This window comes from Heteronotia binoei, chromosome 4 (genome assembly GCF_032191835.1).
Source record: "Heteronotia binoei isolate CCM8104 ecotype False Entrance Well chromosome 4, APGP_CSIRO_Hbin_v1, whole genome shotgun sequence".
NCBI classification, from domain to species: domain Eukaryota; kingdom Metazoa; phylum Chordata; class Lepidosauria; order Squamata; family Gekkonidae; genus Heteronotia; species Heteronotia binoei.
In genome coordinates this window covers 28,655,412-28,933,118 of record NC_083226.1, presented here as the reverse complement: position 1 = coordinate 28,933,118, position 277,707 = coordinate 28,655,412, and the positions used below count along the sequence as shown (strand labels likewise).

Genomic DNA, 277,707 nt, shown 5'->3' with positions numbered 1-277,707 from the left:
ACTTCACACTTAAACTAGCCTCCAAAGATGGGCACAAGTTTTAGCAACCCCCCTCCCCACACACATGTGGTCTGCTTACCTGCCAGCTGAGGTATCCTTTTCTTTTTTATCCACAGAATCCACACAGACAGATCTGTGCTAGGCAGCACTTTGTGATGTAGTTCATCAGTAGCCTCATCCAGTGTTGCTCTGAGCAGCTGGTACATTGTCATACAAACGAGATTTGAAATGGTTAAGCTGGAAAGCCGTGACAATCACCTAAGAGGACTCTGGTTTTAAAAAGTGACGAGTTTCATCTCAATTTCCTTGAAGATGGCTTGACGCTGACTAGCAATCTTGCCAAATTTTCATGGCCAAGAATATGGTTAATGGTTCCCTCCACACTGCAGCTTCAGTTGTGAGGGGCGAAATATGTTCTAGACTCTTAAGACCAATTCCATGTGGTTATGATATGTCTTCCTGATGGATTTTATCTGTAATGTGCACATCTGTGAGCTTAGAACCGCCGGTTTTCCTTTGTCTTGCCTTGGATTTTCTTGATCTGAAAGTTTCATTAATGAACTAATTGGCAGACTTCTGGATTAGAGCATTGCAAGTACACAGCCACAGAAGTCTTAACTTGTTACCATTTTTGGAATATTTCCAGCTTACTTCCTCTCATAGTTTGTCTACCATGACATTTTAGGTGGGGGCGGAACCCCTGTAGATCGGAGTATCTTGAAATGTGTCCGTTTCGTCTGCAGAAGGCTAATTTAGCAAAGATTACATGTAGTTCCTGCACATGGTATTTTTGAGTTTGTGGCTGAATTTTTTGTAAATACTTCCTATCCTGGTCCAAATATCCGTGAGTGCAACAGAAAGCTTTGTGGCCACCACTTTGCTTGCCAGGACCTTACAGTTCTGAGATATGATCAGAAGTTATCAGAGGCTATGCTGGTCTCATGCTAGGTAGAAGGAAAGGACTGAAAAAACCTATATATGCTGGATCTGAAATGATTGTCTTCTTCTCCACACACCCCATTAAACCAACTTGTATAGCTCTTCTTCGGTGCAGAAATTATTGCCATTGGCACATTTTCAGGAGGAAGAGGCATTTCATTTCATCCAACCACCTTTTTTTGTGAAATATTTTTCCCTGTCTCATTTACATGTATAAATCAGTGTTCAGCAATGTGGCATTCTCTATTCACTTCCTGCCCTTCTGGGATAAGAGTGTAACTTTAAGCAGAGTCACCTTCACTTCCTGCCCTTCTGGGATAACAGTGTAACTTTAAGCAGAATCACCTTCTACACCTGTTGATTTCAACAGATTTAGAGTAGAGCTTAATTTGGGATTCCACTGTAAACCAGGTTAGGGAAGTAGTGTTCGTAAATGCTTCAAACTGACAGACATCTTCCACTGTCTTTGCTACTGCCCTTTTGGCAGCACTATAAATTCAAAAAGTGTTCCTTGTCTATGCCAACAGCTAACATTTGTGGTCAGCCCCTCCCCAAAAATAGCATTTAAAAGCAGCATCCCATCCTTGGAAGTTCATTAACAACCAGCATATTTCAAGGTGTGTTTGTGTTCTAAGAATAGACTAGACTGGGTGGTATGGTCTGCATTGTCCTTCTGTGAAGGTACATTATAGAATGATCCTCTGTGTAAGCAACCAAATTTCCCTTTTCTGTTCATTTTAGCAAACCTTCATTTTCTGATCTCATTTAGTTTTCTCCTTATTTCCCATACCGCTCTCGGGTTCCATTTCTGGTTCCTTTGGGGGTTCTTTACTTTTGGAACTCTTACCACCATGCTTTGCCAATGAATGTACTGTCTGAGTGGGTAGAGTTTGGCATCATTCAAAGCTCATTCGGGTTTCAGTGCCCATGTTTTTAGTTCCAGATCCATAACTTTTTCCATTCAGTTTTTCTTCCAGACATTTGTCTCTTTCCTGCAGCTTCTTATTTCTTTCCATTCATGACTAAATTGTTATCCTTTTCTTTTAATGGCTTATTCTCTGCCTGTGCATTTCTTTTTCAAAAAGTTTGATTTTTTTTTTCAAAACCAGTATGCAGACTGCAGAAAAAAGAAAACCAAAATTAGTCCCCCTCCCCGCAAATGAAATAAAAAGAAAAGGAAACCAAGGCACAGAAAAGGGTAAATACTGGAAAGAAGACTGCCACGGTGTGTCACAAAGGGGAGAATTCCTAAAGAAGAAACCAGAGAAATGCGACACTGGTTTCGTAACATTTGGAAATAGTTTGTAACATGTGAATGTTGTAATAGGTTTTTAAATAAAAGTTTGCTTGTTGGGTTTCATGATTTTTTGTATGCTTTCTGTCATCCGCATCGAAGTTAAGAGTTAATTAAGCATCACTGAAATATTTAGCTATTACTTCTGGCCATACCTTCTTAGGTATCTGAGAATTTAATAAAGAGGAGCCAGCATTCAAGATGCACATCTCAAGTTGGTCTTGTTAGTAACTTTGTCCATCAGCAGTGGGAGCTGCACTCTTAAGAACTGTCTTTGGGCCAGTAGGTTTTAGATTTCCATTTGGCTGCTCGCTATGATTTTTGGCTAAGTTCTCTGTGTGGCTTGGGTATGATCGGATTCTCCAGCCAGAATAACAGATCTTGTTGCCGTTTCCTTTTGTACCGGGGACTGAGGCAGTTTACTGAGATGCAGTCTTTCAGATTTGTCTTACTTACTGGTCTTCCTGTTTATTATGTTTAGACGTGCAGTATTTAAATCCAAAACGGAGAGTCAGAGGAGCTTAAGAGATCTAAATGTCCATCTTAGATAGCTGGTTTCTTTTTCATCCACAAAGAAAGAGGTAACTTTGCAAGCCCTTCCTTCCTCCTGCCTCTAGTCTTGGCATAGTTTTCAAATGAATTAACAATTTGGCATTTCTGATTGTTTAAATAATTTTATATTCAGTATTCTTTCCACACAGGGGGCTCAAAGCTGCTTAAAAGAGATTCTAACAATAAAGCAGCAGCTGTAAGCCGCCTTGAACCAAGAGGACAGGCCAAGTATAAATGTTTTAATAAATCAGTAGACAGTAAAATGCAAGCAATAATACATACAACTCAGTGTGCCCCCAGTGCAGATTTAACTGGGACAGCTACAAGAATGTCCTGGGTTGGTTCTGGTTCTGCCAGCATGACTCACACAGGGACGCAAGCTGCAAGGCACAGATTGAGTCAAGCCCTCTTTGGCTGGTGCCTCTGGCCAAGTCCAACCATTCAGATATCTGCAAAAGAGGAGAGGCTGATGCAAAGCCGACTCAGATGTTCTGCTACATACATCTGCAGTCCCAACACTATTATATATGGTATTCTAGAGCTACTGTAATAAGTTGACTTTCTTTTTCTTCATCATTATCACTAAAAGTTATTGCTACTCATTTAAAACCTATATTGATAAAATATCAAAAATAAATGTTAATCCAGTGGCCTGTATCAAACGAGCAGTCAACATTAGCTCAAAGAGCAAATATTAGTATAGCAGCAGGAATTGGCACAACGCTTAACTTCCATAAACATTAATGAGATATGACAAGCAAGCGTCTAAAGTCGAATTCATTTTTTATAGTCACTGTCTGAGTTTTAATGTCTTCTGTAGAGGGAGAGACGCATGTACATCCATACCAGACATTTTACTGAGCGACCAGAGATCCCCACCTCTGCCTTGCTGTTCACAGCCCCAGGGGTACTGTATCTCTAGCAACTATTTGTTATACCTGGTTTTCCGAATTCTCCTAAGAAGTTGGTCTTCCTCTAAACAAGTGTCAGAGGAACGGCTGCCCCATTCTTGCCATATTTGCAGTGTAAAAACAGGAATAACAAGAGGGAATGCTCCAAATATCTAAATACTAAATAGCCTGCCTTCCCTGCCAGATGATGTAGTGATAGCCAGAGGCATAGATTGCTTCAAAAGGAGATTAGACCGATTCAGGGAGGACAGGTCTATCAGTAGATATTAGGCATGGTGACTAAAGGGAATCTCCATATTCAGAGGTAATAGACCTCTAAACACCAGTGCCAAGAGGCAGCATTAGGGGAAGGCCTTGGCTTCCTATGCCGTTTGTTAACACTCCAGGGTTGACCACTGGGTTTAGAAAAGAGATGACTAAGGAAATGATAGCGGTTTATAAAATTATGCATGCGATGGCGAGTCAACAAAGAGAAATGTTTCTTCCTTTCCCAAAATACTAGAACTCGGGGACATCCAGTAAAACTGATAGGTAGTAGGTTCAGGAAAGACAGAATACTGCTTTACTTAGAGAGATTAAAATGTGGAGGTTCTCCTCAGTTACCATGGTTAGTAGCCATTTATACTTGTCATCCATGAATCTAACCCCTGTGGCTATCGCTGCAACCTCTGGCAGCAAATTCCACATTCAGAGGCACTAATCCTCTGAATCTCAAGAGCCAGGAGGCAACATTAGGGAAAGGCTTCAGCCTTTGTGCCGTTGTTATCTAGAGGAACTAGTTGCCCACTCTGAGACAGGATGCTGGACTAGATAGATCACTAATCTTATCCAGCAGGACACCCCTTTTGTTCTGGTTGTAGTAGAGAATGGGAAGTTGTAGCTATCTAGTGGGGAGGGGTGGATTGGTTTTTATGGACCCTCTCACCTTTCCATAACCTGCATTTTCCCACTATCACTGATATCTCAGACATGCTACTTGGGAAGTATGTTATACTGTGCCTGAAGCACAGCTAAGTAACTTGAGACAAATATACCCGGCAGAGGGCAATGTTGCACTTGGATTTAAAAATAAAAACCTCTGGTCTGGGGAAGTCTGTTATTCAGAAGTTAGGATTCAAGTGATCTAAATTACGAACAGAACAAAGTTTGAGTCCAGTGGGCTACCCACCTGAATCATAGTTGGCAACAATTATCTAAGATTTCTATTGAAGGCAGCTTCTAACTGACAGAATATCATTTCTTGAATGTTTGCTGCTGCCCTGTTTGAGTATTAAATATTCCTTTTCATATCAAATTTAGTAGGGACATCTTAGCACAATCCCCCCCCCCCTTTTTGGTCCACTTTTAATTATTGCACAGTATTCAAAATGTGGGCAAATTCTTGCTTTTATAGTCATGATCTTTCCTTACAACTGTCTAGGTCAACCTTGGTGTTTCTCTTACCTTTTAGTAGTAAAACATTAGATTTCTTATTCTGAAGAAGCCCACTGAGTGCCATATTAATCATTGCTCAACTTCACAATCTTATCTCCTGTAATGAGAAAGTATTTCTCAGTGCTGAGAACTTATAGATTAAAAAGAAACTTGGTTTAATTACTAGAACAGGCTCTCTTGCATTCGCTAATATTTTTCTTGTTGTTAAGATAATTTCACCTCATTATTAATGTGAAGTTTAGAGTAGTGGTTAAGTGCACGGACTCTTATCTGGGAGAACCAGGTTTGATTCCCCTCTCCTCTACATAAACCTGCTGATGTGACCTTGGGTCAACCACAAGTTCTCTCAAGGCTGTTCTGCTCAAGAGCACTTCTGGGAGAGGTCTCAGCCCCACTTTGTAAGCTGCTCAGACTTTGGGTAGCAAAGGTCAGGGTATAAATCTAATCTCTTCTTTTCCTTAAAATACTAAATTTTTAGGACCACCAGTGATTCAGGTACTACAGCAAAAAAATAATCTAATGAGTAATACACCCCTGTGGATCCACACTCTCAGAATACTTCCAGTCACAAATCAGACCAGTTTTAAGTTTCAAACATTTTACTGAAGAGTTTGATATACACCAATTACGTACAATGAAAATAACAATGATTTCTTAACAATTAAATCATTTAAAAATTAAAGGAAAAAAAGTTTCAGCATGACCTCAAGTAAGTTAAAAGAATAGATACTCCAGATTATTAAATGTTTTAAATCAAAATTCCATTGCTGGAATACCCCTATAGCCATGATCAACAGTAAAAGAAAGATTATTTTAGTCTAAGTTTCTAAGTGAAGTAGATTTGGGTCAATATAGTTATTGGAGTTACACTACAAAGCATTGTACAGTGATCATTTTTGTCTGCATACAAAGTGACTGGTATTACATATTCTCACAACCTCTCCATCCCCCAGATTAAGGATTTCACACATTTTGAGTATGAAACCACTTTATTTGCTGAGGAGCCAAAACTCTTTTGAGGTTTGAGGTCACAGTTACAGTTAACACCTATGCTCAAATAAGGCCATGTTATTTTAGTTGATCATTTTAGCCTGTGTAATGGGCAGGTTTGGGTTCTATCTGAAGTTCTACCCTGGTGGAGTCCCCCTTTAAACTACAACCAAGTCACTAGCATGTAAAACACATTGCTAATGTGATAAGATGACCCAAGAATGGGAAGAAGCTGACTGGATTTGATCTTGGTAAACTCATAGTTGGTTTAGACACTAATTTTTCTTAGAGCAAACCAAAGCATAATTCCCAAATGCAACTGCTTTTAATCAGTGATTACTTCCAGCCAAGGCAGCCATTTGCTGGAGCAGCTCACTATGATATTGGCACAGTGAGGATAAGGCTGTCCAAAGAGAAACAGAAAACCACACAGAGCATATGTTGACCCACCAGGAACACCTAGGGTACATCCAAAAACTTTTTCCTGTGAAAAGAGGGGTCTTGTTCCAGCAGTCTAGTGTCTACCATAGAAGAACCACTTTTCACAGCAACACTCCTCAGAAGGCAATCCTGGAATGCAACCCCATGAGTTTTGGGAAACAGTTCTTGTAACTAAAAGGGAAGGACACTGGACTTGACAATACCTGCCCTAGTAGGGAAACTGAGAACATTCAGCATGCCAGAATACTAGAACACACCAAGTAAGCTTGTATGAGAGCTCCTTGAGGCCAGGGAAGTGCCTCCCTCCTTCCCAGTTACACACATAGCAATTCGATGTCTCCATATAGAATTTCCTGGGTTGGAGGTCCTGCAGATTGAAGATGGCTCTTAAATCCCACAATTTTTACAAACAGCAAAGAACAAGCAATTATCCAAAAACATCTGCAGCAATGATGCATCTTCTGATTTCTAGATTGCTCAATAAATAGATGGTTGAAGGTGACTAGGATAGAAAAAAGGTGCTTTTCAAAGTCTGGAGAAGAAAGACCTCCTATAGGAACAAAGGGGTAATTCTAGAAATAATTTTCAAGTGATAGGAACCATTCCTGTATTTGGTCAAAAAGCAGTAGGATTATACACATCCTGCAAAATTCTGTTGCATTCAGTTCTAGTATTACTGAAAAGGGGAGTCTGTCCTTTCTGAGCCATGGTAGTTTGCACTGATAGGAATGCAATCTTTAACTTTGTGTTTTGATAGCTGTGTTGAGGTATTCCCCAGAAAACTTATTCCACCAAGAAGTAACGGGAAAACAAAATTTAATTAGCATCTACATTTTCGCTAGAGCTGTAGGTATACTATACTGTATCTGTGAAGCCTGCTGCACCGCCCCTGTAGGAGACAATAGCAAGCTTAGGAGGGTTTTTTTACCAAGATAGGCAGTGGTTGGTGCAACTGCATGCATATGTTTGCAAGACCACAGGATCAAGAATCTGACAGTGGTGGTTATAGGTAAGAGTCAGATCTTTAGAGTGCTCCAGGACTCATCCAAGGTGGCTTCAGTTATAAAGAGACTGAAAATCCTTCTAGAACGGGTGGCCAATGGTAGCTCTCCAAATGTTTTTTTTGCCTGCAACTCCCATCAGACCCAGCCAGCAAGGCCAATGGCTGGGGCTGATGGGAGTTGTAGGCAAAAAGCATCTGAAGAGGTACCGTTGCCCACCCCTGTCCTAGAAGAACCAAATGGATAATGAAAGTTCAGCTAATTCTTCCCAGCTGCTCCCTCTCCCTGACAGATGGCCAAAGAGAAGCTTCAGTCATCCCCACTCAACCCAATAGCTTCCGTATAATCTGAGCTGAAATCCTCACATTTGGATGGGGGGAGGGGAGCAAAGCTGAAGCAAGACGACTCCCAACAGTGCATCAGCTTGATCTTGATCTGAATTTAGGGAGAAGTACATAACATGCACTTCACCAAGCATTTTAGCCTTCTTATGATTCATTTACAAGCCGTGATCAGGGAAGTTCTGAGGACATGGAGTTTACAAGGAAATACCTAATTTGCTGGATCCAGGTATAGAGTTCAGTTGCAGTGTGCTTCCTTCAGAGGAGGAGAAGGATCACTGGTTCATGGTAGGCCAGAATCACCCCAGGAGCCAGTCTTCAGGTAGCAGGCATCTTGGGCACTATCTAGATGCGCCATTCTTCAGGGTGGTGCTCCAACACTGACGTATTGACCCATTCCTTCTAATATCAAAATGGCTGTTGGACACAGTCATCAGTGAATTCTCCTGTGGGAACATTCTGTCTTGCGAAACCAAAGAAAGCAAGATAACCTGCCAAGAAGCCTCTTGACAGACCCCAACCACCCTCCACTTTAAGTAGACTGAAATAGCTAGGAGCCACTCCTAGGCTGCATCTGGGAGATACTATGACCCCATTTATCTAAATTAGATTCAGGGACATAAGGGAAAATGAGCCACTGACACAGAAATCACCCTGCTTCCTGAAAAATTTAAGAACAGAGCAGAGAATACCATTGTTCTTTTAGGCAAGGAGCTCAGGGCAGCATACACACTTCTGTTTATCCTAATACTGAGAGAGATAGCTGAGCCTGGAGAGTCCAAGATCATCTAGTGAGCTTCGAAGCCAAGAACTTAGGTCTCCCTGCCCCTTGTATGACAGACTTGGTAATCCACACTAACTCAACCACTGAGTCACCGGAGGCTTAATTCACCTTCTCACCAGTAGAAACATGCCGAGTCCACTGAAGGGAAGAGGAGTTATACCACAGGCATCACTACCTGCATCAAGAACAAGCGAGTCAGGTTTAGGGGAATCTGCATAGGTAACTGTTGGAGAAATTCCCACCTTGTGCCAGTCATAAGAACGGAAGAAACCTCCAGCCTTAGCTTTTCCAGCCCTACACATAAAGAAGCCATCTGCCTTAATAAAGTAGCTAGAGCATCTGCTGAAGCTACGACTGTAGGAACGAAGCCTCCAGCAATAACGGGCAAAGAGTGTGCATTGATTGGGATGTAAGGAGATTTTGTCCTGCTGTTGTGTGTACAGGCAATCAATATAGCTACAAGGCTACCTTGATAAGGAAGCCCATCTATAAAGCTGAACTATCTCAGAAATCCCTTTATGCAAGAGAGAAAAATTCATGCTGACAAGTGTACAGGCCACCTTCAACTGTACTGGCACATGACCTACATCTTTTATGGGGAAAAGTTGCTTTTGTTTATTTAGCCCCACACACAAAAAAGAGCTGTTTAAACAGGCTTTTAATATCATTACAGCTGAAAATGAAATCTCAGCGCATGAGTGCATTGAGATTACAATCCTGGAAGTTTCCTCCCAGTTGGAACACTGGAAGGGCACATACGGAGAGAAGAACATGCAATCACAAACAATGATCAAACTCTAAATACATCATGAGGTTTGGTCCAAAAGAACATTGAAACATAATTAATCCAATTACTGCAAACACAGCTTCTCTGAGTAAAGGTAAAGGTATTGCATTTGTAGTGTCGCGTGTGCTTTCCTCTCCTTCAGCGAACCAACGGAGCCTGCTTGAGCGAAATCAGCACGGAGCGCATGCGGGATACGTCCTTCGCCTGCTTGCTCGACTTGGGGTTAAAGTCACAGAGCCGAGCCACACGTTCCCACTCGGTGCCTGGAGAGGATTCATCAACATCATTCACAAAGGCTTCTTCAGCTGCCCTAAAAACAATGCAACATCATGTTCAGTTTCAGTAACATACATTCCTCCTGCCCAACCCTGAGTGCTCCTTTGCTTCCTTTTATTTAAAAAGTTCTGGTAGGGGGCGGGATCTAAAAGTGTTTACTAGTCTTCTCAGACCTTCTAACCCAGAGCTTACTGATGGGGGGAGAAACGGTAGCAGCTGGGCTCACTTGAGCTATGTAAAATGGTGGAATACAGGTGTTTGGTTCAAGCTAAGGACCTCAATTGGCCTGCAGTCTATAAACAAGATGTCAAAATTACTTTAGAGAGCCAGAAAACAGCTGCACTAATGCCCTGTGCAGACATCTGAGGGTTATGCAGAAAGGTATTGGGATTGGAATTACCATAGGGGCCTCCAAGGGTATCACTCAATATGAGAACATGGTACATGTCATTCAGGAATGTTAGATCATTATCACCCCACCCTCAGGTATCTGCACAGAACACAAGATATGAATCTAGACCAAGCAGAAGCTAACCATCCAGACTGGGAAGCATGCACTAGTGCCTGGCGTTACTTTGGGAAGCTCTTTCCTGAGGCTCGCAAGCCCTCAAGTGAGACCATGGCAATGAGTTCCAAGGCAGCGGAGAAGCAGAGTGAATCAGTGGAAGAGCTTTGAAAGTCATAGCCCTCATGCTGGTATGTGCTATGGACTTGCACTGTCTAGGCTGGAGCAGGGAAATCAATAGCAGCTCAAGCTTGAAGGATAACCTGGGCCTGTTCATTTCATCTGGGAACAAGGCACCCCATGGGCATCTCCATAAAGCCTCCACGTTATCCTTCCAGCAACACTGCATAAGCATGGGAGTAACTTTGGAGAGGCCACTCAAAGCAAGGAGCGAAGCCCCGATACCCACACAAACCACAGAAGCCGTAAGCACCCCTAATAAAATCAGGGGACCAGAAGGGATGGAAGCCTTCATCTACTCCAACAAGCAGTACAGAAAAAGCAATGAGGATGATCCCATGAGGTTTAAGCACGGATCACAAAGGATGGTCGTATTTTTACAAACACCACTGATGAGGAGGATCACTACGACACTGCTGTTTCATGTGACGAGACACTTAAGGGGCAGTGAAGAGTTTACTTAACTGTTCTAGGCTGTAGCAAGGATGGTTTATGTTTGTGCTTAAAGGTGGAGAGAAGAAAAGAAACAAAAAAAAGGAGAGTTTAAGTCAGATATAGAAGATGAAAATGAGCATAATGCAGATGGTAAGTAAAGCTGGCCGGACATGCACTTTGTAGCACTGTCTACATTCGGGACACATGCGGCCCATTTCAATTTGCAGCTGCTGAACTGCAGATCACAACTCCCACCACCCCTCACAGAAAATATTCGCTTGGGAGTCTCTCAACATCTGCTTCAAAGACTAAAAAAAAAAAAAGGCAAGGGCAAACACCACCTGTAAATCCAGCATTTCACAAGTCTTGGTTGGCAGCAGCCTAAAAGGATCCTGCTTGCAGAGGGGAGAGCTTTAATACCAGTGCCCCTGCCCAGTTCTACAAGTACAGAAACAGGCATGCAAAAACCACTGGCCTCTCCCATTGCTGCCACATGTCATTCCCAAAGGCACAGAGATGGGCCATAAAACAATACAACATTGAAGAGGCATTTCTTCCTGCAGCTGAACGAGTATTTGTTTGAGACACAATTTCCTCCCTCTCCTCTCCTGGCCACAACTCAAAATTGGCATGGGGAAACGAATATAGAACCTTCAGATAGAACCGCAAACTTTCCATGCTCCTTGGACACAACTCTTGAGGCCAGATTTTTGACTACCACAAGGTACAACCCAATCAGTGGGAATCAAAATTAAGAACCCTGGCCTGATTTAATTGCTTGGTTGGTAGACATCCAGCTGCTTAAGGCATTTCAGAAACCCCCAACCACACTTCTCTCCCATTCTCAGTTCCTCCACGTCAGCATTTCCTTTTCAATGAGACTTAGGGGAGGAGCTGCCTTTTTGGACAGACCTCTGCCGGAAACGACTGGTGCTTGCACAGGGGACCTTTCCTCTTTTCCTGTTTACAACAACTTGTAAGCAAGCTGTTTCTGCGACTGTATTTTGACTGCCACAAGGATATTCAACTTCAACATTCTTGAGGAGCTATACACTAATCACTAGACAACAGTCCAGTATGGGGACCAGAACTGTGTTTTGATACACATGACACTTACTATGAGCCATCAGCATCTATGATCAAATTCAAAAGCCAAAAGAGAATCCTAACGTGAAAAAAAGGAAATCTCACATGGTCCAACTTTAAGCATTTCCTTGGTGGTTGAATGTGCTGTCAAGCACAGCTGACTTCTGGCAACGCCATATAATTTCCAAGGCATACTCTAATAGAGGTAGTTGCCATTTCATCGCCTGCCTCTGGACTTCCTTGGCCATCTCTCATCCAAATACTAACTGGGACCAATCCCTGCTTGGCTTCCACGGTCTCACAAGATCAGGTTAGCCTGGGCCATCCAAGTCAGGCCCTTTAGACATCCTTTCAGACACAGCATGAGTCACAAACTTATTCATGCAGGCTGCAAAGCTTCCAGCTAGCCCAAAAATCCCTTCACTACCACCAGCACACTTTTTACCATGGATGAACGTTAGAAAACGCTTCCTTGAAATTCACTCTAAAGCACAGAAATCTCCCCCTCCAAACCCCCCTTCCCCTGCACAACATGCTTCTCTTGGGAGCCTGCCCCTAGCAAGCCTTACAGATTGAAACATTGATAGAATTTGACAGATAATGGACCAGACAAGTGAGCAGTAGTTAGGCAACATACACATAACCAATCACGTCAGCGGAGGGTTGTTTGTAGAAAGCTTCATCTGCCACCCTAGGTAGCAAGTGGTCCATAGAGGCGGCAAGCAGGCAGAAGGGAAAAAAAAGAAGAATGAGCAGCAGGAAACACAGCAGAGGTAGTGTTAGGTTTCACATGTCAAGCAGGCAACAAGTTAGATTGTATCAGAATGATATTAAGACACATTCCCGAACAAGAATACCATCTTTAAGGCGGAGGTTAAAGTCACCCAGTTACATAGTTAGGGAACATACTGTGGCCCACAGCAGATATGATGTTGGTTCCTTGAGAACAAGTGTCTGCAAACTGGAAGTGAGAAGAATGTGGCACTGAGCTGCGACTGACTGATGGTGACCCTATCCAGAGTGTGTTCCAGGCAAGAGGTGGTTTGCCATTGCTTTCCTCTGTACAGCAGCCTCAGTCTTCCTCAGTGATTCCCCATCCAAATACTGATCATGGCCAACCTTGCTTAGCTCCCAAGCTCTGACAAGCCTGGGCTATGTTGGGTTGCTTGCCATATAAAAAATACAGTGGCCAAATTCCTGGAGAAAACATGTTATGTTAATAGAAGCTTAATGGAATGCTATTTACCTCCAGTCCCTAAACACTTCAGCTGACTTGTTTCTATACAATGAACCTCTATGAAAGGGACAGGGCAATTTCTCCAGGCTTGTTGGCCCACAAAACCTACATTCTCAGCCCCTCTAGGTACAATTAATGGCTCCGGTTGGCAACACAAACCACTGTGAGCCGGAGACTGCAACCATGCCTGAAGAAGTACTGTAAAACCATGGTTACGAGGACACCTGGTTTGCAATGATTTCCCATGGTGGCCATGGTTTGTGCTGAGAGGCAAGGGAGAAACGGCTCTGAGAGCAGGTAAACAGACCATCTGAAGGAGGAAGCAGAGGCTCATAAGGCTGGTGTACTAATACTCTAAACAGGGTTATATAAGCAGTTATCTGTATCCTTGCACCCACGTGTGAACTTGCAGGTCTGTAGGGTACTAATTAAAGAGGAACCAACGCAGTGCCCTAGCCATGTCCTCTCTTCTGGCAATTTATCACAAGGTTCATAACTGTAATACTACATGGAACTAAGTAAAAAGCAGCTCTGATTCCTGTCCAGAGTGTACAGCAGCAGTCAGTAACTGAAGGACAAAATACTTCACTTCAATAGAAGACAGACGTTTCCTCAACACTACTGCATGGGTTCACTTCAGAAACCAGTTTAAAATAGTTAAAATTGCATGTCCCTGGTTAAGGTGAAAGCAGGGAAGAACATGCTTAGAAGCTTCTCAGTCACTACTTGAGTTCCATCTCACATACTAGAGAACAACTAGTATGTTGCAGTGAATGGCGCATAAGGACTTGGAGCACCAGAGTCCAAATTCTAATTTGGTTATGAAGCTCACTGAATTAAAGGAAAAGTAAGTTTAACCAATCACACAGGGTTGATGCAATTATGAAAGGAAACATGATGAGCTCTTTTGAAGGCGAGGAGGATTCCAACAGGAGGAAACAATTGTTTTCGCGGGGAGATCCTCCAGATTTCCATAGGGAAAGATGGCATTTCTACCTCCCATACTGCCTCTTGTGATCAAAGATCATTCAGCTCTGGAATTTGGGGAGGGGGATGGTAAGAGAGAGATGGTAATTAGTACCCTACAGACCTGCAAGGCCGCAACCCTACGCACACTTACTCTGTGGAGCTTACCTGAAAATAAGCATACAAAGGAAAACAGAATTCTCAGCCACTTTTTTTGAATGGGCTTGTGATGGAACCGGCCCAATTCAACCTACAGACCCAGTTCCGTCAACTCCCTCTTGAGTTGCCAACTCCTGGAGGGAGCTATTCTTCCTCCTGCTACTAGGGCACGCTGCCACCACCTGCTCAATTTAGGGGTTCCTGACCGAGAGGAACAGGACTCCGAATCCCCCTTTTCAGTGTTGAGGCCTGGCCTCGAGGTCCTCTGCTTCCCAGCACCTGGTTAATACAGAGACCAACTTTCTTTGGGAGACGCCTGGAGGATTGGCACCCTTGCCAACTGCATGCCTTCCCCCTTTCTGGGACTCCCTTCTCACAGTAGCATGGTCTAAGGCGGTTGGGAACTATGTGGTACGGAGTTTTACTGCCAGCCTTCCATATATAAAGATTTTAAAAGAAATGAAAAGTTACAAGCATAATCTTAGCACAGCACACAATCGGCAACCAGAAGATCAAATAAAAGTTGATTTGAAACACATCCTTCTGTCCCTGGTTTAAACACTCGCCCTACCAGATGTTAAAGCAGAGCAGGCACATCTAAGCTTAGTAAGTTACAAAAAGGTTCTAAGGATACTTCATGCTTCAGGCTTCCTGAATCCATCCAGGCCCAGCCACATGGTCAAATATGGCTGTTGGCTACTGGCTGGAGAGTAGCAGTCTGATGTCTTCCAGTCCCAGCTTCCAGAGAGAAGGCCCCTGCTCTTCAGAGCAAGCACTTTTATTAATCCTCTCACTCCACCCACTTTACATCACTCTCCACCCCTTGTTACCTGGTCCACCCAGGTTTCGGCTTCTTTTCCTGTTCTCTCCAGAAAGCCTCTTTTCTGCTAGGCATTCTGGGGGAAAACCCCATGCATTCTGGGAAAGCGCCTGCTCATTCCTGGAGATAGCCTCTGGGGCTGGTCTAGCCCAATACCCTCTCCACTCTGCTTCCTGCCTAGAGGAAAAGAACGCCCATTGTCTCTTCAAATAGCTGTTATTAGTATCTCTTAAGAGGTAGCCCAGATACTGTTGTAATGCCAGGGGCTACCTTTCCCTCCACCCTTCCTACTTGTCTCTGAGCTCAGAGACAGAACCTTTTAACAAGCCAGCTGAGGCAAGGCATTTCTCCACAGGGCTTCCTTATGATTTTTAGATATTCATAGTCTGATGGGATATACATGTTGTAATAAAATAGGGCTATTGCGAGAGACCACATGAGGCAGGCAACAAAGTTCAATTTCCAAGAACACCCCCTTCCAGGTAAAGTAAATGGAGCAAGAAAAACAGAGTAATACATGGTGACTGTATGCATGGAGACCTTAAAATGTCCTCAGTTCTGTACTAGACCTCTGCTATGAGTGGCTGTTATTTTTATGGGAGTCTCACTGTTCCACAAAGGTCTGCCAATCATATCAATATTCAAACATTACTTGCAGTGCAAGGAAGCTCAAAACAGCTGAAATCTTTAACTAGCTTGTAACACCACACAAATTGCTTCAAGTATGCCATTTAAGGGGAAGACCAACTCCTACTCCCTGCCGAAGCAAGACTGGGCTCATGAAATGTTATACTCAGGAACATTTTGTTGGTCTTTAACAGGTGCTACTGAACTGTTCTCCCAGGTTCAGTAGTGATCAGCACCCAAGGCATACCTAGGGACTTTGCTGTCAAGGGGGATTTGGATTCCCTGTTCCCCTTCTCTTTAACTGTAGACTTTGCCATGCGATAACACCAAACCCTTTTTAAGAGTCAGTTTCAAATGTGGTTAACTGTACAGCATGGAAACTAGCTGCTTCAAAAAAACCAGCTCAAAGCCTGCCTGGGCCTACAGTTCTTAGTAACCCAATGCAACCCATTAGCTGGGATACAAACGCCTGCCACCTCAACCATGGTAGCTGCCCTTTCCCCTTCAGACCATTCCAGCTGCTGCAGAACCAGAGTAACAGGTCTTAATTTTAGTAAAAAAGCTGAAGATCAGATGCTCATCTTGTTAACATCTACTCACAACCAGGGAGATGTAATTCCCTGGTATTCCTTCCCAATAGGAGTTCTATTATGTGAAGTAGCTCCAGTTACTAAGATTTCATACTGAAAAAATGGATGTGCCTTCTACTGAATCAAACCGTTGGGTCATCAAGATCAGTACTCTCCATTCTAACCAGCCATAGCTCTCCAATGTCTCAAGTAAAGGCCTTTCAACATCACCTCCTACATGATCCCTTTAACTGGAGATTGAACCTGGGATCCTCTGCATGACAACCAGATGCTCTGCCTTCCCCTTTTAATGCATTAATTATCAATTTAGGAGAAACAGAAGATGCACTTGAACAGATTTTTAGTCCAGTGGCACCTTTATGACCAACAAAAGTTTTATTCAAGGTATGAGCTTTCATGTGCACACACACTTCCTCAAATACATAGAAATGGAAGTTAGCAGGTCATTTATATAAGCAGATGCCTCTACATAGGTGAACATCAAATTCACACACAACTTAATGAAGATACTTTGACATGAACAAAGACTAAATAGCAATCATGAGCTAAGGTTATAGGTCACGATGGTTTAATTACAGGGGAGGAAAACAGTGGAGCAGTAAATGTCAAGGTAGGAGTCTAATGTGTAAAGGTATCTCAATTGTTACAGATCCAGAGGAGGTGGCCGTGTTAGCCTGTTGCTGCAAAATAGCAAGGAGTCCAGCAGCACCTAAGATTAACAAATTCTAATGTAGCATAAGCTTTTGAAAAACACGGCTCTCTTCATCAGATAGAGAACTGTGTTTCTCAAAAGCATATATTACAACTAAACTTGTTAGTCTTAAAAGGTGCTACCGGACTCCTTACTATTTACTTTAATTGTTAAGAGTAATTAAGACTGCTATTCTGCAGTCTCCTCTCATGCATGGAGTTGTACTACATGGAGTAACAGAAGATGCACTAGATTGCCTTAGCTCAGGTCTTATTTCTTGGAATCACAACTACAGATTTTGACAATAATTCCTTCTAGGGAATAGCTATATTACACTTCAATGTACTGCAAGACTTTTGTGTGTCTTTGTTCTGCAGCACAGTTTTTATTCCAGCATCAACCTGAAGCCCACTTCTTTTACTACCATGCACTGGTTTAGATATAATGCTGCTTCCCTATAAATCAGGATGTAGCCTCCAGAACACTCTCTTCATCTTACCTTCCTTCTCCACAGCAAATCTGCCTCCCTCTGGTGTCAACTCTTTAAGTGTTTTAGCACTGCACCATTGCAAAACAGACCAGAAGCAGAAATCCAGAGTAAAGTGGACCACTGGTTAACTTTAACCAGGAGCTACCATCAATGCAGAAGTTGATTTTAGCCATGGTTTTCCTTGCAAGGCAAACAGAGGGACGGTGGCTCAGTGGTAGAGCATCTGCTTGGGAAGCAGAAGGTCCCAGGTTCAGTCCCTGGCATCTCCAACTAAAAAGGGTCCAGGCAAGTAGGTGTAAAAAACCTCAGCTTGAGACCCTGGAGAGCCGCTGCCAATACTGACTTTGATGGACCAAGGGTCTGATTCAGTATAAGGCAGCGTCTTATGTTCATATGTTCAATGGGAAAAGGAAGGATGTGTTTCTAGGGCAGGCTCCCATTTAAGCCATCTTGCAAAGAGTTGGTGTGACATCTGCACCAGGCTGAGTGCTGGAAAGAAAGTCAACAATCCACTAGCTAATTTTCAACCAGAAAATTCTTCAGTAAATTCCAAGAAAGCACAAACTGCTACAAACTCGCCTTACCTATTGTTAGCTTTTGTTTTCTGTAGCTGTTCATCCTGTCTCGCATACCATTCTTCCAACTCTTTTATTGCCTTCTCTTTCCATTCCGCTTCTTGCTTTCGAGAGTTCGCATCTGAAGAGACAGGTGAGAGTGCTGTTTAAGGCAAAACATTTGGCTGAAAGAGAACATTCTTAGCTGCAAGTAATCTAGGTGTTGAAAGACAGAGACCTACTTGAAGATGAAGCACCTTCAGAGTCTAGTTTGCTACCCACTGGAGTGGCAATGAGGTTAGAAACAACTGGAGCAGCAAAATGGAAGCATTCAATAGCTTCATCCCATGGATTGGTTTAAGCATGCAAGATGAACCAGTGGAGGGGGAGGGGAATGACAATTCTCTTCCCCACCCCCTCCATTTTGCTTAAAGCTGTGTATACACAGCCCAATCCATAGAGTCCTCTAAACCAAGTCCCATCTCCCTACATCACTGTAATTTCATGTGGCATGCTGGTGTCATCACTGAAGGACACTGCTGGGATGGAGCCACCACCAGCTCCAAAAGCTATGTTCCCAGGCCTGTGATGCCTGAACATATGTCTTCAATAGCAGAAAAATCGCTTAAATTCATCTACAGGACCGAGGCCAAAAACAAAGGATTAGCCCCCAAACACCAGCATAACCCCAAGTTCCAAAGACTAATAAACACACAGCCACCTATGCAAGTGATAGACTGAAGGGTCTGGAATGTCCTTCGTTCTAGGAACAGAGGTTCTGTCTGATTTTCACATAGGCCTCAACTGCTTACTCCTGTGTGTTAGTGGAGACAGAGCAAAGGATGAGGCCTCTGCCAAATCTCATGTTGCTAGTCACAATGGGAGGGGGGCCATGGGGTGGGGGGGGGGGAGAAGGTTCCCAGTCTTTATACAAGATGGTTTCCAAAATAAATACAGAGAGCAATAACAGGCATTTTAAAAGAAACAGGAAGCAAGTTAATACTGCACCAGCTCCAGCCTGAAGCAACAGAACGACACCGTATGAATCAGGGAAAGCTAAAGGCAGCCTCCTCTGCATCTTGGCTCACCATGAACAAATCAAATGGCAGAGCCATTTGTGCTGACCAGTCCCATCTTGCTAAGTTGTACACATGGCCCCCGATTAAAGGTAGTTGCTGATCCAGGCCCTCCGCTCATCCTTACCGAGAACTTCTAGGCGTTCCAGTTGTTCTTCTCTCCATTTGCGGATGCTCTCTGGTTCTGTCTGCAGACGATCGGCTTGTGAAATGGCAGCATAGCAGTCTGTTGGACCATTGCTCTCCTGAGTCACAGAGACAGCAAGCCTATTAGACTCATCAATGGGCAAAGCTCAGCTCTGCTTCAGGTGGCACTATTGTAGGTGAAACCGGTTTAACAATAAGCAGAGAATATAAAAGTTAAGGATTTAATGGGTAGGACAGAACTGAATACGTGACAACAAATAATACAGTCAGCTACAAACAGACAAGAGGAAACACACACAAAAACGTAGGATGAAAGAAAGAACAGGGTTGCTGATTGGTGGCTCTTAAAACAATCAGCCCAGTGCCAGTCTGGGCAGTGAAAAAGCCAGGAATTCCAAGCCACATTTCAGCATCATGAGTTTCAGAAGCAACACTGCTAGACTGAGGGTGGGGTGGGGAGTAAGGATGCTTGCACTGAACCGTTGCCACTGCAAGTCGTGAATGTTATTCTGGGGAGGAGGGGAACAAGAGCAGCAGCCCTCATGGTGGAAGAGTGGTGTTCTTTCACTTCAAAAAGACATGTGAAGCCCAGAAACAGCACTTTGAAAATTAAAATCAAGAAAGAAACATATGGCAGTACTGAGCAGGGGTAGAGATATTTGGCAGGGAAATAGCTTCCCCAAGGCAAACTAAGCTGTTAGCATGTTCACAGCACCCATCTGTTCATTGATATATTTGTCTTGCGCCCAAAGGAAAAAGAAATCCAGAAACCATTGAGCCAGTAATGGACAGTAGTTTTGCACAAAAGCTTGTCCACCATTACTAGGCCAAAGCAACCTTCTCACCAAGGAATTCCCAGGAAGACTTCAAGAACAGAACTTGGAAGTTACTATTCTAATGCTCCATGAAAACACAGCCTGGAAATCACTATTCTAATGCTCCATGAAAACACAACACCATCATGTTATACAGATAACCATAGTTATCAGCCGATTTCCTTAAAACCTAGAAGCTCTAACCTCAGCCTAAGGATGGCAACTGCCTGAAGAAAGTGTCCTGTCCCTTTAATAAAGGCTTGATGGGATTACAGATTAGAAGACCTGAAAAGGACGAGATAAAACCTCCTTCGACCACAAGGAATTTCCAACTTTTCTAATGGCAAATCCAGGGAAACTGAGGGAACTCTGAAAAACGTTTTCATTCCCTTTTTGAAAGACAAGGTTTTACTCAAAATACACTAAGGAAATATGTAAGAACCTACAGCACTAGCCAATACCAATTCCCGCGTACACCACAGACATATACAACATATTCAAGAATTTTTGTTTAAAGAGGATTATTTTGGCAACAATTAATATGTGATATCTTTAATGATAGCACATTAAATACTACTGCGTTTTCAATGTTAGGAAGTGTAACTTAATATACAAACCTGCAGGATATTCTACCTATTACAACTGTATGAGAGCGTTTATATCCAAATAATTTATGTTGTTTATTACTTGAAAGCTATATTTTCCCCACTTCTCAGATGGTGAACATTAAAATAACATGTGCTACGATAGCACAACGCAGCAGTTTGCAACTACTTCTAAAATACTGGGTATATAACTTCATTTTCTATCTGAAAAGGCACATTAAATACTACTGAGTTTTCAACGTTAGGAAGTGTAACTTAATATGCAAACCTGCATCATATTCTACCTATTACAACTGTATGAAAGTGTTCATATCCAAATAATTCAATTTATGTTGTTTACTACCTGAAAGCTATATTTTCCCCACTTCTCAGATGGTGAACATTAAAATACATGCGCTATAATAGCACAACGCAGCAGTTAGCAACTACTTCTAAAATACTGGGTATATATTGTCATTTTCTATCTGAAAAGGCACATTTATACTTTAAAATTCCATAAATATTCCAAATAATACAATTCTGTGTTACAGTGTACTGATAAATTTATATTAGTTTATTAAAAGAGTTTAGGCTGGAGAGGAAAATACTGCCTATATTTTAATCTCCCCCCCCCCAAAAAAAATCCATTCTCTCTCCCAGAAAATAAGTTTTTACATGGCTTCAATTTTTTAGAAAACTACATTTCTAAAAGCAACATTCTTTACCCGAGGTCTATGAAAGGTTTCTACTGCCCACTGCTACCCATTAAGCCTCTACTAAAGGCACAGGACATTTTTCTCCAAGTCTGCTGGCAACCCCTGCTCTCAACCCAATATACTGCACAGAGTTGTTGCAAAGATATAATGGGGAAGAGCCACGTATGCCACCCACAGCCTCCATTTTTCACACTGGGAAGAGAAGGTGTTAGAGAGGCTTTTTACACCTGACCCTCTTAAATTAGCTATCAAACAACTTTACCGTATCAGCTGGCCCTAACGTTGGGATACATGCCCCGTTCCTGAATAGCTCTTGATCTATTTATTGAACAAATATCTGGCCCACCTTGCCTCCAGAGGATCCAAGACAGGTTACAACAAAAACAAAGACAAATTTAGCATGCAAACCAGAATTAAAACACAACTAAAAATAGAGATAATGACACAGGACCAAGCTAGCTGATCTAATTACATTTTTAAAAAATCCTTTAAATCATTTTTGCTTTCTTTTACCTGGTAGAAGTCACCATTTGTCACTCCATCAACTGCATCTGTAAGAGAAGAATTATCCTAGTTTAGAAAGGAAGACAGGTTTTGTTGAGTTGAGCTTAAATCCTCAATGCGGCCTTTTAAGCACTGGAACAGCATGGAGGCCAGTAACATGGAAAAACCCTTCATTTTAAGTTCTTAGACATGAGCTCAGGCAACTTTAAGAAAGCTAACTACTTGCAACCTGGAGATAATACTGACCTACTTTAACAGGGTTACTGCAAGGGATTACCACAGCAATGGTTGTCAAGCCCTTCAAATGCACATAATCATATGTCTAATTCTGAACCTGGCACCTGTGTGGATAGAAAAACCCAGAGAATGGGGTCAGGTGCAATTTTTTTTTTTGGGGGGGGGGGGGTGTCCTTCTGCTGAACTGGTGGACCACACCAGTTTGCAGAAAACTGAACACCAAGAAAAAAGAAAGGGGCTTAAATCCCCTCCAACCAAGGAAGGAATGCTGTCTATCCTTGTACAGATAAAGGGAGCAAAATTTCTGCAGCTGCCTAAACTGGGTTAGAGAGGGCAAAGGAGGGAGAGCGCCACCACCACGTGTGCCAGTCAGACAGGCGGAGGGGGGGCACTGCCTCATGAGACAGGTAGCCGTTAGAAATGGCACTGCAGGCAGGTGGGCAGCCAACAAGGAAATGGGGCAAAAAAGACAGGATTTTGTGGATTCCCCACTTGAATATTTATAAAGCAACACAGCACCATTCGCTAGGCTCAAAACATGCTCTTCTCTATATATCTTAATATGGCTCCAGGCCAACAAATGCATATGACACTAGGAATTGTATTACTAAACAGCTAGTAATGTTATTCCCGACATCATATATTTCAACAGCAGAGCTTAAGTGTCTAAATAATTCAGTGACAGTCATCAAAATAACAGTTGCTTATCGTATATAGACAGAACTGGAAAGAAAGCAATACCCGGCTATGATAGTGCATTCAGTTTCTAGTCTTAAGGGAAGCATCTGTCCAATATAAGGTTTGTCTTCCCAAATTTGCTTCATGTGCCAATAGAAAGAAGAAACTAGAAGCAGGCAAAGAACTGGAAGTTAAAACTTCTTACAGTTGCTACCAATGTTCATCTTTTGCAAAATGTCTATCACAATGCAATGTTTTCCTGAAAAATGCCGGCACTTGATAATCTACCAAACCCAATATAGTCCACGAGCCTTGCAAGGCCAATAAACAAGACTTCAATAAGCCACTTGTTTTTACCAGGTGGCAAAAACAGAAGCCATCAAGCGCCTAGCAGAAAACAATACTTGGAAGCCTGGCCAAAACAGTAGTCATTTAGCAGCTGCTATAAGCCCTAGGAAGCACTGCATACCAAGCAACTGCCTGCAGTGGCTAGGGATGGGTATGAACCGAATTACGAACCAGGTCTAGTTTTTGGCTCCCGAACCTCAGTTCATGCCATACACCCTCATGCACCACACAAACCTCAGGAGGGGTGGGGGTGAGGGGGAGTTATGTTGGTGAACACCCTGGCACCAGGGCTTGGAGAAGGCACTGGTCTCTTAAAATGCCTTCTCCAAGCCCTGCCACCCATTAAAAAAAAAAAACATTTAAAGAGAGCCCTTTAAATCAGGGTGTCAAATATATGGCCCACGGGCCAGATCAGGCCCGCAGAGGGCTCAAATCAGGCCCTCCAGCAACTGGCTGCCATCTGCTTCATTTTCCCTTGCCTGCTTTTTTCAGTCATCATTTTGTGTTTCTCCCCAGACAGGCCAGAGCAGCAAAGCAGCCTTTCCCTCCCCCCCTCTCTTTTCCCAAAGGGAGGAGGAGCAGCCTCAACCAATGAGGGAGCCTGGCTCTATAGCTTTGCCAGGCTCAGTTAATCACCCTGCAAAGCTACTGAGACAAGCCTCTCTTCCTTCTAATGAATGGCTGAGGCTCCTCTCCCTCCTCATGCCCCAGGGAAGAAAACAAAGAGCCAGAGCTTCCTTTGCCAGTCCTCACCACCAGGAGTGCTACAAAGAGTGTTTTTAAGACTAGCAACGTTTTAGCAAAGGTATGAGCTTTTTGCCTTGCTACAGAGAGACAGAGAGTGAGTTTTGTTGGACTTGTTATGGGTGTAACTGGGTTCTCCCTCCTCTTTTTCACTGTACTCATGCCCTCTAGCCTTTCTCAATAGGAAAGCATGTGAACTATTTAGAAGAGAAATATCAAAATTAGGCTGAGAGTGTTCCACCCCAAGTTTACCCAGCAAATTTTCCTTAATTTTTCTTTCACATTTTCCTTTGATTGGGGGTCTTGAATTTAGACTTCCCAGATAGTAGGCTGACACCAATTACTGTACATGGCTGTCTCTCTGTTCTTGTAGTTGTTTTTTGGGGGGGAAGTTGTTGTTTTTTTTAAGTTGTAGTAATTTTTCTGGGGGAAATTATAGTTTTGTAGACAAGCACATAGCCCTCAGTCTGTACCATGGTGCCTTCATATGTTCTTGACTAGTGCATGAAGCAACTTCTGTACAAAAGCTCACAGTGTCCAGCTGCTTCATGTTCCTCTGGGTCTTAGGCTCAAAGCACTGACCATGAGATCTGTCAATGAATCAAAAGTAGGTTTGCAACTTACAGATGTGCACACCTGAACAGCACATATTCAAGACTGGTACAGCACAGACATTGTCTGCAGTTTTTGATACAATAATTCATAGCAAGAGATGGGGGCATTTATCAGAGACTGTAAAACAAAATATTGCAAAAGTGTGCTAATATTTTAAGCATGTTTTATTTTAAGTTTTAAAAAATCTTTAATGTGTCTGTGCCCTTTGTAAGTGTATATGTCCGCTTCCTGGCATTACATTTTATGATACACATGGCCCAGCCCGACAAGGTCTCATTTATGTCAAATCTGGCCCTCATAACAAATGAGTTCGACACCCCTGCTTTAAATGGTTTTTGGAAGCCATGCCATGGTAAAATTCATAAGTGAACTGAGAAGGCATTTAAATACCTTCCCAGTTGGAAGCAATTTCTCTCACTTCCTCCCCCACACACACTTGGAAGCTGGGGTGGGGAGAAACAGGGATCCCTGAAATGACTTGCAAAAGGATCCTCACAAATTGAACTGGTTCATGAACCAGAGCAGGTTCCTCCCAGTTCATGGGACCTCACGAACCAGGACAAAACTTCATTTTCCTAGTTCGTGCCCCTCGCTAGTAGTGGCCATGACAGCCAAAGGCCAGGTCTCAGAAGGCAAAATGTATGCAAGTTCGTGGGTGGGAAAAAGCTGAAAAGTGGGCAGGGGAGAAAAATCACCTTATCACTATTTGCTTTTCTGAAAATAGCCTGCAGGGAGAAATCACAAATCTCTTAAGTTTTTATAAACTGTGTTAAAGTCACAACAGGCAACATGAAGCCCACATGTGGTCATTTTGCTTGGGCCCTCAGGAACGCTGAGTCTGAAATTGCAATGGCAACAATTCAATGGCCTGAGGGCCAAGGCAAGCAAGAAAAGCTCCTTCCAGCTCCCACATCTGATCTGATATAACCTTTTGGGTTGTTCCACATGCACAAATTAGTCAAGCATTCATAAAAAGAAAACTATGACAAGGCAGCATGTTTACTTAAAACATTATTAACTGTAATCCTCCACACATACACCCAGCCTTTCTCAGCCCTAAGTGATTGGGGAAACTTTGTTATAGTCAACATTACATGGCCTCAAATTGAGGGGAGGAGGATATTCCTCCCCAGCAGGCCTCTAGGACAACAGAAAAGCTGCGCAGCTGTATCACTGAAGCTAAACTTAGAAAGTAGTTACATAAGCAGTGAGGTAACAGAACTGGCAGAATTTGGATTTTGGAAGCAGTTCCTGTCAAACAAGATAAAATACAGCATTCAAAGGACAAAGACAGAATCAAGGGAAGGTGTGCTCAGAGATTACACCTTCTCCCCCACTGAGCTATTCTAACCTGGTCTGAAAACACAGGGCAGAAAATCCTTTAGTGAGCTGCTTTTAAAAGATGAAAGGCTTTACCACCCAGTACACTTAAAGCTTAAGAACATAAGAGAAGCCATGCTGGATCAGGCCAATGGCCCATCCAGTCCAACACTCTGTGTCACACAGTGGCCAAAAAAAAAATGCCATCAGGAGGTCCATCAGTGGGGCCAGGACACTAGAAGCCCTCCCACTGTGCCCCCCAAGCACCAAGAATATAGAGCATCACTGCCCCAGCCAGAGAGTTCCAACAATATGCTGTGGCGAATAGCCACTGATGGACCTCTGCTCCATATGTTTATCCAATGCCCTATGGGTATTTGGGGAGGCATGCAAATCATGTAGCCTCCTGTGCATCTTGGCTTAGCTAGCTTTACACCTCCACAAGCAAGCTATACAGTCCAAGATAGTTGAAAACAGGCACTTTTTAAGAGATGGGGTGAAGTGCTGTCTGGGGACTATATTCCCATAAGGAAGTTAGACTGAAAAACCCATACTTGTGCAAGATGCGGGTTCACAGGAGGGCTACTCTTGCTCTTTCATCCCATGGGCTTCAGGACTCAAACTGTCCAGCGGCTGGGGCACCAGACTAGGATCTGGCAGACCAAGTTCAGATCCCGACCTGCTGAGCGACTCTGGGTCAGCCATACTGTATCAACCTAACTTGCTTCACAGGATTGCTGGAAGGATAAAAGGTCAGCTCATCCCTCACCCTGAAACCCTTGGAGGAAGAATGAATAAACACATAGTACCATGCTGGGGAAGTTATTTCACCCATCCATGCACATGAGGCTGCAATATACCTCCATCCCACACACCCGTATCGTTTTTGTGTGCGAAAACTGCTGTGGCTGCTGTTCCAAGTAGCTTCATTTTTTAAAAAAACAAAACCATGACCCACAACCGCTGTGTGGCTACAGGAAACACACATTGAGTACAGGAAACTCAGATCGCACTCTTTAAACATATATTTTGGCCCCCGGCACAAAACTTTAGCAGCCAGAGGCAGCAATCCTAAGCAGATCTACGCAGAAATACCATAGTATTCCATGGGGCTTACCTCTCAGGAAAAGTGTCCTTAGGACTGGCAACTAGACTTCATATTTTCATATTTTGTATTTTATAGCCATATTTTATAATTATTGCTATCAAACCCAACTGCCTTTTTTCCAGTTATTTGTCATTTTAGTGCTGCTATGACATAAGTGGTTATATTTTAATACTGCTATGACAAAAGTGTTGCTAGTCACAAGCATAACAAAAAGCTAACTTCCAACCCTCACCTAATCCCCCCTTCAATTTATCATAATTTAATTGCTGCTTTAAAAAAGCCACATTCTAATTGAATACTGGAGGCAGTACAGAAAGCAACTAGTTCAAAATAAATTTATCTACTACCATTGAATGTTGAAGTTTAGATATAGATGAGCAGTAATGGGAAAACTGTGCACATTTATTTGAGTGGCATACAACAGATTATATTCTGATGCAGAGGGAGAAACAAGATCAGTACTGTCACCAAGAGACACTACAATAAAAGCATCAGAGTTGGCAAGATAAAATTTCTGGGTATTATGGTGACCTGGCACCTGGAATATTCCAGCCCCTGTGTACTACACTGCACAACCTCTACAACAGTCACAGCACAAGCCCCAGTCCAAATCACTTCCTGGTACAACAGCCCAAATACACTCTCTTCTCTCTCCCCCTGGGCTTACTCCAGGGAGCTATTCCCATCTACTATGGAAGGTGTGTTCACCTTGTCTGCTGTTCCTGAAATGATACCCTATCCAGGATCTAACCAAGTATGTTGTTGCTTAACTACCAAAATCAGGCATATTGCAGCTGCTCATCCTAACAGCAGGATGCTAAAGGACTACTGAGAAGCCAGCCAACTTTCTGCTAGCCTCCAGTTCAATACACAGTTATTTGGGAAACACTGAGACAATATTTAGTGAATGCCTCCTTCCCTACCACTTGTGGCAGCAATAACTTTTAGGCTGGATCCACACCGGCAGCTTGGGGCAGCAGCCTCACATTGCAGAAGAAAGCTGACATACTGGAAAACGCCCTGGGGGCAGTCAGACAGTGCGAGGCCCGCTGCCAGAACAGAAACAGGCTGCGTGCCTCCCGGAGGAACGGTCACATTGCTCAAACACATAATACATGCTTCCCTGAACATTCAGATGGCCAGGAAAGGTGACAAGGAACTCTTGGAGGCAAGGTGCCACCCAAACTAAACAGTGGCAATGAAGACAGGAAACTGCAGCACCCACGAACCAGGTGGCAAAAACCAGGTGGTCAAGGGACGCTCATAGACATTGGGAGAGACACAAAGATGCAGATCCACAAGCTTTCTGCTCACACAAATGTAGAATCCCATCATGCACATTATCATAACCTTACCCGTCCCATTTCCACACAGGTGTTGTTAAAAAGTAATCAACTAGCTATGGTTTAGAAAGCCAAGACCATCACAGTACAGAGACTAGCATTCATATCCTGACTTGCTGGTTGGTCTCAGATGAGATACTATCTTAGCCCAGTCTATCTGACATGACAGATATGCTAAAAGCTGCTTCATGCTCCCTGGTAGAGGAGAGGGCAAGATATAAGCAAAAATATCCTCTAGAGGTGGTCCAGAACATACTTGACAGATAAGGGGGCAGGAATCTCATTATGGGCAAACAGACTCGCTCATGACTGCAGTACAACCAAGCTCAGGCTGGCCAAATAAATCCAAAAACTTGAACCACATTACAGTGTGTTGTTTTTTTTAAATACCTGACATTTGTCATGCTCTAGACAATAGTCTCGGCGACTTGACGTTCTGTAAAGAAGGAAGGTAAGATTGGTGCTAGAAAGCAAGATTTACAAAACAAATACAGTTGTACCGCTTACCTACATGTGAAGTCATGTGACACAGGTGCTCCACACGGAGGACAAAATCACATAAGGAGGTCTACTGATGGATCTTCTGATGAACCTGGTTTTTGGCCACTGTGTGATGCAGAGTGTTGGACTGTATGGGCAACTGGCCTGATCCAACATGGCTCCTTTTATGTTCTTAATTTTCTTCTCCGCCCTCCCTTGGAAGAGAAATGTGTAGACCAGGGGTGGCCAACGGTAGGTCTCCAGATGGTTTTTGCCTACAACTCCCATCAGCCCCAGCCTTTGGCCATGCTGGCTGGAGCTGATGGGAGTTGTAGGCAAAAAAATATCCAGAGAGCTACCATTGGCCACCCCTGGTGTAGACAACACAGGGCTCCAGAGAGAAACTCATACATTATTTTAGATCAGGGTGGGCATGTGTTCTCCATGTGTCTGACCATTAAAGGAAACAGACAGTGGTTACAGAGAAAATACTGGAATCTGTATCTCACCATTTTAAGTGCAAGCCAACAAACTGAATGTAAATGATAAATATGCGTCAATTTAGCTGGTTTTCAGCCTCCAGCATCACCTGGTTTTAAGATACTGTCAAGACATATACTTATTTTTCCCCACAATCTTTTCAGCAAAGTACCACCACACTGTTTTTCACATCCCCGAGTAACTTAGCTAAACTGCTGAGACTGAGTCATCGGCATTCTTGCAGTATACTCCCGGGCATCTCTGCAGAGACTCCCACTCCCAACCAGCCAGTTGTTTTTACTATGTAATTTCACTCACAGTGTTATTTAGTCCTAAGGAGGCAGCTAAGAACCACAGCTACCACCCAAACACAATGGAGTAAAGATAATCTGGCAAACAAGCTACACATTTCAAGACTATCCCCCAAATTGAATAAGATAGTTCAGAAGGTTAGAGTTATAAAAAGCAAATCCAGAAATCCCCAGCTGCTCTCCCTGCTTAAGGGCTTACAATTAAAAATGGTGCAAAAAAAAGCAGCCAGCAAAAATAACTAGCTGGATGTAGTCAAGGGGTTGGACAGCTCTACGTAAATTAGATGAATCACAGTTTCAACACTTGTTACCATCTTTTAAATTCATCTGTTAAACCTGAGGTGTGGAAAAACTGTAACCCCCCCTTTTTAATATATGGAAGAATATAAACCCTTTGTATAACAACGTCAAAGCAGACTGCAAAGAAACTTTTAGCAGGCAAGCAATTTTTGCAAAGTCATAGCAAGCAAACAGACATTATACTCAAAGTGACATGACACTGCAATAAAGATGGGTAGAAGACTTGTTAAGTAGCCCCAATGGTGATTAAGATCTGGCTCCAGGTGATCAGGAAGAGCTACAGGAAATTAGCTCTCCCCTCACTTAAGCTGCAAATGATCAGCACAAGCAGGAGGGTGCACATTTTGGCAGGACATGGTAGCCAGACAAACTATACGGTTGCTAAGTGGAGGGGCAAAGCCTAGTGTAACATCCAGTTGATATATTTCAAAAAGCAATCAGGGCACCTTTGAAGTGCAGGAAGAATCTCCAGCCTGGGAAGAGAAGTGGATTTCCCATTTGACAAAGGAGAAATATTCACAATGGAGAATCAATCTGGAGATCCCTGGACACAGACATGCAAAGGCAACAGTTGGATTTGAATGCCACACTCCTTGCAAGCCAAGCCCACAGACTGCAATCACAATTTTAATGAGAAGAAGCTTTCAAGTTTGCTAACTTCAAGGAACTCTTTCCATATTTTCCTGTCAGGTCAAGGCTGCATTGCTGTGGAAGGTCCAGGGGTTAGAACACACGTGGTTCTTGTTAAGCAATGCCAAGGCCTCTGGAGTCACCTGGTTGTCTCACATCCAGAGAAAACATTATATAAAACACAATAATTCCTTTACATCTCTCAGTTTCAGGACAAGAGCTGTAACGGCAATATAAGATAACGGCAAATATAAGCTGTAACGGCAATATAAGATAAGATTTACTCCATCTCACTGAGGAACCTGCAATCTGGAAACCACTCAAGTAGTGACAGATGTGAAAAAGTATGTTTATGAAAAGAAAGCACAACATGTAAGGCTATAGTACACCAGAGCTGAATTGGACCGTTACATACATACAAACTCCTATGTGCGCTCTTGCTGAACACAGTACTCCATCATGTACCCTTCCCAATTTTTAAGGTCTCCTGGCAAAAAGAACTGTGCCCAAATAAGTAGCACCCCAACTGCAGAATACCTTCTGCTAAGGAGATCTGTCCAGTCTTCCATAACTCTCACCTAAACATAGGTCTTCTTGTAACTGGGAATGTCATCTTGTTTTCTCATTTTGTGTTTACATCACCGCTCCTGTTTGAAGGAGGGATATGTACGCATCAACAACAAAACAAATCGTCCAGCTGAGCTTTTTACTATTCTAGTTTACACAAATTAATTTTAGCATTTCGTATTAATCTTATAAACACAGGATCCATCCAATAAAGGCAGGACCTGGGAGACACCTGAATACAGATCTAACTAGTCCGAGACAACTTTGACCCAAAGAGCTGTGTTGCCAATACAGTATTTCCTTTCAGGAATGGGCCTCACTGTTTCTCCCTGTGGCCGGGGACCAGCATACTTATGGGACCATCTCTCCCGGTATGTGCCCTGTAGAGCCTTGTGCTCTTTTGAGCAGCACCACTTAGCAGTCCCCGGCCCCAAAGGATGTCTGTCTTATTTCAGCCAGGGCCTTTTCAGCCCTGGCCCCTGCCTGGTGGAACATGCTCCCAGTTGAGATCAGGGCCTGAAAGATGGAGATCTTCTGCCATGCTTTTGACTGAGGCGGTGGATGTCCAAAGGACACTGGCCTTCCCTCCTCAGTGCAACCAATCTATCAATCTGCCTTGGGGCAATGCCTATACCAACTTGGCACCAGAACCAGCTGACTCTGTCTTCTTTTGTGAGAAATGTGCCCTCCCTGACATTGTTGCAACAGCCACTGCAGTTAGAATGGTTAAACTGCCATCATATATTTTAACAAATCTATTTAGATTAACTGGTTGTTTTATAAATTATGGATTATTGTTTTACCATATGTTGTGAGCCACCCTAAACCTGCTTGCAGTGTAGGGTGGGATACAAATTGAATAAAATACATAGTTTCTCAGATGTATACTTCTGAAAGCTTCTTTTCCTGAAGAAACAGGCTTTTTTTGAAGCTGAGAAATGAAGGGCACAGTGGGGAGCATTTAAATATGCCAGAATGAAAGACTAGTTTATTCAGTTAACAAAAAGACCCCAAAAACCCATTTCTGCTTTAACAGATTTTTCAACCGCTACAGATAGAAACAAAAAATAAGGGAGTGGGATTATGTGTTTCTCTACACATACTATATTTAACAACCAAGGAACACTGGAGCCACATTTGAAACACCAAATTATAGGACTGCTAATCTGGACAGTTTATATGAATCTGTATGGGTGACAACTATTATTTATACCTGAACGCAAGCCCATCTTCAACAGGATTCGCTCAATAGTAAGCACGCTCAGGATTGCAGCTTTGGAAATACTTCATTTCTAATGATAATTTAAACTTTAAATCACTTTAAGTCACTTTAAACCTGAAAAAAGACATGTAGCCAAACCATACATGCTTGCACATTCCAAAGTCCTTTGTCCAAGGAAAAGAGTTTAGCCATATTCCAAGCATTCCAGACAAGGCTGCTCCATTTACATCATATTTGATATCAGCATAAGTGTACCTTAGATGCCACAGTGTAAGCAAACAGGAAGCACCAGTGTCTCATGTTTCCTGTTCTAGCAAGGCAGTCTTCTGCAGAACAGATTTTTCACTTCTCCCAACACCCAGCACTCATCATTTAATACAAAATCATCCCAGAAGACACCCACTGTGTGTAAGTGGACCTCAAAAGTTCATCAGCACAGGCTGATGCTGTCGTGTGAACACATGACAGAACTGTGCAATCTCCAAAACAGTATAAATAGAATCAACATTTTCATTCCCCTTTTTCTTCTAATGTTAGCCACCATGTACATTTTTATGACAGAAAGATAGGCATATGTTTACTGAAGAGCCTGTAGCCGGCCCGGAATGTTAAGAACCACATCACTAACCCAGTTCAAATGACTGACCCAGTGAATCCCAATCGGTTTTGCATTCACAGGAACGCATCAGACCATTGGTCTGCCAAGGTCATTATTGCCTACTCAGCCTGGCAGCAGCTCTCCAAGGAATCAGGCTGGCAAGCTACTGTTTCATATGATCTACTACTTGATCCTTTTAACTGGAGTTGCTGGGGACTGAACCCAAGAAACCTACATACATAGTGGGTGCTCTGCCATTGAGCCACAGTCCTTCCCCCTAAATTTCCAAATGACAACCATCAGTATATATAGAGGCATTCCAGGTCCTTATAGAAAAAGCCTCTCCCCCATTAGGAGCAAGCTGGCCTACTTTTCTACCAGCTATCAAAGGGGCTTGGAGTCCCAAACAACTGTGGATCATTCTCACAAATGAACTGTCAACAATGAGATCATAGGAGGTGTTTTAAGCAAAAGAGCTCGTTCAGTCGCTCTGATACAAAGCCATGGTTCAACTGCAAAGCCACACAGGCAGTTCTAGCCATGCTGCACCACAGTACAGCAGACATGGAGTCACTTCCCTTTGAGGCACAATTCAGTCTTGATTTGCTCAACTCGCACTCATTGTCTCAGTTTGGATGTTTTACCAGGCCTATGTCTTGTGGTTTCCTGTTGACTTGTTCTGGTCACACAGGACATACAGTACAATCCTGAATAGTTACACTGCTCTAAATTCACTTATTTCAATGATCTTAGAATGATATAATTCTGCCTAGGCTCACACTGTTTCTTTCTAAAAACATCTCAGAACAAGGTAAGATGAAACTGAAGAGCTTAACCAGCCTGAACACCTACAGACACCGAGTGTTGTGTCTTTTTTCAAAGATTAAATGGGATTATTGTTAGGCAAGGTGTATGTGACATGCAATTCAACAGCAACACTATGTGGTGCTGCAAAAGTCTAGACTCAAATCACCTCTCTAATCTCACCTCTCAACTTTTAACTCACTAGAAGACCTTAGGCAAGCCTCTTCACTCAGCCTCATCCCTCCTCATAGGTTAGTACAAGGTTAGGCTGCAAGAAGTTGATTCCTATTGGAGGAATCCTTTCTCTTAAATGGATACAGACAATCAGGTAAATTAGTGAAATGGGGGAGTGAAAGACAGGGATCATGAAGATAAAGAAAAGCGAATACAAGGTAAAGACAGGGTGTCATGCACTTACAATGCAGTCCTCCTTCCTTCCCCCACTCTCCGTATCACATCTGTCCATATAATCCCCACTATTCGTCATTCTCCCAATGGTTTATTTCAGGGCAAGCCTTCCCATTAGGCAGGATTAGGCTGCCTACTTCAGGCAGCAGGTTTCAGGGGATCCTTAACAAGGAAACAAATTATCAGCTACTGAACTACAGGAAAGGAAGGGAGGCTGGATGGATGACTGCAGATCAGGGAAGACACTCTACACATATCAAACTAAGATGGTATAATGAACTGTGCCACTTCAGACCACAGAATGAAGGTCTGCTTTTTTCAAATACACAGCACACAAAGAGCTAGGCAAGAACCCTCACATGGGCACACAGAACTTCCATATAACCAAGTTGGTCCATTGTCTAGAAAGGTCAGTATCATCTTTAATAGGCAGTGTCTCTCCAGATCCCAGGCAGAGGGCTATCACCTACTACCAGTTTCTCTGCTGTGGAAATGCTGGAGATTGAACCTGGACCTTCTCTGCATGTAAAGCAGAAGCTCTGCCCCAACTTTTATGGCACTGTAATATGGGGAGGAGCTGGGGCACAACAGCAGAGCATCTGTTTGATTTGCAGAAGGCCCTAGATTCAATCATTTCCTGGCATCCCAGTTACCAGAATGAAGCTGCAGGTGGTAGGAAAGACCCCTACCTCGACTCCCAAGAGCAGCACCGGTACAGTAGACAATACTGACCCTGATTTGGTACAAGCTAGTTTAATGCAATCAGAATTTTTACACAAGGGAGCACTAAAAATGAGAATGCTGAGCCTAACTGCAGGTCATGGCAAACCAACTGTGAACGTCTCTTGCCTTGAAAACCCTACAGGGTCACCAAGTCAGCTGCGACTTCATGGCCCTTTCCACCACCATTACAGGATGAAGCAATATAGCCCATTCTACCACCTCACAATCCTGTAGGTTTAATTCTCTTGCATTCAGACCTGGCCTTCCAAGGTAACAGAATAAACCAACAGACCAGGTAACAGAATAAACCAATAAATTATCATTTTTTTTACTTTAAAATGAAGAAAAAATAGACTGGACTGTACCACTCTGCACTTCTGGCAAGGAATTGTATGTCCTAAAGCCCCCCTCTTAATAATTCCCTACAAGTAGAAAACTAGCACAGAACATAACGAAGCGCAGAACCTCTCTCCCAAAGATACTGTTTTAGATGGGGAAACACGAAAAGGGAACCCACCCCTGCAGTCAGAAGCAGCACAGCCCCTTCTGCCCTCTGAGTTGTGCCACCTATCAGAATTGTTGCAAATATATAACGAAAAGCCAAGTAAACGAAGCCGAAAGGACCCAAGGCTGGAGGGGACTTGCTGAAGGCCAACCTAGCAAATTTGTGGCAGAAGCGACTTTCGTGTCACGGACTTACCGGTCTGCCTCTCGCTGGGGTCGGCTCCGCCACTAGGCAAACTAGGCGATTGCCTAGGGCGCCAGCCTTCTAGGGGCACCAAATTAGGTGCCCCCGTGTGACTTGGTGACATTATCAGTGGGGGGAGACCAGAAATTAGCCTTGCCTGGAGTGCTAGACAATCTTGAGCTGGCCCTGCCTCTCGCGCTACCCTAGAACATGTGAACCAGTAAATGGAAAGGGTCCACTCCTGGAGGTTCATACGGACTTCCAAAGCCCTCGCCCTGGAGTCGCTACGCCGCCTCACGTGCGTTGGCTGCTACCCCCCCCCCCAATCACGTGAAAAGGCATGCACGTGTGAACCTGCTGATCCTCACCCGCGGACAGCCCCTCGGGGCCCTGCATCCCCGCCGGCACCTCGCCATTCTCCAGGATGTTGTAGCCTTCGTCGTTCTCGATGCCCGCGATCTCGTTCTCCTGCTGGGCCAGGAAGGCGGCGGCCGGGTCCTCCTCGCCGCAGCCCAGCGTCCCATTGCCCGCCGGCTGGGGCGCACCGAACACATCGAACTCGGCCATGGGCGGAAAGGAAAGGGGGCGGAGCCAACCGAAGCAACGGGCGCGGGCGGCCGAGGCAAGGCAGCACTCGAGGCAGAATCAGCCGTTCAACGGATCCCGAGGCGGAGGCAGCTACTACTTCCGGCCTCCGCGCGGAACTCTCGCGGCCCGTCAAACCTCTCCCTCCGCCCTTTTCTCCTCACGTCCCCGGAAAGTTCTCTGAGCGACGGCAAGACTCCACTAACCAAAAGGGGACAGGACGACGTCCGCGAGCCAATCGTCACCCAGGGGAGGAGGGTTTTATAATACACGCTGCCGAACCAACGTGACTTCTCTTCTTCCCCCACCTCCCTTTCCCCTTCTCTCTGCGCGCGCCGAAGAAGCGCCTTGGCCAATAAGCACGCCTCTCCCCCCCCCACCCCCGGCATGGAGTGCCTTTGAGGGCGGGGCATGGATCTGCTTCATGGCAGATTCAATTAATCATGGGACTGTAAGTGGCAGTGAAGAGTTCTGGTGCAGCTGTAGGCGAATTTACACGTGTCACTGAAGGCGCTTTGCACACCGCAGGCGCTTTCGGAGTGCTCTTGAAAAGCACGTGAAAAACAAGCAGTTTGGACTGCATGAGTTGTCCTAGCCCGGTTCATGTTACAGTGAACATCGTGCACGTGTTGGATATGCGTCTGTCTGTGAAAGCCCACGCGCGTACAGTGTAAGAATAAAACCGGAGGGCCTGTGTCTGGATAAATGAAGGTTTTTTAAATCGCTGGTTCGAGCTGGGCCTTGAATGTTAGCTGGGATGTACTCAGTGCCTCTACACACACGCATACAAAAACTTTTGGACATTACTGTCCATCGATTGTACATGTGTATAGGGCTGTTTTTGTAGTTGGAAAACTGAAAGATGGTGCAAGGTTTCTTTTACGCGTCATATTTAATAAAAGTCTCTTGGTGGGCTGTTATTACAGGTCTGGCATTATCAGCCCTACACTGTGGCCTGGAAAACCCTTGTATGTGCTGAATCCAATCATGAGTGGGTGGGGGTAATATATTTGCTCATATTATTGTAATCTTATGCAGACAGACGCTGCCTTGGGAGATGCCAGGATTCTCCTATCCTCCAGGACTCTCAGAGCCAAAACAGCCAGACTTATTCAGTTGCCTTTTAGGAAGAGATTAAAATATGTGTATAAATTCAATGGCCACTTTTGGCTTAGTCTGGAAGTGAGGCAGAAGGAGGTGATAATCTGGTGTGAGGGAGAGTAGAACAACCTTCAGAAGGCTGCTGGGAGCACCAGATTTGAATGATCACCTATGTGAAAAAATACAAGTCAAAAATCAGGCCAACAGCCTCTGGCCTTGGGAAGGTCCATTCATTAGGCACACCTAGGAGATCGTCTAGGATGCGAGAGGTGGAGGGGCACCAAAGCAGTCTTTTCACTGACTCATTCATTCTGGGGTCTGCTGCAATAAGTAGCAGCCTTGGGCAATATCCCTAGTCCCCCTGAGAGGCTGTAGTGAGCCTGCTCCTTCCCTCCCTTCTCAAGATGGTGGTTGTTGGGGTATTGCTCTTTTTCCAGTACTTTTTTTGCCTTTCAGTTTGCCTCTGTCAAGCAGTGTGGGACCTCCTCAAGCCACAGTCCCTGGCCAGTGGGGACAGCTACTTTGTGGCATGGAATGGGAATGGCAAAGTCGTGTACCTAGGGCACCAAGAATCCTAGGGTCAGGTCTGATCTGGTCCAGGCCCCTTTTTCCCTGATGTGATGCTTTTCTGCTTGCAAGATGTTTATGAAACTCCCTCTTGCTGTCTGAAGTGGGACAATCTAACCTACCAATCTAACCACCCCTTTGGTATGCCATTTTTGGAAGTGCAGATCTACCCTAAGAATGCATACATGAGATAAGATTTCTAGGGATTTGAATGCAATGCTACAGAGTCCATGACCCATGTGTTCATTTCCCGTATTGTCTTTCAGTCAGGTTGGTTTTGCAGGGTTTTATAGGACTTTGAGGTAAACCTGGTAACCGCATGTAAAAGGACAAGATCACATAGTCATATGCCCCGGTGTGGTGTAATGACGAGTGCTGATCTAAGAGACTAGGCCCTCTCTGCCCTGGAGGCTTGCTGGGTGACCTTGGGCCAGTCACACAATCTCAGCCTAACCTACCTCACAGAATTGCTCCTGAGAGAATAAAACAAAGGAGAACAATTTAAGCTGCTTTGGGTCCTTGCTGGGGAGAAAAGTAGGCTGTCAATGAAATAAATAAATAAACAAAGCATTTCACTGGGGAGTGAGTTTATCCTGAGGAATAGAATTCCTCAGAACCAGCATGGTGTGGCGGTTTAAGTGTCACATTAGGAACCGGGAGACCCCACTCTGCCATGGAAGCTCACTGGGTGACCTTGGGCCAGTCACACCTTCAGCCTCTTCTCCCTGACAGAGTTGTTGTGAGGATAAAGCAGAGGCAAGGAGAACAATGTAAGCCTTTTTCGGTCCCCATCAGTAGAAAGGTAGGCAATTCTTGACTAGGCTGAAGGTTATCTAATGGCCTGTCCTGTGTGGCTAACTGTGTGGAAATGGGCAGCTGAAACTTTTTTCAATGGCAGCATGCAGGTAAATAACACATCTGGAAGATAACATCCTATTATGCCTCTTTTAAGTGATATCTTCCTCCCGCACTGCTGGCAACCCTGTATAACAGGGGTGGCCAACGGTAGCTCTCCGGATGTTTTTTGCCTACAACTCCCATCAGCCCCATCATTGACCATCATTGACCATGCTGGCTGGGGCTGATGGGAGTTGTAGGCAAAAAACATCCGGAGAGCTACCGTTGGCCACCCCTGCTGTATAAGTATGAATTCTATGTAGTTACCCCATTAGCCCTCCTTGCTTTAGTTCTTAAGTCTTCACAGATTTCTGCTCCTAGGAGGAAGCAGCTAAAACAGACCTCATCCAGCAGCCAACATTAAAGAGCCAGCAAAGTGGCTGGAAGCTGATACCTTGCGAGGGAACAATACAATGAATATTGCTAGTTTTTAAATACTGCAATCTGCTTTAAATATCTTATGGCTGAAAAGTGGGATATAAATAAAATAAATATGCTGGATCAGGGCAAGTTAACATGGTGGTGACAGGTCCGTAGCTCCAGAGGGGCCAGGCCCATCCTTTCAAGCCCCCTTTCCAACTGTATGGCCCCTCCATTGGAGGTCCCCCAAACTGTCCCCTTTGCTTATTGCCACTTGGAACAAGTAGTAGCGCTGCTGTTGGGGTTTTTTGTTTTACTTTTTTCTCTCCCCTTCCTTAACAGTGTGCAGAGCAAAAGGAGGGGGGAGTCAAGAGGCCTCTGTCTGAGAGAGGGGCACATAAGAAAGGAGTGGGGGCAGCAGAGCTGCTGTGACTGCCTAGGCAAAGGGGGTTAGTTTGTGGAACTCAAGGCAACTTACAGTGCCAAAAGCCCAGGGCCGCCAAACTGGGTGGCCCCCCGCCCCCCCCCCCAAACAACAAATCCTGCTGTGGGCCCCACCAAATATGAAACTCTGGGTACGCCCCCGGGTGGTGGTGTTTAGAAAACAGCTCTTCTTCCAGAGAAATAAATATTTGCAAAAAAATAAACAACTTACTCTCAGTCAGTGGAGTACATAAGATGGTAGTTTTTTTTAAAAAAAAGGAGTCAAAGCAGTGATATGGAATTTATTTATTTTTATTTATTTCAAAAATAAAAGGGGGGAAAGGGGGGGAAATGGAATATAACTGGGCTCAGTCTTACGTAGAAACCTTGCCTCCCAAATCCAGATGCATAGAAGAGATATTTCAGAAGGAAAGATGTACTCAGAATATGCTCAGAGGCTATTATTTTTTTGTGTTCCATGCCAAATTTATAATCCTTACTTGTTCTCATAGATGGTAATCCCTGTTCCTGGAGTAGGCTTCCCAATCCCCAGGTCCCAGCGGGGGATCCCTCGGTTTTACAGGCTTCCCCCCTCCCCCAGCCAGCTGGCAAGCGAGGGAAGCCCCACCCCCACAGCCATTATGCACCTCCATGAACAATTCCCATAAGGAATGATGGGGAATTGATCCGCGGGTATCGGGGGCTCTGGGGGGGCTGTTTTTTGAGGTAGAGGTGCTAAATTTTCAGTATAGCATCTAGTGCCTCTTCCCAAAATGCCCCCCAAGTTTCAAAAGTATTGGACCAGGGGGTCCAATTCTACGAGCCCCAAAAGAAGGTGCCCCTATCCTTCATTATTTGCTATGGAAGGAAGGCATTTTAAAAGGTGTGCTGTCCCTTTAAATGTGATGGCCAGAACTCCCTTGGAGTTCAATTCTGCTTGTCACACCCGTGCTTCTGGCTCCGCCCCCCAATGTCTCCTAGCTCCACCCCCAAAGTCTCCTGGCCCCACCCCCAAAGTCCCCAGATATTTCTTGAATTGGACTTGGCAACCCTATTTCCCAGGTCTGTGCAGACCCAGGAAGATGAGAGTTGGCCTAAGGGACCAAATGCTTGTCACACCCTAGTACTAAATATACCTGCATGGTGGCCTCTGAATAACACAAAAGAAAATGCATTTCTTGATTTAGATATTTACATCCCACTTTTCTCTCACAGGGGACACAGAAAGCTGTTCTTTCCTTCTCTAATGTTCTCCTCACAACCAACCTGTGAAGTTGGCTAAGCTATGGGAGACTGGCACAAGAGAGGCACCTAGTGCGCTTCCATGGCAGAATAGGCACCCAGTCCGAGGTCCAACACAACTTTAATCCTGACACTGTCTTGGCTCAGTGTAGAACATGCTAGGTACCTTTTGAGCTTGACTTTTCACCTTCCACTTTGAGATGTCCAGTTCCGCAGTTGAAAAGAAAATCTTATGTAGTGTTTTATGACCTCTGTTCTTCTGTGGCTGCTGTGGCTCCCACTTGGTGGAGCAGCCTGTCACAGGAAACCAAGAACTGCACCACCACCACACACTCATGCATGCACAAACAGTTTTGTCATTTTGCAGAATGCGCAATATGGAGTTGTTCAGGTCATGCAGATAAAGGAGAGGCTTAGGGTTGCCAACCTACAGGTGGTAATAATACAAAACCGTAAACAATAACTATGAAACACCAATTGTATTATTTTTCAGCCTTTACACCATTGTTAACTTATATTTATACTGTCATCATCATCCATATATCCATATTATAGTGTGTGTATGTGTATATATGTGTATGTGTGTGTGTGAATACACACACAGAGACACTGAGCACATGGATATATGGACTGTGTAGGTATGTGTGTGTGTGTGTGTGTATACACATACACAGTTAATATATCACTGTGCTCATAGTGTTCAAGGCTGGTTTTAGCATTGACTGCTCCAAAGCAGGGTGCCCCTAGGAAAAACGGGGCACAGCTATGCCCTCGAAAAAGCCTTGTTCCCCTCATAGGATAGAAAGTCCTGTCTCTGATGATGTATGATTTATGAAGGTCTAAAGCTTATTTTGGGGTGCAGTGTCATTCCTGATACCATAGTAGTGTTTAGTGACAGAATATGTTTCTCTGGTGCCATGCTGCAGGCTCAGGTATTGAGAAATTGCAATAACATTGTTCTGCCTGGCCTGCTGCCCTTGCTAAGCCTCTGAATAAACTGGTACTTGGCACTGTGTCTACTATTTTGAAAAAGTTACATAATTTAATGTGTTATTTGTTGATGTATTACACGATGACCTCTTTGTGTCCCATCCAAGTGGTTCTCACAGAGCAGATGTCCCCTACTAAGTGCACTACCTGAATCAAGGTACATGGATAAAGAGGTCCAGAGGAGGAATCTCATGTTTACCCGTGATCTGCAATCCAGTCATCCTTTATTGCTAGAAATTCTGTTTGTTTTTTCTGTCTTCCTTAATTAATTGACTACAGTTTTCTGAAGAATCCTGCAGGGCAACTTAGCTGTGCAGCAAGCGGCACAATCCAAGGCTTCTGGAGGATCTGCAAGCAACTTCCATTCCTTGGCAGTTTGATCTAACATGTATGCCTGTCGACTGATGGAATAGTCCTCCGGCCGTTTGCTGTCAGGACAGGCGAGCCCACCGCACACAAACACCTTGTTCTTACCAACAGAGCACACTGCATGTGAAATATCCAAGCTGTAGTTATTTGGCAAGAGCGGCACAAGGTTCGTTGATTTGGTGGTTTTAATTTTCTGCAGGTTGATTTCCAGACTCTCTTTGTGGCTCTGGATGCTCAAGATGTTCTCCTGGGGAAAGGTCAGCAGCGGCTTGTGATTGAACTGGATGGGAAACGTGATGTATTGCACCACGTTCCGGGTCTGGATGTCAAAGCAATCCACCACACCTACTCGAGAGAACTGGCTATTCACGAGGCATCTCCCCGTCACAATGTAAATAGCCTTGTCTCCTTTGGTGATCAGTGCGGTTGCATCCATAGGAATGCTCATCTTCCCAGCCAGAATCCACTTCTCCTTCCCTTCGTCGTACTTGAAGATACTTGAAATGTACTTCCTCGGTGCCGTGCTCCCCCCCACAGAGTACACTGCTCCTCCACAAGTCACCATGGTGTGAAAGACTAGACCTGTGGGCAGATCTGGAAGCTTGAGCCAGGAATTGGTATCCATATCATACTTCCAGGCTGTCTTCAGGCCAGAAATCTGCTCTGTGGTTCCTCCTGAGACATAAATATACTTCCCTAAGGACGTTGCGCTGAGAGCAGCCGCTCTGTACGGCATCTCTGTGAGCTTCAGCCAGATGTTCTCGTCAATGATGTAGGCAAACACGCCATTGCTGAATCTACCCTGTTCTTTTTGTCCTCCTAAAATCACCACGGAGTCCACCAATGCCCCTTTCCTTTGGTAAAGCATCAGGCTTTGAGGATTTCCATGTTTACGGTCACTCAAAACGCTCTCGATCCGGGACAAGGGACCGGAGTGGTCTTGAAAGACCAACACTTCCCGGCAAGCAGAAAGCAGGATCTTATTGGAGATGGCAGTTAAATGGATGTAGCTAAAATACTTCTTAAAATACTTCTCCCTTTCAGGTGTTTTGTGCTTCATCCACTGAAGAAAAGCCAGGAAGGCCTGGTCCTCGTTTTGTATGTGAAGATTGTCGTCTTTTAAGAGCTTGCCAAAGATCTGAGGAGGGCAACACATCAAGTCTTCAATGCCCTCTGAGCTGGCCCAATAGTGGAAGTTGTCTCGTACACCATCATAGGCAGAAGTCCCCACCTCTTTTAGGTCGTACGTGGTAGCCAAGAACATGTAATATAGGCTGTTGTCCTTTCTGAGGGATCTGAGGAGATAATCAGAGCAGTGGCTTTTGAGAGTCTGGGAATTAAAATACCTGGCTCCCTTCAGCAACTCTTCCACATTCTTCTCAGATATGAGAATTTTCCCAGTGTAGAAGTAGTCCAGCAGCTCCTCTACCAAGCCAGAGCTCAAGAACTTGGCATCAATGATGATAAAGAGTTCATCATCCGTCTTCATGTCGTTGCTGGCAATCAGATTCCTTATATGGGAGGAGACAGCTGCTAAGACATTGATATGGGCATAGAAGACATTCTGGTCCACGCTGAGGGCCACGTCACAGAACTCTTTGTTCCTTCTCTGCTTGTTCAGGGCCTGCATCATGAAGTTGTTATGGTTCTTTTCTGTGAACTGCATCCTCATTTTCGTAGCCGAGCCTGGGTCTGGAATTATGGAAGATGAAATCAGCCGAGAGGGCTTTTTGCCCAGTTGTTGAAGGCTTCACTCTGGGAACACTGGAGTGAAGTCATCAAATATAGCTGCCAGGTCACAATCACCAATGACACGTCTTTTAGAGTCTTTTCAAAGTCCTTCAGTTGTGGGAGTGACACCATAACTTGACATGGCGCTAAAAGAAAGATACTGATTGGAGGCTAACAATTGATAGACATAATCTGGGAAAAGACAGAAGGCAAAAGAAGACGGGGATGGCAAAAGATTAGATGACTGGACAGTGTTACTGATGTAACTAACATGAATTTGAGCGGACTTCAGAGGATGGTGGAAGACAGGAGGGCCTGGTGTGACTTGGTCCATGGGGTCGCAGAGAGTTGGACTTGATTGTGTGACTGAACAACAACAACAAGGACTGATAGATCCACGAATCAGAGGTCAGATTGCTTCCGGTATCTCTTCCAAAGGGATAGCTATGCTACTCTATTGTATCAAAATTTAACAACAATCCAGTAGGATGCTCCATGTACTTGATGGAGTGAGCTCTGATGCACGAAAGCTTATTCTGGAATCTATTTTGTTAGTCTTTAAGATCCTACTGGGTCCTGTTCAGATCTACTGACTACTGTGTTGCCCCCATTCTTCTTACTAAGAAAATGTTAGGGTTTACAAAGGGTTCTGAAGGAATCACGACACAGAGTTGAGGTTCTACACACCAGTCTGTCCGTCTGACAGTGGTTGTTTATTTTATACGCTTTTCTTTACACAATCATTTACTACAAGCATGCAGAACAAGGAGACATGTTTACTTAAGACTAACACAAATGTACATTCCAGGAAAGAGGTGAAAGGTAACATTCTAAGAGCATCAGCTCTCTTACATAAGGGCAAAGTACACAAAGTCTTAAGACTGCCTTTTAAGTCTATAGATGAATTCAGGCCAAGGCTGGTGTGCCAAACCTTTGACCTTTCCTTCACGGTTCTATTTAGCAATATGCTTTTCTGATGGTCATCTTGGAATGCATTCTGGTACAATTGATTAGACTACCCCCTACATGGGAAACCTGACCTGGATGGCCCAGGCTAGCCTGATTTTGCGAGATCTTGGAAGCTAAGTAGGATTTGGCCCTGATTAGTACTTGAATGGGAGACCGTCAAGGAAATTGAGGATTGCTACACAGAGGCAGGCAATAGCAAACCACCTCTGTCTGTCTCTTGTTTTGAAAACCCAATGGGGTTAGAAATATAGAAACATAGAGCTGGAGGTACCCTCAAGAGTCACCAAGTCACCCCTGCACAATGCAAGACATTCACAACTACCTCTTATCCCCACTTTGCCAGTGACCTGGTGTATTCCCAGAGGAAGGCAAAAAACCTCTGATCCCTGGGCCAATTTGGCCTAGAGGAAAATTCCTTTCTGATCCCAAAGTGTCAATTGGCATTACCCCAGGCATATAAGAAAGGGGACCGTATGGCATCGTACCCTGTCCTCCCCAGGCTCCCCTCTCCTCAGGCTCCACCCCCCAACCCAAATTTCCAACTATTTCCCATCCCTGAACTATCATCCCTTCTACTGATGGTATTCTGAAAACCCTGTCCAAGACTTGCTTTTGAAACACTGTAGTTTACCCAAACTGATGATGTTTCGCCACATATGATTGAACCTACTCAGCTTTCCCTACTGTAAACCCGCCAAAGCTTTAAGAGGCCTTGATGGCCAGTTAGGCAGATAGGGTTGCCAAATGACCTGTACATTTAATACAGTCTTCAGGTGTGGAAACAGGGCAGTTGAACCTTGTCATGGCAGGAAGGCAAATAACATCACCTGGTAAATAACATCCCATTAAGCCTCTGTTAAATGAGTTTTCTCCAGGCGTGTTATCAGCCCTAGGAGAGAGAGATTGAATATCTGTCCCCTCATCTTTCAGCATCACTGTTAAATACTGGGTTTGACAGTAGGAGTGAGAATTCCAAGCATAGTGATCAGCAACTTTACTAGGGATTTCAGCAACTATGTACAAGCTTACAAACCCCAGACCCCAACCAGGTTATATACGTTAATCTCCACCCTGCACCCAAGCCATAGGTGCATTCAAGCTGGCCCTCAAGCCCCCTATATGTAGTTCAGTGCAGCTTGTCCAACCAGACTGTGGCTGCTGCGATCCTAGTGCTCTATTGCAGGGGTGGCCAACGGTAGCTCTCCAGGTGGTTTTTGCCTACAACTCCCATCAGCCCCAGCCAGCATGGCCAATGGCTGAGGCTGATGGGAGTTGTAGTCAAAAAACATCTGGAGAGCTACTGTTGGCCTCCCCTGCTCTATTGTCTTCTGATTCAAGCTCACAGAGTCCCTAGGATACTCCAGCCCAGACATAAAAGTTCCTAATATTGTGAACTTCACTCATAACCCCCTTGATCAGAGATCCCCAATATGGTGTTGATGGATGGCATGAAGGGGCCAATGTTTTTCCTGTTGTCCATTTCTTTCTTCTCCAAAGCAAAGGCCAGTCTGGCTTTCCTCTACCTCACTGAACACAAGATGTTTCAGAACAGCTATGGAGACATTGCCTTTGTCTCCATGGAACAGCTACATCCATCACAGGAGGCTGCTTTACTTGGAACTTCCCAACATTTTATGATTGGCTCCAGTCGAGTCCTCATGGCCACCATTTTGCGGTTAATGCAAGACCTCCTCTCAGGGTGGAGATTCCTGTTATTGGTCATGTTTTGCTAAACTCAGAACTCCCAACACTTTTACTCTTTCTTTGTAGAAAAAGTGCTTCAACTTATTGATCAAGTTCATTAGACTTTTTAAATACAGAAGATCACCTACAACCCAATCTGATCTATTTTTACTTGGAAGCAGGCCTCAGATTCAGCAGGAGCTCACAGGAGCACAGCTTCTGAACCCTTCTGAGAGTTCCCCCTCTTCCTCCCCACCTACCTTGTCCATTGAATAGTAGGTGCAACTGCATAACAATCCCTGGATTAGGAGAACAGCCAGCCACCAGGGACTTTGCCACGCACCCCAGCAGCCCTCATTAACCCCTGGAGAAGCCTGTGCCATCCTTTCTCCACTTCTTATGTGAGTTTGGGCAGCGGACAGTTCGCTGGCCTTTTGACCGGGGAGGGGGGAGAGTGGAACAGCTTGGGTTGCCAAGTTCCCTGCATTCTACCATAGAGTTTTCCCTCCTAAATGGCTAAAGCGTCCAGCAAAACCATAGCGTTTTCCTGGAAATGCCTAGAGCGGCCATGCACGATGTCGCTGGCACAATGGCATTGCTTCTGGGTGACGTCATGGCAACGTCGAGGGAGGTTCCCCCCACCGGCTCAATGTGGGCTGGCAGGTTGGGAACCTCCCAGGCGGGGGAACTCCCACCAGGACCGGGGGCTTGGCAGCCCTCAGAGCGGCTCAGGCTGAATCTCTAGTCAGCCCAATCAGGCCTCGCTCACCCAGGGCTCTCCTTTCTTGCATCAGGTTGCTTTTGGCTGGGTGGGGAGGGAAGCATATGCTAATAAATCATGCTAATGAGCTCCACCACCTATTTTTCTACAAAAACGACCCCTGCTTGGAAGTACATCCCATTCATATAAAGGGGATGTACTCCCAAATAAGGGTCTGCAGGGATAGCAGGTTTCTCTCTTTCTGAATGAACTTGTTTCCTGGCACCTTTCTCAGTGTAAGCACACAGCCTAGTGCTTTAACTTCCTGAAACCCAGCACAAAATCTGGTAGGAAGAAAAGAGGTTGCTTTTGGGGGCTGATTCATGCACCAGATGTTCTTATTTTCTTGTCACAGTGATGTCCCCCTTAATGATAGGCAATTACCAAACAAGTTTGATATTTGCCTTCCAAGCAAATAGTCTATGTAAAGCAAGATGTCTATGGACTGAGTAGAATACAAGTAATACCACAGAATGCCTCACAAATAGGGCCATCAGCTGACCCGGGGAAATGCTGTGTTTGCTCCTTCACCTTTAAGGGCAGTCAGGTCTTCAGTCAGTAGGAGAGGCACATCAAGATAAGCCCCCTCCTGCAGAGGAGCAGGTTGGTCTTTGGTAAGTGATTTCAGCACTGGCAGCTTTACTTTCCTCCACATGTTTAACTACCCCTCACCCCAATTTCAGTGTGGTGTTGTGGTTAAGTGCATGGACTCTAACCTGGGAGAGCCAGGTTTGATTCCTTCTCCCCCATATGTAGCCAGCTGGAGTGGCCTTGGGTCAGTCACAAGTTCTCATAGAGTTGTCCTCTCAAGAGCAGTTCTCAAAAGAGCTCTCTCAGCCCCACCTACCTCACAGGGTGTCTGTTGTGGGGAGGGGAAGGGAAAGGAGATTGTAAACCTCTTTTCCGAGTGACGGGAGGGGTATAAAGCCAATCTCTTCTTCAATTTCCTTATTTTTTACACAAACAGGCCTGCCCCCTATTTGCACCCCACTATTAGCACCTAAGTTTCTTGTCCAACATCAGTTGTTTTGGTGGTGAATATAAGGCCCAGCTCTTGACTGATTCTGGAGACTTTCTGAAATGTGTAACATCACAAGATATTGGATTTGGATTTATATCCCGCCCTCCACTCTGAAGAGTCTCAGAGCGGCTCACAATCTCCTTTACCTTCCTCCCCCACAACAGACACCCTGTGAGGTGGGTGGGGCTGGAGAGGGCTCTCACAGCAGCTGCCCTTTCAAGGACAACCTCTGCCAGAGCTATGGCTGACCCAAGGCCATTCCAGCAGGTGCAAGTGGAGGAGTGGGGAATCAAACCCAGTTCTCCCAGGTAAGAGTCCGCACACTTAACCACTGCACCAAACCACTACACCAAACATCACAGGTTTTAATATTCCCATGATTTCTTTAAAGAGTCCATAACATTATTTTTAATCTGTCCTGGCAACCATGCATTGGGTTCCCAACTACTTTTAAAATTATCCATTACTTTTAGCAGCAGAGACTAAACACATGGAACTGTCTTGTTTTTAAAAAATGCATAACTAGAACTGCTTCTGCTGTTATGCTTTCTTCCACAACTTGCCATACAGACAGACAGTAACTACGTATGTGCCATCAAGTTGCAAACAACTCATGGGACCCCATAAGTTGTTTGCTTGAAGACATGCAAGCAGAGGTGGTTGACCATTGCCTTCCTCTGCAGAGTCTTCCTTGGTCACTTCCCATCTGAGTACTGACCCCGCCTAGGTTCTGAGATAAGATATTTCTTATCAGTCAGGTTGCCACCTTTTAGAGTGGTCCCTCTAACTGTCTCTTTAATATCAACAATCTGCAACGGTTTCCAGGTGATGTTGTTTAGCTCCATCCTGCCGCCCATTTCTACAGATTAAATCTCTATTAAAGGGACATTTCCTCCCTAAAATGCCAAGAGCAGAATTGCCTGCTTTTACATACTCAGCTCCTAACTTACACACCAGCACTGATCTTGCAAGGCGTTGACTAGTGATGATGCTCTGATGTTGGTCATTTCCACGGCATGAAGTTTTTCTACCCTACCCGAGATCAGGCTGTTCTTAAAGGTACAGGAACAGATCAGACTGATCCAAGTAGGCAGCCATGTTGGTCTGAAGTAGTAGAACAAAATAGGAGTCAATTGCACCTTTAAGACCAATTTAGTTTTATTTATGTTCTAAATAAAACTAAGTTGGATTGGATTGAACTCCAATTTAGATAAGACTGAATTTATAGTGACTGATATATAACTAGTGACAATGGGCAGGGTTTTAAAATGAAGGGTTTTTAATACAAGCATTTCCCATTTGAAAGAATGTTATTCTACTCTTGTGAAATGGAACCAAATTGGATTCTTTTTCGATCACAAGAAAGAGACTCTCAAGATTTTTGAAGCAGGTCCCCTGTTTCTAGCATCGCAGTTTCCAAATGTCTACTGTGCCTTTGATTTGGGTTATGTAAGACAGTATATACCCAAGTACCTAACGTTTAGTGGCTAGTTACAACTACAAGCAAGCTGAAAGTATGGTGGACTATAGGAATTAGAAGCTGTCCCTTGGTGAAGGAGAGGAACAGGAAACCTCTGGCTTTTGTTTTATTGCTTAGTAAAAAGTTTAATAAAATGATAAAAAGGTTTAACTCTTGGCATCTCTTTTGGGTATATAAGCAGAAAAGTGATGGACTTGTGACCATGTCCATATTAGCAGAGCTTTTTTTTTAGCAAACGCAGCTCCCACTCACTTGGTGTCAGGGTGTGTGTGGAACTAATATGCAAATGAGTTCCTGCTGGGCTTTTAGCCCCGTGCAAAGCAGTGTGGAAATGAGTCCCTGCTGGGCTTTTTCTATGAAAAAAGCCCTGGCAACCAGACAAATATTGGGACTGGGCCTGATGGTGGATACAGTGTCATTCTCTTGGGCTGGGCCTGGTAGTGGCCAATGCTCAACTTGTCCAGACTGGGCTCATGGTAGGCCAGCATGTAGCTTTCCCCTAATGGACTGGGAACCAGCAGCAAAAGCCCTCTGCTCTGCCACTTGTGTGACTGCTGAAAATTCTGAGTTTGTGGTTGCTGGGGAACTGCTGTTTGTTTGGTTGAGTGGGTTGAAGGTGAAGGTGATTGAAGGCGATTGTTGTTGATTGATTAGGAGTGGCTGTGTTCCCCATCCTCTTTGCATGGTTAAGCTGCGTCTTGCCAGGCTCTTGGCCTGTGGCTCTTAGCCTGGGGGCTCTGTAAGGACCAGGAACCCAGATCCCTATTTACTTGTGTTCCCAATAAGGTAAGTAGACCTTCCGGAAGGAGAGCCACATAAACAAACAGGATTGAAAAGGGGACTGTATATTTTTTTTATATAAAAAAAAAAGCTATCATGAAGGTAGAATGCCGGCAGGGGGGGTGGGGGCTTTCCAGTGTTTTGCACTGAGTGTCACATGTATGACTATCTGCCCACAGGTCAGAAGTCTTGGGTGTGTGCTCGATGCAAGGAGCTCCTGGTCCTCAGGGAACGAGTTCGTACCCTTGAGGCTGAGGTGACTGACCTGGAGAAGCAGAGACAGTCAGTTAGGCACTCGGGGAAGACTCTCGGGGCCGTATTAGATGAGCCCCTCTCTGAACGTGGCAGCCCCGTTGCTGCCAGGGAGCATGAGGGTCAAGAGGGAACAGGGCACCGGGCTGAGGATAAGGGGAATGCGCCCTCAGAAGGGACCTCTTCTTCAGTTGGTGAGCGGGTATCCTTTCACGCCAAGGAACCATCCCTGGGCAGGGAGAGAAGGGGGGTCTTGGTAGTTGGTGATTTGATCCTTAGGCAAGTAGACAGCTGGGTGGCAAAACCGCGTACTGACCGTATGGTGACTTGCCTGCCTGGTGCGAAGGTAGCGGACATTACGCATGTAGTAGATAGGCTGATAGACAGTGCTGGGGAGGAGCCAGTGGTTGTGGTGCATGTTGGCACCAATGATGTGGGGAAATGCGGTTGTGAGGTCCCGGAGGAAAAATTTAGGCTGCTAGGCGAGAGACTTAAGGCCAGGACCTCCAAGGTAGCCTTCTCAGAAGTGCTACCTGTTCCACGTGCAGGGCAGGAGAGACAGGCGCAAATTAGAAGTCTCAATGTGTAGATGAGATGATGGTGTAGGGAGGAAGGGTTTAAGTTTAATGGCACTGGGATGCTTTCTGGAACAAGCGGGAGCTGTACAAAAGAGACAGTCTCCACTTGTCCCCAGATGGAACCAGGCTGCTGGTGCTTAAAATCAAAAAGGTGGCAGAGGAGATCTTGGGGGAAAGCCGACAGGAGATGAAACGTCTCTGGTTTGGGAGGACTCATCTTATAGAGATGAAGGGTTAGCTGTTACTTTTCTATCGGGTAATGGATCAGAGTTGTCCACTGAGATGGTGACAAACAGTATGGACTGTCTGCCAAAGTCTCGAGGCAACAGGAAGAAGGTTGCAAGCTTAGCTTGCCTGGGAAATTATAGATGTTTGTATGCAAATGCTAGAAGTGTTTGAAGTAAAATTGGTGAGTTGGACTGTTTAGTGTTGGGAGAAGACATAGATAATGTGGGGATTTCAGAAACTTGGTGGAATGAGGAGAATCAGTGTGACATGGTGATGCCTGGATATAAGTTATATCGGAAGGATAGGGAGGGAAGGGTTGGAGGTGTGGTGGCTCTATATGTCAGAGAGGGCATACGGTCCAGTAAGACTGAGGTCAGAGAATTAGATTCCCTTTTAGAAATGCTTTGGGTTGAAATAGAAGGCCCAAAAGGAAATTTAACTATGGGAGTTTGTTATCGCCCACCAAATCAAAAGATAGAGGACGATTATAACATGATGGAAGGATTAAAGATAGTGGCTAAACATAAAAACTGTGTTGTAATAGGTGATTTTAACTACCCGCAGATTGATTGGGTCAATATGTGTTCTGGTCGAGAGAAAGAGATTGAGTTTCTTGATGCTCTCAATGACTCTCAATGGAGCAGATGGTCTCAGAACCTACATGGGGTGGGGCGATCCTGGATTTGGTCTTAAGTAATGCCCAAGACTTGGTGAGAGATGTAAAAGTGATCACACCACTTGGGAGCAGTGACCATAACGCTATTGATTTCACCATTTGTATAAATAGAGAGTTCCCCCAAAAGACCAGCACAACCACATTTAACTTTAAAAGGGGTAAATTCTCTGAGATGAGGAGGCATGTGAAGAGAAAACTGAAAGGAAAGGTAATACAGCCAAAACCCCTGGGGAAGCTTGGAGGCTATTTAAAACTACAATCCTAGAAGCTCAGATAAAATATATACCACAAGTTAGGAAAGACCAGCATGGTTAACAAACAAAGTAATGGAAGCTGTAAAAGGTAAGAAGGACTCCTTTAAGCGGTGGAAAGCTAGTCCAAGTGAGTAATAAAAGGGAACACAGGCTGTGGCAAATCAAATGCAAGACTGTGTTCAGGCAGGCAAAAAGGGACTATGAGGAGCATATTGCAAAAAACATAAAGACCAACAATAAAAATTTCTTCAAATATATCAGAAGCAGGAAACCAGCCAGGGAGGCAGTGGGGCCCTTGGATGACCAAGGGGGAAAAGGATTACTGAAGGAGGATAGGGAAATGGCTGAGAAGCTGAATGCATTTTTTGCCTCCGTCGTCACTGTGGAAGATGAAAAGTGTTTGCCCGCTCCAGAACCACTAATTTTGGAAGGGGTGTTGAAAGACCTGAGTCAGATTTAGGTGACAAGAGAGGAGGTCCTACAACTGATAGACGAATTAAAAACTAATAAGTCACCAGGTCTGGATGGCATACATCCAAGAGTTCTGAAAGAACTCAAAGTTGAACTTGTGGATCTTCTGACAAAAATATGTAATCCTTCATTGAAATCTGCCTCCGTTCCTGAGGACTGGAAGGTAGAAAATGTCACCCCCATCTTTAAAAAGGGTTCCAGAGGAGATCCGGGAAATTACAGGCCAGTCAGTCTGACTTCAATACCGGAAAAGCTGGTAGAAGGCATTATCAAGGACAGAATGAGTAGGCACATTGATGAACACGGGTTATTGAGGAAGACCCAGCATGGGTTCTGTAAGGGAAGATCTTGCCTCACTAACCTGTTACAGTTCTTTGAGGAGGGGAACAAACATGTGGACAAAGGAGACCCAATAGATGTTGTTTACCTTGACTTCCAGAAAGCTTTTGATAAAGTTCCTCATCAAAGGCTCCTTAGAAAGCTCAAGAGTCATGGAGTAAAAGGACAGGTCCTCTTGTGGATCAAAAACTGGCTAATTAATAGGAAGCAGAGGCCGATTTCGCACTAGAGCTTTAATCCTGGTTTAACTCTATCCCCAAACTGACTTTCTACACTAGAATCATAGAGTCAGAGAAACCAACTTTATGACTCTATGATTCTATGGTTTTAGTGTAGAAAGTCAGTTTGGGGACAAAGTTAAATCAGGATTAAAGCTCTAGTGCGAAATCGGCCAGAGAGTGAGTATAAATGGGCAGTCTTCGCAGTGGAGGACGGTAAGCAATGGGGTGCCGCAGGGCTCAGTACTGGGTCCCATGCTCTTTAACTTGTTCATAAATGATTTGGAGTTGGGAGTGAGCAGTGAAGTGGCCAAGTTTGCAGATGACACTAAATTGTTCAGGGTGGTGAGAACCAGAGAGGATTGTGAGGCACTCCAAAGGGATTGAGGCTTTGTTGAGGCTGGGTGAGTGGGTGTCAACGTGGCAGATGAGGTTCAATGTGGCCAAGTGCAAAGTAATGCACATTGGAGCCAAGAATCCCAGCTACAAATACAAGTTGATGGGGTGTGAACTGGCAGAGACTGACCAAGAGAGAGATCTTGGGGTTGTGGTAGATAACTTACTGAAAATGTCAATACAGTGTGTGATTGCAATAAGAAAAGGCCAACACCATGCTGGGAATTATTAGGAAGGGAATTGAAAACATATCAGCCAGTATCATAATGCCCCTGTATAAATCGATGGTGCGGTCTCTTTTGGAATACTGTGTGCAATTCTGGTCACTGCACCTCAAAAAGGATATTGTAGCATTGGAAAAAGTGTAGAAAAGGGCAACTAGAATGATTAAAGGTTTGGAACACTTTCCCTATGAAGAAAGGTTAAAATGCTTGGGGCTCTTTAGCTTGGAGAAACGTCGACTGCGGGGTGACATGATAGAGGTTTACAAGATAATGCATGGGATGGAGAAAGTAGAAAAAGAAGTACTTTTCTCCCTTTCTGACAGTACAAGAACTCCTGGGCATTCGATGAAATTGCTGAGCAGTCAGGTTAAAACGGATAAAAGGAAGCACTTCTTCACCCAAAGGGTGATTAACATGTGGAATTTACTGCCACAGGAGGTGGTGGCGCTACAAACATAGCCAGCTTCAAGAGGGGGTTAGATAAAAATATGGAGATAAAAATATGGTTAGATAAAAATATTTATTAGATTAAAAAAATTATGGATTAAAAAATTCCACCCCCAAAGTCCCCAGATATTTCTTGAATTGGACATGCCAACCCTAAATTTTATATATATTTATATATATATTTATATTGCCATGTCCAATTCAAGAAATATCTGGGGACTTTGGGGGTGGAGCCTGGAGACATTGGGGTGGAGCCAAGATCAAGGTTGTGACAAGCATAATTGAACTCCAAAGGGAGTTCTGGCCGTCATATTTAAAGGGACCGCACACCTTTTCAATGCCTTCCTTCCATAGGAAATAATGAAGGATACGGGCACCTTCTTTTCGGGCTCATAGAATTTGACCCCCTGGTCCAATCTTTTTGAAACTTGGGGGGTATTTTGGGGAGAGACACTAGATGCTATACTGAAAATTTGGTGCCTCTACCCCAAAAAACAGCCCCCCCCGAGCCCCCGATTCCCGCAGATCAATTCTCCATGATTTTCTATGGGAATAAATCACCATAGGGAATAATAGAGTTCCCAGCAGACATTTCCCTCCCCTCCCCCAGCTTTCTGACGACCCTGAAGCGGGGGGGGGGGTCTCCAAACCGGGGGATCCCCTGCCCCCACCTGGGGATTGGCAACCCTAATATAATTTTTTTTGGCCACTGTGTGACACAGAGTGTTGGACCGGATGGGCCATTATATATATATATAATTTTTTGGCCACTGTGTGACACAGAGTGTTGGACCGGATGGGCCATTATATATATATATAATTTTTTGGCCACTGTGTGACACAGAGTGTTGGACCGGATGGGCCATTGGCCTGATCCAACATGGCTTCTCTTATGTTCTTATGTTCACTGCCCATCCTCAGCAGCCTGACTGCTCTTCTTTCCGCCACTCTGTACAGCTAGGTGGATCCCGATGTGGTCACTGATGAGGGAGATGCAGCCCTTCCTAAGGCTGCCAGTCCACTGGGGCTTTTCCTGGGGATTGTAATGACCAATCCAGCCCAATTTCATGGACTACAGGCTACCTCTTGGGGATGACATCATTGCCTTTGAGTAAGTGGGTTCTCACCAAGAAAGACCAGGGTCACTATTCAGAGCAAGGCAATCACAAACTACCTCTGTTCATCTCATGCATTGCCTTGAATAACCCATGAGGGGTTGCTGTAAGTCAGGTGTTACCATGGCTGGTGCATGGGTCACAGACCCGTAGCCAGAAAAGTGGGGGCAGAAGCGGCTCTGGGGTGAATAGTGCCCTAGCCAGGCGCCCCCTATGTTGTTCACCCCCCGTCCCCCTGCCGCCGCCAGGGCACTCCGCTCGCCCACCACCGCACTTCATATGCCCTCGCCGTGCTCCATTCACCCCCCGCCCTCCTAGCTCACTGCGACTAAAACTAAGTCCTGCTGCCAACTTCTTCTTGCAGCCCGCATCTGAACATTTTGTTAAAAGAGTCTCTTAAGAAAACATGTGGGCTGCAAGAAGAAGCCGGCAGCATGACTTAATTTTAATCACAGCAAGCTGGGGGGAGGGGGGCGAATGGAGCGGTGGCCGGGGGTGGGCGAGTGGGCCGGAGGGGGTAGTGGCAGCAGCAGTGGGGGGAGGGAGGCAACGCAAGCGCTTGCCTGCTGGGGAAAGGAGGGGTCGTACATGTCGAGGGGGTGGGTGGGTGGGTGGAGGGGCCGTTCCCCCCATGGCTACGGACCTGGCGTGGGAGTACAGGAGGTAGGCGACCACCTAGGGCGCCAGCTCCCCTAAAGGCAGCTGCTGGGCACCACCTCCTCCCGCCCCTCTTGGCTTCCTGGGTTGCAGACCTGAGAAGTTCAGAGCAGAGGGATGGTGTGTTGGTGTGTGCTCTCCTCTGAGCCCAACTTCCCTTGCAAGGGAAGCCAAGCTCAGAGAAGGACATGCCGCACCTGGCTGCTCTAGCTTTGAAGGCAGAGCAGCCAGGCAGGATGAAGGCGGAGCAGCCATTCAGCCTTCTTGGCAGGCCTGTAGCTACAGGAGGGCCTGTGGGGGCACTGCCCCCTGACTTCCAGGCAGGGCCCCCTGACTGGAGCCAGAAGAGCACCGTGGACTGCAGCAGCAAAAGCAGCAGGTAGAGAGGAGGGAGGCGGAAGGAGCAGGAGGTGAAGGAAGCCACATGGAATGAGCTGGGGGGACGGGATGGGTAGAGCTGCTGGCTGCAAGGTGCCAGGATGGGGGAAAGGGAGGTGGAAGGAAACCCCCCTGCTTGCATGCAACATGCAGTCCCTTCTTATCTCCAAAGTTTTAGGGTTGTCTGCCTCAGCCACTTTAAGAGCCTCCAGCTTTTGCCCCTACCCGGCAGTGGATGGGAAAGGGTGCCCCTGACTTTTTAAAAAGCCCCCCCCCATCTTTTAAAATCCTGGCCCTGGTTGTGAGGGGGGGGGGGGAGAGCTGAAGTAGGCCGAGAACAGCAAGGCCTCCCCCCCGCCCCAGACTGAGCCTCCGACTGCCGAGCAAGCAGGCTCCTGGCGTGTGCCCGGGCGGCCTCCCTTGCCACCCAGTAACCCTTTGCGCGCATGGATGCCCTCCTCTTCCTCCTCCTGCCCTGGCCAGCTCTGCTGCTGCCTGGGAAGCAGGTGGGCAGATTGTGAGAGGTTGGTCCTCCCTGTTCAGAGACCGGGGAGTGGCGGGGAGAGATGGCCCTTTGGAAAGTAAGGAAGCCCGACCTGTGCCTTGCTGCTCCCAAAGACAGCCTGGCAAAGACAGAGGATACCTGATATAGATATGTCAAAAACACAGAAATTCGAGTAGCACACACATACAATATATATTCAATTGCTCATTGTATTCAGTTGCTCATATCATAAACACAGTATACACAAAAATATATTCACAAAGTCCCAGTCCACAATGTCCACGGTATTCCAAAGTCTACTTGAAATACAATCTTCAATTCCTTGTGTGAAGTAATGAAGAAAAGATGGGACGTAACCAGCTGTGGAATTTGTGCGAGGCATTGCCCGTTAGCGAAGTAGGACTGGGTCCCAATTAGCGAATGATCATTTGTATAACTGGAGGTGTACGCGGTAGTTTGCGTTGTGAGTGACGATTGAGAAAGGTGTGGCCGAAACCAGTCTCCATCTTTTCTCCACTACTTCACACAAGGAATTGAAGATTGCATTTCAAGTAGACTTTGGAATACTGTGGATATTTGTGGACTGGGACTTTGTGAATATATTTTTGAGTATACTGTGTTTATGATATGAGCAACTGACTATAATGAGCTATTGAATATATATTGTATGTGTGTGCTGCTCAAATTTCTGCGCAAAGACAGCCTGGCAAAGGTCAGACAGATACAGCATCAGTACACAGCTCCCCGGCAAGAATTAAATTAATTAAAGTGCCCCCTCAGAGATTTAAATGCCTCCCAACATTTGAAATCCTGGCTATGGACCTGCTTCTTGGGTCTGCCTGAGAAGACAAGCAGGGGCCAGCTTGAGGGCACTTTATTATTATGAATGGTCAGTCAGATATTTGACTGGTAGACGGTGTTCTGCAATTCAAAATCTAGCCAGGTTTGTAGGATTCTTGCTGTTCCAAGCTGAGCGGGTGTTATTTGTTTGATGCCCAGAATGCCACACTTGTTTTGTGAGACTTCTAGACACTACTCCAAGGACTCCAACAAGAAGTTGCATGATGGTCACATTCTTATTATTATTGGACTCCAGGGCAGGCAACCTTTGCTAGAATACCGTTTTGTTAACGTTTCTTTAAGTATAGGATCAGCGCATCTGGCTGCAATCCTTTCTCTGCCTCACCCTCAGAGAATACCTATTAAAAACTGAAAGATTTCGGCCAGTTTCCGCTTCCTCCTTTCACAATCAGCCATTGCTGGCTTTCTAGCTAACAAAAATAAAACGCACGCAAATTCCTTGCCACGTTGCTTAAAAAATCACACAACGCCATTCAGCAAACGGCGCCTTAAGAAGTAAAACTAGTCTGGGCGTCACCCAGGTTCAGCCCTCAAGAGCAATCCGCATTACTCGCCCTGCAGGGCAGATTCTTCGGTTCTCTTTCCTGGAGCCCTAGGGCTGAGCTTAGCTCGCGAGCGCCACCTCGTGGCCTGACCCTGCGTGACAGATCAGGCGTTGATTGGCCACCTGCTTTCTCTGGACTCTCTTCGATTGGCCGAACTGAGCCATCGGCGGATAGAAGGAAAGAATGACTGGGGCCGTCAGAAGGGCTCGCCGGCACTGTCCTACCGCGCAGGCGCGAAGGGAAAGGCGTGTGTCTAGAGGCGACTGCTGGTATCTGAGGGGTCTGGGTTCGGGTTCTGCTCGGAGCTTCCGGGTTTTTCTTTTCTGCCTCCCACCCCCCTCCCAATCTTCTAACGGTCGCCCACGATGCCGTTAGAGTTTGAATTGTGCCCTGGGCGGCTGATCGGCGGAGACCACCCTTGCTTTATTATCGCCGAGATTGGGCAGAACCACCAGGGAGACCTCGAGATCGCTAAACAGATGATTCGCGTGGCCAAGGTGGGGGCTTGTTCTATCTGAGCTTGGCGACTGCCGGAACTGGGCGTGGAGGAGGGAGGGAGGGAATGGAGTGATCTTTGGCCTTTAATTGCCTTTTTTACTTGCCTTGGGGTTTGGATGAATGAATGAATGAATGAATGTTTGGTTTGGGGGGAGGTCTCCGTCTCCGTCGGCTTCTAATCAGACTAAGCCCCATATGCATTTATGGGGCTGTGATTTTTTTGCAATGTGTTTGGGTGGAAGCCCGTTTCTCTCTCCCTCCACATTTCCCCCTGTACTTAAATCTGTATCTCTTAGTAGCCAGGAGATGGCTAAGTTAATGTATGTTTATCCCTACCATCCCTGTTTAGTTTATTCACAGCCTAAGCCAGCATTTAAAACAGTACAAAATTAAAACTGAATGGCCATAAAATCGTACATAAAAAGCATAACATACTGTTGAAAACTACAAATATAACAGAACATGGCAGTTACATTAAACAGATTGGCAAAGGCGTTATTAAAGTTTTTCTTATTCTTGTGGCAAGCCAGCCAAATTTTGCTCATTTGTATGTAACCTCAAGGCTCTTATCATCAAGAAGATTCTTAAGGAGTTGCAGTTTTTGACTATTGGTAAAAGGTATGGCTGTGGAAAATGGAAGTACTTTGCGATCCCTACCATCGCATTTGTTCTTTGTTACATTTTTCGCCCACTCCTCTTACATATATGATTCTCCCAGCTAATTTTATCCTTGCAGCAACTTGTTAGGGAGCTCAGACTGTCCAGGTTAGCTTCCTAGCATCAACTGGACTTGAACCTTAACACTCCTTAACTGGTAAACCTTGAACAAATGTTCAAGCAAGTTTAGGCTGCAAGTTTAGTGGATTGTCTTTAGAGGTTGATGCCACTGATGGCTTTAGCTCACTTGTGAGTTGGGTTGCATGAGACATGCTGTATGGAAAGGGTCACCCTCTCTCTCCTGCACTGCCTCTTTTTTCTGCAGTGATATGTTTTGGGTGATGCATTTGATGAAGGAGGTTCTGGACCTGCAAAAGCTTGGCTTTCAACAAGTGTGTTAATCTTTAAGGCACCGCAGGACTCTTGGTTGCTCACCTTGGTGTAGTAAATTCAAGCAAGGGTGATGAGGTTAACAGCTACATAATACTGTTTATACAAAGCAATCCAAGTAACACAGCACAGTGTGCAAACTTTCAGTATTAAAAACAACAAGGGGTAGGGGAAGAGAAAATGTATTATATAAAGTAATACATAATAAGAGTTCTGGAGGACTCAAAATCTTGTTTGGGCTTTTGATCGGGCTTAATGAAAGGCGTTATGTGCATTTTGGATTTTGTGATGGACAGATCCAGCTGCCTGCTTCTTTGTGTGTGCATGCACATGCTAAACCTGCAGTGTTCTGTTCATTGGCCTTTGCCTTGTGTGACAGGAGTGTGGAGCAGACTGTGCCAAGTTCCAGAAAAGCGAACTGGAGCACAAGTTCAACAAGAGAGCCTTGGAAAGGCCCTACACGTCCAAACACTCGTGGGGGAAAACGTATGGAGAGCACAAGCGCCATCTGGAGTTCAGCCATGACCAGTACAGGGAGCTGCAGCGCTATGCCAAGGAGATTGGCATTTATTTCACAGCCTCCGGCATGGACGAGGTAAGAGCAAAGCAGGTTTGGAGGGTGTTTGAAAAGAAGCCAGTACTTGTGAAGTGAGGCGACTGTCGGGTGGAGAGACAGTATCTTTGAGTATACCTCAAAGGGTAGGGCCCTAGTATGACCACTGGATCTCTAGAGAGAGCATGATATCTGCTCCCTTACTAGTGGGGCTACCATTATCTGTTTCCCCCAAGTTCTGACTTGCTGAAACTGCCCTGGGATGGGGCTGAATCATCCAGTGAGGACCCTAAATGGGAGTTCCTGAACCCATTAATGAAAAGGGTTGACTTTCAGTTTCACCTCACTCACCACTGACACCGACTGCCCTGTTGGCATATGAACCACCACGTGGGTGCGTATGTATCTCTCCTTGCTCTGTTTGAATGAAATAATTTATTTTAGGCCGGGGATCTATGTTCCATAGTGCTAGGTAAAACACATAAAATAACACAAACCTTTGTATGTACACAGAGGTCATTTTGTAGAAAAATAGGTGGTGGTGCTCATTAGCATATGCTAACCATCCCCCACCACCAGCCAAAAGCAACCCGACACAAGAAAAGAGAACTCCGGGCGACCAAGAGATCCAGCCAGCCCAAGCAGGCCGTGTTCGTCTGGGTCACCCTCCCCCAGTCAAAAGGCCAGCAAGCTCCCACTGTCCAAAATCACATAAGAAGTGGAGAAAGGGTGGCATGGGCTTCTCCAGGGGTTAATGAGGGCTGCTGGGGGTGTGGCTGGCTGCCCATTCTCCTAATCCAGGGATTGTAACATAGCTGCACCTACTATTCAGTGGACAAGGTAGGTGGGGAGGAGGAGGGGGAACCCTCAGAAAGGTTCAGAAACTGTATGTACATATGGAGCTGCCTTTTACGGAATCAGACCCCTTAGTCCATTTGTGTCAGTATTGTCTACTCAGACTGGAAGCAGCTCTTCAGAGTCTCAGAGGTCTTTCATATCCTCTTCTACCTGATCTTTTTAACTGGAGATGCTAAGCCTGGGACCTTCTGAATGCCTTGCAGATGTCTCCTCTTCACCACAGTCTCCTTCCACAGTCCTGTTTCTTTGTATTTGCCCCTGTGCCAGTTGTCATCAAGAGGTTTACACCCAGAGTTAAGCAATGATGACATTATAATATGGAAATGTTTTTTGTGAACAGAGCTAATTCCAGGAGGGCAGTAATATGGTTCCTTGTTGCTGCCTCTGAGGGTCTAATCCAAGGCAATTGAAAGCTGGTCCTGTGTGGTCAAAGAACTCTCTCTGATGGTGTTTGGGTTTTTCAGAATAATGCCTTCTACCTAATGAGGCCCAGTTGTTGGTCCAAGAGTGGTGTCTTTGACCCTTGCCAATACAGGTGAGCTGAAGGATTGCTAGCCCAATCTTGTCAGATCTTGGAAGCTAAGCAGGGTTGATCTTGGAAGAACACCAAGGAAGCCCAGGGCTGCTCCACAGAGGCAGGGAGTGGCAAATCACCTCTGGACATTTCTGGCCTTGAAATCCTTACAGGGGGTCAGTATAAGTTGACTGCAACTTAATGGCATTTCCACCCACCGACCAGTAGAGACATAAGATAGCTTGGATTTTCTTGGTCACTTTTATAGATGGCTGTTATTTGTGTGCTTCTGAGGGAATCCTGATTTCCACTTGTCTGCAAGGTATGTTTGGTGTAATGGTTAAGTGTGCGGACTCTAATCTGGGAGAACCGGGTTTGATTCCCCACTCCTCCACATGCACCTGCTGAGTGACCTTGGGTCAGTCACAGTTCTCTCAAGAGCTGTTCTCAAAAATTCTCTCAGCTCCACCTACCTCACAGGGTGTGTGTTGTGGGGAGAGGAGAGGAAAGGAGATTGTAAGCTGCTCTGAGACCCCGAGTGAAGTGCAGGGTATAAATCCAGTCTCCTCTTCTTCGTCTACGTCCATTGTAGTGTATGAAAGAAGAACCATTCATCCAGTCGTGTTTGTCAGTGTTAGGTTTTTAAAAATTATCTCCCTCCCCATAGATGGCTGTGGAATTCCTGCACGAACTGGATGTTCCATTTTTTAAAGTAGGATCAGGAGACACAAATAATTTCCCCTACTTGGAAAAGACAGCAAAAAAAGGTAGGTTTGTTTTTCTTGAGAGGCATGAAGAAGGGTAGTGAGATGTTTGCAGCTTTGGTTGCCTTGACGAATAATCTGGTAAAAAGTGGGTTGGTTGGCATGGTACCCTCCCCATGAAGAAACGTTTAGTTGATTAGAACGTCTTACCACCCTCTGGAGATCTTCTGAAAATAAAACAGGATGACCGTACAATCAAAGATACAATGTAAAAGTTATCAATGCTTCAAGCAAACCATAAAAAGCAAACCATAAAAAGCAGCACATAAAAGCACAGCAAACATAAAAGCAGCACAGTTGCTTAAAATGATATCCATCTAAGCAGTCTTCAGGCTAGATGTTGACAGTCAATAACCATCTTCCTTATCTTCACACCCCTTCCAACCCTCCCAGCAATTAACACAGAACAATGGTCACACTCAACACCCAGTTTCCTTATCACTTCCCTTCCAGGAAGCCCCACCAAACAATGGGCACATCCACAAACCAATTGCCCTCTCAACACACCCCCTCCAGCCTAGAAATAGCAGCTCTCCAGCAGCCCTGGCCTCACTCAATGCACAGCAGCCAAGAAGGTCAGAGCGCCTGCTCCGGCTGCAACGCCACTGAGGATGTTCTCCGCAGCTGAGAACGAAACGTCTGGAAGAAAAACTTTCTCCAGTAGAACATGGCACTTGAGCCCAAAAGATTCTACAAACCCTAATGATGTTGCTAGCCGTGAAAACCTGAAATCTTTGATAACACTCATGTCTGCTAGGCTTTAAAAGCACATTGGTTCCATGAAACTGCTAGGGAGTGGGAAGAGAGATACAAGTGACCTGAGTATTTTAATCCTACTAAATTTTTGCAGCATTCAGGGTATCTTACAACACAGCAATCACAATGGAGTTATTGCAACAACTAAAATATGAAATCTTGTTTAAAATGAGAATTGTACCAGTCCTTGAAACCATAACAAAATCAGGAAAATAAACTCCTCAATACTACAAAATTTGTGAATGTTTTTTAAAAAGAAACCTTTCTCTTTTTAGTAAGCTAGGCTTGCCTATCAAAGAAGTTCCCAAAGTTTGGTGCCACCACTGAAATTGCCCTACTATGATCCTTCATAGAACTTACATGTTACAGCAAAGAGATCTCTCCAGTGCTGATCCCAGAGATCTGGATGTAGATACACAAAGTGCACTTTCAGAAATGCAGGGCCCAGACTACAGAGGGTATTTTGAGTTAGATGGCAGGAAAGCAACTCTTTTTGCAGTTAACATGAGTGCCCCCTGGAATGGCTGTATTTGTTGGACTGTGGCTGAACAGGCTGGTACAGGTTCATCCAGGTTACTGCTGGACAACTGGTTGATTGATATTTGATTAATTAGTGGGCTCATGCAATCCCATAACATTACAGAGCCTAACAAAACTTTTAAAAAAGGATTTCTGTGATCTCCCCACCCAGGTCGCCCAATGGTGATTTCCAGCGGGATGCAATCGATGAGCACGATGCAGCAAGTCTACCAGCTGGTGAGGCCCATCAACCTGAACTTCTGTTTCCTCCAGTGCACTAGTGCATACCCTCTTCAGCCCGAAGATGTCAACCTTCGGATCATAGAGGTCAGTGAATGGGGTGGGGAAGACAATACCAGCAACAATGAGGCCATTGTCCTTAGATGCCTCCTCTTGATTCTGATGCCACTCAGTGTGATAACATGTTAAGGGCCACTGAGTATTACTTACCACTATACTCAGAGGTCTCAGCTTAAACCTGTTGATGTTTAGGGTGGGTGCTTAAGTGCACCTAAGCCAGCTGGATAGTGACATCAGCATCTTGTTTGTTAAAACACAAGGATACAGTTTCCTCTTATCTTGGAAATGGCCTATGCATGGGTAGCTGTCCTCTGGGAAAGCGGTCATTTTACATCAGCTTTTCACTCCCTACAGGCATATAGATCTGCATTCCCAGATATTCCTGTTGGCTATTCTGGTCATGAGACTGGGATAGCCATTTCTATCGCAGCAGTTGCCATGGGAGCCAAAGTACTGGAGCGCCACATCACACTGGACAAGACCTGGAAAGGAAGTGATCATCAGGCATCCCTGGAGCCTAACGAGTTGGCGGAACTGGTGAGAAGTATCCGGATGGTGGAGAAGGCCATGGGGTCTCCTGTCAAACGTCTCTTGCCCTGTGAAGTGGCGTGTAATGAAAAGGTAACTATTCCTGAGTAGCTGCCAAGGCCACCTAGCAGGAAAGGAATTCTGCTTCTTAGTTTCATGCCAAGATCATAATAAGGCATCTGGGGTTGTTTCCTAGCATATGCCTGCTAACATATATAGGGTTGAATCCAGCCATTTTTTCCACTCAGTCTCCTGCTCCTCACTACAGCCTGCGTTCCACATGGTATTTGTCAGTGCAGGTTCCATGATGCCCAGTGTAGTGATGTTTTGAATGGAGAAAAGTTTCCCTCCTCCCTTTTTCAACTGTGGAAACAGCTGGATAGATCCAAGCCATATTTTTGTTAGTAGTTGGACTGGCCATTGATGAATCAATTACAGTTTTGTTGGGGCCCTCAATGAGTTAAAATATGGTAGCTAACTCCTGTCTTTTCACCAATTAGCAGATGATGTCGAAATAAAACTGCACATTTCCAGAACCTCATTCTAGATGCCTTTTTGCCATATTGAAAGTAATACAGAAACTTGATCTTAAAAGAAAAAGCCATCTTCATGCTTTGCTTGGTCATTCCCTGTTAAAGGAACATAACAGATGGACTCAAAAAAATGTAATGGACTCAAAAAACCCTAAGGAATGTCTTTGCTAAGGTCTTGTTTTTCTGTGCCTTTAGTCCACAGATCTGTAGCTTCAGAGCCCAACGTAGTTCAGTATGGAACCAAATATGGCCCTTTAACAACAGAAGATGAGCTCTTTGTTAAGTTGTATGGGAAGGATAAGTGGAAGTCTAGATTGTATAATAATGGTATGCAAAGGGAATAACAGGCAAAGATTTTTACAGCCTGACACACTGAGAGATCCTTTACATAAAGGGAAATGACAGAGGTGGAGAATTCCCAGTTACCCATGTTTCAGCCATGCATAGATTTATGGCAGTGAACTAGGTAGTGAACCAGGGTGGTCTTGTAGCGAGGACCCAAAATTGTCTCACATTGTTTTCCAGTCCTCTGTTTTATGCATACAACAACCATGTTAAGAGTGTGACTGGCTCAAGGTCATCCAGTGAGCTTCCATTGTAGAGCGGGGATCTGAACCTGGGTCTCCCAGATCCAAGCCGCAGACTCTGACCACTACACCATGCTGGCTTTCAACTGGCCCTTCTTAATAAGGGACTTGGAACAACCAGTGTTTGGGCTGCAGAATCCTTATGGATTATTAATCCACATGTTACGGATCAGTAATGCAAACCGTGTATTTTCAGTTATACAAATGATCTGTCTTATGCTGGCTCTTTCGTCTCTTCCTCTGAATTTGACAGATTTGCTTTTGGACTATAAAAGCTGACTTTAGTCCATTGACCTAACACAGTGGCAGCATCTCTTTGGTAGTGTACTGGTCTAAAAGACTAGATAGTGCCACTCTAGTAGACAATGCATTACTAAGTCTTTTGCAATCCCATTTCAAGGAGTGGCATTGTGCCTGGACCCCTCAGCAAGTAGCAATACAAGAGAGGCAGTTGGAAGAGTATATCTTAAGTATAGGACAATATCAAATGCAGACTTGTAGGCCCACTTCCTGTACAGGTGTGTTCCAGTACTGTTGCCTTTTTTCTATGCCACTCACAGGTTTACCAACACATGACTTAAGTTCCTCCAACTTCTCTTTCTGCAGCTAGGAAAATCTGTTGTTGCCAAAGTGAGGATCCCGGAGGGCACCACGCTGACTCTGGACATGCTTACAGTCAAGGTGGGAGAACCCAAAGGATATCCCCCAGAAGACATCTTTGACTTGGTGGGCAAGAAGGTCAAGATCAACATTGATGAAGATGAAACAGTCACTGAAGACGCAATTGAAAATCATGTGAAAAAAGTGAAATGTTAAAATGCAAGAATTTCCGTATGATTTGCCATGGGAATACGCTGATATCAGAATTGTATGTTAGAACTGAATGAAAGGGTCTTTGTGGGTGTGAATCTTCAAGGGTGTTTTTTTTCTTTTCTTTTCTATGAACAAAAATGCAAGCAGAGGCTCTAAGAGAAACTGAGCAGTCTAGTACATGTGGAGTATCGTCAGACTTCTTGCTGAAGAACCTAGTTAGAACATTCCCAGATTTTCCAAATGGCAGTATGGGACTTTGGAGAAGATATTTTAGTGGGGGCAGGATGAGTAGCAACTGTGAGTGTTGACTGTAGTAGAGCTCTTTGTATTTATGCAGGCCATTATGTGGTTTGTTTTTCTGGTCTAGTACTGAGACTTCAGCACAAGAATTTGATGTGCCAACTGGAATACTGAACAGCTGCACTGTTGCTGAATAACCTCCTCTGCGCTCAAACTATTATTTCCAGTCCTCCTTCCTATCAGATGGGTAAGGGGAAAAAACAACATGATTTTAAATTGCTATTATCATGTTCCACAGTCCATTGTGTTATTTAATGGGAAGCATATTGCTGCTTGAGATATGTAACTTAGTTTGTACTGCTGTTGGATCTGTACTCTACCATTCTGCTTAGCAAAGTTCAAAGCCTTTCTGAAGCCTAAGGAGCCACTCAGGGTGGAAGAAAGCTCAATTTTTTTTGCTGAGGTGGGTGGGTGGATCAAAGCTGGTATCCGTGAGGCACATGGATTCAATTAATCACAAGGCTATATTGGCTACTTAACCAATCAGGGAAGGGATTTGGGGCCAGAGAATATACTGTGGCTGCCGTCTTGAGCATAGCCCTTGAGAAACAGTGCCAGTGGGACACTAGAGATGTGCACTTGGCCTATCCTGAGCTGAAAAAATATTTTTTAAAAATACTTTATTTGTATTTTCTGGATATTTTTTTCAGCCAGATATAGAGCACGGTACTTATTTGGCTATCCAAAGACCACTAGATAGATGAAGTAAACAGTTTTAAAAGGATTGCAGTCCTTTTAAACATCTGGCTGAACTCGCTGCTTTAGAGTTCACTCACAGAAGGCATTTAAAGGGACCACAATCTCTTTAATGGTCTCCCTCCCTCCATTGGAAATAATGGAGGATGGGGGCAGCTCTTTTGTGCAGTTCAGTTTAAATCAGGCTGCCAACAGAGCCTCAGCAAAGCTTGTGGAGAGAATCCTCAGCGGGGGCTGGTTCCTCTTTGCAGCTTGGTTTAAACTGAGCTGCAAAGTGGAGCCAGCCCAGGATCGGTTGTGTTGGCGCAGAGCTTTCAGTTCCCGCTGTCCCAGCTGATTGGGTTAATTGGACCTCAAAAACATTGGGAATCTTGAATATTTCCCAAATCTGAATACCATACTGATATTTTAGGTTTTGGCACAACCCTCTGTGCCATCACTGACAAGGATATGCTTGTGAGCATCTACGCTAAGGCCTCTCCTTTGAAAAAATCAGATTCTACAATTAAAACAAACTTGCATTAAAATAATTAAATTCCAAGCCTTCCTACTCCTGTACCATTTTCCCCACTCTGAAATGGCTTTGGGGAGCAGCTGGTTACCACTGTGGTGCATACCTGCAGGTATCAATGTGATAGTCGTGGGAGTCTGAGCATCACGCGGAAGATCAGCCTGCTTATGATTGAGATGTGTGGTATGGTTGGAACCATCTGGATTTCTAGTAACAGACCTCAACTTTCTAGTGGATATACTGCGGGGTGTGCTTCTTAAAGGCCTTGATGACAAAGATCATGGGCTTACATTGGAAAGAGAGGGCCTATGAAGACTGACTTCAATTGCTTTTAAACAGAGCCCGGTAGGTAAGAAAGGGGCATTGGGCTCACAGTGGCAGGCCTGAGCCGCCATCCCCCCGCCCCCCAATATCATCACAATTGCATAAGCTCTTGGTGGGTAAACTGATCCTTTCCCCCCTCCTTCCTCCATATTTTTGATTGTATGGCTGATGATTGGCTGTTATGTAGTACTTCTGCCTTAAAAATGACTGCAAAATAATGGCTGGTGGATTTTTAAAATTCAGTTTTCAATTAAAGTTATCAGACATAGCTGCCTTTACCGTTTTTTCTCTGTTCCAGGAAAACAACTTTGCAGGAATGATCTGTCAGAATCTTGACTAAGGGTGTTCTCCTGTTTTGATACTGTGGTTTGTGAAAGGTGTGGCACTACAGCCCAAAAGCACACTGATTAAGTCCTCTGGCTATAAAAGATTCTGCTGGCCATCTTTATAGGAGCAGTGATTTCCTTACTGAATTTTTAAAGTACTGTGTAATTGCTTTATGTTTCACTTAACCAAGAGTGGTGGGTCTGGAGTAGCAGAGATCGATCCCTTGGTCTAAGTAAAATAGAAGGAGCATCACTTTTCAAGAATAAGGCCCTCTTAATAACATCTCCTAGTTAGAGATTGTGTGTTCGAAAAAGAAACATTTCAGATGATGTACCACTGTCTCATTTGACCCTTATTCCTGATACCAGTGCCCAAAAGTGAGGTACTGTACCCTTCTTCCCCACAACCCCCTCTTTAGTTCCTGGCAGTTAGAGCTCTGCCTTGCACAACTGTTATTAAGCATAGGGCACATGGCAAATTGCCTGTTACACACACATACACACACCTCTTATCCTAAGGCAAAAATTCAAAAATGTGTCTGGCAAAGTCATCCTGTTGCAGGGCAGCTGTTGTGGCTGTGCCCGTCTTTCTCCTGTCTTACAGCAGACCCATGACAACAGAGATTTGGGCCCCCACTTTATCAGCGCAGAACAAAGTTGCACCAAGCCCTTCTCTAAAAAATTGATATTTACAGGAAGGTTAAAAGATCAGATTCCCCTCCTCCGTGCCAGACGATCATCTCATTAAATCACACAAACAACTATTATACAACTAATGGCCCAAATGCTGCTCATTCCTTATCTTTGTGACAATTCTGGTAGGTGGGAACTGCACTCCCAGGAAGAGAGGAACAGCAATGGCTGCTATTGGTGACACAAAACTCAGCCAAGTCCAGCATTGTTATCCTGTAATATAGGAAGACAGCACAGTGAAAGGGACCTAATGCAGCAAACTCTGGTTATTTTTGCCGAAGATTAGAAGATCTTCCACAGGTGGGAGGGACTCGAATCCCATGGAGAGTGTTTGATTTTCTTTTGTATCCTGCACTTCTTTATACTGACCTTCCTCCAAGAAGCTCAGTGCAACAGAGCTAATTCTCCCTTGACTGATTCTCACAACAGTATTGCAAGGGTAAATTAGGCAGAGAGAGGGTATTAGTGGCCTGGGGCCACCCACTGATTTTCTTGGCCAAGAAATGATCTGAATCTGTCCTAGCTGGATGCTTTAACCACACCACCACACAGGATGACGGAGGAGACCGCCATCTGTTAAAAAAAAAAAGGCACTACTGATCCACGCAACTCATCTTTACCTTTTCCTGACAACTTTCAGTTACCATTAAGGTTGAGGGTTGAGAACAGATGGGTGTCCTCGAGCTCTCCAAAAGATTTTGTCCATGTCCTTGGATAAAACAAGCTGAAAAATAACCATCAAAATGGGACCAGTGAAAGCCTCAGGAATGTTGGGAGCTATGTTTAATAGGGAGCCTAAATTAGAATGAATGCAAGGAATTTGAACTGCAAAATGTCTTGTATAATCATCACAGTCTGGTGTAGGTCAGAATATAAAAGGTCCCAAGGAATTCAACAATTTTGAATGGCTGTGGTGAAGTGAGACCACACGGTAGACTCAAAAGCCACATTTGTTGGCTTTGTATGGATCTTCTGCTACTGTCATTCTCACCATTGTCCATGCTAGGACTAGAAAACTTTTTTTTTTTTTGCAGAAAAGAAAGTGATGTTCTTAGGATGCTGGATTCTGCAGTACCAATATCAAATTGTGCTTGCATTGCAACTATGGTACACACGAAGCCCCAAACATACAGCAGTCTTTCTGGGATGTCTTGGTAACTAGGAAATGATTCAGGATTGTATTTTCAAATGGTTGTTTCCCCTCTTTCTCATTTTCAAAATCTGAAGTGCTTTGTGCAGTAGTTATAAGGGATGTGGCTGTTTTTACATCCAATAAGAAATTGTGCCATGTTATGGCACCACTGTTGCTCAAGTTAGCGTACGGATTGTTATAGTCCCTTCCCACAACCTCAGTGCTGGACAAACCGGCTCAGTGAACTTGGAGCGGAAGGTGTGCAGATGTGCCATCCCAAACGTTATGTTATAGAAAGACAGAAGCCCGGCTTCGTAATCCAGAAACACTCCAACTCTTTCTGGATCATCTTCTGTTCGTATTGGGATTTTCTCCCCATTGTGGAATGCCCAGTATTCAAAATCAAACCTTTTGATACACCAGGATGCCCGATTCCAGCCCAGCCGGCAAAGTTCAGAATCTCCTTTTCTCTTGATGGAAGGGTAAGTGGCTCCGATCCACCACCCTTGGCCTGCTTGGATCAAATCCACTTCCCAGTAATGGCTCCCGCTACAGAAAGAATCTCTGCTCAGGACTTGCCAGAGGCTGTCAAACCTCTGTGGACTTGAGGGATAAAACCTCCACCTCCAGCAGCAGTTTACAGAAAGAAGGTCCTTGGACAACGTCAACCTGGGGTGCAAAGTATCCAACTGCAGTGTGGGGGATCTTGCATCTGTGTGTGGAGAAAAAAAAACATTCACTGGTTCCACATCCTGGAAAAAGAAGCAATTCAAGTTCTGCAAAGACACAGGGCAAGGATGAAACAGCCATTCTGGAAGACATGGGACTGCTGCAGAAAAATCAATATCTTCATATGTTTTTCCTCTGCATTTATCTTATGCAAAGCTCCCTGAGCAACGTGACCATGATGTGCATTTCCTTGTGAGTCACAACCAACAACCTATATCAAGCACTGGGAAAACTCATGATTCAATTGGTGAATTTCACCAGGCAAAAGAGAGGAGAGAAGCAGACACGATGGGGGCCATTTTAAGCAACAGCTCTGGGTCTTCTTCCACATTCTAGTTCTTCCCTCACTTCCCAATCTTAAGTACAATGGTCAGGGTCCAAAACTCCACTTGAATAATTCTGTGTCTGCAAGGTAAATCTCTTAGAACCTGGTCACACAGACTCCTGATTGCGCACACACATACACCCATTTTGCTGGCCTGCTTCCACCCACTTTACCAGATCAGCATCAGCAATAACTACCAAGAGTTTGCCTGCCATTAGCAGGCACCTGGAAAATCTCAGACCTTTTCAGAGTGCCTGGGCTGGCTAGTTTCCTGCCCTCCCCCCCTCTGACATGCAGCTGGCCTCAGAATTCTGTGCTCTTAGAGTCTTGTTTAGAACTCAACAGACAGTTCTTTTCTCCCCTTTACAGTGACTTTATAAAGTCCTATCTTTTTCTGCATATCAGGGGAATTACCCCAAGTATACCTGTTTTATCTGTGGGTGGCCTTGCTGTGTGGCTTTTTTTTTAAAATCTATATGAGGACCAGACGGAGTGGAGCCAGCCATTTACTGATAAAGGAAAAATTAAAGGGTGTGCAGGAGAACCTGCTGCTTGACTCTGGGTAATTGGAACTAGGCCCATAGCCAGAAGATTTTGGGTGGAGGGGCCCAGGTGAAAAAAAATTGGTGGGGAGGCCGCAGGGCTTGGCTGCTGCTTCCAGGTTCTGCTTTCGACTTCCACCTGCCCCCAGGCGAGGATCACTTCCCCCTTCTACTCAAGAGAAAGCCCATGCCTGCCTGAGCAGCCTGCAGCAGGCCAGAGTCCGACCGTGGGGTGGGGTGGGAGAAATGCCAGCAGGGAAGAAGCCCCCCCCCCCCCCGCAACCTTGTCACACCTAGTATATGCACTTGCAGCTCTCCTACAAAACCAGCTACATTGAAGAATCACAAGTGATTAATTTTCAGTCTGCTACGGCAGGCAGCTAAAATCCTTGTACTGAAAAATGATGCTTTCCCCCATGAATCGCTTGGCAGTCCGTGGAACAGTCAGCCGCTTACAGAAGTGGGATGGGCCATTGATGGGCGGGGTTTAGACTCTTAGCGACCCTCTCGGTCTCCTCCTCTGCTCAGGCAGTAACATTTGTTACCACTCTCAGCCCTCTAAGAAGGACGAGTTGGAATGTGCTATTATAGCAGGGAGGAGCAAGATATCATGGTGTGTTTCAGTGCTCGGCAAAGTCACTGTCATTTTAACTAAGCTGCCAGTGCTGAGTGACAGCCGCCAAACGGTCATGCTGTGCTGAGCAGACTTTCATTTGTTGCTGAGGGCTTCAGGAAGGACATAACTCTCCCTCCCCCTTTTAGGATGCAAGTTGTTCAGCCCAATGGGCAACCACTTCCTCCTTCAGCTCACTTGCCTTTCCAGATCTTTGCTGCCGCCTCAGAGGCAGAGGACAGTTTGGGAAAGGGCCTGTGGTAGCACGGAGCCCCTGTTCACGCGGGCGTCTGCAGCCCCCAGGTGTTGTTACTTTCTCTCTCGCTCACTCTCGCTGTCCGCCTTTCTCTCGCTTCCCCCTCTGCGCTGTTGCTCTCTCTCTCTTGCTCACTCTCTTGCTGTTTCTCCCTCGCCCCTTTTAACTCGGCTGCACCACCTCTGCTCAGCAGACCCTGCTTGGAAAGCCAGGTTCCTAGAGGGTGGCTTCAATGGAGGGGCCCTATAGAGGGAAGGGTGATTTAAACAGAGGGGTCGTGCCCCCCCATGCCCCTAATGTAGCTAAGGGCCTGATTGGAACTCAGGCCTGATTCACATGTCCCTCTGTCTTCATCTCCCTAGCGTGATCTTGGCTTGTGTTTCTTGGCCACTCTGGAATGTGCTGGAATACTGGTCACAGGCTCTGACTTGATAAACAACTGCTCTGCAGAACTTCAGATTATTTATGTAGTGGTTTACAGAGGCACATACGTACAATTTTAAAAATCTAGAATGTCACCCCAGTGCAATGCCAATGCTTCCCGGTTGAGCTGGAAGTGACATGCTGTAGCGACAAAGATCACTGCCACCCCAATAAGTACCCACCCCATACCATCTTCTGCTGGTTGCTAGGCAGGGCTTTTCTTGTAGCAGGAATTCCTTTGCATATTGGGCTACACACCCCTGATGTAGCCAATCGTCCTGGAGCTTATAGTAGGCCCTTTACTAAGAACCCTGTAAGCTCTTCAAGCATTGGCTACATCAGAAGTTCCTGCTACAAAAAAAGGCCTGTTGCCAAGTCATGATTGGCAACCTGACCTGAGGGGGAGGATTTCAGAGGTGGGTTTCCAATTCCCATCTGTCTATTCTCCTCACTCTCCTCTTGGGCCGTCAGCCATGTCACTGTCCCTAACAGCAAAATGGTTGGCTCCCAATATGACAATAAAACTACTACATTGTTATAATTTATTATAAATGGTTTTGACAACAAGGGAACAGCCACAAAAAAAAAGTAAAGTCCTCTGCCTATTCAGGGAATTTTCAAGGTACATAAATATGATTTTGAAAATTATCAAAAAGGTTTCTGGGGCCTGGTCTGATGAAGAACGAAAATACTCCAGAAGGAACTTCTGGAAGCAGTCAGGGGGAAATGAGAGAGGAGACAAACAGACCTGAAAGTTTAGAGGAGGAAGGGGTATGGGATGTCCCAATTATTACCCCTTCCTTCGATCTGCTAATTTTTATGGGGAAAGTAAATGCTGCACCAACCAACATCTGTGATTTCTTCCCAATTACCACTAGAAAGTCCCCAGTTACCACTACAGAGTCCAGTAAAAGGAGAAAGTTTGAGTCCAGTGGCACCTTTAAGATGCTTTCATGTGCAGGCACACTTCTTCAGATAAGTGTGCATGCACATGAAAGCTTTTACTCAGAATTAAACTTTGTTGGTCTTAACAGTGCTACTGGACTCAAATTTTGTTTTTTTTCTTCAGACCAATACAGCTACCCACCTGAATCCATCTAAAAGGAGAATGATTCCAAATACTGCACACTTTGCATTTAAAAAAAATAACATGTTCTAAAACACTCCAAGTGGCACATGAAGCACTGAGTTTATGACCAGATTTGGCAGGAGGGAGGGAAATGAGCGTCATGTTTTATGAGCATTTACGTACGCTTTAGAAAGAGCAACCGATCAGTGCAAGAGTTCACTTTCAGCAAGACACCGGGCTCCTTCTTCAAAGTGGAGTCGAGACTGCTGAAAACATCTTCACAGGTAAGAAACAAAAACAAAAGAAAAGGTGTTCAGTCTTTCCAGGAAGCACACACACCTGCTGCTACATATGGTGGGATTTTTTGTTTTGTTTTTTTTACAAAGAGGAAAAATAATTACTTTTCATGTTGCTTTTTATTTTCTGCACAACCTCAAATGACAGCAAACCAGAAGGTGATATTCAGATCCTGTCTGCTCATGTTACAAGCTGTTCGACAATATTATCTAATTTTAAAACAACTATCCTTATTGAGAAATGGATGCTTTTTGTTATGTATTGGAATGTGCAATATCAAGATAATACACAACCTCTTGCATTTTTCCAGTGTATGATGGAATACACTTATCTATCCATCTATCCATCCATCCTCTATCTGTTGTAACAATCATATATGCATTATTAACAGTTTATTGGTTTTAAATCATGAAACTGTACAATTATAAATAATACAAGTATAAATAAAACATGTATGATTGTTGACAAGTCTATCTCTGTATTTATCTCAATCCATATAATAAATTTTAAACTTAAAAAAAACCCTCTTGAAATAAGGTGATCATATCTGATATACATTCCAGAAACAACCACTATATATAGAAACAGCAAACCTCTGGTCACCAGTGCTACAAGGCAACATTAGCCTTGGTCTCTGTGTCCTTTTTGTTGGTCCTCCAGGTAACTGTGTGAAACAGGATGCTGGACTAGATGAACCACTGGTCTGATCAAGCAGGGTTTTTCTTATGTTCTTATTTAACAGGAAAATACTGTGGTGGAATCCCATCTCAAAACATTCTTTTAGAGTTCTAGCTCCTTTCCCCACAGCAAAATAGTGGCAACAGTACAGAGGTTCCCTGACAATTCTCCACATGATGACAATGCTCACAATCTGAAGTAATGAACTCACCCTGACTGCAGTACCAGTATACATTACATGAACAGATGAAGCTTCCTTATACTGAATCAGACCCTTGGTCTATCAAGGTCAGTACCGACAGGCAGCTAGTCTTCAGGGTCTCAGGCAGAGGTCTTTCACATCATCCACTACCTGGTCCTTTTAACAGGGGATGCTGGGGATTGAACCTGGGACTTTCTGCATGCCAAGAAGATGCTCAACCACTTGGCCATGGCCCCTCCTTGTCCCAAAATTTGTAACAGCAAACAAGTAGGGTAGGTAACATCTTGCAGTTCTACAGGTAACATCATGCAGGTTGTCAACTGCTTGGTGCTTTCTCACATACCTTCCTTGAGTCGTGTTTTGAGTGGCTTCCGCAAGATGGACTGAATGGTCTCCACAAAACGTCTGACATGGTTGACGAGGTGCTCAAATGAGATGGGCACTGCTACCCACTGCTCTGCGGGTATTTTCTGCTTCGCTATTTCCTTCTCTACGGTGGTATAGTCCTGGAGATCCAAAGATGAATGCTGTCTTTATGGCCAAGGTTTGTTAGTTCATTTTTTTTACTATAAAACATCTGTGTCCCACCTCACCTCCAAAGTGGATAAAAGCTGCAATTCTATACAATGCTTACCAGGGAGAAAGCCCAATTTAAAGTAGTGGGACTTTCCTTTGAGTAGATGCATGCAAAAGATAGGGTTGCAGAAACCTTCCAGGGGAGACTTTCAACACACTTCAGATTGGCAGAGAGAGCCCACAGACCTACCTTTAGTAAATAAAGAGGGTCTGGCCGCAGCTGGATTTGTCTGATCCTGTCTGAGAAACTGTCTATGAGCCTTATTTGCCTCTCACTCTCCTCCATCTGCTCTTCATACTTCCTCAGGATCTGTTGGCCCTTCTCCTCTATGTATTGTTTGGCCAATACCTCTTCCTCCTCAAACAATAGGCGGATTTCCGCAAGCTTCCCTGTCAACCAAGTTTTACTTGCCGTCATGTGTTCCTGCAGGGCAAAAAAGAAAATGTAGGGGCAAATTAATCGCCCCCAAGTTTCATAAGCCTATTGTGAGAAGAGAATATTCTGAGAGGACTAAGCAAACATTCTGCACCATTTAAAAAATCTGACACATTATCAACAAGAATCACCATTTATCTCATCAGTGGGCGCTCTTCTACAGAAAGACACTCTCTGCCATCACTTACACATCCAATTATTACTTTGGCTGGCCCTTGATTATTTTTACTAGCAAAGAGGGTTGCCAGCTCCAGGTTGAGAAATACCTGGAGATTTTGGGGGTGGAGCCTGAGGAGGACAGGGTTTGGGGAGGGACTACAATAGGGTGCTGTAGAGCCCACCTTCCAAAGAGGCCATTTTCTCCAGGTGAACTAATCTCTGTCACATGGAATCAGCTGTAGTAGTGGGAGACCTCCAGCCACCGCCTGGAAGTTGTAAGCCTAACTGGCACACCCATTGCCTTACATGGAAGTTAGGCCTGCTTTTGGGCAAACCAATTCCAGGATGTGTTCCCTGAAAAGTGAACTGCCCCCTATTCCCCTACCCCACTTCTAAGACCAACCCAAGACTTTTCCTGCCTCTTTGTTTCCAAGACCAGGAAGGATATTTTCTTGTCTTGCCTGAATGACTAGGGCCAAAGTCCCCTTCCAAACTGAGTTTTTGTCTCCCCTAAAACTACCCTTGTCTACTCTCAACTGACACAAGGTCCTGCTTTCCCCTCACCCCCAAAGGCTGGCTTGTGTTGATGCTGGACTCTTTATTGGATCCGAGGATCCAGTTATCAATTTCTCTTTCCTCTCCCCCCCCTTCTGCCTAACCGGTTTGGATTCCTCAATGCTTGGAATCAGTTTCACATCTAAATAGCTAAGTACCCAGATTTTATGCACTGCTTCATTCCACCACCCCCCCCCCCAATACAATTTTACCACTGATTTTTATACACTGGGCTCTCTGTATATTCTTTTCAGACTTCCAAACTCGCAGTGGGGCTTCACTACTAAGACTAGTGCATGGGTCATTTCTCCAGCTGGCACATTAAGATTATTTAGGCTTGGGAAAACAATATTGTTCCCCATGAAATTTTTGCTTGGTAAATTTTGTACTTGAATAAAATTCAAGCAAATACTTCTGATGAAGTGAGCTCTGGCTCACATAAAAACACGTGCAGGAATAAATTTTTGTTAATCTTTAAAGTACCACTGAACTCTTGTTTATTCTACTAACACGGTTACCTGTTGCAAATTAGCCTAAGTAGACGTAGCTTACAAAAAAAAAAAGCACTGTAGGGAACATGACACTCAACCCAAATGATGTGGCAACTGAACCCCAAGTCTAAAAGCTGTTTGTTCTGTTTCTGTTAAGAAACCAGCGACTAAGCAGCCCGGTGGCAGCCTGCCAAATTGAAAACCAGGTGGAAGGCACCTGTTTGCTCTTTTTTATCTGCAGTTTTTCTGCCCTTTGGTCCAGGTGAAAAAGAGCGGCACAGGCAAGCTGATCTTCTGATAGCTTATTTCAGCAGCCTGCTCTGCAGACATACCAAGGGGTTGCTATAAAGGGGGGCACTAATGCATCTTCCCTGCTTTATAAATTATTGGGAGAAGAACATTGTTCATTGTGTCCCTCCACCACTCCCAAATTTATTCTCTGTTGTGGCTGCCAGTTTGCTTTGGAGAAGAATGAAAATAAACAAGGTATTGATAGTATTACCTATTAAGTCCCTTAAACCAGCAACAGGGCTTTATCAGTGGTAGCACCCATTCTGGAATGCTCTCCCCCCTGAGGTTTTCCAAGCACCTATTTTAGTGTCTTTTAGTTGCCAAGCCAAAATTTTTCTTTTCTTTAGGTTTTTAACTGAAAAAAGTTTCATGCATTTAAAAGGTATTTTATAGTCTTGTCTGCTTCTATTTACAGATACCATTTTAGGCTACTGAACACTCTTTTATGGCTCATTTTTGTACTGATAATTCTTACGTTACTTTCCATTTTCACCTTACCTTAAGGTCATTAGCAGCTTTTTCAATATGCTTTGTGTTGTCAGTTTCCTGCTTCTTCTTCAATGATAACTGCTTCAAGCATGATGCCATCATCACCTGTGTTGCATGTAAGAAAGCACAACTGAAACAGTAGCTTATCTTCAGCACGGTCTTATTAATATAAGGCTCCAGTAGGGAAACTGCAAGAACTTGCATGCTGAGGGAAATCACATCCTCCTCACTGCTGGTCCTGCCCCCTGCCCCAGGCAGCACCTGTGACCTGCCACCTTTCCCTCTGGACCTGCCCTCTCATGTAAGTCCCCTACTCAGTCTCTGTCATGAGCCCTGACGAGGAGGAGCTGGAAGGGTTAACAGACCTGGAAGAGTTGCCAGCCAGTTCCTCAGCTGAACAAACAGCAGCTGGCCCATCAATCACTCGCCAGGCACCAGTGTCAGCTGTCGATGATCAATCTCCTCCAAGCTCTCCTCCTCCCATCTCAAGAGTTCGAAGCAGGCTCCGGAAAGAACTTTCAGAGCGAAGACATGAGGCATGCCAATGCTTCAGATCTCTCAGCCCTGAGTTCTAGCAGAGTCACTGCCACCCAGGGAGCAGGCTGATTGAGACTCCCATATAGCTCCCACCCAGGACCTGGTAAACTTGTGGATGCAACAAGTCTATTCTCTGGCTCGCATCCACACTCCTTCTTGATCCTGACCTGCTTGATTTCCTTGGCACCCTGACCTTTTGGCTTTTGGACATTGACTTCTGATTCCGGTTTATGATTCTGCATTGGTGACTTGGCTCCTGCTTGACTTCCTGGACTTCCTCTGCCTAGTTTGCTTAGTGGCAGAGCCGGCCCTGCTGTTTAGTAGTCCGGTGCAAGAGAAGGGAATGGTTGAATTATAAAGGAAATAAGATGGCAACGAATGAATCCTCTCCTCAGATTATTACTATTTCTGAAAGCAGTAGGAAACAAATACTTAGCATCTGTATAGTACTGCAAAACATTCAAAGTGCTTCCACTCATTTTTTAAAAAATGATCACTACAACGACTCTGCAAGGAAGGTAACAGTGACAGTCAATGTGGTGTAGTGATGACATTACTGGATTATGACTTAAAAGACTCAGGGTGCAATCCTAAAGGCAGTTTCCTGGGAATAAGCCCCATTTCATAACATGGGACTTACTCCAAGCAGAACAGTTCAAATCCTTACTGAAGCCAAGGAGCAACTTGAATAACCTTGGAACAGTCTCTCTTGTTTATCCTACCTCCCAGGGTTGTTGTAAGGAGATAACAGGGAGAACAATGTTGACTGCTCTGAGCTCCTGGGAGGAGGAGCAGGATAAGAATGGGATATATACTGTTGCTATCTTTGTATCACATTATTTTGGGGCTGCCCAGTTTATGACAAAGGCAAAGCTCAGATCAGAGACTTCCTAATTCATACCTCAGTCTTAGCTGCTATTCAACACCAGCAGCAGCTGTCATGAGTTTCAAACATTCAGGCTCCTGCTAAAAATTCTAACTCAGAATCTATGATGAAGGCCTGAAAGCATTAAGAGTTTCCAAAACAGCTTAAATTTGCATGCAGCTAATTAGGGTTATCATATTTAACACATCTATTCCCAGTTTTGAGCTAGCCCTGAGAATAAATCCCCCTCACATCTCAAAATATTAACCCACAAGAATATTAACTAGACTGCCTGCCTCCACATGGCAACCATCTGTGGCAATCCATCAGCCTAAAGGGACTAAAGAAGAGAGCCCTGGCTCTTCCTGTTGACAAGGACTTCTTTACCTGGCATCAGGTGGTTCTTTACATGCTTGTTTTCACTGACTGATCAGTGGGGACCAATTTTAATCGGTAAGCTAAGAGAATTTTGTTTTTTAAAGCTACTTTGGTACTGGTGTGTTCTTGAGTTGCAGAAACAGACTTCTGCTTTGCCTTTTCAGCTCTGGTACAAAAAGTGCCAGATATCAACTGTTTTGTGGCTTCTCTTATGTTCTTATTGCATATTAGGCCACATTCCCCTGATGCAGCCAATCCTCCAAGAGCTTACAGTAGACCCTGTAAGATCTCTGTAAGCTCTTGAGGGATTGGCTACATCAGGGGCATGTGGCCTAATATGCAAAGGAGTTTCTGCTACAACCCCCTCCCTTGCATGTTACTGTATTTATTTGAGTCACCTGACAGCTCTTGACTGGACAACCGTTTGTGGGTGGGTGTGTCATGTTTGTTGGAACCTGGCCATTGAGACACCTGTGTACCATTGATGCCTGATGCCACAGTAAGTGTACTTTGCCATTGGAAACAGGGTTCAAAAAACTAATGCATGCATAAGCAATCCCTAAACAATCCCAGGCAAAATGAACTCAGGTTTCTGTTCTGCATTTGCAAAACTGGAACAACTATGGCTATTTCTTTCAGGGTTATTGACAGCACAAAAGCAGCTCAAATACTCTTAGAAGAGTACCCAATAGGTGAAGAATGCAATTTTTGCGACGGAAGCCCCATGTTTAAGCAAGGACTACTTCCCTTGAAATAGCAGCAAGTGGCCCTGAGCTCTCCTCATAATACAAGCACCTAATAATGACAACCCCTCAAGTGCAACCAAAAATTGTTCCAAAGGAAAAGATGACATGTTGAGATGCTGCTGGTATAGTTCTGAAAAGCAAATGTAAATAGACAACAAGCAAAGCAAAGTGGTTCTCTTTAAAGTTCTGTACCGTGTCCATACCAGAGTACAATTAAATTCTTTTGGCACTGGTTGGTATGCTGGAACAAATTCACAAGGACAGAAAAATACATATTTTATTAGGAACTGCCTAGGCAAATTTAGATTGTACACAGGGGTACCCAAAATTGTTTCAGTGGCAGCTGCCCCTACAGTGTTGTTTTTATTCTCTCTCACTCCTCTTTTCAATGTATTTTTAAATGAGCTCCCTTTCCCCTAGTACTAGGGCTTCCTGGGGGTGCGTGCCTCCACTTCCCGCAGCAACCCTTTTGTGGTTGGCTCCACCTCCTGTGGGAGACATTTTTGGTTGCATCCACCATCCTTTGTCAGAATTCAAAAGACGACTAAAGGCTAGAAAAAGGATGGGTACCCTTATACCCCAATACCTGGCATACACAATTGGTGGGTTCACACTACACTAAATAATGCATTTTGCAACTGGATTTTTACTGTGTAAAAATAGCAAAAATCCAGTTGCAAAACAACTGCAAACAATACAAACTTAAATTACAAGATGAGGCAAGCAATGATATGTAAAAATTTCAAGTGCTGTCAGTTCTCATGCAAATTACTGCAGCTTGTGGCTTTTGGAGGAGTCTTTTAAAATGCATAAAAACTTCTTCAATACAAGTTTGAAATCCCTGTAGAGAAATGACCGGATCAAAATTAGTTTCGAGAAAAATGTTGCTGCAGCAGCACCAGAACTCATCTCACCAAAACAGATGTAGATGCTTCGAACAGCAATGATGCAAAACAGCTGTGAGAACGTTAGGTAATGTAGAAGATATTGGATTTATATCCCGCCCTCCACTCCGAAGAGTCTCAGAGCGGCTCACAATCTCCTTTACCTTCCTCCCCCACAACAAACACCCTGTGAGGTGGGTGGGGCTGGAGACGGCTCCCACAGCAGCTGCCCTTTCAAGGACAACCTCTGCCAGAGCTATGGCTGACCCAAGGCCATGCTAGCAGGTGCAAGTGAAGGAGTGGGGAATCAAACCAGGTTCTCCCAGATAAGAGTCTGCACACTTAACCACTACACCAAACTGGCTCTCCATGTAAAAGGTGAGTTTCCAATGCGGTGAGAGAGAGTCACAAACTGTCAGTGTAAAAGCACCCTACGTCTTCCTTTGTTGATTCTTGAGGAGTGGAATGATTTTGAGCCAGCAAACAAAGGCATCCAGATTCCCTGCAGCTAAGAAGGGCAGGAGACTCAGGAAGCCAGAACCATAACTAGATGGGGGCCATGGGGGAAGCACTCCCTCCCAATCTGCCAGACATGCTCTCTCCTGAACCCCCAACCCCCTCCCATTGTTTATGCTTTACTAATCAAATCAGTACTTCCTAGCATCCCCTTCAGAAAAAAAATCTAGACGTGGGCCTGCAGAAGCATCACTGCTGTCCAGAAAGCCCAGGGGAGAGGGAAGGATGCCAAAGGGGATGTTGTTTTTCCAGCACTTGCAAGAAGTATACCTGTCCAGTATGAGAAATAAAACAGAAGTCAACTGGCAGACTCAAGACTAACAATGTTCATTCCAGCATAAATTTTCCCGAGCCAGGGAGCTCAGGAAAGCTTTGTGTGTGTGTAAAAGTGCCATCAAGTCACAGCTGATTTACACAGACCCCAGCAAAGGGCTTTCAAGGCAAGTGAGAAGCAGAGGTGGCTTGCCATTGCCTTTCTCTCCAAACTGCAGGGGTGGCCAAAGGTGCTTAATGTAAGAGCCACAGAGAATAAACATCAGATGTAGGTAGGGAAGGAAGGAAGGAAGGAAGGAAGGAAGGAAGGAAGGAAGGAAGGAAGGAAGGAAGGAAGGAAGGAAGGAAGGAAGGAAGGAAGGAAGGAAGGAAGGAAGGAAGGAAGGAAGGAAGGAACTTTAAATGCATTCTCCAAGCCACCATCTGGCTTGGCTTGACGAAGTAATTTTTAGAAGAATAATGCCTTCTCCAAACTGGCAGACAGGGCCGTGGGGGCTTTGAGAACTACACAATATGTTTATTTATTTATTTATTTAGGATTTATATCCCGCCCTTCCCACAAAGTGGCTCAGGGCGGCTTACAACAGAGAGTCGAACATAAAATTAATAACGTGTCAAAGAGCCACATGTGGCTCCCAAGCTACAGTTTGGCCACCCCTGCTCCAGAGTTTTCCTTGGTGTCTTCTTTCCAAGTACCAACTCTGCTTAGCTTCTGAGATCTGATGAGATCAGGCTATATACTATGCCGTCTTCCCTCCAAAGGAAAGCTTTATGCTGGAATAAACGTAGCTCATCTCTATGGTGCCAAGGGACTCCTGTTTGATTTTGCAGCAAAAGCCTAACTTGGCTGTCCCTCTGGAATTATTACCATGGAGGACACTGTCTAGTGCGTGGTGCCAACTGACCATAAGCAAAACTGCTACTGGCCTGCTCCTGTGCTCTTAAATGCCGCTTTTTCTACAAAGCCCCCAGGCAAAAGTTTTCCATGCCACAGAAATTAGTGCTAGCCATGTTCGTGTGATGGTAACTCAAACAGGTTTTAAAAAAAAACATAAGAGAAGTCATGTTGGATCAGGCCAATGGCCCATCCAGTCCAACACTCTGTGTCACACAGTGGCCAAAAAACCCCCAAGTGCCATCAGGAGGTCCATCAGTGGGGCCAGGACACTAGAAGCCCTCCGACTGTGCCCCCCAAGCACCAAGAAAGCACAGATGCAGAGGCCGGCGAAAGAGCTGACAGCCTCGCTGAGATGAGAAAAATCCCTACTTCTTCCCATTCCACTGAGGTTCTGCAGGAAGGTCAAATGAGGGGCATTCTTCATTTGGGCACCTCCCTTACCTGTTTCCCTCTGGCCGCTTGGGCGACGAGGCTGACCCGGTGGCCGCGGTGAGGGCCCAGCGCCGGGCAAAGCGCGCACACGCAGAGCGCGCACTCCTCGCAGAAAAGCTCCAAGGGGCGGCCGCGGTGGTCTGAGCAGCAGGGCGCCAGTTCCTGCAGAGAGCGCAGCTCCTCCGCCGCCTCCTGGGCCGGGCGCACGCGGTGGCCTCGGAAAGCCGCGCCGGCCACGCCGCCGCCATCCTCGCCCAGGTGGGGCCGCGCGTGGGCCTCGCAGAAGGAGCTCTGGCAGGTGAGGCAGCTCCACTCCGCCGTCCTCGGCTCCTCCGGAGGCGCGCACAACTCGCAGAGCGGGCCGCAGCTCGACGCCTCCGACTCCCATCGCGCCATGGAGCCTGGAGCACTGAGAGGAGGGTGAGAAGATGCAGCGGCCAAGGCGGGGCGGAGTAGGGCGAAGCCACGCGAACTTCGCCTCCCCCGCCCAGAGTTTCGCCTTTCTTGAAGCTGGAGGGAAAGAAAAGAATTGGCGCGAATTAGAAAGCGCGCCCTCTCCTCGTGTGGGCGAGGGGGGATTCAAATAAAAGTGTGTGCGTGAAGGGGAAAGCGCACTGGTTCTTCCTCGAAGCAAGCCTTAAACAAACATCGCTTCGCTACGCCTTTGGGCACCAAACGGGATGTTTGGACTATGAACTTGGGCTGTGGCTTCAGCGCATTGCGCTTCGCAAGGCAAAAGGCCAAGAACAATCCTCTGCACCGCCAGCTCAAATAACCATAGCAGGTGAAGGAAAGGGCGGCGGGAGAGCGGCTGCTAATCCAAGCATTGAATAGGCCTCTACGCATGTTATAGGAGGAGCGCAATCCAGTCTGCATTCATTTTACAGATGAAACCAGGGACCAGTACCTGGGTAGATGAAGGGTTTTGTTGTGTATCCAGACCTGAATGAAGGCTCTTGTGTGGATTCCTGCCTGGTTTATTGGAGCCATAAGGACTGAGCTTGGGGACTCAGGAACAATGGAAAGCAGGATCCAAATACCTGTTGGCGTAAGCCAATCATAAGCCCCTGACCAGTTTGAATGACCCAATGGCATGATAGCATGGGAACCTTGATATGTATATAGTTGGCCCTGGAGGCCCAGTTCGTCAGTCTTACAGGGCAGCTCTATACTATGCTGTACTTAATAAAGTTCAGCTATACATGCATTTATTGTTTTCAAACAATTTTATTAGTAACATATGGTAATAAATTTCAATTTCTTACTTCATTAATAATTGCTTTTTAAAAATCTATCCCATATATTACTTTCTACCCCCCCCCTTCGTTACTTGACCCCCGCTGGTGTTATATACTTAAAATCTTAATAGTAAAGTTACCCTTAATTAATAAGAACCAAAATTAATATCCTCCCTCTTATACTTAATCATTATCAAAAATTGTCCAATGTCCTTTTATTTTCCACTCTTTTTCTACGTATTTTCTGAACTTTTTCCACTCCATCTTAAATACTTCTAAATCATAGTCTCTTAAGGTTCTTGTCAACTTGTCCATTTCACTCCATGTCATAACTTTTACAAGCCAATCCCATTTCTCTGGTATTTTTTCTTGCTTCCACAACTGCGCATACAGTGTCCTAGCAGCTGAGAGCAAGTACCAAATTAAAGTTCTTTCTTTTGGAAATTTTTCCATTTGTAATCCCAACAGAGAAGTCTCTGCAACTTTATTAAATTTGTATCCCAAGATCTTAGAAATCTCTTGTTGAATCATCTGCCAGTACTTTTTCGCTCTTTCACAAGTCCACCACATATGGTAGAAAGAACCTTCATGTTTTTTACATTTCCATCATCTATTTGGCATCTTATTGTTCATCTTTGCCAACTTTTTAGGAGTCATATACCATCTGTACATCATTTTAAAACAATTTTCTTTAATACTCTGACATGTTGAGAGTTTCATAGCGTTCTTCCACAAATATTTCCATGTGTCCATCTGTATTTCTTTATTTACATTAATTGCCCACTTAATCATTTGAGATTTCACTACTTCATCTTCCGTAGACCATTTAAAAAGTAACTTATAGATTTTTGAAATTAATTTTTCATTATCTCCAAGCAGAACTTTTTCCATTTCTGTTTGTTCTTGTCTTATTCCTTCAGTTTTAACATCGCTTTCCACCAAACTTTTTATTTGTTGCATTTGAAACCAATCATATTTATTATTCAACTCTTCAGCAGTTTTCAATTCTATTTTACCGCTTTGTATTTTTATTAATTGATTATATGACATCCCTTTTTCCTCTCCTGTCTCAGCTGTTATTCTTATTACTTCTGCTGGCACTATCCATAGTGGTTTTCTCTCATCGCCATATTTCTTGTACTTCATCCAAATATTCAATAGATTATTTCTTATATAATGGTGAGAAAAAAAACCATCCGATTTTTTCTTTCCATAGTACATATAAGCATGCCAGCCGAATTTATTACCATGGCCTTCCAACGTTAAGTTTTTTATTCAATAGCATCACCCAATCTTTTATCCACACTAGACAAACTGCTTCATGATATAATCTTAAATCTGGTAGTTGAAATCCTCCTCTTTCTTTAGCATCTGTTAAAACTTTCATTTTAATCCTTGGTTTTTTCCTGGCCCATACAAATTCTGAAATCTTTCTTTGCCATTTATTAAATTGTTTACTGTCTTTCACAATCGGAATAGTTTGAAACAAATACATTATTCTCGGCAAAATGTTCATCCTAATTGCAGCTATTCTACTGAGCAGTGACAGATTAAGCTTGTTCCATTTTATCATATCTTCATCCATTTTATGCCATAACTTTTCAGAATTGTTTTTAAACAATATTCTTCTTTGTTATTTCCATGCCCAAATATTTTACTTTAGGGGTAACTTCACATCCCGTTAATCTCTGCAATTCCTTTTGTTTACTTACTTGCATATTTTTACACAAAATTTTTGACTTTTGTTTATTAACATAAAATCCCGCCAGTTCTCCAATATCTTGTATTTTGACTAATGACAAAGGTGTTACTTGCGTAGGATTTTCATTTATAAACATTATATCATCTGCAAATGCTCTATATTTATAGGAAAATCCTTTAATTCTTACTCCTTCAATTTCTTCATCATCTCGTATTTGCACCAATAAGATTTCAAGAGTCATTATAAACAACAATGGTGAAAGCGGACAACCTTGCCTTGTACCTTTGCTGATTATCATTTCTTCTGTAAGATCTGCATTTATACATAACTTTGCACGTTGTTCAGTATAAATTGCTTTTATCATTCTTATAAAGTTTTCCCTCAACTTTATTTTCTCCATTACTGCAAACATAAAGTCCCAATTCAAATTATCAAAAGCTTTCTCTGCATCCACAAAGAATAATGCAACTTCCTTCTCTGGATGTCTTTCATAGTATTCTACAATATTTACAACAGTTCTAATATTGTCTCTTATTTGCCTTTTAGGGAGAAAACCCGCGTGGTCTTCCTTTATAAAATTTATTAGATATTGTTTAAGCCGTTCTGCTAAGATTCTTGTGTATATCTTATAATCGTTTAATAATGAGATTTGTCTATAGTTCTTTACATTAGTGACATCCCTATCTTCCTTTGGAATGAATGAAATTACTGCTTCCTTCCATGTATTTGGTGTTTTCCCATTTATTCCTATCACATTCATTAATTTTTGAAGTTTTGGTATTAATTCTTCTTTAAACGTTTTGAAATTTTTTGCCATAAATCCATCTGGTCCAGGAGCCTTTCCAATTTTCATTGCATTATTCGCTACTTCAATTTCTATTTTTTCAATTGGATCATTCAAAACTTTTTCCATATAATCAGTTAAGGGTGCTATTTTAATCTTCTGCAAATACTCTTCCAACTTTTCCTTCTTTGCTTTAACACCTTTAAATAGTTTAGCATAATATTTGAAAAATTCTCTCTTTATTCCTTCTTCTTTAGTCTCTCTTTATACCATCTCTCTTCCATCAGCCACAATTTTATTAATAATTTTACTTTCTCTCTTTTTCTTCGATTGCCAGGCCAAATATTTTCCAGGTTTATTCGCTCCCTCAAAAGATTTCTGTTTTTATTTTACTCTCGAGTGTTCAAAATGAAATCCCACGGGAAGACAAGTATATTACAATTTATATCCTGACAGCGGCCAGAATTCTTTTTGCTAAAGTCTGGAGACAGAAAGCTGTCCCACATCAAGACGAAATAATTCGAGAGATATTAAATATTGCTGAAATGGATATTCTGTCAAATCTGATAAGAGGAATGTCAAAATGTGAGGCTATAAAGAAATGGGAAAAATTCTATACTTGGCTAGAAAAAGGATGACTTGAACAAGAAGAATGTATGAAATTATTTTATGTTTATTGATTCAGTTATAGGTAATTCAGTTGGTAGATGATGTCTGTGTTGTTGTTGTATACCACAATCAACCTCTATTAGTTTATTTTTCCTTTCTGTAATCAAGTTTATTTTGGTGTAAATAAAAGTTAAAAAAAAAAAGATTTCTGTTTTAATTTTTTCAAATTCCATTCCAATTCTTTATTTAACAGATGTCTCATTTGTGCTTGCAATATTGTAATCTCCCTTATACTTTTCTTTTTTCTGGCCTTTTCCTTAATTCACCTTTTTTTTAAATTTCATTTTGAATGGCCAACATCTGTTTATCTTTTACTCTCTTGTCTTTATTATTCAATGCTATTAGTAATCCTCTCATTACTGCCTTGTAGGCATTATTATTATTATTATTACATTAAGCTTATATCCCACCCTCTCCGCAAGCGGACTCAGGGCGGCTCACAACATCATCCCATACTGTCTGAAATTCTATATCCTCTCTGTCATTTACTTGGAAGTATGCTTTGGTTTCATTTTCTAGAGATGTCACTATTTCTTTATTTTGTAGTAAATCTTCATTTAATCTCCATCTTCTTGACTTTTTCGACAGTTTTGTAATCCACATTATTGGGTTATGATCAGCTCCTATTTTAGGTAATATCTCTATTTTCTTTGTTATAAGTCCCAAATCTTTAGTACCCCACAACATGTCAATTCTAGAAAAAGAGCTATGTCTGGCTGGAAAAAAAGGTATAGTCCCGTACTTCAGGATTAAACTTCCTCCATATATCTTCCAAACTCTCCTGTTTAACCAATTCAAAAAAAGACTTTGGCAATTTCCCTTCTTTATCATTTTTTTTCTTCCCAGATCTATCTTATCGTATTCTGAATTGTTCCATTAAAGTCCCCCTTCAATAAAATTTGCTCATAGGTCACTTCATCAAGATGTTGTGTAATATTTTTAAAGAAAATGTCTTTAGCACCATTGGGAGCATAAAGTCCCAACAACTTTTTTTTGGCATTCAAAGTAATTTCTACCGCTATATATCTTCCATCTTTATCTTTAAATACCAATTTCGGGTCTAATTCTTGTTTAATATAAAAGACTACTCCTCTCTTCTTCTGTTCAGCCAGTGTAAAAAATTCTAGTCCCAATTGTTTATTCCATTAAAATTTGTAATCCTTTTGTCTAATATGCACTTCTTGTAAACATACTATATTACAATTTTGTTTTTTTATCCACTGAAATGTTGCCTTTCTTTTTTGTGGTGAATTTAGTCCATTTACATTCCAAGGTATCAAATCCATCATGGTGCAAATTCTTTATTCTCTTCATAAAATCTACGCAGTTCCTGTGTATTTGTGATTGTAATCCTTTTCCCTTGAGTTTCAAAGCTCAAACCTTCAGTATTGTCCATCTATACCTCATTCCATTGTCATGTAGTTTTTCTGTCAATTTTTATATGCCTTTCTGTCAGTTAACACTTGTCTTGGCAGTTCTTTCATAATTCTTACTCTACTGCCTCCCACTGTCAGTGATTTTTCAAAGTTTTTATTCATTATCTTTCCCACCATTTCTTTTGTCATAAATCTTATGACATCTCTTGGCAGATTATTCTTTTTTGCATAGAGTGAATTTACTCTATACATATAGTCATACATATTTCTATTCCCTTCAGGATCTTCCTCCAAAAATTCTGCTATTTTTATTAGGTATTCTTTCAAGTCTGATTCTTCAACTTCAGGTACACCTCTCAGACGGATCTGAGTTTCCATCAGTTTGCAGTCATGAATTTTTACTTTTTCTTGTAATTTTAACAAGGTGGAGTCATGTGTTTTCACTCTCTTTTCCACTTTTTGTACTTTCTTTGTTATTATCACAGTGTCATTTTAAAAAAATTTCCTTTTTTCCCTTTTACCAGTTCAGTTCTTTTCTACTATCCAACAGTAGTAATTTTTTAATTGCTAAATCTGTTAACTCCACCAATTTTTAATGTCCCAATCACTTTAAAAACAATATTAAAACTTAGTCCTCCCAACAACAATGGCCACCGATGTTTCTCTCTAGTATTATAATCCTAGAGTAGGCTGTTTGCTTCGTTGACTTCCTTCTTCTTCCTCCAATACTTCCTGCTTTTCTTGCCTTCAAATCTTGTTTCAGTGGTAGAGAAATCTCACGATATCTGACGTATTTCCTGTGTTGACTGTGAACACTGCAGATCTGTAACGCTGGGGCTGCCTCCTTAACCACAGATAGACTAAACAATACATTCCTTTCTTCTTTTAACACTGTCTTTTAAATTTACAAAGTTCAAATTTAGCCCCTTATCTTCTCCTTTCAGGTTTCAGTATTTCCAACTCCCACCTTTTACTTTTGTTCTGTTTAACTTTAATTAGTCTTGGAATGAAGAGATAGCAATCAGTACCTTTTTTCAGTAGTTTAACCAAATCGACACCAGTCCTTTGTAGATTAGATGTTTAAAATTGTAAAAGAAGGTTTGGATCCTGTTGAGCTTATGCCAAATTGATGACTCTGGAAACTTCTGCAGACGATGAATATGCAACTTCTCTCCAGAGATCCCTCAAAGCCTCAAAGGAGCCCCCCCCCCCCACCCGGGACTCAATTTTAGCCAAGGTAAGTCTTCTCAAAGTATCTGTGCATATCTTGGACAATTCTCTAACTGAGAAATGTAGGCAGAAAGCATTAATTTGCCTTTTACTACCCTAAACAGAAGTGCCAGCCTGCCCTCGTTAGAGAAAGCAACTCAGCTTGCCATTTTCCAACCCCGGAAGTCCAAGCTGTACATGCATTCATTGTAACAGGATCAGTGCAAGCGTAAAGAAAAATCAAGTGGACACTGTACACGACGACATTGGTGAACCAGTGGCCTGATTCAGTAGAAGGCCACTTCATGTGTTCATACATATAAACTGAATAAAAAGGAGAAACTGTTGAAAACTTTTTGCTTTTTATAGTGAACACCTTTTTTAACGTTCCCCACAGACAACAGACATGTGTTTCTTCTTGTGCTCTGTTTGGTGCCAAGCATCTATCCTAATGAAAAGGTTCTTGGAAACTTGTATTTATGAGATTACATGTGTGCAATAGTTATGTTTTGGAAGACTTGCTGCCTTTAAATACTTGGTTATGCTCACTGTGAAGAAAAATTCTTTTCAGGACTATTTGAACATCCTAAAGCCTGTGTGGTGTAGTGGTTAAGAGTGTCAAGCTAGTATCTGGGAGACCCAAGCTCAACCCCACCCCCTCACTTGTACCATGGAAGTTTACTGGGCCAGTCACAATATCTCAGCCTAACCTACCGTACTTAATTACTTATTAAATTCAATTTGTTGACTGCCCTTCCCTGTGAGCAGGGCTCAGGGTGGTTACATCAGAGATGGTAAAAGTAAAGTAACATTAAAATACAGTATCAACAGTAAAAAAAACAGGCCAAGAGGACAGAAAATGTCAGTACCCACTAGCCCCATGAGGTCAAGGGAATGTAGGGAGGTGAGAAGGAGGGGCCGGGATGTGAGAGTGCCAAACCATTGCTGGCCTCAACCAAAAGCTTGGCGGAACATCTCTGCCTTGATAGCCCTATGGAAAGGGATGTTGTCAGAGTTCCAGCAGGTAGGGACCAGGGCCAAAAAGGCCCTGACCCTAGTTGAGGACAGCCTGATCTCTCTCAGGCTGAGAACCACTCGGAGGTTCTCATTTCCAGAGCATAATGCTCTTCCAGGGGCATACTGGGAGAGGTGGTCCTAAAGATATGTGGGTCCCTGACTGCTAAGAGCCTTGAAGGTCAAGACCAAACCTTTGAACTGGATCTGGTGCTTCACTGGGAGCCTGTGCAGCACAGGTTTTATGTGCACCATCAAAGGGGTCCCTGGTGGGTCCAATACAACCACATTCTGGACTAGTTGGGAGTTTCTGGGTCAAGTGCAAGGGAAGGCCCATGTAGAGTGAATTACAGTAATTTATCCTGGAGGTTGGGGCAAGACGGGTAGTGAGCCAGTTGCCTAACCTGGTGCAGCTGGGAAAATACCAGTTTGGCAACCTTTGCGACCTGGGCCTCCATCAATAAGGTGGCACCCAGAGTCATGCCCAAGCTCTTGATGGTCAGAACTGGTGATAAAGGCACCCTGTCAAGAGCTATGAGATGACAACCCAGCCAAAGAACCTCCCATCTTACCTGGATTCAGTGCTTTAGCCACCCAACCACAGCCTCCAAACCTTCAGCTAAATTCATGGGAATGGCATCCGGTCAGCCACCCATCTGCAGGAATAGTTGGGTGTCATCAGTATGCTAGCCCAAAACTCTGCACCAGCTGGGTCATTGCGAGGATTAAATGGGGGAGAAGCAAATGATATAAGCCACTTTGGGTCCCCACTGGGGAGAAAGGTGGGGTACCAATGAATTCAATACAATAAAAGTGAACACTAGCTTAAGAAATCTACTCTGAACTACAGTAAATGCCAAGCGGCTGAAACTGGGCAAGTAGGGCTGCTGGAACTAGGAGCATCTACCTTTTAGAGTGTAACCAGAGTGTGTGTGTTTTTTAAAACCCACACCTCTTCTAAAAACTGTTTTTTTTTATTATTATTATTAGCCCAAGGAAACTGGTAAAGCTCATGCTCTGTGTTATTGCTGGAGGCTACTGCATTCCATTGGAAGAAAACTTGTTTGAGACACTAATGAGAAAGGATGGAGCTCTTGAAGAAGGCAGGAAACTGCTTATATTCAAATAGCAAGTCGGGCTCAGAGGTCCTTTTCTCCTATTTAGAAGCTTGTCTCTTGTTCTAGAGAAGTCCCATTGGCTAGAAGAAAACTATTTCATTCTTGGTATGGTCCTGGGACTACATCTGTAGAACACCTTGTTTGGACTGAAAAGGTTTTTCATAATTCATGGACTGTAACTACACTAATATTTTCTTACTATTCTGTATTATACTTATATGTTTGTTGTAAATTGCATGGTCTTATTTTGTCCTGCTTAAGAGACCCTGGTGCCTTGGGTTTTGTTAGCTAGTGATCTTCTAAGGGTGGCAAACCCCTCTACTTCTCCCCCAGCACTGAACACGACAGTCTACAGTTTCCATTCCCAGGAAAATGACTTCAGCAGTCTGAGAAAATGAGAAGAAAAAAGAAAGAGGTCTGCATTTTGATAGAATTATTCTAAAGGCATCGGATATTGGCTATATGAAGCGAGGATGATGTACAGGATACTGGATTGTTTTGTCTACAGGGCTATTTCAGGCTCCACAGAATCTTTATGAAAAGCTCAATCTGCACATAGCCAGTTGTCTGAATGTTTCCCCCTGTAAGATGACCCTTCTATCGGCTAGTTTCAAGTGGTTCAGTCTTGATGGTCATATCTAAATAACATGAACTGTGGTGGTAAGACATGTGATTTCCCATGAGAAAACATTAGCTCTGTTGGCTTCAAGGATGTTTTTCTTCAGGAAGCTCAATACATGCCAGCTCTTCTGAAGGCACGCATACATGCTGTATGGATCTCAGATCTGGTTCCTGGGCCCAATAAAACTGCTAGATAAGCTTCAGTTAGTTTTCTTTCATAAAGTACTCACTCCATCATGTATAGTTTCTTCAGTTGTACAACTTGTGTTATGTCTTCCAAATATCTCAACACTAATGTGGAAAACTATATTCACTTTTTAATATAGATGGTTAAACTCAGATCATCTGGCCTTCACCCTGTCAGCAGCTTGAGAGCAATGCTAGCCAAAATGGAATAAATGCACTGGTTAGGTTTTAAATTTCAACAAAAGAAGACATACTTTGTTTACAGAGAAATTGCTCAAACAGGACTGGATTCCTTATAAAAAGCTGCTAGACAGAAATGTTCTCCTCTTCACCTGGAAATTAAGTATTCAACTCAATTTGACCTGCCTGTTTCAATATACTGGACATCCCAAAACTGAGGCGATAATATATGACTGTATACTGAAGTGCTTTGTCAATAGGTCAGATGAAGGGCCATTTCTGAAGATACCTTCAGACCTTTTGTGACTGCTCACTTTCTGTAGTTCTTTGTTTCATGACTTCTTTTAACTGTTCAAAGCATGATGTAGAAAGAAAAAAAATTCTTAGAAAATGGCCACAAAAATATTTAGCCTTCTCCAACACCTTAAGAGTGAACAGTCTTTTTGTAAAGAATTCCAGTGCTGTTTGAGAGATTTCTCTGTAATGTTGTATTGTGGTCACAAACTTCTGTTATACTGTTTTAATTCTTACATTGTTTACTTTTTGACCTATGTTAAATAAACTGGCACATGAAAAATCTGTGGTATGTTATTGGATATGTTCCTTTGAAAACCTTTTCTCCTTCTTTAGAACTGGAATTCAGTCCGTAAGTGCTGCAAGGAGTGGGGGTAACATCCAACCTTCACTCAATAAAATTAGTTGTAAATCTATTGTGAGTGTTTGTGCAGCAACCCTGAACTCAAACTAAAGGTAATATGATCTTCTTTAATGTGTTGTATGCAACCCTCTCCTATTTCAGGAAGATCCAATAAATTTACAGGTGCAACATGCCTTCAAAAGGGCCATAAGTGGGAGAGCAACTTTTTATCAATTACGTGACATGTCAAAATGTTTCAACAAACCCCAGGATTTTATCAGTTTTTGTACAGTATCTGACTTTTACCACTAGCTTCTCTGCTACAATGTACTATGGCAAAGATATGGCAAGCACAGATCCCTCTTTGTGATTCTTATAATCTGCTAGAAACATTCCTGTGATTCCACACTGCCTACTTATATTAAGAACTGCTGCTTGCCATTCCCATTTTGTCTGATGAAGTCTGCTTAAGAGCAAACGAAAGCTTACATTCTAAATAAAACTTAGTTGGTCTTAAAGGTGAACTTGTCTACTGCTTTGTTCTAAAGATACTTAATGTTTGGGATTAAGAAGCAGTGAAAACACAACTGCTAGTATTAATGCCACTATTAAACTTAGATTTTGTTGCATTTGGAATTCTGTGCACGGATCGTATTACCTCATCCCCAAAAGAGGCAGCTGATGTACAGAACATGACAAAGAAAACTATCAAGCATATTCCCATACTTGAAATTTTTTAAAAAAAGAATATTAGCTATGTAGAAGCTTCCAGCAATTCTTAAACCATAGGGAAATTGACCCAGGATTATCATGCATGTTTACCAACTTTGAATATCATAATGAAGTAGATAATCTAGCAACTATCCTCTAAAAGATATTTAAATACACACAGCAATGTGCATACTATACCAGTTCAGAGGATTTCAAAGGACACAATAACTACAGTCATTTGTTTTCAGAAAAATCATGCTAACAGCCGGCAGCACTCTAGTCATATGCATGGCAGGGTGTGTACCCTGCCATTTCATAGAACCTGAAAGAGAACATCTTTCAAAAATCATGGATTCTAAGGGAGTGACTAGGTTATTGCTAAATGTCCTAACATGGTGATCCATCTTCTGCCAGCTGCCAAAATGATCACTGCCAGGAACTGGGGGGGTCTACCCATTTAAATATAAGATGTGGCAAACAGACAAACTTTCAAAAGCAAAATTATGTTGTCTACCATTTCTTAATTTAACGAAAAGCAGCATTAGTCGGAAACCCTGCCTCGAAATTTAGGGTGAGATAGCTACAACTGTCTTGTTTTGCTTTGAAAACTGTTTTGAAATGAGGGAAAGTAAGTAGGCATGTTTTCCTCTGATGGTGCTTATTTATTTTCTTCCATTTATATCCCACACTCCCTGAAAATGGGCTCCAGCGTGGTTTGCATGCACGTCTCCAGTGGAATTGTAGTTAGGTTAGAATGTGATTCAACAAATGTGCAATTCATCGCTAGAGGATGGAATGATGGCCACATGCATAGACGCCTTTAAAAGGGGATTAGATTCACAGAGAATAGGTCTGCTACCTACATAAAGGGAACTTCCACATTCAGAGATAGTAATCCCTCTGAATCCCAGTGCTAGGAGACAAGGCCTCGGCCTCAATGCTTTGTTGGCCATCCAGGGCAACTGGCTGACCAGTGTCAGACACGATGCTGGACAAGATGCACCACTGGTCTTATTGAACAGGACTCTGCTTATGAAGGTTTTTTGTATTAATTAAAAAATAAAATAACTCTTTTCAATAATACGAGTGAAGGTGTGCGCAAGATGTGAGAAGAAACAAAGTTGTATAAGTGTACATCATACATTTATTACTGAACAACCCTCTCAACTCCAAAATTGGGCACAAGGATTAAAAATAAAAATTCATTGCACTACTTAGTAAAGCATTACTAGTAACTCTCATAAAAAATGTACAAATTTTGTTAAAAATTTATCAAGCCTTCAAATGATTTGGTTACAGATATTTATAATACATTTAAAACTACATGTTAAATGATACAATGGGGTATGATTTTTAAAAGAAAACACTTGACAAATATGATTCTAACAAAACCCATAAACTTTCATAATCATTAGCAAATCTGCAACACAAAATAGCAAAATGAGGTAACTGAAGGTACCGGGGGTGTGGGGGTAGAGGGGGCAGAGAGAGAACTACAGTTCTCTTTGAAAGGCCTAGCAGAGTTGGTAACATGATCTCATAAAGCAAATTTAAAAAGTCGGTAAATCCCAAATATTACAATAGGTGTAAAGGTTAACAGCTGCGACCAAAAAAAAAAAATCACATTCTGAAGACTGTACAAAAAAACCTTATACAAAAGAAAATTACTTTGCACAAAATAATAATCTGTAAAGAAAGCCACAAAGTGAGACCTTAGAAATATCCACAAGGCCTGTATATACCCATTTATTCTAAAAAGCCAGAGGAAAAGTTAAATTAAGTTGACAACTTGTGCCAAAAACCCCCTCATCAGCAGTGCTAACATGATAACGCCAACTTCTTTTTTCTTCCTTTAGCAGGAGAGGTGGGGGAGGGGGAGAGGACAGGCAACCCAATGCAACCTGGTGCTATCAGGCACCATTGAGGACTGTGGAATTACACACAAGAGATGTGCATATAACACATGGCAGTTAACAGCTGAGCATGAATCCCCTTCGCTCTTCCGCCAGCAGCAACTATTTCGGAATTTCATCACAGCCAGCCTGAGCTGGTTCAGAACACATGCGTGCATACGTGCATCTTATAAAAAAACACACTTAAAACCACAGGAAGCAGTTCTGCACACATTGGCAAGAATCCCACACAAAGAAAAGTCAGTCAAAGAAGAGATCGGCCACAGGAGTGCAACGATCAGGTTCAGTAGATTACCAAATTAACCCCTACTGCTGCCCTACTTCTCCCACCAACTGCCTCTGCTTCAATTGACACTGGGAAATCTAGGGGCAGATGTTACACTGCAAGACAGATGGGTCCTAGTTTGGGGCTAAGAACCTTCTGCTCAGACCAGGGTATTATGTGCCTTGTCAATTTGTTAGAGAAAGTGCCTTATTTCCATGCTTTTAACGAAGAAGACACTGAGTGGGTACTGTTAGAATTAAGATTTGTACAGGTAAAAATCTCCCGCCTCCCCCCCAAGCAATATAAAAAGACCCAAAGTATTGTAAAACATGTGTGGCATACCCTTCCCTCCCACCCAATATCCCAAACCCATGATTTTGTTTGCTTAAAAAAATAAAGTTTCCTATGTGCAATTTAACCTGCTTTTGACATGTCGAGACAATTCCTTGGAACGCACTGAGGGGAAATGGTGATGTTTGTAAATCCGTCATACACAGTATATTAAAACGGTTTGCTTGGTTAGTGTTCTGGCGTACGTTAACACTACGGAAAGAAGTGAGGTGTCCCAGCTACTAAACAGAGGCAAACGGTTATCTGAAACGAGGGAGGAAAAAAATTGTGCTTTTAAAAAATTTCTGCGGAACCACAAGCTGCGACTGATCAGCAGGTCCTTCTGAAAGAAGGGTGATTCAGCACACAGAACCACCAAACACTGTTCAGGAGGAACAAACAGACTTAACAAATAGCAGCATACACAAAAAGCATTGGGAAAGGACACAGAATTGGCAGAGTAGCAAAGACTGCCAGCTGCGGCATTTGTGCTGTTGCAACCAAAAAGTCGTGGTGTGGGAACACAGGAGAAAAACAAGAGGATCCCAAAAATTAAATGTGCACCTCTTGGATACAAATGCCATTTGTAGACATTTACATATTTTTTAAAAAAATCACTAAAAGCACTAACACTCTGAAATGTTAAAATGATGCCAATTTTTTTTTGTTTCCTCAATACGACATTATTGAGAAGGCAGTTGAAAGGAGATCAACTCCAAGTTCACAGCATTTATTTATTATTATTTCCTTGATTTTGTATACCAGCCCATTCCTGAACATGAATATTCTTCACTCTAGCTATATGACACAGAGAAAGTCTCAAAGGGAAAAAAAATCAAACAAATCCCCTCTACCAAACTGGGCGAGATGAAACAGCATTTTAGCCTGGTGGTAAAGAGCAAAGTATTAACATGGTTACCATTGGAGGCGGGGGAGGGGGGAACCCACACATTCTACCTCTAACAAAGTGCTAAGAATTGTTCATGAGGTCGTATGCTTTTAAGATTGATAAGTTTAAAGTTATTTTAACTGTAGGTAAGGCTTTTTACATATGATGAGGAATGTGGTTTTTAGTGCCATAAGCTAAATTCTGATTTTAGCAGGTGGCTAACAATACAAGGAGCATTTGCACAAGACTTCTCAAGATCCTGTTTCCACAGATAAACAGTAACCAGGAAGGGGGGGGGGGAATGCTGAACCGGAGCATCTTCAGTATCTAAAATAAAAACCCAGTTTCAAACATCAACTAAAAAGAACCAATACTGGCTGGAAGGATTTTTTTTTTTAAAAAAAAGGAAGAGAAGACTAGAATCCTTTCAACAATGAGCTGATAAGTAATATTGCTTCTTGATTGTGCAATGCTGCAACCCTTACAAAGTTAACAGTAAGTCTGCAAGATGTTGACACTTGGAAATTCCAGTGGTCAAGAAACAAGGCTAACTAAACGCTTATAGTAAGAACTGAGGAATCAATGGACTCTATAAATGAGGCAAGATCTCCAATCGATGGGAAGCATAATAAGTGTCTGGAAATAAAAGCAGAGGCCTTTTTATGCTATTAAGTACATAGTGGTGGGAAGGAGGGGGGGAGAGATGAAATATTAAACGCCTATAAATTGCTGCACCCTTTAGCATTCAGTGCGCAACTGCAAAACGCAAGGAAAGAAACCAGTGTACAGTACTAGTACTGTTTAAATAACACACAAAGATTATACATTGCAGCATAATTAATACTACACACATACATCCTCAGTACATGCTGGTATATAATTCCTCTCACACACTTCCGCTCAAGCACTTTACGTGCGCGCCCGGCATACACACAGACACCCTGCGATCAACGCACCCACCCGCACCATTTACTCCCACTCACAGTATCTGAAGGCTCTATATAAGGTAGATTGCTATATTGTTTGGAGCTACCACATTTTTTTCCTCTTTTTTTTCCCTCCATTTTTTTTTATAAAAGCACATGCTAGAAGATCACGTTCCACGGTAATCTCGCAGCAACACTCGGAATGATCACACAAAAACCAGGGAATGTTAGTGCACACACGAAATTAAGCTAGAAGAAAAAAAAATATTCTTTGGAGTTCCAATCACACAGTTAGTATAACAATCCCATAATTGTGAAGACTAATTATAAGCTTTATAGTTGATTAAATCACACAGTGCAAAGAAAGGTCCATTGACCCTTTTTTTGTGTAAAAGGGAAGGCTGGAAGCCACGGGTTAAGTTCAATGGAGAGTTCATATATATATATATATACACATGTGACTAGGAACACCCAAAGTAGAATTGTGCTCTTAGACTGGTCATTCTGAATCACGATGTACTTCTGAAGCATCAGCTCTGCAGATGGGGCAGGTACGATTTGCCTAGAAACAAAGGAAACAGGTTTTATTGAACTGACAAACTCATGACAACAAGATAAAAGTTAAAATCGGCTCCGTTTCAAGGTTTTAGGTTTAACTTTCAAAGCCTTACATGGCCTGGGACTGACATATCTACAGGACCGCCTCTCCCCACAAAAGCCCTGGAGAACACTACGATCTGGCACTTAACATCTGGTGACCCTCCCTGGCCTGAAGGACGTACGACTGGTCTCAACCAGGGCGAGGGTCTTTTCAGCCTTGGCCCCAGCCTAGTGGAATCAGCTCCCCTCAGAGATCCATGCCCTTACTGAATTGTTACCTTTTCATAGGGCCTGTAAGACGGAGTTATTCCACCAGGCATTTGGTTGAGGCAGTGGGCATCCTACCCCATCGGCTGACCCCATGCTGCGATACCACCCCTGCTGAAATACTGATATTATACTATCTGATGTTCAGTATATTATGATGTGCCCAACTGAGCCGCCAAATTATATTGTTCACACACATATTTGTTCAGCAAGGAATCAGTTTTAACACTGTAAAAGGCTACCAAGATACACAGGGTAATATATCATTCAGTCGGTATTAACTGAAAATAATCTCCCCTGGCAGATTTTAGGCATAAGACTATTTATTACCTTCAAGATCAACCTAAAAAAAACCAAGCCCAGGCTTAATTCGGACCTCATTTGAAATCACTGTTTCTTTCAAAAAACTACTATGGTTAGTGTGATCATCTAATCAGTTTATATTCTTTTCTGTCTAGGCACTGGAGGCCGCAGACCAGCAATTCAGCAGGGGGGAGTGTCCACTGGGACATCTGGATGACCTTTTACTCCTATTTTATGCCCAGGAATTTCCCGATTCCTGCAACTGATCCCATTGCTCCATTTATGATCAAAGAACACAGATGTTTACTTTCCACCTCATGGAAAAGCACTGATTTGATTAGGCAGCAGCCTTTTCTTCTGGTTAAGATAAGTTTAATTTTGCAGGGTGGGGCAGGGCAGTTACATGGCAAAGGAGAAGGAGCAAACTAAAGCAAAAGATGCTACAAAGAAGTGGCACCTCCCAGTGCGGACTTTAAACTAGCACCTGGCTACAAAACCTGTCATGTCATACAAAAACATGTCTGAAAATTTCCTACTTTGATTATATTTCCATACTGTGCATTTTGTGTGCGTTGCTGCCCTGGTATGATGATACCATACTTAGTTCTGGGTCCTCCTTAACCGGAAGATAAACCAACGTTATTTTGCAAGAGTTACTGAATGAATACAAACAACATTTTGGGAACGTGAGTTTATATCTGGAGCTGTCCAAGGCTAGAACAAGAGCTCCGTAATTGGATTCTATAAACAGTGTGGTCAACAATTCACAAGTTTCATGCTGGCAGCAGCACCCAGCTCTCTTCTTTTAAAATTAAAATTGCTACTATGCCAAGAAACACTGCTACAAAGTGAAGAGTGCTTTCCTGACCTGCCTAAGTATAGTGACAAGCTGGAATGTAATACAAAAAACAGGATGGTAAACTGTTAGGCTACTGAAGTTTGGTTGTTTTCCTTAAAAACAAAAAACAAACCCCAAACCAAGACTGTTACCTTAAGCCATTTATCGACACACTTGGCATGGAATTCGTGGTTGCATGGCAAAACTCTAAGTAGCTGCCTGGACTCAAAATCACACATGCACACTACACACCTAAAAGAGAGCAACAGCAGTTTGTTTTTACAAAGTATATATGAGAAAGGGCCATAGTATTTACTACATTTTTATTTTTTTAAAAAGAAAAGTACACTTCAGCTAGGATTAAGTACCAATGGCAACTGCAGATTTCCTGTTAGCTTTAACACAGACTGATGTTTCTGCAGGTGCAAGATTTCTACCTGTAGAGCATGCCCCTCCACCTGCCCCAAATCTTGTTCCTAGGGGTCCCATATCCACCAGGAACAAGAGTTCAGGGGATATTTTGGGCTTCCACAAAAAAAGGGGGGAGGGGCAAATAAACTGGAAAGAGTTGCATGGATTGAAGGCTGCAGAACAAGCCTCAAGCTCTGTGTTAAAAACACCTCTTGACTCTGTGCTTAACAAATATAAAGTCTTTTATAATAAAGTTATAAAAGACTATATATTTGTTAAGCACAGAGTCAAGAGGTGTTTTATAATAAAGTTAAGCAGCCCCACAGCGCAGAGTGATAAAGCTGCAGTATTACAGGCCGAGCTCTCTGCTCATGACCTGAGTTCACTCCTGGCGGAAGCTGGGTTCAGATAGCCGCCTCAAGGTTGACTCAACCTTCCACCCTTTTGAGGTTAGTAAAATGAGTACCCTGCTTGCTGAGGGGAAGTGTAGATGACTGGGGAAGGCAATGGCAAACCCGTAAAAAGTCTGCCGTGAAAATGTGGTGATGCAATGTCATCCCAGAGTCGGAAATGACTGGTGCTTGCACAGGGGACTACCTTTACCTTTTTTATAATAAAGCTACATGTATACTTGTGACTTCTTGTCTGTGCAAATTCAGTTGCTCACAGGTATGGAAAATACAAGGAATGTCAACCTACAATATAATTATTACTTTTTACATACAGTTCAACCTGATAGTAGTAAATAGTAGTAAATAGAGCAATTGTATTTCCAATTCACTTCTCATAGCCAACTATTTTCAAATCCATTTATCTCACCAATTCAGCAACAGGCAAAACCGGTCTAAGGTCCTGTTTCGCTGGCCGCTTTTTCCAAGTTCTTAATCAAAAACTTCCACATTTTCGAACCCCACACTGTCTCTGGTTTCATTGCACTCCATAAAAGGGCGAGTGGATCTAAGCAATCAGTTCTGAACACTGACTAGAGTGTAAAAATTTGGTAGAATAAACCTCTGTAGTAAAAACCGAAGAAATGTGTCTAACAATGCTGTTTACTAATTATGTTGCACTGTGGGTGTTCAGAGCACATCAACTACACAAACTCTTTTCTGGAAGCCCTGTAAAGTAGGCTAGAATATTGTACCACACTCCAGAGAAAGGAGTGGTGGCGTGATGTGTGGCTGAAAAATGAGACATTGACTTGTTTTAAGCCACTATGCGAGTTCACAGCTGAGGTGAAATTTGAACTTGGAACTTCCTGGCTCATAACTTGTATGTTTAGCTTCAACATGTAGCCAAGTTATACCTGCAAAGCAGGTTTCTCTTGTTTACTTTTCCAACAATTGAGTACCCGCTTGAGGTTGCTCAGTAATACATCATAGAAATTAAAACCATTGGGCTTTTCAGAGGAAAACGAAATGACAGAACCTCTGACTCCTGCTTTAGCAAAAGATAATTTCCGGCTCCAGACTGGAAAGGGGGTGGAGTGGGAGGAGAACAGTCTGTAACTCTTGAGAAAAAGTGCCCTGACTAGGCCAAAGCCTGATTCTCATATTACTTTTGAAGTGGTAAAGAGTCAACAAAAAGATGATTTTCTGCAATGAGTTCCATGTGGTGGCGGCAACTCCAAACAACAGTGGAGTGACAAGAGCTGGTCTTTACCACATCAAAGCAGGCTCAGGTTCCCTCCAGTGTGACAAGGTTGAACTCCATCATCATCATTCACCAGGTGATAAAGATATGTGGCGCTCACTGATCACATCCACTAACCTCCCACGGCTGGGACCAAGCCAGTGAAGAGACACCTAACTCACAACTTTCTACCATGCGCATAAAATCCTCGCATCTCTCACAAAGAATTACAGAACTGTTTTAATTGTGTATTTGATGCTTTGCAAGACTTCTGAATAGGAATAGTTTTGGGTTATTTTGCAGCGGGGGGGAGGAATGCAAAAAATGGGATTAAACTGTTGTGTTTAACAGAGTGGTCATGAGATTTCACAGAAAAACTTCAACACGGACGAGTCATACTTACAGAGTCTGTTCTGACTGGTGGTTGTTTGGGTTGAACCTGTAAGATGGAAGTTGCTCGATATCTGCTTTTGTCAGTCCTCTTGGTTTGGCCTCTCCCAGTCTTTCTGCCAAGTTCAGCAGTGCCTGTGAATGTAAGTCACCCTTTGAATTAGAAAACCCCAGGCTGGTTAAACTTTGAGTGGCTTGACTTTCACACCCACATCATCCTCTGTTCTGACCAGTCAAAACGTTATCAAAATGATATATTATAAAAACTGTGTGGGCCGGGTGGTGCTGGCCTACTGGAGGGAAGAGTTAATGTAGAAATGTGGCTGGAAGGAACCAGAAGGAGCATCAGAATGGAGAAGAGGTGCTCAGTCCTCTTGGCTTCTCACTAGGAGGGGGACCTCGGCCTCCAGATCCCTTAGGCCTGAGAGAGGAAGCGCAGAGATCCCATGCACCCTGGTGCTTCTCCTTCGGTTGAGATGCTCCCTGTAGGTCTCCTCTCTTTCTGTCTCTCACCAGCAGCTTTGGGGACAGAAGTAGCCTCAACCACCTCTTCCCCATCATGGTCCTTCAAAGGTTTAAACATGTCTTCATAGTCCTTGCCCTCCCTTCTGATAGTGTTAAACAGGCCCTCTGAGGTTATCCCTGCCTGCTTCCAGCTAGGGCCCTGCCTCCAGGGCCCTTCCCTGGGCTGTCAGCCACCTCATCGCTGCTTGACCCTTTTGTCCACGTCAGGCCACTGTTGCCCCATCATGACATGGCCTCGTTAACCCCCTGGGCTGCTGTGGAAGAGCAAGCGCATCTGAGCCTCTCTGTCAAACATCAGCTGGGCTGTGAAAGCATGGGAGACACATCTGCCAGCCAAGCTTTCTCCAGTCAGCTAAGCAGCATGGGTGGGCCCAGTGCCGCCAGCCTGAATTCCTGCCAGCTGGCCTTGACACTCTGGACCCCATAGGGAGGCACCCTGTCAGGGGCCCGAACCAGGAAATGAGACCTTTGACCAGGAAGTGGGTGCTCTGCTCACTCCTGAATACTGGGCACAACTTAACTTTTCTTCTTTGGTGCAAGATTTGGATCGACTGGAAGTACTTTTAAGTCAGGCATATAGTATCACTCTACCTTTCTCCCTGAGACTTAAGGCAGAATATCAGTTACCAGCATGACTATGCTCTTCCACAAGAAAAAAACCAATGGAGGCTGTTGTGTAGCTTTTATGCCATATTTTTTTTCCTGGCAAATTTAGATCCCACCCCTTACTCATATCCCAATTTCCATCTTACTGCCTCCAGTTCCAAACAAACTGAAACAAAAGAAACAAAACTGACAGCTCCCACATGAGCTAGGCTTCTCAAAGGCATGCAAATCATTAACTGACCTCATAGTTTTCCACCTCCCCATCTTCTACATCCAACTCAAAACTGAAGGCAGGTCCAACTGCAGGTGGCACTGGAAGCATTGATCTGCAGAAAAGAGAGCATCAAAGACTTAATAGTACCAACAAATCATTTCAGTTGAAGAAAAGGACAGCTTTAGAATGGAAACTTTAGAACCAAGAAATCAAGGGCCCCTTGTCTAATTCCTGATGTCTCCAGTTAGTCACTGTCAGCTGAAATAGGCAGCACTGGATCAGAGAGACGGTACAGGGCTTTTTTTTTTTTCTGGGGGATGCGGAAGAACCGAGTTCCAGAACCTCTTTATGGAAACAAAATTCTTCAGAACTGTTTAAATGTTCATGAGGGGCACCCGTGTGTTTCTCCTCCATTTCTCTCTTGTGAGTTCTGGACATTGACCTGGTTTCCTAGTCAACATCTGTTTGTGATCACCATCAGAGCTCTGAGATGATGGGCTGATGGGTAGAGGGCTTGGGGAGAAGCAGGGATTTCTCCCACAAAGATTAACAATTTTGGTCCAGGAAGGATGGATGAAAACACTTAATCAGAGACAATGTGCCTTCACTGGCAGGCACACTGGCTCTGATTAGGTGTTTTCACCTGAACTTCTTGGACCAAAATTGGTCCTGTATGTACCTTACATTGTTTGACCTCTGAGAAAGGCCCAAATGGGCAGAAATGCTTTAGGTCATAGGTGTTTCTTTTTGTGCATATGTCACTTTTACGATGTAATGAGGCTTGAGCTGGGCCCTTAAATGCTTTAAAATGTTTCTGTAACAAATACTTAACAAAACCCCTTTTAATTATTTTATATTTATGTTCTTTAAGAACAGCGTTAAGAACAGAAGACATATCCCGGATGCCTTTCAAGTTCTGCAGCAGAAAACCCCAGAGTGCTGTGTCTCTTGTTTACACCCTGTTATCACAGGCAGCAACCCAAAGTAGCCTCTGTGACAACACCACCTCCCTCTGTTAACCCATTACTGAGGCTGCAAGTGAGCCTGTTTCCAGTAGAAAAACATTAATTGCAAAGCAAATGGCATAAAGGTAGGTCCTAAAAACAAGACTGACTTACAGCACATATGGCAACAGGCTGGGATGGTAAGGAGGCGGTGGTATGGGCTGTTGGGATCGATATCGGTTGCGTCCCGTAAGTCTTCGAGGCATAAAGGGTGGGTAAGGCTGGAGAGAGGAAAAGAATATGCTATAGTCTAATGAACTGTAAAATGAAGCCAGTCCTGGCCCTGTAGGGAAAAAACACTTCTGGTTACATTTGATATTTGCTTTTTGTGGTGCACTTTCCCTAACTCAACTATTCAATACTTGACATTCAAATGAACTTGTCTGCTGGAAATAATTTGTCCTAATTCCCAAGTCGTTTTCCATTCCGATAGCTACACATTTTTATGTACTCTCTTCGTACAACATCAGAAATATTTGATTCACTTCTAGAGCAGTGGCCCTCCTAGGATGGGTCAGGACCCTTAGGAGAGTCACATGCCCACATAGTGGGTGGGGCTATGATTCAATGGTAGAGCATCTACTTGGCATGCTGTAGTTCCATGTTCAAACCCTGGCACCTCCTGCTAAAAAGGATCACGTGAAAGACCTCTACTGGAGGTCTTGGAGAGCTGCTGCAAAGCAATACTGACTTTAATGGACCAGTGGTCTGATTCAAGTACACAATATTCTCACATGTACAGAGCTGCCATGTTTTTGCTCCTTTCTGGAAGGTTTGGAAGCTACAACCTCTTCCTCTTTCTATGTGTTTGCTGAAAGCAACACCAGGACAGCAAATGAAAGATTCTCCCTGGTTCTGACTTGGGGCTTGTTCTTAACTACAGTAAGCGGGGTCAGCCACAGTTAGCATTTGGATGGAAAACCACCAAGGAATTCCAGGGTCGCAATACAGAGGAAGGCAATGGAAAACCATCTCTGTTAGTCTCGTGCCTTGAAAACTCCACAGGGTTATTATAAATCAGCTGCAACTTGATGGCATTTTACACACACACAGACAAACACACACAGTCCACTCCCTGGACTCAGCTTAGGTTTCTTGTCTTTCTATCTCTAGCTCTGCTGCCCACGGTCTTAGCCTCAACACTAGTGGAGTCATAACTCTATCCCCCCCCACCCCTTTCCCTGTCATGTGATTTTGTGTCATATGATTGCAGCCCAGTGGATCCCATGCTGCCACCCTGGAGTTAAAGGTGAGTCCCAGAACTGGAAAGGTCAAAGACCACTGCTTCCCAAGTAAATGTGCAATACACAGCAGAAGCAGAGTTCACCAAACAACAACAACAATGGACAATGAATAATGGCAAAATGCTGAAGTTGCCACTTACTACTCCAAAGGACACCTCTTGGTGTAGAGGGTCATGTGCTAAGAATTGCAGAGGGGCCGAGGGAGGCAATGTTGGTGGATGGGCAGAAGGCGGATAGGTGAAGCCCCCCACAGGTAGATGGTCTCCAAGCAACTCCACTTCATTTTCTATCCTTTGAAGAGGCTAAAAAAGGGGATAAAAAACAGTCAGAGTTTAACATCAGGGAAATTTAAATTGTTGCTGGTATTTTCTGGGAAGAATTATGTCTTGATTTTGTTAAGTAGGTCATACTGTCTTGTGGGTAACAAGCTTATTGATTCTGCGCAGACTCGGAGGAAGGCAGCCGCTTGTCTCTTCGCTCCTACTAACGCTAAGTTGTTTTAATCTTTTAACTTTTATCTTGCCTTGATGGAAGGAATTGTTTTTAAATAATCTTATCCTATCACCTCACTTTTGATATTTGGTGCCTCTGTTTTGTCTTTCCCAAGCTCTGGTTGTTTAATTAGTCAATAAGCCTCTGCCTTCATTTTCCTAATCAGAAGCTGCTGCAGCTAATGACCTACAGCTGAAGTTTTATAAAGTTTTATAAAGTTTTACACAGTCTTAGCCTGTCTCTCAAAGACAGGGTTTTGTTTTTTTTGTGTGTTTTTTAGAATCTTTTAATTTGAACTGAAGGTTGAAATTAAGTCAACTCCTGCAAAGCAACAAGGCGGAGTGCAGTCGGCTACAGAGTTGGCTCTGACAAATTTGGCTTTTAAAGATATTTTACGATATTCTTAGCAGATGTTGTGGCTTTTATCTGTAAGTTTTAAGACATTAGTTGTTTGGTATTTGTTTTATTTATTTATTTTTTTATTCATTTTTATCAGGACAGGGCTAATTCCCACCCAACAGAACCCTCTTAATGGCATCAGGCAAGCGGCCAAGAGAAGTGGAGGAGGAATCTGCTTCTTTGCCACTTTGCAAACAGTTCAGGATAGAGGACTTTTTTACCTTAAACAATAAGTCCAAATCTGCTCTGCCATCATTTGCTATTGAAACATCGAATCGCTTCTCCCCTTTAGAAGACGAGGTAAAGCCTGCTGAAAAGGAGGAACCGACTAATGAATTGACTAATGAGTCTGATCACGAGGATGGCGTTGACTCTCAACTCCTGTCTGGGGTGGGGGCTTTAAAGGTGCAGCAGAGTCAGCATGATAATGAAGAAAGATCCATGTCTTCTGACGAACTTGCCCCAATTACCCTTATTGCAAGCACAGTGGATTGTATCTTTAAAAAGTTAAAGAGTTTAGAAGACCAAATTCTTGACCTTTCTTTAGAACTAAAGAGACTATCAGTGTCAATGGATAAAGTCTACTTAGCCCAGCTGGATGATACCTCTATTGGAGCTCTAGCCCCTTTAAAGCGATGTCCGTCTGCAACTCAGGAGATTGATCCCCGGAGCTCCTTTACGGAGTCTAAGGTCAGCGTGGGCCTTAAAAGGAACGTGCAACAATTGGTTCTACAGCCCAATAAGGTTTGCATCACTGTTTGTCCTTATGGCAGGAAGACCCCATGCTGGAGAAGTAAACTTTTAGCTAAATCCCATCTCTGTGAACTTCTTCATCTGAACTATCACAAAATTGACTTGATTACCATTGAATCTCTTAATGATCAGTCTCAAATGCAGAGGATTCTGCTTACCTTTCAATCCTCCAACATTCCTTCACTAATTTTGAGGCGAAAGAATTACCTATGGTCAAAGGGGGTTTTCCCTGTTCGATCTTTTATTAACTCTCAAACTAATGCTCTGCTGCCTAACCTGTCCGCAGGGGTCAGGACACGAAGTAATCCCCATCTCTTGAAGAACGCATCATCTTCAGCGGCAAAATATAAGGCTGCAATGTGTCTTAAGGTATCCAGATCTGGTCAGTCCCAAGCAAACCCTGAGTTGCATAATGAGTCATCAGTGCAGCCCTCTATGGATGTGACGCATAGTCCCCTTAATGTTTCATTAGAAGATGACCTTTTGCAGTCATTTGGGAGTCTTCCAGCAAAAGATCAACAGGCGATACTCATAAGACTTGAAGGTACTAAGCTGCAGCTGCAAAGGTCTTTAGAGCCGGGGAAATCAGTTCCTTCAATCAACCTAGATCCTGCAAGCAACCCCCTGCCCCCTTGTCCCCCATCAGCTGACTTAATTGATCTGTCTATGGAACTCTCTCTAACTGGCTCAAGGGCACCCCAACATAATGGTTGTATTTTCACTGATGACTCCAGGGTTCTAGAAAGGATATCCATTATCGATTGACTACCAGCTAGGGAAGCCACAAGGAAGATCCACATCATCTCCTGGAACATTGCTGGGTGGAAGAGTAAAGCGAATGACTCAGATTTTTTGGACTTTTTGAAATCCTTTGATTGTGTCTTCCTTCAGGAAACATGGGCAGAAGACAGTTTTAGACTGACGGATTTTAAAGTTTTTAATCTCCCCGCTTATAGATCTCACTCTAAAGGTCGCAGTAAAGCAGGCATGGCTGCTTTGGTGAAATCCAGCTTACCATTTAAGGTGATCCTCTTGGATCCTTGCCCGCCAATTGCCCAGGCTTTATTGCTGTCCTCCCCAGCACTGACCCTAATCATGATTAATGTTTATTTAGCCCCTTCTAATGGTGAGCTGGAGTTTGATGCTGTCTGGGAGAAATTTTCTGACTATGTGACGTCTTTGTCTAGGAAATTCCATACTGCTCAGCTCATGATTTTTGGTGATTTTAATGCTCGGATAGGCAGTAACAATCAGAAATGGATCTCTCATTTTGGCTTTGAAGCGGTTGAATCCCCTCCACTACAACTATGTTTACCCCGTTGTTCTAAAGATACTTTAACCAATAAGGCGGGTCTTAGATTAATTGAATTCTGCATAGCGCACAATGTTATAATATTTAATGGTCTCTCCAAATTTCCAGCTGCAAATGACTTTACTTTTTTTTCCACAAGGGGTTGCAGTGTGATAGATTTTTGTGTGGGCTCACCCAACCTTCTGTCATCTATCGATAACTTTTACATCGATCCGCGCACAGAAAGTGACCACCTGCCCCTAACTCTATCCCTACGATTGGATCTGGAGGTTAATATGGTATCACCTTCCCAATCCATGAAGGCCCCTGAGAATGTTCTAAAAAAAATCAAGTGGTCCCCGGCCCTAGAAAGGGAGTTTTCTTCCCTCTTTGGCTCTGAAGCGCTATGCAGATTAAGGGATTCAATCATAAATTCCAATTCAGATGATTCAATCCTTTCAGGATTTTCATTATTAATTGATTATTGTAGTGCCAAAGCTAAACCGGTGATCTTGTCTAGGTCTAGTTTCTCCAGCTGGTTCGATACAGATTGTTTAGCTTGGAAACAAGAACTGAGAGCTCATTTTAAAGAGGCTTGTCACTCCAAAGACCAATCAAAAATTAAGGCCTACATTGCTTACAAGACAGCCTACCTGGAGCTTACTACATCCAAAAAGAAAGCTTTCTTTCAGAATAAATGGGACCAACTTTACCACTCGATAAAATCTAACGATAATAAGGCCTTCTGGAGAATCATTTCAGGTAATCTAAAAAACAATTCTGTTACTGACCCAAATATCTCTGAGCAAACATGGGTTGATTACTTCTCTAACATTTTTGCTGCCCCATGTGTATCCCCTCCTATCTTAGCAAACCCCTCAGTTACTGATATGCCGGTCTGGCCTCCAGTAACTCTAGAGGAAATCAGTGAGTTATTGAAGGATTTAAAAGCGGGTAAAGCACCTGGCCCTGATGGCCTTCCCGCTGAGGTATTCACAAAGTTTGCCGATTGGTGGCTCTTGCCCCTTGCAAAATTGTTCTCTTTTATCGATCTGCATGGCTCCATCCCTGACTCTTGGCTTGACTCTATAATTATCCCAATATACAAAAAGGGGGGGTTGGAGTTACCAGAAAACTTCCGCCCCATTAGTTTATTATCTATAGTGGGCAAATTGTATGCAAAACATTTAGAACTCCGATTAACTGACTGGATGCGCCTAGGCAACATCATAGGTCCTGAACAGATTGGCTTCTCCAAAGGCAAATCTGCTATGGATCACTGCTGCACTCTGGCCTTCCTTGCTGAAAAATATATGCATACTGGGTCAAAAAAATTATATGCTGCCTTCATCGATTTGAAGGGTGCTTTTGATTCAATAGATAGAGCCCAACTATGGATCAAGCTAGGTTACCTGGGAATGGACCCTCGTTTGCTGTTTCTCTTGAGGAAACTTCATTCTAATACCTTTTGCCAAGTGAAATTTTCTTCTAGCGGTGACTTGACTAGTAAAATCCCAGTGTTAAAGGGGGTAAAACAAGGTTGTGTGCTGGCCCCACATCTTTTTAATTTATTTTTAACTGACCTGGCACAATTTTTGACCCCTATCAATGGTCATCCGCCTAAACTTGCAGGCCGAGCGGTCCCCTTATTACTTTATGCCGATGACACTACCATCCTCTCTTGTACAAGAGTGGGCCTGCAAAGGTATTTGAACGCCTTTTATGACTACTGTAATTGTAATTCACTTACTATCAATTATACCAAATCTAAAGTAGTTGTCTTTTCAAATTGCTGGGGCCCACAGAGATGGTTTATTGGCAATTCAACAATCGAGCAAACAAAAAATTTTAAATACTTGGGGATCACTTTTAACCACAAGTTAAGCTGGGTTTCACATCGTAACAACACCATCAACTTGGCTAAGTGTTCAGCTGCTCAAATTAAACAGTTTTTCTTTGCAAGGGGCAACCAATTAGTTCCAGCAGCTATTAAAGTATTCAAAGCCAAAACGCTTGCCCAAATCCTCTATGGTATCCCTATATGGATCTCAGCTTTTACCAGGAAAGTGGAGGGCATTCAAGCCTCATTCTTTAGACAAATTCTTGGTTTGCCAAAATGCGTGTCCTACTTTGCTCTCTGCTCTGAAGTGGGTCAGTCTTTGGTGGAGACAAAAGCCTGGATTGCAGTGTTTAAATTCTGGCTCAAAATTCATTTTAGAACAGATCCCAACAGCCTTCTTGATTGTATGAAAAGAGACCCATATATTTCGTCCTGGACAGCAGTGCTTCTGTCTAAACTCAATCAATTGGGGTTAGAGGTAGATGATTTTTCTACCTCTGAAGAGTCATATATCTTCAGATGTATTAAACTGAGACTGTGGGAATTGGAGGAAACGAAATTACGGCCAACTCTCCCTTATACTTGCTCTCCAGCTTCCTTAGGTCTTTATGCTTTTTGTGGCAAAATGCCCAATTATCTATCAGACCTAACCACTCCAAGTCATCGCAGGGCATTTATGTTGGCCAGACTAAACGCGTTTCCCTCCAAAGTTTTACAAGGGAGATATCAGCGAGTCCCTTTAGCCGACAGACTTTGCTCCTGTGGAGCGAATACCCCTGACTCAATCCAGCATATATTGCTTGATTGTTCTTTTTACCATAACCTCCGTAAAGATTTATTTGGCAAGCTTTCTTTTTCTCCAGATTTGTCTATTCTGCCACCCTGTTATTATTTATTGAGTGATACTGAGGGGGTGGTTAATGAGGCTGTGGCAAAATTTCTGGCTGACATCCTTAAATTTAATTCTGACCATGTTTGAATGTATCTGTAAGCTCGGTTTTATTTTGATTTTATCTCCAATGTTTAAATTTTTATATTCTGTGTATTTTTATCTGAATCTATTATGCCATTAAAGGTTTGGTATGGTATGGTATGGTATGGTAACAAGCTTATTTCTTTTAAGTGGAGGGAAGGAATGTGTGAAGAAAACACCATCTCATTTAAAATTAAACATTTTCTGTACTTTGAGAACCCTATGTGGATAGTGAATACATGTAACAGTTTATCAGAATGTAAACCAGATATTTCTATATAAATACTGTGTTCTCATTATTTACAATTCCCCCTCCCACTAACATGCAGTACATATTTTCCACATCCAGTTCCATTAATGTCGACCCCTTGGTGCTAGTTTTAGTACATTTGGCCAGGTCTTGACAAATTTTTTTTGGCTCTAAGAGCCAGCCAAATGAATTAGGATCCGGACTCAGTTTACAGCCTTCAGGGTTTCATATTTTAATGACTATATGTCTTATTATTGCTACTACAAAACCTAATCCCAACCTCTTTGCAGTTTCTTAAAATTTTATTAAAGCTCTGACAAAACTGTTATCGTATATACCGTAAATAAACATGGGGTAACCTTGGTTGTCATCATCACAACAAAAAGCTAACCTCTAACCCCGGCCTAACATCTCCTGTATTTCTCAAAGCTATAATGGAGTTATAAAAAACTGTATTTAACTGAATATCGGATGGAGCCAGAACAGAAAGCAAATGGTTAAGAAATGAATTTACCCACCCACCATCACTGAACTTAAGTTTCCACACAAACAAGCATCAGGAACTTCTTGCACAGGTATTTTTATGTCATACAACAAAAATCTGAGGTGAAATGATAAACTCTTGCTTTTTCATGAAGATTACCAAGAAATATTATAACAAAATCACTACTGAAAGTACTAAGTGCCACAATGAAATTTCTGGGTGCCATTGTGACCTGGTGCCTTGAATCTGCTGAGCCCTGCATTAAGTAACAGAATCCTCTTATTTGAAGCATGAGACTTTCAGGCTGTGTGAGCACACATGTCCACTAGGCTCCGCTTCCACATTTAGAAACAGACAAATCAAAACTTATACTGTACTCTCTCTGCACAACAAGAACTGGTTGTCACTCAAAGAATACTTCACTTGTGGAATTAGTGTAGCTGCTCAAAAAATAAAGAAGAAAAAGGAATCAAATCCATGGAGGATATGACCATCAATGGCTATTAGCTATGCTGCCTAAATGGAGCCTCCATAGTCAGAGACAGTAATTTCCAGCCATAAAAATAATCCTCTGAATCAGGGCTTTTTTGGTAGTAGGAACTCCTTTGCATATTAGGCCACACATCCCTGATGCAGCCAATCCTCCAAGAGCTTAGAGGGCTCTTAGTACAGGGCCTAGTGTAAACTCCAAGAGGATTGGCTACATCAAGGGTGTGTGGCCGAATATGCAAAGGAGTTAATGCTAAAAAAAAAGCCCTACTCTGAACACCACTGCAGGTGGGGGCAATCAGGGGATGCTTTGGTCTACATCCCGTGCTTAAAGGCCTTCCGAAGATATCTATTTGGCCACAGAATTAAACAGGATGCTGGACCAGATGGACCATTTGCCCGATTCAGCACAGCTTCTTTGATGTTATCATCTGACGCCCGCCCTCTTACTTTTCGCCAACTTTCTGCAGTCACGTGACAATTCCTCTCACTCCCTTCTCTCTATTTGTATTCAGAATCTGCCCCAAGGAGAAACAAGTGAGATGAGAAAGCCCTGTTTACAACATCGGCATTCATATTCTCTATCACTGAAGCATACGCTGTCTTAGAGAGCAACCTGTGAGCACCATCATGCATTCATTCCACATACCCTTGCTGGCAGGGAGCTGACAGCTACTTATACAGGGCTGCCAGGCACCTGCTCATATACGAGCCGCTTAACTTAAACAATAAGAATAGCAGTAGGTGCAGCTACGTTGCTTTCTGAGTCCATCTACTAATCAAATCAGGATTCTGTTTATGCAGGGTACTCAAACACCTCTTTCAGAAGCACTCAAAGTCCAAAGTTCAAGTGCAGCAGTGTTATACCCAGGGCTTTTTTTTGGTAGCAGGAACTCCTTTGCATATTGGCCACACACCCCTGACGTAGCCAATCTTCCTGGAGCTTACAGGGCTCTTATTACAGGCTTTACTGTAAGCTCTTAGAGAATTGGCTACATCAGGAATATGTGGTCTACTGTGTAAAGGAGTTCCTGCTACAAAAAAAAGTCTGGTTATACCCATTTAAGCTTATTGCTGCAGGTACTTATAGACTGGGTGTGGCCAGGGGCATGAGTCTATGGGTTCTTGGCCTTTTGCTCTTACCCTGTGGATCAGATCTCACGGTCACAGCCAGATGGATTAGCTAACTTCAAAACAATCCTCCGAACACACATCCCGAGGCACATACTGCAGTATCAGCGCCACAAAGCCACTTCAAAATTATCTATCCAGCGACTTTAATTTTTTTCTTTTTCCACCAGGATTACGAATTAAAGTAGTTAAGTGTTCAGACTCTTGAGATCAGACTGTGCAGATCACAGACACTTATGCTGGAAAATTCAGCCCTCACTGCCAAAGCCTACAAGACGTTTGGGTGAATTGGCTTTAGTTCTTCTTCCAGAAAAAATCAGCATATGGCATCTTAAATCCAGTGTTCCACTATCAACTACTAGAAGAAGAGCAAAAGAATTAAGTTTTAAAAAAAGAAGAAGCTACCTACCGACCGTGACTGTTGTGTTTGGAACGGAACAAATTGGCCTGGAGGTGGCAGGTGGGGAGCATGATGCGGGGAGAGGTGTGGAGGATGCAAAAGGAACGGATCGCTAGAAATAAGGGGTGGGAATGCTGCATATGGAACTGGTAGGTGTTGAACAGAACATGCCTGAAGCATCTGCAAAAGAAGAAAAACATTCACACTTGTGCCTCACAACACGTTCATAAAGGCCATCGGAATAAAACAAAGCATGATTTATTTACAGAGCAAGTACTGCTCTCTGCAGAAGATGATGCCCCTTCGCTATGATTAGAAGAAAAATAAGTCATGCAAAACTGGGGGGGGGAAATGTGTGCTTGTAAAACCTGTACAGGTTGCAGAACGTTTTATTTTTAAGAACAGCACACAGGATGACCACATCAGAGCAGTAGGCTCTTCTGAGTTATCATAAAAGGTAGTTTATACTCAGCTTGGTACATACAATCTTTCAGGAGGGGGAATTTCCTCCAACACTGACCATCTATCAACTACTGTTATGAAATCTTATTCCACAGCTCCCTCAATTGCTGCAGCTATGATGGCTTTTGCAGGAATACTCGTCATGTAAATAACTTATGCTTTGCTCTGCGAATACTCAGTTCTCAAAAAGCTGAGTAATACATTAATTTTAATAAAAATGTCAGTGATTCTTTTTCGCCATCATCAAATAATTTTTCTCAGGGCTTTTTTTGTAGCAGGAACTCCTTTGCATATTTGGCCACAACCCCCTGATGCAGCCAATCCTCCTGGAGCTTACAGTAGGCTCCGTACTAAGAGCCCTGTAAGCTCTTGTAGGATCTGCTATATGATGGGTGTGCAAAGGAGTTCCTGCTACAAAAAAGCCCTGATTTTTCTATGTATTGCCCTACATTTCTGAACACCACAGCTATAGAAAATATCAACAGAAGATAATCATATGGAGAACTAAACCACGCCATCTTAACTACAGGATAGGCATTCCATCTAGCATGAGAAACAACTGGTCAGTATTGGTAAATGTCATGCAGTTTCTAAAACTGTAATAAAAACAGATCAGATGTATCTTCAGAACCAGAAGTATTCTACTTGAGGAACCTACTAAAAACATTTTTCAATATGTGCATTAAGGTGAGTTGAGATGTGATTCCACCCACCCCCCCACACTTCCTGCTTCGGCGGAGAATTTACTGCCACAGGAGGTGGTAGCAGCTGCAAGCATAGCCAGCTTCAAGAGGGGGTTAGATAAAAATATGGAGCAGAGGTCCATCAGTGGCTATTAGCCACAGTGTGTACATATGGGTGTGTGTGTGTGTGTGTGTGTATATATAATTTTTTTGGCCACTGTGAGACACAGTGTTGGACTGGATAGACCATTGGCCTGATCCAACATGGCTTCTCTTATGTTCTTAGAGGGTGGGATATAAATCAAATCAAATAATTTTATAAAATAAATGAATAAATAAATTCCCCCAGCAGGCCTAAGGCCTCCAGAACACTGGACAGCAGAGGACCTGTGTAGACACAAGTCAAAGAAAGGATGAAGGGCTGCAGCGAGGAAGAGGAGGAGGTAGACAATACCACCCTGCTCCCTCCCTCTCTTCGAACAGGAGAAACTACTAGTACAAGACTATTGCCCAGGTTGCATGGCTTTTGATTTATCCACACAAGTCCCATAACCACCAGCATTAACATTTTGAAGGCTACTTGGGAAACAAGGCAGGATCTGCACTCATGCACCACACTGCATAATTACAAGCAATAAAAGATTCTACTTTGAATTAAGAATACACAAAACTTACAACCCTCAATGAAGGACTTTTTCTACTGAACGCTATCCTATTCATGCTTACTACCACTGAATTTTGTGAGACTAGCTTCTAAGCCTATCTGCCCAGCAATACACTCTCCTCTGACAACGTGCCTCATGCAGTTTCTTCATTATCAGTCATCCGAATTAAGAGAACTACTCACCGGGGGAGGCACGCTGCACACAGGGAGATGCTGCCCACTGAAAACCACAGAACACCCTGGGACTTGCTGTGTGTTGCAAGCTGGTATGTGCTGGCCTGTGCAAAGTGGAATACCATGTGGTGCCACTGTGGTCACTGTGTATGATACTGGGACTGTCCCCTGGTGGATCTGTAAAGAGAAGAGCAACAAGCTTTTTAGAAGTTATCAACCTCAGAAAGATGCTACATTTTTGCAGCCTGCAGCCTGTCAAACATCACCTCAACTGAAAGAAAAAAAACTGTTCAAACTGAAGGTATCTAAGTGTCTCCCATTTGCATGTTGCTGAGGTTCCGTGCAATCACTTTACTGCATCTGTTTGCTGAGAAGAGGGTAGCACTGCAGAACAAGACACAGCTACTCTTAATAAGGAGCACCTAACCTGGTCCTTAGCAGGAAGCAATGCCTCGAAAATGACAGTATATATTGCAAAATAATAACTTTATTATCCTAAAAAAAAGAAAATGACAGTGTCCAACTTACATAATTACCGATTCTCAACTTCCACAGGACCTCAGTCACAAAAGCTGGTCTACTTTTTAGATCCAGATTTACCCTGATACAATATCCTTACCTAGATGGTCACATTTAGTTTTCATTTTGATGCCCAGGAGGCTGATTCCCACGCCCACTCCTCAAGACACAGTAAGATATTCTAAGACAACTGGAGTCTATCGATAAACTGTTTTAACCAGGCTCATTTTTCTTTTTTAATTTTTGCCTTATCAAGCAGGCTGCAGGAAAAGAACAATACATTAACTGACGTTTAAGGGTCAGTTTTATTATAGAAAATGGAATACATTTCAACTAAACCTCAGATCCAAGCTCTTCGTATCTGTTCTATCTGCCGCCCTGAGACACTTAGGTGAGAAGGGCGGGGTATAAATCTTAATATAAATAAATAAATAAATATAAATAACTTTAAGTAAGCCCTCAGAATACTTGGGGGACTTCAGCCAAACACTAATGGGATGAAGACTGTACAGGTGACTACCTTTAAAGGTTCAAACTGCTTAAACCTGAAAGATAAAAAGTCACCTTGAACTGTGTCTGAAAGATAGCAAGTGGCCACTGCAGTCCTCAAACACAAAAAGCTCCTGACGGTTCACCCCACCAGCCATGCAACGTGTAGCACCCTGAATTCCCCAAAGTTCCCAAAGAGCTTTCAAGGGTATCTTCCATACAGCACATTCAGCAAGCCTCAACAATGAGGCTTCACATTTGTCAATCATATCCATTAATCCCCTCAGTTTTTCTTCTGATGTTTTGTTCCGTGTCCCCCCACTGTCAGAAGTAAACCAGGTGGCAACAGGGGCTGGCCCTAATAAAAAAGGTATTATATGGATTTCATCTCTTGTTTTGGGTTTCGTAAGGGCCAAGCTGATGTTTACAACCTTTTCAACGCAGGAGACAGTCTCCAACACTCTGCCAAGGAATGCTGACTGGCAGACCTGTAGAATTAATCCAGGCATCAAATATTCAATGGTTGGGTCTTTGATTGACTCAACTTGGTTCTTTCTTGGCTACAGATGTTTTTTGTGCATCTGATTTTAACTGCAATTTATCAAATTTTAAGTGTTGCATTCTTTGCACATTTCATGTATTTATTTATTTATTACATTAAGCTTATATCCCGCCCTCTCCACAAGCGGACTCAGGGCGGCTCACAACATTACATTATTACCATTAAAACCAATAAAACATAATTACATATTTAAATTATTTAAAACCATTTCATGGTGCTGTATTAATACAATACAATATAGGCGGTTCTGAAAATTCGGTGGTGACCACCAGTACTCTACTTGGTGCTCTATATGATGTCCAGTGGCAGCTCTCTCTCAGTTAGATTTTGAAGGCCTGTCGAAACAATTCGATCTTACAGGCCCTGCGGAACATAGGCAGATCCCGCAGGGCCCTTATGGCCTCCAGGAGAGCATTCCAGAGTTCTGGCGCTGCCACCGAGAAAGCCCTGGTTCGTGTCATACACAACCTGGCTTCTTTTGGTCCTGGGATGGACAGTAGATTTTTCGTCCTTGAACGCAGTGCTCTCTGGGGAATATACGGAGAAAGGCGGTCCTGCAGATAGACAGGTCCCTGACCATAAAGGGCTTTAAAGGTCAGTACCAACACCTTGAAACGAACTCAGAACACAACAGGAAGCCAGTGCAGCTCTTTCAGCACCAGATGAATGTGCTCCCATCGAGGGAGTCTCATTAACAGCCGTGCCGCAGCGTTCTGCACTAGCTGTAGTCTCCGGGTTAGCATCAAGGGTAGCCCCATGTAGAGAGCGTTACAGTGATCTATTCTTGAGGTGACCGTGGCATGGATCACCATTGCTAAGTCGTTGTGCTCCAGGAACGGGGCCAGGCGGATCTAACAGTGGCTGCTACTTGGGCCTCCATTGTGAGGGAGGACTCAAGGAGCATGCCCAAGCTCTTGTCCTTAGGGGCCGGTATTAATGGCACCCCATCAAGAGCCAGCAGACAAACCTCCCTCCCCAGGTCACCCCGACTCAGATAGAGAACCTCCGTCTTCGTCGGATTCAGCTTCAGCTGGCTCAGCCTGAGCCAAGAAGCCACGGCTTGAAGAGCCAGGTCTAGATTTTCCAGGGTACAGTCGGACTGGCCGCCCATCAATAGATAGAGCTAGGTGTCATCTGCATATTGATGACAACCCAGTCCATACCTCCTGACAATCTGGGCAAGGGGGCGCATATAGATGTTAAATAGCATCGGGGATAGGACCGCTCCCTGTGGCACCCCACAGCTGAGAGAGTGCCTCTGGGATACTTCCTCCCCTATCACCACCCTTTGTCCCCGATCTTGGAGAAAGGAGGTCAACCACTGTAAGGCGGACCCCTGAATCCCCACATCGGCAAGGCGGCTAGTCAGTAGCTGATGGTCAACCGTATCAAAAGCAGCTGACAGATCTAATAACAACAGCACCGCTGAGCCTTTTTAGTACTGAATGCTAAATAGTGGAAAGCAAAGGGGAAAATAACCCATGCCCAACTTCACAAGTAAGCCCTGTGACTACAATGCAGGCAGAGATGGAAGCTTCTGTCTGATGCTGCCAATTTTAAGTTTGCAATAACAGACAAACTTTCGTTTCCAAACTGAGAACTTCCATATTGAACTGACTTTTAGCCAAAACTATGTGGTTAGGTCCTCAATCAGTGTCTAGTCTTTTCTACAGTTCAATAGGTATATTAAATAGTTAAAGTACATTTAGTATATATCTCCTCCTACAGAGGCGCATATACTATACCTTTAACACACTGAAAGGAGTACTGTCACCAGAACAAACAGTATTCTTCCAATTTCTCAGCTACAGAACAATTTGGCTACTATGCTATATTTTCAACCTGTGTGCTAGGCCATACTAGTGTGCTGTGATAAATAATTTGGGCCCAGGAAGGAAGGGGTCATGGCTCAGTGCTACAGCACCTGAAAGTCTTGGGTTCAACCTCAGGCATTTCTAATTACAGGACACGAAGTGCCGAGAAAGTCCCTTGTTCCACCAACCCTGGAGAGCCACTGTCAGGGTACATAATACTAAGATGTATGAAGACACAAAGTTTTGGCTAAATCTGCATTGATCTAACAGTCTTACTTGCTCTGAGGCAACTTCATTAAGTTCATATGTATCCATGTACAAGAAGGGCAGACCGTAAATTGCCAAATGATTAAAGTCCCCTCCAATCACCCTGTGCAAGAAGCAGACTGTTCTGCCATGTTCTTGCACCAAGAAGTGCTGCATCAGATAATTATTTCCAGGCACAGAGGTTCTTTAATTTCAAAGATGGCGCACAGAACCACCATTCAAATCGACACAAAGGTATACTTTCGGTGAGGTGGGCAGCCAGTTTTACTCGCATATATTTTAAAAAAGCAAACCTTTCCTGGGTAGAAGGAAGCCTCCAATTTTAAAACAAGAAAAATGTGCCTTATCTAAGGCATAGTTTTATGTTTTCCCCATTTCTTATACCTGTTCATGAATGTCAACCATCACTGCGTTCTGCTGTGGTGGATGAGCAGCTGGGTGCAACATACGGGGAGATACATTCGGTGGGTGGAAGGCTCGTGGTTCTTCTATTGCTTGTTGCTGTCCATAGGGGAGATGGTAGTTTTCATCCTGACTGATGGAATTATGTCGAGGCAATCGTTCTCTTCTTGCTCTCTGGCGTCTAACAGGCGGGCTGTAAATAATCAATTAGACGGGGTTTTACAAACTCTCACATGGCAACTTTTGATAGATTATGATCTCCAGAAATGTCCTTTTCTTGCAGCCAAAACCCACAGTGCATATTCATACTCCTGTCTTACGATGCAAACCAACTGTTGGATGGTAACTGCTTAGAAGCTGTAATGCAGTTTGGCTAGGCAAGCCATTTGAAGTTTCCAACTCTATGGCCATCCTGGAAATACAAAAACTTAACCCTATTTCCACTTATTTTTATGCAGCCGTAATAGTGAAAAGAGAGCTGAACTTAACATGTACACAAGAGGCCAAAGATGACAGGGTTTTTTCCAGCAACCACTGCTGCCACCTGGTAAACTCAAGTGACTACTGCACGGATTTGGCCACTTTTGCACTGCAAAATCTGGGTTCTTAGAGAACTCATTCGGGACAGAAGAGTTCCAAACTATTCATATGGCCTTTAAAGTCTGCAGTGGTCATGATTTTGGGATGGCAATGGCTGATTTTCTTTTATATCACCACAGACTCAAAATGTCATAAGAAACTAGTCCAATAATGTAAAAAAACAGGTTTTCTACCTGTAACTGATGATCTTCGAGTGATCATCTGTGCATTCACACTCATGGGATGAAACGCCAGCGCGGATCCCCGATCGGTAATTCCAAAGTCCAGGATTTTTTGCAGCTCGACCTCGGTAGGCATGCGCGACAGCCCCAGTATGCATGCCCACCCGGTGGGTGTGAATATCCCGCCAGTTCCTTACCGCCGCCACCTATCAAGAGTACCATGGCTGGCAGCAGAGGGGAAGGACAGCAGATAGTGTGAATGCACAGATGACCACTCCAAGATCATCAGTTACAGGTAGGAAACCTGTTTATCTTCTTCGTGGTCTCTGTGCTTCACACTCATGGGAGATTATCAAGCTAGGCTTACCAGGAGGAGGGAGCTGGCGGTTATGCAGAAGTAGCGGCTTGAAGGACCAGGGTACCCAGCTGTACTCTGTGACGCTTCTGGACATCCAGGGCATGATGTCGCATGAAGACATGAGGAGATGCCCAGGTTGCAGCCAAACAGATGTCCGCCAAGGAAGCACCCTTCAGAAACCCTGTGGACGTAGCCTAATGGAATGTGCACGGAGCGGCCCTGGCAAGGGACGCTTAGCCAACAGGTAGCAATCAATCAACATTTTATTTATATTCCACCCTCCCCGAAGCAGGCTCCGGGCGGCTAACAACATCAAATACAATAGATTATACAATAAATATTTAAAAACAGTATCTAGCTTTAAAACAGTCTAATTTAAAATTTTAAAATTAACATTCTGGTGCTATTTTCCAGCAGAGTTTAACGGCTTCAGTGATCCACTTAGAAAGCCTCTGTGCAGAGATCTTGAAATCCAACCTAGGGGCTGCATAGGAGACAAATAGATTGGGATCCTTTCGAAACGGCTTGGTGTGATGCACAAAAAACAACGCCCTCTTAACATCCAGGGCATGCACACGTCTTTCTTCTGCAGGAGGAGAAGGGTAATATGTAGGCAGAAACACTTCCAAATTGAGGTGGAAACTAGACACCACTTTAGGGAGGAACAAGATTTCTGGGGCCAAGGGTATCCCATCGTCCTGGAAAGAGATGTATGGAGCATCACACCACAGAGCCACTAATTCACCTGCCCTCCTGGCCATAGTGACGGCCACTAAAAAGGCAGCCTTCCAGGCAAGAAGATGCAATGGGCAGGTAGCCAAGGGTTCAAAGGGTTGCCTCAAGAGCCGTTCCAGGACCAACGGCAGATCCCAAGCAGGAGGAGGAACCTTAGACGGCGGGTGAAGCCGTAGAAGACCCTTCAAAAAACGTTTTGTATGCTGGTGGGTGAAAACCGATGCGCCATCCATAGGATCGTGATGGGCTGAGATTGCAGCCAGTTATACTCGAATCGAGGAATGATTAAGCCCAGCATCAACAAGAGTCAGTAAGAACTCAAACACAAGTTCAAGACCAGCATTACGTGCACTGATACCCTTGTCCCCCAGAAAAGACAGGAACTTAGACCACTTTCCCGCATAGGAGCGGTGAGTTGACAGCTTTCTACTGTTCAGCATCACATGTTTCAGTCTGTCAGAAAATTCTAGTAGCTGACCCTCCAAGCCGTCAGTTTGAGATGAGGGATGTCATGATGAAACAGGCGACCTCCTTGAGCCAAAAGGAAGTCCGGTTCCAACGGAAACTTGTGGTGACACCCCCGCCATAACTAGGAGGACAGGAAACTAATTTTGTCTCAGCCACCACGGAGCAATTAGGATGCACTCCGGACACTCCTGGGCCAATTTGTGAAACACTCTGGTGATAAGAGGCAAGGGTGGAAACAGGTAGAGAAACTTGTTCGCCCACGGGAGTAGAAGACCATCCCCTAGGGACCTTGGGTCTGTCCCTCCTCTGGAACAGAATTGTTCGCATTTTCGATTGTTTGCTGTGGCAAATACGTCTATTTTGGGATGACCCCAAACCCGGAACAGGGGTTCGAGGTATCTCCAGTTCACCTCCCATTTGTGATGGGAAACCACCCCGCTGCTCAAGGAGTCCGCTTGAATGCTGAGCTGTCCCGGCAGTTGGGTGGCTACAACGAAGGTCTGGGAGGCTATGCAGTGCTCCCAAAGCTGCATCGCCAATGCACACAGTTTTCTGGACACAGTTCCCCCCTTGATGGTTTATATAACTTACAGCTGTCCTGTTGTCTGACATCATAGCTACATACTGACCGTTGATCAGGGGTAGGAATGACCTTAAGGCCAAATGAACTGCCATGAGCTCCAAGAAACTGATGTGATGGTGAGCCATTGACGGGGGCCATGGGCAGCCTATGCAAAGATCTCCTAGGTGCGCTCCCCATCCCCACAGCGAGGCATCTGTTGTTACCCTGAATGAGGGGAGTGGGAGATGAAATGGAGCTCCTCCACAAAGATTGGACTTCATCCTCCACCAACACAGAGAGTATAGCACCAGCAAAGGAATTTGCAGAAATTGGATGGGAGATCTCTCACCGGATTGTAATTCCTGATGAACCAGAGCTGAAGGGTTCGCATCCTCAACCTTGTGAACCACAGGACATTGGTAGTAGCTGCCATGAGGCCCAAGAGACGTTGGATCTGCAGAACAGAAGCACATCTCACCGTCTGAAGGAGCTGAACCAGGGAGATGATATCCAGCGCTTGGGACTCTGGAAGAAACGCTAGGTGCTGGGTAGTGTCCAGAACCGCTCCTATAAACTCAACTTTTTGCACTGGGACCAGGTGAGACTTCTTCTCGTTCACCAGAAATCCCAGTGTGCTCAAGAGGTTGAGAATCACTAATAGATGCGCTCTTAGAGAAGCTTTGGACACAGCAACCACCAACCAATCGTCTATATAAGGAAAAAGGATGATACCCTGGAAACGAAGGTAAGCCACCACAACAACCATGGTCTTTGTGAAGACCCTGGGGGCTGTGGAAAGCCCAAAAGGGAGCACCTGGTATTGAAAATGGTTCATCCCAATGGCAAAACGAAGAAACCTCCTGTGATTGGGGAAGATGCTGATGTGGAAACAGGCATCCTTCAAGTCCAGGGTAGCCATCCAATCCCCCTTAATGATGAGTGGAAGGATGCTTTGTAGAGTCAGCATTCTGAACTTCTGATGAATTCATTTAGTCCCCTCAGATACATAATCGGATGAAGTCCCCCGTCCCACTTGGGAACCGTGAAATATCTGGAGTAAAACCCCTGACCCCTGAGATGGTCGGGAACAGGTTCTATTGCTTGCTTGTTGAGAAGATTTTGAACTTCCTCCAGCAGAACAGCTGTAGGGTGTGTGATCACCAATCTGGGATGAGAAGGGGGCTGAACAAATTCTATTGCATAACCCTCCTGTATGATGGACAAGACCCACTTGTTGGTGGTAATCCGCCGCCATGCTTGCAGAAATCTGTGGAGGCGGGTGAGTCTGGGAGGGGGAAGAAGGGGGTGTGTGTCAAAGTCAAAGCCCCTTCTTGGGGTTCCTGTTAGTCTTGGACTTTCCCATGTGAGAGGAGAAAGAAGAAAACTTGGCTTTCCCTCCTGCAGCGAAGGAGCTCTTGGCCTCATGCTGTCCCACGCGCGGCTTCCACGAACTCTCAGGGGATTTGGTGTGGTAGGGTTTCTTAGGCCATTGCTTGGACCATAGACGAGGCTTGCCAAGGCGAGAGGAAGATGCAAGTACTCCCAGATCACGTGACGTCTTAATGCTTTTGTCCATTTCTTGTAGGACTGCACCTGTAGTGGAGCTGAATAAACCCTCACCTTCAAAGGGGAGATCCTCAACCCAGGAACTGGAGGGTGGTGGCACGAAGCCAGGAGTGACGACACAACCTAATGGCCGAGGTAAGTGTCTTAGCTGCATGTGTTTTGAGGCCTGTAGCTGTTGTTTTGCCAGGAGCATCCCCTCCCTCTAGGCCTTTTTGGCCAGGTTATGGTTATCCTCAGGCAGGGCAGCTAACAGCGGTGAGAGTTGTTCCCAGAGGGAATACTGGTATCTTGCCATGCAGGCTGAGTAGTTCGAGGACGACACCACCACAGACCTGGGGTGTGGATGGTTAAAAAGAAACTGCTCCCTATTCCTGGATTCTGTACATATGATCCATACGTTTGGAAGAGACGGGGGTTGAGGCAGGCTTGGACCAAGGATCTTTAATGGCTTGCAAGATGACCTTAGTAATGTGAAGGGCTACAGCTGTCGAAGTCTCCTTCTGCATAATGTCAAAGACTGTGTCGTCAATGACCTGTTGAGGCTGGGACACTGGCAGAGACAAGTAGTTCGCCATTCTTTTAATTAGCTCCCCATAGGATTTCAAATCCTCGGAAGGAGAGCTTGGAAGATCCTCAGCTATCCTGGATTCCGGTGACAACCCTTCTTGCTGATGACCCGACTTGTCCTCCTCATCGTCATCAATTGATGGAGAGGAAGAGGTGCTTTCCACAGATGGTAAGCCTGGGGCATCTATGATAATCCTAGTTGAGGTTTGCTTGACGTTGGGAACACTGGAACGTGTTGGCTTCCTAACTTCAGGGTCAAAGTCGGTATCAATGAATCCCGTCAACCCGGTGGAGAATGTGCCAAGACTCTGGAGTGGTGCGAGGCCTCAGAACGCTGATCCCAGTCTGGGTTCTGAGGAGGGTACCAAGGGTATGGTGAATGACAGGGATAGCCCCCAAACGGATAAGCCCATGGTCGTGGGTCCCAGTTGGGCAGAGGATGTGGACGTCAAAAAGGGTCCGAAGTCTCCCCAAACCTCTCAGGCTAGAGCATTAGCTGCATCTTTGGTGTCGAGCGGTCCCTCGGCTGCGAAACTTCTAAGTCCGATGCCGAACTAGGATTGCCGCCCTCCTTCGAGTCTGCCGACCGTTTTGTAGGGTCAACCTCCTGGTCAGAGCCAGAAAGGGAGGTGTGCGGAACATCCGTCGGACCCGAGGGGCTCTTCAGTCGAATCAGTGAAGCAAGGATTTTTTCTGGAGGCTCCCCCAAAACGATCGCCGGGTCCTTCGGTGGCGGAGAAGGGGTCTGCCGATCTTGGTGCCTCTTCTTCCCCTTATGTTTCCTGGGCTCAGCGGAGCGAGAGTCCCGGACCCCTCTGGCCTTCTTGGCCAGAGTCGATGGTTCTGACTGGGATGCTGAGCCTGCATGCTTGTGGGGGCGGTCGGCTCCCTGGAGTAGTTGAGTCAGTTGGCTTGATAAAGAGGCCGGAACTGATGTCAATGCCGGGGTGGCCATCAAAGTGCTGGTCGACACCGATGTCGACATCTGTGGTGCGAGAGCCGATTTTAACAGCACCGCTGAAAGCCTTGCAACTCAGTTTTTTCTCGTCTGCTTAGAAAATTTCAAGCAGTGATGACAGGATTCCACCCGGTGACCTTCCCCAAGGCACAGCAAACAAAGAGAACGTCCATCGGGAGGAGGAATCTTGCTCCCGCACTTCAGGCACCATTTGAAAAACCCCCAATGCCTTTCCATAGACAAGGAGTGGTGGGAGGAAGGGGGGGAACCCCGAAGGGTTGCAACAACTAAACTAACAGTCTCTCTCTCTTTTTTTTCCAATAACAAGAAATGAAGAAAACAAAGAGAAACCCGGAGAAGCAAAAAAGGTAAGTAACTACCGACCGGAGTGATGACGAACGTGTCTATCGAACACGGCGGTAAAGAAGGAATTGGCGGGATAGGTGCGCCCACCGGGTGGGCATGCATAGTGGGGCTGTTATGCATGCCTACCGGGGTCGGGCTGCGAAAAATCCCGGACTCTGGAGTTACCGATTGGGGATCGGCACTGGCGCTTCATCCCATGAGTGTGAAGCACAGAGACCACGAAGAAGATCATGCAACTTGAACCCGTGGCAATGTGGGGAGTCATCCTGAGGAGCTCAAAAAGCGCAGATGCTAAAGGCGTGGACTGTCAAGTGAGTGAGCTCCTAGAAGTTGATGCTGTTCTTGGTGCTGTTTGCCAACGCCGTGAGTGAATGCAATACATTTTATGATGATGAGCTCCTACAAGGACAGTTAAAGGGCCATGTGAACCAGAATGGTATGGGTAAACCATGCTGTCACAAAGAGGCCAGAAACATGCTGCATTTCGAAAAAGGAGAAGAAATGCAGAGGTTATCAAAATTCTGCATATGCTTCTGGTTTCCCTAATGCACAGCGCAATTTTAGCCACAATGATTCCTCAACTCCCGCAAACAGCAGCAATAATTTACGTGACCACCACTAAGAGTAGCCTGACACATATTTGCCTTAAGGGGCTTTTCTTGCAGATGATCTCAGCCACAAAGCTCAATGGGAGGGACCGGAGTAATCCCCCCCATCTTTTGGCCTAGCTGACCTTAAGAGTTATTGAGAAGATCAAATTGAGGGAAGGGGGATTGCGCCTGTTCTGCCCTGAGTTCCTCTGAGAAATGTGGGATAAATCTGTAAATAGCAACAATAAAAAAACCTAGACCTAGGCCAAACTAACTGGGAAACCCAAGAGCTAAATTTAATGAGTATTAAAGGAAAATTATCTTCCCGCATGTGTATCTGTGCAAAATAGAGAACAATTCATTTGATGTTATGCCTACAATGTAAAGTCAGACATAAGATACTACGTTCCTGGCAAAAGCCCTCAAGGACTTCCAATGAACTAGCAACACACACACACACAAAACAGGGACAACCACACTACTATATGTCCGGCAACAACAGTTATTTCCTATAACAACACATCTGAAAGTTCAGAAAAATGACAGTTTCTCAGATTATGTAGCTGCAAAACTTTGCTCAGGAAGATGTGCCTAACAAACCATCCTCAAATACTTGCCTTCTTCTGTTGCGTGCCGGTGTGTTGCATCGTTCCCCTGAGAAGTGATGTTGGCTTGATCGAGCTGGAGGAGGCTGCCTATTTGATGTCATCTCCCATGGTCGCATTGGTGGTGATGGGGCTGGTGAGGCCGCCGCGTAGTCAAAGACTGAATGAGAAAGGCGCTGTCTCTTGGGACTCGGGCTGTCTTCACTCTGTGCCAAAGCAAACAAATCCACAAGTGATCAGTATCACAGCTAGCAATTCAGCAAGAAGATGCAGACTGGGCAAGACACATTTCTCAAGGACAACAAATCCAACATTGAATGTCGAAGTCTTTCATTGCTTTAGTAATGCATTGTAGCTTATTATCCAGATTCCCTATGGCTTTCTCCTACAGAGAAAACTAAAATTGGACAAGAAAGCTAACCGTTTTCCCCAGAACTGGGGGAAAGATGTTTACAATGGAGAAAGAACAAAACACAAACTTACAAATGTTTATTATAAGCGAATAACGCTGTCTGAAATTTGCTTGGATAAGCATAAATTTTATGCCCACAGGCTCAAGTTTTGTGAATTAAAGAAGCTGCAGCCAGATGGAGCTCAAACGTGTGCGACCAATATCCGCTAGACGTGTGATTTCTACAGCAGCCAAGTTCTGTTCTGCTAAGTGAGCTCTGTGATGTCACTTACATTTAATTTTCTTGTTAATACAATATTTGCAGTCTTTTGAAAATAAACAACCAAAGGTAGTTTTCATTCATGAGTTGGTAGATCGCTGGCAAGTGAGTGCTACTTCTGAAAACGGAACTGAACGCCATCTGTATTATTCGCCTACTGGTTATGACCAGTTGAGGATGTTGCCCTCATCAGCCTTCAACTGGTGACTGAAGACCCACAAAAGGATCATATGACTTGATCTCTGGCATATCCTATGAATGATGCTACTTTTCTTTAAAAAGGTAAAGGTAGTCCCCCCACCCTCCCCGTGCAAGCACCAGTCGTTTCCAACTCTGGGGTGACGTCACATCATGACGTTTTCATGGCAGACTTTTTACGGGGTGGTTTGCCACTACCTTCCCCAGTCATCTACACTTTCCTCCCAGCAAGGTGGGTATCCCATTTTACCAACCTCGGAAGTATGGAAGGCTGAGTCAACCCTTAGCCAGCTACCTGAACCCAACTTCCGCCGGGATCGAACTCAAGTCATGAGCAGTGAGTTTGGTCTGCAGTACTGCAGCTTTTTTCCCCGCACCCACACTGTTGCTTTTGGGAGAAAACTCATCTAAGTGTGGAGATGTGAAGACCTAGAAAAACACCACCAAAAATGTACCCTGCCTCAGTATCCTTTCCAGTTTTTCCAACGGAAAAATTGGAATTTAGGGGGAATTGGGCAGAAAAAAGCTATGATTTTCCCCTTTAGAATGAAATGCTTTTAGGGTTTGCCACAGACATATACAGCTCTGAAATGTATTTCTATACCTAGAAGGATGAGGGGAACATGCAAGGGTTTCATTGCTGCTCAACCATTGCATTCTTTCCGTTGTTCTTTCTGACCTGACTCTTCCCTTGTGGTTGACCTTTTCACTTCTCCCTCAAAACATTGTGACAGGTATCCACAGACTGGGTAACAAGTAGCTTACTGTCTGCCCTCAGATAGCAAAGAGTGAATCTGCTTGTAGTTTTCTCGAGCATTGGGTATATTAGCAATTTTGCTTATAGAAACCTAAGGGATAACAACTTTTAAATTCCTTAAAAATGTCAAATATTGCAATCTCATGCTAGTAAGTTATAAGTGATGCATTTCATGTTGTTAAAGCAGTAAAATTAGTTTAAGTAACAGGACAGTAAGTACTGTGTATATTTCTAGCCGTCCCAAAAAATTTTTCCCCCAGTAACACCCCCCCCCCACTTCGTGTTTTTGAATTTCAAGAAATTTTACATCTCTAATCTACAGACAGAGATCAAGTATTATTTCATTTTCCTCAATGTGCAAGCGTTTTCCAGATCTAATCACCAATTGGGTTTATTGTCACAGAATTTAAACTACAGTTGGTGTTTTTGGTTTGGCTAACACAGATGACATTGCCCCCCTCCAAGAGCACTGTCTCCCAGAACACTGCCAACAGTATAATGCTAAAAAGGATTAGATGAAGAGGATTATACAAATGGTGAAATCAATAACATTATGGTCACCGCTTGGGAACAGTGACCATAATGTTATTGATTTCACCATTTGTATAAATAGGGAGTTGCCCAAAAAGACCGCCACAACCACATTTAACTTTAAAAGGGGTAAATTCTCTGAGATGAGGAGGCATGTGAGGAGGAAACTGAAACGAAAGGTAAATACGGTCAAAACCCTTGGGGAAGCTTGGAGACTATTTAAAACTATAATCCTAGAAGCTCAGATAAAATACATACCACAAGTTAGGAAAGGCACAAACAGGTATAAGAAGAGGCCAGCATGGTTAACAAACAAAGTAATGGAAGCTGTAAAAGGTAAGAAGGACTCCTTTAAGCGGTGGAAAACCAGTCCAAGTGAGATTAATAAAAGGGAACACAGGCAGTGGCAAATCAAATGCAAGACTGTGATCAGGCAGGCAAAAAGGGACTATGAGGAGCATATTGCAAAAAACATAAAGACCAACAATAAAAATTTCTTCAAATATATTAGAAGTAGGAAACCAGCCAGGGAAGCAGTGGGGCCCTTGGATGACCATGGGGTAAAAGGATTACTGAAGGAGGATGGGGAAATGGCTGAGAAGCTGAACGCATTTTTTGCCTCCGTCTTCACCGTGGAAGATGAGAAGTGTTTGCCCGCCCCAGAACCACTAATATTGGAAGGGGTGTTGAAAGACCTGAGTCAGATTGAGGTGACAAAAGAGGAGGTCCTACAACTGATAGACAAATTAAAAACTAATAAGTCACCGGGTCCGGATGGCATACATCCGAGAGTTCTGAAAGAACTCAAAGTTGAACTTGTGGATCTTCTAACAAAAATCTGTAATCTTTCATTGAAATCTGCCTCCGTTCCTGAGGACTGGAAGGTAGCAAATGTCACCCCCATCTTTAAAAAGGGTTCCAGAGGAGATCCGGGAAATTACAGGCCAGTCAGTCTGACTTCAATACCGGGAAAGTTGGTAGAAACCATTATCAAGGACAGAATGAGTAGGCACATTGATGAACACGGGTTATTGAGGAAGACTCAGCATGGGTTCTGCAAGGGAAGATCTTGCCTCACTAACCTGTTACATTTCTTTGAGGGGGTGAACAAACATGTGGACAAAGGAGACCCGATAGATGTTGTTTACCTTGACTTCCAGAAAGCTTTTGATAAAGTTCCTCATCAAAGGCTCCTTAGAAAGCTTGAGAGTCATGGAGTAAAAGGACAGGTCCTCTTGTGGATCAAAAACTGGCTGAGTAATAGGAAGCAGAGAGTGAGTATAAATGGGCAGTCTTCGCAGTGGAGGACGGTAAGCAGTGGGGTGCCGCAGGGCTCGGTACTGGGTCCCATGCTCTTTAACTTGTTCATAAATGATTTAGAGTTGGGAGTGAGCAGTGAAGTGGCCAAATTTGCGGATGACACTAAATTGTTCAGGGTGGTGAGAACCAGAGAGGATTGTGAGGAACTCCAAAGGGATCTGTTGAGGCTGGGTGAGTGGGCGTCAACGTGGCAGATGCGGTTCAATGTGGCCAAGTGCAAAGTAATGCACATTGGGGCCAAGAATCCCAGCTACAAATACAAGTTGATGGGGTGTGAACTGGCAGAGACAGACCAAGAGAGAGATCTTGGGGTCATGGTAGATAATTCACTGAAAATGTCAAGACAGTGTGCGTTTGCAATAAAAAAGGCCAACGCCATGCTGGGAATTATTAGGAAGGGAATTGAAAACAAATCAGCCAGTATCATAATGCCTCTGTATAAATCGATGGTGCGGTCTCATTTGGAGTACTGTGTGCAGTTCTGGTCGCCGCACCTCAAAAAGGATATTATAGCATTGGAGAAAGTTCAGAAAAGGGCAACTAAAATGATTAAAGGGCTGGAACACCTTCCCTATGAAGAAAGGTTGAAACGCTTAGGGCTCTTTAGCTTGGAGAAACGTCGACTGAGGGGTGACATGATAGAAGTTTACAAGATAATGCATGGGATGGAGAAAGTAGAGAAAGAAGTACTTTTCTCCCTTTCTCACAATACAAGAACTCGTGGGCATTCGATGAAATTGCTGAGCAGACAGGTTAAAACGGATAAAAGGAAGTACTTCTTCACCCAAAGGGTGATTAACATGTGGAATTCACTGCCACAGGAGGTGGTGGCGTCCACAATCATAGCCACCTTCAAGAAGGGGTTAGATAAAAATATGGAGCAGAGGTCCATCAGTGGCTATTAGCCACAGTGTGTGTGTGTGTGTGTGTGTATATATAAATATATATATATATATATATATATATATATATATGGCCGCTGTGTGACACAGAATGTTGGACTGGATGGGCCATTGGCCTGATCTAACATGGCTTCTCTTATGTTCTTATGTTCTTAAAGAAATATGTTGGGCTCAAAAACCTTCTGTGAAGAGCAGATGCTCACCCTGAGGAGTAAGCATTCCTGTTTTAGACATGGCAGAACCTGTCACATTTCTATCCCTACCTCCCTTCCAAGGATCTCAGGTGGTATGTGCAAGGGTCTGCATCTATTAAGGTACAGAGACTGTCCCTCTGTGATTACGGTGACTAAGAACAGACTAGTAGAGCAAAGACACGTTTATGATCAAAGACACACAGATTTCTCTGCTCCATACGCAATATGTCTCCTTTCCACCCTTCAAGGCCACACACAAAAAAATAGTAAAGCAATCTGAATCCCCTTTCAGCTGTAAAGACAGAAACATCAGATGAAAACATAACAGCCCTGAAATTCACCAGAAAACAAAACACTTAGCCAATCCCCTACATGGAGCGGAACTCCCATATTAGATTTTAAATTCTAATAAAATTGAGAGCTCTGGCCACATAGCCATTTGAGGTTCCAGAGTGACTTCCTCTCTTCTTTCTCCATCCACCACTTTTCTGATGGCATTCTTATGAGACAACAGGACTGCAAAAATGACTGTGAAGGCTAAGAAGCAAACAAGAGATGCAGAAGAAGCAAGCAAGGATGTAGAAGGAAGGATAGATGCTTAGTGCAGACATCAGGGTCAAAAAGTAGCAAATATGCAGACACCAATGTTCCCTCTGAGTTAGTGTGAGCTAGCTCACAGTTTTTTAGCCTCTGGCTCACACATTTTTGTCTTAGCTCAGGAAAGATGGCCCCAGAGCAAACTAATTTATGCAGCAGCTCACAACTTTAACGCCAGTAGCTCATGAAGCAGAATTTTTGTTCACAAGACTCCACAGCTTAGAGGGAGTATTGGGAGACAGTGCTGAAAACCTGCATAAAAAAACCTTTCCTCGTGCATTAAAGAAACAAAATCAACAAAAAAGGAAAAAAAATATGTTTATGAAAGAGAAACGGACTGAATGAACTGTGAAGTTAGCTCCTGGAACCAAAGAGTGCTTTCTAGTCCTCACTGTAAACACAACTTCTGAGGCAAAGGGTAGTGTGAACAGCAGCTGGTGGCGTGGCCAACATGTCAGCTGTATGAAGAAAAAGAAGCCAGCAATTTCTCTGGACTAGTAGAAGCCCCTTTGCTCAGCTCACTGCATCGTAGTAAAATGTGCAATGCTCCCTCTTGTTCCAGGTCCAGCACAGCATTCTCAAGCTGCAAAAGTCTACCTATTGTATCTGAGGAAGGGAGCTCATCACAGCTCATGCTGGAACAAATGCTGTTAGTCTTTGCCATGGGAGTTGTGTTTTGCATAGTATTCTGCATTCAACAACCTCTTTCAACTAGCTTATATGTGCAACACACAAAAGCGAACAAAGCTACTTAAAATTTGGAGCCATTACACAGGCAGTGGTTTTCATACACAGACTAGCTTTCATATGTCAACAGTCAGTTTTTTTCAATATGGCATGACCATATCAAGAAAACACCAGAAGCTCAGAGCCTATGTACAATCTCACAAACATTCACTCAGAATTGAGACTCACTTTGTTCAACCTCAGACCATTTATATCTGCACCCTCAGATATCTGAGGCAGTAAAGCAAGGCTTATATGGCCTTATTTTAATGGGGGCAACAGACACAGAGAGACTGTCATGTGAAAATATGGAAAGTCAGAAGCATCAGAGAACTATTTCTCCCCTGACCTGGATAACCCAGGCTATAGCCAAGTCTCATTATATCTCAGAAGCTAAACAGAGTTGACTCTGGCTAATATTTAGAAGGGAGACCTCCAAGGAATACCAGGGTCATAATATACCATGGGATCCAGGGAACTGAGCAAAGGAAGCTCTGACTCTTTCCTTCCAGGAGACCAGGAGGGGGAGGGGTTTAAGCCAATAGAAGGAAGAGAGATTGGGCTCAGTAGCTCTGCTGTGCAATTGAGAGAGCCTGGCAAAGCAAGCTATCCCTCCCCACCCTTACTCAAGGGAGGAGCTTCAGCCAATGGAGAAAATTGAGGTTTTGCTCTGTAGCTACTGTGCGATTCAGCAAGCCTTACAAAGTAAGCAGAAGGAAGCAAGAGAGAGAAGAAACAGATGACAGCCAGTTGCTCAGGGGCTTGATAGAAGCCCTCCGGGGGGCCTAATTCGGCCCCATGGTCGCATGTTTGACATCCCTGGCTTTACATCATTCTCCTCTCCTCCATTTTGTCCTCATAAAAACCCTGTTAAGTGCATGTGAATGGTCCAAGGTCACCCAGAGTGCTTCTCTGGCACAAGTGGGGATATGAACCTAGTTCTCCAAGATACTAGCCCGATAGTCTTAACCACTACCTAGCATCAAACTTAAGAGCTCCAAACTTGCACAGAGCGGGTGATACAGACCAGTACTTATATGCTGACTGCATATTTTCAAGTGCTGGAATTTTCCCACTTCTACCTGAAGAACACAGTTAGGAGCTGCCTTGCCTTTTGAATTCACTTCTGAGAACAACAAGTGTACTGATCAAATCTTTCCCCTTGTGATCTTTTTGCCCCCTCCTCTTTTCCTACTAGCCAACTGTGTCTGCTTATTCCCACCTATGTCAGGATATAATATAGGGATTATCAGGGCTCTGGCTTCTGTAAATTCTTACCAAAGCTTTCGCAGTAGATGGGTAGATGTGCTGTACATCAGCAACTATCCAATCAGGCTCCACCTTCTGCTCTCCCAACAAGTTATAACCCCAAAACAAGGGGTAGCATCAGCAACATCTCATTATAGTTTCTTTTCCTTGGACTAAACTCCTGCATTCCAACAGACACCACACAAAGGAAAGCACAAATATATACCTCAGATCACACACCTCCCATGAAGAAAGAGATCCACGTTTCTACGGGCTCAACAATTTAAGCTCCCAGATAACAACTTTCTCACTTCCCACTTCCTCCGGCAGCCCAAACTGCCATCCAAAATCTCCTTCCTAGGGAACAAGGGAGCCCAAAAACAGGATTTTTTTGGGGGGGGGGGCTATTGGTAAAAATAGTTGCCCACACAAAAGTTCAATTCTGGGTTCAGGCCAATGTTTAAAATTACTCCAAATTTATTGTGCCCTGAGCTGGATAGCCCAGGCTAACACTCCTCTTTTCAGATCTCAGAAGCTAAGCAGGATCAGTCTTGATTAGTATTTGGATGGGAGACCAACAAGGAATTCCAGGGTTATGACAGAGAGCCAGGCAACGGCAAGCCACTGTTACGGGAATTGGGATGTCTCCTAATATATGGGGGAAATATTACTGTATTTTTCGGAACCTAAGGTGCTCCGGACCATAGGACGCACCTTCCTCCTGGGGGGCGATCCGCTGCCTCCGCCTCCGATCCCGGCGCTTCCCCCGCGCCTGCCTGGCTCCAGCTTCTTCCAGCAAGTGCTGGGATCGCTCCACGCTGCCCCCACCGCAAACCCAGCGCTTCGCAAGCACCGGCTGCGGAGAGGGCAGCGTGCTTCCTCCGTGCCTGTCTGCCTGGCTCCAGCTCTGACGCTTAAAGCAAGCGCCGGGATCGCTCCCTCTGCCCTCCGATCCCAGCGCTTGCTTTAAGCATCAGAGCTGGAGCCAGGCAGACAGGCACGGAGAAAGCACCCGCCCCCTCCGCAAACCCAGCGCTTTCCGAGCGCAGGCTGTGGAGGGGGCAGCGTGCTTCCTCCGTGCCTGTCTGCCTGGCTCCAGCTCTGATGCTTACAGCAAGTGCTGGGATCGGAGGGTGGAGGGAGCGATCCTGGCGCTTGCTGTAAGCATCAGAGCTGGAGCCAGGCAGACAGGCACGGAGGAAGCACGCTGCCCCCTCCACAGCCGGCGCTCGCAAAGCGCTGGGTTTGCGGTGGGGGCAGCGTGGAGCGATCCCAGCGCTTGCTGGAAGAAGCTGGAGCCAGGCAGGCAGGCACAGGGGAAGCGGTGGGATCAGAGGCGGAGGCAACGGATCCCCCCCCCCCCCCGAGGAAGGTACATTCGCTCCGTAAGACGCACACACTTTTCTTCCCACTTTTTTTTTGGGGGGGGGGAGTGCGTCTTATGGTCCAAAAATATGGTAGCTTGTGCGAGGCAGAAACAGGGGACCTTTACACCAATTGTCTACCCAGGATTGTTCCTTAGAGAACTCTCAGAATTAATCAGATTGTTGCTTAACCAAGGGAGGTTATAATGTTAATAATAAAGTAATTATTGGAGAGCCAGTTTGGTGTAGTGGTTAAGTGTGCGGACTCTTATCTGGGAGAACCGGGTTTGATTCCCCACTCCTCCACTTGCACCTGCTAGCATGGCCTTGGGTCAGCCATAGCTCTGGCAGAGGTTGTCCTTGAAAGGGCAGCTGCTGTGAGAGCCCTCTCCAGCCCCACCCACCTCACAGGGTGTCTGTTGTGGGGGCGGAAGGTAAAGGAGATTGTGAGCCGCTCTGAGACTCTTCGGAGTGGAGGGCGGGATATAAATCCAATATCTTCTTCTTCTTAATGATAAAGTAATCCCCACATACAGAAAACAGATTCACACTGGAAACAAACACACAAGCGTAACAGAAAATACAGAGCTGAGAGGGATACAGCAGGGATTTGGGAGAAATACAGTTACCATCCAGACGTCTAGAAGTCCATGAAGCAGAAGATATGAATATGGTCCAACAGAATTTGGGGGTGTAAGTATGAAACAGGACAAGACAACACACACAGAGCATGTCCAGTGTGTCTCCTTAAATAGGCAAAAACATAACCTGGAGGTATGGCTGGGTGTGTTAAGTGGTTTATACAATAGTTTGATAGTATTTTCACTGTGTAGTGAGGTTGAGTTAAATGTTTCCCAGGTGCTAGATACAAAAGTGTAATGTTCTATGTTTGCTCAGGGAATAGGGCCAGGAGATGGGTTTTGGGTGTAAGCAGAAACTGTTAAAATGTTTCTTGATGTCATCTGTCCAAGAAGGTCAGAATGCTAATGTCTGCTGATGATCCAAGATTGCTTGAGAGAAAAGGCTGCTCAGTGGTGAGGATGGCCTATTAATTAAATGGGCAAGATTAGGAAGGGAGGACCCAAAGGTGTTTGGGATTTGTGATAAGGAGGAGTTTTACCTTTCCTGCCGGCTCCACAATAACTAGAAATACCTCGTTTTAGATGGGGGGGGGACCTGTAGCCTGGAGATACCCTACAGTCACCTCCCAAGATAACAAGTCAGACGTGTGTGCTTTGCTGCTAGGACCCATTTTGTTTGGTCCTTCTTCATCTTGGTTTATAATGTACACTTCCAGACCACACTCTGGCTTACTCCTAACCCAAATATGGCTGGCACTTGTACATTAAGAGAATTGGGGGTGAAGGATTATGAGGGATGTCTTTTTCCCAGTGTACCCTTTGGGTATATAGGGGGCCCTACACCACCTCTGAACATCTCTTGCCTTGAAAACCCACAGGATTGCCTGAAGTCAGCTATGACTTGATGGCCAAAAATAAAAATAAAAGCACGTAGAGTGGCATGAGTCTTTGTAGAGCTGCGTAGAAATGCTCAGTTATTCTAATTTAGACAAAATTGAATCTTAGAGCACCTTAAAGGCTACCTCATCAAATGCTGAAAGTCAACAGAATTGATTTTACACATCTAATTAAATATGTTACCCTCTACAAATGCTGCTCCATAATAAGACTCACATTTAAACAGTGCCCGTGGGTCCTATTTTTTAAAACTTTATATATATATACTCTCAAAACAAATGAAGTTCATTAACCAAACATTGAATTTAATGTGGTATTGAATTCACAGTATGAATTAAGCCCTGGTTTTAGACAGAGCTTTAAACAGAGACCATAAAGTTAAGCTTTATAAAAACCACTTTCGCTTACTATAATTATGATATTATTATACTATTATTATATAATACATAATATACAATATTATTATATTATATATTTTTTTGTTTAGATGTTTAAGGGTCTCTAAGTCTGAAATAAAATATTTATTCCCTATAAGTCCCAGCATATATGTTTTTGAGGTGACTTCCAACAATCAATTTGAACAATAATCAGTACTTCAACAGCCAAATATAAACAAGAAACCATCAATAAGAAGTAACAATAAAACCAATCCATTTCATCATAAACACCAGTTGGAGGAACAGATAAAACATGAGTCTGTCAAGGAAAGAATGAAAAAAAGAACAAGAAGAATAAAACTCTGGAAAAACATTATTTGCCATTGGGAGCAAAAAGCTCCAACAACTTGACCTGGCAAATTAATACTGAATCCACACTTTCATTCAAAATGGGTCACAAATCAAAGATAAAATTATCCATACAACAAATCCAACAGTAAAATCAACACCAACAAAATTCCCTGTAAACAAAAGTAAAATAATAAATGCCCTCCCTCCACAACATCCAAGACATCAAAACTCACAGCAGAAAGCCTCTCAAAAGAGATCTGGTGCCAAAGGACAGCCGGGGGGGGGGGGAGTGGGATGGGATGATTACCAAATGACCACAGAGATGGTCAGAGTTAGATGTACTGCTTGGATAAAGGGCATCTCCAGCACATAAGAGTCTATGGGGCTCAAACTACACCTCTAAGGCCAGCCTTAACATGCAGGAGAATGCTGTCATTTAGGTACCCTGTTCCCAAACCATTTAATGCTTGGCAGGTAACACACAAAGTTTTCCAGGATGGATCAGATGTATTCACTTACACCAGCAAGGTATTGTAGCTGTATTCTACACCAACTGAAGCTGTCAAACAGTCTTCAGTAGCCTGATTACTTTCGGCTGCTACCAGAGCATGGATAATGCAGTCCAACCATGCCTGTCAGGGGAAGGCCACAGCTGGCGCAGTAACTGAAGTTGGCCAGAGGCACTATGTGGCAGAAAGAAAACGTGGGCCTCTATCAAAAGGCACAGAACTAATTCAGCTATGAACTGAGTCTCCAATGGAAAGTGTAATCCCATCCAGAACATGTTGAATACACAATCCTTGACTGAACCATACTACAAAGCAACAGTGCCTCAGTCTTATCACATAAAAACACCTCACAAAAATTAGGGGAAAACAGACTGTTTATTGCCCCCCCTTCCCCTCCTTGACAAGTTTTTTTTTTACTCAATAGTTTGTGAGAGCTGAGGACTATGACAACTTTGTTATTCAACAAATGTGCAACAACCTACAGCATTAGATAACATTTGTCATGTACACTGAAGACATATACAACTTATTTTCAAGGAGTTGTTTAAATGTGACTGATTTTGCCATAATTAATGATATAACAAGATCATCCACTACTATGAAACTAATTCTTTCCATGTTAAGATTATTTGGTATAGTTTGTAATATAGTGCCATATGAAAACTGTTTCTAAACTTCACGTTCTCCTTTTGTTTACTACAAAAATTAGTTTTTATTTTCAGTTTTCCTGTATGCATGGAGTCCAGCTTTCTTTCCTGTCCTCTAGCGCTGGCAATATTTGCAATTTTGTTTGCACAAAGCTACGGAACTTAAATTTTACAAATATTCTGAACAGATATGCTAATGAAAATGCTGTGTTTTACATCTGTAAAACAGTAAAAATAAATGTAGCTTATATGTAAGCTGAAGACAGTCCAAGCTAGCCGAATCTTGTCAGATCTTGGAAGTTAAGCAGGGTTAGCCCTAGCTAGTATTTGGACAGGAGACCTCCAAGGAATTCCAGGGGTGTGACATGGAGGCAGGCAACAGCAAACCACTTCTGAACGTCTCTTGCCTTGAAAATCCTATGGGGTCACCGTAAGTCAAGCTGTGATGTGACGGCACTTTCCACCATGTTAAAGACACCTAGGCTGGTTATTTTGGGGGATTGCTGGGAGTAGCTCAGGATTTCATGGTCTCCCTGACAAATGCAGGCCTTTATCAGATAATAATAGGTCCCAGTCTTGATGAGGTGGTGTTATGCAGGCCGGATCTGACATAAATGAGACCTCATTGGGCCAGGTCATGTGTGTACCTATTTAAGATTAGATAACAGATATAAACTTCATAAAGAACACAAACAAACATAAATATATATTTTTTAAAACTAAAAACATGCTTAAAACAGTAGCACTCATTGGTCTTAAAGATGCTTTTTTGGTATTTCTCCCATGGGATCCAGGGAACTGGACAAACGAAGCTCTGGCTCATTCCTTCCCCAGGGGATGAGGAGGGGGAGGAGCCTCAGCCAATAGGAGTAAGAGAGGCTTGGCTCAGTATCTCTGTTGTGCAATGAAAGACTCTGCAAAAGAAGCTATCCTTCCCACCCACCCCCTTTCCTACTCAAGGGAGGAGCCTCAACCAATGGTCTGTAGCTGTGTAACTGAGCAAGCCTTGCAAAGCAAGCTGCATGCAGAAGAAAGCAAAATATAGGGAGAAGGGGGTCAGTTGCTCGAGGGCCTGATAGGAGCCCTCTGGGGGCCTGATTCGGCCCCTGAATTGCATGTTTGACACCCCTGGATTAGAGGCTGGTTCCTTGTCATTAACAAATTACTACTGTCTGAAGTTTAGATTTATATGGATACCAAATGCCCCAAAGGTGATGATCTGTCACCAAAGCCTGATGGATCCAATGAGTTTCCAGATGGTGTTAAGAGGATTTTTCTGCTGATATGGTTGGCACTCCTGCCAATGCTCTGGCTGACCTCTAGGATGAGGAATGACCAGGGCTATTGACATGCTCTTCTCAGGTCTCAAGAGCCCAAGCAGCCCCTTAATATATTGAGAAAGACTCAGCACAGATCTGACAAGGCATGGACCAGAGCTCATTTTAAAGCCTACTCCAGGGCACTGAAGGTGGCAAAGAAACAATATTTCTCTGTCAGCACTGCACACTTACTATTCTGGAGGGTGAGGGGGCCTGCTGAGTTCTGGACCACTCAGCAACCTGCTGTGATCATTTTGTTAAGCACTTAGATAAAATCAGCAGTTTTTGATACCTTTATCACAGATGGACCACTTTCAGGAAGCGACTAGGAGGCACTGTTCTAAAGTAGTCTCAGTCCTACCTCAGATAGGTTTCAGAGTGTGTATTAGGGACTACTGCTCCATCCCTTGGCCTCAAGCTCAAGGGATCCTACCAGCTGCTATTTTGTTCTATGCTTTTCAACCTGTATGTAAAGCTACTGGGAGAGGTTATCCAGACATTCTGGATGAATTGCTGCTAATGTGTGGATGTGTAGACACTCAGCTCTATCTTGCACTTCCAGCAGATCACTGAGAGACTGTGGACACAATGAACAAGCAACTGTTTTGGGATGGATCAGGGCTAACAAACTGAAAACTGATCCAGACCAAACAGAGGTGCTACTGATAGGGGAAATGATGTAGCCGGAACAGGGATACTTTCTGTTCTAGTTGGGGAACGAGTTTGTAGTTCAAGGATTCTGCTGGACCAAGGTCTCCTTTTGGAGCCAGATGGTAGCTGTGACCAGTGATGCCTTTCACAGCTTTGGCTGGTGAGCCACCTGAAGATCTTCAAGGATGATCTAGCCATTATGGTGCAATGCCCTTGTAACATCTAAATTACTGCAACACCCTCAACATGGAACTGCTCTTGAAGACTGCTCAGAATCTACAGTCAGTACAGAATGCTGCAGTCAGAATGCTGACTAGAGTGAATTGTAGTGACCCTTTCATTCTAGTCTTGTTCCATGACTTGTTCCATGAAATGGCTTCTGGGCAAAATTCAAGGTGCTGGTATTGACCTTTGAAACCTTATACAGTTTAAGGCTAAAATATCTTAAGGATCACCACCTCCTATATGAACCTACCCATCATTTTTGGAGGCTTTGTTTCAGGTGCCTCCACCATGAGGTCAGACAGGTGGAAACCCAAGAAAAGGCCTTCTTGGTTGTCGTTCTGAAACCGCCCCACCCTCCAGGAGATTCCTTTGTCTCCCTCAACATTTTCTTCTGCTAGTGGATGAAGATCCTCAACAACCCTTATTGGCATTCCTGCCATATTATTTTCCTATGTATGTTTACGTGAGGTTTTTTATTATTTTATATATACTTTATTTTAATATCCATTCACTTGGGGGCCCAATTTGGGTCAGCACAGAGATGTTTTAGATGGATAAAATTTGTTCCTAATTTTTTTTTGTTTTTTTTAGGTTTTTCAGAGGGGGAGAAAAGACAAAAGCATACACTTCCCCCCTACCTTTAAAGTTCTAGGCAAATTTGTATCTCTAGTCTTAGACTCAGTTTATTGGCCCTTATCCAGTCCAATCTCTTTAAACTTTTTTTTAAAGAACCCAGAGGAGAACAGATCACTCCCTCCAAATTATTCAGTTTCCAATACAAGTCTTCACATCTCTATCTGGAGCCATTACAGACAGCACATGGGCATTTCTGCAAGGGAAAACAGAGCAGGAGTGAGATAAGAAGCCCTCCTCTCCCATAGTGCTCTAAGATCACCAAGTAATGGAGGTGTTTTGAGGACAAGAGCCCTAACTGTAAGTGTGACTGAGAGGCATTTTAGTTTTTCAAGTAATTGGAATGGAGATGATTGGGAGATTACACTGTTGTGTATACTACTGCTACTATTGCTATGTAGTCATCTGTTATTTGTCTATTTGGTTTCTTTTTACTGCCCATATGTTATGTTTTTCGTTTATCCTTCATTCAGATGTTTCTTTTACTGTCCATATGTTATATTATGTTTTCCATTAATGTTTCACCTAGATGTTTCTTTTAGTTATGTCATGGTCCATGTTTTCAACCGCTCTGCTTAAAATACACTAGGTTCCTATTCTGCTGCTTGTGCATTATGTGTTTTTTGTACCCTGCATTTTTCTTAGCTTGTGAATTATTGCCTTTATGCTGCTTTATTTGTTGATTTATGCATTGTGCCTAATAAACCATTATAATTTATTTTGATCTTTAAAAAAGAAATGAATTCATCTACTACCACTGAACAGTGTAAAGTTAACATATACACAACCAACTACAAGAACTTCAAGCGCATGCATTTTTATGTCACAAAACTTACTCTGATGTGAAATGATAAATAAGCTTCATTCCTCCACCAAAGATTTGCAAGAGACAATATAGTAAAATCATTGCTGAAAATACTACATACCACAATGAAATTTCTAAGTGCCATGCGCCCCACAGCCCTGGGACCTGATAAACCCTAATTTATATTCCAGTTATCTGCCAGCATATTTTGCTGCCCTAACATCCTTAGAAGACCAGGAAACCCAGTGACCTCTGAGAGATGGCAGATGCTATCTAGGGGTGGCTGTCTGGTGTATCCTATTAGATGCCACCCTTCAATATGAATTACAATTATAGGGTAATTTTTTTAAAAAAGCCGTGCCTAATTCCACAATGGTAATGGAGCATCCAGCGGAATTTCCCGGCAAATTTTACTTCCCTCAGCCCTGGGTCCTGAAAAATGCCCTCTCCACTGCCACTGGAGGGAATTTTTCAGGATCCAGTCTTGAAATATTAATTGCTTCTTCTCACATTATTATGTTGCAATCCTGTACAGATTACATTTATCCTATTTTATCGCACTTCAACTGTACTCCACAAGAGGCCTGCACCTCTGAGCTCTCTTTTGTTATGTGTAACAGGCATTGTTGTTCCAGTCCCTTACACAGGGATTCACATCTGAATATTTTACAATGGGTTACTCTCTAGTACAAGGGTGTCGAACTCATTTGTTATGAGAGCCGGATTTGACATAAATAAGACCTTGTCGGGCTGGGCCATTTGTGCTATACGATGTAAAGCCAGGTAGTGGACATATAAACTGTATAAAGGGGGTGCAGACAAACTTTTTTTTTAACTTAAAACATTAGCACTCTTGCAATATTTTGTTTTACAGTCTGATAAAATCTCTTGCTATGAATTACTGCATCAAAAATTGCAGGCAATGTCTGTGCTGTACCAATCTTGAATGTGCTCTTCAAGTGTGCACATCTATAAGTTGCAAACCTACTTTTGATTTATTTTCATAATAATAATAATAATAATAATAATAATAATAATAATAATAATAATAATAAACTTTAATTTGTATCCCGCCCTCCCCGCCAAAGCAGGCTCAGGGCGGCTAACAAGACATGGTTTCCCATGATTTACATAAGACAATTTTAAAATACAATTGATACATACATTTAAAAACAGTTACATAAGGTTAAAACTACATAAAAGTTAAGAGTACCATAAATTAAGGTGCTATTCAGTAGATATTTTTCGATGGCAAGGTATCATTTTCAGGACTCCTTATATGCTTGCATAAAGAGGGTAGTTTTGCAAGCCCTGCAGAACTGACTAAAGTCCCGCAGGGCTCGCACTTCCTCCGGTAATTGATTCCACCAGTGGGGGAGTTCATTATAAAGAACTCATAGTCAATGCCTTGAGCCTCAGACCTAGAGGAAAACATGAAGCATCTGGGCATTGTGAGCTTTTGTACATAAGTTGCTTCATGTGCTGGTCAAGATTACGTGAAGGCACCATGGCACAGACTGTCTTGTCTGCAAAACTATAGTCTTCTCCAGAAAAATAACTACAACTCTTATGTGGCAGCACAAGAACAGATGACATCTGTATTCTAGTAAGGCTCCATCAAGTAAGAACTGGTTCTAACCAGGTGGTGAGGCAATAAAGTGATGAGTGCAGAATGACTCAGCACTGGAAGCTCATTGGTACAGTGACTAATTGCATTTGTATATAAGTAATGCTATGCTGTACCCCTACTACTCTATATGATTGTCTGGCAGAGCACTTTGATGGAGAGTCTGTATATATGTAAATAAACCTGTATATAGTTAAGTACACAGAGTGTTGTTGGACTGTGTCTTACTATAGCAACTCACCTACGTGGATTGTTGGTGACTTATGTGGACTGGTGGTGGTAAGACTAGGCAGTCACAAATCTGCTCACTCAAACAATGACAAGACAGTCATGCACAATGATTAGTATCAGCCTACTATCTGGGAAGTCTAAATTAAAGATCCCCAATCAAAGGAAAATGTGAAAGAAAAATCAGTGGAAATTTCCTGGGTAAACCTGGGCCAGACACACATACACTCAGCCTAATGCTAGCTTTTTAATTTCTCTTCTAAATAGTTCACATACATTCCTATTGAGAAAGACTGGAGGGCATGAATACAATGAAAAAGATTAGGGGAACCCAGCTGCACCCATAACAAGCCCAACAAATCTCCCTCCTCCCCCCTCCCTGTAACAGGGCAAAAAGCTCATACATTCAATAAAACCTCACTAGTCTTAAAAGTGCTCCTTGTATTTCTCCTGATGGTGAGAACTGGACAAAGGAAGCTCTGTCTCTTTCCTTCGTTCCCCCAGGGCACAAGGAGAGGGAGGAGCCTCAGCCAGGAAGGAAGAAAGGCTGGGCTCAGTAGCTCTGCAGGGTGATTAACTGAGTCTGGCAAACTTAATCACCCAGCAGAGTTATAGAGCTAGGCTCTTTCATTGGCTGAGATTCCTCCTCTTTCCTCCTCCCTTTGTGAAAAGGGAGGGGGAGAGGGAAGGAGCCAAGAAAGGCTGCTTTGCTGGCAGGCTGATCGCTGGGGAGAAACACAAAATTGCGACCGAACACAGCAGGCGAGGGAGAATGAAGTAGACAACAGCCAGTTGTTGGAGGGCCTGATTGAAGCCCTCTGCAGGCTGGATTCGGCCCACAGGCTATATGTTTGACACCCCTGCTCTAGTACAACTCCCCCTCCCCCCAAAAATGTTAGCTATAAAAATTCCCTGTAAAAAAATAATTTCAAGACCATATGCACCTGATGAAGAGAGCTCAGACTCATGACAGCTTACCTCAGAACAAATTTAGTCTTAAAGATATATCCTGGATTGTTTCACTGTATAAAATATTGGTCAATTGCAACAATGTCTTCATTCCCAGCTTCCTTCCTTCCTTTTTAAAAAGCCAGTCTAGTTCTTCTTCTTTTTTGCAGAGTTATAAAGAGAAATGTGTAGCTAGTCCCTTTATTCCTATAACTCCATAACCAAATGAGCCAGAGACTGATTGAAAAACCAAAACCAAAACAAAACTGGGAACTACTACATTATCCCAATGTTATAACCAATATTTCCTCTAAACTGAAGAGTATTGCGAACAAAAATTCTACTTTGTGAGCTACTGGCATTAAAGTTGTGAGCTACTGCATAAATTAGAGAGCTCTGGGGTTACCCTTTTTGAGCTAAGCCAAAAATGTGCAAGCTGGAAGCTAAAAATCTGTGAGCTAGCTCACACTAACTCAGCTTAGAGGGAACACTGGTTATAACATGATACTGATTAAAAGGGAGCCTGAAAAAGCTTTCCAGTGAGGTGGGACATGGCTAACACAGGGACTGAGGCAAGGAAATTGGCACTGTGTGGGCAGGACCTGGGAAAAAATACACAGCTTCCTGTCCACATGGCATCTAAATCCACTTTTGCTGCAATCTTTAAAAAAAAGATCAAGCAAAGTTTGGGAAAGAAAGCAACAAACTGTGGGAAAACACAGAATCAGAACAGAGGGCATTGTTGCTTGGATATCAGCAAGGAACAAAATGTCCATGTGAAAACAGTCCATTTCCACATTATATTTCCACCAACTTCATCTCCATCCAGCTTATCCTCCTATTGCTTATATGGACTGTTTCTAAGTTTTTATCTACCTTCTTTGTGCTGTTCAAGGTGGCTTACAGAGACAATAAAGCCACATAACCTTCAAAACAATCTGGAGAAGCAGCAAGCACAGCAGAAATATCAGCAGAAGGAAACAGTAGATAATAACAGCAGGCAAAAAGCTTTTACCTTTCTTTCTTCAACCACCTAATGCCTGCAAGTGATTTCCCTTTCTGCCAGGGGTTCTACCCATCTCCCTTCCTTACTGCTGGTGTGAGAAATCCTTCACACAACTCGTTTCATCTTCTCTAGAAAGCACTCTTACAGGGCATCTATGCTTTGTAGTCTGCACAATCTGACTGAAATCAAAACAAAAAAATATCTGAAAGCTTGAAAGGTTATCTTCTATCCTTTACACTGAAGTTCACCCTAACTGGGAACCTGGGCCAAGCAATTACTAATTTTAAATCTGTGCATTTACACATTGACATTTAAGTCTTTCAAATTAATTCCCAATTTACTGCAAATTTCTGGTAAATTCATTAACCCTTGGATATAATGTGAACTACACAAATATGAAACATCCTCTGTAGTACTACTCAGTCACTGATCCATGGGAAAATAAATCTAGATGGGACCAGGGTTTTCATAATAATTAGTAAGCATTCACCTTCCCGCAGTCCCAATGTACACCTACAAGTGGAAAGTACCATCTGCTGCTGACCCTACCTGCCATGGATTATCCAGCGGAGAAATTTTGACAAAACAAAGAACCCTCTTAGTTTACAAAATAGTTTCTATATGTAATATAAATTTCAGAAATATCCACTTACAATACAATAGTTCAGTGAACAAAACCATTCGGTGCACATCACTCTACTATTGTCCAAAAGTAATTTCTCAATTAATTTGATGATAGGAGAACCGGTCCAATTTCGTTTTGGATCTGAAAAAATCCTCTTTCTTCGGACCACCTTTTCCACTTATAAGTTCAGTAGCCTTCTTGTTGTTCAGTCGCACAGTCGAGTCCAACTCTTTGTGACCCCCATGGACCATGTCACGCCAGGCCCTCCTGTCCTCCACTACCCTCTGAAGTCTGCTCAAGTTCATGTTGGTTATATCAGTGACACTGTTCAGCCATCGCATCTTTTGCCGTCCCCTTCTTCTTTTGCCTTCTGTCTTTCCCACCACAGGGTCTTCTCCAGTGAGTGCTCCCGTATCATTTGGTGGCCAAAGTATTTGAGCTTCAGCTTCAGTATCTGACCTTCCAGGAAACAGTCTGGGTTGATTTCCCTTAGGTCTGACTGATTTGATCTTCTTGCAGTCCAAGAGACTCTCAAGAGTCTTCTCCCGCACCACAATTAGGAAACATCTATTCTTCTGTGCTCAGCCTTCCTTATGGTCCAACTCTTACAGCCATACAGTCCTACTGGGAATATCATCGCCTTGACTATATGGACTTTTGTTGGCAGGGTGATGTCTCTAGTCTTGGAATGCCATAATTTCGTTCTACAAATCACTGTGTCCCTGGCTTCCTCTAATTTTTATTTATTTCATTGTGGAACACTATTGCCAATTTCCTTTCTGTCAGCATTGAATTGTGTTTCCTTTTGGTATCTTTTGCTAACAGGCTGCATTCCTTAACTTTCCTGGAGCCCCCCGAAAATGGACTCAGTGCACCAGTCATTTAAGTGCTTATTTGATTGTTGTCAAACACTAACAAAATATTCCATAAAGCCCAGACTGCCACCATGTAGGCACCAGATTTTAAAATGTGATTGTGCATGAATTGGTTATAAAGAGCGTTATGTGCCCCTGAGCTTGGCTCTTCATACTCTGAGGCAAACTTTTACAGTGCAGCAAAGCTTCTCATCGCTACTCTTGGCATGTCCAAACATAAAACATGTCCATAAAATACAAAATAAAATAAATTAAAAAATGAGATGGACAATGACGTTGTACTTGAGTAACTCTACTTGTGTGCAACTGTAGTCTCCATTCTTAAGTGACATAAGGCAGGGCTTCACAAATCCCAGATGCCTAGAAATTTCATTGTAGTGCCTAGTATTTTCAGCACTCCTTTACTGTAAACGCTTCTTTGTGATTCCCAATAGAAGTATACAGTTTACTGAGGTGAGGGACAGATGTTAACTTTTTCTTCCAATGATAACCACAGCTATTCCATATTTATTTGTATGCTATGACACTTCTGTTATAGCTTTAAAAGTAATGACAAGAAACTGAAAAAATTAGGATTACATTTTGTGATAGCAAGAGTTAGTAAATATAATAAAAAAAATAAAACAGGAGTCGATTGCACTTTTAAGACCAACTTAGTTTTATTCAGAAAGTAAGCTTTCGTGTGCATGCACACTTCTCCACACTTTCTTCGTCTGAAGAAGTGTGCATGCACACAAAAGCTTACGTTCTGAATAAAACTAAATTGGTCTTAAAGGTGCAATTGACTCCTATTTTGTTCTCCTACTTCAGACCAACACGGCTGCCTATTTGGATCTAATTAAAAAATAAAATCCTTTAGGCTAAAAAGAATGGTTCTTAAATTTTGGGGTGGCCCGCAAAGCTGAAGAAAAATTTTCAAGGCCTAACAATGGGTATCACGTCATTAACACCTCAACATGTAAACCCTTTAAAACAGCCCTTGATAAATTTTCATTTGGCATTTACAACAAATGAGTGCTGAAAGTAATAACAGTGCCAAAGATTTGTCAACCCCTGCTTTAAAGCATTCACTTCAGTATGAAGGCCACACACTGTAACTGGCAAAGCATAGCCCATAGCCTCACTTCAACAGGTGGCCACAACTGGGCAGAAAAAAAATACACATTTTGTAAATAAAGAATTCCCCACACCACCACTTAGAGTACACCAGGCTTATAATATCAGAAGCAAAGCCACAGTAATATATTCTAGAATTCTTAGTTTCAAAGATTTTGTTAGATAACAATGGCATTCTAAATGTTTCAGAGTTAATACCAGAATTAATCTTAATGCAATGGTATTATTTGTTAAAAACAATGATACAAGATCCTCCTTATTAAGCTGTTCTTTTAGAAATATTACCATGTGCTAGGGACACAATATACAAAGCTTTTTAAAACTCTGTCAAGGGAGATTGAAGTATTCAAGTACATTCACTTAAAAAAGCCAAGGGGGGTATTCTAAAGATAATTCTAATTTTCAGAATGGATGAAGTGATGTATCAAGATTGTTTTCTCTTTAAAAACAGCCTGAATTAAAGTACAGTGACTTTAGGAGAAATCACATATTAAACTTTTGAAAGTGATCTACAGCTCTCTATCAAGACCACTGCTTTTCAATGTAAAGAACACAGAAGAAAATATCTGACATTAATATATGTAACAAGTGGTTTGTCTGTTATACTGGAAAATAATAAACTGTGAACCACAATAACATACAACAACTTAAAATAAATACAATAACGTAAATGTCCTGCTGACTTCAAAGGCAGAGTGCTAGGCTCGTTTTTGATTCAGAGAAACCAATGAAAGTTAAACATGCTTAATCAGGGAGGATTATGCTGTTAATTTCCACTTCCATGAAGAGATGCTATTCTGGACAATACTCCTTGGTCATACAAAGACAACTACTTAGTTGCAAGCCAACATGATTTAATTGTTCTAACAACCAATCAGTATGCATGCCTGTTCAGGAAACATACAACAAACAAGAAAACTCATTTAAATCAATGGGCCCAGTTTCAGATATCTTATAAAGTCTGATATAGTGGAAAACATCGTATCAGGCATGAGACCATTTTCTAGAAGAATTTCACTTTGTTGCAAGTGTCAATGATGTTGTACTAGGAATGTTTTATGATACTACCTATTGGTTTTCATCTTTCTGCTACAATGTTTTAGTCAAAATCAGCTTAACCTTTTACACATACCATTCTAGGAGGTTTTCCATGTTCTACAGTGCACTCCTTTGCAGAATGATGCCGGTCTAACCTCATTAACATCAGTGGATTTAGACTGGGATAACTCTGCATAGGAATGTGCAATAAATGACATCTAAGTTCACAGAAGTTCCCATGACTAAGAGGTTTTTATGACACTAGTGGAAATTCAGCCTTTCTCCATATACAACAGGCTTTAACAACTTTTTAAACTGCTTATGACAAAGTAGCAACTGTGGAAAATTGGAAGTATTTAATAAAATACAGCATCCTTTTTGAAATGTTTTACAATGTACCCCTCAACCATTTATTATTCCACAAATTATATTTGTAAAATTCATTGAGGAATGGTAAAATGAGATACAGGAGATAGATATAAGCCAATGCAACCATTATATTGTAATTCCAGCTAATCTGCATACTTCTATTGAGTAAAAAAACCAGGAATACTGCCAGTTTTAAATTCCAATAAATATATAAAGACACACTAGAATAAAGTTAGAGTCCAGTGGCACCTTTAAGTATTATTCAGGGTATGAGTTTTCATTTGTATGCACACTTCTTCAGATACAATTTCATATAATTGTGTCTGAAGAACATCCATGCACATAAAAGCTCATACCTTGATTAAAACTTCACTGGTCTTAAGGTGCCACTAGAATCTAACTTTATTGCTTCAGACCAATATGGCCACCCATCTGGATCTATAAAGATACACTCTTAGCAAGTTGCGTACAACCTGGACACATCCAACACATCATTATAACTCAGAATTCAGTTTTTAAAAACTGAAACAGCTTCTTGCCATACTAATAAAGATGAATAAAACAGATTTGCTGGGTGCAGAAAAACACCATCAAGTGAGGTTGCCAGTACAGTCTTAATTACATGTCTCTTGTTAAGCAGAGACAATATGAACATTAAAAAAAAATGGATATCTGAAATTGTGTATCTCATACATTCTCTCTTCTCTATATATTTGCAAGTTCAGAACATGCTTTCGCTAATGGTATGTCAAAATTATTTTCTGGTGCCAGGTGTCCCCAAGTGCATTTTTAAAAACAATACAATGTTTCTTGTACAGAAAGACAGCAATTCTATCAGCCCACTTAGAATGGACCTGGATATTGAACTGGAAGGTGCCCAGATGCTGCTTTATAACTAAACAGCTCTGAGCTGGCTAGCGACTGGATGGGAGAATCTTAAGTATGTGGTGCTGAAGGTTGCTTGCTACTATGTGCACTCGAGAAAAGTGTCACTTATTTTCCTATATAAATGTGTTCCAGGGCTCTCTCAAGGAAAAGCAGAATCAAATAATGAGCCTTAATATAAAATTTTTGAAATAAGATATAATGTATTGTATACTGAGATATATCATATATTGAGATTATAAAATCTGGACAGCCCATGTCACTGCTATTGTTTAAAGAAACAATGACAGAACACAGGCAAAGAACTACAGCTTTTTGCTTATGTTCAGTGTTTTCCAAAGTGCAGCAGTACAGATTTGACCTATATGAAATGTCACTTAAACTTAACAATGCTTTCTTTTGTAAACATGACCTACTTTTTAATATATGTATGTAATGTGTCTTCAGGAAAACTGATAAGTATGCAATTAAAGAGATTGTATATCTTTTCCATAATCCATGTAGACACTATCATACAGTTCCTCACACTCCTCTCACACCAACCTTTCTTTTCATTTCTTCACTGAATACTTTCTCTCCCTTCCAATGTTTTCTCTCTGTCCACTCCACCTATTTCAGAAGAACAATGTATAAATGCATTTTGCACCTGGACTAAAACAAGTATATTAACAAGTATGTGCTGTATCAAATCACAGAGGTGTCTTCATTACTTTTTCATACCCATAGATTTTAAGAACAGTCAAAGGGTAGACCTGTAAGTAAATTGAAGTTGCAACCACTCTGTGAGATAATGCACATATCTCCACCAAGAAGTATTACAGTACTAACAAAATCCTATAACGAACAATATTCCAAAAATATTTTGAATGTATCTTGTAAGCATCATATAGCAGTAGCCAAGGAAACCATTAAATTCAGAAAGACATTCTAGGTCAAGTTACTTTAAGCAGACACTGAAGCTTCATTTTCCTTTTCCACTTCATACATCACTTTCCTGTAATATCATTCTGATGTCATTTAGTTTTTAGGAATTATATCCTTTCAAAAAACCCAAACTGCTGACTATTGTCTAAGCAACATCTCAAATCTTACCCTCCTTCCCCGCCCCAAACTAAAACAAAGCTTAAACCAATGCATTCGTGTAAATTCATTCTTGGCCACTCTCATTCCACCCTGTCAAAAATTTGAATTGTAAACTCCCTGGTCTTGGGGACCCGGCTTTTCCATTATGAACCATGTATGTTGGAAATGCTTTAAAAAAAGAAAACCACCCACATAGGGGGAAGGAGGAACGTTAATTCACAACACACCCTCTGTAAGGACGTCAGCAACAATACAAAATCAAAGGGGAGGAAGAAGCAGCGGAGACAAAAGACAGGGCTCCGACGTATTCGCCTCACACCTCCCCGGAAGAAGGGGGATGGATATAAAAGACAGTTTACTGTTATTACTTTAACCAAACCATCCTACCCTTCCCTATGGCGGGGTCCCTACTTTTTGTTATCGTTTTCTATTGTTAGGAAACCATGAAAATAGGCCAGTCCCGTGGAAACTGGCAGAGGTCAGCGCACCCCAAAAAAACAACCCCCCCTCCCGCCCATACTAACCCACCCCGCCCAGGCTCCAATAATACCTGAGGGGAGGGCCTCCTTTTGGCCGGGGGCTGCGGCCGCCGATGGTGCCAGCAGGGCCAGGCCCGGGTTTTGCACACACCGCCTCCTCCTTCTCCTCCTCCGCCCCCAGCAATGGCTTCCGGGAGCGTCAACGAGACTCCATCCGCCCATCACAAGGAAAGGGGGAGAGAAAAGCACCCGACCGCGCCGCCCCGTTCAGTGAGCGCCCGGCCGCGCCTCTTCCAGCGCTCTCGCAGCTACTGGTTCCTCCCGCGGCTGCCGCCAACCTTCCCTAGCGGGGCAACCGCCGACGCTCTCCATGATGCTCGTAGCCCCGCCCACCGCTCTCCCCGCCCGCCATTCCGTCAGGAAAGGAACGGTGACGTCACCATAGTTGACTGGCTCACTCACCAATCGGCCGTTAGCTCGCCAGTCGCGCTCCCTTCCCCCCCACCCGCTCTCGTGATCCGCCTCGGGTTTTTTTTTTACCGCCCCCCCCACGCCAACCAGAGGCACTATCCTTTGTTTTAGCTCAGTTACGTAGATACAACCAGATGGTTGGCTGTCTCTACGTCAACGCGATGACGTAAAAAGTAAGGACTGTACACAAGGGCTCAAGGAGTTTCCCCCACTTGCGGCGCCTGCGCATGTGGTTAGGAAAGGGTCTTCCCTTCTCTCCACTTCGGTAACTTTTTTGTTTGTTTTAGTTTACATTTGGGCAGCTGCTACTTCCTCCCTTACTGGCTGAACTGCCTGTCAGGCCTGACTTCTTTGCAGCAGATGGAACCTCCACATCCAGAGGCAGTATACCAAGTGCAAACAAGTGGAGACGGCACTGCTGTTCTCTTCATCGCCTGTTTTCAGAACGGTAGACTGGACAAATCCCTTGATTTAGTGCGGCAAGGTCGTTCGAAGCCAAAATCCCTCTGCACCAAATACCCCAGCACCTATACCCAGCCTTAGTTCCTTTCTAGGTCTCCTTTTGACTTGCAAGGAGCAAAAGTCGTATGTACCTGTTTGTTTTTAAAGCCTACAGAGCTCACTAGGTAACCAGTACTCTGCCTAGGCCTCTACAGCCCAGCCGCCAGATTCTCTTGAAAGCAAATATCCTATTAGATGGCAGTTCAGTATATGGGGAGGAGGGGAATTATGCAAGCTCAACGCTCATCTGATTCTTCGTAGAGCTGTTAACATTTTAAAAATTCAACTGCCCACAGCATAGCTACAAGGTGAATATCACACTACCTTGGGAACTAGTAACTAGGAATTCACGCATGCTGACGAATACTGCAGTGCATGGGGTGGTGGTGGCGGTGGTGAAAAGCTGCACACAAAATTAGAGCAGTGGACCTTAGATTACAATGAACAAGCCATCACAGATGATTGCAGGGCTACAATTTTGTTTATTGAACAATTCCAGTTCACTTGCAATAAACAGACTGCACTTCAAAATTTAGGTCACTGATGCTGGCCCTATAGAACAAAACTCACATTTCTATGCTACCCTTGATCTGAACAAACCTTTTCCTTGCTCTTTCCATTCCTTTGACACTGGGGATTAACCACAAAAATAAAAACAAATGCAGCCTTCTTGCATTATGGAACCAAACAGTAAGTTTAAAACTATTGTATGGGATCAGGAATATTCAGGTGTTAGAGAAGCATTATGAAAACTATACACTGTGCTTGACAACACTAGAACAAGAAGCCTCACAGAGATTCCTTACCAGAGCAATAATCTATTAAAAATTCTGTAAACAGTGGGTATTTTTTATTCACCATTACCATTCTAAGCCAAATATTATTTCATTGCTTACCATTCTAAGCCAAATATTATTTCATTCATTATTTCAAACAAGTCAGGGGTTTTTTTAAAGGAAAGGGGTGAGAAAGAAGCAAACTATTTAATCGGAGCAAACATTTAAAATATATGGGTTGCTTTTCTCCCAGACATCCTGGGACCCAAGGCAAGTAACTCTTATATAAAAACAATACAAGCAGTTTAATAAAATTAACATTGAACACAACCTGTTAAAAATAAAAACAGCATGCCCCATCTAGCAGGTTCAGGAGGCTCAAGCTGCCCACAAAGCTCTCTGGAACACCTCTGCTTTACAGCCTTACTGGAAATCAAGGAGGATAAGACCTCTTCCAGAAGTTATGCCAGAGGCATGCGGCAGCCACCGGAAAAAGCCCACACCCAGACCATGGTAGAGTGTGCCTTAAGCAACAGGGAGGGGCCAATAATAGACCTAATAATAATGTCATCCATGATGCCTATCAAGTTGCAATTATACAGATGCAAATTCTTAGCTTAATAGATTTCTAAAGCTTGTAGGGCAGCTCAGCAAATTACTACTATTGAAGAGATAAAGCTAAAGTATTTTCCCTACATGCCTATATTGCTTGCATATTTTCCCCCACTTCTGTATTTATAACCGCACATGTCTAGATGCTCAATCAACATAGTCTGTCAAGTAGCAGTCACAAGGTGGTTAATACCACATGTGTAAAGAGTTGGGATTAACCTTCCTTAGTATTTCATCCAAGGTGGATCTCTCCCTTGGGGAGAAAAACTGCAACTTAAGGCAGCAGCTGAGTTTTTCTGCAGTAAAGCTGAGTGCAATTTATAGTCTCAACACAGCACATCCGGTAGGGAAGGATGTTGTCAAATTCCCTCAGGTGAGCTGTTTGTGACCAAAGCCAAGTCACTTTGTAAATTACTTACAGCCCAAGCCGCAGAATGGCTGTACTAGTGCAGGAGTCCATGACTTAACAGCAACAAAGGAAATGAGAGTTTTCTAGGCCTCACTGCAGATACAATTGTGTCACAGTTTTCTGGTACCGGATTGGACTTCAGTGACACCAGCATTCACCACTCAATCTGATCCATAAAACTGGAGTATCATTAATTAGAAATAGACCTACTTTTAAAGGGCATCAAGTAAACCTCAAAGGGATGAGAAAGCCTTTTACTGTCAAGAGTGCTGCAAAGCAGTTTTAATTGGCAAATTACATCCTTATGTTCACACACCACGCCTTCTCTCAAACAGCAGCACACACTTCCCAGATGTTCTCCCACTCATTCATACCCCACCCTCCTTCCAAGGAGCTCAGGGTGGTCTACATGTTTAAGGCAATATAATTGTTCTTCTTCACAATGTCTCCTGTGAGCTAGGCAGGGGTCATTTTGTAGAAAAATACGTGGTAGAGCTCATCCATTGTTATGCAGCTGCAATACCATTCAATGGACAAGGTGGTGGAACTCTCCGAAAAGTTCAGGAGCTGCACTCCTGTGAGCTCCCACTGAATCTGAAGTCTGGAGGAAAGTAAAGCACAGAATATGAATCTCTTCATGGACCCAGCAGGGCTTAGAAATCCAGGTCTCCCAAGACCTCATCACCGGCTATCCCAAGTCTAAATCACTATGCTGGCCCTCATCACTGGCTGTCAACACCAGCTTGATTGGGAAATCTGGGGAGCAAGTCCAGGAGGAGGAAAGAAGGGTACCTATTTTAGCAGCTTCACTTTTCTCATGGAAATTTTCTCCACTGAATCAGATAACCCATCACAAGATGCCAGGTATTTATTTTACTTCATTAATACGTTACCTTTCCCACCCCCACCACAGACCCAGAGCAGCTGACATAGTCCCTCCATTCAGTCCACACAAAAATCCTGTAAGGTAGATTAGTCTCAAGAGTGTGTAGGTGGCCCAAGATCATCCACAGATCTTCCATGGCAGAGCGGGGTTCAAAATTGGATCTCCCAAATCCTAGTCCAGTAATAACCATTATAACAACACTCACTCCACTGGTTGGCCAACAAGTATTACTACTTATCTGTCTTATAAGCAGTTTACTAGACTTTTTTTTTTTTACCTCAGCATTGGCTAATCAGAGCTGCCACTTCTGGCTTTGGAAATTCCTGGATATTTCAAGGTAATGCTTGGGAAGAGGAAGCAGCATAGCAGAGATGTGATTCCATATAGTCTGCCCTGCAAAGCTGCATTTCCCCCCGGGGGAACTGGTCTCTGTGGTCTGGATATCAGCTATAATTCCAGGAGAACTCCAGGCACCACCTAGAGGTTGGTAATACCTTTCAATCAGCTGTTTTAAATCTGAAAAGACTTAAAAATTTAAATTTGCAGCTGGGGTCTCCCTACAATGAAATCAGCAACTCGCACATAGCTCAAATCAGGGATGGCCGAATTTGCTTAATGTAAGAGCCACATAGAATAAATGTCATGTTTGAGAGCAGGAAGGAAGGCAGGCAGGCAAATAGATGGGGGGTGGGGATGGAGGAGCGAGAGAGGTGGAAAAATAGCAACTTTAAATGCATTCTCCAAGCTGCTGGCTTGCTTGGCTTGGAGAAGTGATTTAAAGAGAGAAATGCCTTCTCTGAGCTAGCCAACGGAGCAGTGGGGGCTTCAAGAGCCACACAATATGTGATACCTGAGCCACAGTTTGGCCAGCCCTGGCTCATACAGTAGTGTGAAAAGGTTGGTGACTGATCAATACAGGGCAAAGGAAAGAAAGGGGGGGGGGGGAAGGAACCTGTCTGATTTGGCTCACCACCTTCCCACACAAGCAGTTGCTTCTCCTCCCCCTTGACTGTAACTGAATGAAATTCTATGTAGCTAGTATAAGTTAATACAACCAAACACTCAAAAGACAGTAACAGAAAAAGCAAAGATCCATTCACTAAACCGCTGAACCTTTTCCAAACCAATCCAAGGATCTTACACTTCTCACTGAGGACAGTTTCCCAACCACATATTTGATTTAGGTACACACATAAAACACAAGCACTCGTGCATGATTGCACTCATGGGGCATCAAAACTGTTATTTTACTTCCACAACACAGAGAAAACTGAAGCGTGACACGCATGCAGTGCAGAACTACCCTAGTAACTTCTGAGTATTGTCAGGGGGAAAAAGAGACGTTTTACGTCTGTCAGAACATGCCACTTAAAGTCTAGCTCATAATAAGCTTTCAACACCAGAGCAAAGAGTGAGCCAAAAATACCAAGGTAGAAGCTTGGCTTTTTTGTTGTTGTTGTTTTTTGTTCTGCTGGCAGCTGCTGCAAAGGATGGCATTATCTAATGCTGCTTGCCAGTCACCATAGGAACCACAAGCAGTTATATTAGTTCAGGTGGAGAGAAGAAGTTGCAGTGAATACTGTATACGGGAAAATACCAGAAACTGATCCAATTAGACATTACTGTATAGCGACAGTGCAATGAAAAACCCCAAGGAGCTTTCCCCTTGACTGAACAACAATGCTGGTGATATATATATTGCCTAGTAATTTTTTTTAAGAGCAGGGAATTCATTCAAAAACATTTAAGATACTTCCAGATGCTGCAAGTTCATGAGCAAAGGGGGAGGGAGGGGTAAAACACGGCCATTACTGAAAGAGCCAGGTGAGATCAACCTAAACAGGCAATTCTGTTGTAGAAACTGTTTTCCCAGTGCTCAGTCTCCTTGCCCAAATTATTGGCAAATTCTTACTCCTTGCCTCAAGGGTGGCATCAGTGTATGCTGAGGTGGGGCACTGCCCCAGGATATCTCCCTCTGCCCAATGCTGCCAATAATGGTGGCACTCCTAGCAGGCATCATGGTGGCATTCCATCTACACAGGCTACCACCGCCATTGGCGAAAGGTCAGTAGGAAGGCTCACAAATGGACAATGGAAAGAAGGAAATACAGGCAGGTGGGGATGTGGGTGGGCTGGAAGGCAGGCATGAGTGGGGGCCCCAGGCACTGTGTGCCCCCCAAACATGAAACCAGCCCTGACTTACCCTATCATGGGAGGTCAAGTCTTCTGGTGTATAGCTGGGCTGGCATCACAGGCATTCAAAAATGCTGCAAGTTCATGAGTGAAGGAGGAGTAAAAGCAGCCATTACGGAAAGAGCCAAGTGAGATCACCCCAAACAGGCAATCCCACTGTATGCAGCCCACGAGCAAGGGAGGGAGTGCTGGGGAAGTGGGTGCAGCCACTCTACTGTGGCTTTCGTGAGACAGAACAACCTCGCCTGCAGCCGCTAAGCATTGTGGGAGTGCTGCACTGTCACCTCTTCAGTCTACTTAATGTGGGTTTCCCTCTGCACCCCCCCCCTCCCAGCCCATGGGTCCCTGCAGTGAGGATACACAAACTTGGAGCTTATCAGCTGTTGTTCTTTATACATTTTCTATCTCCAATACCTGGCATTGTGTTTTATGGCACTCACAGCCCAGCCCAACAAAGTGACATTTATGTCAGATGTGGCCTTCATAACAAATGAGTTTGACACCCCTGGGCTAGTGGCTAAAACATCACTTGCAGGGGGACATATTTCTTGCTCCCATGCTTCTCTTTTTCAATGCTGCAGAGTTTTAAACATGGAATAAAAGATTTTTTATTATTTGCCAATCCCTGCCTTGACTCTGCTCTCTCAGCCTTTGCCATTACTCCCTCTCGTGTATATGGATCACTATAGCTAATGTTAGTGAAGAAAAAAAAGACCACTCTTAATTTCCAAATCAAGGGAAAGAAGACAAAAAGGTCTTCAGTAGTCATAAGCAATTTTTTTTCTTAAAAAAATCTTCACTTGCCACCTATGAAAAGAGAGCACAAGAAAAGATTCAGGTGGCAAAGATAAGCTAATAATAAATACTGCCGACACTTCCGCTCCCCGTACATGCTGAGTGTAAATCCTGAGGGACAGAGAAGAGATGCCTTCTCCCTGCAACAGCTGCAAGAAAATCATGGAGCCATGCAAAACTCTGCCTAAATAAAGAAGGGGAGTCATGTTAAAAAAAGAAAGCGGCAGGCACTTCAGAATATTTCCCAATCTACTATTAATAATTAGGGTACAAAGCAGAAGCAGTCAAGCATCTATACGGCAACCAATATAATTCATTCTGATGGAATGAAGGAAGAAACAGACTGTGATAGCCATGGGAAAACACACGGAATTTATTTGTACACATTGCAAGAGGGTGAAAGGAAGGTGACGAGGAATGGAAAAGGTCTGGGACATTTTTCTTTTGAGTTTTATAGTGTCTCTTTAGTCAACAATGGTTTTCAAACACTTCACATGTTGGGGCCACTTTCCATATCAACCAAGTTATTTTTATGGGATAATTGTTAGATACTGTAACTCTGCATGCAAGAGGATCTGGAAGGGAAAGGGTTAAGCGAATTCTCTAATTCACATACACTTGGCCCCACCTTCTCATTGGTTAGATCAGGGGTGTTGAACTCATTTGTTATTAGGGCCAAATCTGACATAAATAAGACCTTGTTGGGCCAGGCCATATTGGGCTGGGTCATGTGTGTACCTATTTAAGATTAGGTAGCAGAGATATAAACTTTATAAAGGACACAGACAAACACAATTACAGATTTTATAAAAAAAACCTACCACCTTAAAACATGTTTAAAACATTAGCGCTGGTTGGTCTTAAAGGTGCTTTCTTTGTATCTCTCCCATGGGATCCAGGGAACTGGGCAAAGGAAACTCTGACTCCCTTCCTTCCTTCCTTCCTTCCTTCCTTCCTTCCTTCCTTCCTTCCTTCCTTCCTTCCTTCCTTCCTTCCTTCCTTCCTTCCTTCCTTCCTTCCTTCCTCCCTCCCTCCCTCAGGGGATGAGGAAGGGGAGGAGTCTCAGCCAATAGAAGGAAGAGGGGCTTGACTCAGTAGCTCTGCTGTGTGATTGAGAGAGCCTGGCAAAGCAAACTATCCCTCCTCTCCTTCCTCCCCAAGGGAGGAACCTCAGCTAATGAAGAAAATAGTTTCTGTGCAATTGAGCAAGCTTGGCAAAGCAAGCTGCATCTTTGACACCCCTGTTTTAGATCCTGAGCCTCTTTGGCCATTACTTGTCTTCTGGGATCATTTTATATAGGACCTCTCTTCTCTCTCTTACCTGGGCTTGGAGCTGTAGCAGGTTAACCTTTTTGAAGTTAATCAATGTAAGATGTACCTACATGAAATGTACCTACATGAAAAATTCATGTAAGATGTGCTTCTATTTGTGTAAGTAAAAAATTCTCTCTCATTACCACTGGAGTCAGATCATCTTTGTAAGTTGTTTGAACAGCATTTCCCCCTTAACCTAGGAATGTGGAAGATCAGGAATACTGTGAAAAAGCTTCCAAGGAAATTGATTTTTTTTAACCACTCTTAAACAGTGTTCCCTCAAAGCCAAGGATGTCAAACATGCGGTCTGGGGGCCAAATCAGGCCCTCGGAGAACTCCTATCAGGCCTCTGAACAACTGGCTCTTGTCTGCTTCCTTCTCTCTTGCTTCCTTCTGCATCTCAGCTTGCTGTGCAAGGCTTGCTCAATCACACAGGAGCTACAGAGCAAAACCTCCATTTTCTCCATTGGTTGAGGGGTGGAAAAGAGCCAGAGCTTCCTTTGGCCAGTTCCCTGGATCCCATGGGAGAGCTACAAAGAAAGCACCTTTAAGACCAACAAGGTGCTAATGTTTTAAGCATATTTTATTTTAAGGTTGTTTTAAAAAAAATCTTTAGTTGTGTTTGTTTGTGTCTTTTAAAAAGTTTATATCTCTGCTACCTAATCTTAAATAGGTACACACATGGCCCGGCCCGACAAAGTCTCATTAATGTCAGATCTTGCCCTCATAACAAATGAGTTCGACACTCCTGTTTGAAGCTGAGTTAGTGTGAGCTAGCTCACGGGGGGGGGGGGGTTGCCTCTTGCTCACACATTTTTATCTTAGCTCAGGAAAAATGGCCCCAGAGCAAACTAATTTATGTGGTAACTCATAACTTTAATGTCAGTAGCTCATGAATTAGAATTTTTAGTCACAAGACTCCACAGCTTAGAGGGAATATTGCTCCTAAACATGTGTCACAGAACTTCAGCACATTCTAGGAAGTTTTCTGCAACTGGGCCTTCAGTTTTTAAGAGACATAGACCTTACCTTTCACGTTTCAGCACCACCCTCATATTAAGATGTGTAGCCTTAAAGAGAGGCATGCCATAATGCCGCTGCACATCACTGAGAAAGACTGAGACCAATTTCCCACTCACCTTACGCCACTTTCATGTTTGTCTTCTCAGCGGGGCTTCCTTCCGATTTCACAATATCTGCCCCCGGGGGCTGCAGCAAGCGTCAGCGTTTTCGAGCAGCAAACAGAAACTGGTTTTTAGTGGTTTCTGTTTCCTGTGCAAAAACACCGAGGCTTGCTGCAGCCCCGGGGCAGATAGTGTGAAATCGGAAGGAAGCCCCGCTGAGAAGACAAACTTGAGAGCAGCGTAAGGTAAGTGGGAAATTGGTCCGACAGAGGACAGACAAGTTCTCTGTTAGCGATGATCATCAGCCATCAGTTCTGATCTCACTGAGACAAAGCTACCAAGGAACTTGGGGGTACTGAACCTGCAGCATAGAGAAACATGGATTTCTCTCCTCCTCATCTAGAGCCCTGTGGCGCAGAGTGTTAAAGCTGCAGTACTGCAGTCCTAAACTGTGCTCACAACCTGAGTTTGATCCCAGCGGAAGCTGGTTTCAGGTAGCCGGCTCAGGTTGACTCAGCATTCCATCCTTCCAAGGTTGGTAAAATGAATACCCAGCTTGCTGGGGGAAAAGTGTAAATGACTGGGGAAGGCAATCGTAAAAAGTCTGCCATGAAAATGTTGTGAAAGCAACATCACCCAGAGTCGGAAACGACTGGTGCTTGCACAGGGGACCTTTCCTTTTCCCATCTAGAATCAGTAAATTTACAATTAATCAAACCAATGTCTAAATAGCCTCATTTTCACATCTTATATGTATTCACACTCTAAACGTACTCCTGCCTAATGTTTTTTTTAAAGCAGTTTCACAAGCTTGATAAAATTTCCTGTTGTCACCTCAGGGGAACATTACTAAACCAATGTTTTTGTGCTTTCTGTAACTTTGGAAGGGAATGAAACTTGGCTCCTTGACACAGAGAAGTCATTTAATCTTTAAAAGATAACATGCAACAGCCTTTTCATTTACACGGACCAGGTTGTTTTATTATAGGGCAAATAACAGTTCAGTTTTACACTGTGCTGAAATGTCAGAACACTTAAGTCAAGGAAAGCTCTACAGTGCAGGAAACTACAGTTGTCAGGTAGACAAGCTAATTTTCTAAGGCTTCCATCATTCGTTTCAAGTTATGTAACTATTCTCCTCTCTCTCTCAGCATACTTTTTATGGGGAGATGACATTTATTTAGCTGAAATCAATGCGCAAAACACCTTCTTTATTATACTTTAGGATCTTATGAATACAATGGGAAACACCCTTCCATAATTACTAGAATTTTCATTCAGGATTTACTAAATTATGCTAAGTTTAGGTTAATATGTCAGTGAAAAGGGACTGAGGGAGTGTGTAAGGCAAAAGAAAGACTCCTGTCACCACAGCAATACTAGAGAATTTTAAAGATACCACAGACCTCAGGTCCTTGAGAAAATGAGATTCCCCAACTAATCTTCTAATTAAACCAAATATCCACCAGTTAAAATAATATAAATGGCTCTTCAGTAAACTCCATGCTAGAAGAGGTTGAGAAGGAAGGAAGGAACCTACCTTAGAGAACAATTAGCAAAACAGCAGAAAAAAGTTCACTGAAGTATGAAGAATATTCAAATCAATACACCGCGGGAGCATATCAGCCAGAACTGCCCTGAAAACTGAAGGGTCGTGGTGGTCTCTTTATAGCAGCATTGTAATGTAGAGATGCCAGAAGACCTTCCAACAATCCCTTTATTGGGTGGGTAGGAATTGGGATGAAGCCTGGCAAGCAAACACCACTTCAGGTTTCAGCCAGAAGTTACATGGGATGCTCTAGCTGCATTCCACAAAAACTATGGTTTTATCATAGAGTTTTTGTAAAATGCTAGAGCATCTCCCTGTGTCATTCCTGGTTTAAACTGGAAGTAATGTAGGCATGCTGGTGTGATACTGGCATGCCAGGCCCTGCCCCCTCCCCCCCCAATTGCTTTTGGGAGGTTCCAGGTGCAGCTTGGCAACATTATTACAATGAGAGCCTCTAAGTGTTGTCCCAATGGCAGTTCTCAACAACGGTGACAAGATTCACGGCAGTTCAGGCCCCATTATCCAAAAGCAGTATCATCAAGAGCATGGGGTCTTTTTTCAACTACCCAACTGTGTATACAATCAGGGCAAAAAAGAAAAATCATGCATGTATATGCCTTCATTTCTAGATGGGCTTAAATGTCCTTACTTGAACAAAGCCTCTCTAATCAGATTGATTGATGTTAGAACGCTTGTGGTTTGAAAACTGAGCCCCAGCCTTGCAACATTTAAAGTGAAAATGAAACATATCCCTTCCCCACCCCCCCATATTCCTCATGCTTCATGAGTCAAAAAATGATATAGCTGTATTTTGAGAGAGAAAGAAAGAAAATCCTTTGATCACAACTGACCAATAGTGAGCACCAATAAATTCTACTTAAAAAAAAAAACCCAACACATTGTGTTTCCAGAATAAAGGAATGCCTTTTCTATAATGAGCAATACTAACCTGAGATCAGTAATCATTTTTTGTTTTAAAAAGAAAATTTTGCGCAAATAGGGTCTCCAATGACAGAAGACTGATGTCTACCTAAAGACGTCTCTTTTTCCTCCCTTACCTTGTCACTGTCATCAGTACAGATGTGGTCTTGATGGATCAACTGGCACGAGAAGGAAGCACTAACACCACCTACAAAGAAAGCAGAAAAACAATTAATATATTTGGAAAGCAATGATAATATGATCAAGCCCAGGCATTCTAGCTATGGTCTTGTAATTATGATGCAGGAACTATGGACATACATATTTATTTAGGAAAAAAAACCACCCTAGATTTCACTATTGGCACTTGACAATGAACTATACACATAGAAATGTAACAAGCTAAGTGGTTATACTTGAAATACACACACTAAATGAACATTGGCAGATGAAGCAGATAAACTATCAATGAATATGTGGTGCTTTTCATGTATGTTGTGGAGTTCACTAGCTTTAAGATGCCAACTTGCAGGAATATTAGAGGTCTTCACCAATGCTCCCTCTAAGCTGTGGAGTCTTGTGAGCAAAAATTCTACTTTGTGAGCTACTGGCATTAAAGTTGTGAGCTTCTGCATAAATTAGTTTGCTTTGGGGCCATTTTTCCTGAGCTAAGACAAAAATGTGCAAGCTAAAAAACTGTGAACTATATCACGCTAACTCAGCTTAGAGGGAACTCTGGTCTTAACATTGGTCTGTAAGTGTGGTTTCATACAACTGAATTAATTATCTGAATGTCCTATCACCAAGACATTGTCTAAAATAAGTATTGTAATATGAACATTCTGAAAACCTTATAGCAACCAACTTGCTCCTTTAAAACACAAGCACACTTTATACTTGACAAGGTTTTCCCCAAAACTCCATAAACAAAGAACTCATTTTTTATACTGGGCCACGTAATAGCAAAAACTGAAATGGTAAACTTCCATTCCACAGAACAAGTATAAAATACTTCTTTGCTTTGAATACTTGTGACTGAAGAAGAATTCTTCAGCTCTCAGGCTCCTATGTTGGGAAACCTACTTGCCCAACATAGGAGCCTGAGAGCCTGTTTGGTATAGTGGTTAAGAGCAGCAGACTTTGATCTGGAGAACCAGGTTTGATTCCCCCACTCCTAGCAGCTGGGCAACACTAGGTTAGTCACAGTTCTCTCAGAACAGTTCTCAAGGAGCTCTTTCAGCCCCACCTACCTCACAAGGTGTTTGTTGTGAGGAGAGGAAGGAAGGGAGGGATATTGTAAACTACTCTGAGACGTCGAGTGAAGGGTAAAATTTAAATCCAACTCCAGATCCAACATATCAGTATCGAAAGAACTAAAAACGTTTGCAATATGCCCTGTACTCTGGTTGCATGAACTGCATGATTATCTCACACATTTTCCAGTTCAGCCCAACTATTAGAGAGTAGTTCTGCAAGAGAAAGCTCACTAAGAGACAGCCTTTCATTCATACACTAAAAATGCCTTGTAACTGCAAACACGCTTTGTAGACGCTCCTCTAACAATTGCTGCTGGTTCTGTTCTGGTACTCTGTTCATTCATGGACTGCAGTCAATTCACGTCACTTGAGGCCCGAAGTCACTCCACTGGCAGACTAGCTGGATTTACCACCACCTAACTGGACACAGTTCTTGTCTTGGCTGCACAAACACACGGCCTGAGAAACAAAGCACTGCTCCACGGAAGCCCAAAAGCCTACACAAAATATAGTAGGATTTTTGCCTTCTTTTTCTCTTAACATCAGGTGAGGTACTCTGGCTAGAGTATCAGACTAGACAGGATCTGGGAGATCCAGGTTCAAATTCTTCCCCTCCCCCCCAGGTCATGGCAGTTTGCTCAGTGACCTTGGATTAGTCACATACACTCAGAATAACTTACTTCACAGGACTCTTGCAAGGATAAAATAATGGAGAAGAATGATATAAGCTGATTTGGGTCCCCACCGGAAAGCAAGATAGCATTACAGTTGGCAGGTCTGGGCTGGATAATACCTGGAGACTTTGGGGGTCGATCCAGGAGAGGGTGGGGTTTGAGAAGGGGAGGGGTCTCAGTATGGTGCAATGCCATAGAGTCCACCCTTCCAAGCCACCATTTTCTCCAGGGGAGCTGATCTCTGCCAGCTGGAGATCACTTGTAAAAGCGGGAGATCTCCAGGCCCCACCTGGAGGCTGGCAACCCTGGGCAGAATATAAGGTAAATAAACTCCTTGCCATATCACAAGCTGTGTTATAGTGCCCCTTCTGTCTCAAAAACAGCATGAAGAGCCATAGCTTGAGAAACCAAAGCCCAAACAGACCCTCTGGGTTCTGGCCACTGTCTCTTGTGAATAGAGTTGCCAATCCCCAGGTGGGGGCAGGGGATCCCCTGGTTTGAAGGCCCTCCCCCCGGCTTCAGGGTCATCAGAAAATAAGGGGGAGGGAAATGAATGCTGGGAATGCCATTATTTCCTATGGAGACAGATTACCATAGGCTATAATGGAGAATTGATCCATGGGTATATGGAACTCTATGGGGGCTGTTTTTTGAGATAGAAGTATCAAATTTACAATATAGTGCCTGATGCCTCTCCTCAAAACACCCTCCAAGTTTCAAAAAGATTGGACCAGGGGGTCCAATTCTATGAGCCCCCAAAGAAGGTGCCCCTATCCTTCATTATTTCCAACGGAGAGAAAGCGTTTAAAAGTTGTGCAGACCCTTTAAATGTGATGGCCAGAACTCCCTTTGGAGTTCAGTTATGCTTGTCACAACCTTGCTCTTGGCTCCACCCTCAAAATTTCCAGATATTTCTTGAATTGGACCTGGCAACCTTACTTATGAAGTGTCAGCTTCTACGCCGTATCTATGAGTTTTGAGAATTTCCATTTAGAATCCTTAACCTGCCTAGGTGTAGCTATCCTGGACTCCTTCTATGGTAATCTCCCATCCAAGTACTAACCAGGGCCGATCTGCTTAGCTTCTAAAGAGTTAAGAGATAAAACAGCATTCAGCATCCCACTGGAAGAGGAGATTCTGAAGTGAGATGGAACTTCTCTCTCATGGCCCTGGCCTGAAGTTTTACAACAGAATTTCTCTTTGACATTTTCTATCGTGTTTTGTTACATTTCTGTAAGACACAAGAAAGTACTGTGCTTAGTTTGTTTTCTAGGTCTCCGGTCTTTCACAGATGTTTTTGGAATTCTGCATGCCTGGGGAGAAGGTCTTGTAAAGGCAATCTTCATTTGAAAATGCTTCTCTTAGGCACTAGTACACTCACGCACCCCTTACTGCTGCAATCACAGTTGAACTTTATGTCCATATCCATGTAAATCAACCAGGATTGCCTCAAAACAACTAATGGATAAAAAACATTTACATGGCTATGAAATATTTTAATTTATATTTTATAGCTAGAATGTTTTATAACTAAAAATGGAAACTGAAATTTTTATGTAACTGAAACTGAAATTTTCATGTATAATATTTTGTGCCCAAGTTTCATTGTATACCTTGGTTTTTGTTTTAATGCCACTTGTTGCCTCTATTTTCCTATTTTCTTTCTTTTTGGATGGGTCTCTGACCATATTAAAGAGTCCCGTGGCGCAGTACTGCAGTCCTAAGCTCTGCTCACGACCTCAGTTCAATCTCCAGTGGAAGCTGGGTTTTCAGGTAGTCGGCTCGAGGTTGACTCAGCCTTCCATCCTTCCGAGGTAGATAAAATGAGTATCCAGCTTGCTGGGGGGGAAGCGTACATGACTGGGGAAAGCAATGGCAAGCCACCCCGTACAAAGTCTGCTGTGAAAACATTGTGAAAGCAACGTCATCCCAGAGTCGGAAATGACTGGTGCTTGCACAGGGGACCTTTCCTTTCCTGACCTTATTAAACGAAACTTGACCTCAAAACATGATTTGGTGATAGAGCTCATGCTTAGTGCTCTCTAATCAAAGTGATTCCCTTGGGACACAAAGGTGCTGTCCTCTGGGCTCATCTGAAGCACCTCTTGCTTCAAATGAGGCACAGAAGAGCCAATATAACTCTTTGCTTTGGCGAAAAAGCTAGTGGATGCCACGGTACACATTGGCAAACACCATGATGGAGATCGCTTTCATAATGATGGAACACTTTCCCTATGAAGAAAGGTTAAAATGCTTGGGGCTCTTTAGCTTAGAGAAATGTTGACTGAGGGGTGATCTGATCAAGGTTTATGAGATTATGCATGAGATACAGAAGGCAGAGAAAGAAGTACTTTTCTCTCTTTCCTGCAATACAAGAACTCGTGGACATTCAATGAAATTGCTGAGCAATAAGGTTAGAACTGATAAAAGGAAGTAGTTCTTCACCCAAAAGGTGATTAACACATGGAATTCACTGCCACAGGAGGTGGTGGCAGCTACAAGCACAGATAGTTTCAAAAGGAAATTGGATAAACATATGGAACAGAGGTTCATCAGTGGCTATTAGCCACAGGGTATAGATAGAACTCTTTGGGGCGGTGATGCTCTGTATTCTTGGTGCTTGGGGAGGCCACAGTGGGAGGGCCCCACTCTCTTGATGGCGTCTGGCTATTTTGACCATTGTGTGACACAGAGTGTTGGACTGGATGGGCCATTGGCCTGATCCAACATGGCTTCTCTTATGTTCATAAAGGTGCATCTCTAGTGTTTCCACATAGAAAGGTGCTACCAACCACTCTTAATAATCTTTACTGTCAAAGGCTGTTCACGGTATAGGAATACAAACATTAGCTGCATCACAAAAATTCAACCATCTGTAGCATAGAAAGGGTGCTTTAGTACAACAGTTCCCATTCACTTAATTGGTTCCCATAGTAGTATACTGGAAATGTAAGCCTTTGCAAAGGTCTATCATGGCACAACAACAATGCACCAGATGCAATTAGACATTTTGCAGAATTTGCCGTGATTCCACAGGACTACAGAGATGAAGAATTCAATTTCCAAAGAACCTCAGCTTCCATTTGCAAAAGCAAAGCAAGCTTCTAGCAAAAGGAGGGAGATGATCCCAATGCAATTCCCGTTATCTCCTCTGGTATAAACTCGGAGTGCTTTCCCAATTCTATTTTCTGATGCACAGGGCTTTGACAAGCGGAGATGTCAAGGGAAAGGGAAACACCATTTGCAATGAATAATGACCAATGGCAGCTTCCAATTTAACACTGGAAGATCACGACATCTGTGACTCCAGTCTTTCTGTATTCTGTAAGCCTGGGAAGCTATACTTAAAATTACATAGGCAATGCATACTGACTCTTTGAAGCCGGGGGGGGGGGGGGAGGGAGAAGGTAATGAATAACATTTCCAGGGGCAGAAGACAAAGCTTCACTGCCCAGCCCAACACACCAGCCTACTCCAGAAATTTTTTCCCCATCAAGTTGAAGCCAATTTATAGAGACCCCTATGGGGTTTTCATGACAAGAAGCTTTCAAAGGTTTGCCACAGCCTGCCTCTGTGTATTTCTGTGTACCTTGGTATTTCTTGGTGGTCTCCCATCCAAGTACTAACCAGAACTAACCCTGCTCAGCTTCTAAGACAGAGGTGTCAAACTGCGGCCTGGGGGCCAAATCAGACTCCCCAGATGGCTCTTATCAGGCCCTCCAGCAACTGGCTGTCATCTGCTTTTTTCTCCCTATCTCTTGCTTCCTTCTGCATCACAGCTTGCTTTGCCAGGCTTGCTCAGTTCCACAGGAAATACAGAGCAAAGCCTCTATTTTCTCTATTGGCTGAGGCTCCTCCCTTGGGGAGGAGGGATAGCTTGCTTTATCAGGCTCACAGTACAGCTACTGAGCTAAGCCCCTCTCCCTTCTACTGGCTGAGGCTCCTCCTCCTCCTGGTCCCCTGGGGAAGGGAGGAAATAGCCAGTGCTTCCTTTGCCTAGTTTCCAAGATCACATGGGAGAGATACAAAGAAAGCAACTTTCAGACCAATGCGTGCTAATGTTTTAAGCATGTTTTATTTTAAGCTTTTAAAAATATTTGTGTTTGTCTGTGTCCTTTATACAGTTTATATCTCTGCTACCTGGCATTATGGTTCCAGAAAGGAGGGGGAGTGAAGCCTTCTCCAGCGCTCTCTTAAGAGAGAACACTCAGATGCCTGCGTTGAAGCGGGTAGGGCCAATGCTAGTGGTGCTCTTCTGAGTGCGCTAGGGGGCTGCAAAGCACAGTGCCGCATTGCAGCACTGCAGAAGGGAAGGGAAGAGAGGGAGGGGGCAGTGGCGGCCAGTCTGGGGTGTGCACGCGCATGCGAGCGCCTAGGGCCCCAAGGGGTGTGGGGCAGCAGGTAGTGCGTTTGCCAGGGACGCCACATGCCCTAGGGCTGGCCCTGTACTTAAATGCTGCCTTTCTGTTACAATGACACACAAAGCCACTTACATAAGACAGGAAAGGGCAGAGGCAGCATCACACAACACACCGAATCCACAAGATTGCAAAGGGAGCTCCATACAACACAGCAACTGCTATGTAAGTTTTCTCAAAATTCTATAAAAGAGTACCACTTTGGCCTCTCACTAAAACTTAGAACCATGTGAGCCTCCTGTGGAAGAAAGTTCCACTAAACTAAGTGCTACTCCTGAAGGCTTTGGCTTGGATGCTACCTATAGCTTCCATGATCTCCTCTTCCTCCTGTTGCAGCCCAAACCTCTCCCTAAAATGGTGACCCTGAGGGATGGGGACTCTCTCAGGAAGAGCACAGAGGGAAAATTTGGAGGTCTGGCTTTAGGAGAAGGGAAATTGAGAAAACTGACACCCTTCCACCACCACCCCGCACAAGTAGAAGTTTCAGCTAGGAGCCAATTCTTTGTCTTGGAGACATTCCTGAACCTCCGATAATGAGACCACAATGAGCAGGAGCTCCAATAATAACCATCACAATTCATATGGGAGAAGGCAATCCTTGAGATATTCTGGACCCATATCATTTACAGCCACCTGTAAAAACACAAGCACACTAAACTAGGCCAAGGAGCCAGCTGTAAGCCAGGCAAAATGAATATCAGATAAATATCTGCTCCATGCAGCCAGCACCATCCATCTTCAAAGCCACAATTCTGGATCAACTGTAGTTCCCGATTCATTTTTTAGGGCAGCTCCATACAGAACACATTGTAACAGCCTTCAGGCTACGCATTTCACTATTAACCCCAATTAAGTTAAACTTGCAAAATGACTTGCACATTAATACAGAGGTATGGGCCAACTATGGCCAAATTAAGTAGCATTGTCCCATCTCGGAGGGTTTTTTTTTTTTAAATAGTAGGTGAACTGCTTAGTGCAGCAATTCATATTAATAGTCAAGTCAGACTGACAAGCTAGGGCCAAAATGAAAAAGTTATTTCATGGCCTGTCAAACATAAATTAACTTTCACTCTCTCTGTCTGTCTTGGTCGCGCTCCAATTAACGAGCATCTGTCCCCGTCTTGTTTTCATGAAGAGCAATATTCAAGGCCAGCGTTTACTTTTGTCTCCATATTATATACATACATATATTTGTCAACTATGAAGGATGTCACGACAAACTTACCGGCTGGCTTACCCCAGTATACCTATCGCACATTGCCAACAATTTCTAAAGCTTATTTAGACTTACTGTTTCTTCCCAGATAAATGATATATTGAATAGTTTCAGAGTACAGCATGGCTAGGATTATACGATACTTCAATAAAATGGGAAGAAATTAAAACTTTTCTGAACAAGCATGCAATCCCATCATCCTATCTGAAGTCAGTATGCAGCCTCCTTCCTGAAAACTGTAGGGTTATGTCCCTGTCTATGAGTTATAACTGGACCCATATTTTTAATTAATAAAAATTATTCTTTTCTCCTTCATGCTCCGATCCTAAGAATTTCATCCCAGCATGCTGCTGAATGAACTTCCCACAAAGCGACTGTTACTCAGGCCCAATAAATGTGCTAACAAACACCACCTACCAGTCAAATATCGGACTGTGACAATTTGTAATAACAACAACAGTAACAACAGCAACACAACAATAATAGTAAGCAAAGGAGCAAGGGGATTTCCAAGGATTAGATGTTAAGCAAGGGGATTTCCAGGACTCAGATGTTAAGCCTCTGACAAGTCTTGCTTTTCATAGTTTGGTTTGCCAAACAGGCCTCAGCCTTTGCTCCCAAATGCAATTCAAAGCCACATGCAAACTTGCATTTTGTGCCAGCATACAAGGAGTATGCAAAAAGTCCATTATCAACCCAGTCTACATGGAAGGAGACACTATGTCGCTGTGCACTACCAAAAATTATAGTTTGTACTTTTATTAGATGATGGGGTATCCCATTTCTTCTCTAATACACACAAACTACACTACACTGAAGGCCTATGATCACAATCGCAAGGGATTCAGCAAAAAAACAAAAAGACAGTGGAACAGACCATGAGAAAATGTGGCATGAGGTTACTCAGCAGTTAAGAAAATATATTAGAATAATTACAAACCATTGCACAAGGCTTGAAGTGGTTCACAAAATCCAATATGTAGTCTACACTTTTATCTTTAATATGATGCTAATATTGCCAACTATCACTCAGCAGTAAAACAAGCTAAAATAATGGATGACAGCCACAGAATAAAAAACAACCCAGCTAACACACACACACACACACAATGATACTTATCAAATGTCTGCAAGAAAAACAGGTTGCTTACCTGTAACTGATGATCTTTGAGTGAACATCTGTGTATTCACACTACCCGCCCTTCTTCCCCACTGCTGTTGGTCCTCATTCTGGGCTTAGAGCAGTCAGAAGGAACTGGCGGGATCCTCGAGCCCATCCCAGTTGGCATGCATAGGGGAGGTGCCATGCCTGCCAACTGGGAAGGGAACAAAAATCCTTTTTCCTAGGCTTTAGAAGTACCGATCGGGATTGGTGCAAGAGCACTATATCCCATCAGTGTGAAGCACAGAGACCACAAAGAAGATTACAGACATCCAAGCATTTAAGCACTAGTTGTAGAAGGGTCAGCATCAGGCAGATATCTGCAAGGAAGCAACTGCACCACAGAACACGTCTCAACCTTGAGAGCACACAACAGAGAGAACTCAATTCAGCGCTTTTGACAATGATCTTAATGACAGAGCATGCCCACATGGGATCTGGATGGCCCACGGCTAACCTGATCTCATCAGATCTCCGAAGCTAAGCAGGGTCAGCCCTGGTTAGTATTGGATGGGAGAGACCACAAAAAGAAGTCCGGAGTCACTATGCAGATGCAGGCAATGCAGAGGGACAGTGGCTCAGTGGTAGAACATCTGCTTGGTAAGCAAAAGATCCCAGGTTCAATCCCCAGCATCTCCAACTAAAAAGGGTCCAGGCAAATAGGCATGAAAAACCTCAGCATGAGACCCTGGAGAGCCACTGTCAGTCTGAGTAGACAATACTGACTTTGATGGTCTGATTCAGTAGAAGGCAGCTTCATATGTTCAAACCACCCCTGAACCATCTCTTGCCTTGAAAACCCTGTGGGCTCACCATACGTTGGCTGCGACTTGATGACACTCTCTACCACCCTATGGGAGAGACATCCATGAAGTCACAAACTGTTCAGGGCTTTCAAAGGATAAGCAACAGCACTCTGCTCGGAAACAAATGGGTAGCCAGTGGAATTCCCATGATAGGTTCCCATGAAGCTGAGATAGTTATCTTGCAGCTGCATTTTAAAAACAATCTTCAAAGGCAGCCTCACACAGAACGCATTACAGTAATCTAATCTGGATGCAATCAGAATATGAATACCTGTGGCTAAATCTGGTTTGCCAAGAACCAACACAACCAACAAATCAAATGAAATAGGCTAAAGGCACTACCTACTCCTTTAGGTTGAGTTGAATGAATCTCCCATCTTAAAACGGCCAGCTTCTCATTCTGCCTAGCTCTGTCTTTAATTAAACTTTTTTTTTCTGGATTGAGCCTCAGTTTATAGCCTTCTGCAGGCTGCTATCAACTCTGAACACCAGTTCAGAACTGCCTCACTCAAATTAGGTGAAAGGGGAATTGAAAAAGTGAAAAAGAGCATTGTCTACATATTGATGACCATTTCAAAACTCCACATGACCTCACCCCAGTGGTTCCTTACAAATATGAAACAGCAAGAACTGAACCTTGTGGAACCTCCTGAAATATATTCTATAGCAGGAGTGGCCAGACTTGCTTAATGTAGGAGCCACATAGAATAAACAGATGTTTGAGAGCTGAAAAACATGCATGTCAGATGTTTGAGAGCAGGCAGGCAGAAGAGGGAGGGAGAGGTGGAAAAAAGCAACTTTATCTTTAAATGCATTCCCCAAGCTGGCTAATGGGGTTGGGGGGGGGGGCTTCAAGAGCCACACAATATTTGTGAAAGAGCCACATGTGGCTCCTGAGACACAGTTTGGCCACCCTTGTTCTATAGGAACAACCAAGGTTCTCCCCGGCATCATCTTCTGGCATTAGACAGCCACTAGGACATGATATCCCCAATATCCATCTTTACTAACTGGTCCAGAAGAACATAAAGGCGGGTGATATTGACAGGTGGTTAAGAGTTTCTGGAGAATCAGCAGAACTGCTCCATCCCCAAGAGAAGGTCATCCATCTGAGCAACGAAGGGATTTTTCCGTACCAAGGCAGAATCTAAAATTCAGACTTATATGGTTGCACCCAGTCAGTTGACCCAATTTTTCTGCTTCTCAGAGGCCCCATTCTATGTGGATTTGGTCCATGAATATCACATACTGAGCATATCCTTTTTGAGTTCTGTGTTTTCAATACTATGAAGTTTAACTTGAAATCCAAATATGCTGGTAGTCTTATTATGACTGCTTCTCTCTCTACACTCTAATTTCTACTTTTATTTTTTTGTACTTGTCAGATGGAAAAATTAAGCTAAGGCATTTATGCTTTTTAGTTTATCATAATCCATTCACACTCTTAGCTTCTCACTACAAATCTGCTCACATTAATTTACTTACTGCTTAAAACTGCAAGGCAAACCTAAAAAGGTAAAGGTAGTCCCCTGTGCAAGCACCAGTCATTTCCGACTCTGGGGTGATGTCGCATCACAACGTTTTCATGGCAGACTTTTTACGGTGTTTTGCCATTGCCTTCCCCATTCATCTATGCTTTCCCCCCAGCATCTGAGTACTCATTTTACCAGCCTCGGAAGGATAGAAGGCTGAGTCAACCTTGAGTCGGCTACCTGCACCGGGATCAAACTCAGGTCATGAGCAGAGCTTGTACTGCAGTATTGCAACTTACCACTCTGTCCCAAGGGGCTCTTCACCAAGGCAAACCTCACCAAGGCAAGGTATTTGGGTAACTCATGGGGTGGGGTGGGGGGGACTAAACACATATACACAACCTGTTTTCAAATGCTATTTAACACAACTCCAAACTTGAATACCTATCTAGATACGCATAGGTCACTCACTCAAAAGATTTTTAGCCCATGCAAATTCTCATGAAAAGACCTGATGGAAAGCCCTATCAAGTCACAGCTGATTTATGGCACCCCTATAGGGTTTGACTCAGCCTTCCACCTCTCTGAGGTCAGTAAAATGAGTACCCAGCTTGCTGGGGGGAAACTGTAGATGACTGAGGAAGGCAATGGCAAACCACCCCATAAAAAGTCTGCAGTGAAAACATTGTGAAAGCCCGGAGTCGGAAACAACTGGTGCTTGCACAGGGGGATTACCTTTACCTTTACCAAACTGGAGAGCCAGTTTGGTGTAGTGGTTAAGTGTGCGGTCTCTTATCTGGGAGAACCGGGTTTGATTCCCCACTCCTCCACTTGCGCCTGCTGGAATGGCCTTAGGTCAGCCATAGCTCTGTAAGGGGTTGTCCTTGAAAGGGCAGCTGCTAAGAGCCCTCTCCAGCCCCACCCACCTCACAGGGTGTCTGTTGTGGGGGAGGAAGGTATAGGAGATTGTGAGCCGCTCTGAGACTCTTCCGAGTGGAGGGCGGGATATAAATCCAATATCATCTTCTTCTATCTTCTTCTTTATAGGGTTTTCAAGTCAAGAGATGCATACAGGTGGTTTGCCATTGCCTGCCTCTGGGTAGTGGCCCTGGAATTCTTTGGTGGTCTCTCATCCAAATACTGACTTGGCCCAGCCCTACTTAGCTTCCACGACTGGATGAGATCAGGCCAGCTTGCGCATAGAGATAAGAGAAGCTATGTTCAGAGAAGCCTCTGGCTTCCTGTGATGATCAGCACTGAATGCTACTGTTAAGGAGAAGGGATGCCGGAGAAAGGAATTGGAGGGGCTGGGTGCCATGAATTTAGCACTGTGCTCATGGGGCCATGTGCTTATGGATCTGGATAGTATTGCACATGCAGCCCCAAGAAATCCTCATTACTGCCGAGAAGCCTCTTTCTTTTTGTGGATTTACCCTATACTTTTTTTCATTCTAAAGCATCAATGGTTTACCATTACAGCTGCTTTACATAATGGCATTCTTCAACAAAGAAACAAGGCGCCAAAAATAAATAAATAAAACAAATGTGTCTGATTAATAATCTGAAGATGCAGAAGGCAAAAGCCACTTGGGCACAAAACTAATTTGATGCTGAGCTAATACCAAGCTGAACAGTAAATCTGAGTAAAATGCTTGTTTTCATATCAGTTCAACTGGTGATCTATTTCCCCAGAGGAAGACAGTACGTTTGAAACGTGTTAACTGTCAGCTTGACATTAAATCATTTTTGCACCCAATACCTCTTGCCATTCACATCTTTTTGTTGTGCAGTGAAGTCACTCTATTTATAATCTATAAACTCATCAATGAAATCAGAATGATTAGGACTATATAAATGCATTTTTAGTGGCTTCAACAGCACTCACGCACATACGACTGCATCTCGCTCCTCTGCCCAAAATCTCTGTAGGAAAATTATTTCTACTTTACAATTGGAAAAGTGAAGAAGAATCATTTTCCTATCTTTAGGGCCTGGCAGAAACAGCTGCTAATCTGTCAATGTCCTTGTCTTATTAGGCACTTCAGGTCCTGAAAATGATTCAGTCAAAGCCATACTCACAAGTTACAGTGAACATGCGTACAGTATGCACAGGGCTTTTTTTGAGCAGGAATGCACAGAAACACAGTTCTGGCTGGCGGTGTCACGGGTGTGGCCTAATATGCAAATGAGTCCCTGCTGGGATTTTTCTACAAAAAAAGCCCTGTGCATATACCATTTTTCCTATATGTGTGTTGAGTAATTCTCATGTAGCATTCAGCATGTCCATGGCTGAACGTGTGATTTAAACCACACATTTAACCAGGAACTGGTTTCCAGCTTCATTTGTAAAGCAAATGTACATTGGCTCTTTCATACAAATGGATGTATGTGTGCATTCACTGTAACATGTAAACAGGCCTGTACAAAGCACAGATGGGGCATCCTAGACAGCACAGAGAATACCCTGCCCCACCCCCCAATCAATCAAGGGCATGAATTTGCCATCTCTCCTCTTAGCCAATATAATGTTTCTATGAACCTAATGACTACTAAGATTCCACTCTTATTCATCATTTTAAACTAGCTAATTTAATAGCAGTTAGTGGAAGATTCTTGACAGATGAGAAGAGCTACAGGATCCCCTGGAGTGTCAACCATGGTTAGAATATCAACCAACATTACGTCTGACTTACCCATATAGAATTACTAATTGCTAACAGACTTCAGTATATCCAGTTTCTTTCAGGGAGTCCTTGCAGCATTCTAGATATTTTACTATATACAGAACATCTAAGAAGAACTACGGAGTGTCTCAAAGCCTTCAAATGCAGGATACCTAAGAAGAAATGCCCAATCCAAATGTGGCACACAGGCTTCCTTAGTATTTTCCCCAAACATCCGCAAAGACTGAGAGACTCCAAGAGGTGCAGATTTACAATTAACCCACCATGCTACATGCTGGCAGGAAAAGATCCTATAAGACCTGTGTTTATCACTGTATATTTCTTCTGCAGCATCTAGGAAAGGCCAATGGATCAAAAATGAATTTTATGAAGAATTTAGTAATTATAGTGCTGCTTATGAAGCAATAGCAAGTCTGAGCATTTCTACACCACAGATTGCAGCTTGTCTATTTGCCAATGTTTTACCCTGTTTTATTTTTATATTAGGAAGTCTCATGATGGGAAACTCTTCCAACATTAACAGGAAACCGATTTCCCAATGTTGGCAATGGGGATACAAAACGTCTCATGGTAGGAATTAAATTGTACACCACTGTGACTGTAGAATTATGTTATCAAGAATTTCCAAACATAAAAAAAAGGACTGCAGTCATCCTTGGCCCTTTAGGACAGGAATTTAAGTTTGGCAGAGGGGTTCACGCTGACTCAAGACAGCGCAACTCATGCAAATGTTGGGTTTGCAAAATTTAACATGTGCATTGTACATGTACATTGAAATATTCCAAGAATTTATAGGCACAAAAAAAGCCAAGGCTCTCTGTTTAGGTATGCCCCAATTTACATACAAAACAGATCACAGTGAAAAATGATTCGGCTTAGCTTAGCTAGAAACCAAGTCCTATTTCTACTGATTTAATGGAGCTTGGCTTCCTTGGAAACATGACTTTCAGAAATGATCAGATGTTAATCAAAGATCTTTAAAAGGGTTTCAGGAATTATTAGGCTACTTAGTCTAACACTGAGACAGATTTCGCACTCACCCTATGCCGCTCTGACGTTCCTATTTTCAGCGTGGTGTCCTTCCGATTTCCCACCATCTGCCCCAAGACTTCATATAGTGTTGCGGTTGTTGCACGGTAAACAGAAACTGCTAAAAACCTGTTTCTTGTTGCCGCACAAAAACAGCAACGCAAGATGAAACCCCGGTGCAGATAGTGGGAAATCGGAAGGATGCTGCGCTGAAAAGAGGAACATCAGAGTGGCATAGGGTGAGTGCGAAATTGGTCTGACTCTAGGTAAATTAGTAGAAGACAAAATCATTAAGCATATAGAAGAACATCCCTTGCTTAGAAGAATCAGCATGGCTTCTTCGGCTTCAAACATTTTTAAATTATTTGAGAATGTAAACAATCTTGCATATGATGATGATCTGAGAGCCTTCATATTCTCGGACTTTTAAAAGAGCCTTTGACCAAGTCTTTCACCAAAAGCATCTGAATAAATACTCAAAAGATTAAGATTACAAATCACCTTATGAACTGGGTAACTTGCTTTTAAAAGGAGAAACCTACTTTTCTGTCAAGTTTATTTCCACATTACAGCTGTTGTTGCTTGGGTGAGGGTCAAAGCCCAGCCAAAATTATATCTGAGAACATTATTTCTGATGGTATCCTTGACACAGTGAGGTGGCAAGAAAATGATACACCCTGCATAATACCTAATGAGGCAAAGTTACAATGGTATTTCCCCAGAGGCCACCACAATTTCTTCATAATGCACAATTAACTTATGGAATTAGTTGATAAAAGTTATGTAGATGGCTTTAAAGAATGTTTGTATGCCAAAATCATGGAAGAGAGCTAAATGCAACCTTTCAATTCAGAGAACACATGCCTTTGAACAATAGACACAGTGGTCTTTATGACATTCTTGGGAGCTTCCAGAAACATCTGCCAGTCCACTTTAGGACACAATAGGGTAGATCCAATGAAGTGTTTCCATGGATGCTGGAATTCTACACATGGAGTGTGACTTTCATGGCTCACCTAACCCCCAGGAGCAGGATTCGGGAGGGCATTTTGGGCTACCACAGAAGGCAAGAGATACAAAGGTGATGTGTCATAAGCTCATTGAGCTTATGACACATCCTTGAGCTCAAAGAAATGTTTTGCTGAATCCAACTCGAGAATGTCAGAATAGATACGACTAACATACAGGGCTCTCCACAGGTTCAAATCCACATGCACGAAGAACACTGAAACAAAAATTCTGCTTGCTTCCAGAGATAACAGAAAAAAACAAACAAAAAGATTGCAAAGCTGAAATGTGAAGTTTCTTGGAATGATCTTCCTGAGTTTTAGCCAAACGAGGAAGAAACAGCCTCTTGGCAAGGCTGCCTGAATAGCACTGCAGTATGCAAACTGCTGTATGATACAAATAGCGCTAGGCAACATTGGATGACACCAATATCAAGTGGGTGAGGCCACAAAAACAAGTTTGTTCATGTACGTCAAATCTCTTGCATTGAACTATAAAATTCAACAGTAGATATCTCCTAAGAGCAAAGATAAGGAACATGATCAGAGCAATTTTGAATCACCAAAGATATATACAAAACTGAACAATTTCTCCAAGAGCCAGAACAGCAGGTTTGGCCTGTAATTGTGACACAAAGTATTTAAAGTAATGTTGACCTTGCTGGCACATGTTGTCAAATCTAACACATAGTGTTTTAGGAATGAAGGAATGTCTCAAAAGCCAGCCAGCAGGTTTCTAGGTTACCATCTGCTAGATCTTTAAGATTTGTACGCACAGGAAAGGAAACTACACCTGGTTTGAAATGGAAAGTCAAGGGGAAGGGGTGGAAAAATATTTTTTTAAACGCAGGCTTCCTCCATTCTTGATTTTTTTTTTGAAGTCTCCAACAGAAAAACTGGAAATCTTGGGGAAATACTCAAGTTCTCCTATGAAATGTTTTCTATTTTGAAATTAGTGAAATCCTTTTCTAAGACAGGGTTTTATTCAAAACGAAGATTCATATAAAGCAATCTTCAGCATTAGAGAACATTAATTCTGGTATATATTTCAGACACATAAAGTAACTTAAAGATTATATTTTAAGTGTGCCTAATTTTGCCCACAATATGCTATTGTGTGTGTAACAAAACCTAGAAAATTTTGGTGCTAAAACACCCCGTATTCTCCCTATTGTCTTCCCAGCTTTCCTCAGTCTTAGTTAGTGATTATTTTTCTGACTCCATATGTAACTGCAACACCACACTGTCCAGTGTGGAAGGACTGAACACAATGGATTCATCTTTGTGCATGGGTTCTCAGCTTTCCTGGTTGCATTGCACTCCCCACTACAAAGTTATGTCCCTCTCACAGGTGAAGTGGTACTCCTTTTGTAATAAAACATTTCATTTTTATCTCAAAGCACAAATGCCCAGATTTAAAGTGAAAAAAGCTTTAAAAAATATTTTCATGTTTCACTATGTTTGTAACTCCTCCCCAATGTGCTCAATGAAGTTCTCAGAATAATTTCATGCACCAATAGCAATACCATCTACCAGTTTCCAAAAACTAGCAAATTTTTAAACCAACTACATATAGTAGCAATTAAATAGGAATAATTAAAAAACACACAGCAGACACTTAAAATCACATTAAAGTCAACAGCAGAGAACAAAAGGACAGCAACCCAAGCAGCAATCCATTAAGTAAAAGCAATTAATTAAAAAAGAAAATTCTTAGACTGGCTATAGATACCAAAGGTACTAATTGCAGAAAAAACAGAGAGAACATTCCAGTACAGGGTAGGCAACCACTAAAAAGGACCTGCCACTCATGAAGACCAATCCTGAACAGAGGTATCCAAAATCCTCTTTGTTTATTTATTTGGCTTATATTCCGCCCTTTCCTATAATGGGCTCAGGATGGATCACAACATAAACTGAACAACAAAAACCTACCATTTAAATTTAAAACAATACAATAAAATTAGAAAATCAAACAATAGAACAATAAAACAAATAGGTGCAACATCAGGCCGGAAGGGCACATTTCACAGGATACAGCAGTTTTCATCTTAAAACAAATGATGGTAATAAATAGAATCAGAGAATCAGAGTTGGAAGGGACCTGCAGGGTCATCTAGTCCAATCCCCTGAACAATGCAGGAAACTCACAAATACCTCCCCCTAAATTCACAGGATCCTCATTGTTGTCAGATGGCCATCCAGCCTCTGTTTAAAAACCTCCAAGGAAGGAGAGCCCACCACCTCCCGAGGAAGCCTGTTCCATTGAGGAACCGCTCTAACTTTAAGAACATAAGAGAAGCCTTGTTGGATCAGGCCAACGGCCCATCAAGTCCAACACTCTGTGTCACACAGTGGCAAAAAATTTTTTATATACACACATACACTGTGGCTAATAGCCACTGATGGACCTGTGCTCCATATTTTTATCTAAACCCCTCTTGAAGGTGGCTATACTTGTGGCCGTCACCACCTCCTGTGGCAGTGAATTCCACATGTTAATCACCCTTTGGGTGAAGAAGTACTTCCTTTTATCCGTTTTAACCTTTCTGCTCAGCAATTTCATCGAATGCCCACGAGTTCTTGTATTGTGAGAAAGGGAGAAAAGTACTTCTTTCTCTACTTTCTCCATCCCATGCATTATCTTGTAAACCTCTATCATGTCACCCCGCAGTCGACGTTTCTCCAAGCTAAAGAGTCCCAAGCGTTTCAACCTTTCTTCATAGGGAAAGTGCTCCAGCCCTTTAATCATTCTAGTTGCCCTTCTCTGGACTTTCTCCAATGCTATAATATCCTTTTTGAGGTGCGGCGACCAGAACTGCACACAGTACTCCAAATGAGACCGCACCATCGATTTATACAGGGGCATTATGATGCTGGCTGATTTGTTTTCAATCCCCTTCCTAATAATTCCCAGCATGGCGTTGGCCTTTTTTATTGCAGACGCACACTGTCTTGACATTTTCAGTGAGTTATCTACCACGACCCCAAGATCTCTCTCTTGGTCATAGGGTGGCCAGACCGTCCCGGTCTCCCGGGACATTCCCGGATCTGGCCACCCAATCCCGGATCCCGGGCTGCCTATACCGGGACCATTAAAGGTCCCGGTTTAGGCAGCCCCGGAGCCGGTGGGCCGCGGGCGCGGGCGGGGAAGGCGGGGAGTGAGGGAGGGAGCGTCCCTGCGCCTGCGCAGGGCCCCTGCGCACGCGCAGGGACGCTCCCACCATCACTCCCCGCCTTCCCCGCCCGCGCGCGGGGCCCGGCGGCAGTGGTGGAGGCCTCTCCATGGCCTCCGCTGGTCGCTGGAAGCCCTCCAGAGACTCTGGAGGGCCTCCAGCGACCAGCGGAGGCCGCGGAGAGGCCACGGGGCACCCGGCGCTGGTCCCGGAAGGCCTTCCAGAGCCTCTGGAAGGCCTTCGGGGACCAGCGCCGGCCAGCGAAGGCTTCCCCGCGGCCTCCGCTGGTCCCTGGAGGCCCTCCAGAGTCTCTGGAGGGCCTCCAGGGACCAGCGGAGGCCGCGGGGAAGCCGCGGGGCACCCGGCGCTGGTCCCGGAAGGCCTTCCAGAGGCTCTGGAAGGCCTTCGGGGACCAGCGCCGGCCAGCGAAGGCTTCCCCGCGGCCTCCGCTGGTCCCTGGAGGCCCTCCAGAGTCTCTGGAGGGCCTCCAGGGACCAGCGGAGGCCGCGGGGAAGCCGCGGGGCACCCGGCGCTGGTCCCGGAAGGCCTTCCAGAGGCTCTGGAAGGCCTTCGGGGACCAGCGCCGGCCAGCGAAGGCTTCCCCGCGGCCTCCGCTGGTCCCTGGAGGCCCTCCAGAGTCTCTGGAGGGCCTCCAGGGACCAGCGGAGGCCGCGGGGAAGCCGCGGGGCACCCGGCGCTGGTCCCGGAAGGCCTTCCAGAGGCTCTGGAAGGCCTTCCGGGACCAGCGCCGGCCAGCGAAGGCTTCCCCGCGGCCTCCGCTGGTCCCTGGAGGCCCTCCAGAGTCTCTGGAGGGCCTCCAGGGACCAGCGGAGGCCGCGGGGAAGCCGCGGGACACCCGGCGCTGGTCCCGGAAGGCCTTCCAGAGCCTCTGGAAGGCCTTCGGGGACCAGCGCCGGCCAGCGAAGGCTTCCCCGCGGCCTCCGCTGGTCCCTGGAGGCCCTCCAGAGTCTCTGGAGGGCCTCCAGGGACCAGCGGAGGCCGCGGGGAAGCCGCGGGGCACCCGGCGCTGGTCCCGGAAGGCCTTCCAGAGGCTCTGGAAGGCCTTCCGGGACCAGCGCCGGCCACCGAAGGCTTCCCCGCGGCCTCCGCTGGTCCCTGGAGGCCCTCCAGAGTCTCTGGAGGGCCTCCAGGGACCAGCGGAGGCCGCGGGGAAGCCGCGGGGCACCCGGCGCTGGTCCCGGAAGGCCTTCCAGAGCCTCTGGAAGGCCTTCCGGGACCAGCGCCGGCCAGCGAAGGCTTCCCCGCGGCCTCCGCTGGTCCCTGGAGGCCCTCCAGAGTCTCTGGAGGGCCTCCAGGGACCAGCGGAGGCCGCGGGGAAGCCGCGGGGCACCCGGCGCTGGTCCCGGAAGGCCTTCCAGAGCCTCTGGAAGGCCTTCGGGGACCAGCGCCGGCCAGCGAAGGCTTCCCCGCGGCCTCCGCTGGTCCCTGGAGGCCCTCCAGAGTCTCTGGAGGGCCTCCAGGGACCAGCGGAGGCCGCGGGGAAGCCGCGGAGCAGCCGGCGCTGGTCCCTGGAGGCCTCCAGAGGCCAGCCCCGGCAGCTCCCTCCCTCCCTCGCCGCGAGGCCGCCGCCGGAGGACTCCCCGCCGCCGCTGGATCCGCCGCCCTGGAATAAGGTAAGGGGGCCGAAAGCGGGGGGGGGGGCGGCCTTCCTTTCTTCCCTCCCTCCTCCCTCCCTCCCTTCCTTCCTTTCTTCCTTCCTTCCCTCACTCCCTTCCCTTCCTTCCTTCCCTCCCTCCCTCCCTCCCTCCTCCCTTTCTTCCTTCCTTCCCTCACTCCCTTCCCTTCCTTCCTTCCCTCCCTCCTCCCTCCCTTCCTTTCTTCCTTCCTTCCCTCCCTTGCCTTCCTTCCTTCCCTCCCTCCTCCCTTCCTTTCTTCCTTCCTTCCCTCCCTCCCCCCTTCTTTCCTTCCTTCCCTCCCTCCCTCCCCCTTCCTTCCTTCCCTCCCTCCCCCTTCCTTCCTTCCTTCCTTCCCTCCTTCCTTCCTTCCTTCCTTCCTTCCCTCCCTTCCTTCCTCCCTCCCTTCCCTCCCTTCCTTCTTCCTTTCTTCCCTTCTTCCCTTCCTCCCTTCCTTCCCTCCCTCCCTCCTTATGTTGTTATGTGATGCAGAGTGTTGGACTGGATGGGCCACTGGCCTGATCCAACAGGGCTTCTCTTATGTTCTTATGTGACGCAGAGTGTTGGACTGGATGGGCCACTGGCCTGATCCAACAGGGCTTCTCTTATGTTCTTATGTGATGCAGAGTGTTGGACTGGATGGGCCACTGGCCTGATCCAACAGGGCTTCTCTTATGTTGTTATGTGACGCAGAGTGTTGGACTGGATGGGCCACTGGCCTGATCCAACAGGGCTTCTCTTATGTTGTTATGTGATGCAGAGTGTTGGACTGGATGGGCCACTGGCCTGATCCAACAGGGCTTCTCTTATGTTGTTATGTGATGCAGAGTGTTGGACTGGATGGGCCACTGGCCTGATCCAACAGGGCTTCTCTTATGTTATTATGTGACGCAGAGTGTTGGACTGGAGGGGCCACTGGCCTGATCCAACAGGGCTTCTCTTATGTGACAATACTGACTTTGGTGGACCCAAGCACTGATTCAGTGTAAGGGAGCTTTGTGTTTGTGTCTTCTAGTGCAATTTTGTTCTCAGATCCTGTATTTACTTCATCAGTATATGGGATAAGGCACTTTCTCAACTGTGCTGCATAATGCAGCCTATTTATTTTGTCCTGTTGGCTCTGTTGGCTCTATCTGCGCCACCTTCATCACTTTCGGGGTGTGGATCCCCCAGTGGAGTGGTCTCCCGACTCCCTCCGCCGGCTGTTTCTGATAGCCCTGCGCCCCCTCTTTCATTTGATATGTGTCCCGTGCGGGTGCCACCCTCCCGCCGGGAGATGCCGCAAAATGAGCCCCCTTGAGGCTTATGGCGGCAGGGCTCGGGGGAAGCGAGCTAGACTGCTGTTCTTTTGAGGGGTTATAGAGTGTTTCGAGCCCGTCCCTGTGGCATCGGTCCCATCATTGTGGGGCCCAGGGGGCCGGCGCAGCGGCACGCTGAAGCAGCCTGTCGGTCACTTCCAGGTTCCTGTCCTGCATCTTGACCGGTGTTATTAGTGACAGGCTGCTTCGGCGTGCCGCTGCGCCGGCCCCCTTGGTCCCACAACGATGGGACCGATGCCACAGGGACGGGCTCGAAACACTCTATAACCCCTCAAAAGAACAGCAGTCTAGCTCGCTTCCCCCGAGCCCTGCCGCCATAAGCCTCAAGGGGGCTCATTTTGCGGCATCTCCCGGCGGGAGGGTGGCACCCGCACGGGACACATATCAAATGAAAGAGGGGGCGCAGGGCTATCAGAAACAGTCAGCGGAGGGAGTCGGGAGACCACCCCACTGGGGGATCCACACCCCGAAAGTGATGAAGGTGGCGCAGATAGAGCCAACAGAGCCAACAGGACAAAATAAATAGGCTGCATTATGCAGCACAGTTGAGAAAGTGCCTTATCCCATATACTGATGAAGTATATACAGGATTTGAGAACAAAATTGTTTCCGGCGGTGATATTTGGGGGATTTTTGGGGACGTCACAGGAAGTGCTGTGAAGTCACTTCCTGTTTCCGGCAGGTGACGCGGGGGAAATGATGTCACAGGAAGTGATGCCACTTCCTGTTTCCGGTGGTGGCATGACATCACCGGAAGTGACGTCACCGGAAGTGACGTCACTTCCTGTTTCCGGCGGCGCACGCGGTTTGCGCGCGCGCGCACCCCCCCCCCCCCCAGTGTCCCTGGCTGGCCTTCAGACATTATGGTCACCCTACTTGGTCACTCTCTGCCAGTTCACACCCCATCAACTTGTATTTGTAGCTGGGATTCTTGGCCCCAATGTGCATTACTTTGCACTTGGCCACATTGAACCGCATCTGCCACGTTGACGCCCACTCACCCAGCCTCAACAGATCCCTTTGGAGTTCCTCACAATCCTCTCTGGTTCTCACCACCCTGAACAATTTAGTGTCATCCGCAAACTTGGCCACTTTCAGATCTGGTCCTACCTTCCGGGGCCACAGAAAACAATTCTGCACCATCCTCTATATGACAGCCCTTCAAGTACTTGAAGATGGTGATCATATCACCTCTCAACTGTCTCCTCTCCAGGCTAAACGTGCCCAGCTCCTTCAACTTTTCTTCATAGGACTTGGTCTCCAGACCCCTCGCCATCGTCACCCTCCTCTGCACCCATTCCAGCTTATATCCTTCTTAAAATGTGGTGCCATAGGATAGCACCATAGTCTGTGAAGCATGATGTGCCAACAAGGGAGGCCAACTGATGGGATACTTGCTGGAATAGGACGCCTGCTGCCTCAACCAAAGGCCCAGCGGAGCAGCCCGGTCTTTCTGGTCCTATGAAATAGTAATTCAGGTAGGGTCCAGATCTCTATAGGGAGCTGATTCCACCAGGCAGGTCTATTCAGTGTGGCTTACTCCCAGGAAACTATTCTGAGGATTGCACGGACAGTTATTGCCTTTTAGGTCAAAACCAGCATCTTGAAACAAGATGGGGAGGAGGGGAACACATAGCCAGTTGTACTAATGTATTGATCCCATTTACACTAAGCTCAAGGATTCCATTTTTTAAACCTGTATTACTGGGAAGGGATGAAAAATAGAGAAGAGTAAGATTATCTTGCCCTGACCTGGATAGTCCCGGCTAACCCAATCTCATCAGATCTGATAAGTTTAACAGGGTTGGCCTTGGTTTTTGGATGGGAGACCACCAAGAACATCAGGGTTGCTATGCAAAGGCAGGCAATGGCAAACCACCTCTGAACATCTCTTGCCTTGAAACCCTGTTGGGTTGCCATAAATCAGCTGTGGATGGGTATAAAAAAAGGAAAAGATTACCTTGACAATTATCTTGACTTGCCAATGAAGCATGGAAAGAACTCTAGTTATGTTCCAGAAACCATGCTTAATTGTTGATTGTGCGTGTCCCCAATATCTCTGTCCTCCCACTTAGAACTAGAACCAAGAGGCCACAAATAACCAAGTTCTGTGATCTTGGTTGGGAGGGACTGAAAGCCTGCCAGTTGCCCAAGTAGCAGGAAATCTTGGCCCTGACCCTGAAATATATGTTTAAAAGGCAGCCTATTAAATAAGCCAGTTCAGGCTGTTGTGCTTGTACCAGCCCAGGGATACAGAGGAAAAGAGCAAAGCACAATTCCACTAATAAAAAAAAAAGAAAGGGAAAAAAGAATAAGCAAATGATGAGATTGCTCCGGCTGTTAAGAGGAAACAAGTAATTAAAAGGAACAATCTGCCGGGACAGGACAGGAAATTACTGATTAAAGGGCTCAGATTGGTAATGCCTATGAGGATCAGCAATGTAAGATGCTTATTGGGAATAACCATCCTATATCAAGTGTTACATGGAACTACAGTTTTAATTCTGCTTTGAACTGATAGCAGCAATGCATCTTTAGTGCACTGAGGCCCTGGGGTGGAAAGGACCAAGAAGAAATTATAAACAGAAATAAATATGACGGGAGTCAGAAGAGCAGACACCACAGCATTTTCAGCATCCAGCAGAGGACAACCTATCAGACCCTATCAGCAATTATGGCTGAATTTTACAGTTGTTTAGAAACTCCCGGGTCACTAAGCTTCAGTTGGGTTGTGGTGTAACAAAATTTGAGTCAGTAGCAACTGAAAGAACAACAAAAAATTTCCAGGTTAAAGCTTGTAATCAGGAAATTTCCAGATCTTGCCTAGTAGATCATACCTACTTCTGCTTCCAAGCACCTCAACAAGATGGTATCAGTGGATACTGGTTCAAATCATCAAGTAGGTTTTTCTATATAGGCAATAGGTTAGCAGTGTACTAAATGATTCACCAAATTACTTAGCCAAATTATTAGGGACTGTGGTATATACTACAGTGTTTCGCTTGCTGTAAGTTGGATCCAACCATGTCTGCATCATTTAATGTGTCATGTTAATACTGGTGCTCTGCTTCTGTTGTTTTAGATTTCTGATTGGCTCTACAACCCTAACCCTATTGTATCATTCACTGAGGCTGATTCCACACTAACCTTGCTCCGTGCCAGGCTTCCGTTTCTCTCTGGAGCAACCTAGCGATTTTGCACCAGCTGCTCCGCATTGCCGTTTTGCGCTGGGGCAACTTGTGATTTACTGCGCTGCAGCATAAACCTGAAAAAAACAGGTTTACACTGAAGTGAGGCAAATTGCAGGTTTCCCCGGCGCAAAATGGCAGTGCAGAGCAGCTGGTGCAAAATCACTAACTTGCTCCAGAGAGAAACAGAAGCCTGGCACGGCGCAAGGTTAGTGCAGATTCAGCTATAAAGTTCCATCCTGTCCAATGCTATGTCTCACTTTGAGTCCACGAAAGAAAGACAGACTATAAATAACGTAAATAAAATTACAATAGTTAGCAGTGTACATAGATTTATATGGCCTCTGAAATCATGTATGATTTTACCATATGAACTGGGCAGTTCTTCAAATCAGTTATCTTTGAAGCCTGTAACTTGAACAACGTTATAAGAGTTGAAATCCAGAAAATAAGTACTTAGCAAATTTAATAGCCCCATATTGACAAATGAGGGGTAGGAATAAAGAACCAAACACAGAAGGTAGAAGGTACTCTGGGTGTTCCAAGTATGCAGAATTTCTCTCTCTCTCTCTCTTTAAAAAAGCCTTCTAACAACATTAATATAGTCCAAAGCCACGAGAGCAATACAAGGCTGGGGATATGGACCCAGAAGTGCCATTTTCTACAGCCACGGACAAGGACATCAAGGGACATGGAAGTCTCCCCCATACACACAGACAAGAACTCCCCCAGACAGCAAACACAGAATGGAAGGCAAACCCTCCTCCTCACCCCCACCACATTACTCAAGTTGGAAGCCTACTGTACCCAAACTGGATGCAAAGCAGAGGACACAGCAAAGGGGAAAGACTGCAGTACCATTTGAGTTTGATTTTATTGCACTTTAATCCCTTCATCAGTGAACTGCTGTTCCAGTGGCCTAACAGTACATGACTTCAGTATATTTATTTTATTGTGTAAACAAACAAAAAACCAAAATACCTCTGTGTCAAATTTTATCCTCAACAGATAACTTCAGCTGAAATGTTTCATTAGGGACGATGGTTTTTAAAATCAAATGTGATTTAAGGGTTACATTCAAACAACTGCAGTGTTTTATGATGAACTTATTTCTGTTGGAATAATATTTGTAAAAAGACTAGACAAACAGCAGGTACATCTTTTATACTTTTATGTTTTAAAAAACAAACAACCAAAGGCACTGAAAACTACATGAATTTCAGCCAACTCAAAGAATTGTACACTATATATCATGGATGTGGTTACCCATCATCTGCTTGAGCAGAATTTAACTTCTTCCATAGAGGTCAGTCACTGGCACAGTCTGTGATAATAGTTTCATTATTTGTTAGCTCCAAATCAGATTTGTGATTACAATGGCTTGGATTGTGCCTAGAATTTCCATGGCATCCCCCTCTCTTACTACTTCTGAGAATGCGGGAACTCCAATAATGGCTTGGGGGGAATTAGGTATCCCCCAAAAGAGTAGGAGGAATCAGCAAAACCCACCTCCCTCCTTGCACCCACAAAAGCTTTATGCAGGACCCAATCCAGCATCCTTTTCACCAAGCACGCAGAGGTGTATAAATCAGAAGTGTAGCTTTGGTTTTTAAATCTGATCTGCACAACCAATCAGGGGAATTCATAACGACTTTTAAAATCTGAATTCCTGTTTTTGTGGTTTTATCCTTTCCCTGTCCAGTTTAAAGATTCAAATAAGTTTCCACAAAACTCCTAAATGTACCTGAAAAACATTAATTACAACTTTGAAAATGGCGAAGTGCTGCCCAAGCAAAACCTGCTGATAAGATCTCACAAGTTCATGGTTGGTGTTACAAGGGAGATTTAAGGAAACAACAACACATCACCAAGTAGAGAAAGCTATGGCAAGATAATGACAGCAAGGATCGGGCAATGGCCAGAGGGTTGTGGGAAAGATGGACTAGGAAGCAGGAGCTGGTGAAAGGAGGACAACAGCTGCAGCACTTAAAGCCAGCCCTTTCCGGATCAGCTGGGTGTCAAAGGGGAAGGAGAGTTAAGAAGAAAGAGCAGAGGACACACCTTCTGGTTCAAGACCCTGGAAGCTATCAACAACACCCACCTAATGATGGCAGAAGGGATCAGGACGGGCTTTTCCCTTTATCCATCACATCAGCAGGCAGGCAGTGGTGGCAGCAGCTGCAAGAGGTTTGAAGCAGAGAGAACAAACAACACTTTCTGATTCAACCATTCCTTTCTTCCAGTGCTGAGCCTATCAGGGAACTGGCTGGCAGAAGGGTTAGGGAGTAAGAGGGAGAAAAGACAGATAAATGGAAGCCTGCAAAGCGGGGGTGGCCAAACTGCGGCTCGAGAACCACATGTGTCTCCTTCACACATATTTCAATCATTTCTTCAAGTCAAGCCAGCCAAGCGGCTTGGAGAATGCATTAAAGTTAAAGTTGCTTTCTTCCCACCTCTCCCTCCCTCCACCTATTTGCTTTCCTTCCTTCCTGTCTTGCAGCTCTCAACTATCTGATGTTCATGTCTTGCGGCTCTCAAACATCTGACATTTATTCTATGTGGCTCTCATGTTAAGCAAGTTGGGCCACCCCCGCTATAGGGAGACTGGAAAAACAGAAGTAAGAAGAGAGAAGACTGCGGGGTGGGGTGGGTTTTCCTCCCCTGTGAATCTCTGCAGGCCACCTGCCTATTATTCTGTATTTTGAATCCAAATTTTAGCTTGACCACCACCAGGGGTGGAATTCTAGCAGAAGCTCCTTTGCATATCAGACCACAGACCCCTGGTGTAGACAATCCTCCAAGAGCTTACAAAAAAGAGCCTTGTAAGCTCTTGAAGGATTGGCTACATCAGAGGGTGTGGCCTAATATGCAAAGGAGCTCCTGCTAGATTTCCACCCCTGACTACCACTGTTCTCCTTGAGCACACAAAGGAAAATGCACACAAAGATAACCAGGATACCTTCTTTGATTACAAAGATGTTGATATTCATCACGAACACTTCAAACTGTCTGCATTTCAAGCACAACCCCCCCCCCCAGTTTCTTAGCTATACTAAACTTCAGAATATACTGTAAAATTAGCATACTTAAAAGAAATGCAAACCTAGATGTAAAACTCCTCAGCCCTTTCTCTTTTCTACAGTACCTTTCTCCTTCCCCCCACCTGTTAAATAATGCACTCGGGAGATTAGAAGTTATGGGACATGACTACTGTTAAACTATAATATCCTTCCGAAAGAAAGAGAGGTGGCTGCAATCTGAGAAACCAAATTATGTGCAAATGCTTCCATATGCTACAAGGCATTTGTTTCTAGCAGCAAACACATCAATGGAAACAGATGTGAAGAAAGGTGACCCCAGACCCCTAAGAAGCTGGAATTTATCATCAATTGCTCATGTTCTGAACTCTTAACCGTTTTTTTCAGTGCACCAGGATGCTGGCAGGAGATGCATAATAGCAAGGGAAAATGCTTACTGAATATTCAACAGAAATGTAAATGCATACTTAAAGCCGCCTTTGAGCAAAACAATGGCCTTATGACCTATTGATATAAATCCTTCATTCCGCACGCTACCCTTTTGCTTTTCTTCCCCTGTGGTAGTTTCTGTTTGCCAAACCCCAAGGGTCATGTCTCATGACTAAAGGAGATCCATGCTAAGTGAATTCTGCAGTTTGGGTGTAGGAGAGCTATGTGAAGTCTTTTTTCCTCTTCTCTCCCAAAAATATACACAGACCATATGTGGTGTTTGTAAATTCTTCCTGTGGGGCAATGGAGGGGAAGGATTAATGTACCTCAGGAAAAGCACGCGTGGGAGAGAGCATTTTAAAAACCATCCCCAGCATCCCTTTCCTCTGCAGGCTTGAACAAAAGCAAAACCAGAGAACTGTTCCAGATCTTGCTCATGGATCCCCTACATCACATGTTTGGCTTGACGGAGGGGCAGGAAATCAAGACTGGAGCAATCATTCTGCAAAGCTGAGGTCTCTTACCCCAACATGACATGCTCTTTGTTCTCGCAGAATTATTTTACCAGTTCTTCTTTCATCCTATGGCTGGAAACAGATTTTTCCCACAGAGTCTAAGGCAATTTGAAACAGAGATCACGGCTCACAGCATGTATACATGTCCAAAATTCTGCTTCTGAAACAAGTTTCACAGGATTATCTTTTATCAAAAGCCTGAAAAACCTGTTTGATCAGACACCAAGGAAGCATGCAGATACTGCAGAAAGCAATGCCCACCTCAAATCACGTTCCAACTCTCGCCTTACAAGAATGGATTCCATTTGCACTTTCAAAATACTCCCTGAAATGTTATGGGTTAACCCAGGTTTTTTTTCCATTGTCAAGCTTAGAAATCAATGCAGTTTTTACAGTTCTCAATGGGCGACCCAGGTTCCATATAAGAAAACAAGACTGATGCTTTTTAAATTCCATATACACTCCCAAACATTATATGCAAGCACTAGCTCGCCTATAAACTGGAAAGCCATGTATTTATACAGTGATAAGCGTTCACAGCACACAAAATCCTCATTTTCCAGACAATACCATCCATGTTAGTGTGCAGCTTCATTGATTCCTGATCCGAGCTATTAATTATTAAGCCTTTGATTCTCACTTCTAGAAGCTTTTTAAAGCTGGGGGTGGAAGACACACACAGAGCTGTGATCAGGGTCATGGTTATTTCTGATTAACTTTGGCCAGTTATCCTACTTCTACACGAAGAACCTCAGGCAGTATTGTACTGGATAATTTAAGAGTCAAGGCTTAGGTGACCCTTCTTAAAGAGGGCAGAGCTACTGTTCTCAGGTACTGAATTGAGATCTGCTGGGTTAAAAAGCAGAGCTATCTTGGATACATTAAATATTTCAACTAAGGGACAAAGTCGAATTCTGCGTATTGTCCATTTCACATATTTTTTTTCCCCCAAATAATAAGGCTCTCTGTACGTGGATGCCCTAGATTCCTCCCTTTCAAAGTCTTCCCCTTTCATTTAAAAAAATGAGGCGGGGAAAGAGGCTAAATATAACATAAGATATGAGCACACACTTCAGCCCAAAAGTTCTCTGTCCTTACGTTTATGGGCACCACTCCCCCTACTGGCTGTGCAACTGAAGTTAGCCCTGTGGTGCAGAGTGGTAAGCTGCAGCACTGCAGTCCAAGCTCTGCTCACGACCTGAGTTTGATTCCGGCGGAAGCTGGGTTCAGGTAGCTGGCTCAAGGCTGACTCAACCTTCCAGCCTTCCGAGGTCGGTAAAATGAGTACTCAGCTTGCTGGGGGTAAAGTGTAGATGACTGGGGAAGGCAGTGGCAAACCCCACATTAAAAGAACGTCTGCCAAGAAAATGTCATGATGTGATGTCACCCCATGGATCGGTAGTGACTCAGTACTTGCAAAGGGGACTTCCTTTACCTTTTTTATCAATATCTGATCCTGCCCTGGATACCCAGGCCGATCTCATCAGTTCTCAGAAGCTAAAAAGGGTTGGTCTGGATGAAAGATCAGTAAGGAATACTGGGTGTTCTTCTGTCTGCATAGGTATCAGTGTTCCCTCTAAGATGAGTTAGCGTGAGCTAGCTCACAGATTTGAAGCCTCCAGCTCATGTATTTTTGTCTTAGCCCAGGAAAAATGGCCCCAGAGCACAATAATTTATGCAGTACCTCACAACTTTAATGCCAGCAGCTCACAACATTAATACCAGTAGCTCACAAAGTAGAATTTTTGCTCAGAAGACTCTGAAGCTTAGAGGTAACTTTGGTAGCTATGAAGACAGAAGAAAACAAAACAAAATATCTGCCCAAGGAAACAGGGCCTGCATTCATCATCATCAATGCTGGAATCAGAAGAGCCAAAAGATCAGCACTATTGCTGATCACATTTCAGATGGGAGTCACCAACAACACTATTAGCAGTCTTATTCTTTGATGCAAATGATATACATAAAGCTGAAGCACACGAGTATTGTCATTACCACATCCCCCTCAATGACAGGCAATGGATTGGACAAATGAAGATGGACAAAGACGAGAAAAGGAGATGCTCCTTTGGCAGAAAATCCATCATTAAGATTCCCTCCCTGTACTAAAGACAAATATACGTATCACTGGGAGGTGGGAAAGTTAGCTGAAGAAAAATGAGAAAGAATATGAACATAAAACCTTCAACATTACCAACGTACTGCACGACATCTCAGCAATCATGCCACATTCTCAACAAAAACATAAGCATCAGTATTTATTTTTTTTAATGTAAGGGTTTAATTTAAACCACTAGATTTCCCCTATTACTCCTACCTGGTATTCATATATGACTTTCCATAAGCCACTGATAGCCCAGGCTAACCTGATCTTGTCAAATTTCAAAAGCTAAACAGGGTAAGTATTTGGATGGGAGACCGCCAAGGAAATCCAGGGACAGTATGCAGAGGCAGACAATAGCAAACCATCTCTGAACATCTCTTGCCTTAAAAACCCTATGAGTCACCGCTATGGGTCACCATCAGGGGAAGGACTGTGGCTCAGTGACAGAGCATCTGGCTGGCATGCAGAAGGTCCAAAGATCAATCCCCGGCATATCCAGTTAAAGCAGGGGTGGGGAACCTCTGTCCCGAGGGCCATATGCAGCCCTAGAGGTCACTTGGTGTGGCCCTCGGGGACTGCTGGGCAGAACCGAGCCATGTGACAGCCTCTCTGGGGCCTAGCTGGCCAGCGAGGATCGTGGAGCCCAGCCGCGCTGTGCAGCAACCTCCCTAGGGCCAGGCAGGGATCACAGGGCCCAGATGTACTGTGCGGCAGCCTCCCTGGGGCCTGGCTCATCGGTCAGAATTGCTGCAGGGCCTGGAAAAATTACTGTTACAGTTCAGTTTGCACTTGATTACCCCAGGTGGTGTGGCCTAATATGCTAATGAGTGTGTGATTTAATATGCTAATATTAGGGGATGTGGTCTAATATACTACTGAGTTCCTGCTGAGCTTTTTCTACAAAATGCATTTGCCTAGTGCAGTGGGCTGGGTGTGTGTGTGTGCGCCAAATTAGGCTCTCCCCGCATGACTTCAAATAGAAAAACAATTATTTTCTGGCCTGAATCATTTTCCCTTGGTGGAGCACTGTTTTTTAAGTTGATAATTTTTTATGGCCTGCAAATGATATTATAAATATCCATATGGCCTTTGGCAGAAAAAAGGTTCCCCAACCCTGAATTAAAGGATCTGGCTGCAGGGGATGTGAAAGACCTCTGCGACTGAGACCTAGTCTGGATAGACAATACTTTAATGCAGGAGTCCCCAACTCCCGGGCCATGGACCAGTACAGGTCCATAGCATGTTAGCAACCGGGCCGCGGCAGAGACCTTCACCTACTCCTTATTTAAAGACCCCTGTGAAGGCAGGGACAGGGTGTAGGTGTGGGGGCAGCAAAACCCCCAGCATCCCCACCCGCACTGGTCTGTGAAAAACTGTCTTCCACAAAACCAGTTCCCGGTGCCAAAAAGGTTGCTTTAATGGACCAAGGGTCTGATTTGGTATATGCACTGCTTTAATGGACCAAGGGTCTGATTCAGTATATGCAGACGTGGAATTCTAGCAGGAGCTCCTTTGCATATTAGGCCACACCCCCTTGATGTAGCCAATCCTCCAAGAGCTTACAAAAAAGAACCTTGTAAGCTGTTGGAGGATTGGCTACATGGCAAAGGAGCTCCTGCTAGAATTCCACCCCTGAGTATATGACAGCTTCAATGTGGTACAGTGGTTAGAAGGCTCCGGGAGAGCCAGGTTTGAATGACTACTCTGCCCTGGAAGCTCGCTCATTGACCAGGGCCCAGTCATACATACTCAGCTGAAATTACTGCACAGGGATTTTTGTGACAATAAAATAGAGAAGAGAACAGTGCCAGATGCTTTGGGTCCCCCACTGGGGAGAAAGGATGTGTGTGTAAAGTAAATAAATAAAAAATGCCCTCTGCCAACTGTTTTTTTGTTTGAGAGCAAGAGCAGAGACTCCCACCTTTTTACAGATTTAGAGTGGCAGAGAAGTCCATCAATTTAGTAATTCACACACTTTCCCTAATTTTGTCCATCCCTACGGGAGCTCAACATGCTCAAGTTAGACGCAATAGCCCAAGGCAGAAGCCTCCCCAGAGTTCTGTACAACAGTATAATGATTTTCCAAGGTCTTTCTGATAATGTTGCTTTTGATGCATTATAGAATCCTATTAACCTTCTCCGCTGCCACAGAAGATTTGCTCACCCCCATCTCCTTCATGTTGCCACTAAACCAGGAATTCTACTGCACAATTTATACTGGGTAGGAAAACAGAACACAATGTTATCAGAAGAGCATGAAACATTAAGAAAATCTACGCACTATTTTAAAAAAATCATTTCCAGGCAGAAAGTACAGTAGTACAGTCAAGAAAAAGCAATCCATAAAGCTTGGAATTTAGTATAAGCTAAAAGCAGGGGTCTCGAATCTGTCTGAGCCTGCAGGCACCTTTGGAATTCTGACATAGCATGGTGGGCGCAGCAACAAAATGGCTGCTGTGGGAAGTGAAGCCAGCTTAACTTCAGTAATACCATGTAGATCCTTGCTCTGTGGTGGCAGCTGCAGCCAAAGCAACACTTTAAAAAATCTCTACTGCCAATCAAATCTCCAATAGTTATCAAAAGCCCTACCTGGCCCCACCTGTCCGGGCGGGGGTTTCCTCACCAGGAGGTTCCCACATTGGGCCAGTGGGGGGAATCTCCCCTGACATCGTCAGTGCGAATGATGTCACCTGGAAGCAATGCCATCGTGCTGGCCACTCTAGGCGTTTCTGGGAAAACTATGTTTTCCCCGGATGCTCTAGCCATTTGGGAGGGAAAACTCTATGGTACAATAAGTACCATAGAGTTTTCCCCTCCCAAATGGCTAGAGCGTCCGGGAAAACCATAAGAGTTTTCCTGGAAACGCCTAGAGCGGCCACAAGTGCTATTGCTGGCGCGATGACATCACTTCCAGGTGACATCATTACATCGTGTGCATGCTTTGCACGCAAGTGCACGAAAGTCCCTTGCCGGAGACCCTTGCCTAAGAACAGTTGGTAGGCACCAGAAAAGGTGTCAGTGAGTGCCCCGGTGCCCATGGACTACACTAAGGACTCCTGAGATAAAGCAAGGGCAAAGAGGGCATTCATGTGCAGAATCTAATGCATTTGTCATTAATTTCTCACTAACCTGCTCTTCACTATCCTCTGCCTAGATTTTACCTATTATTGTCCTCTGCCTAGATTTTACCTATTATTGATCAGGCCAATAGTACTATCAATTTTGACAGGGAGAAGAGAACAGTCAGGGAACCTCATTTCAGCCCTTCACTGAGAGCCAGCTTACAAAAAAGAGCCTTGTAATTTCTTGGAGGATTGGCTATATCAGGGGTGTGCAAAGGAGCTCCTGCTAGAATTCCACCCCTGAACCCTCTTCTCTCAAGTTGCACTGCAGCAGTGGCACAATACAAATCTCTCCATGTACCCTATACCTCCTCTTCCCTCCCCCAGACATGCCAGATCACAAATCCCCAAATCATAAACTGTTTCAGGAACATGGTGGTTCGGTTGGTTCATGGTTCATTCTGTTAATACAATCAAACATAACACAAACAAAAATAAAACACTATTTTATTGTTCTGTACCCTTTCCTAGTTAAGAACGGTGGACTTTAATCTGGAGAACAAGGTTTGATTCCCACCCTACACATGAAGCCAGCTGGGTGACCTTGAGCCAGTCACAGCTCTCTCAAGTGCAGTTCTCTCAGAGCTCCCTCAGCTCCACCTACCTCTCAGGGTGTCTGTTATAGACAGAAGAAGGGAAGGCAATTGTAAGCTGCTCAGACTCCTTCGGATAGTGAAGAGCAGAGTATAAAAACTTCTTGCCTGCCCCATTTACAGTAAAACATGCACAGGCGTAGAGAGAGAGCCACCATGGAAGATAGAACAAGGTATTATCATGTCAAAGTTTAGTGATTTTACTTTTACCAAACTGCTGTGGATTATCATTTCCATTTGGGATTGGGAAAAAATGCAACATCAACTTTCTGCTTGTAAACAGAAAGCACTTCTACAAAATTACAGCACAGAATCAATATTCTGCAAAATTCCTCTTTTGTGGTGCCTTTTCCTTCCATTTCAAACAGGTAATTGAACTACAATATAAAGGCAGAACCATTTATATAGCATTTTTTAACAGAAGCATCATATAAGAAGGCTAAGGAGGGACATGATCGAGGTCAATAACATTATGCATGGGGTAGAAAATGCGGATAAAGGGAGCTTCCCTTCCCCCTCAAAATACTAGAAATCAGTGGAGTTGGTGGGCAATAGGAACCCAATGAAACTGAAGGAAAATAGGAACGGGACAAATAAAAGGAAATACTTCTTTACCTCCACTGGCAGTAAATTCCACAGTTTAATCACTCATTGAATAGTGATGGCCATGAACATAGCTTAAAAGGAAGTTAGATTCACAGAGAAGTCTATCAATGGCTATTAGTAAGGGGAACCTCTATATTTAGAAGTAATAAACTTCTGAAAGCCAATGCTAGGTGGGAACATCAGAGGAAGGCCTCTATACCCTGTTTGTTGGTCCTCTAAGGCTGCTGGTTAGCCACTGTGTAAAACCTGATGTCAGATTGGTGGACTACTATTCATGTTCTGAATAGTAGGGCAATTCATGTTCTGAATGCCCCGTTCAGATTTTAACATTACCAAGAAATGGTACCATGCAAATCATATTCCTACTAATTCCAGATAGGCAGAGACAAAAATACAGCCCTTAAATACTTTAAAATAATGTTTATGGGTCTGCAAGACTCCTTTTCAACTATATTCTTAATTATAACTCTACTGAACAAACCAGCATGACAATGGGAAAGGTTCTGCCACACTTCCAGTGCTTCTAAGCACCTGGATCTCTATTATTTGGGGATCCAGTCAAACCACAATCTAGTAGCTTTCTTTTTTTCCAAAAAAAATCTACAAACACAAAAAACATAACACATAAACCACAATCAGTTACAATATTCTAAATCATACATAGAACATATTCAATCATCTACAATCATCTAGATTTTTGTAGGAAAAGCCCAGCAGGCACTCATTTGCATATCAGGCAATGCCCCCTGACATCAAATCAGCCAGAACTGCATTCCTGTGCATTCCTGCTCAAAAAAGCCCTGCAGATCATACACAAAACATATGCTGCAGTCATCTATATCAATTATTGATTGAGTCATATATAGAACTTGCACTCTAGATTTTTCACGTCTACTTAAATATATCAATTCTCTTTTCTTATACACATATTTAATAATTTATTGTTACAAACATATATTGCCTGACTCTTATCATTTTCTATTTTATTTCTAAATTATTCCTGATTTTACTATATAATTAAAAATAATTTCCATTTTTTTCCTGAAACCCTGAGATCAACCTATTGTGTATATAAGATGTTAATGTTGTCATTGTTGAATATTCATTTAATTTATTCTTCCATTCTTTCAAACCTGGGGATCTTTCTGCCTTCTGTTTTGCTGAAAATACTATTCTTGCAGACGTCACCATATACTTAAAATAATTCACAGTGTAGTTTTGTAATATTGCTTGGTAAAACAAAGATTCTTGATTCTCTCCTTAAAGGGGGGGGGGGGGGCAGCACCTTTCTGGTGCCAGTCATTTTCAGCTACTGCACCAACAATTTCTGAGAATATTCTCTTCAAAGTGGCTGGTAAACTTCCCCTATATTTTACTTACTACTAGTCTCTATAAATTGTTTTTGGTTAGCAGACTATGTCTTCATTTTCATTTCAAAGGGTTTATATCTGTTTTTCTTTTAGTGCCTGAGCACCTAAGGTGCACCTGCCCTCTTTAAAATGCTGGGGCAAGAATTTTGTATCAAAGGGTCATGATCAAGTGCTTCTTCCGCTTGGAAGAGACACCTGAAGTTAGATTTCCAGGTCCGACTTGTTAAATCTAAGTACAACAGGCTCAAGTTTCACTTTTGAGTCTTAAGTCAAAACCTCCCAGAACTGTCAAGTATTCCAAAAGTTTTCTGTGGCATGCAGTTCTTTCTCTGTAGATTCTGGGCATATTCTGCTGTTGACCTTGTCTGTGCAGTCCCCATTTCATTAATGGGACTGTCTCTTTTGCTGTGCGCCCGTCTCATTCACCTGAACATTTTCTATTCATTTGCGCAATAGAGCTTCCTGTTCACTTCTGCCTGGTCACACACATCATAGTCCGATGCCAATCATTCTACCGTTCTCTTTCTCACCCCCCTTCCCATTTCTTCTCTGAAAATGTAATCAAGGAACGCAAGCTAAAGTCATATAGTAGCACTATAAGATTATATTGTTTAGACTGTTTTTAGATTATTTAAATATTTAATTGATAACTGTATTGAATTGTATTATCTTGTTTTATTGTTTTAACATGGCTTTTGCCATGTCCTGTAAGCCGCCCTGAGCCTGCCTTGGCGGGGAGGGCGAGGTATAAATAAAATTTATTATTAATATTATTATTATTATTATTATATCAAGTTATGCAACATTTGCCCTGTATATCTGAATAATACAGAAGGTAAATCAAATTTATCATTTAAGTTTTCATGTTTAGAGTGTACATTTATAATGCATGACGGCAATGTACATGTGCATTAAGACCAGGAGCTTCTCTGCATCTTAAATTATAATATGCTAAATGTTATGGTTTGGTCTTAACTACAGTGAGTGCCACTCCATCCCACACTGTTAGAAAACTGGAATTTATTTCCCAAACACTACCATACAACACTAAGCTCTGATTCAGACATTAAGTTCCTTTTTACAGAAAAACTCTTCCAAAGAACAAAAAAAAAATGATTACATGGAAGGAATTGCAGTAGTGGCCATGTGAAGCTGCTTTGAACTTCATGAGGGCAAAACCATTCTAAATGCTAGTCAAATCACAGGCACAAAGAGATTCTGTAAGAGAATTTTTGGTGTTGGATTTCTTAGGCTCAGGCAAGACACAAGTCTTGGGCAAAGACCAATAACAGGGTGGCAGTTTTGGCCTCCTGCTTACAGGCCAGGAGTGGCCAAGCTGTGGCTCTGGAGCCACATGTGGCTCTTTCACACACATTGTGTGGGTCTCAAAGCCCCCACCGCCCCATCAGCCAGCTTGGATAAGGCATTTTTCTCTTTAAATCACTCCTCCAAACCAGTCTGCAGCTGTGAGAACACATTTAAAGTTAAAGTTGCTTTCTTTCCACCTCCACCCCCAATCTATTTTCCTCCATCCCTCCCTCTCTTGTGGCTCTCAAACATCTGATGTTCATGTCTTGTGGATTTATTTTAGGTGGCTCTTGTGTTAAGCAAGTTTGCCCACCCCTGTTATAGGCCTTTGGTGAGGGGCATCTGGTGGGTCAGGCTGTGAAACAGAATGCTACTCTAGATGGCCCAGTGGTCTAATCCACTACAGCAGTGTTTATGTTCTAATCTTGCCACATGAAATGAGAAGCAACCCCAAGCAACACAACTGATGCCTGCTTTCATGCAGCCAAGGAGAGGATAACTGTAAAACAGTAAGTGTTGCTTTACTAAACTAACATATCTAAGCCCATCCTTCTATACATGTTCCTTCTCCCCTTAAGAGTTTTCCCAGCCACCTACAAAGGAGTCCCCATGCAAAAGTTGGCTTAGTTAGAGATTGCAAACCAATCATTAATCAGGAAGCAGCGTAACACAACCACTAAGGAAGATCTCTATCCAAGCTTTCCGCACACATATTTCCTTCTGCGCACAGCTCCCAGTACAGAGGCGCATCCAAATGCTACTGCCTGGCAATGAACAGCTCCAGAATCAGGAATGGACAAGAACCAGAAACAAAAAAGAGAACCTGGATACAAAAGACAGCTACAGAAAAGCATTAGGGGTGTGTGTCTGTGTGTGTGTACACACATGTGTTGTGGAGGAGACTTCAACAAACCCAGGTTACAGTCACAAATAGGATACCCTGTGTCAAGCATCCATTTCCTACTTACAGTACCACAGTCCTGGGGAGCTAGTTATCATAAAGTTAGTTCAGTCAGCTCTTAAGTAAGCAGCAACAGTTTAATCAAGAAGAAACAGTCACAAACAGCACAGGCAACTCCATTTAATAGATACACTGTGGCTGAGTTAAACACATCCCCTTTAGTCGGCAGCAATCCCTCCGATTGGTCACTCCAGGATCCTAGAGAGTAATGGAAGCATGCTTCAGGCTCAAGTCTACCAACACTGAACACAGCAAATACATAATACTAGTAATATCTAGGGGTTTTTTGTAGCAGGAACTCCTTTGCATACTAGGCCACACCCCCTTGATGCAGCCAATCCTCCTAGAGCTTACAGTAGGCCCTGTACTAAGAGCCCTGTAAGCTCTTGGAGGATTGGCTACATCAGGGGTGTGTGGCCTAATATGCAAAGGAATTCCTGCTACAAAAAAAGTCTTGCTTTCCCACTGCTTGACAAAGTCTTCATGGCAACAGGCCGCTGCAAAATTATCTCCCAGTGAACCTCCACACCGTCTCCTTGCCTGTTCCCCTAATGTCTACTTATTACACCACCTGCTCCAGGTACTTGCTGCTGCTCCTTTGGCAACAGATGGCTGGACCCTGTACACACTTAGACTCGGGTATCTTAACAGCCTGGACATCAGCTGCAGAGGTGTTTGAAACAATCAAAGGGAAGATCTCCAAGAAACAACGAGGATGAAGATCTTGGCAAGATGCAAGAGCAACTTTCATTTAAAAGCACCTTCAGCTGGGGAGCAAAAGACAAAGGGGGGGAATGTATAACATAAGTGACATTTCAGTTCTTCCTGTAACACAAGTAGCAAGGGGATAGGTGCAAAAATGGAAGCAGTTATTTGCAATTAAAATGAAGCTCGCGAAGGCTGTGTACGACCAGAGTGTTAAACCAGGAGCTTTAACAGATTGTTCTCATAGGCAGCAAACTCAGTTTTCTCCCATATTGGTGGGAGCTATGCACTAACAATTCAAAGGCTAATTCATTCACCAGTCTTATTCTCCCCTCTCCCAAGCTTCAAGCACGCTGTCCACCTTCTCTGGCTTTTAAAAAAAATAATCTCTTGTGTATTTAATAACAGTTACTTTTTCATCTTAAGAAGAGACAGCACAATTGTGGTTTGTTTAAGTTACAGAACTACCCAGGTTATGGAGGAAAGATAGGCTGTGAGATCACAACCAATTTTGTATGCAGACAAACTGTTTTCCATGAGCTTGACTCAGGAGAGAAAATTCCTTGTTTGACAAAAGTAGAGTCTCATGCGGATACCCAGAATGGCTTCACTGTTCACATTCTTTCATTTGTATGAAGCCCTACGTTCACATGTCTTCCAAAGGGATGACTCTCCTCTCTGACACCATCCCCCTAAAGAGCTTTGGGCGTCATTCACCACTCCATGTTTTGCTCCCAATGGAAGGGGAAGCTGTGTTTCGTTCCTCATATTGCAGTCCTCTTCTGTGAAGTTTGCATTGGAAGTCCTGATAAGATTTAAGTACTCTGCATCATACATGCTAATGAAGAAAAATTAAAAGACATGACACTGGCAGGCAGGGCTTTTTTTGATGTGGGAATGCACAGGAATGCAGTTCCAGCTGGCTTGGTGTCGGGGTGTGTGGCCTAGTATGTAAATGAGTTCCTGCTGGGCTTTTCCTAAAAAAAAAAAAAAGCTCCACTTGCAGGCATGAAGACCTTGTTTGCTGAGATTAGTATTTTGGAAAACACTAATATATAATATATACTTTGGGGAATATGCATCTGTTCCAAGCGCATTTATAATTTCCATAGCATTACCCATGTGTCCTTGGATGGTAGAGGGCCATCCTAAAATTCACAAGGAATTTCAGATATGCTTTTGTCCCTGTCCCGCTGCTTGCATAGATGGTACAACATTGTCATACCCACTAAAACTTGCTACTTTCTTCAAAAATGAACTGAAGCAAGAACTGTTTTAGAAAAGATGTTTGAATTAGCAATGAAAGGAAAGTTCCCAAAATTGCACCAGCTAATCCTCTTGTTTATACAGATGAGACAGAATCACCAGTATAAACACAGAGCATGAGCATCCTGAGCAGAGTTACTCCAAGTCCACAGAAGTCAATAGATTCAGACAGGAGTAACATTACACAAGATTGCACTGACAGGCATTACCAGACTGAGCTGCGAGCCAAGAAATCCCTGGTTTAAAGAAGCATCATCACCAATTAAGCTTAGGGGTTAATAATTAATTGTATCTGCATAAGATTGAAGCAATAGTTATGAAGGGAACAAATCATTCTTTTTGGATGATGCATGCAGGGACCGTGCTATGCAGCATTTCAGATGAGGCATTCATACACAAACACATCAAAGAGAATGCTAAGGCACCTCTGGCTTTCAGAACATTTGCATTAAAAAGAGGGGGGGGGTGTTAATCATCATCTTCCAAACTGATTTTAGCAACAGTACCCCCTGATTAATCTGTTAGACTAATTGATAGCCTTTGGATTAATCTGATTAATATTATGCAGCCATGCTGAAGTCTCCAGGGGCCTTATGCAAGTCCTCAGTCACATCTGTAACACCGGTAATAATATTGACTTCTCTCTTGCTCACACGGCTGTTATGAAGACAACTGCGCTTTGGTGCTTTGTGCAGAGAGGATTCCTGAAAAAATGCTGAAGCTTGCGATCCCAGTGAAACATGACTTTTCACAGACATCAGTATACAGTAACAAGACCCTGCTTCCTATATTTTTCATTTTATGGGCATTAATATTTTAGCTGTTTTAACTAGCCAGCTACTTCACCCGTGGATGTAACTATGTATCTATACTTTGGGAATAACAGAACTTACCTGCATCCCACTAGGCCAGTTCCAAAACCACATATATAACTGAATTTGCCCACAAAACTAGCACATCTTCCACAAAGACTAAAGCCTTGTTAATTGCTGTTGATTTAACAAATTTCTTTGATAAGCTCAAGCCAGGGTCCTGTCTTGCACTCAGCAGTCATTTTGTAGGAAAAAGAGGTGCTGGAGCTCATTAGCACAACTTATTTGCATATGCCACACACCCCTGACATCACTGGAAGGTGTACTAAATTATATCAACTCAGCATTTACTTTAAAATGCTTCTTGGATTATAATTGCCATAATAAAACCTTACTCCCATCATACTTTTTAAATTACTTTCTCCTATGTGGCCACAGTGGCATGATGAAGATTCCCATCTGTTTGCTTTATACGTTTTGGTTATTTTTCCCATTTTTTTGTGGAGAAAAATATTAGAAACTTTGCAAGATCTTAAAGAGTTCAGCAAAATTTTCACAGGGGGTTTGAACAATGGAGCCCAGAAGCAAGTATTGGGGGGGGGGTGTTAAGAGAAAAAGAGCACAATAAAATTTAGAGGTTCCAGAGCTCCTCTCCTGTGAGCTCCTGCCCAAAATGAGGTCTGCTTGCACTACCAGGTTTGAAGATTTTTTTTTTAAAAAAATGGCTCATTTGCCAACCCATCCCAAATGTATCAGAGAACAGCTAAAGATACTAGATTTATATCCCACACTATACGCTGAATCTCAGAGCGGTCACAATCTCCTTTACCTCTCCCCCCAAAAAACAGACACCCTGTGAGGTAGGTGGGGCTGAGAAAGCTCTTACAGCAGCTGCCCTTTCAAGGACGACTCCTGCAAGAGCTATGGCTGACTCAAGGCCATTCTAGCAGCTGCAAGTGGAGGAGTGGGGAATCAAACACAGTTCTCCCAGATAAGAGTCCACGCACTTAACCACTATACCAATCTGGCTCTCTCATAAGCAAGCAGACTGAGTAAACCAAGGATCCCATGGTTGAGACTCCAGAAGAGTGGAATGCACAGGCAGGACTATCAGCACAAAGGTGCTTCCAGTCAAGGGTACCTATTCACAGCTGCACTCCCAGCTCTTTAGCTATGCGCCTACTGGCAATAAAAAAAGGAGATGGCCAAAGCTGGTTGCAAAAGTTAGCCAACAAGAATTGTTACTATTTATCTGCTCATACTGTACCAATAGCCTTAAAAAAAGCTTTCCTTCCAACTTAGAAAAGCTTCACTTCAAGGTCACCTGAAAGAAACCCTTGCTCCCTGAAGACAAACGGCAACTGAAACACCCTTCTCTATGGCTGCCACAATGTTCAAACGCATTTATTTATTAAGTCCTATGCATTTCAATAACTTTCATATCCAGGTGCACCTGAACAGTTCACAGCATGAATACCGTTGCTTGTGAATGTAATAAGCAAGCTACAACTTTCCAACCTGCTTTTATTATTATTTTTTGTTTGCCATCAAGTCATAGCAACTCCCTAGGGTTTTCAAGGCAAGAGACGTTTGGGTAGTTTGCCATTGCCCGCCTCTGTATTGCAACCGTAACATTCCATGGAGGTCTCCCAAATACTAACCAGGACCGCCTCTGTTAGCTTCCAAAGTGTCCCCTCTAAGCTGTGCACACAAGTGGCCACTCATTATCTATGCCAATAAAGGTATTTGGAATTGGCCACTCATTAACACAGCAGCAATCTGGAGCCATGCAGGATCTTGCACTGCCCATTGCCCATTTTAAGATTACAGCAGCTATACTCTGCTCAGGATGTGAACTGCTCCACACGGGGGGAGGGTGGAAATTAGAGGGAACATTGCTTCTGAGATCCAACAAGATCAGGCTAGACTCAGCTATCCAGGCCAAGATCAGCTATATAAATATATTAATGTACACTGAGAGCTGAAGCAAATAGTCTAAGACACGGGTGTCAAACATGCAGCCTGAGGGATGGATCAAGCCCCCGGAGAGCTCCTATCAGGTCTGCAAGAAACTCATTGTCACCTGCTTCCTTCTCTCTCTCTTGCTTCCTTTTTCATCACAGCTTGCTTTGCCAGACTTGCTCAATTGCACAAGAGCTGCAGAGCAAAGTCTCTGTTTTCTCCATAGGCAGACCAGCACACGAAGCAACTTATGAACAAAAGCTCTTGATGCCCAACCATTCCATGTTTTCCCCCTGGGTCTTAGGCTCAAAGCATTGACCACGAGATTTCTGTAATGAATGTCAATAAATTGAAAGTAGGTTCACAGCTTATTTATTTATTTATTATTTTCAATTTATAGTGCACCCATTCCCATTGTTGTTACCCGCATTCTGGGCGGGTAACAACAATCAAGAATCAATAAGCTACAATCAATAATTAATGATCAAGAATCAATAAGCTTACAGACTCACACCTGGACAGCATACTCAAGATTGCTACAGCACAGACATCATCTCCGGATTTCGATGCAATAATTCAGAGCAAGAGGCGTCAATTATCAGAAACTGTCAAATAAACAAAATATTGCAAGAGTCCTCATCTTTAAAGGATATTTTATTTTACGTTTTTAAAAATCTTTAATTGTGTTCATCTGTGTCCTTTATATAGTTTATATTTCCGTAACCTGGCATTACATTTTATGACACACATGGCCCAGCCCAACACGGTCTCATTTATGTCAGATCTGGTCCTCATAAAAAATTAGTTCAAAACCCTTAGTCTAAGATCCGGCACACCTGGGTTCAAACCCTCTCTCTGTCATTGTTGGGTAGCTTTGAGCTAGTCACACACTCACAACCTAAGCTAACTCACAGGGTTGAGGCAAGTATAAAAATGGAGAAGGGTAGAATGTTGTAAGCCACTTTGGGTCCCCATTAGATAGAAAAATGTGGTATGAACAACAGAAATGAGTAAAAGTTTTCTTTTAGCTCTTTAGAGGCCATCATTAGGCAGGTCTCAATCAAAATAAAGAGACTGTGACACAGAAAAGAACCGACAATTCAAGCTGTGTCAAACCCAGCTGAACTCTGCCATGAGAAATTCTACTTCTGCATTTCAGAACACAGTAATACATGAAGAGGACAGTACCACTCCCACTGCCTTAGGCCTGATTCAGCAAACCTAATGGATTCTAGACTCCCATTCAGATCAATAGGAGCTACAGACTTGCTTAGTCTAACTCACTCACCCAGCTTCAGCAACATAAGCTGATATGTCAAGGGGTGGTGGTGGGGGAAATCCTAATATACACAGAGTGAAACGAACAACTCTGCCTCCCTCCCTAATATTTCATAATAATTTACCGTACAGAAATAGATCTCCTCAATTATGAAATACTCCTCTGTCTGCAGATTTTATTATTCATAGACACAGCTAGTTTAACAGTGCAATTTATGTTACATCTGTCGAATGCCTAAAGTCTCAGACACCGGCTTTCATTTTCAGAAATGTGCTCCCTAAACTGGAAACACGATTAGCAATACATGAGGTGAGCTTATGAATTATTTCAGCCGTTTGCCATCCTTCATCCTCAAGTGTTTTGCCTGTATTTAAAAGGCAGTACTGCAGACTTCAAGCTTAGTATTATCGCCAAGTTTTAACAATCTAAGACCAACTTCAGAAAATGCAATTAAATCTACCAAGCCTCCCCATCCAACAACATATACAGCAGGACAAGGCGTATTCATTGACACAGAGCAATCCTTAGCAGGCCTATGCAGAAGTACATCCCACTTTATTTGACGGGACTTCCAGTCAGGGTACTGTTCTTAGGAATGCAGCCATAAATTGCTAGTCAAGATACAGGTTAGTTCAGACCTGGATGTACATCACTTGCAATCTCAGAAACTAAATCACAAAGTACTATGGGAAGTGACGTAAAGACTCATGGAGTTCTACTTGTGATCAGTGTTCCCTCTAAGCTGAGTTAGCATGAGCTAGCTCACAGATTTTTAGCCTTCAACTCACACATTTATGTCTTAGGTCAGGAAGGATGACCCCAGAGCACACTAATTTATGCAGTAGCTCACAACTCTAATGCCAGTAGCTCACAAGACTCTGCAGCTTAGAGAGAACATTGCTTGTGATTATTCAGTGGTCATTTTGTCAACAAAAGAGGTGCCGGAGCTCATTAGCACAACTCATTTGCATATGCCACACACCCCTGACGTCACCGGAAGGTGTACTAAATTATACCAGCTCAGCATCTATCTTAAAATACTTTTTGAATTAGAATGGTCATAATGAAACCTTCCTCCCATCATACTTTTAAAATTACTTTCTCCTACGTGGCCACAGTAGCATGAGGAAGATTTCCATCTGTCTGCTTGATATGTTTTGGTTATTTTCCCATTTTTTTGTGTGTGTGTGGGGGGGAATATTGGAAAGTTTCTCAAATCTTCAGTAAAATTCTCATGGGGGTTTGAACAATGGAGCCCACAAGCAAGTATTGGAGGGGGGGGCAGAGAAAGAAAGAACACAATAAAATTTAGAGGTTTCGGAGCTCTGCTCCTGTGAGCTCCTGCCCAAAAAGCCTGTGATTATTCATTCACAAATTCAAGCCTGGGGAGGGATGGTGGCTCAGTGGTAGAGCATCTGCTTGGTAAGCAGAAGGTCCCAGGTTCAATCCCCAGCATCTCCAACTAAAAAGGGTCCAGGCAAATAGGTGTGAAATCACAGAATCAGAGTTTGAAGAGACCTCCGGGGTCACCTAGTCCAACCCCTTGCACAATGCAGGAAATTCACAACTACCTCTCCCCACATGCCCCCAGCGACACCCGCTCCACATCCAGAAGAGGGGTGGGGGGGAAGCCTCCAGGATCCCTGGCAAACTGGCCTGTAGAAAACCTGCTGCCAGGCCCCCAAAGCAGCAAACAGCATTTCCCCGCTGATCAAAGCTTCATCTAGTCAGCCAACTGCAAGCTGAGAAGCCCAGAGGCAAGGCAGAAAGGCAACTCCCCCAACCTGGCATTAACAGTTATGCTACTTCAGAAAACAGAATTCCCATGTGGTTGCGTTAATCATGATATATACATGCATGTGAGTTGGGCCTATGAGAATCTAACATGCGGGTGTACATATTTCTAAAGCACATTAGATCCATTAGCTAGTATGAAGAGTATGAATCCGCAAATAAACATTTATTTATTAAATCTGTACCTTACACTTCCTGTCAGGAGCCCCGAGAGACAGACAGAATAAACAGTTTTTAAAAAATAAATTAATGGAGTTGTCCAGCTATGTTTCAGAAGAGTGAAGTCATAATTTGGTCCAGTTCGTATCTCTCAGCCTATCAGCAAGCTTCACAATCCCAGCTCTTGTCAGCCTACCACTATGTTGTCTACACGGTGTAGACCGATCTACACTGCATATATTACATAAGAACATAAGAGAAGCCATGTTGGATCAGGCCAATGGCCCATCCAGTCCAACACACTGTGTCACACAGTGGCCAAAATTTATATATATATATACACACACACACACACACACACACACACACACACACTGTGGCTAATAGCCACTGATGGACCTCTGCTCCATATTTTTATCTAAACCCCTCTTGAAGGTGGCCATGCTTGTGGCCGCCACCACCTCCTATTCTCAGTAGCTGCATGAAATAAGGTATACAACATGCTTCTGAATGTTAATTTTTTCAGTGCATATACACAGTTAGTAAGAGCATTGTCATTTCTTAGTTTTAAAAAAGCAAAAGCACTTAAACAAAATGCTGTTCAGTTTAGATGCCATATTTATGCCTATGCAACAGCCCTGGCTAGGCTGATCTCACATCTTGGAAGTTAAGCAGGATCAGCCATGGCCAATACTTGGATGGGAGACCACCAAAGAAGATTAGGGGTGCTATGCAGAGGAAGGCATGGCAAACCTCCTCTGCTCATCTGCCTCAAAAAACCCATGGTCCTGGGGTTGCCATGAGTTTTTTGTGACTTGACAGTGCAGTTATTACAATACATTAGTAAATGCAATAAACTCATGGCACACAATTATTATAATACACAAGAAAATACAGTAAACTCTCAGTTATACAAGTTTCTCATTAAGGAGTTGTTGCAGACAAAATTAATGTATTAAGACCAGATGCGCCCTGAACACAGGAGACCAGTGTTCATCTACTAAAAATCAATCACCATTCTTTAAACCTGTTCAGGCACTGATGCACTTAAATTATTACGACCAAGAAAACAATGTTTAGCTTAAGAGACTCATGAGGCTGTCCAGCACTTCAGACACTGACTATGTTGGAAGTGTCAAATTTAAGAATGCCGTTGGCCATAAAAGCTGCAAAGACTGCTTTTCAGTTACAAAGAACGCTTTTAAAACAGTGTAATAGTGTAAGCCTAACATCTACAACAGTTAAAAACATACAGCATCTGTCGAGACGGTTATGTTTTCCCGAAATTTTTAATTCAGTGCATTTTAGATGAAAGTCTGATTCCAGTGACACTTTTAAGCCCAACAAAGATTAATTCTGGGTATAAACGTTTGTGTGCATGCACACTTCGATCAGATACGGTAATGAAGTGTGCATGCACACAAAAGATTATACCCAGAATTAAATTTTGTTGGTCTTACAGGTGTCACTCGAATCAAACTTTGTCCTGTTCCTTGAGACCAAGACAGTTATCCACCTGAATGTATTTTAGATGGTTTACAACCTTCAGATGCTGGAGTATGTGTATTCAAACAGGGCCACAGGTCCTTCAGATTGAACACATTCAAACTAAAGCAATTGTTTGGAAAGACAGTGTGGGGAAAGATCATGAGAAGCTATCTATGAATACAATCTCATATGTACATCAACAGCACTGGTTCTTAATCCATAATCCACCACTTCACGCAAACATCCCGAATTTATTTACATAAAATAGGTCACATTCCCCACTGACCACACAGTTCAAGGAGGCTTGAACTGTGTGGTCAGATGTGACCTATTTTATGTAAATGATTTTATGTAAATGATGTGCTGCAGTTAAGATATATTTTTAAAAGGAGGGAATAAAACAGCTATACAACTTTTTCACTTTCCTTATGAAACCAACTGCACAATGTCCACATAAAGGAATAGCCTTACTTTTGTACAGAAGGCAAACCAACCCTTCAAATCTTGTGAATGGTGTTGTATAATGCTGGAGCAGCCACTGAAAAAGTATAACCAATTTGTGGCCACAGGGAGGTAAGGAGACATCCTTGGGGCAATCTTCAAGCTGGTGAACAGGCTTATAACCAGTTGAAAATACACATACACACAAACCAAGGAGATGGCAGGAGGTTTATCAAGCCCTTAGCTGACCACAATATATATATAGACAGTCACTAGTTCTGCATGGATATTCTTCTCATTCTACCTTCTGCCTTTTCTTAGAAAATACAGCTGTGGCTATAGAAGCAAAATGCTTGTTATGCCTCAACCTGTCTCTTAAGATTGGGTCCTGGCACGAAAGAGATGTCAGCTGCTCAGCTCCATCTCCCGTTCCAGTGGCCCCTTGCTAACCCAGCCACCGCAGATGAAGATGGACACACCTCGTTCTGGGAGCAGGTGCAGATTTTTCTGCTGCAAGCAGAGCTGATGTCTCCCTACCCTTGCTCTTTTTCTCTCTGACATATGTACCTGGCTACAACTACAGCACAGATTTTTTTTACTCTTCCCCCACTTGGTTTGAGCAAGCTTCTGGGCTTCTTCAAAAAGAAAAACCTTTTCAACACCCAGCATATTTTTTCCTTCAAGCATTGATTTAGCATCTTTTTAAAGAGCCCCGTGGCACAGAGTGTTAAGAGCTGCAGTACTGCAGTCCTAAGCTCTGCTCACGACCTGAGTTCAATCCCCAGTGGAAGCTGGGTTTTCAGGTAGCCGTCTCCAGGTTGACTCAGCCTTCCATCCTTCTGAGGTTGGTAAAATGACTATCCAGCTTGCTGGGCGGAAGCGTAGATGATTGGGGAAGGCAATGGCAAACCACCCCGTAAAAAGTCTGCCGTGAAAACGTTATGGAAGCAACTTCACCCCAGAGTCAGAAACGACTGGTGCTTGCACAGGGGACCTTTCCTTTCCTAAATAGCTTCTCCAAGGATAACAGTAATTTGCACAGAGACACAAAGAATACTTGTGGCCAGGATATTAACTGCAGTCTCCTCAGTCCATATTCAACATATGACTGTTAAGTTCAACGTTCCCTTTAAGCCGCAGAGTCTTGTGAGCAAAAATTCTACTTTGTGAGCTACTGGCATTAAAGTTGTGAGCTACTGCATAAATTAGTGTGCTCCTGAGCTAAGACATAAATGTGTGAGCTGGAGGCTAAAAATCTGTGAGCTAGCTCACACTAACTCAGAGGAAACACTGGTTATGTTGTAAGCTGCTTTGGGGGAAACTCTGGAAAAGCAGCTTTAAAATGTTCTAAATTAATAATAAAGCACGGTGGCTCTTTATGCTGTGTCATAGTCTCATGGTGATATTGCTCAAGGCTATATCTTTAAAGAGAAGAAATATGAAAAGTTTAACAGTTGTCTAATAAATTGATTCTTCGAAGTGCATACAGAGGGGCCATGATCTCAGCAGTGAGCCTGCCACAGAGGCATACTTTTAATTTTAGACACACATGCTTTTTTCTCACCTGGACTGGGTTCAAGGAAAACCTGTTCTTCTGGTTTGTGGGATAAACTAGAATGACACATCACTGATTGGCCACCCATTGTGTCAGTCATAAAGCCACATCCCACATTCTCTGAGCAGTTGCTGAAACTTTTTTTTTTTTTAAAAAGCTTTAACAAAATAAACTGTGGAGCAGATAACCATGCCAGGTGTTTCAAGGGGGGAAATACAGAGAGAGAGAGACCTGAAGAATATGGAAGAGAGGAGTGGGAGAGAACAGTGCCTGTCCAGAGATTATACGTGCAAGAACTCAAGCAGAGAAAAGTAAAGCAGTAAGTCCCACACCATCACCTGTCTGAAGGTACATCTGTATGTTGCTCTTTCAGCAGTCTACTCCTAACACTTACTTAGATGGGTTTGGCTGTGTAACTTCAGTGTACAAATATTAGTCACCAAATAAATGAAGGATTCAGGATGACAAAAATAACTGAATGCATGTTGATCCTCAGCTCACTCTCCTCTCTCTAAAAAAAACCCCACTGCATTGTGAGTCAAACTGGACTATGATACTTTGATAAGGAAATAGAAGTATGTTTTAAAGCTTTCAATGTTGATTTTATGTGCTCCACGTACCTTGCCAAACGTGTGGGGAGGGTGGACTGATTTAAATTTACTCTTTTGCTGTAACACAGAAACACAGCTGGATATATATCTATGTGTATTAGCTCATCTAACAGAATAATGTCTAATCTATAAAGCAATGCTTCTAAATGATCTTAGAAATCTGTTTCCCACCACCTGCTATCTGTGCCCCTTTTAACTAGAGATAACCAGTGACTAAACCTGGGCCCTTGTGCATGCAAAACATGTGCCCTACCACTGAACCACACATATTCCTGAAAAGCATGCATACTAACTGGTTGCTATTAATAATTAAAATGTAGCGTAACCATATACTACCTTCATACAAGCTTAGGAGCGTAATAGTTCTATGATCATATACCCTGCATGCCTTTTGCACTGAATCAGTATTTCTGTTTAGACAGGGGAGAACTGTAAAATTAATGGATTTCTGTTAGATTGTCTTCATACACCTGCAAGGTCACTAAGCAAGATCACTCTGTTGAACACTTAAGTGCCTTTCCAAAAGGTGTTGGTAGTTACTGGGCAGAACAGCATGCTTCCAGGAGACCACAAATTTATCTCCTTGCTTGGTTAGATATAAACAGTCAGAATAGAGAACTGAACACACTACAAATGTCCTACAAATTCAAAATCATCCAAGTGGAGTCAATGGATTATTCTTAGGCAGCAGGAAACACCACTCCTACATCTACAGCGCTATGATAATTTGCCAGTTCTTAGGCCCAGAAGAAAATCTACATTGGAAACAAAGATACTTATGTTTGACCTCAAAAGTCAATAGCCAGTATTTTCCTTCATTTACACAAAAACAGATTTACAATGTGGGCTTGGGTCATGATTTCAGTATAATATTATAACATGTATAGACTTCAGAAAGATTAGGGCATAACATTTAGATTTCACAAGCTATTTTTAAAAACACACCCTTCAGGACAATGGGAAAGTTAAAAAAAAAACATATTTCTTTTTAAAACCTGCAATCTTTTTTATCCACCCACCATATGGATACACTTCCTCTAGCACTGTACCACTGGATATACGCCCAGTTTGTACTTTTCTGTCGGATTTATTAAAATAGACAGTGTTAATGATTCGGAAGGAGATCATACCTGTCCCTCCCTCTGTATACTAACATGTTTAAGAGGAAAAGGGAAAGAAGGAAGAGAAAGAGAGGAGGGGGATATTATCAGATATAAAAGGGGCTCCTTATTCTTCACCTCTGTACAGAGGGGGAAATTTCAGCTGCATCAGATGAACTTACTAAAGAGGCACCACTGAAGACTGAAACAGACGTGAAGGAGATTCATGATCAGGTCTCCTAGTATCTTTTTCATCCATTTTAAAGTAGATGCATGAACATGCTACTTTGACTAAGCAAGAATGGGGGAAATGAACATTTAAAAAATGCATGCTCAGTGATCTGTCCTGCTGGGGGAAAGAAATACAGGCACCAAACTCTACCACAGCTTCCCTAAAATTGAGCCAGTAGCCAGTTCTGAGGCCAATTTAGATAAGGAAAACAGGACACAAGGAGGAAGGCTTGAACACTGGCTTACCCTAGAGTTGCTAGGCCTGTGTAGGAAAACTTTGGGGGTTTGGGAGAGGGTGAGGTTTGGGAGGGGCCTCAGCATGGTACAATGCCATAGAGTCCACCCTTCAAAGCAGTCATTTTTTTCCAGGGGAGCTGATCTCTGCCAGCTGGAGATCAATTGTAAAAGCAGGAGATCTCCAGGCCCCACCTGAAGACTGGCAACCCTAGCTCACCCAGGCCCTACTTCTGTGATCAAACCAGGTGGTTAAAAGTAAAAAATGCCCTACATCACCCTGGCTGCTTTGATTCTCACACCAATTTTTAATGCAAAGGTTTATGGAAGGCCATTCATAGCCCAGGGACAAATTAAGGGACGAACATTGTTTGTTTCAAGGGAGGACCAGCAGTGATCATGGATCTCATTCTAGCAACCACCAATCTTCATGCTGGACAGGACTGCATTCTTCAAGCACCTCTCCCAAGTTATTTGGCACATGCAGAAACAGTCATGCAAAGAATCTTGCTGCTTCCAAGCATCTTCAAAGCCCAGTATGAAATGAGAGGTTGACCCCCTCCCTCTCTCATAAGCCTGCCAGACATATCAAAGGACTCGGGCAATAGCAAACAGTTGCTGGTTACCACAGCCAGTCAGAATTGATAGATTTCTGATTGATTTACTCCATAGTCAAGTAAGCATCGCAGACCAAAATGATTTAGGAATAAATTATTATTGTACCAGGTAGGTAAAAAAATATAACTGTTTTATTTACACTTGTATATACTACTAAAATAATCTCGTGGAGCAGAGTGGTAAAGCTGCAGTATTTCAGTCCGAGCTTTCTGCTCACAACCTGAGTTCGATCTCGGTGGAAGCTGGATTCAGGTAGCCGGCTCAAGGTTGGCTCAGCCTTCCATCCTTCCGAGGTCGGTAAAATGAGTACCCAGCTTGCAAACCACCCCGTAAAAAGTCTGCCGTGAAAACGTCATGATGCGATGTCACCCCAGAGTTGGAAACGATTGGTGCTTGCACAGGGGACTACCTTTACCTTTTTATATTACTAAAAATAGAAAAAGCTACAACTGAATTCTTAGTGTAATAAGACACTGTTAACTAGAAGCTTATTGGAATCCTTTGAAAAACACCTCCCCTCCCCCAAGCATTCAAGTACAGTGTTTGAAAAGTTACATTAGGTTTTCCTACTTAGGTTCTAATCCTTTGCACACTTACTCAGAAGTAATTAACTCACTGGGATTTGCACACGAGTAAACTTGCCTAGGCTTGTCACGCACATGCTATTTTCTTCATACTGATGATAACCCTCAGCCTGAAGAACTAATCACATTTTTTTAAATAACTGTTATCAGAATTATTTACTAATATTACCAGCAAAGCCTCAAAACTATGGCTTGTTTAAACATTAACAACAGCTCAAGTACTGTAGCCAGAACCACTTTTCTGTCTGCACATTCCAAATTCTGTCACATATTTTGCTGTTTTGTTCCATGTTACTTCATTCAGACTTTGTAGTATTTATGCATTTTAAGTATGCCTATTTTAAAGTATGACCATCTTCATTTATTTATTAAACGTTGGATGGAGAACATTCTTTCTCATACATGAAAATATTGTAAATAACTTTTCACATCAGGAAACAAGCCCCATTTCAATATCAGAAATCAATCACTTGACACAAAACTAATCCAAGAAAAGAAGCTGTATTTCAAAATGAAAAAGAAACCTTTCTCAGGTCACTGCAATTCTACTTAGACATACAAAAAGAGCTTGTTTCACTGAAAGAAATACACATATCCTCACTTACTGGGTTTTTGGGACATAATAATCTAGTTGATGTATGTTAGATTTACAAAACCTTAGAGCTGGACTAGGCAACATTCAGGGTCATTCTATTTCTACAACTGCAAATTCACATTTTTTTAAAAAAATCAAGAAAGCCAGCAAAGGATAAAAAACCCCTATGAACATACAGACAGAACCTTATTTTCAAAGGAAACTGCATCTAAAACAGTCAGCTTTTAATTCAAGCAAATAAATAAATGTCTAATAAAAAGAACAAGACCTGATAAATGTTTCCGATCTGACACTCAAGCAAACAGGTAATATCACAATGATTGTAGAATGAACTATTTAATTCCTCACTTTCCAACCATTAACATCCTTATAATATTTACAATAGTCTAATTTCCTCCAGCACACACACAACAGAACATGAATGCAGGGCCTGGATTTGAGACTCATTGACTTTTAGCCCTGGAACAGGATCATGGAAGAAAAACGTTTACTACTAGAAACTGCAACACAACAAAGCCTCTTGTAAAACTTGGAGGAGTGCCTTTTCCACAATACTGAATAATCCTAACCAGCCCACCCACATCTGGATTAAGAATAAAGATCAGTCATGGAAGAGAATGAGACTTCCAGAAAGACTTAAACCACAGTAGCCTTAATTTCAAATACATTTCAAACAATAAATTCAGTTTTGTATATTTAAAAAAATCTACCTTTAATTTAAGACCATGCTAATTATGGGCATCCCAGAATATGAAGATGACTAATTTAGCTATAGTACTGAAAGCCCTTTATTGTTTTTTTTTTAAAAAACCCAAGAGTCTACAAACATCCTGTGAAAAGTAGGACCAACATTCAGCGTTTCAATAGAGACATATCATAAATTGAGAATACGATGAAAACTAAAAAATGCAGCTAGCAAAACTTGAAGCAGCGTCCAAAAATTCTGATAGCTAATCAACAGCACAGGAGCTTACATTTACATACTTTTCCTGTGCTTGAGCCTGTCTCAACCCTACAAGAACTGCAAACATACCATCGTTTGATCCAACCACATGTAAAAAGTGTCAGCTCTTAAAAAAAAAGTGTTTGGCTGTAGATATTCCAACCCCCCCCCCCCCCCAAAAAAACCCACTCTTATGTAGCCCATTGAAGCCCTTCAGGCTTTCTGAGAGAGTTGGGCCCTTGTGCATTTTTTGATGCCAACTCATTCCAGAGGCATCCCCAGCAACAGCTCTGGATAACTTTTTTTTTTGCACACATCTGGGAAGATGACTAACCACACGTGTTCCACGCTGAAGTATCAGCAAGCCCTTCTCCCACGCAGGACACACACACACTGTATGACAGAAGCAGGGCCGAGAATAAGCCCTTCCCCAACTGTCTGCCCCCCTCTCTCCAGAGGAAAGCAGTCAGCAAACTCCAATTGCCCTCCCTGTGAGGCAATCCACGCACACCCCCATGCTCCTCGCCAGCACATGTGAACAAATGCAGAAGACAGCCAAGCACCGCTGGGAAGCCTACCCAACTCCTAGGGAAAGGCTTGCAGAAATGCGTCTGCTGTTATGGGAAAGCTTCATCCCTCGCTCCACCCCAGGCTTCTTTCCCACCCACCCCTCTTTGAATTCCCTCACCCACCCGCCCCAAAAGCAACCTCAAGTCTTCTGCGGTTTCCTCCTTGAACTATCACTCTTTTTTATCTTTTCAAAACAGTTTAGAAGGCTCCTGCTTTTTTGGCAAGTCTGGGAAACTTCTTGAGGGGATTTAACTCCCCCCCTCCCCTCCTCACGCTCCACACACAGAGAGAGTAATCTCAGGCACGACCTCCCGGGGAGAACAAAAAAACACCCAATCTAGGACTGACTAACTTCGAAGTAAACCTGTCAAGCCTTTGAAGAACTGACCCTGAAAGCGAGCAACGCAACCCTGAACACGCCTCCTCCCCTCCCTCCCACCCCCCCAATCACTCCTAGGAAGTTGTGGCCCGTTGAACTCGGTGGGGGACTTAACTTCCAAGTAAACACTGGGGGGTGTTGTGTGTGGGAGGCGGTGAAGACCTTCCCCAAACCTCCCCTCCTTCCGCACAGCCTCCCCCCACAAGCCTTCGTTTTGGCTCAGCCTTAAAAACACACACCAATCAGCCGGGACTGTCAAGCAGAATTCCCCTCTGGGGCTGTGGGCGCAAAGCCTGCTCCAAACACCCCCTTCGGCCTCCAAGGGCGTCCTTTCGCACACGGCGTCGCCCCCTCTCCCCACAAACACTGCAAGTCTTCCCCCCACACACAAACGCCCACCCAACCGCGCGTGGGCCCCATTACCTGGGGCGGGCGCCCTGGCTCCCGGCGGCGGGGCTCGCGGGTGGCCGTGCCCGGCGGGGCTCCCTCTGCCTTGGCTGCGGGCTCCCAGCTCGGCCAGGCTGGGCCCATGGAGATGCGGTGGGGCTGGCGGAGGAGGGAGCGGCGGCGGCTGGAAGTGCGCGGCGGCCGCCGCGGTGGCGTTGGCGTTCATGGCGAGGAGGCTGAAGAAGCCCGAGCGGGACCGGGAGCGCGTCCGGGGGGGTTCGAGGGGCGGCGAGGGTGGCGGGGGGAAAGGCTGCCGAGGGGGTGGCGAAGCAGGGGCGCCGGAAGGAGCCGCCGCCGTTCTGCCTCCTCCAGCGCCGCAGCCCGCCTCTCCGCCGGCCTGGCCGTGGCGGTGGGGCTCCGTGCGCTCCTCGGCCCCGCCGGCCCCGGGCTTGGAAGGGTCCCGCAGGCGGGCGGAGGCGGCGAAGGGGCGGCAGTCGGGCGGCGGCTGCTGGTGCTGCTGCGCCGCGCGGGGGTGCGAGTTGGCGGCCACCGGCATCCGGCCTGGGCTCAGGGGCCGCTGGGGGTCCGCGACCAGCCCAGCCTCGTTTTGGAAGCCCCGCTGGCGGGGATCGGGGGGCGGGCGGTGCGCGCGAGGGAAGAGAAAAGACGCCCTCTCCCCTCCCCTCCCGCGAGGAGTTGCGCCGCTGAAGGCAGCCGGGCGGGCTTGCGAAAAATGGGGGAGGAGGAGAAGGAGAAGAGGGGGAGGAAACTTCCTCAAGAGGAGGAGCAGCAGCAGCCGCGGCGGCGGCAGAGGAGCCAAAGTACACCGGCGCTGGGGTGGGCGGGTGGAGGGAAGAGAAGGGCGCCGACGCCGCCCGGTAGCGCCCTTTACCTGCCCCTCAAGGCGGCCAGCCCCGGGGAAACGAGCCGCTTACTGACGGGGAGGGCCGCTGGGGTGCAATAATTCAGGGCAATGGAGAAAACAAAGGTAGGATCCTCGGGAAACGCGGTGGCCGCAGCAGCAGCTGGGCGCCGCACCGCCTTCCTGCAAAAAGAAGGGGGGGGGGAGCACGGCGTGTTGTAGGGGGAAGGGAAAGCGAAGGGCATCCACGCAGCGGGTTTCTCCTTTCCACTCCTCTCTCTCTCTCTCTGTCTCTTCTGCCTCCCCTCCTTCTACGAATTGGCAGCAGCTGTAAAAACAAAACCACCACTCCCCGATTCGAATCCCGATCCAGAGGCAAAGCGACCCCGGCGGAGCAGTCAAAAGGCTGATGCTGGCTGGCTCTCTCTTCCTTGCTGGCGCGAGCGCGCGCGCACACACAAACACACAACGTCGGTGCGGTGCGCCTAGTTGCAAGTAATCCTATCCCGATCCGCCTTTTTTTTTTCGTGCGTGTCGATGGAGAAATATAAAAACAATCCCCTCTTCTTCCTCCTCCTCTTCGGGCTGCGCAAGTCTCGATCCAGACGCAGAGTCCACCGGTCCTTTGGGTGCGTGTGTGCGCGGGGGCCACTCGTGGGCCAAAGAAGTTGTGTGGCTTGCCTAGTACAGCTTCCTCTCGCCCAGCCTTCCGACAGAAACTCCCTTGGCTAGAGGCGCCTTCTTCCTCCCGCCCATCGCTGGCGGCCTCGCCAGCGCAGCCTGAATTACACACAAGAAGAGAGGGGGAGCTCGCAGCCAGCCCTGCGTCTCTTTCTCTCCCACTTCCGTACCAGCCCCGTCCGTGGGGAGGGGCGGGGGAACACCAAGAGCCAGCAGTTGTCGGAACAGGAACTCGTACAGAGAGACGTTGGCTGGTTCTCTTCCCCCGGAGGCTTCCTCTCCCCGCCAACCTGACGAAACTGGCTGCCTTCCCCGCACCGCTTTCTTTTGCTGCCCTCCAAGCCAGCAGGAGTTTCTCGAGGGCAGCCGAGGCTGGATTTATTTTTACACTACTCTCCCTGGTCCCAGCTTCTCAGGCGCTTCGAGATGCCCCTGAAACGGGGCTGACACGCAGCCCCGTCCCTCTGCCAATGACCGCTAAAAGGTGTAGACTCAACATCACCTGCCCTGACGTGGATCCTTGTGATAGCCCTTCCACGCCCTCTGAATCATGCTGCGTAGTCATACAGTCCCGCCAGGGTGGTTGTTAAAAGAGTGGATGTTTCCCCACTCTGATGATGAATCGGTATGGGTGGAATGGAGATGCTTATCCGCTCTCAGGGATTGTGGAATCATTAACTAATGCGGATTATAAAACCTCGCTTTATTTATGGATCTAGTTTGGGGTGCTTTTTTTAATGACCTTCCTTACGTTTTCCTACTTGGTTCCAAGGGAGGGACTGGAATGGGGACGAGGAGGCCGCCGGGAAATATGAAAGTGAAACACGTGGGGGGGGGGCGGGATGTTCATTCTCTACCTTATAATAGGGTCTGGGTAAAAGTCGGATCTACACGGATCTTCATGATATGATTTTTACATTGAAATGAAATCAAACCACTATTATTCTGTAGATCGTGTCTTAGACTATAGGCAGAACCACAAAAATCATGCCTCCACGGATACGTGGCGCCTCACCAGTGCAAAAACAGGGTTCCAAAGCACGGATCCTCATGAATTCATATGATTTTTATGGTGAAAAGAAATGAAACCACCATCATTCTGTAGATCCTGTCTTAGACTATAGGCAGCACCAGAAAAATCATGCCTCCATGAATCTGTGGCACCACAACAGTGGAAAAACATGTTTCTAAACCACAGATCCTCATGGATCCTCATGATTTTTTGCTTTAGATCCCCCCCCCCCCAACCTCACCATCAGTTCTTATATCATGTCCATGGGCAGAGTTGACACCACAGAAATCATGGATCCACGGATTCGTGGCAGCACCATAGACCAAAAACTTGGTTATGAACCATGTATCCTCATGGATTCCCATGATTTTTGCTTTGGATCTCCCCAACCTCACTATCCAATCACATATCATCTCCATGGGCAGAGTTTGCACCACAGAAATCATAGATCCACAGCTTCTGGGTAGCACCATGGACAAAAAACTTGGTTTTGGACCACGGATCCTCATGGATCCTCATGAGTTCTCATTTGGATCCCCCCCAAGCTCACCATCCAATGACATATTGTGCCCATCGACGGAGTTTGCACCACAGAAATCGGTGATCCACGGCTTCATGGCAGCACCATGGACCAAAAACTTGGTTATGAACAACGGATCCTCATGGATCCTCATGATTTTTGCTTTGGATCCCCCAAGCTCACCATCCAATCACATATCATCTCCATGAGCAGAGTTTGCACCACAGAAATGGTGGATCCTCAGCTTTGCGGCAGCACCATGGACCAAAAACTTGGTTTTGAACCATGGATCCTCATGGATCCCATGATTTTTGCTTTGGATTCCCCCAAGCTCATAATCAATTCTTATATTATGTCCATGGGCAGAACTTGCACCACAGAAATCACTGGTCCACAACTTTGTGGTGATACCATCAAGCAGAACAAAGATTCTGGAACTTGGATCTGAATGCTGCTTCATGATTTTTGCTATGGGTCACCCAGGGTCACCATCAGATCACAGATCGTCCATGGGTAGTGCTCCTACCTCCGAATTCACAGATTTCTATGTGGTGTTGCCCATCTTTGCAGCAACACCACATAGGAAAACAAGGTTCTGAACCAGAAATCCTCATGGAACCTTATGATTTTTGCTTTGGATTCACCCAGGCTCACCATCAAATCAAATAGCATGGCCATGTGTAAAGCCTGCACCATAGAAATCACAGATCCATGGCTTCGTGGTGATACCATTCTGCAAAAACAGTTCCAAAGCACAGATCCTCGTGGTTCCTCATGATTTTTGCTTGGGTCAAGCCAAATTCACAATCAAATCACGTATCATGTCCATGGGCAGAGCTTACACCACAGAAATCGTGGATCCATAGCTTTGTGCTTTGGGTTACCCCAACATCACCATTAAATCACACATCCTGTTTATGGGCAGAGTTTGCACCACAGAGAACATGGATCCTCGACTTCGTGGCAACACCATGGAGCAAAAAAAATGGTTCCAGATCATGGATCCTAACGATTTTTGCTTTGGGCCACCACACAGCTTATACCACAGAAATCACAGGTGCATGGCTTTGTGGCAACACCAGGGAGCCAAAACATGGTTTCGAAGCATGTTTTCTCACGGATCCTCATGATTTCTGCTTTGCATCACCACAAGCTCACCATCCAATCACATAGGTCCATGGGCTGAGCTTGCACCCCAGAAATCATGATCCCACACCTTCCTGGCAACACCATGAAGCCAAAACATGGTTTAAAAACATGAATCCCCATGGATCCTCTGGGGTTTTACATGGAGTCACTATAACATCACTATCAAATCACATATCGTATTCATGGCACAACTTGCACCATAGAAATCATACATCCACACTCTCTTTGAGAAGCTATGCTATAAAAACATGTTTTACTATGGATCCTCATTGATCTTTGGGGGTTTGGCATTGGATCACCCCAATACCCCCATCATATCACATATCATGCCCATGGTCATGGTTTACATCAGAATTGTCTTGAATCTACGAGTTCATGATGACACCATTCTGCCAAAAGATGGTTCTGAAGCACAGATCCTCTTGGATCCTCAGAGTCTTTGCATTCAGTCATCCAAAATACCACAAAGTTACCAGTTACAGATCCACCTAATGGTAACAGGATCCAAACCAAATTTTACCAACTTGTCAACAAGGATAGTATGTGGAACCCTATCAAAAGTAGAGGGTTAGGAGTAATTAAGTATTAAGGATGAATTTCTCCTTGATAAATGAATTCCATTTGTAATTAACTGGTATGAGATTTTGGGTGGGGTGCTTGGGGTGACCCAAAGCAAGAATAGAAAGATCCATGAGGATCTGTGTTCAAAACCAAGTTTTTGGTCCATGGTGCTGCCGCGAAGCCATGGATCTATGATTTCTGAGGTGCAACCTCTGCCGATGGACATGATATGTGATTGGATGGTGGGCTTGGGGGATCCAAAGCAAAAATCATGAGGATCCATGAGAATCCGTGGTACAAAACCAAGTTTTTGGTCTATGGCGCTGCCAAGAAGCTGTGGATCGACGATATCTATAGTGCAAACTCTGCCCATGGACACGATAAAAGAATTGATGGTGAGCTTGGGGGGATCCAAAGCAAAAAACATGAGGATCCATGGTTCAAAACCAAGTTTTTTGTTCATGGTGCTGCCGCGAAGCTGTGGATCTATGATTTCTGAGGTGCAACCTCTGCCCATTTACATGATATGTGATTGGATGGTGGGCTTGGGGGGATCCAAAGCAAAAATCATGAGGATCCATGAGAATCCATGGTTCAAAACCCAGTTTTTGGTCCATGGCACTGCCACGGAGTCGTGGATCCATGATTTCTGTGATGCAAACTCTGCCCATGGCCATGATATAAGAATTGATGGTGAGCTTGGGGGGCTCTTAAGTAAATATCATGAGGATCTGTGGTTTGGAAACATGTTTTCCCACTGTTGTGACACCACAGATTCGTAGAGGCATGATTTTTCTGGTGCTGCATATAGTCTAAGACAGGATCTACAGCATGGTGGTTGTTTGATTTCATTTCACCATAAATATCATATGAATTCATGAGGATCCGTGATTGGAATCCTGTTTTTGCACTGGTGAGGAGACACAAATTCGTGGAGGCATGATTTTTGTGGTCCTGCCTATAGTCTAAGACAGGATCTACAGAATAATAGTGGTTTGATTTCATTTCAATGTAATGAATTCATGAAGATCCGTGTAGATCCGATTTTTACCTTTCCCCCTTATTAATAGAGCTACTAACCAAATGATAGAGATCTCTGACGTCCTGTTCTGAAAGACGAATGAAGCTGCAATACAAGGACGCTACGTTTTTCGAACCAAAGGAAACTAGAATCCTCGCGTATGCGTATATAATTGGGGGGGGGGGAGGAGAATGTTATGGGTATACACGTGTTTTCTTCGATATAAAAAGTCCTAACCGCATGCAATGAGTTCATGGTGTGTTATTTTGCAAAAAGATCCTTGACTGGAGGAGATCTTGCCTTTTCCTCTTGGCTCTCCCCGATGAACTCTCCCCAGTCGGGTCCGGAGACGAAGAGTTTCCACAGAGGCAGGAAACCTCTCTTGGAAACGACGACCGCGGGGTGAAATGTGCACAGAGAGATCAATAGCGTTGGGGAAAGCGCTGCCTCAAGCAGACCAGATAAGCCAAATCCGGAATCATCCTCACATTTTCTCTTCTCTCCCCCCCCCCTCCATTCCCCCCCTTCTTTGTTCCTAGCGGCTCAGGAGAAGTGGGACCATCAAACAACTGGGGGGAAGGGAATCTATATCATGAACACCCCCGTCTGGACCTTTTTGCATCGAAGTTTGTCCTCCGTCCCAGGATGGAGAAAAAGCCTTGCGCAAGACTTCTCTTTTGAACAACAAGCAAACTTAACTCCTCACCCCCCACCCCTGTTTTATTTTTAATTCCTGCAATTCCCAAAACTACTGTCAGTGCTTGGTGAGCAAACACCAGTTCGTGGTGAGGTGGGAAGTTCTCCTTTGCTGCAGCCGGCGGTATTATGATGATCATTCTTTCAACCTTATCTCTTTTTTTTACCTTACGCGTGGGTAATGCCGCGATCGATTGGGCGACGCGGCGATTGCATGGGACTGATCGCGGAGCTCCCCGGCCTGGCTCTTCATCTATCATGAGTTGAGAGGACTGGGTAGGACGGCTCGGGCGGGAGGGGTGTGGGGAACCAAGAGCAGCCGGACAAAAACTGATGGAGAGGCGGTGGAAGAGAGAAAGAGAGAGGGAGGGATCAATTATTCACCAACGCATAGCGGCTTTCAGGGATGGCAGGATGGGGGGGTGGGTGGCTCAGTTCTCTTCTGCTGCTGTCGGGGAGCTTGTCTGCGCTTCTGCTTTCAGTGCCGACAAACTCCGAGTAACAGCGGCGTCTCTACTTGCTGCCCCTTGCAAGCCCCAGCTTTTCTGCTCTCAGCGCAGACCACTTGCAAATGCGGTGTGTAGCAACGCTCCATTTCGCGCTGGGGGATCATCTTTAGCCCAGGATGATTCTTCGGGATCTGACTTTGAAAGCAATAACAATCACAGCGCCTGCATTACAATTGCTCAAACTTTGCATTGGGTGAAAAAAAATGCGATAAAAGGTAAAGGTACTGAAAGCACCGGCTACCCCCTAATTTCGCAAGATGTGTTATCGTCAAGTTTGGAAGAAATCTGGTGTTCTGTGGTGCAGTATTTAATGGGAAATGATATTTTACCCAGTCATGCATATTATAGAGATATTTACTTTTAATATACAATTTAATGTGACATGTCAGATTCCTAGCAACTAATAGAGGAATGTATTCTAGGTCTTACGAGTGTACTATAATCTGTGATTGGCTGCATGTTACCTTATGGGATTCTAACTGCACACTTTACACTTGTATTTTATGTATATCTTCAATTATTGTTTATTGTATATTATTCCTGATGCTGGCTTATTATTTGACTTTTTTTTGTTAAAATAAAAAAAAATTGCTCAAATGTACTATAAAGAACGTCAAGATGGAGTTGCAGCTATGTTGCACTAGGATCTTTGCAAGAAGCATGGCTTACAATCAGCCAGAAATTCATGGGAGCACAAGCCAAGCAAGGTCACAGAGAAATTGAATGATGAAACAAAGATTCTTTGGGACTTGCTGCTTATTTATTTGGTGGTTCCTAACCTACCTACCTCACAATAGTGTTGCACTCGAAAGCAGAGCTTTTTTTGTAGCAGGAACTCTTGCTTTCAGGCCACACACTCCTGATGTAGCCAGTCCTCCAAGAGTTTACAGGGCCTACTGTGAGCTCTTGGAGAACTGGCTACATCAGGGCTGTGTGGCCTAAAATGCAAAGGAGTTCCTGCTACAAAAAAAAAAAAGCCCTGTCCAAAAGCAACCTGATTGATAATTATAATTTTATCATGAGATTGTTTTTAAGACAATATGAACTTATTTATTTAGCAGATTTATATTCCACCCTCCATGGTGAACTGGCACAGGGCAGATTACAACAAAATCAGACAAGATCACAGGGCGGATTACAACAAAATCAGACAAGATCAGTTAAAAACATAGTATTAAAACAGTTAAAACCACCAGATTTCAGAGCAGGAGACAAGATTGATTGTGAAATTTACTCTTCCCCACCTTTGTGTGTGTGTTTAGGGGATGTTTCAAACCAAACAGTTGATCTTGAGAACGAAGCTGTCTTTATTTTCACAAGAAAACTAAGCGTTCTTTTTTCTCCCCTTTCATTCCCTGGTCCTACTTTGCCTTGTGGCTGTCAGGCAAATGAGTTGCCTTCAGAGTCTGAGATTTCTAATCCTCAGAATGTCCACGGAGATCTCTTTAAGGTCTCTTGAGGATTGGCATCCAACCAATGCAGCATCTGAGCATGAAGATTAATTTTCAGTTAATAATCCCAGATGTTTAATTAGTGCAGCAGTGCCCTATACTGCTGTCAAAATCAATCAGAAAAGGTGTCTTGAAAAACAAACAGTTAATTCTGCTTCGGAACATAAACCTGAACTGTTTGGCTAGGCAGAGACAAGACTTCTAAATTACTCTGATCTGCTGCCAAAATGCTGCCTTAATACCTCGAAGAAGTAATATTCCCTGACGTTAAACGTTTGCAGTGGATATTTAGTGAAACTTACACATTCATTAACGGGATGAATGTTAATGAGACCAGAATCAATTAACTTTCTGTCTTTTAACCAGTTAATCAATTTCATAAGGCTCCATAAAAGACGCTTTTCTTTTTTTTTTGGAGGGGCTTGAAAGAAGGAGAGCACTTTTCTTAAGCAATTTCCATGAAAGGCAAGCTCTCATGTTCCCCTTTTCATCACGTGGTCACAGATGAAGCTGCCTTGTACTGAATCAGACCATTGGTCCATCTCATTCAGTATTGTCTACTCAAAATGGCAGCGGCACTCGAGGGTTTCAGGCAGAGGTCTTCCACATCACTTGCAGCCTAGTCCTTTTCAATTGAAGATGCTGGAGATTGAAACTAGGACCTTCTGTATGCAAAGCAGAGGCTCTGCCGCTGACCAACAGCCCCTCCACTGATCATCTGATAACATGGACTATTTCCAGATACAGGGAAACTCCCAGTTTGAGACTAAACAATATCAAGAACCATCAGCATTGTGAAAGATCTAGCGTTAAGAGATGGGTTGGCATTGATTTCAATAATGCTGTGTCAAACTCTTTTGCCTTTTTAAAATTTTTTAGCAGGAACTCCTTTGCATATTGGGCCACACACCTGTGATGTAGTCAATCCTCCAAGAGCTTACAGTAAGCCCTGTAATAAGAGCCCCGTGGCGCAGAGTGATAAGCTGCAGTGCTGCAGTCCAAGCTCTGCTCACAACCTGAATTTGATCCTGATGGAAACTGGGTTCAGGTAGCCAGCTCCAGGTTGACTCAGCCTTCCATCCGGTCGGTAAAATGAGTACCCAGCTTGCTGGGGGTGAAGTGTAGATGACTGGAGAAGGCAATGGCAAACCACCCCGTAAGAAAATCTGCCATGAAAATGTTATGATGCAACGTCACCCCAGAGTCGGAAATGACTGGTACCTTCACCTTTTTAAAGCTCTTGGAGGATTGGCTATATCAGGGGTGTGTTGCCTAATGTGCATAGGAGTTCCTGCTGCAAAAAAAACCCCTGCCTGGCAGCCAAACAAAATGCTAAGCCAGCAGACAGAACCTGCACCCCAGATTCCCATAATAATAGAAATATGGGTGGACTTTGGGATGCTCACAAGATAGCATCAGTAGACATGGAGAACACAATCCCCTTCACACTCTGATTCTTCACTTTAGATCTCCACCCCCTTTAGATCTTCACCCAGGCTAGTTCTGGTTTCAAAGCCTGCATGGGGAGTGGATTAAAAACATCCTGGCCAAGCATATATGCAAGGGGGAGAGGAGTGGGTGTTCAGGTTACATAGCTTGCTGATTCTCTACTACAAAGGCCTTTTGACCTTACATTAGGAACGCAAAGGATTGGAGAGGCTGCACTCCCCTTGCAATACAAAACTTTGGCCTTTATGGGAAATGCATTTATGGGGACTCCCCAGCGAGTTTCAAGGTTCTCAGCGGAAAATCTTTATGGACAAGACTGCAGAAAACAAGGTAGATTGCCCTTTAATCCCTGAAAAGAATGTGGAATGATACTGCAATGCATAATCATTGTGGACCATGGTTGTACTTTTAGGTCTTTACATAATATGAAATCAATAGTCTAAGATTTGACCATTTCAAATTATGTGGATTTCAGGGTATATTGCCATTCAGTCTGTCATCCAAAACATCCAGGAGATGAGCTGTAATTCCAGGGGACCCCCAGGTACCACCTGGAGGCTGGAATTCCAAATTTAATAACATAAGAGAAGCCATTTTGGATCAGGCCAATGGCTCATCCAGTGCAACACTCTGTCACACAGTGGCCAAAAACCCAGGTGCCATCAGGAGGTCCATCAGTGGGTCCAGGACACTAGAAGCCCTCCCACTGTTGCCCCCCCCAGCACCAAAAATACAGAACATCGCTTGCCCCAGATAGAGAGTTCCATCTATACCTTGAAGCTAATAGCCACTGAGGGACCTTTGCTCCATATGTTTATCCAATCCTCTCTTGAAGCTGTCTATGCTTGCTCAGAAATTTCATTGAGTGCCCATGAGTTCTTGTATTGTGAGAAAGGGGGAAAAAGTATCTCTACCTTCTCTGTCCCATGCATAATCTTGTAAACCTCTATCATGTCACCCCTCAGTCGTCATTTCTCCAAGCTAAAGAGCCCCAAGTGCTTTAACGTTTCTTCATAGGGAAAGTGTTCCACCCCTGTAATAATTTTAGTTGCACTTTTCTGCACTTTTTTCCAATGTGATATCTTTTTTTGACATGTGGTGACCAGAATTGTACACAGTACTCCAAATGAGGCCGCACCATCGATTTATGCAGGGGCATTATGATACTGGCTGATTTGTTTTCAATTCCCTACCTAATAATCCCCAGCATAGCATTGGCCATTTTTTATTGCTGTCACACACTGTCTCAACATATTCAGTGACTTATCTACCACGACTTCAAGATCTTGGTCAGTCTCTGATAGTTCAGACCCCATCAGTGTGCATTTATAGTTAGGATTTTGGGCCCCAATGTGCATTACTTTGTACTTGGCCATGTTGAACCTCATTTGCCATGTTGACATCCACTCACCCAGCCTCGACAGAGCCCTTTGGAGTGCCTCACAATCCTCCCTGGTTCTCCCCACCCTGAACAATTCAGGTCTGCTGCTGATCACACACTTGGAAGAGTCTGTTCCTGCATCTGAGTATGGCCCAGGAGGCGTACAACCAGGGCTTTTGTTGTAGCAGGAGCACCTTTGCATATTAGGCCACACACCCCTGATGTAGCCAATCCTCCAAGAGCTTACAGTAGGCCCTCTAATAAGAGCCTTGTAAGCTCTTGGAGGATTGACTACAGCAGGGGTGTGTGGCCTAATATGCAAAGAAGCTCCTGCTACAAAAAAAAAAAGCCCTGGGTACAATAACCAAGGAGAAAGAGGGGTATAAATATATTCTGTCTAAATTTTCTTTCCATTTTTCCTTATAGCCTCCTCTTCCATTGCCCCCATACTTCTCTGGATTATTCTCTCTTCCATTTCTCTTTTATTAGGCTTGCTCGGCCTACTTCTTCCTCAGGCTTGTACCTGCTCCTTTTCTAGGCACTTGCTTGTTCCACCCTTTTACCCATTTTGCCTGTCCTGCCTCTCTCTAGGGCGGAAGCAATTTAGCCAATGCTGTCCTCCTGCCTGCCCTGTCCCTCTGTGACATTAACATATCTTAGCCAATCACTGCCAGAGGCTTTGCCACCACCACAAAAATCTCTAAGTGCATTATAATATAGGCTGTTGAATCATGGTTCTTTCCTAACAGCTTTCTGTCTATATTATCTATGTTTCAATCATCTGCTATTTCAAGGATATGCAAGATAAGACCAGGAGGGTAAATCCCTGCTGGAAATTACTTCTCTACAGAGAGAAGTATGTGTGTCATATCTTCAGTAAATTCTAGGATACATTATTGTTTCATTTTGTAAAGTATAGGCAGGGCCGTAAAAGATGGATGACTCATGAACCAGTCAGCTATATAAACTTCCTTGCCTGATCTTTTCCCAACTAAACGTGCATAGACGTATTACCTGGGAACACTTAATCCAAGATTCCCTGTATCCTAGATTCATGTATACTAATTTGATAATCCCATAAAATAGCAAACACCAGAAACAGATTTTGATTAATTCTGCTGTGTATCAAACCACCATAGAGCCTCCAGATAGGCCACTATAGCTTTGAATTACACTGACATGGGATTTAGTTGCTATCCCACAGTCCAGCAAGTTTTTCCGCTGGTGATAAAGGAAGGTGGGGCCGCCTTTGACAACTCAAAAAAAAAAAAAAGCTATGGAAGGAGTCATGCAACCTACATGAACAAAATTCATGGGGGATGGAGGATACAGTAAGCATAATTGGCCAAGACCAAAGAAAGCCAGACGGATCCAGCCCAAAGTTTAGAAGATAATGCTATTTGTTAATAACTTCCATTTGCATTTGCACATGACTTAAACTTCAGCATGAATTCTCTTCTGCAGTCAATGGAAACGTAATTTAAAAATGAAGTTCCAAAGCTACAACTCATTGTTAGAAGGAAAGTAAATGCCTTCCTTTTCAGACCCTGGTAACATGCGTGAAAAAACAATAGCTTCATGCCGAACAGGAATACCCTTAACTTTCATCCTCGCTGGTTAAACATTTGGCTCCTTTGATTAAAATCACCTCCACCAATTGATGAATCAGCTAAAAAGCTCCAGTTGATTAACCTGCCTTGACCGTCTTCAGTCTTTGCAAACCCAGGATTTAACTTTACCCCTCAAGCAGCAGCCTGTGACCCACCAAGCACATGACAGGAAATCACATTATATCCTGGAGGTACTACTGAAGAGGGGCCAGAATCACCTACAGCCTGTGTGAAACAGCATTCCCTCTGCCATGGCCTAAACCAGGGGTCTCAAATATGTGACCTGTGGGTGGAATCAGGCCCCTGGAGGGTTCCTATCAAACCTGTGAGCAACTCACTGTTGTCTGCTTCCTTCTCCCTCTCTTGCTTCCTTTTGTATCACAGCTTGTTTTCCCTGGCTTGCTCACTTAAGCTACATAGCGAAGCCTCTATTTTCTTCATTGGCTGACCAGCACATGAAGCAGCTTATGTACAAAAGCTCACAATGGCCAGCCATTTCATATTTTCCTCTGAGTCTTAGGCTCAAAATATTGACCATGAGATTTCTGTAATGAATCTCAGGAAATCAAAAGTAGGTTTGTAACTTATTTATTTATTTATTATTGGATTTATATCCCGCCCTCCCCACCGAAGCAGGGTGGCTACTTACAGATACATACCCGAACAACATCTGAACAGCATACTCAAGATTGCCAGAGTACAAGACACTGTCTCCAGATTTTGATACTATAATTCAGAGCAAAGTTATCAGAGACCATTAAATAAACCAAATATTGCAAAAGTGCTAATCTTTTAAGTAGGGTTGCCAAGTCCAATCCCAGAAATATCTGGGGACTTTGGGGGTGGAGACAGGAGACTTTGGGGATGGAGCCAGGAGACACTGGGGTGGAGCTAGGGGGGAGGGGGGGAAACGGCGCCGGGGAGCGTGGTGAGCCACCCTGTCTCGGAGCGGGCGACGCTGCTGCGGTGCTGCCGCCTCTTCTCCGCTCGCCGTGGCTGCTCCTCTGAGATCTCGGAGAAGCAGCTGCAGTGGGGCAGGGGGGGGGGGCGGCAGCAGCGTGGCGGCCACGCCCGCTCCGCCTCTGGGATAAAATCGGAGGGGGGGTGGAGGTGGGCCGGGGGCGTGGCGAGCCGCGAGTCCGGGTCCTAGAAGGGCCCAGATTCGCGGCTCGCCATGCTCCTGGCCTGCCTCCGCCCTCCCCTTCTCTGGTTTTGCCTCGCTGGTTTTGCCTGCGCTGCTGCCGCCTCTTGGCTGCTCCTCCGAGATGGGCTCAGCCTGGGCCCATCTCGGAGGAGCCGCTGCGGTGGGCGGGGTGGGGGCAGCAGCGGCACGGCGGCCTCACCCGCTCCAGGATGGGGCGGCTCGCCATGCTCCTTGGCGCCGTTTCCCCCTCCCCCCGCTTCCGTTTTTTTGGGGAGCGGGGGAAGAGGGTGGAAATCCTGGGGTCCCCCGCCAGGGCGGGAGGGTTGGGAAGCCTACGTTTAAGCATGTTTTAAGGGTTTTTTAAATTTAAATTGTGTTTGTCTTGTTTCCTTTTTGAAGTATATATCTCTGCTACCTGACACACAAGGCCCAGACCAACAAGGTCTCATTTATGTCAGATCCATCCCTCATAACAAATGAGTTCAACACCCCTGGCCTAAGCTCTTTTGTATTGTTGGTCCTCTCAGCATGCCTACAAAGAGAGAGGAGGCCTATCACCTTCATTCTTGATATATATCCACTAGCATCAGGTCCTGCCAAACAGCAGCAAAAAGAGGCTATGTAACGGCTGGCAACCAGGCAGGTGGACGATGCAACCCACCCTGAGTGTCCCAACTAAGAGCCTGGAAACCACTCATCTACCTAATAAACTAAATAAAATTTACAGTCCTATTTGACAGACAAATCGCCAATATAGTGGCCATCGATAGAATTGCTCCCCAGTGCCCTCTTTGCCCTCAGTCTTTGGTGGCTCCATGCTATAATGAGGAGCTGAGAGAGATGAAGAGGTTGTTAAGAAGGCTGGAACATAAGTGATGCCAGACTTGTGATGAAGCTTTGAGAACACTTTACAGAGCCCAGTTGAAGGCCTATGAAGTGGTGGTGAAGGCGGCAAAGAGGAATTACTGTTCTGCCTCCATTGCCCCCACTAGTTCACATCCAGCCCAGTTATTTAGATTTGACAGTTAACTCTTCTTTTGCAGAGCCTAAAGTGTTAGATGATTTGGCCATTAGTTGTGACTTATGTTGAGGATAAAGTCTCTATGCTCCATTTTGGCTTGGCTGCCATGTTTGTTGTCAGTAGCATACCAGTGTAGGCTCCATCTACACTGCCCAGTCCATTTTGGATTCCTTCAATCAACTTACCTCTGCAGATGTTTACAGGACCCTGATGGCTTTTAGGTTTACGGAGGAGAAGAGGAGGAGGAGGAGATATACCCCTTCCTTCACTCACAGAGTAGTTTATAATCTCCTTTCCTTTCTTCTCCCCACAACAGACACCTTGTGAGATAGGTGGGGCTGAGAGAGCTCTGACAGAAACTGCTCTTGAAAGAACAGCTCTGACAGTTACGATTGACTCGAGGTCACTCAGCAGGCACATGTGGGAATCAAACACAGTTCTCCCAGATTAGAGACTGTGCACTTAACCACTACACCAAACTGGATCTCAATTTAAACACAAGCTGATCAGCAGCATTCCCAAATTAACACATATTGGGCATTGAGGTTAAGGCATCCTTTTGAAGATGCCTTCTAGCACTAGTGTTCAGAGGTTTACTACCTCTAGACATGGAGTTTCCCTTTACTCACCATTGATAGATGTCTCCTCCATAATTATGTACCTTTCTAAAGCCATCTATGCCCATTGCCATCACTGCATTCACAAACTGGTTACTTATTGAAGCAGTACTTCCTTTTGTCCATCTTGAAACTATTGACCAATTTAATCAGTTGCTTCTGAATTCTAGTATTAGGAGAGAGGGAGGGGGGGGGGAAGCTCTATCTTCCAGCTTCCTCTATCCCTGGCACAATTTTACAATTTTTTTAAACCTCTGTCATGTCTCCCCCACAAAATCATCTTTTACAAAAATAAACTGAGAAGTCTGGAAATTCACCACAAAGAAAGACATTCCAACCCTTAATCACTTTAATTGACCTCCACTGCATTTTTGACTGCCCTTTCTGAGGTACAGTGACCACAGATAAAGCAAGCCCTGTCTTTGTCAATCATCCATTTTGTGACCAACTTAACATTTCTTATCTCAAAGGCAAAGCATTGGACTACATAACATAGCTAGCAGCCTGCAAACCTTCCCCATCCATCCAGCATTTCCATTTCCTTTTCTCTCTTCCTCTGCTCCTTCCCAGCCTCAATCTCACACATCTGCAATGTAGGCTTTGCATTTAGGATCTCTTATGGGAACCAGAGTCTGTGCATTCAAATGGCTCTGCAAAGACTCAACTCTGCAAAGGGAGGGGAAGTTTGGTCATCTCCAATCTTTATTGGCAAATGAATACAAAATCAGACAGACATTGGCCTGTTATAACACCAGATGGAACGAGGGATCTCCTGCCCTGCAATCTCATTCCTTGTTGCCACTCCTACCGGTGGTGGAGGAAAAAACAACAACTCACCACCAGCATTGTACACATGATGATGTCACTTCCAGGAAAAATCCAGAAGCCATGGTAAGTAGCTCTAGGAATCACTGGAAACTCTATTGGTTTTAGCATAGTTTCTGGCAATTCCTAGAGGTATCCCCCCCCCCCCCCATTTTCTTCTCCAAACCTCCCACCAGTTGCCAGACTCAGCCTGCCAAGCCTGAACATGCGAATAGGGTTGCAAGACTGGAGTTCTCCTGGAACATATTAGAAGGTCCATTTACTCATCTGGGCATTTACATTTGTGGGCCCTGTTCCCAGGGATGACTTTTTCCCTCTGTCAGTGCTGAAACCCCTGTCAAAGCACCCCCCATTGCCTACCTATGTTCAAGTGAACAGAGAGAGAAAATGAGGGGAAGGTTGTCATAACTTCTGGCTAAAACCTGGAACTGGCACCACTAGTGCTCTGATTTTGTTGACCTCTATGGTTTTTACCACAGAGATAAGTGAAACCCTAGAGTGTCAGTGACAGCACTTCTGACTTTAGTCCAGAAATGATACTGATGCATCACAATGTCTTTTTTTCTCATGCCCCATCTATCCCCAAGTTTCCTGGGGCATGTGTTTGGCAAGTCTACACCTATTCACCTTCTCACACAGTGGAGGTGGGTGCTAGCCTGTGGTTCATCCATATGTCTTGCCATGTGTGTAGCTTAAACCCTGTGGCTGTGTGTGAACTAGTCTACAGAAATCTTGCATACCATATTTGCTTTACATCAACAATCATCAATGTAGTATCAACGTATGGAGCAGAGGTCCATTAGTGGCTATTAGTCACATCATATTGTTGGAACCAGGACTTTTGTAGTAGAAAAAGCCCAGCAGGAACTTATTTGCATATTAGGCCACATACCCCTGACACCACCATTGTTTCACAAAGGGCTTTTTCTACAAAAAAAGCCTAGCATGAATTTATTTGCATATTAGGCCACACACCCTGATGCCAAGACAGGCGGAACTGAGTTCCTGTGCATTCCTGCTCAAAAACAGCCCTGGTTGGAACTCTGTCTGGGGCAGTGATGCTCTGTATTCTTGGTGCTTGGGGGTGGGGCAACAGTGGGAGGGCTTCTAGTGTCCTGGCCTCATTGATGAACCTCCTGATGGCACCTGGGTTTTTTGGCCTCTGTGTAACACAGAGCTTCTCTTATGTTCTTAGAACCCACCAGTATGTTTCCGGATGTCAATATACTTTCCCCAGAACAAAGAGCCAGTCCTGTATTTTCTCCACCTCATCAGATAAGGTGGTGGGTCAGTGTTTTTAATGACTTGTTTTTAATATTGATAATTTATGGTTTTTTTTGTTTTCAGGATTTATTGGAATTTTTGAGCCACTTTGAGCAGATCTTTGGAGAGGCAGCATATAATAAATAACTCGTAAACCTAGAAATGAATCAGTAACCAACATAGTGACTGTAGTATAAGTTTAATAAGCTCAGTCAACCAAACTCCTTGTAGTAATCAAGCTGCAGTGTTCTTTACTAGTGAGCGATACCTTGTTACTTTCTTCCAAGTTGTATGAAGATGCCAACAATCCATATAATTGTTATGAATACAATACATACATTAGTTTTAAATAATTTTAACAGGGTATATGGGTGAGGGACATCAGACAACTAGAAAGCTGAATATCATCAAAATCTCATGATATAATCGACCAAAATGCTAGGAAATTCTACAGTTTCCAAGACAGCCCAGTTGTGCCCAGCTTTCTGGGTTTATGAAAGAAATGTAATGAAAGCATAATCAGGGTATCCTGAAATGCCTATACCATTTATTGATCTAAGAGTATTTTTATCTGGTTTTCTCTAGTAAAAGACTTAAGATGGGTCTTTCCCAAGCAGGGCTTTTTTTGTAGAAAAAGCCCAGCAGGAACTCATGTGCATATTAAGCCACACCCCCTGATGTCACCATTGTTTCACACAGGGCTTTTTTAATAGAAAAAGCCCAGCAGGAACTCATTTGCATATTAGGCCACACACCCCGACACAAAGCCAGCCAGAACTGCATTCCTGTGCATTCTTGCTCAAAAAAAGCCCTGATCTCAAGAGTCTGTCATACACTACCATTCTTAGAAAACCCAAGAAGCCAAAATTAAACATTCTCACTACTACTCTTACAGAATCCTTGTTCATTTCGAATCTTAAATAAACCATTAAACACAAAGGTTCTGTTCTATATTGAATAATAGAACGGCACTGTAATAGAATAATCAGTCACTGGGAAAATCCAAGAGTCTATTATTGTACTTATTAATGTTATTTTAATGTCTTGGTTAATGAGCTCTGACTTGTGAAGATACAGCCTGAGCACTAAACAGGTCAAAGTCCCCACTGGCAGCCAGACTGCTGGATGTATTTTCATATCGAGTGCCTCTTTTTCGAAATAAATAAAATTATGCAATAGTCTTTATTGCAATGGGCAACAGTGGAAACAAAAAGAAAATCACAATTCAGTTATCTGTGTCAAAAAGCAGGTTGATACACACATATTCTGCACACACACACACACACAGACAAGCAGACAAGCTTTGTGATAACATATATATTTGAGTTATCTATGTACCTCTAGGATTGCAAGACCTCCTGGTGGAGGCGGGGATCCCCTGCTGATAGGCCCCACCTACCTGCTGACAATCAGCCGGCCAGCAGGGGGGAGTTTACCTCAAAAAAGATGGCAACCCATCTGACATGCAGCAATGCGTCTATAACACTGCCCACATGACCTGGAAGTGACATCATCACATCTAGGACTTCAGCAGGATGCTAGTATTTGAGCAAAAACTCTATGGTAGAATTTAGTTTTTGGTTTTCCAGTTTACCTAAACTGTATGTATATACAAAACATGTGCATTGCCCCTGTTCCAACTACATAACAACAATACCTATTAGGAGCTATGTGGTTAGTGCACAGTCCTGGTACTGTTGGTTGCTGGGCTCCCAGTATGCTTGGATGTAACATCTGTTATAACATCTGCAAAGGACTCAAACCAATTGAACGAGGCTAAAATCTATTGGTCTAATTTAATAGGAGCAAGCTGTATGAGTTTTAACTGAATTGCCGATCTAATTTTCCAAAGGCAATGGTGATTTATGTCACAGTACACGAGCATCATCACATGCACCCATCTGCATGAGTACAAATGATGATGGTCATGTTCATGATGTGGATGTCAGCCCCACCAGGGGTCTGTTCCTTTAGGCACTGAGGTCAACAGCAGATCTATTGACTTGAGTCATGCAAGGTCATGGTTTAGGGCCACTCGTTAATGATGCACAGGTCACTGAGCATCTGTGTCCCCATCAGGATTGTGCTCAAGGCAGTGACCCAGAGGTGAAGGGTCACTTATCTCATTATCAACTTCCCAGGTTCCCCTCTCCCTACCCCAGTCCCTTCGTTTGAACTGTTTCATTCATTTCTAATCCCTGCAGCAATTCCTACACATCAGGACAATTTCTCCATTATAATCAACATGGACAAGTCTTGAGCCTTGCTTTGTGGGAGTTTGGGTTTTGTTCTGCCCCTGTTCGTCCAGCATCTGGAATGAGTGACCCTTTCCCCCCTTGATTTATGAAATGTCCTCTTCCATGTTGCAGTCACCGGGATAACACCCTATCCGTTATGGAAATGAAGGCTGCAACCAGGGCTAGAGTAAGATGTATCTTAAATTGTATCAGATTTAAGAGGCTCCATGGCATTGCCAAGAGAAAGAAAATATAATGTTTACAGGGTTTCTAAAAATTATTTATTTAGGGCCTACCTTCATAATCTGAGGCCCTAAACTGTAGCTTTTTTATGTAAATCTGGGTCTGCCTAAAACTTGCATTAGTTCACAGCTATTATTTATTCTCTCTACCTTTCTGCCTGGTCTTTCTCCTCCTTAATGCTAAATGTAGATCATAATCTTCTTGGGATGAAGCTTTGTCTAGCATATCCAGCTCTGGGTTGGGAAATACCTGGAGAGTTTGTGAGTGGAGCGTGGGGAGGGCAGGGACCTCAGGGTATAATGCCATAGAGCCAGGGCTGGCCCTAGGGCACATTGTGCCCCAGGCAGCCTCGGTGCTTGCTGCCACCCCACGCAACCTCTGCTGCCCCCCTCCGCAGCACCTCCTCCTCCCTCTCTTCCTCACAATTTTAATGCCTGGGAACTGGTGGTGAAGCGCTGCACTCCCAGGCTCTTTAAAGGCTGCCCCCCTGCCAGAGATTGGCAGCTCCTGTGCTAACCCTCAGGCGCACTTGTGATCAGCACGGGGACAGTGGCAGCGGGAAGGATGAGCAAGCTGCTGGATGAATGAGCTGCCGCCACCATCTCCTCCCCACTTCCTTCCTGGATCACATGGGAAGGAAGTGGGGAGAAGGCAGTGCCCATTTTTTCAGTGGCTTGCTCGTCCTTCCCACTGTTGCTGCCCCTGCACTGATTGCGAGCACATCTCAGGGCCAGCATAGGAGCCACCAGTCTCTGGCGCAGTTTTATCCACCAATCAGCTGATCAGCGGGGGAGCAGCCTTTAAAGAGCCTAGATCACGTTGCTTCACTGCCTGTTCCTAGGCATTAAAATTGTGAGGAAGGGAAGGAGGGGGAGGCAAAGAGGGATTTGCCTAGGAGGCAGGCTGGGGGTGAGGGCCGAATTCAGCACCCCCGTCCTGCCGGCACCCTGGGCAAATGCCTAGTGGGCAGGCTGGCCCTGCATAGAGTTCACTCTCCAAAGCAGCCATTTTCTCCTGGAAGTGATCTTGATCATTTAGAGATCAAGCGTAATAGTGGGAGATCTCTGGGTGCCACCTAGCCTAGTCTTTTGCTTAAGTGTAGTGCAGTGATCCCCAGTGTGGTACCTGTGGTGCCCTAGTGCCCAGTTGCTTCTTCACCAGGAGATCTCTCACAACCACCCTGGCTAACTCTGCCCACCACTGTTCAGCTGAATGATGGTGGTGGGTGGAAATGCCAGGGCAAAGGGGAAGGCAATTTGAACCACCAAACACTATGAAATCACCAGGAAGTGACATAATCATACTGGGGCAATTTTCTTGCATGCACCCCAAACACAATGAAGGCCCCACCCTGGCGATCTTCAGCCATAGCATGGCAACTATATCCTCAAAGCATCTTTTCCCTAAAGCAAAAAGCCAGCTCTGACTTTTGTGGAGCAGGATATGCTTCAGAAGAGCCCCTGAGGCATTCCTTCTCTGTCTGGGGGGGTTGCCAGCTCTGAGCTGGGAAATACCTGAAGATTTTGGAGAGTGGAGCCTTGGGAGGGAGGGGTTTGAGGAGGTGCAGGAACTCAGTGGGGTAAAATTCCATAGAGTCCACCATCCCAAACAGCCATTTTCTCCAGGGGAACTGATTTCTGTTGCCCCGAGAACAGTTACAATACTGGGAGGTCACCAGGCCCCACCCAGAGGCTGGCAATCCTGGGGGAAGGGGGCACCAATTTGGAAACAGCTGCCTCTATTGTGGTACCTCACATTTTGTGACAGGTCCCTGTAGACAGAACCCTGTTGTGGTACCCAATATCTAGTTTCAAAATTCCAGAAACAGCCAATGGTTCAACAAGGGGACCTGATGTAGCATGTCCTGCATATTCATGTCTACCCAGCCTGCTGAACATCAGATTTAGTCTCACACAGGCATGGCAGACTCAAAATGGAGATTCACCACACCCATGGTGGAACTTTCAGTGCCTGTGTTTGTTTTGGATCACAAAGACTGCGGTCAGACTACAGGCTTTGCATTATCTGGTCTTGCCTCTAATCACATCATTTTATTTTGTAATGGGAAGTTTTCATCAGACATTCCACAATGAACCAGCATCACCGTGTGCTTGCCTCATGATCAATCATACAGATTGTTGCAACTTTTTCTTTCCTTCACCCATGCACGTGTGTTTTTGAAGCTCCGGATCCATTTTGACAGCTCCACAATCCCTCTGCCAAGTATTCTGGCCTCTCTCAGCCTCTTTTGCATTGCCTTTCTTCCTTGGAAGGGAGGGGGGAGTGTAAGCATCATGCAAATTTACAAACCCCAAATTTACAAACTTCCCCAAACCCCACCCTCTCCCAGCTCCACTCCCAAAGTCTCCAGGTATTTTCCAACAAAAGCCTAGTTGGTGCAGTGGTTAAGAGCAGAAGGCTCTAATCTGGGAAAATGGGCTTGATTACCCACTCCTCTCCCTGAAGCCTGCTGAGTGACCAGTCACAGTTCTCTCAAGAGCAGTTCTCTCAGAGATCTCTCAGCCAGCCCCACCTACCTTGTGAAAGGGCATACTAATCTATAGGTTTCTTGCCTCCATTATGTATGTGTGTGTATCTATCTATCTATCTATCTATCTATCTATCTATCTATCTATCTATCTATCTATCTATCTATCTATCTATCTATCTATCTATCTATCTATCTATCATCTATCTATCTATCATCAGCTGGAAAGAACCAGCTGAATATCCCTGGGCCAAAGGAGGCCAGATTGAAGTCCACCCGGGATCGGGCCTTCTCTGTTGCGGCCCCCCTACTGTGGAACCAACTCCCGGAGGAGGTATGGGCCCTGCGATGCTTAGATCAATTCTGCAGGGCCTGTAAGACCCACCTCTTTAAAATAGCCTTCACATAAACCGAGCCAAGAAAGTCCTGTTGGATATGTTTTATGTTTTAATCACTGGATTTTATGAAAGATCTTAATTATAGCACCATAATCTTAAATTTAATGTAATTTTAATGATCTTAAGGATGATTTTATATTGAAATTGTATATGAATTTATAATTGATTGCACATGGTTTTATTGTATACTGTATTCACATGTTGTGAGCCGCCCTGAGCCTGCTTGCGGGGAGGGCGGGATACAAATAAAAAGTTGTTGTTGTTGTTGTTATTGTTATTATTATTATTATTATCATCTTGTGTTGCGTGTGTGTGTATACACACACACACACACACACACACACACACATATATATATATATATATATATATATATATATATATATATATATATATATATATATATATATATATATAGTGTTGTGTGTGATGTTTGCCAACCTCCAGGAGCTAACTGGAGATCTCCCATTATTACAACTCATCTCCAGGCAGCAGAGATCAATTCCCCAGGAGAAAATGACTGCTTTGGATGCTGGACTTTATGGCATCACACCCTGATGAGGTCCTTCCCCTCCTCAAACTCTCCCCTCCCCAAGATCCACCCCCCAAATCTCTGGCTTACTAGCTGCCAACCATAATGTGTCTGTTTGTATGTGGGACACACTGAAGAGCTACAAAACCCCCAGAGGAACAGAAGTGCTTTCCCGACACCAAAGTCATCTAATCGACAGATCATTTGAAATCCCACAGCTGATAAAAGCCAGGCATAGTATGCAATGAACCAATAGGTAATCCAGATGATTATTCCATGCCCTCCGAGGTTCATTCCCTTTCTTTTCAGCACCATCCCCAAATGCCAATTAATGCTTTTTCATTGCAACTGAACCACCCATGAACTCTCATTTTATATCCTCAGCACAGAAGGACCAAAATCCATAAGGAGCTGGCTATCAAGGATTGGGGATCCCTGAACAAACAGTAGCTTTTCTCCCCTGCTTGTTTTTCACTGTTGCTGAACCAAATTACACAATCCACAGAATCACAAATTGCAGCTCAGTGCAGGTTCTCTTCGTCTGCTACACAAACAGTCTAAAAAAGAAGGGCATCTTTTTGTTTATAAGGAACCACAGCAATTGTTAGCATGCATTTAAAAGACGTTCCTCCATGGGAGCTATAATCCCTTGTAATGAATTACTGAGTATTATATAGTTAATGGTGAAGAAATTGCAGATAAAAGAACATTCTGTTCCAGGTAACTAGGGTTGCCAACCTCCAGGTGGTAGCTGGAAATCCCTTGGGATTACAACTGATCTCTAGGAGACAAAACTCAGTTCACCAGGGGAAAATGGGCACTTTGTAAAATGGATTCTATGACATTATACCCTGCTGACATCCCTCCCCTTCCCAAACCCTGCCATCCCCAGCCCCCCCCCCCCAAATCCCCAGGTATTTCTCAATTCAGACCTGGCAAACCTACATGTACAGGTAACCCTACAGGTAACTACAAGTAACTTGGGAAGCCAGTTTGGTGTAGTGGTTAAATGTGTGGACTTGTATCTGGGAGAACTGGGTTTGATTCCCCACTCCTCCACTCGCAGCTGCTGGAATGGGTCAGCCATAGCTCTCGCAGAGTTGTCCTTGAAAGAGCAGCTTCTGGGAGAGCTCCCTCAGCCCCATCTACCTCACAGGGTGTTTGTTATAGGGGAGGAAGGTATAGGAGATTGTGAGCCACTCTGAGATTCAAAGTGGAGGACGGAATATAAATCCAATATCTTCTTCTTCTATGTTATTTTTCACAAATCTATGTTCTGTTCAGAAACTGACCAGTGTGTGTGTGTGTGTGTGTGTGTGTGTGCGCGTGCAAAACCTACCTTGCTTGGAATGGCAAAATACATAGAATCATTCGGACTACAAGCAGGAGAACCATTGGAATGTAGAAAGCTAGGATGTCACAGGAAAGAGATTTGGCCAAGACCTCTTCCTGACTTGCTCATTTTCAATGTGCAGGGATATGACACCAGGAAACTCTTCCCCTATGTCAGCTGGAGTGCTGCTGTTCAGTATCTGCCATGATGATGTTCAGGTGGTTGTGCTTACTGTCGTTTGACAGAGCTGATTAAAAACCCGCCATTTTCCTTCAAGTGATGGAATCCATTCTCTTCCTATCACATGAATGGCACTGCTGCAAGCATGGTCTTCATTTGACTGATGTACCAGGTTTTAGTTTTAAATCTGAGTGGCCAAATTGGAAGATGTCTTGTTTGGGATTCTGGAAATACACATGTGAGCAGCTGTGTGAGTTTAGCACATATTTCTAAGAGGTTACCATACATGTAATTTTGAATGTGGCCCCAAGGTTTACACCAAAAACCCTAAGAGGCTGTACATCATTCATGTGGAACTTGGCTGTGGTGTGTGGGTCACAAAATCCACACAACAGGGCCAAGTACAGAAACTAAGATGTTTGTATAAACCTGGGGGGAATCTTCAGGATTGCACAAAAATCTCCAAAGATAAACAAAACAGAGGGGGTAAAACTGTTCCCAGGCAGAGAAACAATCACAACTTTTTAAAAAAATGCTGATTGAGATCTCATGAAATCTCAGCCAGCATTTTTTGAGGTGTCTAGGAACACCATCAATATGGCTTCCCTCCTCAAAAGGAGCGACTGGTGGCAGGAGGATCAGGGAAAGGGGTAAGAAGGCCCCAGGTCACACAGCAAGCTTCACATGGAGGAGTGGGGAATCAGACCTGGTTCTTCACATTGGAGTCTACTGCTCTTAACCACTATATTTATTTTATTAAATTTATATCCTGCCCTCCCCGAACGGGCTCAGGGCAGCTCACGACAATTAAAACAAACACAAAATCTTAAAACCAGATATACAATAAAATCATTTCCATACGTTTTACAATCATTACATCCAAGATGTACATTGATATTCTTATTCCGATGTTTTTGGTTTCAGTTCTTTCAGTTCAGTGAGATTGCTGACGCTGTGGAATAACAGCCACCTCCCCCTAACCGTTGAAAGCAAGTTTGAACAGTTCAGTCTTACAGGCCATAGGGAACTGTGGCAGGTCCCACAGGGCCCTGATGTTTTCGGGGAGGGCATTTTACAGAGCGGGGCTATTACTGAGAACACTCTAGCTATGGTGATGGATAATCGAGCTTCTTTCGGTCGGGCGATCTTAAGGAGATTTTGGGACCCCTAACTGGGTCCCAAAGAAACACTTGTGGAATTGATGAGAGGCTAGGGAGGCATTGGCAATGCAGCACCATACAAATCCCAACCATTCATTCGGTTGCAGAAGCGGGAAGAATAACCAGCTAGCCCGCGCCTCTCCCAACACTTGGAGAGGCACAGAGTGTGGGAGGTTTTCTTCCTGCTTTTGCAGCTGACTGTGGCTGCAGATGGGATCTTTCTCTTTCCCCTCCCCTCCCCCCTCCTCCCCCCCCCAGATTTTGAAATGTTCTGGCTATGACCCTGAAAAAGAGACCCTGCTTAGCACATTAACAATACTGCTTTAGCTCTTATATGGCATGTGAAGTATTCAAAGCACTTTATATTATGTTACGATTGTGATAGACGAGAGTCGGGGGGGGGGGCAAGAAATGCTGTGATAATTATGGAAAGGTAATGGAAAGGCTCACTGGTGTCTCTGTGACTGGGAGAATGTGGGAAAGGTGCTCTTCAATGGATAGAGAGCATCCTTTACAACTGAACAAGCTAGCCCTTTGAAGCATTAATACTACTGATTTAGTGTCCATTACCATTTTTGCACACAGCTTACCTTGGTGTGCTTGAGCCCAGGACCTGGCACCCAGATTGGCTAAGGGCCCTGGTGCACACATGAGGTGGAGGCTTAATAGGGAAGTTATTCCTTATAGACCACATACCCCCCCCTGATGTAGCTAATTCTCCAAGAGCTTACAAGGCTCTTCTTACAGGGCTTACTGTCAGCTCTGTTGGCTACATCGGGTGTGTGTGTGTGTGTGTGTAACCTAATATGCGAAGGAGTTCCTACTACCCAAAAAAAAAGTGCCCTGGTCTGGGGGTTCATTTTGGAGTTTGTTAAGGGATCTGTCTCTCCTGTGTGTTTTGCCATGAAGAATGAGGAAAGGGATGATGCTAAAGATGGTGGCAGCAGATGCGCCTGGCCAGTATGTGTGTGTGTGTTTATGCAACTAACAAAGACCAGATATACCATGGAGAGTAAGGACCTAGTTAGTAACTTTCTTTTTGTTTATTTTGCTTAGTGCACCTAGACTTTTTTTGTGGTACCCTGAGTTTGTGCCTTGTACAAATAAAAGTTGTTTCCTTCATGAGAGTCTGCATATGTCCTTACTCAGCTGTCTTGGCTATCTGGCATGCTACAGTAATACACCCCTGTGGTATCAGCTGCAGGTGACCTGTGAGAGGGAGAGAGGAGCTAAATTTAACCCAAGGTGGTAGCAACAGGAGATAAAGGGAGGGCAGGACAAAACCTAGTCTGGCCACATAGGTGACAGAGTTCGCAATGATGATATCATCATTACATGTATCTTCAGGACTGCCTCTCTCAGTATACCCTCCCAAAGAGCACTACACTTGGCTGACCAGAACCTACTGGTGGTTCTCAGCCCAAGAGACATTCCACTGTCCTTGACCAGGGCCAGGGCAGTCATCTACAAGTACCTGACAAAGGTTAGTCGTCGAACTCATGATTCAGAAACAGTTTACTGCAGAGGGTGGTCAAACATACAGCCCAGGGGCCGAAGCAGGCCCCCGAGCAACTGGCTGACATTGCACAGGAGCTACAGAGCAAAACCTCTATTTTCTCCATTGGCTGAGATTCCTCCCTTGCAGAGGAAGGAGGGGAGGCAGACCTTGTTTTTCTAGGCTCTCTCAATTGCACGGCACAGCTATTGAGCCAAATCTCTTTCTTTTATTGGTGAGGCTCCTCTTCCCCCCTCACCAGTCCCCTGGGGAAGGAAGGAAAGAGCCAGAGCTTCCTTTGCCCAGTTCTCTGGATCCTGTGGGAGAAATTAAAAAAAAAAACACCTTTAAGACCAGTGAGTGCTAATGTTTCAAGTTTTTTTAAAAATATATTTAATTGTGTTTGTCTGTGTCCTTTATAAATTTTATATCTCTGCTACCTAATCTTAAACGGGTACACACATGGCCTGGCTTGACATGGCTCGGCCCAACCTGACATAGCCCAGCCCAACAAGGTCTCATTTATGTCAGGTCCGGCCCTCATAACAAATGAGTTTGACACCCCTGGTCTACTGGTTTTCTTAAGAGTATTGTCGTTGCTAATGGTCAGTTATCCAAAGCATATTCATATATCCACATATACTTATATATTTATATATCTACAACTGTATTGTTTTATGTATTCCTATATGCATTTATATATATGTATTCATGACTGTATTAACCCATGCATTTTAATATCAACATGTATTATCTTTTATACACATTTATTATATTCTTTTAAGTTGTAACGTAGAGTAGTATGAGCCATAGTGGAGGGTAGATCACTGTGGGAAACAAGGACCTAATCTTGTTTCCCTGATATATATATATATCCACATATACTTATAGATTTATATATCTACAACTGTATTGTTTTATGTATTCCTATATGCATTTATATACAGGGACTCACTATGTATATATACAGGTATGAAACAAGGACCTAATCTTTTTATGTATGTATGTATATATACAGGTATGAAATACAGGTACCAACTGAAGATATCTACAAAGCTGGATTGTGACCTTGGAGAAAAGCAACATCAGGGTCTGGGAACTAATTAAAAGACTTTTGAGCGGGAGACATTTTAGGCAGGAGAAGTGACTGGCTGTTAACCTGTAACCTATATTTGTACAGTAACTTTTGGTTACTGTCAGTCTGGCAAGACGAGTAGTCTTGCACACACATGCTAGAAATGTTTGCTGCCTGATTCTTCGTTAAAAGCTTCTTTTGCATGTACTCAAGAAGTCCTGTGATAGATTCTGGGCAAAACCTTACAAGGGCGTTTTCTACCCGGGCCCCAGTCTGCTGGAATTCTCTGCTGAATAACTTCTGTGCCCTGTGGGATCTAATTGCAGTTCTGCAGGGCATGCAAGGCAGAGATGTTCCACCAGGCATTTGGTTGAGGTTGAGGATAGCAGTGGTTTACATCTGTCTGGCACTCCTGTTTTCTTGCTTCCCTGTCATTCTGACGCAGCGGCACATTTGGTAGTCTTAATGCCATCTGTCAAATTAATAGGTTAATCATTGTATTTTGGTTTTAGTTGTGAATGTAGTATGTGAATGTTTTTATTGGAGTTTTTCACTGATAAACACCCTGAGCCCTGTTTCACAGGGAAAGGTGGTCTAAAAATCTAAATAAACAATTATGTCCGTTTTTCTTACAACCTCTCACCAGAGTTATACCCATAACTCTGGTGGTGGGAGGGAAGGACGATGGCGTCCTACAGTGGAAGAGGTCAACTATTCCAGCCATCTTCCCAGTGCAGGAAACCCAAACTTAGCAAATCCCTGAGAGATAGCTTTCCAGCTTGATCTTGACTGCCTTCAGCAAGTGTCCACCATGCCCTTAGGTAACTGGCTCCATTGTTGAGCTGCTGTTACCAGTGGCAAGTTTCTCCTAATCCACCACTAGAAATCGACCAATTCAATCCAGTTCTGCATCAGCAAGAGGTCAAGTCTTTGCTCTCTTCCATGCGACAGCCTTTGAAGAGTGTAATCAAGTCTCCTGTCCCACTCCCACCTTCAGCTAAATATAGGGAGGGGAGAACTGGCTCAGTGGTAGACCATCTGTCTGTGTTCTAAAAATTAAAAAAAAAAAATACAGCCAGGCAAATGTTATCATACTGATTCTGGCTGAAGCATAGTGAGTCTGGAGTGGGGCTGCGGCTCAATGGTATAGCATCTGCTTTGCATTCAGAGAGTCCCAGATTCAATCCCCAGCGGTGGTGGTGGTGGTGGTGGTAAGTGCCATCAAGTTGCAGCTGATTTATGGTGACCCAATGGGGTTTTCAGGAACTCCATGGTGCAGAGTAATCAAACTGCAGTACTGCAATCCAAGTGCTCTGCTCATGACCTGAGTTCAATCCCAGTGGAAGCTGGTTCAGGTAGCTGGCTCCAGGTTGACTCAGCCTTCCATCCTTCTGAGTCCGGTAAAATGAGCACCCAGCTTTCTGGGGGGAAAGTGTAGATGACTGGGGAAGCCAATGGCAAACCACCACTTAGAAAAGTCTGCTGTGAAAATGTCGTGGTGTGACATCACCCCAGAGTCGGAAACAACTGGTGCTTGTGTGGAGAAACGCCATCTTGGTTAATGTTGGTGCTCGGTTGGAGGGGAAGATGAAACTACTAGGCAGCCTGTGCGGCCTAGCCTTCCCTTCACTCCCCCCTCCCTTCCGGAGTTAAACCATCAACTCTAGGGGGAAAGCCTCCTAGAGGGGCAGGAAGTTCTTTAGCCTTCCCCTCATTCCCTCCTCCCTTCTGGAGTTAAACCAGCAACTCTAGGGGGAAAGCCTCCTAGAGGGGCAGGAAGTTCTTTTGGTTCTTTTTATTCGAATTAGGCGGGAAAAGGCCAGTCCGCAGCTGGCCCTCCAAGAGAGAGGTTGTGAGTCTGTGGGCTCCTGACTGTGGGAGAGGCCTACTCAAGAGGAGGAGGACCCCAGGCAATCAGACCGAGTAAGTAATTCACAAGGTAGACCAAGTTTACACCAGGGACGAGAGGATGCGTTTGAATCCACCTTTTATTTGCCCTTCTTGTTGGTGATCAGGTGCTGTGCTAAACTTTTACATGTAACTGTTTTTGTTTTTATTTTTCTTTCTCTTCTTATTAAACATTTTTACTGTTTTGAATGCTGGCAGTCAAACTCTGTACCACATAGATCCCAACTGCTTAGACCACGCTGCTTTATGAAGGGGGCCCCGGGGAAGGGGGAAGGCATGCAGTTGGATAAGGTGCTAATCCTCCAGGGGTTCCCCGAAGAAATGCTGCGGTCTCTGTGATACCCAAATACAGGGTGGCAGAGGACCTTGAGGCCTGGCCTCAGAGCTGGAGAGGGGGATTGGGAGTCCTGTTCCTCTCAATCCGAACCCCTAGACTGAGCAGGTGGTGGCAGCGAGCCCAAGTGGCCGAAGGAGAAATAGCTCCCTCCAGGAGTTGGCGACTCAATAGGAAGTTGACGGGACCGGGTCTGAAGGCAGAATCGGGCCGGTTCTGTCACAGCTTGCACAGGGGACTACCTTTACTTTTTAGTGGGGTTTTCAAGGTGAGAGACATTTAGAGGTGGTTTGCCATTGCCTGTTTCTGTGTCACAACCGTGGTATTCCTTGGGGGGCCTCCCATCCAAATACTAACCGTGCAGGGGCATAGCCAGTATTTTAAAAGTTTTTTGGGGGGAACTTTTAAAAAGTTGGGGGGCACCTGTTCCCATCCACTGCAGGGCTTGCCTCATCTAAGAAGCTTTCCAAGGTAGGGGGGAAAGCTGGAGGCTCTGAAAGGGGCCAGGTTGAGAGGAAAGGAAAAGTCCCCTGTGCAAGCACCAGTTGTTTCCGACTCTGGGGTAACCTTGCTTTCACAACGTTTTCATGGCAGACTTTTTACGGGGTGGTTTGCCATTGCCTTCCCCAGTCATCTACACTTTCCCTCCAGCAGCAAGCTGGGTACTCATCTTACCGACCTCGGAAGGATGGAAGGCTGAGTCAACCTTGAGCCAGCTACCTGAAAACCCAGCTTCCGCCTGGGATCAAACTCAAGCTTAGGACTGCAGTACTGCAGCTTTAACACTCTGTGCCACGGGGCTCTTGAGAAGTTGAGCAGCCAACTCTAAAATTTTGGCCACAACCGCAGTTTGGCCACCCCTGATCTAGTGGTTAGAGTTTCAGACTCGTTCAGACTAGGATCTGGGAGAGCCATGCTGGAGGACGCCTCACTATGCCACAGATGCTTGTTTAGGGTGACCTCAGGCCAGTTACACGCTCTCAACATCACCTGTTTCACAGAGGCTGCAAGGATAAAGCAGAGGACACAAGAAAACAATATTATAAACTAGTTTGGGCCCCCCACTGGGAGAAAAGCGAGGCATAAACTGCCTAATAAACAAGCTCTTGACTCACCCCTGCTCTCTAAAAATATTTCTTTCCCTCCTCTCGTCTCCAAGACTGACCTTCCCAGACATCCTGACTCAAATCACCAAGCACATTTTCACAATGAATAACCACTAGCTAATTTGAAAACTTCATTTGTGACACCTCTTAATTGTCTTCTCTCAAGAACAATTAATTGTCAAGACCAGAAAACCCCATTTTCTTCCACTGTCTCAAATGGTTTCATTTGTCATTCAGCAGTTTTCCTTTTTTCTTTTCCCAGTGGTTTCTGCAAGTCTTCGAGCACAGCAACCTCAACCTTTCCCTTCCTGTTTTTTAGAGTCCTCCCGATTGCCCTTTCTTACTGTAATTTTCTCCCCATACAGCAATTGCTCTTTGTCATTTTTAAGCTCTCTGTGTTTTTTTTTTTTTAACTTGCCATTAACTTTAACCAGCTACTACTTATTCATATAAGTAGGGTCTCCTGTCTCCCCCAAGGACAGGTCTGCTTGAAGTTTTATATTGCTTCTGATTACTCAGTGGCTTTCTCATTAGCCAGTCATTTTCTGTGTCCTTATGCAGGGGGCAAGGGGGCTTGCCTCTTCTTGCAGTGCAGTTCTGAGAACACCTCCTTGGGAGTATACCCCCATTGAACAGACCTGAGTAGGATTTAGGGTTGCCAATCCCCAGGTGGGAGCAGGGGCTCTCCTGGTTTGGAGGCCCTCCCCCCCACTTCAGGGTCATCAGAAAGCAGGGGGTGGGGAGGAGGGAAATGTCTGCTGGGCTCTCCATTATTCCCTATGGAGACAGAATTGATCCACAGATATCTGGGGCTCTGGGGTGTGTGGTTTTTGATGTATATATAGGCACCAAATTTGCAGCATTACATCCAATGACTCAAAACACCTTTTTCAAAAAGATTGGACTGGAGCTCCAATTCTAGGAGTCCCCAAAGGAGGTGCCCCTATCCTTCATTTTTTCCAGTGGAGGGAAATCATTTAAAAGGCATACAGTCCTTTAAATGTGATGGCCAGAACTCCTTGCTCTTGGCTCCACCCCAAAGTCTCCTAGCCCCACCCCCAAAGTCCCTATATTCTTGAATTGGACCTGGCAACCTCAGTAGAGTTCCAAGTAGACTTGCTCAGCATGACTCTCTTGGCTTAGCTTCTGTGGCAGCTATGACCTGTTTCATGCAATGTGTGTGTGTGTCTAAAGTGCCATCAAATTCATCTTCCATCTTCTCATGCAGTCCCGCCACAGGATATTTTCTTTCTAGCTCAAAAACTCCAAAGAGGGGCACCTCACTTTTTTTTTTTTTTTAGCTGATGCATATACAGGATTCCTGCCCAACATGTCGTGTGCTTCATCAGCAGGCACTCCCTTCCCTCAGTTCCTTTTCATTGCCATGAAGGTAGGAAGTTTCCTAGCACACTCCATTGGTTTTTTTTCATTGTAAATGAAAAAAAAGACTCCTTTTTGTCCATCAAGGATTCTTTTTATACTCCTTTGAGAGTCTATTTTGCAGGAAGCAAGCTGCATTGTCCAGGCTCTCCCTGTTTGTTGTGCTTCTGGCCCCTCATCATGGTGCCCGAGGCTCTGTTTAAAAAATGTGCAAAATGTGGAGCAATGATGATACATAGTGATGAGCATGAACTCTCCCTTCTCTCCTTAGGATAAGCTCACACTGTTGGAGCTTGTTCAATTTGTCACAGCTTTACCTTGAAGGCTCGGTTAGACAGGGCCTCTGGGCTGAAAGCTGCAGTGGGGGAGAAGGCTTTGTCCTCCTTTGTTCCTTCCAAGTTGACTCCCAGCTTGAGCCTTGCTATCTTGGGTCCACTTTCCAGAACTACTGTACCCTGTTCTGAGCCCCCATTGGTTCACTTGGTTCCTATAGGCACAGCTATCAGGATAGCTCCAATCTCCCCAAAAACAGCCACTTTGATCACCCTGGAGGCAGAATCCAGGCAGCTGCATTCACCTTCCCCAGGATTATCAACCAAGATCCAGTAGCACTTGGAACCTCCTGAGAAGAAGCATAAGAAATCGAAGCATAAGGAGACTGTCTGCACCCAATGTGGTTAGCCATTATCTTCCTCTGCAGAGTCCTTTTTGGTGGGCTCCCTTCCAAGTACTGACTCCCCTTAGCTTCTAAGATCTAATGAGACTGGGCCATTCCAAGATGTCCTCCTTCTCATGTTTCACACAATATATGTAATGTAATTCATGAACTGGGAGCCAGAATGAATTCTGCTTCTTCAAGAACATCTGTATAATATACATGTTAACATTTGTTTGTCATATTCATACTCTGGGATATGCATAAGGGCAAGGACTTGAGTTGGCCCATTTTCCCGTGTCCTCCTTTTTAAAATTGCTTTTCAACTAGGATTTCCAAAAACCTAGAGGGGGAAAAAACAGAGGCTTACTGCATAGAAATGGGCAGCTGAAACTTTTAATGGCATGGAGGTAGATAATGTCACGCTGGCTTGTTGTCAGGGGGTGTGGCCTAATAGGCAAATGAGTTCCTGTTGGGCTTTTTCTACAAAAAAGCCACGTATGGCTCAATGGTGATGTTAGGGGGTGTGGCCTAATATGCAAATGAGTTCCTCCTGGGGTTTTTCTTTTAAAAAGCCCTGCTAATGAACATAGGTAAAATAAAATATGTAAAATAAAATAAATATCTAATTTCTGTTGGATGAACCTAAGAGCAGGAACCAAATATCTTTCTCATCAAAGTCAACCAGAGTAAGAATCAAATTGATTCAGTTCTTTGCCTGTGACGGGTCAGCTTAACTATGATGGTGATTCATGGTGTCCCCGATTAACTGTTCTCAGTGCCCACAGCAATAACAGCCATGTCAGGAAAGGAGGTGAGAGTGCGGAGGAGGAATATATTACAGCACAATTCTGAAGGCACTGAGGGCAAGGAGAGCACTGAGCACCGTGGAAGAGACATTGCTGCAATAGTTTTGTGCCGGTGTGGGAGACATTGCTGCAATAGTTTTGTGCCGGTGTGTAACCTGCTGGTTTTGGAATGGGAGAAGCTGTGGTTTTTAAGCACACCATCTTCTTACCTTTCTGGACTTCAAATAGTAATAAACACAAAAACTTGGATATCTTGACCAGATCTCTTAAAGCACCCAATTTCTGTTTTTAATAATACAGCACAGATGTATAGATCTGATAGATAGATCCCCCCTCCTACCTATTGTATCCCTTTATAGGTTTGCCAGTCTCCAAGTGGTGCCTAGAGATCTATGAGGAAGTTCAGCTATTAGAACATGGTGTACCTCCTGAAGGCTCTGAGCATCACCTGCTAATGGGCACCAAACAGAAGCTGGCCAAACTGTCCCTGTGCTCAGAGAGGCATCCTACACTGCCTCCCTTTTAATCCTGAGATGGTTTTAAACAGTATGGACCCAATCATTCCTTACATGGAAGGTGGTACCCACATTCCTCTCTGTTCCTGCAGCCCCTTCCAATTACAGAAAGTCATTCCCAGGGTTGTGTGGCTGCAGGAATGGAGAGGAACACAGGAAAACAATAGCCCTTTTTGCATGTTACAGTGAACCCACATGCATTCTGTCTCTACGTGTGTACATTGTTTGTAAGAAAAATCCAGTGTGCATTCACTTTATGAATGAATCCAATACCTGGATAATGGTAGGGTTTGTATCTCAAGTTTAGCTGTATATGCATTGACTGTTACATGAGAATTACTCAACCTGCATGCATAGAACAATCAAGCATATTCTGTACACAGTTGTATGTGTGTTCACTGTAACTAGGGTTTGCCAGGTCTGGGTTGGAAAATACCTGGGAGAGGGTGGGGTTTGGGAAGGGGAGGGACCTCAGCATGGGCAATGCCATAAACTCCACTTCAAAACAGCCATTTTCTCCAAGGGAGCTGATCTCCGTTAGCTGGAGATCAGTTGTAAAAGCAGATCTCCTGGAGGCTGGAAACACTAACTGTAACCTGGGATGAGGGCTATAGTGTTTTTTCCAGGCACTTGATGGTGGGATCCATAGCAGTAGCTGAGTGTTTTTGCCAGCACTGCAATATCAATGTGCTACAGTGGTTTATGGCTGCAAAAGGTGCTGGCAGAGAATGCTAGCACTACTATTTATTTGTTTGTTTGTTTAGTTTTTTACTCCACTAATATTCCACCTTGCTCTCTAAAGTGAGCCCAAAATAGGCTGAGTATATGTGACTGGCCCGAGTTCGTCCAGCAACCTTCCATGGCAGAGTGTGGATTTGAACCTGGAGTCTCCCCGATCCCAGTCCAACACTGTAATCACTACACCACACAGGCTCTATGGCAGTAGAGGGGCATGTCTCCAGGGCCGAAGCTAGAATGCCTGGCACTCTAGGCAAGGCTAACTTCTGGTGCCCCCCTCCCACACTGATAATGCCACCAAGTCACATGGGGGGTGCCCCCAAAAGGCCAGCTCCCTAGGCAATTGTCTAATTTGCCTAGTGGCAGGGCCGGCCTTCCATGTCTCTTTCCATAACTGAGGCAAATAGCAGAGGTGAATCCCTTCTCTATGGTGAATGCATTCCATCTGCAGTTGGCCCACACTCTGCTAATGGGCTGCGGTCTTCCTTCTGTTCCCCTTGAAGGCCAGACAGGTCCTTAAAAGCTGTGAACAGCAGAAGCATGTGATACATGCCTAAGTGCCATCAAGACACAAATGATTTACAGAAACCCCAGCAAGGAGTTTTCAAGGCCATTGAAAAGTAGAGGTGGTCTGGCCATTGCCTTCCTCTGCGGTTTTCCTTGGTGGTCCCCCATCCAAGTCCTGACCTTGTTTTTTTTATGTTAAAACAATTTTATTTGATAACATATGGTAACAAATTAAATTTCTTTCATCATTAATAACTTCTTTTATCTATCCCATATATTACTTTCTACCCACCCCTCCCCCCATTACTTGACCCCCGCCAGTGTTATTTACTTAAAGTACTAATGTTTAAAGGTACCCTTAACTAATAAAACCAAAAATTAATATTCGTCTTTTTTCTAAGACTTAATCATTATCAAAAATTGTCCAATGTCCTTTTATTTTTCACTCTTTTTCTACATATTTCTGAACTTTTCCCACTCCATCTTAAAAAATTCTAAATCGTAGTCTCTTAAAATTCTTGTTAATTTGTCTATTTCACTCCAAGTCATAACTTTTACAATCCAATCCCATTTCTCTGGTATTTTTTCTTGCTTCCACAACTGCGCATATAATGTCCTAGCAGCTGAAAGCAAGTGCCAAATTATAGTTCTATCTTCTTTTGGAAATTTTTCCATTTGTAATCCCAACAGAAAAGTCTCTGCATCTTTCTTAAATTCATATCCCAAGATCCTAGAAATTTCTTGTTGAATCATCTGCCAATACTTTTTTGCTCTTTCACAAATCCACCACATATGGTAGAAAGAACCTTCATGTTTTTTACATTTCCAACATCCATCTGGCATCATTATTCATCTTTGCCAATTTCTTAGAAGTCATATACCATCTATATATCATTTTAAAACAGTTCTCTTTAATACTATGATGTCGAAAGCTTCATAGAGTTCTTCCACAAATATTCCCAAGTTTCCATCTGTATTTCTTTATTTATATTAATTGCCCACTTAATCATTTGAGATTTCACTACTTCATCTTCTGTAGACCATTTTAAAAGTAATTTATATAATGCTGAAATTAATTTTTCATTGTCTTCAAGCAGAACTTTTTCCATTTCTGTTTGCTCTTTTCTTATTCCTTCGGTTTTAATGTCATTCTCCACCAAGCTCTTTATTTGTTGCATTTGAAACCAATCATATTTATTATTCAGCTCTTTTCAATTCTATTTTGCTGCTTTGTATTTTTAATAGCTGATTATATGACAACCACTTTTCTTCACCCGTCTCAGCTGTTATTTTTATCACTTATGCTGGCACTATCCATAACGGTTTTCTCTCATCTCCATATTTCTTATATTTCATCCATGTATTTAGCAAGCTGTTTCTTATATAATGGTGAGAGAAAAAGCCGTCTATCTTCCCCCCCCCATAATACATATAAGCGTGCCAGCCAAATTTATTTCCATGACCTTCCAACGCTAAGAGTTTTTTGTTTAACAACATTATCCATTCTTTTATCCATACTAAGCAAACTGCTTCATGATATAATTTTAAGTCTGGTAATTGAAATCCACCTCTCTCTTTTGCATCTGTTAACATTTTCATTTTAATTCTTGGTTTCTTCCCTGCCCACACAAATGCTGAAATTTTTCTTTGCCATCTATTAAATTGTTTACTGTCTTTCACAATTGGAATAGTTTGAAACAAATACATTATTCTTGGTAGAATATTCATTTTAATTGCGGCTATTCTACCCAACAGTGACAAATTAAGTTTATTCCACTTTAACATATATTCATCCATTTTACCCCATAGCTTCTCATAATTATTTTTGAACAAGTCAATATTCTTCATTGTTATCTCCACACCCAAATACTTTACCTTGGAGGTGACTTCACAGCCCGTTAGTCTCTGCAATTCTTGTTGCTTATTTATTTGCATATTTCTACATAGAAGTTTTGATTTTTCTTTATTAAAACAAAGTCCCACCAACTCCCCATATTCTTGTATTTTGGCTAACAACAAAGGTATGACTTGTATGGGGTTTTCATTTATAAACATTATATCATCTGCAAATGTTCTGCATTTGTAAGTAAATCCTTTTACTTTTAATCCTTCTATTTCTTGAATTTGCATCAGTAATATTTCAAGAGTCATTATAAACAACAGTGGGGAAAGTGGACAACCTTGTCTTAAACCTTTTCTAATTATCATGTCTTCTGTAAGATCAGCATTTATACATAGCCTTGCACGTTATTGCTTCTATCATTCTATATATTGCTTCTATCATTCTTATAAAGCTTTCTCCCAGCTCCATTTTCTCCATTACTGCAAACATAAAATCCCAATTTAAATTGTCAAATGCTTTCTCTGCGTCCGCAAAGAATAATGCTAGTTCCTTTTCTGGATGTCTTTCATAATATTCTACAATATTTACAACAATTCTGATATTGTCTCTTATTTGCCTTTTGGGATGAAACCCCGCTTGATCTTCCTTTATAAAGTTTATCAAATATTGTTTAAACCGTTCTGCCAAGATTCTTGTATATATTTTATAGTCATTATTTAATAATGAAATTGGTCTATAATTTTTTATGTTCATAACATCTCTATCTTCCTTTGAAATCAACGAAATAACAGCTTCCTTCCACCTATTTGGTATTTTCCCTTTTGTTCTTATCATATTCATCAATTTCTGAAGTTTCGGGATTAACTCCTCTTTGAGGGTTTTAAAAAATTTAGCTATATATCCATCTGGCCCAGGTGCATTTCCATTTTTCATTGCATTAATTGCTGCTTCAATTTCTATTTTTTAAATTGGATCGTTCAAAACTTTTCGCATATTTTCTGCTAAGGGTGCTATTTTTATCTTTTGTAAGTACTCATCCATCTTTTCTTTCCTTATTTTAACACCTTTAAATAACTTGGCATAATACTTAAAGAATTCTCTTTTTATTCCTTCTTGATCTACCACCTCTTTTCCATCCACCACAATTTTATTAATAATTTTACTTTCTCTCTTTTTCTTCAGTTGCCAGGCCAAATATTTTCCGGGTTTGTTTGCTCCCTTGAAAGATTTCTGCTGCAGTCTTTTCAGATTCCATTCCAGTTCTTTATTTAACAAATGTCTCATTTGCGTTTGTAATATTATAATCTCCCTTATCATTTTCTTTTTCCCTGGCCTTTTTCTCAGTTCCCCTTCTTTTTTCTTTATTTCATTTTGAATGTCCAACATCTGTTTTTCTTTTGCCCTCTTATCTTTGTTATTCAATGTAATCAATATTCCTCTCATTACTGCTTTATAAGCATCCCAGACTGCCTGAAATTTTATATCCTCTATCGTTTATTTGGAAGAAAGCTTTAGTGTCATTTCCTAGAGATGTCACTATTTCTTTATTCTGTAGTAAATCTTCATTCAATCTCCATCTTCTCAACTTCTTAGACAATTTTGTAATCCACATTATTGGGTTATGGTCAGCCCCAATCTTAGGTAAAATCTATCTTCTTTGTTATAAGACCTAAGTTTTTAGTTCCCCACAGCATGTCAATTCTAGAAAAAGTTTTATGTCTTGCTGAAAAAAAGGTATAGTCCTGCACTTTAGGATTAAATTTCCTCCATATATCCTCCAAATTTTCTTGTTTGACCAATTCAAAAGAAGACTTTGGCAATTTTCCTTCTTCTTATTATTTTTTCCCCCCAGACCTATCCAGTGTGTTCTTAATTGTTCCATTAAAGTCCCCCATTATCAAAACTTGGTCATAAGTCAGTTCATCAAATTGTTGTATAATGTCTTTTTAAAAACTTTGCACCATTTGGTGCATACAGTCCCATTAACAACTTTTTTTTGTATTTAATATTATTTCTACCACTACAAATCTTCCATCTTTATCTTTAAACACTAATTTTGGCTCCAATTCTTGTTTAATATAGAAAATCACTCCCCTTTTTTTCTGTTCAGCCAATAAATAAAATTCTAGTCCCAGTTGTTTATTCCATAAAAATTTGTAATCCTTTTGTTTGATATGCACTTCTTGAAAACAAACTATATTACAATTTTGCTTTTTAATCCAATGAAACGTTGCCTTTCTTTTTTTGTGGTGAACTTAGTCCATTTACATTCCAAGATAATAATTTGTAATCCATCATGGTGCAAATTCTTTATGTTCTTCATAAAACCTACGCAGTTCCTGTGTGCTTGTAATTGTAATCCTTTTTCCTTGCAGCTCAAAGCTCAGACCTTCAGGTATTATCCATCTATACCTCATTTCATTGTCACGTAGTTTTTCTGTCAATTTTTTGTATGCTTTTCTGTCATTTATCACTTGTCTTGGCAATTCTTTCATGATTCTTACTCTGCTGCCTCCCACTATCAATGTCTTTTCAAAATTTTTATTCAAGATTTTTCCCACCATTTCTTTTGTCATATATCTTATAACCACATCTCTTGGTAGATTATTTTTCTTGGCATATAGTGAGTTCACTCTATATATATAGTCATACATGCTTCTAGTTCCTTCAGGATCTTCCTCCAAAAATTCTGCAATTATTCTTATTATATATCCTTTCAAATCAGTCTTTTCATCCTCAAGTACTCCTCTCAGACGTATCTGGGTTTCCATCAATTTGCAGTCATGAACTGCCACCTTTTCTTGCATTTTTAGCAAGGTGGAATCATGTACTTTCACTCTCTCTTCCACCTCATGCACTTTCTTTGATGTTACCACAGTCTCATTTCTGAGATCTTCTATATCTTTCCTTAGCTCTTCAATGTCTTTTCTAATTTCTTTTTTAGAAGCAGTTATCATGTCTCTCACCCCTTTCATCATCCTGGCTTCCATTGCTTCTAATTGCTCTTGCATTTTTTCCATTGAGGCAGTCCTTGCATGGGTTAACTTATGCTCTAACATTTAAAAAAACACCAAAAATTTTGACCTCTCCAAATTAAATTTAAACTATTAGGTTTAAGGCTTGCCCTTTTCAATAAGCCTAATTTCACCATCCTCAGAGCCTCCTGGGCTCAGATATTAATTTTTGAAGTTTTTATTTCTTCCAAAATGGCGGTCGCGACTTTCTGCTTCCCTTTAAAAAAAAATTTCTTCAAAAGGTTTCTAAAATAATTATCAGCAATAATGTCCAATAGTATTTAACTTATAATTATCACCTCTGTCAGCTTCACCAATTTTTAATGTCCCAAACACTTTAAAAACTTTGTTTAAATTTTGACCTCCTAGCAATGGCCGTCAATGTTTTTCTATGATATTATAGTCCTAGAGTAGGCTAGCTGCTTCAATGATTTCCCTCTTCCATCCGACACTTCTTTCTTTTCTTGCCACCAAATCCCGTTTTCACTGGTAAAAAGATCTTGCGATGTTTGACATATTTCCTGTGTTGACTGTGAGAGCTGCAAATCTGTGACAATGGGGCTTTTTCACCAAAACCGCAAGTAGACAAAACAATAAATTCCTTTCCACTTTTTAGCACTGTCCTTTAAATTTACAAAGTTCAAATTTCGCCCCTTCTCCCCTTCTTCTTCCAAGCTTTCTGAATCTCTATTTTCCAACTTCTGATTTTATTTTGTTTAACTTTAAATAGTCCTGGAATGAAGGTAGTCATCAGTATCTTTTTCTGCAGTTATCCAGATCCAACACCGGTCTTGTATAGCTTTAGATGCTTAGCAGTCTCAAAGAAGGTTAGGATCCTGTCGAGCTTATGTCAAATAAATGACTCTGGAAACTTCTGCAGATGATGAATATGCAACTCATCTCCGGAGACCCCTCAAAGGAGTCCCCCCCTTCGGGACTCCCTTTTAGCCAAGGTAAATCTCCTCAGAGTTTCCTGTGCATATCTTGGACTGATCTCTGACTGAGAAAAGTAGGCAGTAAATTGCCCTCCACTACCCCAAACAGAAGCCCCAGCCTGCTCCCCTTCTGAGAAGCAATTCAGCTCGGCATTTTCCAACCCCGGAAGTCCCCCAAGTCCTGACCTTGTTAAGCTTCTGAGGTCTGGTGAAACTGGGCTATACCAGACTGCTTTGCCTCCCAAGCAAGTTCCCAAGTCCTTGCATAATACTAGTGATTCATTTTAGTAGGTGCAGTAGGTAAAAAGGCAATAGAAGCTTAATTGGGAAGATACATGGCTTTTTGTTCTCTAATGTAGCCAATCCTCCAAGAGTTTACAGAGCTTTTATTACAGGGCCTACTGTAAGCTCCTGGAGGACTGGCTACATCAGGGGTGTGTGGCCTAATATGCAAAGGAGTTCCTGCTACAAAAAAAGCCCTGGTTGCTAAGTAAATCCAGGGTACTGTGTAGAGGCGAGCAGTGGCAAGCCACCTCTTAACGTCCCTTGCCTTGAATGCCCTGTGGGGTCACCACAATGTTCTTCTTGGCTATGCTGTGGGCTAATTTGGATTCTGTGGAAGTCCAGGGTCCCTATGCAGAGGCAGACAATGACAAACTACCTGTGAACTTCTCTTGCCTTGAAAACCCTACAGGATCGCCACAAGTCGGCTGCAACGTGAAGGCATTTTCCACCATCAATGTGACTGCATTGAATTTTTTTTTTAAAAAGTATTCAAAAGTTGAATAAATTGAGGGGGAAGCTCTTTGGTTGAGGGCGGGCTGTGTGTGCAGAGGCAGCTATGCTTCTGATCTAAAATAACATCATAGATCTTGTGACAACTATGGTGATCAAAACATCCCCCGTGATGCAGTGGGGGGAGATCACGCCTGTATACAATGGGGAGAAGTGATTGTGGTTTTTAAAAACAGCCTTTCTCTTGTTGTTCAGGAACTGAAATTAACTATTCAAATGGAAATAGAGATGAGGCATGCAGATAGAAAAGGGGACAGAAAAAGCAAAGAAACAATTGTTCATCATCAGTCGATAAACTGTGCGCTATTGTCGGGCATGTGGAGCGGCGGTCCCACCAAGCGGGTTACCCAATGGGAGGGAGCAGCAGAGGAGGGATGAAAAATAATTATTTGTCAAACAGGTGAGAAGAAAAACGATAAGGAGAAGCACCAGAAAAAGGAACCATGCTGATGAGAGAGAGAGAGAAGGAGACAGAGAGAAGGAGACAGAGAGAAGGAGACAGAGAGAGATAGAGAAAGAGAGAGATAGAGAAAGAGAGAGATAGAGAAAGAGACAGACAGACACAGACCTGTGCAGGCACAATGCCAGCTATAACTCTGGTTACTCTCTTGCACAAAGAGGGGATGGTAACAGGGAGGGATGAAAAATAATTATTTGTCAAACAGGTGAGAAGAAAAAAGATAGGGAGAAGCACCAGAAAAAGGAACCATGCTGATGAGAGAGAGAGAGAGAAGGAGACAGAGAGAGATAGAGACAGAGACAGACAGACAGAGACCTGTGCAGGCACAATGCCAGCTATAACTCCGGTTACTCTCTTGCACAAAGAAGGGATGGTAACAGAATTCTGCTAAGACTCTATTGTGTGTCAACTGCCTGTGTCAACAGACAGAATAAGAGGATAACTAAACAACAGACCGAAGGGATATGTAATCAGATTTTCAAATGTCTTTACTTTTATTCTTTTATCTTAAAAGTGCCATCGGGCTGGGATTGGGACCATCATGCTAAGGTGGGGAGGGGGGAGGAAATGCTTTGGGTCAGGCTGTTTCCCCAATAGAAATTACATTTCGCCGGCTGTTAGCAATCCTGGGAGGGGTGTGTGTGACAGATTGCAAATGGAACAAAACCACAACTTTGTGTGTGACGTGATGACATTGCCAGGCAAAGGTATATATGATCATGTAAGTCCACACAGCCAATCAGATTTGGCTGCCCAGTGATGTCATTGGGGCAAAGGCAGGCAATTCCGAAGGAGGGTATTATGAATAAAGAAAAATGTGGCTGTGGACAGCTAAAAAAAAATTCTTTAAAGGCATGGTTTGGTACACTCCAAAAAGTTCGGGGGGGGGGGGGACTATCAGAAGTTTCAGCTCATCCCAAATGTCTTTTTCTGCAAATAATTACATCTTATGGCAATTACTTCCATGCCAACTATTTTGTTTGCATTTTTTCACAACCCAGCCTAAAATGGGTTGCAACTCAGGCTGCAGGAGTAACCATAGCTACTTGGACATAAATCCCATTGGCATCAATGGAATTGATTTCTGAGCAATACCGGCTGGGTGCAGGTTGCAAGAGCTGCTGAAGCCAATTAGATGTCAGTCATGACCATTAACTGTTTCAGTTGACACACAATAGAGTCTTATGCAGACCTACACCCTTCTAAGTCCATACATCTCAATGGACTTAAAGTGTAATTCTGCTTAGAAGTGCATTGTTCAGCACGACTAATATTCACTGGACTGGGCTCAGTTAACTGTGATATTTCCTGATGTAGACCACTTACCCTTATACCAGAATGTATGGAGAGAGGTGAGTGATAAGGACCCTCCAGGATAAGGACCCTGGAGGACAGAAGTCCTTATTCTGAGTCCAGCCACAAGATATTGACAAGCATGAGATAATGGTTGCAAGCACAAGGTTGGGAAATACTTGGGTCGTTTTCGCACTCACCTTCCGCCGGCGCGACCCCCCTCTTCACCGCGCAGGATCTGCGCGGATTTCGCACTAAACGCTGCGGAGCAGCCAGAAAAGCCGGAAGCTCCCGGCGCAAAAGCCGCTCAAACTGAAACCGCCAAAAAGCAGTTTGGCATTTGCGCGGCTTTTGCGATGGGAGCTTCCGGCTTTTCTGGCTGCTCCGCAGCGTTTAGTGCGAAATCCGCGCAGATCCTGCGCGGTGAAGAGGGGGGTCTCGCCGGCGGAAGGTGAGTGCGAAAACGACCTTGGAGATTTTGGGGGTGGAGCATGAGGAGAGCAAGCTTTGGGGATGGGAGGGACTTCAATTCCATAGAGTTCACCTTCCAAAGCAGCCATTTTCTTCAGGTGAACTTATCTATGTTGCCTGGAGATCAGTTGAAATCTCAGGAGATCTCTGGCCACCACCTGGAAGTTGACAACCCTAGATAATATGCAATTCATATACAACATAGGGGTTGTTTTGTAGAAAAATAGTTGGTGGAGCTCATTACATAACTCATTAGCATATGCCACACAACCCAGCCCAAAGCAACCCAACACAAGAAAGGAGAGCCCAGGGCAAGCGAGGCCTGCTTGGGCTAGCTAGAGATCCAGCCAGCCCAAACAGGCTTTGCTCGCCTGGGGCTCTCCTGGGCCTCCCCCCGCCCAGTCAAAAGGCCAGCAAGTCACCCACCACCAAAAATCACATAAGAAGTGGAGAAAAGGTGGTGTGAGTTTCTCCGGGGTTTAATGAGGGCTACTGGGGGCGTGGCAAAGCTCCTAGTGGCTGGCTGGCGGCCCACTCTCCTAATCCAGGGATTGTTATGCAGCTGCACCTACTATTCAATGGACAAGGTAGGTAGGTGAGGAGGAGGAGGGGGTACCCTCAGAAAGGTTCAGGAGCTGTGCTCCTGTGAGCTCCTGCTGAATCTGAGGCCTGACAACTAATAATGCAGAGATAAAATAGCATACAAGTTCACAAACATAAACTACTGCCTGGTGTTTAAAAAAAAAACCCAGTCCAGGTTACCATGTTAAACACTTCCCTTCACATTCATTATCTGGATCCAGATAACCAATCAAAAATAGCCTGAAGTGCTCTGAACTGTCAGCTCTGATTATTAAAATGGATTCTCCCCAATTAATCAACTAAAACTTGAGTTGATTAATCTACATACTAAAGCATACCACACCAGGAAAAGCCATCCGTTTTCAATCTGTCCTTTTCTTGGAAATGTGATAGTTTCTTTTTTAAATTCCTCAGCTCTTTGCGCATCTCAGTAGGAAAAGGACCATTATTTGAACAAGCTTGCAATAGTGCCAGAGGTAACATTGTAATGCCATAGCTATTAATGCATCCAAAAGCTAATCAGTATTTACAATGTACACTACGTTTTATTAGTGCTTGTCCTTTCTCATTACAACAAATGATAGCCTAAATATTGAAATAGTGTATTGCCAGTCATAAAGCCAATTTATTTTAAGAGCAGCGTGTGCTTACCCATAAGCCGGAAGATTTCTCAGCATTTTGGGACACTCTATCTTACACGTTTGAGTTTCTCTCTTATCTCAATGTTATTATTGCTACATAAAATTATATCTAATTGTGATTCAAGATTTAATACAGGGTGAAGCAGAGACCTATTTACTAACATTTATGCCACTACTTGGAGGGATTTGCCTTGGGAAGAACAAAACCACCTAATACTACATTGGCAGTTTTTGTGTGATGCTTTGGTCTTGTTTTGTGTCTAAACATATGTGCCTTTTTATGGGTGGGGACAGACATTGTTCCCTCATCCTCCACTTTCTGTGTTTCCCCAGTTTTGGTGCAATCCTTCCCATATCTAGTTTAGTGTGATCTCTGGGAAAGTCAGAAGCAACACACACACACACACACACAGAGGATAAACAGAGTCACAATGATCAGAAGCTAACCAACACTAGGGTGGATTGGTTGTTTAACTTAGGGGAAAATGTCATGGTTGACCACAAGTGGCAAGGAGCAAGTCCCAGTAACTCTGACAACACTTCAAGAGCCACTTGGCTTAGATGTCACAGTTGCTGGTTCTAGGATTGCCAGGTCCTACCTTGCTGTTGGCGGGGGGATCCTGGATCCAATCTGGGAATCCACGGCATGGTGACATCACCAAGAAGTGACATCATCATGTCATTGACATTGCGTGTGATCTTCTAGGTTTGGGGCAAAAACTCTATGGTTTATTTGCTACAAAGGAAAACAAAGAAGGGAAAGAAACTTAACCCAAAAACTGGAGTAAGAAACCTAAAAGGTTAATATGCAATTAAAGGGCCGAACATTAAAAACAAAGTGTAAAAAAACCATAAATCAACATACATGAATTTATTGTAGAAAGCTAAAACCATTTAAGGACCCATCATAAGTCTCTATCCTGTGTAAAATCATAAAATTTCAATGGGAACCCATTCAACTTGACCTGACACGTTTCGACCTAGATTGGTCTTCTTTAGAGGTCAGAAAGGTAAGTACACAAGAGTTTGTTTGTTTAGTTCTTGGCACATAGGCTCTGACTTTACTTGATCAATTTTGGACCACGTGGCATACAAAAAAACACTGAATGCTATAGGTACGCCCTTGATTAAGACATAAGGCTATAGAACAAGAACCCTCAAGAATACCTCTAAGCCTTTGTCACTTCACTAATTTCCTTGTGGTCCTTGTTCTATTGTTTTATTCTGTTCTGTATTATGAGCCAATATGTGTACTTACCTTTCTGACCTCTGAAGAAGACCAATCTAGGTCCAAACGCATTAGGTCAAGTTGAGTGGGTTCCCATTGAGGTTTTATGATTTTACATAGGATAGAGGCTTATGATGGGCCCTAAAATGGTTTTAGCTTTCTACAATAAATACATGTATGTTGATTTATGGTTTTCTTACACTTTGTTTTTAACGTTTTAATGTTTTAATTGCAGATTAACCTTTTAGATTTTTCTTTGCTACAAAACCATAGAATTTGTCCAAAAATGACATCAGTGACATGATGACATCATTTCCAAGTGACATCATTGTGTCAGGGATGTCACATGACAATGTCCCTGTTTGAGGGGGGGGGGGTTCTGCCCCAAAGACCGGGAGATCCCCTGGCCAGACCTGGGGTCTGGCAACCCATGCTGGTTCAGGTTTTATTTGGTCTTGTTTCTTTTAAGCCTTGTGGATGTTGCCAAATCAAAAAGTGATCAAGTTTTAATGAACAGACTAATACTCAAGTTTCCTTTGTATTATTTATACTATAAATCTCCTTTACCTCAAAGCCACCCAAAATTATCTACAGGTTTGCTTGTTTCCCGGCATTTAGTTGTGCATATTGGCAGGCAAAGCTTAGCTTTTTTGATCAAAATAGTCTGCTGGTAGTGATGGAATAATCTCCTGAATGAAAAGCACACAGACAAAATTCAAGCTATCCGCTGAGGCATCATCGGAACAGTTTCATTTGTCTCCTTGCTTGGCTGCTCAGGAAATGTCATGGACGAGCAGGCGAGTCAGTTTGGTGAAGGGGGTAGTCACAGGGAGTGAATTCTGTCATTCAGACATGGAGCGGCTGCTGGTAGGCTGGTAGCGAAGGCGACAGCTGCTGGTTTTTCATGTGCCTTGACACTAGTCAAATGTCTGTGGCAGATGCTGTTGAGGCGAAAGCAGAACTAGCAGAAAGACAGGGCCTGAAAGGAATCTGCTCTGAACTGTGTTTAAAAATAATAACTGAGGGGCATTGTTTCTGATACCAACAGAAAATGGAAGAAAGAGATTTCTGTATGCTGTCTGGTGGGAGTAAAGATTCTACCAAGGCCTAGCTACTGGCTGTTAGAAGAAGTGTAAGGTTGTTAGCTCTGGGTTGGGAAATATCTGGACATTTGAGGAGAGTTGGGTTTGGGGAGGGGAGGGACTTCAGTGGGGTATAATGCAAGAGAGTCCACCTTCCAAAGCAGCCATTTTCTCCATGTGAACTGATCTCCGTTGCCTGGAGACCAGTTGTAATCTTGGGTGTATCTTTCCCCTTTTTCACACTTTTACATTGCTCTTGCCCTGACATGGATGGCCCAGGCTAGCTCAAAGTCCTCAGATCTCAGGAGCAAAGCGGGGTCAGCTCTGGCTTGTACTTGAATGGGAGACCACCAAGGAAGTCCAGGGTTGTGACACAGAGGCAGGCAATGGCAAACAACTTCTGAATATCTCTTGCCTTGAAAACCCTGCCGGGTCGCCATAAGTTGACTGTGACTTGATGGCACTTTCCACCACCACAATGATAACATATCATCAACCCAAACCAATCACCCTTTTCATCTGAAGAAAAGGATTTGTACCTTTGACATGCAGATCTGGTTTTTTGTTCAGTCGCACAGTCGAGTCCGACTCTTTGCGACCCCATGGACCAAGTCATGCCTGGGCCTCCTGTCTTCTACCACTCTCTGAAGTCTGCTCAAATTTGTGTTAGTTACATCAGTAATGTTGTCCAGCCATCTCATCTTTTGCTGTCCCGGTGGCGCAGAATGGTAAAGCAGCAGTACTGCAGTACTGTGATCTGAACTCTCTGCTCACGACCTGAGTTCGATTCCAGCAGAAGCTGGATTCAGGTAGCTGGCCCAAGGTTGACTCAGCCTTCCATCCTTCCAAGGTCGGTAAAATGAGTGCCCAGCTTGCTGGGGGGAAAGTGTAGATGACTGGGGAAGGCAATGGCAAACCACCCCGTAAAAAGTCTGCCGTGAAAATGTTGTGAAAGCAATGTCACCCCAGAGTTGGAAACGACTGGTGCTTGCACAGGGGACCTTTCCTTTCCTCTTCTTTTGCCTTCTGTCTTGCCCAGCATTAGGATCTTCTCCAGTGAGTGCTACTTTCTCATTTGGTGGCCAAAGTATTTGAGCTTTAGCTTCAGCATCTGACCTTCCAGGGAATAGTCTGGGTTGATTTCCCTTAAGACTGACTGATTTGATCTTGCAGTCCAAAGGACTCTCAAGAGTCTTCTCCTGCACCACAGCTTGAAAGTATCTATTCTTCTGCGTTCAGCTTTCCTTATGGTCCAACTCTCACAGCCATACATTACTAGTAGGTCTAGTAGGTTAATTTTAATTTGAGTGTGTGTACAATGCTCATTCAGAGTGTGGAAACTGTGGGTGTGGTAGAGGCATAAAAACACAGCCAAAAACACTTAGCAGGAAATAGATGAGCCACATGGTTTATTAAGAAGACTATCTTGTCCCTTTATGCCTTAGTTAGGCTCATAAATTAGAAAGGCAGAGAAAGAGCCACATTATAAACAGATGAAGCTGCCTTCTCCCATTGGTTCTTCTATGCCAGTACTGTCTAATCTGACTGGCAACATCTCTCCAAGGTCTCAGGCAAATTACCGTATTTCTTGGCTCTTGTTCCTTGAGATCCTTTAAATAGAGAAGGCGAGGAGTGAACCAGGGACTCCAGCATGCCAAAGAGGTGCTCAGCTCACCAAACTAGACACAACAGGAGAACATTACCATCAGGGGTGGAATTCTAGCAGGAGCTCCTTTGCATATTAGGCCACACACCCCTGATGTAGCCAATCCTCCAAGAGCTTACAAGGCTCCTTTTTGTAAGCTCTTGGAGGATTGGCTACATAATGGGTGTGTGGCTTAATGTCATGAGCCCTGACGAGGAGGAGCTGGAAGGGTTAACAGACCTGGAAGAGTTGCCAGCCAGTTCCTCAGCTGAACAAACAGCAGCTGGCTCATCAATCACTCTCCAGGCACCAGTGTCAGCTGTTCTCCTCCTCCCATCTCAAGAGTTCGAAGCAGGCTCCGGAAAAAACTTTCAGAGCGAAGACATGAGGCACGCTGATGCTTCAGATCTCTCAGTCCTGCGTTCTAGCAGTGTCACTGCCACCCAGGGAGCAGGCTGATTGAGACTCCTATATAGCTCCCACCCTGGACCTGGTAACCTTGTGGAAGCAACAAGTCTATTCTCTGGCTTGCATCCACGCTTCTTCCTGATCCTGACCTGCTTGATTTCCTTGGCACCCTGCCCTTTTGGCTTTTGGACATTGACTTCTGATTCCGGTTTGTGGTTCTGCATTGGTGACTTGGCTCCTGCTTGACTTCCTGGACTTTGACCTTGGACTGGCTTTGGACTCCTGCCTGCCTGCACCCTGAGAACGTGACACCTGATATGCAAAAGAGCTCCTGCTAGAATTCTACCCCTGATTACCATAGTTGAAGTTCTAGCCCTGCTAGCTAAGCCAGCAAATTTTTTTGATTGGCTGTATTTACAAGCTGACAAGCTGCAACTGACATATTTGTAGGGTTTTCAAGGCAGGAGAGATTCAGAGGCAGTTTGCTATTGCTTGCCACTCTTTAGTGACCTTGGACTTCCTTGGTGCTCTCTCATCCAAGTACAAGCCAGAGTTAAGCTTCTGAGATCTGTCAAGATTACACTAGTCCAGGGTCACTACACAGTAGTAGGCAATGGCAAACCACCTCTGACTGTCTCTTGCCTTGGAAATCCTATGGGGTCATTGTAAATCAGGTGCAACCTGACAGCACTTTCCACCACAGGCCTACAAGTAGGTTACTTTTGCCTGCATGTGATGAGGGTGTGTGGAGGAGTTAAATAAGGATGGGGACAGAAGAAGGAGAACCCCAGCAGAGAATGGCCTGGTACGATATTGCTGGTCAATAGCCAGCTTGGCGTAGCAGTTAAGAGTGGAGGACTCTAATCTGGAGAACCGGGTTTGATTTGCCCACTCCTCCACATGAAGCCGGCTGGGTGACCTTGGTTTAGTCACAGTTCTCTCAGAGCTGTTCTCTCAAGAGCAGTTCTCAAAAGAGCTCTCTGAGCCCCACCTACCTCAGAGGGTGTCTGTTGTGGGGAGAGGAAGGGAAGGCGATTGCAAGCCGCTGTGGAACTCCTTCAGGCAGTGAAGAGTGGGATATAAAACCAACTCTTCTTCTTTGATTTCCCTTACTTTCAAATTCCTCTCAAATATTTACCAAGATCTATGGTTGTTGTTCAAACCCTAACTTCAGCAATGGCCACATTATAGGGTCCAAGACACTTTGACTGAAAACAGTAGGAGCTTCCCTCTTTCAGTCAACTACACTTGGATAATGACTGGACTTCTAATGGTTACAAGCCTTCAGTGGCTGAAATAAGCTCTTGGCTTGACTTCCTGCCATTCTTGGAAGCAAGCTAGAAGTTTACTGGCAATCTGTTTTAAAAACAATGATTTTGAACGGCACTCTGAAATCACTATTTTCAACTCACTGCCAATCTAAACTGTGACTTAAAAAACATGCACACACAAACACATACTCTGGAGTTAAAGAACCATGAAGTTTCATGAGAAAAGTGGAGGATTATTTGAGGTGGAGGGCTCCTGCTCTTCCCTCTTCAGCTGCTTTCCCTCACTGGACCCTCCCTCACTGGGCCCATTCCCCTTGTGTGTCCTTCCCTGCATTCATTCTCTTCTTTTATTTTAGCCATGAGCCACAAAAAGGTTATTTTAAAACTGAAAATTATGCAAAAACAACAGAGCACAAAAACATGTAAGTTACATTACAAAGCAGGCCATGGGAAGGGCATGCAAGTAATGATGAATGATGGCATTTTGTAGCTGCCACAGCAGAACTGGTTTCTTCCTCTCTCTCTCTCTCTTTGTGTGTGTGTGTGAAATGTTAATAAGTTGCAACTGACTTATGGATCCTGTGGAGTTTTCAAGAGGTGGTTTGCCATTGTCTT

At 43.8% G+C, this 277,707-nt stretch overlaps 5 protein-coding genes across 8 annotated transcripts; 1 reads left to right on the top strand and 4 right to left on the bottom strand.

Annotated features, from left to right (window-relative positions):
* Window positions 1-9,327: 9,327 nt before the first annotated feature.
* Window positions 9,328-36,527, bottom strand: CLTA (clathrin light chain A). 4 transcript variants are annotated; one of them, XM_060237034.1, is made up of 7 exons: window positions 35,905-36,451; window positions 21,942-21,979; window positions 19,294-19,411; window positions 18,121-18,232; window positions 12,594-12,647; window positions 10,901-10,936; window positions 9,328-9,784 (listed from the first exon to the last, which is right to left on the bottom strand). In XM_060237034.1, the coding sequence occupies exons 1-7, from the start codon at window positions 36,101-36,103 to the stop codon at window positions 9,613-9,615; spliced, it is 729 nt and encodes a 242-aa protein (XP_060093017.1). In that variant the 5' UTR covers window positions 36,104-36,451; the 3' UTR covers window positions 9,328-9,612. The 4 variants fall into 4 exon arrangements, with proteins under 4 accessions (XP_060093017.1, XP_060093018.1, XP_060093019.1 ...); XM_060237035.1 differs by lacking the exon at window positions 10,901-10,936 and having other exon boundaries at window positions 35,905-36,352; XM_060237036.1 differs by lacking the exon at window positions 12,594-12,647 and having other exon boundaries at window positions 35,905-36,352.
* Window positions 36,528-41,788: 5,261 nt separating this feature from the next.
* Window positions 41,789-43,803, bottom strand: CCIN (calicin). Its single transcript, XM_060236370.1, has one exon. The coding sequence runs from the start codon at window positions 43,740-43,742 to the stop codon at window positions 41,967-41,969; it is 1,776 nt and encodes a 591-aa protein (XP_060092353.1). The 5' UTR covers window positions 43,743-43,803; the 3' UTR covers window positions 41,789-41,966.
* Window positions 43,804-58,836: 15,033 nt separating this feature from the next.
* On the top strand, window positions 58,837-69,007 carry NANS (N-acetylneuraminate synthase). Its single transcript, XM_060237033.1, has 6 exons — window positions 58,837-59,135; window positions 60,563-60,778; window positions 62,776-62,875; window positions 64,320-64,474; window positions 64,802-65,068; window positions 66,702-69,007. The coding sequence occupies exons 1-6, from the start codon at window positions 59,004-59,006 to the stop codon at window positions 66,909-66,911; spliced, it is 1,080 nt and encodes a 359-aa protein (XP_060093016.1). The 5' UTR covers window positions 58,837-59,003; the 3' UTR covers window positions 66,912-69,007.
* A 1,517-nt stretch (window positions 69,008-70,524) lies between these two features.
* On the bottom strand, window positions 70,525-85,073 carry TRIM14 (tripartite motif containing 14). The gene is made up of 6 exons (XM_060237031.1): window positions 84,560-85,073; window positions 79,031-79,126; window positions 76,791-77,024; window positions 76,368-76,530; window positions 75,031-75,123; window positions 70,525-71,602 (listed from the first exon to the last, which is right to left on the bottom strand). The coding sequence occupies exons 1-6, from the start codon at window positions 84,944-84,946 to the stop codon at window positions 71,067-71,069; spliced, it is 1,509 nt and encodes a 502-aa protein (XP_060093014.1). The 5' UTR covers window positions 84,947-85,073; the 3' UTR covers window positions 70,525-71,066.
* A 12,043-nt stretch (window positions 85,074-97,116) lies between these two features.
* RNF38 (ring finger protein 38) lies at window positions 97,117-225,130 on the bottom strand. Its single transcript, XM_060237030.1, has 12 exons — window positions 224,596-225,130; window positions 167,897-167,967; window positions 130,439-130,632; window positions 122,873-123,083; window positions 118,847-119,014; window positions 116,864-117,034; window positions 108,493-108,654; window positions 107,223-107,329; window positions 106,132-106,216; window positions 104,773-104,894; window positions 102,479-102,578; window positions 97,117-100,880 (listed from the first exon to the last, which is right to left on the bottom strand). Exons 1-12 carry the CDS (start codon window positions 225,113-225,115, stop codon window positions 100,818-100,820), a joined length of 1,974 nt encoding a protein of 657 aa, XP_060093013.1. The 5' UTR covers window positions 225,116-225,130; the 3' UTR covers window positions 97,117-100,817.
* Between the last annotated feature and the right edge of the window lie 52,577 nt (window positions 225,131-277,707).

Coding starts and splice junctions, on each gene's coding strand:
- CLTA (XM_060237034.1), bottom strand. CDS start 36,103: ATGGCCGAGTTCGATGTGTTCGGTGCGCCCCAGCCGGCGGGCAATGGG. Junction 21,980..35,904: donor CCCCGAGGGGCTGTCCGCGG/GTGAGGATCAGC, acceptor CTTCTCTTACAG/ATGCAGTTGATGGAGTGACA. Junction 10,937..12,593: donor GCTGACGTGATTGGTTATGT/GTATGTTGCCTA, acceptor TCCACCTTTAAG/CACAAACATAAACCATCCTT.
- CCIN (XM_060236370.1), bottom strand. CDS start 43,742: ATGAGGATGCAGTTCACAGAAAAGAACCATAACAACTTCATGATGCAG.
- NANS (XM_060237033.1), top strand. CDS start 59,004: ATGCCGTTAGAGTTTGAATTGTGCCCTGGGCGGCTGATCGGCGGAGAC. Junction 59,136..60,562: donor AGATGATTCGCGTGGCCAAG/GTGGGGGCTTGT, acceptor CTTGTGTGACAG/GAGTGTGGAGCAGACTGTGC. Junction 65,069..66,701: donor AAGTGGCGTGTAATGAAAAG/GTAACTATTCCT, acceptor CTCTTTCTGCAG/CTAGGAAAATCTGTTGTTGC.
- TRIM14 (XM_060237031.1), bottom strand. CDS start 84,946: ATGGCGCGATGGGAGTCGGAGGCGTCGAGCTGCGGCCCGCTCTGCGAG. Junction 77,025..79,030: donor AAGCTGCTAATGACCTTAAG/GTAAGGTGAAAA, acceptor TTTGCCCTGCAG/GAACACATGACGGCAAGTAA. Junction 75,124..76,367: donor CAAAACACGACTCAAGGAAG/GTATGTGAGAAA, acceptor TTACCTGTGAAG/ATGTTTTCAGCAGTCTCGAC.
- RNF38 (XM_060237030.1), bottom strand. CDS start 225,115: ATGCCGGTGGCCGCCAACTCGCACCCCCGCGCGGCGCAGCAGCACCAG. Junction 130,633..167,896: donor GTACTGATGACAGTGACAAG/GTAAGGGAGGAA, acceptor GCTTTGGCACAG/AGTGAAGACAGCCCGAGTCC. Junction 123,084..130,438: donor CCGGCACGCAACAGAAGAAG/GCAAGTATTTGA, acceptor GATTATTTACAG/CCCGCCTGTTAGACGCCAGA.